The sequence below is a fragment of the Osmia lignaria genome, chromosome 13 (assembly GCF_051020975.1).
Source record: "Osmia lignaria lignaria isolate PbOS001 chromosome 13, iyOsmLign1, whole genome shotgun sequence".
Lineage (NCBI taxonomy): Eukaryota > Metazoa > Arthropoda > Insecta > Hymenoptera > Megachilidae > Osmia > Osmia lignaria.
The window spans coordinates 8,217,300-8,438,810 of record NC_135044.1 but is presented as its reverse complement, the minus strand read 5'-3'; the positions used below and the strand labels follow the sequence as shown (position 1 = coordinate 8,438,810).

The 221,511-nt window shown below is 39.6% G+C and overlaps 19 protein-coding genes and 2 long non-coding RNA genes across 64 annotated transcripts; 10 read left to right on the top strand and 11 right to left on the bottom strand.

Moving 5' to 3' along the window:
- Nucleotides 1-499: 499 nt before the first annotated feature.
- LOC117602037 (exportin-4) lies at nt 500-6,074 on the top strand. Of its 2 annotated transcripts, XM_034319497.2 has the most exons (12): nt 500-701; nt 1,244-1,633; nt 1,710-1,983; nt 2,069-2,508; nt 2,582-2,840; nt 2,901-3,154; nt 3,282-3,721; nt 3,785-4,074; nt 4,158-4,333; nt 4,400-4,653; nt 4,723-4,951; nt 5,041-6,073. In XM_034319497.2, the coding sequence occupies exons 1-12, from the start codon at nt 651-653 to the stop codon at nt 5,326-5,328; spliced, it is 3,345 nt and encodes a 1,114-aa protein (XP_034175388.1). In that variant the 5' UTR covers nt 500-650; the 3' UTR covers nt 5,329-6,073. The 2 variants fall into 2 exon arrangements, with proteins under 2 accessions (XP_034175388.1, XP_034175389.1); XM_034319498.2 differs by lacking the exon at nt 500-701 and having other exon boundaries at nt 1,494-1,633; nt 1,720-1,983; nt 5,041-6,074.
- A 2,000-nt stretch (nt 6,075-8,074) lies between these two features.
- On the bottom strand, nt 8,075-33,239 carry unc-104 (kinesin family member unc-104). Of its 10 annotated transcripts, none has more exons than XM_034319483.2 (29): nt 32,954-33,239; nt 23,860-24,040; nt 23,093-23,175; nt 22,950-23,028; nt 22,313-22,658; nt 21,993-22,248; nt 21,464-21,621; nt 21,028-21,167; nt 20,613-20,651; nt 17,809-17,943; nt 17,233-17,679; nt 16,937-17,139; nt 16,754-16,871; nt 15,919-16,091; nt 15,162-15,340; nt 14,681-14,818; nt 13,330-13,467; nt 13,128-13,246; nt 12,621-12,990; nt 12,453-12,543; nt 12,269-12,384; nt 11,664-12,204; nt 11,386-11,575; nt 10,833-11,080; nt 10,418-10,720; nt 9,575-9,862; nt 9,353-9,489; nt 9,060-9,161; nt 8,075-8,814 (listed from the first exon to the last, which is right to left on the bottom strand). In XM_034319483.2, exons 2-29 carry the CDS (start codon nt 23,957-23,959, stop codon nt 8,712-8,714), a joined length of 5,340 nt encoding a protein of 1,779 aa, XP_034175374.1. In that variant the 5' UTR covers nt 23,960-24,040; nt 32,954-33,239; the 3' UTR covers nt 8,075-8,711. The 10 variants fall into 10 exon arrangements, with proteins under 10 accessions (XP_034175374.1, XP_076547866.1, XP_076547864.1 ...); XM_076691751.1 differs by having other exon boundaries at nt 9,575-9,815; nt 10,455-10,720; XM_076691749.1 differs by having other exon boundaries at nt 11,395-11,575.
- A 176-nt stretch (nt 33,240-33,415) lies between these two features.
- On the bottom strand, nt 33,416-35,171 carry Sod2 (superoxide dismutase 2). The gene is made up of 3 exons (XM_034319531.2): nt 35,011-35,171; nt 34,021-34,310; nt 33,416-33,945 (listed from the first exon to the last, which is right to left on the bottom strand). Exons 1-3 carry the CDS (start codon nt 35,046-35,048, stop codon nt 33,617-33,619), a joined length of 657 nt encoding a protein of 218 aa, XP_034175422.2. The 5' UTR covers nt 35,049-35,171; the 3' UTR covers nt 33,416-33,616.
- Nucleotides 35,172-36,726: 1,555 nt separating this feature from the next.
- On the bottom strand, nt 36,727-39,544 carry LOC117602039 (annexin B11). 9 transcript variants are annotated; one of them, XM_034319502.2, is made up of 10 exons: nt 39,443-39,544; nt 39,136-39,269; nt 38,987-39,046; nt 38,278-38,871; nt 37,988-38,164; nt 37,721-37,925; nt 37,492-37,644; nt 37,247-37,420; nt 36,970-37,151; nt 36,727-36,901 (listed from the first exon to the last, which is right to left on the bottom strand). In XM_034319502.2, exons 3-10 carry the CDS (start codon nt 39,002-39,004, stop codon nt 36,851-36,853), a joined length of 1,554 nt encoding a protein of 517 aa, XP_034175393.2. In that variant the 5' UTR covers nt 39,005-39,046; nt 39,136-39,269; nt 39,443-39,544; the 3' UTR covers nt 36,727-36,850. The 9 variants fall into 9 exon arrangements, with proteins under 9 accessions (XP_034175393.2, XP_034175394.2, XP_034175396.2 ...); XM_034319503.2 differs by lacking the exons at nt 39,136-39,269; nt 39,443-39,544 and adding an exon at nt 39,302-39,442; XM_034319505.2 differs by lacking the exon at nt 39,443-39,544 and having other exon boundaries at nt 39,118-39,295.
- An 860-nt stretch (nt 39,545-40,404) lies between these two features.
- LOC117602046 (uncharacterized) lies at nt 40,405-48,873 on the top strand. Of its 8 annotated transcripts, none has more exons than XR_004580860.2 (6): nt 40,405-41,201; nt 41,324-41,655; nt 41,746-41,832; nt 42,199-42,680; nt 45,263-46,856; nt 48,734-48,873. It is a non-coding gene; the product is annotated as an uncharacterized LOC117602046 (long non-coding RNA). The 8 variants fall into 8 exon arrangements; XR_004580857.2 differs by having other exon boundaries at nt 42,199-43,099; XR_013063288.1 differs by having other exon boundaries at nt 40,407-41,201; nt 41,324-41,448; nt 41,572-41,655; nt 42,199-46,856.
- Nucleotides 45,505-108,374, bottom strand: LOC117602038 (uncharacterized). Of its 3 annotated transcripts, none has more exons than XM_034319499.2 (17): nt 107,647-108,374; nt 105,317-105,617; nt 104,116-104,277; nt 92,690-92,863; nt 72,382-72,546; nt 57,512-57,648; nt 56,620-56,908; nt 56,250-56,524; nt 55,095-55,247; nt 54,282-54,476; nt 53,659-54,050; nt 53,139-53,375; nt 51,010-51,189; nt 49,715-49,862; nt 48,790-49,059; nt 46,573-46,907; nt 45,505-46,239 (listed from the first exon to the last, which is right to left on the bottom strand). In XM_034319499.2, the coding sequence occupies exons 4-17, from the start codon at nt 92,694-92,696 to the stop codon at nt 45,900-45,902; spliced, it is 3,123 nt and encodes a 1,040-aa protein (XP_034175390.1). In that variant the 5' UTR covers nt 92,697-92,863; nt 104,116-104,277; nt 105,317-105,617; nt 107,647-108,374; the 3' UTR covers nt 45,505-45,899. The 3 variants fall into 3 exon arrangements, with proteins under 3 accessions (XP_034175390.1, XP_034175391.1, XP_076547869.1); XM_034319500.2 differs by having other exon boundaries at nt 107,835-108,374; XM_076691754.1 differs by lacking the exon at nt 92,690-92,863.
- LOC143306001 (uncharacterized) lies at nt 64,451-66,987 on the top strand. The gene is given in 8 exon segments (XM_076691592.1): nt 64,451-64,679; nt 64,765-65,111; nt 65,182-65,457; nt 65,537-65,696; nt 65,771-66,310; nt 66,367-66,561; nt 66,638-66,787; nt 66,855-66,987. Coding segments are annotated over 8 exon segments (1,821 nt in total). The 5' UTR covers nt 64,451-64,582; the 3' UTR covers nt 66,911-66,987.
- Nucleotides 108,375-117,665: 9,291 nt separating the features above from the next.
- Nucleotides 117,666-159,533, bottom strand: fng (Fringe glycosyltransferase). Of its 2 annotated transcripts, none has more exons than XM_034319513.2 (9): nt 158,546-159,533; nt 157,689-157,925; nt 153,178-153,226; nt 150,334-150,436; nt 136,450-136,609; nt 126,671-126,756; nt 121,648-121,813; nt 120,749-120,834; nt 117,666-117,898 (listed from the first exon to the last, which is right to left on the bottom strand). In XM_034319513.2, the coding sequence occupies exons 1-9, from the start codon at nt 158,840-158,842 to the stop codon at nt 117,685-117,687; spliced, it is 1,398 nt and encodes a 465-aa protein (XP_034175404.2). In that variant the 5' UTR covers nt 158,843-159,533; the 3' UTR covers nt 117,666-117,684. The 2 variants fall into 2 exon arrangements, with proteins under 2 accessions (XP_034175404.2, XP_034175405.1); XM_034319514.2 differs by lacking the exon at nt 117,666-117,898 and adding an exon at nt 118,090-119,757 and having other exon boundaries at nt 158,546-159,529.
- Nucleotides 159,534-159,803: 270 nt separating this feature from the next.
- On the bottom strand, nt 159,804-168,829 carry l(3)mbt (lethal (3) malignant brain tumor). The gene is made up of 17 exons (XM_034319819.2): nt 168,723-168,829; nt 165,822-166,029; nt 164,820-165,114; nt 164,499-164,738; nt 163,794-164,422; nt 163,561-163,720; nt 163,314-163,488; nt 163,058-163,238; nt 162,788-162,986; nt 162,497-162,714; nt 162,192-162,420; nt 161,930-162,119; nt 161,732-161,853; nt 161,283-161,655; nt 161,125-161,199; nt 160,735-161,044; nt 159,804-160,632 (listed from the first exon to the last, which is right to left on the bottom strand). The coding sequence occupies exons 1-17, from the start codon at nt 168,785-168,787 to the stop codon at nt 160,507-160,509; spliced, it is 3,795 nt and encodes a 1,264-aa protein (XP_034175710.1). The 5' UTR covers nt 168,788-168,829; the 3' UTR covers nt 159,804-160,506.
- A 404-nt stretch (nt 168,830-169,233) lies between these two features.
- On the top strand, nt 169,234-172,644 carry LOC117602174 (protein-L-isoaspartate O-methyltransferase domain-containing protein 1). Of its 4 annotated transcripts, none has more exons than XM_034319838.2 (6): nt 169,234-169,453; nt 169,554-169,644; nt 170,645-170,979; nt 171,045-171,179; nt 171,261-171,512; nt 171,590-172,644. In XM_034319838.2, the coding sequence occupies exons 3-6, from the start codon at nt 170,673-170,675 to the stop codon at nt 172,564-172,566; spliced, it is 1,671 nt and encodes a 556-aa protein (XP_034175729.1). In that variant the 5' UTR covers nt 169,234-169,453; nt 169,554-169,644; nt 170,645-170,672; the 3' UTR covers nt 172,567-172,644. The 4 variants fall into 4 exon arrangements, with proteins under 4 accessions (XP_034175729.1, XP_076547834.1, XP_034175728.1 ...); XM_076691719.1 differs by lacking the exons at nt 169,234-169,453; nt 169,554-169,644 and adding an exon at nt 169,651-170,028 and having other exon boundaries at nt 171,590-171,946; nt 172,019-172,637; XM_034319837.2 differs by lacking the exons at nt 169,234-169,453; nt 169,554-169,644 and adding an exon at nt 169,651-170,028 and having other exon boundaries at nt 171,590-172,642.
- Nucleotides 172,645-173,425: 781 nt separating this feature from the next.
- On the top strand, nt 173,426-188,169 carry LOC117602168 (uncharacterized). 3 transcript variants are annotated; one of them, XR_004580900.2, is made up of 23 exons: nt 173,426-173,566; nt 173,641-173,725; nt 173,792-174,331; nt 174,702-174,812; nt 175,313-175,404; nt 175,576-175,668; nt 175,786-175,889; nt 182,196-182,260; nt 182,431-182,590; nt 182,664-182,806; nt 183,009-183,213; nt 183,292-183,453; nt 183,517-183,798; nt 183,898-184,146; nt 184,216-184,391; nt 184,452-184,601; nt 184,690-184,972; nt 185,044-185,253; nt 185,338-185,488; nt 185,575-185,797; nt 185,915-186,044; nt 186,135-186,242; nt 186,318-186,334. XR_004580900.2 is itself a non-coding variant. In XM_034319817.2 (23 exons), exons 2-23 carry the CDS (start codon nt 173,670-173,672, stop codon nt 187,031-187,033), a joined length of 4,422 nt encoding a protein of 1,473 aa, XP_034175708.2. In that variant the 5' UTR covers nt 173,426-173,566; nt 173,641-173,669; the 3' UTR covers nt 187,034-188,169. The 3 variants fall into 3 exon arrangements, 2 of the variants coding, with proteins under 2 accessions (XP_034175708.2, XP_034175707.2); XM_034319817.2 differs by having other exon boundaries at nt 186,122-186,242; nt 186,318-188,169; XM_034319816.2 differs by having other exon boundaries at nt 186,101-186,242; nt 186,318-188,169.
- LOC117602179 (electron transfer flavoprotein beta subunit lysine methyltransferase-like) lies at nt 175,883-181,322 on the bottom strand. Of its 3 annotated transcripts, XM_034319847.2 has the most exons (5): nt 180,627-180,766; nt 179,841-180,536; nt 179,655-179,737; nt 178,337-178,756; nt 175,883-176,539 (listed from the first exon to the last, which is right to left on the bottom strand). In XM_034319847.2, exons 4-5 carry the CDS (start codon nt 178,746-178,748, stop codon nt 176,202-176,204), a joined length of 750 nt encoding a protein of 249 aa, XP_034175738.2. In that variant the 5' UTR covers nt 178,749-178,756; nt 179,655-179,737; nt 179,841-180,536; nt 180,627-180,766; the 3' UTR covers nt 175,883-176,201. The 3 variants fall into 3 exon arrangements, with proteins under 3 accessions (XP_034175738.2, XP_034175741.2, XP_034175740.2); XM_034319850.2 differs by lacking the exons at nt 179,841-180,536; nt 180,627-180,766 and adding an exon at nt 181,193-181,322; XM_034319849.2 differs by having other exon boundaries at nt 179,841-180,721.
- LOC117602180 (uncharacterized) lies at nt 181,113-181,666 on the top strand. Its single transcript, XM_034319851.2, has 2 exons — nt 181,113-181,249; nt 181,336-181,666. The coding sequence occupies exons 1-2, from the start codon at nt 181,197-181,199 to the stop codon at nt 181,664-181,666; spliced, it is 384 nt and encodes a 127-aa protein (XP_034175742.1). The 5' UTR covers nt 181,113-181,196.
- Nucleotides 188,170-188,313: 144 nt separating the features above from the next.
- On the bottom strand, nt 188,314-195,390 carry Madm (MLF1-adaptor molecule). 4 transcript variants are annotated; one of them, XM_034319831.2, is made up of 12 exons: nt 195,059-195,388; nt 194,738-195,000; nt 193,867-193,953; nt 193,105-193,329; nt 192,892-193,022; nt 192,715-192,809; nt 191,173-191,256; nt 190,800-191,087; nt 190,463-190,622; nt 190,175-190,361; nt 189,972-190,091; nt 188,314-189,879 (listed from the first exon to the last, which is right to left on the bottom strand). In XM_034319831.2, the coding sequence occupies exons 2-12, from the start codon at nt 194,864-194,866 to the stop codon at nt 189,577-189,579; spliced, it is 1,809 nt and encodes a 602-aa protein (XP_034175722.1). In that variant the 5' UTR covers nt 194,867-195,000; nt 195,059-195,388; the 3' UTR covers nt 188,314-189,576. The 4 variants fall into 4 exon arrangements, with proteins under 4 accessions (XP_034175722.1, XP_034175723.1, XP_034175724.1 ...); XM_034319832.2 differs by having other exon boundaries at nt 194,738-194,977; XM_034319833.2 differs by having other exon boundaries at nt 195,201-195,388.
- Nucleotides 195,391-195,427: 37 nt separating this feature from the next.
- On the top strand, nt 195,428-198,108 carry Elp5 (Elongator complex protein 5). The gene is made up of 3 exons (XM_034319846.2): nt 195,428-195,676; nt 195,772-195,840; nt 195,923-198,108. The coding sequence occupies exons 2-3, from the start codon at nt 195,780-195,782 to the stop codon at nt 196,729-196,731; spliced, it is 870 nt and encodes a 289-aa protein (XP_034175737.1). The 5' UTR covers nt 195,428-195,676; nt 195,772-195,779; the 3' UTR covers nt 196,732-198,108.
- On the bottom strand, nt 197,542-201,373 carry anchor (integral membrane protein GPR155 homolog anchor). Of its 3 annotated transcripts, none has more exons than XM_076691718.1 (12): nt 201,233-201,373; nt 200,671-200,842; nt 200,478-200,603; nt 200,099-200,388; nt 199,210-200,021; nt 199,070-199,137; nt 198,851-198,997; nt 198,644-198,783; nt 198,414-198,576; nt 198,180-198,345; nt 197,925-198,108; nt 197,542-197,855 (listed from the first exon to the last, which is right to left on the bottom strand). In XM_076691718.1, exons 3-12 carry the CDS (start codon nt 200,579-200,581, stop codon nt 197,542-197,544), a joined length of 2,388 nt encoding a protein of 795 aa, XP_076547833.1. In that variant the 5' UTR covers nt 200,582-200,603; nt 200,671-200,842; nt 201,233-201,373. The 3 variants fall into 3 exon arrangements, with proteins under 3 accessions (XP_076547833.1, XP_034175721.2, XP_034175719.2); XM_034319830.2 differs by having other exon boundaries at nt 201,173-201,370; XM_034319828.2 differs by lacking the exon at nt 201,233-201,373 and adding an exon at nt 200,936-201,166.
- Nucleotides 201,374-204,341: 2,968 nt separating this feature from the next.
- LOC117602423 (uncharacterized) lies at nt 204,342-206,906 on the top strand (the record flags this gene model as incomplete). Its single annotated transcript, XM_034320417.2, has 5 exons — nt 204,342-204,559; nt 204,638-204,827; nt 204,901-205,455; nt 205,534-206,624; nt 206,752-206,906. Coding segments are annotated over 4 exons (1,143 nt in total), but the record flags the coding sequence as incomplete, so codon positions are not given.
- Nucleotides 205,779-210,463, bottom strand: Mlf (myeloid leukemia factor). Of its 4 annotated transcripts, XM_034319844.2 has the most exons (7): nt 210,170-210,463; nt 209,491-209,695; nt 209,119-209,407; nt 208,899-209,043; nt 207,929-208,021; nt 207,366-207,425; nt 206,899-207,038 (listed from the first exon to the last, which is right to left on the bottom strand). In XM_034319844.2, the coding sequence occupies exons 1-6, from the start codon at nt 210,220-210,222 to the stop codon at nt 207,407-207,409; spliced, it is 804 nt and encodes a 267-aa protein (XP_034175735.1). In that variant the 5' UTR covers nt 210,223-210,463; the 3' UTR covers nt 206,899-207,038; nt 207,366-207,406. The 4 variants fall into 4 exon arrangements, with proteins under 4 accessions (XP_034175733.1, XP_034175734.1, XP_034175735.1 ...); XM_034319842.2 differs by lacking the exon at nt 207,366-207,425 and having other exon boundaries at nt 205,779-207,038; nt 210,170-210,462; XM_076691720.1 differs by lacking the exon at nt 207,929-208,021 and having other exon boundaries at nt 210,170-210,462.
- Nucleotides 210,464-211,306: 843 nt separating this feature from the next.
- PGAP1 (GPI inositol-deacylase) lies at nt 211,307-215,017 on the top strand. The gene is made up of 10 exons (XM_034319826.2): nt 211,307-211,752; nt 211,879-212,032; nt 212,106-212,216; nt 212,314-212,417; nt 212,478-212,921; nt 212,991-213,244; nt 213,317-213,739; nt 213,814-214,200; nt 214,269-214,646; nt 214,751-215,017. The coding sequence occupies exons 1-10, from the start codon at nt 211,597-211,599 to the stop codon at nt 215,013-215,015; spliced, it is 2,676 nt and encodes an 891-aa protein (XP_034175717.1). The 5' UTR covers nt 211,307-211,596; the 3' UTR covers nt 215,016-215,017.
- Nucleotides 215,018-215,226: 209 nt separating this feature from the next.
- Nucleotides 215,227-217,483, bottom strand: STUB1 (STIP1 homology and U-box containing protein 1). Its single transcript, XM_034319845.2, has 4 exons — nt 216,776-217,483; nt 216,519-216,717; nt 215,933-216,270; nt 215,227-215,833 (listed from the first exon to the last, which is right to left on the bottom strand). The coding sequence occupies exons 1-4, from the start codon at nt 216,890-216,892 to the stop codon at nt 215,591-215,593; spliced, it is 897 nt and encodes a 298-aa protein (XP_034175736.1). The 5' UTR covers nt 216,893-217,483; the 3' UTR covers nt 215,227-215,590.
- A 1,370-nt stretch (nt 217,484-218,853) lies between these two features.
- On the top strand, nt 218,854-219,693 carry LOC117602182 (uncharacterized). Its single transcript, XR_004580905.2, has 3 exons — nt 218,854-218,944; nt 219,270-219,439; nt 219,561-219,693. It is a non-coding gene; the product is annotated as an uncharacterized LOC117602182 (long non-coding RNA).
- The last annotated feature ends 1,818 nt before the right edge of the window (nt 219,694-221,511 follow it).

Below are 221,511 nucleotides of genomic sequence, written 5' to 3'. Positions count from 1 at the left end.
GGCTATAAATTGCTTATATAATAAAATAACGCGGCGGTAAACTGCCAGCGATTAATTGCTGGCGGTGAATTGCGGACGCGATGAATTGAGGTGGCGGTGAATTTTCCTAGAGTCGTTAAACATGAGTCCTGAATATACTGAAATAAATATATGCCTTATTGAGGGTGGCGTCCTCTAGGGACTTTACATCTGTCCCTTTTTGCCCAATGAAAAGTTATCGACCAAGCACATTATCGCGCCATTTTCAATTTACATTATTCATGTTACATATTTCTGTTCTTTTAATTTCACTCATACTTGTCCGTACTTTTTAATCTCACACTATTTCTGTACTTTTAACTCTACTCATCTTACTCGTTCCTTTACATCCCCCTTTTAGTCGCCTCTTACGACAGGCAGGGGTTACCGTGGCCGTATTCTAAACCCCCCGGGCCACAGGGGGAGTGCAACGTGCAACGCCAGAAATCCTACACTGTGTATCCCTGTGTCCGCTCTTATTGGATTTATAGTCACTGACAGGAGTATAACTTTTAGTAGTGCCAGCAGTAGGAATTGCGTCTAAGTAAATTGTGTGACGGATGTTATTCATTTGTTAAACTTTGCTTACAAGCTATTATTTTAACTTAGGAAACGTCAGTATTTTATAACAAATGGCAGAACAATTAATGAATGAATTGGAAAAAGCAGCTCAAGTGATTTTGGTAAATTTAAGGTTTTTTTAACGCATTTCAATACTTGCATGGAGCTTATAGTAAATATATTTTTTAAACAAATTCTGCGGGAATAATATGTATAAATATTGTAGAATAAAGTAAAAATTTAATTTAATTTAAAGCATTTAATTTAATAAGAAAGAAAATTTGAAGAACTAATACTTAATGTTTTGTCCTTAATGTTTTAAAATATAAATATGTATTTAATTGTAATATTTTTAATTGTACTGTAACTAAAATATAATCTATTTTACTTTTGTAAAATTATACAATGTTTTTTTAATTTATATATATGTATATGATATGTATGTTTCTTTTGTCATACATAATATTATTGAAATAAAATAAATCAGTTGTATGAATAAATAAAGTGTTTAACAATTAATATAATCCAAAGTATTTGAGATCTTTACAAATTTGCTGTTTCCATTTAATAAAAAAAAAAAATTTATTAATATTTTTCAGAACATTAGGAACATAAATATTAATTTGTTTGTATGTTTACTGTAATGATCAGATTATATTTTCAGGCACCACCGAACTTAATTTCAACGCAACAACGTCGATCTGCGGAAGAAGTTTTTTTAAATTTTCGGAAAACTAAATGTCCGTACGAGCTTTGTCGACAAATTTTGGAAACCAATACAAATGATTATATTCTTTTTGAAGCAGCCGGTTTAATAAAAATAGCACTAATACGAGAATGGCAAACATTACAGAGTACTGTTGTTTCCTCTTTAAGACAATACCTTTTACACTATGTGATAAACAAACCAAATTTGGCTCCGTATGTCAGAGGAGTCATACTACAAGTAATTGCAATTATAATCAAAAGTAACAGTATCTTTGACAAGGGAAAGGAAAGGCAAGATATACTAGGGGAAATTGAAAACTTAATAATGACTGCTGACTTGCCAAGAGTAAATAAGATTAATCGAATAAATATTATTACTTAAGTACAAAAATTTGTTTTGTTACATTTTATAATATTTACAGAAACTTTTAGGATGTCATCTTATCTCAGCAATAATGCAAGAATTTGCAACCAACTCTAAATCAACAAATATTGGTTTACCATGGGGATTACATTTTGAGATAAAAGGAGGATTCCAGTCTGTTGATTTAAAAAGGATTTTTAAATTTTCTATGGGAATAGTCGACGAATTGATTAAGAAAGATTTGGAAGAAGATGCTGTAACTCTTCTTAAACAGTTACTTCCAATTCTGGAAAATATACTAACTTGGTCATTTCTTCGTGATAGAGTTATACATATCCTTTCTTTAGTACTTCACGTTATTCAATATTCATTGTTATTATATTTTAATTCATATTACTTTCCTTAACCCCAGTGCACTGCCTATGATTGAATTATTTCAGGAGTCAGGCAATACTGCATTGAACTTAACCACCGATTGGCAAGATATAATATTAGTTCCAGCTGTATTGGATTTATTTTTTACATTATATTGGAAAGTACGAGGGCATCCGCAATTAGCTTATCATGCGAGAACATGTTTAGTTCGTTTAGCAAGTTTAAATGGTGCAAAGATAGCTCGCGAAGAAGTGGTGTTGCAGTATCTCTCAAATTATATGGAGAGATTTTTAAAATTGATAACAAGCGTCGATATTATCGACCAAGAAGCGGTTGGGATTGCTAATATAATAAAGACGCTATTAATTTTTTTTAAAACAAATTTGTATAATCTTCTACCCGAAGATACGTTCAAATCGTTTTTGGAACAATTATCGCGGCTAACTTGTTCGTTTTTAGAAAACGCAGCGCAAGAAGAATTGGTAAGTAATATTCTGAATTTTCATTTTTCATAGAAGAAAAAAAAACCAAACTTATATAAAACACTTTTTACAGTCAACTGTTGGCGACTGTTTGTACACAGAGGCTTTAGATGCTTTGTTTGACGCGTGGGCGTATATATTGTCTGGAAAAAATAGGTTTCCTTCCGAATTTTATAAACGAAGTTCCAGCCAAATATTTGACATATATCTTCGGTGTCACTTATCACCACCGCAAGGTATAAGGAACGTCGAGGACAAGGATCTTGAAAAGGAAGAACATGATAACGAAGAGAATGATAGGGAGAGATTTAAGGAAAATTTGCAAATAATTGGTAAATATTTACATATATACTTACACATGGATACATATACTTGTAAATTTTTCATTTTAGGACTTTTTGGTAGACAAGTACCGCATCATTCTCTTCCATTATTGGCACAATTAATAGAAGATCGTATTTCTAAATTACGTGAAAATCTTAATATGTTAGTGGGACAGACTGAATCGTTAAAAAATAATTGTATGATTAAGTTGTACGAAGATATACATTGGTTAGTGCTTATAATAGGTAATATACTTTGCATGGAATCAGATGGTGAAGTTGCTTTAATACCTTCTGCGATAACGACCTATGATATGGAACAGGTTTGTATAATAAATAAAAGTTTTCACTAAGAAAAATTGTAACTAACTGTCCGCAATTCATTTTATATTCGTTATTAACAAGTATATTCATAGATAAGAAAAAAATCTATGTAATAACATTTTTTAGGTGCGTCAAGGAAAGGTTGATTTAAACCTTACACTACAATTTTTAGCATCCTCCGAAAATATTTCAACAGATATTAATATTAATACCGAATCAGTAGATCATATCATACGTTTAGTCGCCGATGTTTTTCGTTTATGTGCCATAGAAAAAACAGCAATATCTATTCATTTAGATAGTATATTAAGTCCTGAATTAAGTTGCACCATCACGTGGTTTTTACACAAATGGTCCCTTCATTACCTATTACCACCAGAAATTCATTATTTTAAAATATCAACTACATTTATACAAGCATTTGGGGAAGATACGGCCGGTGCATCGTGGGCTGTTAATTTTTTGCTAGAAAAAGTAGAATGCAATATCAATGCTTTCAAGAGTGAACCGGCATTAATGAATGAGACTATAAACTTGTTATTATCGCTTGTTGAGTCGCCAAAGAAGTACGTATAATACAGTAAAATAATATAATTAATAAATGATTATTAAAACGATTATGATTTCAGAGCCACTTATGTACGGAAGTCTGAACGATTTGGTAATATTTTAAATTTAGCTACAAAAGGACAATATGACTTTCCACAGGTAGTTAAAAGAGGATTAATGCAAGCAGTAGGTCAAGTTGCTGCTTCAGTTCAAAACTTAAACGAACAACACTCTTACTGGACTGAAATTTTACAATCATTGTTAGATAGATTGCCCATAAAACAAATTACCTCAGATGAAAAGTTTTTACAATCTTATCATCAAGAGGAAGTAAAAGTTCAAATTATAGATATTTTGGAACGTCTTATTGGTAAAAATGTTACGAACTTTTTATCTTGTTAATATTTTCAAAAGTTAGTAATATATTATGAAAGAATTTCAATTTTATAACAGGGGTTGGACAAGGTTCACAACGTTCTGGACTACTATTTCAACATGTATATCCGGTACTACGCGAACTTCCAAATTTATTATCATTATATCATAATTATCACGAAGTAGTAGAATTAATTTTGGAGTTGCTCTGCGTATATACAAAAGAAACTGTAGCTCTTTGGAATTTATCAGAGGTAAGATTATCTTTACTACTGTGATAATTGACTATATTAATAAATTTATTAATTTTATACTTCTAGACTGAAGCTGCACAAATATATGAAATATGTTTAGGTGCAATACAAAGTTACACGCGTTGTAACGCTAATCGACTGAGTGCAGATTCAACTGTAGAAGAAGATAATTATGAGGATATTTTACTACTAATGAAATTGTTAATGAATATTGAAGACGCATTCAAGGAACGAGCAGTAGATGCTTTTTTGTGTGGCTTGAGTATGCTTGTGCCTACAATGACTATAGATTTATTAAAATTCCCCCTTCTGTGTTCACAGTAAGTACTACAATTATTCATTATTATAAAAATATGATCAATCACAACTAACGTGTAATTTCTTTATAGATACTTTAAAATGATAACAGTGCTCTGCGAACTTTCTCCTGAAAAAGTACTCAATTTATCTTCTGAACTATTGCAGCCACTTTTGGCATCGGTAGAATTAGGTTTATTTTCTTTCTGTCATGTTGTATCCACGATATGCTGTAACATCATTGAAATCTTAGCAATTCAGATTTACAAAGACATTTCAAGCGGACGTCCGCGAAGCCAAATAATGATACCGTTTTTAAATGTAAGTCGTGATCCTTTGAAATAAATAGGCATTGTTAAAACAGCGTATGATATATTTAAATTGTAATTTTTTCTTCTTTACTCTTTTAGGTACTTATTACTGTTGTTTGGTCACAAGAAATTAACTCGAATCTTATATCGTCCGTGGATATGCCACTATATTACTTGATATGTTGTTATCAAGATGAATATCAGCAAGTTGTACAGAATATTTTATCTACTCAAACGGATCAAGAAATTGCAGAAAGATTATCGGCTGCTTTTAGACGGTTGACTTCAAATATCAAATGGGACACTGACCATTTGAGTAAAAATAGATTTAAAAAAAATTTTGACAGATTCATTACCGATGTACGTGGATTTTTAATGGTTAAATAAAGTATTTTTTGTCCTTAAAACGGTGTTTCGATATCTTAGAATACGGGTAGTACCCTATAAAAAGGAATTCGTTAAGCACGTAAGCTTTTTATTGACCGATTTATTACACGTTACCACTTACAGTGAGTCTAGCGAAAATCGAATAATTATAATAATAATTAATTAATACAAGTTACAGCATCGATGCATGTTTCTCATAGCAAACGATCAAAAACGAAAATGTTTTTGCAATAGATTTTTAGTTACCTTACAAACAAGTACATGAACTTACATACTTGGTACAGATTAAATCATCGTTAGCCTTTCTTCGTACGCCTCCGAATGATCTTCGACACTTGACAAAATGTTACGTTAATATTAAATTTATTTATATATTTATATAATATACTTTATCTGTATAAGGTGTATATATATATATATAAGCAAACATGTCTTTCGCACTATTCCCTTTCGCACTCACTCTCTCTCTTCGCGTACACGCGCTTTATTCATTCGCTCCCTGTTACTTCCTCCTTTAATTTCTCTTTAATTCTGTATTTTGACTCCTAATAACAACAATGATTATTAATCTTACCAATGACGCTTTGCATTTTGTAATTTGCAATGCTCGTATCATTTTTCCCTTCGTTTCCATTCCACTTTTCTCTTTCTTTAACTTCTATTTTTTCCATTTTCCAATTTCATTTTTTTTTCCTTTTTCTTTTCTATAATAATAAATTAACACTTTAACCCCCTGAAGCAACGTTTCCCTTTTTTGCTTCATATTACTTACATATACACTTTGTTATATGTAGTAGAAGAACTAAATTTTACATAAATAATATGATTAAAAATGTATAATAAAAATGTAAAATACTATATTACCGTAAGTAATGTTTGTTAAATGTATTATGCGCTGGTATTATTTCCTTATGCATTTTTTTCTTCTCTTCTTCTTACGTATTAAAAAAACCGAACAATTTAATTATGCATAGATTATTTTTGTTCTTTATATCGTGTAAAAGCGCATCTCGTAAGTCTTCATTTTAATTCTATATTTGTTAAAGTACAATTATTTTATAGATATACAATAAACATCTTAGAAAATATCAATGCACAGAGAGTATACCTCTTATATCGTTCAGTTCTCAGATATTTAATGTGCCTTTTGTCAGTTAGTTATGGATATTATACTTCTTATATTTATCTCTTATATTTATCTTACATGGATTTTTTCCATCCCTATTTTCAACAGGATCTGGAGTCTTTTTGGTACATTATTAAACACGAATAACAATCTAACAATACTACATGCTGAGTTATCTCTTGATAAAGAAGAAATTGAAAAAAGATTAAATAATATTGCACTGTTTATCTTACAGATTGAAAGATAAAAGAACATTAACTTTAAATATTAGCCAATATTGCACCACTCTTTTTATTCTAAAAGAGGAAATATCATCAATCTGACTTTTTAATTATAATTATTTTTAAGGGCGTTTTAAAACAAATTTTAATAAAATAATTATTAATATTGTCCATCATTTGTTTTTGTTATTCTGCAACGCTATAAATTAAAAAATTAAAAAAATTTTTAATAAAATTAAATTCATCCCTGTAATATACATATAATATCAAATGATAGTTGTACTTTGAATCGTAGAGCAACTACTCACGCGAAAACTTGCGATCGTTGAATACAATATGCATTTGGCAATGTTAAGTAAATGCACTGACAATTCCAATTTACAATTATGAATAATCACGATATAGCCCTGAACGAAGGGGTACAATTACAATTTAAATACTACTACATCTACGAATATGTAACATAAAAGAAAATTAATAATATGTATATCAATTCAACTAACTATAGTAAATACTACAAGGTAAAAGCTATACATATATTAAAAGTAGAAAAGAAATGATCAATGTTGTTTTTCTTTTTTTTTCGTCGAATTGCTTTTGCTTCAAAGGGTTAAATGCCGAGTGCGTACAACTTATTAGATTACGTTTTCTCGTTCTTTTCCAATACGCGTGTCGTCATTAACAAAATAAAACTATCATATTCTACAACAGTTAGTAAGCAAAAACGGTAACAGGAACGGGGCGTACATTCGTGGGTAGGCCACCGCGTATAAAATGACCGAGAAAATAATCCGTCTCGAAACTTTTAAGGTTTCTACTATAATCTGGTATCCAGTGGGATACTTGGTATTCGTTTCTCTCAAATCTTTGGTATACATATGTATGTTAAAATCAATTAGAAAAATGATGACCCTTGAAATGAACTTTAACAAAAACTAATAAGATTAATGTTTGAATTATGGATAAAAAGGTAACCTAGAAACTTATAATAAATAATACTGCAAACTGTTCGTTTCTAAGTCGAATACTGATCTACAGTAAGAATAAAAATTCGAGTCACGAAACCAATTGCTGATTCAATAATCCTACTTTTGTCATGTATTCGAGACGTCGAACGTGTTACAGAACACGAAACAAAGGGGGCAAAGGATTATTTCGATGACGGTCGCGACTAGCAATAACACAATAAGTAAACAAATGGCTAACAATTAATTATTCAACGATTACCGTGTTTATAATTTGTTCGAAATAATCCGCGATTCTACACGCTTTTATCGGGCGTAGAATATCCCAGGCATGAACACACAGAAATTCATAATCTCCCTTCACCCCCTTGACCAAACACTATTTTCGTTCTCTCCCTCTCTTTCTTACTTCCTCACGCGCCACATCTTCTCTGTTTTTCTATTTTTTTTTTTTTTAATTTTTACGTAAGTATACCTACAGTGTGTATCTCTTGCCGTCGTTCTCTATGATCGTTTTAGGAATGTTTTATTTAGGCATAAATACGTTCCTTTTCGCCTCCACGCTTCAGAGAATCGCTTCGATCGACTAATACCGAGAAATTCGAATATACATATCGTAAGAGTGAGAATCGCGAGCTCCTGCAATAGACAGTCTCTTCAACGTTTGAACACGTTTCGCTTTATGTCGCGAAACGAACGGAGAAACTCGATGAGAGGAAGAGTTCGCGATTATTGAAAGTAATAATTTTTTTTTTTCTTTTCTTTTAAATTTCTTTCTTTTTTCGAAATACGAACGCCTCCGCGTTTAGTTTTGCATCTCTCTATTCGGTCGTCAGGCATAAAAGGGGTTGGCGGTCGCTTAAATCAAGACGTCGCGACATATTAATCGGCGGCTATCGAAATCTAGTAACCGATCAATAATACGCATTCCCGAGCCATTTAATAATCGAAGACTACCGAAAATCGAAAGCTACAAAGTTCATGGGACTCGAAGGCCGAGTGCGACCAGCATAGCATTTTCTCGGAGGCTTTCGTAATTACGCTTGTTACCTCGGCCAACGTGTCGACCACTCACTTATTTTGATTCGACTGTTGATCTATCGGTGGAGCTAGACCAACGGGCGATGCGTTAATCAGGTTCGTTGCTGTCGGTCCTTTGCGCGCTAATTTTGACCTGGAAACAATCCTCGATTATGTACACTGACAATGAGTTGCATTGAACTTGTCGCAGTGAAGTTGGCTACAAATTCACTAACACAATCACGCCGCAGCTTCGGTGAACCGATCTCTCCATTGGCTCACCGATGCGGCGTGAATGTGTTAGTGAATTTGTAGCCAACTTCACTGCGACAAGTTCAATGCAACTCATGTACATTACTCGTTTAGGTCACAGTGGTACGACCAGTTGAAATTACATACCTGATTTGACCAGCGAGTAAAGGATTAATAGCGTATAACCAGTCGTAAACTTCTTTATCCCCTAAAGTTTGCAGCAAATACCCTCGGTGTTTTGTAACAACACTGAAAATAAAATGATCATTGACGATAAGATTCTATACAAAGATGTTTCATAACGTTTGGGATCCAAGCGAGTCTTCCGTGTTATGAAATATCCTGTAAATATCAACCTCTCACAAGCGCGTATCTACACTTCTGCTTGATGGTACTCTGAAATATTATGAAGCATATGTTTTTCAAATTCAATAATTTACCTGAAAGTATTCGGTACTTTCACCATAGCTAATTGATCTTCAGAATATTCAACTTGAGCAGTAGCTAAATTGATAAGAGCCCTTTCCACTGGATCCTTTTCTTCCCGAAAGATTAAAACATACGGTCGTCGTACAGCCTAACAAGCAATTTAATAAAAATATATAACAACTGATAGTATGATAATTGAATAAATGTAATTCAATTAAAATTTATACACGTACCACCCAACGTTTCTTCCAACCATTAGTCTTGTGCTCGAGAACATTTAGATAACCTTTTCTAGCGATAACTGGACTGATGCGAATCTCTTCAACTTCCGGTACATAAAGCACCAAATTCTCCTTAGACGGGGAAGAGGAACCTAATGGTGCCGGGGCTACGGTACACGTTTGGTTTGCTGATTCGCTTGCCAATATACTCTCTTGCAATTCCTGCAGTCTAGCCCTCTCCGGTGAACTCAACCTAAGGATGCACGACTTAGATCTGCTCCATACTATTATACCAGCAGCCTGCAAGTAACACTCCAGCATCAACCTGATCGTGTGTCCAATCGTGCTGGCGGTTGTCTTTCACTGCGAATTGTCTATTAATTCTCAAAATAGACATGAAGCGCAGTAGTTGTTAGGAAGCTGATTGCGCTAGAAGCGCGACTCTTTATTCAGCGAAGCTGCTCAACAGTTTGCGTGACAAATTTCAATTTTTTAAAAGCAAACGTTAATTGAAGTTCAATTTCTTTTTCTATCAAGATTATATTGCGAGCTACATAAAAAAGTTGTATCGATTTTGATATCTTTTGAAACCGTGAGGTATTTCGACCTTCAAATTGAATCGAATCCTCGCTGTCTTCACTCGTCATTGATAAGATTTTTTTTTGTTTTTTTCCATACTTAGACAATTTTATGTAATTTTAAGAAGATCGCATAATATGAATGAAGAAAGGGAGTATATCGTTTTCCTTTGAATCTCGAAAACAATATCTATTTTTGCCACGAAGGTAAACATGATGCGACGAAGCGTGGACAACCGCTACTAGCAGGAGCACTCAGGCATGCGGGGAGGGTTACCTGCTCTAAGTAATCACTAGCTCTCTCGTATACTGACTCTTGGGACGAGGACGATATCACCGAAGACATCATGGATGTTGTCATATCAGCCATAGTGTCTTCTCCGGGTGAAACGTCGGAAAGTAGTATGGGTTCTTTATTTGGAATCCGACCTTGAATTAATTTTATGTATTTTGTGGACAATTCTCTTTCTCTCTCGGTCATCTCCCAAGGTTCGTAGACATCTTTACTCGTTGAACGTTTCAATTTGACTGGACTAGCGTGCGGTTCGTTTGTAGCTTTCGCCATCATATTGCAAACTTCCTATATCGGGGGGAAGAAAAAATAAATAATAGCATCGATGAAAAGCATAAAGAGTTATTATTACGTTCATTGTTGATATTTCATTGATATCTGTTTGAAAGAGTCTCGCTACCTTTTCACTCTTTGTGAAATCGTGTGATATTTTATTGCAGAATGAAACCTTATCGATACCAAGTTTCTCTCTTAACAATAACGTGTGTCTAACCCTCTCTACTTCTTCTAATCTCGTCAATTTCTCCAATTCCCATTGGTGATCGAATATTAAACTATCTCCTCTTGGTCTCCATCCATGGAGGTTTTCTTCTCCTCTCACGTATGTAGAGCTAGTATCAAGTACACGACGTTGTCGCCTTTGAACACCTGAAAAATATTTGCGAAGGTGGGGTAGGTACCGAATGAATAAAGAGCGAATCGTCAGAAATAATGACGTATTCTGATTTAGCGAAATTCCATCGATTTTGTCTAAATACAAACTAATAAAAGCAACAAAGAAAAATTGCCAATTCATTGATATAACGATATAATAGTCATCTAAGGAATCATAAGCTGGGGCGTGTTACTTCGATGCGATGCACTTGACGAATTAACATTTATGCGACTATTATATCGATGGGAAGGGAAAGGAGATCGATGAGGGGGACTACGCTAAGGGTAGCAAGACAAACCTGGGCTACCTGCTTCCGAAGAACGACGCAGCACCAGCTCGTAAACGCCGCTCAGTCTGTTCGCTTCTTGATTGCGATAACTTCCGCTGAAGAGATGCTTCAGAGAACGTGGCCCTACTCTGGCGTCTCTGCCGTAAATGATCATGCTCAGATCTTTAGTGATGATTGCTGGTCTTCCACAATTCTCCAGCTAGAAAAGAAAATGATCAACGCTAAATTCTTGTCCACAGACAAATTATCGTCTACAATCGGTAATATGAAAGAATAAAGTGATGTACTTCAAGATAGGCAGATATAGTCATGAATATCTGTTCTCCGTATGCTGTCACTCTGTTGAGCAAGGCCGAATTGTGAAGAGAACTATCCCACGCAGCTTCGAATCTGAACATGCACCTATCGTCTCCAGGTACCTCTAGGTACTCCCCAGGGAACAGGCCTAACGAGAGCACCGACGAGTCGTTGTCTTCCTCTTCCGGTTCTGGTGTATTTCTGATACGCCCAACAACCAATTCTCTTACGTCCTTCCATCGTAATTCAGACGCTGGTTCATGAACGATGGTGATTCGAATGCGACGCTGAATTCCTTGATGCAATAGGAAGAGTCCACGGCAAGGTAGATCGTCGCTGTGGTCGACCACGGATGGTACATATTCGCCGTTAGGTGCTAGCTCACAAATTTCGAACCATACTAACACATCGTACTTGGCGTGTACATGAGATGTGCTTGGTGATGGTAAAACGCTTCCGAATTTTGGTGAACGTACGGGTTGGCTGATTGGTATCGATGGTGGAAGCATCCTCTTTGGTGGCTGCCGTACGCTAGTAAATAAATATGTTTTTGTTACGTAAAATATGAGATAAACAGGTTTGATTTAATTCTTACTATTCCAGTTTGGCGTCCTTGTGCAGAGGATGCTGCTGGTAGTGGCCAAATACCTCGAATACTATGGGTTGAGTTTTCAGATACTCCAAGAATGATTTTGTCACAGTAACAGTAATCTAAATGAGCAGTATTTAATTAGAACTTGATACAATCAATCAGTTTCTAATGTAAATGATTAGATTACATTTTGCACATGATAAAATCCAGGTGGATTTCCTTTTCCTGTGTTCTTCACTGGCTCCGTTGAAAACGCTTCATCGTGTCGATGCAAGAAACTATGATCAACAATATAATTGTTATGAATCTTTGAATAATTCCAATTCCATTTAATACATTATACATTTAAACGTACTTAAATTGGCAGAAGATGTCGGCATATTCTGTGGAAATACCCATTGCTTGCAGTACAGTCACCCTAAACGTGAATTCAGAACCAAGTAACAGATGATCCGGTAGTTCCTCTTCCTTCATGTCGCTAGAAACTGAACTATCGCCCCTGCCACTGTCAGCATCGCAGATATCGTCATCTTCCTTCGTGTCTTTCTGTTCATTATGACCCTCTACGACGCGTTCTTCGTTTAAAAGTATTTGCCGATTCTTCTCCAGGGTCTGAGTCAACAATGTGTTACGTTTGTTCTGTTTCTGGCTACCGAACAGGTCGTCCTCGAAGGAAATTCTAGCCGATTGTCTGACGCCACTCGAGTATTCGCTGTTTTCCTCTTCTGGAACATGGGTTCGTTACGAAAGATCCTACGCCAGAATATCTTCCAACGATTTTAGAAGATACAAGGAAGTAGGTTTTAGGTTTAGGATTAAATATGTTCAAGTAGAAAGAGATATAGAGACACTGATTACGTACCAACCACGGCTTGGACGGCTACACGCAAGTAGCCTTTCACGTCTCCCTTCTCGTTGACTATCGCTACTTTGTGAATCAATGGTACCGGGTACATAAGATTGCTGAGGTACACGAAGGATCTGTGACAATAAAAAAATTCTTCATTTGGTACTGCTATGTATTTTGTAACTCTATTACTTCAATATTACTGTATTTTATTTACCTGCCAACCATTCGGAACCATGGAAAACGATCATAGAATGGGTCACCGCCAGTAATGGATTCTATATTGAAATCCGGAGACGTAGGTGAAAGTTCAGCCTCGTTATGGTACATTTCTCTCATCAGTTCAAGTCTTTGTCTGCACACAAAAACAAAGTCATACAATCTATATATCATTCGGTTCAATGTTTGATTCGTTGATAAAGGACATAGTCGAACATTGTCAGAAAGCACAGTGAAGGACACTCCATACATTAACATTCAAGTTTTTGAAACATTGTGTGCGTTGTATACGTTCGCATGTATGTATTTATAGAAATCTTATGATATTATTTTGTAAATATTCAAATAAAGGGACACGCATGATATCTTTCATATATTTTTAAATCATGTAATAGAGACCATTGCAACTGCAATTGAAACACAATACATTAATACCTATTGTCCCTGTATTTTCATCTGAACATAAAAGCTGTTGTATAGTGTTCAGCGGATAAGCTATCGAGGTACGTGTTTAAACGTGAACTGTCTACGTGATTTCTCTTCAATTTGTTGAAATTATTATTGTGCAATTAATAATGCACGATGAAAGAGTGTGGAGAGTATCAGTCGCGAGGAGCGCACGTGTTCACCGAGACACTATTGAAACGTGTACAGAAGATGAACCCTGCAAGGATATCAACAATTCTTCAAAATTCAATATTTTAATCCTTTCAGTACGACAAAACTCGATTTTTATACATAATCATTTCTCATACCAAGTTTGTCATTACAATCACTGAAAGGGTTAAAAATAAATTTTGATTTATTCAACTATACAAGAAGAGTACCAAAATCTGTCGTCGACATATCTAATCATTAACTACGGTACAAATTCGAGCAGTCTGAAGAGCACAAAGTATTTCTAAAGGTACGAGTACGCAAGAGGAAGTATCATTTTAATTTTTATCTTAATTTAACACATTACAGTCCAATTGTTATTAATAAAACTAAATAAAGTTAAACAAATCTTCTTATGTAAGGACTGTAATATATTAATTAGAAAATAAAGAAAAAGAAAAGAGAATAAGAAGGATTAAATGTTCTGATGAATGCAATAAACACGCCCGGTCATGCAGAGTCCTTCGGTGGACGTATTCATTGAATCTTCAGCACAATCACAAAGCAGAGACAGAGGATTTATTTGAAAAGACATTTGTACCTCGTACGAGAGACAGTGTACTAAAGATAGCGATAAATGGTGATAGACGAAATCAAGACCGGCATTTGGCGCAATCCGTATAAAGATTGAGGATGGGCGCGGAAGCGTGTGACGATAAAGAGGAAAGAGTGTCACGCGTTCGAGCACCAACCTCGAAGGCAAAAGATTTGCGAGCGAGAACTTCGGATTAGAGTAGGCCGTTAGACATTGGAAAATATCCTCTTTGGCCTCCGGAGTGCTGGGGCTCGAGTCCTCGTTGTACACGTGTCGCATCAGCTCCAAGCGCTGTCTACAAGTCAACACGTATTACTTGCGTGAGTGTTCCCCGTGCGATTTTGTCCAAGCACGTATCTGATTCAAGCGATGGATTACGATTCAATTTTCTATCATTTTATCATCATTATTATTCTAGTAACTCGTTGAAAAATGCTTAGACGCTTTAAGCGATTTATTCATCTGTATCAAGGTAAGCTTCCTTATTAATTGAGGAAAGGTGTTGAAATTCTATCGTATTTATCGTAACAATCATTTTTCTTTAAATACAATTCACTTGACTCACCTCTCTATACGTAATAAAAATGAAACAGTAATGTAAACATGTATTTGCATGAAGCAAAGTACTGATAACAAACCTTAGTTTATCGAGTGTCCAGTAGTGTGTTGCACCGTTCTTCGTGTCTTGTACTTCTACAGCGACTATTGTACGCGGGAACGGTCGTTCCTCTTCTTCGTCTTCATCTACAGCTGGCAAGAGATCCGGGGGAAGCGGCGAATAAAGCGTATCCGTGAGCAAAGTAAACTGGAATTGCACCTATAAGGAATATTCATATAATATGTCAATTAATTCATTTAAAAAGGCTTCATTCTATTTTATTTTCTCTCTTTTTTAATTTAAATGAATGTAAATATTAATAAACAAAATTTAAAAATAAATAAAAGGAAAAGTGAAGTATGAACTGAAAAAAAGAACAATGATAAAATATGCAAATTATCTTGAGACGCAAAATAATGAAGAAGTTGAAATTTCATTAACTTAATACAAGGAAGACACAGTAATATATTTATATGATTCATAGAACATCAAAAAGGGGGTACGAAAAAGTGCTCCGAACAATTATCATGGAAAAAATATTAAAAATCCAAGTTTTGACAAAATTTCTCTGCAAGCATTACAAACAACTTTGAAGATTAATTTTCAATATATGTACTTGGTGATTTCGTATTAAGCACACGTTCGCGATGAATGGAATGAATGTTAAAATATACAAGATGTTGAAAAAATGTTTTTAAACAGGCTGCAAGTGTAATGGACCATGTAGATGCGAATGACTCGTGAATAAATGAGAGTCGTTTCCAGTTAGTTCATTGGAAAATGAACCACGAGTGTACCTTCTTTTTGAGTTCGACAGAAATAGCGTTAGCTTCTTTGAGGAATATAGCGTTGCCCCAGAGATCATCCCGAAGGCTTGTGAATTGATGATATTTCCATTTGCGGAAGGCCCAAGCGGCCAGCTGGAACTCTCTCTCGGTCCAGTTGCTCTCTGCGTCAAACAAGGGGTTGACTGAAATGCAAGCAATTACCAGGAAAAACAGTCAGAGAAGCCAAGCATTTCATGGATAACGGGTTCTCTTTCGTTAAAAGGACCCACCGTCACGATCAGATGATGCATCATCGTTCATCGTTGCCTAAAGGAACATACAATTCGAAATCTCAAACGTGGAACGAAGCGAAGAAGACAGAGAATGGGTTAAACGTCAGAATCGGATTGTTTACATGCGTGCATCGCAGTTAATTGATAGATAAAAAATTGCAGAATGTACATTCAAAGAATGATCATCGGTGTTTCGTTACGTACCATCATCATCTGATCATCTCGTACAGATCCGTACGAATGGTTGAATTTGTAATGGAACGTTAGGATGATGATCGGTGTTCCTCTACATTTCTTGGTGCGTATATATATCATTTACAACCATTACAAATTCGATACTTTTAACGAAGGAAATAGTACGATCGGAACACGATCGTTGCTTAATCGTGCACAGAGTTATGTAAAACTGTTTCAATCGAAAATGAATAAATATTTGATCTTCTTTAGTACCTATTACTGTTTTAGAAGTAATCAGAAGCGTTTGCACAACTCTGCTTGTATGAATTTTAATAATTACAATATATAAAATATCAGACATACAGAGTAGAGGATCATTCAATATATCAACTCACCAAAGATGTCTTCTTCGATGTTATTGAAGTCCTCAGGTGTGTAACTGCTGTACATTGACATTGTCATGCTTTGCTCTTCAACTTGTCTCTGGAGAGCGTCTATTCGGGCCTCGTAGCTCTGTGATGTAACGATTAATCAAATAGAAATCCTACGATTAAATAACTAAGTTATCAAATACTTACCTTTCTCTGTTCTTCGAACAACTGATCCGCTTCTTCCTTCTCTTTACGGAACTGTTCTTCAAGAACCAACAATCGTTTCTCCATTTCAGCCTTTAGATCTATCCCCTGTTTCTCCAGCAACTCAATCTGGGCGAAATTCCAGTCGACTGTTTCTCCATTTCCGGGTGTCTCAGCGGGAGATCCTTTTTCTCTTCGTTCTCGTACTATGGGACAAAACGGTATTTTATGCTTTTCTTCGTTCTCTAGCATCGTGAACTTTTAATTATAAAAATATCATAAACAATTTTACTATTCACCTTGATCCGGATGATTGAATCTGAATACATGATTCTTTCCCAAGATAACACGGGAACCAGTTTTCAGAACTATCGGTTCGGTCACCTCGCGTCCATTAACGTAGATCAAAGCACTTTTCTTTGGAATTAAGGTAATGATACCTTCGTGGTTCTCGAATACACAGTGTTCGCTCAGTATATACGGGCCGCATAGTTGAATGTCTTGAGGTATGTTTGCTTCAGCGCTACCGATACGCGTGAAGCCGTCTTTGATATAGTAAATTAGGCATTCCGACATGAGGGGATCCTCGTTCAAGTTCACCAAGTGAGGGGTCTTCTTCGGTGAAAATACACCAACAGTGACACCATCCTCTTTCACGGCAACACCCATCTCTGCGAACACTGCCTCGCGTTGAAGACGAATCAACTCTGTTCTCTTCAGTTTCTCTTCCCAAGTTTCGTTCAACTCTAAAATTACAATTACAAATTCCTTTAATTTATACCATTCAATTTGTCGCTGATTCTGAGTACGACAGACAAAGTGTCAACTTATTGACTACTATATTTAATTATTTATCAGAAAATAGAACATTTTACCGGCTATCAATTTTTCTGAAGCCTGCAATTGATCCACCGCTTCCTCAGCGATTGTCGACGTTGTATGAGACGGGATCCTGGATCTACTTTCCTTCACATCGTCCTCGCGTTTGTTTGCTCTGACGATCTCGTCTCCTGTGGAACAGAAGGTATCAGTTAAAACGATAGAACGGTGGAATAAGAGATTCGTAATGATCAATCAGCCAGGATTGTAACACGCGTCTCGGAAACATCAAAAGCCATAACTAAAGCAGTGGCAGTAAGTGAAAGAGAAACAATTTTTTTTCTCATCAATGATTCTCATCCAGAGAACCACAATGTTGTATTTTGCGCTTTCTTTTTATTTCAGAGTAATTCTGTTATTTCATTGCACAGCAATCGTGTTATTTATTTTTAACGGTATCATAACGATGTCGAGCAGATTCTCATTAAAAATTTCTAATCGACGGTGCTCGTGTCGAACAATCGATTTATCCAGTGCCATGCAATATTTTCAGGCTAATATCGGAAACAATGTGATGGGTCTAAGTGGATAATAAGCGAGGCAAACAACACGTGTTTACTGGAAGAGGAATTTCGACACAACGTTAGTACTATAAAGCCTGAAATTAATTATACGTATCTGTATCGTTAATTAATATGATTCCCGGGATGTTCAAATTCTCTCTAAATGATAAATTTCATTCTTGATCGGATACTGGAAAAGTCTGAGTCATTTTTATTTTATTTTTGGTAATTACATATTTAGGTTACGGACAGTAACTCCGATTTCGATGATTTTTGAATATGTTGTAGAAATCAACATTTTGAACAACTTTTTCCTATACATATAACCGCCGTTCGGCGTTAGTTTTCGAGATATTTTCGAAAAACTGTCGAAACTAATACATTGAATTCTGCCTGTTCGTGTGCGTCCGTGTACACTGAGTCCCATCGAAGTTGGCTACACATTCACACCGCGTCGTCGGCACCTCGCCGATCGGCTCACCGATGCGGCGTGAATGTGTTAGTGCGCTAACTTCACTGCGACAACTTCGATGGAACTCACAAGGGAACATCGGGGACTGATACACTTCGATTTTTATGAAACTTTGCATAAATATTTATTAGACCTGTTTATGAAGATAACTGTAATTCGTCGGTGCCCGTTTTTCACTTTGAGGGAGATATCAACCCTTTTATCCAAACCGCCCTTTCTATATACGTGCTTATAAATCGTAAACAACAAAAGATATCAAAAAATAGTTGAAATAAAAGTTATACCGTTTCTTGAGGTCTATAAAGCTGCGTGTAAGTTTTTTTTTAAAATCATCCTTTTTGCAAAATTGAATTCCCCCTCCCCCTCCGTTTTGAAAAATTTTACGCAGTTTTATAGACCTCAAGAAACGGTATAACTTTTATTTCAACTATTTTTTGATATCTTTTGTTGTTTACGATTTATAAGCACGTATATAGAAAGGGCGGTTCGGATAAAAGGGTTGATATCTCCCTCAAAGTGAAAAACGGGCACCGACGAATTACAGTTATTTTCATAAACAGGTCTAATAAATATTTATGCAAAGTTTCATCAAAATCGGAGTGTATCAGTCCCCGATGTTCCCTTGTCAGTGTACTTCTTACGCGTCAGTGTGCGATCGCCGCTTTTCTATTGTTTTTGCAGGCAGCAGCACGGTGACCGACACCAATTATATATTCATATATAACAGGTGGGCTTAAAAATTAAATTTAACTAATTTTCATGATTTTGAATCTCAGTATGTGTGTGTCTCAGTCGCCTAACGGCGACCAGAATATCACTTTACCCTAACCTAACTTAATTCACTGATTAGGTAGAGTAGATTGGGTTAGGTTAGGCTATATTAAATTCCCAGCTGCCATCATAGCTACGATACATTGAAATCATGAATGCAGAAGTACACAAGGTATATATTGGTTATCGGTCGCAGTGCTGTTGCCTGCAGAAACAGTAGAAAAGCGGCAATCCCATACTAATGCGTACGTTCTCACGGACGCACATGGATTGCCAGAATTCAATGTGTTAGTTACGACAGTTTTTCGAAAATATCTCGAAAACTAAGGCCGAGCGGCGGTTATATGTATAGGAAAAAGTTGTTCAAAATGTTGATTTCTACAACATATTCAAAAATCATCGAAATCGGAATTACCGTCCGTAATCTAAATAATTACCTTATTTTTTTTTTTAAGTCACGATCAAGGACGAGATTTTTCTGATTTATCTACTGCAATAAAAGACAACTGGTAATACTATAAATTACAAGGTATAAATGCTATATGTTCGCTTTGTTGATGAAAATGATAGTCTTCAGGAATTTCCATCAGATTCGTTGATGTTTATTTTTGAAATTTTCAAGAGAAATCATGTGTCGTTTAACTGGAAACATGGCGTTCAACGCTAAAAGCCGCTAATAATGGCGTCCTACGAGAGACAGAGAACAACGATAATTATCAGGCGCTGATTGTTACCACATGGGCTGATTAGGTGTGTTTAAAAATGAAACAACAGAATGGCGAGTCGCGAAGCAAACGCATATATATATATATATATATATGTATATATAAAGAACTTTTGTCGCGAACAATCGACAAAAACACAGAGAAAAATAGAAACAGAGCAGGAAATAGAAAAAAAAAAAATTAAAGAAGGAAAGATATATGACACGCATTATGCACTTGGCCGTGAATCAAGCGGACGTTCAAATAAACAGGCGCAAAAAGAGTGATCGATTGCCTGGCTTTGGTATTAGACTTTCCACTATGCGTGGATCGTCGGTGATTTTACTTACTAGATTCTTTCTTTTCATATGTGACTTTACCATCTGGCCCTACGTCAAGCACAGGGGAAACAAAGAAAAAAAAATGTACTATGTAAATGGTGGCTTGCCTATTGAGCGCTACTTTTGTCCTTTTTCTTTTTTTTTTAAATATAATATTAGAAACAACAGTTTGCACAAGGATTTTTATTTCTTCTTCTTCCAAGTAGGTAGATTTGTTAATAATTTTATTAAGGAAATTCTTGATAAAATTTAATTCAATGTATTTCTTGCTTTCTTCTTTGAATAACTCTACTATAACAATTAGAAATAAAATAGAATTGAGTATTTCTAATTTTTATCGAAGGAACTTCCATACCAATAAAAAAAGAGTAGAGCTTCTTTCTCTGAAATTTAATTAATAATACATAGAAAAATATTTACTCACCTTCTTGTACATCAATACCCTCTTGTTTCAGTAGCTCCCGTAATTTCTGAATTTCTTCCTTGAGCTCTCGAATAAGCTTCGCGTTTGCATCCTCGTTGACAACAGCTTTGCAAACTATCTGCTTCGCTCTGTCGGCGTATCTGTAGCGAAGAATTAAAAAAAAGTAGAAGCACAAACTTTATTTAGAGTCCTTTGTTTTTCTATTTGTCAGGGAAGTTACTCTTTCATCGCGCACAAACTTCGATCTAGACTGTATTTGAAATAAGAGATAAGCAAAGGAAGAAAGTTCATTTATAATTCATGAAAAGCTCGCTGCTTCCTGGAAGTTTGAATTATGAAGAAACAACAATTTCATCCGACTTGGATGGATATAAGTTTCTGAAAAATTCGGGTGAAAACAGAGAAATGAAATGAGATACGTGACGTGTAAGTATACCGTAGAGTGGAGAGAGTTTCGTCGTAATTGATGTCTGCAGGACTCACTGCCGCGATCATCGCTGTTTTAGAATTCCCTCCAAGGTTCTCTCGCAACAGCCATGTCAGTACGGAATCTCTGTAGGGGATGAAGTCGGCCTTTTTCTTCTTTTTAGTGGCCTAAGGGAATAAACATTAGCAAATATCATTCGATTGTCTTTGAATTCCTAAATATTACACATTTATCGCTATTTATTGCTATCAAACTTAAGTATTCAACAGTGTTGAAAACAAGAAACTAAAGAAATAAATTAAAGGATCATGAGCTCACCGCCTAAAAGTCCATGGGAAAATGGCAGCAAAATTGACAAAAGACACGTATTACGATATAACATAAAGTTTAGACAATATCTGGGCAACTTTTGAAAGGGTTAAAATTTCTTAAGCTAATAACAAAAGCAAGTTTTAATTTAATTATTATGAACAGTACACGATACACTGAATCTATATTTATTTTCTGTACACCTTTCATAGATAATAAATATACTCACAATTTCAGCCAGGGCACTGATGACCTTTCCAAGTGTTGTCAAACTTTTATTGATGTTAGCACCTTCTTTCAACCTGGTACCCTTTGCCCCAGTGGAGTCAGCTCTTTCAGAGCCAGCCAAATCGACCAGTGAAATTTTGCTGACTTTCTCGGTCACTAACCCGGTAGCTGAGTCTTGCTTTTGTTGTGTGAAAAATATCGTAAACACCGCGTGAGATCTACTCGATGTCTCGTTCATGTTCGTGGCTGCCACCGTTCTGAAATAAAAATAAGCAAACGTAAATGTTTCGTTTCATTAGTAGAGTAAAATTCTTCTTGTACCTCGCTTTGTTGCCTTCGTCGATGAGATCGTGGATGTCCTGGTAAGACATCACTGCTAGTTTCGACAAATCCTCGACGTACGGTCCAAGTAGAGGATGCTCTCGTACTCGAAGATTACCTTTGTTCTTAGGATTCAAAAGATCTCGCACCCTTTCGCAGTATATCTCCATGTAACTGACTTCCACCGAATATTTCAGGCACTCGTTTGAATTGCGACTGATTTTTCTAAAGAGGTCCTTGCAAATTTGAGGTATTATACCCTCTTGACCTTCTTCTTGTTTGCCCATCATTGTGTAAGATTTACCAGCACCAGTTTGTCCGTATGCAAATATGCATACATTGTACCCTGAATGCAAAATAAGGTTACAGCTTTCAACCTGATCGAACGTTTATTTGAAAGGAAAAGTAACGTAACGTGGATATGCAAGATTATCGGATATGTGTCGAGAATGTTTGAGAATTTGAACGGCCAATTCCTATCTGAACGGTATGCGAACAGGCGTATGGATTCCTAGATGTAACATTCCTTGGTATATGAGAATCTGAATGCTCAAGTGTCTCAAGTATTTGAGAAATTGCGGCATCAAAGTCTAAATATGCTTTGAATCTTCCATTTCGCGTGGGAAAGTAGGCTCACCTTCGAAAGCGTGTTCCAACATCTCTTCACCGATATCCTTGTAGACCATCAATTGTGAAGAATAATTTATATCGTTTGGCTATAACAGAAAAATGTAATCAAATTCTTGAAATGTATTCTTTGAATGAATTATAGTTACTCACGTCCATGGAAAAATAAGAATAATCGTAGTTGAAGCTTTTGATCGCATCTTTGGTACCCGGTGGTGCTTTGGGATTCAATATCGCTGTAACAAAAAAAAAGGGAAAGAAAGTCAGTAATAATCTGAACTTTTCCTATATATCTTTATTTTGAATAAACAAGACAAAGTTTTCTGATAGAAAGTTCTTTTTAAATTCAAAGCCCTTTTCTTCCTGTGTATAAAAAGTGTGATTGGCAAATAAATAAGTAGATCAATGCCACGATTAAGATTAGTGCCAGAGTGCTAGCGTTGACTTTTATTCTATTTAGAAATGAAAAAAAAAAGAATTAATTTTATCGAGTTTGCCTGGTATTAAACGTTTCTTTCCATTCATTTGCATTTGATGAAAACTTAAACTTCATCCATCGCTGTAAGATTCTTATTAACACGTTGATTACCACAGTGAAAATGGGCATTTGTTACGAGACGTATTAAAATAATTAATTTTCAAATTTCAAATGTCAAGCTTTTAATTTGATACTTTACATTATTAGTATAATAACAATACTATTGAAAATAATATTTTTCTATCGTTTTCTTTTAATTATTGGAGTGCGTGTAATTTGCGATGCCGGTCACCGGTGACCCCCATGGCAGTCAACGTATTAAACTGAAAATTGTATCGACTATGAGGCGTAAAGTTTCATCGCGTATACTGAAAGAACAGAATCATCTCTCGAGCTGTGTTTACGATGAACCAGGTCAGTAAAGAAATGTAATTATACTTACAAGTGGTGCTGCCGGACATTTCGATGATGCATTGTGCCTCACGGGAGATCTCACGATTGTTGAAGGGTCGTACCCTCACCGCCACCTTAACCGACGACATTTTTCCTTCTGTTTCTAAATTCAACGCCGGATCACGACGGCGGCGGTGCTGGTGATTCACTAATTTTTCCTCCTCGTTTCTCTGTATGAATAAAAAGGCATCGTTAGCCGAGCCAGCAAAACGGAAATGAAAGACACGAACGAATGGTCCGTTGAATACGAACCACCCGGATTTAGTTCACGGATTTATTATAATAAAACAACAGGGGATGGAAATGTTTGCGTTAAGTATATTTCATTTATTTATTTTCATTATTCTCTTTTAGGTCGAGTTGATAAGAACACGGATACGATCCTTAAGGTGATAAAATATTGAAGAATGGTGGTTTTATCAAATTTCATTATGATCGAATCTCGACGTAACAAGTTTTGCATGGACACCGCCTAAAATCGATATTCTCGACAAAAGGTTCGTCGATCGACGGATAATTATTCTTTTGGCTGCGAAACAATCGGAAAACCAGCCAATAAACATCAAGAGAATCGACACGTTAACAAAAGAAACAAGAGGATCATCGTTTCTAGTTTCTACTAAAATCCGATTGATTTTAACACTTTGAAAACTTTGTTTCCGATATGATCGAGTGAACCTTGATTTTTGTTCTTTAAAAAAGGAATGCATATTTTCATTTTTAATAAATACGTTTAACCATCGTGCTGGAAACATAAGGTTATTTAACGGAAAATGTATTTCCAGACAGGTGTATAGACAACTCGATAGCCTGTCTCGTCAATGGCTGACTCGTTTCACTGGAAACTTATCGACGTTCTCTTGATTCTTGCCTATTCAGCTATTATACATGGAAGAGTCATATTAGGTGTAAAATTAGTTCCTCAGATCCTTCGAATCCAGACGAATCGATTGATTTTCCGTAACACGAATTTTCTAGAAGTAGATTCTAATCTATGCTCAAACTTTATTTAACCCTTGAACTTATAAAACGTATGCGATCCTAGCTAACTGAAAATTGAATGTATAGTTTTATATGTACAGAATAATTTTTAAGGGAACAGAGATATGGGATACAAAATTGAATGAAAATTCGACTCTCTCCCTGGTCCGCCGTCCGATAGTTAAATTGAAAATCAAAGTGATCTATATTAAAAGAATAAATAAACAAAGATATCGTTGGAAAAAATAACGAAACGCGAGTAAATTGAAATTAGAGACTGTTCATTTTCGAACGAGTGTTTAATTAAAGTTATTTCTGTTCCCTTTAATCAACTTTTATACGAAGAAACTCTCTCATCTGAAAGGCTTTGAATGGCGCATTAAGGATGTTCCCTCGTGGCGTTCCCAGTATAAATAGATTAAGAGTTTACGTAGATTGATTACCCGTATTGTGACCCTTTCAAAGGGCCAACATCTTTAAATCAAGTCAATTTCTGAAAGGTATTTTAAAATATGGATCAAGACATTCGAGCACCGGCTCGTTCTATTTTCTTAATTTCTTTTTCAATTTATCGTTATCCCGATCGGACGCCGTGTCGAGAGGCAAACCAATAATACATTTGTTAGTTAATTGTACCTATCGCTTCCGAGGAATATCGAATTACGGAGGAAAGAATGGATGCTGAGATCAGCTTCTAGTGTTTCCTTGTTCGTATTGATTGTCGCCTTCGACAACGCGACAACTCGAACCTTCTTTATATTCCTATCAAAATATTAATATTCTATGATTCATTTAATTTTTAAACTGTATTATTTTTAAATAAATTATTCATTTATTTGTAAAGAAAGAACATAATAAAGCAGCTATGTTATGTAACTATGAAAGGTATCTCGATAGGAATCCTTCTTTTATTATCTCATGCCTTGGGTAAACGAAAGTGACATTTTAATTGAAGAAAAGACTCCTTAAGATGACGCAATACTATTCGAGGTATTAAAAATTTCATAAATTTAATCACTGTTGCGTCATTTTCAAATATAGAAGTGCAAGAATCATTAGTATCATTACCATATTTCTTAATTAGTTGACTCTCAAATTATATTATAATTATACTACTAAAATGATAATGAACTGTTGTAATATTTTTTATTATCAAATTCGAGTATTTATGATACGATACGAGTACCATTATCCTTGATACAAAAATAAAAATATTTCTATCGTTCAATCAATAGCCTCAGCCGAGAATTGTAAAAACTACAATCGACGTCTGACTACGCATTGACACGAATCACTTGAAAACTCCCCACGAGTACCGCGCGATAATCCACTCGATTTTATGAGCCGCGATTTAAATCACCATTATAACTGTAGACTGTAATTTACGAGGATTTCTTTATGAACAGCTCTGACTGCTATATATTATTTTTTATCTTTAATAACGGGTGGAAAATATAGAACGAACGGATAAGGTGCGATGCAGTGATATATAACTATACGTAATCTCTGTACAAATCGTATTAAGTTGCTCTATATGTATCTAAAAATTGACTAAGAGAATCGGCTTTCTTCATAAAGTGAAACGTAAACAATTAGCGAGCCTGTAAACACATTGCATTAATTAGATAATTTCATTAACGGAGAAAAGAAAATATTTTCATAGTTCCACTGTTTCAAACTCTTATGGGAAAAAAAAATTTTACTGAAGACACCGTAACGCAATAAACTTTATTTCGGCTAAATCGAATATCGAAAAGCGTGATGGAGAGACTCTACCGGAAGTATTGCACTGCAATTTTACGAAAACATATACCGCTGCGCGTGTACATTCTTGAGATGAACGTAAAAACATCGCCACCGTGTAATCGATAACAGCTACGGGGGAGTTCGAGTTTCACGGCAACTCCGTCAAACGAAATTTCATTTTCCGATTACTCGATTCTCGAATCTTCTTATAATTCGATCATCTATAATCGATTTGAGTACGATTGACGTTGCAACATGTTTTAGTCCAATCAGATTAACGTCGACCCCCCCATGCCAATATTATTCATTTGCAAATAGCTACTTTTTTCGACGCGATCGTTCATTGATTCATCGAAAATAAACATTGATTACCTATTGATATTTCTAATCGTCATTTGATTCGAGTACACGATCACGCACCGTGCAATATTCGCACAGTAATTCACATTCAAGCGTACGAAATGTATATAAATCGTTGTATTAATTTTTAACGTATATACGTGATGTGTAGCGTACACAAGATGTCGACGAACGTGTTGACGGGTTCGTTCGATGAAATCAACGATGACGTACATTTCAAGAAACAGTCGTTTCTTGAGTAAAAATATCACTGAAATCGTTGACTAATCGATAGAGCAGTAGATCGAGAATATCGCGAGTCAGACGGGCGTAGGTAAAGAAACATGCACGCGTTGTACCATATACGATGTGAATTTTCACGATCGATCGATCGTCGCAAAGACGTTCTCGTTTCTTACCTTTTATTCGAAGCCAAGCTAATTTCCAGCTGGCGATATTCTCTAGCTGTCAATTCAACGATGACAGTTGTCGATGGCGGACGCTTGACACTTGACAGCAGTCGTGGACTTATGAACGATGAAAAACACTAGTGATTTCTAATGACGGTTACTATGACGGTGCACAGGTTATTCTTCGATGATCCTCGACATTTTTAACGGATACGTACGCGAACATTATACTGCATTCGTTCGCGGTTAAGCGTGTACGCGCGCGCATCCACTCACACACACACACACGCACTGTACTACCAAATCACCCTACGCGAGAACGAGCCACTACGCGACACCTCCGGTCGACGGTCGGTCGTCGAGTGACGGTTGCGCTCCAAGCGCTTGCGCACTTACCCCTCGCGGAACCCATTAGCCGATGCGCGACTTACTGCGCATGCGTCATCAGTCGGTCACCTGGTAATTACAACATTCTCCCACCAACCAACCAATCAGATGTCTTTTGAGCCTTTTCGAGTTGCCCAATTTTAATTACTTCCTTTTTGCAGATTTCTTTGAATCTTGCTCCTCTTCCAGAAAAATTATCCGAATCTTAAGTTATCAAGAAGGAATAAAATTGCTTGAATTTATTTCTTCAATTGTATAGGTTACTAAAAGGAATTTCATCCTTTGAGATCACGGATACAACTGCGTCCTTGCTTTTCTTACATTCGTCACGCAATTAAAGCATGAGTCATGGTTATAGAAATTTAATCTATTGCTTTGTAAAAGATGTAAATTGCAAGCACCCCATTTTTAAATAGAATTATCTGTTTTCTTTTTTAGACAAATCGATCTTCAATGTTATTCTAAGTATACAAGTATGTTCGAGATATTTCAGATTTTTTAAATAAGTCCTGAGCTTTATTTAAGGAAACGTTCTAGTATCTCATCACGAGTTCCAACTATTTCCACACAATTAACCCAATTCCATCCTACTCGTTCTTTTGTTCATTATATGAAAAAAATACTTTCATCCGGATTTTCAATTTTCAAATTAATTCCATTAATCAATTTATTTGTTTTCAATGAAATAAATGAAAATCATTTCCATTATTTGATGCTTCTTTTTAATATCTGATTTCTCAACCGAATGTCTGAAGTATTTTACCAATATCCGTGCCACGGTACTAAATGAAGCAATCGATTGTAGGTTCGTTCGAAATGGAATGTTTAGTTAAATATTTGTCGCCCATTTTGCAAAAGGCTGCCGTTTCGTGGCGCTGGCACAAGTTGCTATTGATTCAGCAAATTTGTTCGCCTTCGCGATGCATCTTGACTTCGCCGGTGGGGCGATATTTTTTCAGGAAAGGGTCGAGGGGTTCAACTTTCTCGTAGGCGGGGATGATTCTGCGTGTAATCGAAGATGCAGTTACGCGAAACTGCAATCTCGTCGACTCGCATAATGCGGTTTGTTAAATGGAGAGTGACGCTTTTGTCGATGCGTCCGAAGAAATTAGTCGAAGGGATCGTAAATAGAATGATGAAAACTGCTCTCACGTTGGTTACGTTTCGTCGAATCTTAACCGTTTTATGAAACTCGTTGAACTTCGCTTCGCTGACTTCCCACTCGATCGCTGATCTGTACTACTTGATCGGTATTGGCTTCGATATCGAAAGATTTCTTCAATTAAAAATAAAAGTATTTTCAAACGCACACTATTCTTCGAGGACGATGTCCATTGAATGAAATCGAGAATGCCATCGCACTCTTCTCTTGGAAATTTCTTATTTCTTCAGTTTATCGAGTAGAGGGGTCGTAAAGGGTATCCAAACGGTCCAACAGTGAACGTAAAACGTCGCAGAAAATACGAATCACCTTAGATACGATGAAAACGCTTGTGTTAAGAATAATCTGCGGGAATCCTTGATGGATGGATATTTATTATAATTCCTATTCGAACACGTGTGTAAGCGTCGACGGAATGCTTCGACAGATTATTATCAAATTAAGATGTTCTCTCGAATCCATCCGGTCAGGAGATAAAGTAACGATATTGCTTCAGTGTCAATAAAATGTTTAATCCTCGCTCGTACCGTGGCTCTTTCGAGGTTCTTACTCGAGCAAAGGTAGTCGGAACACTTTTCATAAAAGAAGCGAGGGTCAAATTATGTTACGACGGAAATAAAAGTGCAACAGTTCCAGGAAAAATACTTTTCTGACGGGGAAACAATTTCTTGACTTCTTTATTTTACGCCCATCCAATTACGGTGACATTCGTTTAATGTTATGAAAATTGATGACAATTGTTTAAAGATTTCAAAACATGTATACCCGATGCCTATTCGATATCGTTTAGTATGGTTATTCCGTTCGAGTATACGAAAGGTTTCTGTCCTATCGTTTACGACGTAGAGACCACCCCTAAGGACGTAGCAGATATAGGGGTTGGCGAGAAGAACAAAGGTCGCACACCCATCCCTCGTTAGTGGATCTGTGACGTCTCTGTTTATGCAACAGATTGTAGAAATATTAGATGTATACAAAGTTTTACCCCTCTTTTTTATTTTAACCCCGATCTAGGTAACTGGATGGATAGCCATCAAATTTTCCTGCTCCATTCCATTCTAAAATTAAGAATACAACGTTCTGAATAACGATAAAATCTTGTAGAGCGTATGAAAACTATGGTGTAAGGGGGTGAAAATGTATTTTCGCGATACGAAGATTTTTTCGTCAAATGAGTCACGCACATCAATGACGTCAGAACGTAGGTATATACTCAGTCATCAGTCTTAACCCACGCACTCATGAATTGAACATTCTGCACTTAATTTACACATCTCGTTCGTTACGTCCAATAAACAAGCAGGATTTGTCTTATCCTGAAGAATGATTTCAAGGAGAAACATGTATCTTCGAAAGGTACGTTAAATTTTCAAATAAAAGACTATCTATGTAGAAAATTTCCGAGTAAATCGACCTTCTATACCTAGAAATTATTCAACGCAATAGTAATTAGTCGGATAATTTTCTATAATTTGTTGCCACGGTAACGGCCTGCCTTGCGATCATTCATGCTAATTACCGGTTGCATCGTATTATCCGAAAAAATAGAATAATTATGAACGAGAAATGGTATCGAATTAAAGAATAAAAAGTAATAAGCCCACAGTGTCGCATTTCCCCTTTATTTCCAATGCAATTGCCCTAATTTTATCCCTCGTTTAATTCTACCACCGGGGACAGGTGTAATTATGATAAAATGATCATAAACACATCAGTCCTGATTATCACTGCGAACGTGAAGGACTCGGTTTCAAAGAATCACCGAGATACCGTGTAAGGTATGTCTTACTTTTAAGTGATTAAAGTAAAGCATCTATCAGAAGATGAAAATTCTCTTCAACCTAAATAAATTTCCATTGGAGTTTGAATTTTTCAACGAATATTGGATTATTTTAACCACTTGATCAATCCTTGGAAGACGAATAACCGAAGACTAACCCTGCAGAGTCATATTTGCAAATCGTACTGGTGACCTGCACTTAAAAATATATATGTTCGAATGATCGATCCGAAATGGCGAAGATATGCACACGGAATGGTTGTCCGATAGGAATTCGCCCTCGAAAGTGGAATACAATCGAAACCGGTAGTGCATGGTGGTATGCAGTAGAGGATCCAGAAAGGGAGGCGATGGGGGTGAATGGCCAGACTTATAAAACTCTAAGAAAATCAATTCATATTATAAAATAAATACGTTTTGTATTTGTTTCGCGCAAATTTCAAATAAAGAAAAAAAAGAATTTAGAAATATACTTTCAAATATTTCACCCCCCCCCCCCCCCCCCCCCCCCCCCCCCCCCAAGCTAGGCTTCCAGAGTTGCCTCTGGTGGTTGGTGGTTGAAAGCAATATGGCGGCCCTGTGAACAGTGTCGGTTGCGCGCGTCGATCGACATCGTGGTCCAGGGTCGTGTGCATGCCCGCTTTCTCCGTTTATGGACCAATCGCATCGCACCTAGAGGAGAAAATCAATAGGCGTAGGAGCCACCACGATGACGTCAGCCTGCAACCCGACGATCGACCGATGCGACGCGGGCGGCGCCGGCCAATTTCTACGGGGCAATCAATAAGTAAAGATATCCACGATGTCAGCAATACCACCTACGTATCCCTGATAAGATTTAATAAGAATGTCGTTGATATTTGTCACCCGGTCAAAAATCTATGCAATTTCCTTGTAAAGCGTACCCCTTTTGATGACTGTCACTTCCGGTGACGCATCAACTCGGAAGCGTACCAAGCCCTCCTCGCGTTTTCACTTATTAGACTATTAACTCTTACATTTATTAGGTATCATTATTGCAACATTCAATTTTCCATATTATTACGTATTCTATCATTCTATAGAATATCGTGATTAAATACTGTTGAATGATATTATTGAAATCAATAACCCACGTTGAAGTTAACATCCATTAATTATTGTATATGGAAGATCTTTTCAAATTACAAAATAGTAATGTAGGAATTGAACATATTCCCTATTTCGCTTTTATAACCCCTCTTGGTACGCGACAATAATTCATATTGATCTTATCCGACCTATTGAACTGAAGTTCATTTTAGACAAATTATATTTTTTTTATAACACTCGAACAGTTTTATTTTTTATATTTTTCGAGGATTTTGATTAGCAAATCAAATGGGTGTTCGTATTTAAATATTCGAAATCCAATTTCTGTTAACACGTTCTTAACGAACTTGGTTCAGCGTGAAGGTTTAATTTATGTCTGGCAATCTTTTCAGCATCAACCTTCCGTAAGATTGCACCTGTATGCTCTAATTCCGAAAAACTCAACTTGGGCCTCAGAGAGTATACATGTTACTTTTCCTATAATGATTCGCAACCTAAATGTGTTCGTATAGAAATATACGAAATATACTTTATGTTCCATCAATAAAAAATAAAAAAACAAATCTTGTGATCCAAATGCGCCTTGGATAGAATGAAAGCGCCACCTTCAACCGTAATTAACACTATCGATAGTACACTAACGTAGTGAATCATTCGAAACGTGCTACAGGCATACTATTCAATTAATTGGTTTTAGAATTGATCACAGAAAATTATACTATATCTATGCAAACATACCCGAAGAAATATCGAAAGCTATTAGACAATAAAATAATGAAATTTTGCAACTACTTTTCTCTACCATCGAACGTTCAATGTTATTTTATTCCTAGTTACTTAATATTGTTAAAAAAAAACTTGTTGCTACGATTTTCTGTGCAGTATATTCTCGAATTATCATCGTATAAAGTAAAACTAACCAAGTCAACAATGATATACCTATACATTCGTCAGAATAAAAGAACACGACGTTAAGGATTAAAAAAATGTCTATAACTGCACATACATATCTACATACTTACTGTACGCTAGAGATAACGAAGTAAATAAGGAAATTAATTTGTGGCGTAGGCAACAATCGTAATACGCGATATATTACGTACAAGTAAACCCACAACAACTACGAAGATAGTACCCTTCGGTGCGAATATAATTAAATGTGCGATTACTACGAGCGTTTAAAGTGACAAGAATGCATTTGACTCACTAGATACGTAGGCAGTGACGTGAAAACAGCTGAGGTCCTCCGGCCATACTGGTTCTGATTCCGTTACGTTCCTCGAGACACGGTGTTATACGCGTCGCGACGCGAGGCGACTTCGCTCTAACCGATCGATTACCAAAGGCGCGGATTAGACGTCTTTTTCTTCTTTCTCGGCACTCGCTCGTGCAGCTTACTAACCGTATGGCGCTGATGTCTTGGTGGATTGTCGCGATACTTCATGTGATATTTTCAATGCACTGTCGTGTCAAATGAAAACGGATCTAATCATGATGCGATAGTTATCGATGTATGATAAATTCGAATTGCGCGCTTCGATTCCAGCGCCATCTTTCAAATCAAATTTGAATATCTGAAATTAGAATTATCCTTGAAATAAAAAATTGCCTTTTATTTCTCTAAAAGAGATTTCTATATCGTAAATAGGCAATCATTTCCATAGAGTTTATTAGCCTTTCGTTCGTTATTACACGTATGCACGATATCTACATTATACTTATGAAATAGGTGTATACAAAATCACAAATGCTTTTTCAAAACAAATGGAATAATGGAAAATATAAAATTATTTTTTGGAAAAGATTCCTACTAAGTAAATATCACTTTTAACGCTATCATACTTAGATTCAATTATTACCAATTTATACTTTAACAGCCACTAGCAGCTTTGAAACGAGCACTGACATCATTCCAGTTAACGATATCAAAAATTGCTTTAACATAATCGGGACGAACATTTTTGTATTGCAAATAATAAGCATGCTCCCAAACATCGATGCCGAGAAGAGGTGTCCAACCAGTTGTAGCTTGTAATGGATCTTGGTTAGCACAAGTTGCTAACTTTAAACATTTTGATTTTTGACAATACCCAAGCCAACCCCAACCAGAGCCCTGAATTGCAACAGTCATTTCAGATAATCGTTTCTTCATTTCTTCCATGCTGCAAAAATCCTTTTCAATTTGTTTAAGTAGCGCAGCTGTAATAGAACAGCTGTTTTGAATTGTTAAACATTTTGTATTAAACAAATAACATTTCCCTTAAAATAACCTACCATCTGGTTTACTGCTACCCGGAGAAAGATTACACCAGAAAATAGAATGATTCACATGGCCACCACCATTGAATTTGATAGCAGGTGCTAAAGCAACCTGCGCGGTAACGTCGCCTTTGGCAACAGCTGCTTTCATTTTTTCTTCAGCAGCATTTAAATTATTTACATAAGTCGCGTGGTGCTTCGAATGATGAAGTTGCATGATTTCAGCGCATATAACAGGTTCCAAAGCTTTGTAGTCGTAAGGTAAATCGGGAAGCGTATGTTTCGCCTTCACAATTGCGTCTTTCCTAAAAAACAACAAATATATCAATACATTATTAGTGGTAATATTTTTTCTTTAAGTAAACAAAACAATTGTATGTTCATTACGCTCATTTGATATTATATCTACAAAACATTAATTTTATTATTTACAGATAACATGAGTATTATCATATTTATAATGTAAAAGGTCTTTATTTTTTAAATCATATGATTTAAATATATATATATATTTAAAGAGCGATTAACGTGCTTATCTTATGTCAAAGGTCTACACAATTTTGTATGTATTTTTATACTCCTGTTTAATTTGGATAATTTATAAATGTATATATTTTAAAAAGATTGTGCTCTTTTTTTTGGTCAAAAACTCCAAATTTTTGACAGAAAGATCAAGTGCCTGCTATAAAACACAATTAATAAATTTTTGATGAAATGCCTGGTATACAAATAAAAATTTAATTAAGAGGCGAAATCAAACGTTTTATATGTATGTATACTTAGAATATACGACTCCAAAATGTAATACTGCGTATTTTTGCGATCGGATTTTAAGACTCAAAATGTTAGTTGCGAAGAAAATTATATGTACATTATTAACAAATATAATGTTATTTTATTAATAAAATTAAATAATTATGACAAATAGCAGAGAACGTAATAGGTTAGAAATTATATAATATCAACCATACTACAGTTATAAATAAAAAATTGAACTAAACTTACACTGAACTGGACAGAAGAGCTCGTCTTACCCCAAACATTGTTGCAATGTTAATTAATATGATTGTCTTTTAATTATTAAAAGTCAAAATGTGAGCAATCCTAAATCAATCTGTCTTCAGCGGCTTCGAATAGCTCAATGAAAATACATATTCGTAATTCCTGATTCCATTCAATGACTATAGATACAAAAAGTCTTTGCATACCGATATTATGGCTTCCGGGGTGTCAAGGACCCCGATACATCAGTGGCGCTCGCTGCAAATCGGCATATTATCTTGGGATGTTAGAGACCCCAAAGCTATTCTTTGCATATCGACATTATGGCTTCCGGGGTGTCAAGGACCCCGATGCATCAGTGACGCTCGCTGCAAACCGGCATATCATCTTGGGATGTTAGAGACCCCAAAGCTATTCTTTGCATACCAACATTGTGGCGTCGGGGTGTTAAGGACCCCGAACGCTAATCTTTGCGTACCGACATTATGGCACCAGGGGTGTTAAGGACCCCGATGCACCGGTGGCGCTCCCCGCGTATCATCTTGGGATGTTAGAGACCCCAAAGCTATTCTTTACATACCGACATTATGGCGTCCGGGGTGTTAAGGACCCCGAATGCTAATCTTTGCGTACCGACATTATGGCATCCGGGGTGTTAAGGACCCCGATGCATCGGTGACGCTCGCTGCAAACTGGCATATCATCTTGGGATGTTAGAGACCCCCAAGCTATTCTTTGCATACCGACATTATGGCGTCCGGGGTGTTAAGGACCCCGAACGCTAATCTTTGCGTACCGACATTATGGCACCCGGGGTGTTAAGGACCCCGATGCACCGGTGGTGCTCCCCGCGTATCATCTTGGGATGTTAGAGACCCCAAAGCTATTCTTTGCATACCGACATTATAGCTTCCGGGGTGTCAAGGACCCCGATGCATCAGTGGCGCTCGCTGCAAACCGGCATATCATCTTGGGATGTTAGAGACCCCAAAGCTATTCTTTGCATACCGACATTATGGCGTCCGGGGTGTTAAGGACCCCGAACGCTAATCTTTGCGTACCGACATTATGGCACCCGGGGTGTTAAGGACCCCGATGCACCGGTGGCGCTTCCCGCGTATCATCTTGGGATGTTAGGGACCCCGAAACACGGATGATGCTTTGCACACCGAATGGCATCCGGGGTGTCAGGGACCCCGAAGCACCGGTGCTTTGCAACAGCATAAGATTATTTGACGAACTTGTATTCAATTTATGCGTATTGGAAAATAAATGATTTAAAAAGAGCAACTGAGTTATTATTTAATTTACCCCATTTAAGCAAAAAAATTGAAGCAACGCCAAGTCCAAAAATTTTTTTTATTTACTTACCCGCGTAATAGAACCGTATAAAAGATTGAACTAGTTTAATAACAATTTTTTATTTTTGTTTATATCCATAGTATATATATAGATAAACATAGTAATTGTAATATATATATATAGCTTATATAAGATAAAAAAACATATCGTATAAGAATAGTTGTCGTTTTTATAAATCTGTCAATTTTTGTTATTTTAGGGGTGGAGTTATAGTAGACTTTCAGATATTCAAATTCAACAATAATCGCATTGAAGTTTGAGATTCAATGTAAAACACGTATTCCAAGCTTTATAGTTGTAAATAGTTGTATATAATAATTTTCTATATAGGAACATTGTATTTCAATGCCAGACAAATATTGTCCGTAATATATCCGAGACCAACACAGGCATGATAAATAATTATGTGAACATTAATACTTGATCAATTGGAGTTTTAAATGCGACAAGAAAGGATTTGTCATTTGTTGCTGTTACAGTTTTAAGAAATAAGAGCCAGAAGACATTTCTTGTAATGACCGGAACAATCCCCCTGAAACAGACTCAAGATTAAATTCAATTTCTATATTTATACGCATGTTTATTAGTAATTATACTAACGGCTATAAAGTTTTCCAACGGTTCATCATACTGTTGTCTGAATACTTCTTTTATTTCTCCCATGTCTATCTCAGAACGCGTGGCAACCAATCTAATTAAACGATTATCGTCTGTCCCGAAACCTTTCATACTTTTGTATAATTGTTCAGCAAAAAAGGCAGCTCTGTTTTTCACGCATTTCACTATCATAGAATTTAATACACGTTAGTATATCAGTGAAAATTAAAAAAAAAAAAGAACAATCGTGACAAACACTGAAGATACAACAATTACATACCAAGTGCAAGGAGGCCCTTCTTAATATCACCTGAAAATTCGTTCTCGATCGCATCTTCGATAGTATGGCCAGTTATATTTTCATATTCTTGGAATATTTGTCTCAACTGTGGAACATTTCTCTGAACAAGAATTGCATTGAATATTGATTCATCAGTACCAAAGCGAAGTTCACCTAAATAGAAATTAGAAATTACTATTTACAGCTGTTGATAATCATATCGCGTTATACAGAACAATATGTACCAGCTCTGAGAAGTTCTTTGGCATCTTCTACTGCGGCTGCAGGATCTACATCGAATGACTCATCTCTGTTGGCACAACACAACGATACCATTAACCGTTTGAAATTGCCAGAAGTATCGTCACTCAAATCATCTTCTAATGATCTTCCGTACACTGGATAAATTGCAATTGTTCTTAGAAAAAAATGTATGGTGTTTGGTAATTTATAATTAATGCGAGTAGAACTTACTTGCTTCGTAAGCTTGTTTAATCACCCGAATCTCGTGGTTAGACATTGTGCATAATACCTCGATAAGTACGCATTCGTCGGTTCCGATACCGGACATTGCGTCATGCAATTCCTTGGCATAATATTGTGGCAATGGCATCATCATAGCGAGAATTAACTTTTCAAAGTTGCCCGATAATTCGGACTTCAAATCTTTTATTAAATCCTATATGAAAAAAAAGCTTGTGTTAATTACATTGTTACACGTTTCATTAACATTTTTCATACCTTTCCGTACAAAGTTTTAAACTGAACGGCAATCTCTTGACGCTGTAGATTAGTGCGATTGGCAAGTACATTAATAATACTCTTTTCATCTGTACCAAAACCTTTCATTGCCTTTCTTAAAGCTTCCGCATCTGCCCTGGGATCGAAATCACCGTATGGTACAACAGTAGGGGATAACTAGAACAGAAATCAATAAAAAGTTAATTGTAAAATTTGCAATGGCAAAGAATGATAACTAGAAATTGATGAAAATCTAGTGTTATTTTCTATGCATGTTTTCATAGTCTCACCTTAGGTGCAAACTGATCTTTTCGGGGGGCTTGGGCTGGGTAAGATCGTGGTGAGGCAGATTTACTTCCATAAGGAGAGTATGATCCACCACCCTGCCCCCCAGGATAGCTTCCACCTTGGTAGGGATTTGAATTATTTGAGTAAGCATTAGGACCAGAGGGATACGGAGAAGATCCACTAAAACATTCTTTTGCTTCTGGTACATTTTGAAGATTTGGATACACAGCATAATTTTGCTGTTGCGGATACCCAGAAGGTTGATTAGAATATGGTTGTTGCATCTGTTGAGGTGGATAAGGAGAGGTAGATTGAGGAACAAGTTGAGGCATATATTGAGGATAAGCTCCTGGTGCTGGAGCAGGGCATTGCCCAGGAACAGGATGACTAGGTTGTATAGGATAAGGAGTTGAAGGATAAGGAGAATATGGCTGTGGCATTCCAAAAGTTGTAGGTGGAGCATTTGTGAAACCAAAATTGCCACTTTGAGAATAAGAAGGAGCAGAAGCAGCACCAGGGGCAGAGGGTGTGCCAGGTGGAGCTCCAAATGATGTTGGTGGTGGTACATGTCCCGGAAATTGAATCACCGGTGGTCCCTTTGATACCAAGTGCAAATTAAAATCAGATATTCACACTCTTTTGTTAATATTATATCGCAAACACAGTAGAAAACCTTAACTACATTATTCAAAACTGTATAATTTTACTTACTTGGTAACCGTAACTCATTTTGCCTGTTTTGTTTTTGACAAAAGATTGGACACAAATAATCTGCAATAAAAAATTACCTCTTTAACCATGTAAAAAGTAATAATTAAAAGAAACAATCGTGTTATAATTACAAAAAGCGTCTGACACACCTACTTCTCGCTAAACTATCGACCGAGGAAGTAGATTAAAGAACTCAATTATGGTAATTTCGCAGACCTTATGTTTACCCACTTGTTACGAAACAATGACACACAAACTTGTCCGACCAAGCTTTATACTGAAACTGTTAACGTTGCTGATTAATTTAGAGCTTACCTAAGTTTTCAAAGAATTCTATACTATATATATATATATCTGTAACTTTATTTTCGTGACGAATACTGTAACTACGTTTGAAGTGATTTGAAGTTAACAGAAGTCACATATGTTGCGTAGATTTAAGAGAAATGTACGTACAGAAGAAGTATAGTGGGGGAACAAAAAAAGGCAATTATTACGGTTTTACTTGACGTCACGAGATGCTGAGAAAAACTCGATGACGTTTTAACGGAGGTTCGATTGTTCCGAGAGGCGGGAAAAAAATGTACTGGCAACATAAGCATAAAAAGTACTAAGATCGTTAATTTATCATCATACTAGCTTTTCTCAACATCTATTAACATCGTTTTACACATTTTTAAATAGAATTAATCTTCTTATCTTAAAATCCTTCAATGTACATACATATATCTCAAATGTGTAATGTCACAATATTTATTTTCTTTTAGGGATTCATTTTTCCATAGGTATCTAACCTGACAGTCATGTGACACTATTCAAAATGAAAAATTTAAAAGGATCAGGTTATCGAGCATACGGTTTATTTCATTTTATTACAGAAGGAAAACTACAAAAAGGGGTAGATTAATCAGGGTAAACAAGCCGAGCAATCTTCAAAATAATTTATTAAAAATGTCGCATACTCGATATTCGAATCGGTAATCAATAATGGTATAATTAGTAACTATATGCATGTTGTGTGAGCATGTCTTTTGGAGGTTCTGTTCAAATGTTTACGGCTGACAGTGATCCATCCCCTATTGTTTTTTTGTTAATCAATTTGTAAAAGTATCTTTCAGGTCGAACGAGACGAATCAATTAATATGTTGACATTATCATAGGTATTCTATTGGAGTAGGTTTAATTGAAATAGAAAAAAAGAATGAATTCAGTTTACGCGTTAATTAGTGAACAGATATCATACATGATTCATCGTCATGAAAACGACGTTTCGACAGATTTCACAACAGACGATGAATCATTAGAATATTTTTTTTTTAATTTACTCCTTTACTGTGACGTATATGTCGCGTCGACCTGAGAGATACAACTATATTTCTTGCTACTTAACATTTTCCTTCAAGTATATATGCGGTGCACGCAGTCGCATGCGGAAAATTGTTGTATACATGCGTTCGTATGTTATTGTCGGATCTGTTTTATAATTTCACGCTTACTGTAAATCGGATATTCTGTTCTTATATCGTTATGCATCTTTTTTACGAGCCTTTATATATCGTTCGTTAATGATTATTTATTTTTGTTGCTGTCAGGAATCGAGGAAATTTCAGTATCCCGAGGTATTGCATGTACATCTTCTTTTCAAAACCTTCGTATTGCGAAAAATCTGTTTGAAGAGATCAGCAGAACCGTCTACGGGTCTGTACGATTGATGTGATTCGAATGAAAAGTTGAAGTAAACAGGAAAACATGAATCATTGTGCACGAAGGCAAAGAATATTGAAAATGTGCATTCCATTTGAATTAATCGTTGCGCGGGAAGCTTTGAACCGTCGCGTCGGATGAGATGTTATCGACGATCGATAATGTTAGATTTCTGTTGCAGTTACTCGAAGTAGAAATTGTATGTGATTATTTGCAAAAATAGGTGACGAGATAGTTTGAAAAGATCGCAAATAAGGAAGATGTGCTATTAATGCTACCGTCTGCTGATGTAATTCAACGTGAAAGTAATATCTAACGCTTATTCGTTATTCGAACCGCCCTGAACGATGATTATTGCGCGACGCCGAAGCGTTTGAAACAATAAGCGTTTTTCGGCAGTCTTCGAGATGAGTTTCGGAACACGTGAAAGTTCCGTGCTGTTGAATAAATCAGGCCAGTCCACCGGGATAACCTTCGTGATCCAAATTGTTTTACCCATCCGATTTCTATAGTAAATAATTGATAATTATTAACTACATGTCAATTCAATGTTCTAAAATATTGACACGGTTCGATATGATTATTCGCACTTTATCTACTCTATCATATACTTTTTTTTTTTCTTTTTTTCAGAGAAGATGACTAATAACGATGGGTATGAGCAACATGAGGATCCTCGTTCGTGGACAGGCCTAAAACGCTGTACAAGTCAATCCGACGAGTTTTAAACTCCCACCGTACATCGTTTCTTTCCCTAAGTTTGTTCCTTTTCTTTTTTTACACGTAACAGTTTGTCGAGAAATGATTAAACTTAATCGTGTTGTGCGGTTTCTCGGTATTCACGATATTCGTTTAACACTTACGCTTAATTATGTACATAGAAACCGCGCGAATTTTGTCGATTCGACACGCCTGACGGAATAACGAAAACGTTCCTTCCTTTCTTGATTTATCAACGGGGACTGGTGTGTACCATAATTTCTCGCAAACTTCCTGGAACTGTGTATACCATATTTTGATTCTTAAAACAATTATTTTTCTATCTATTCTATCAGTTACCAAGGAGCTGAAATCATCGGTGAATTCGAGGTTTCGAATTCAAATAGAAACGAAGAAAAGATTTGAAATATCCAAATGGTCCGGTAAGTTGCGAGAAGGAAAGGCTGGCAGCGAATCGACGGCAACGTTTCGTCTTTGAATTCCAGCGCGCTCATGGATATGGTTTACATTGTAATTAGTAACGTCTAATCGTCTACATAGTTTACCTGGTAGCTTAGATCGTGATCTAGAATTAGTTAAAACTCGTACGTGTCTGTGTATCTTAGGTTTATTTACAATCGCGTCGTTCGTCGATTTCGCGACGATTTTACTATCTATTTACACATACACCTGTCGCGAGGGCTATCTGACTAGTTTTATCTTTGTAACTTGTTTCAATAGTTCGATGGAGCGATTAGAATAATTTCAATTTCATTCGAGTGTTAAATAATTTTTTCTATCATTTGCAGATTGCAAAAGAAAGTAGCGCGTGTATCTGGTAACCGAAATAAAAATCTATGGACCCAGGATCCATATAGTTGCGGCGAAGAAAGGAAACAAAAGAGAGATGCAACCAGATTAATACAGCTACCATCGTGCAAACAAGTTACGATCGCGTCGAGGGTGCGTTAGTTTACTACAGTCCACGCGATTCGCCTAGTCGATGGCCCTTACCCTGCGGGTGTCGCCAAACACGGGGGCCACGTTTTCATACACCGTGTCAATAAAGGTTCGCCGATAAATTGCAACTGGACCAGTGGTTGGTTGGTGTTCGTTTGCCAATCGATTGTAACGCTTGCCTGCGATAAACCTTTTTCGTACGCGTATACGCGAACATACGTGGGCCACCAGAGGAGAGTATTTACTTTTCGCGCGCATAACTTCATTCCCCGCTGTTCAGATGCCTCTAGATCGTCGTCGTTGTTTTGCGTCGAGATCAAGATTATTTCAAGTAACACTGAGTTGCATTGAACTTGTCGCAGTGAAGTTGGCTATACATTCACTAACGCATTCACGCCGCGTCGGTTAGTGAATGCGTGGCTAACTTCACTGCGACAAATTCAATGCAACTCATTGTACACACAGTTACGAAGACCTTTGTGCGAGTTTCGTTTACAATTTATCTCGATCCTTCGATCATTTATGTTTACCATAGATTATAGATGGTAGAGAGATTTTTATGATGATCTTTAATCTTATACACGGTCTTGTCTCTCTTTGTCCAGTATCGTATCGAACTTGTAAGCTTGTGTCTGAATGAACTTTAGAATTATTTCGAATGATTATCTTTCATTGGCAGCCCTTGTTAATTACATCGAAACGTTGATTAACGAACAGGAGAAAAGGTTTAATTGAACGCAACGTATCAAGGTGTGTTTTCTCTCGATTTCCTTCTGATACGTTATCACGATCACTCGAAACCGATCCGCGACACAATGTGTGCGATAAAACGGAAATGGCAGTGAACTGAGAAGTGTGCATCTCGTGTGTTATCACGGAATCGCTGGAGCAACAGCAACGATTGAACGCGAGAAACTAAAGTCAGTCTTCGATTCTCTGTAAATGTATGTATTTGGTATTGATCGCGCCGGACCAACGGAATCCACGCGAGCCAACCGAACTAACCAAGTGAGAGAAAGAGAGAGAGAGAGAGAGTGAGTGAACGAGACGATGGTATTTTGGCACGGCCAATTCCAGCGGTCGTACGCGTTTCTTTCATTTTTGGTCCCCGCAACGCAAGAAACATGAATCGGGAATATCCGGAAAAATGGATTTGTTTCACGAGAAAGAACGAGAGAGATATACAGGGTGTTCGACAACAGGTGGGCAAAATTTTAAGGGGTGATTCTAGGGATCAAAATAAGACGAAAATCAAGAATAACGAAATAGTGTTTACGGCTTTGTTTTCCAATAATTAACGTTTAAAAATTCGAGTAAAAAGCGCCTGAAACCTGCAACCCGCCTAGCACCGACGACTAAACGTCAGGTCATCAGGGGTCGGTACAGTCATAACCAAGAATCGAAGTCGAATGGCGCAGTACCGAGAAACAGAATAGCACGAGTTAAGTTTCTACTATTCAACGATTCTTGGTTATGACTGTACCTTCCCCTGCTGATCTGACGTTCAGTCGTAGGTGCTGAGCGGGTTGCAGGTTTCAGGCGCATTTTATTCGAATTTGTAAACGTTAATTACTGGAAAACAAAGCTGCAAACGCTATTTCATTATTCTTGATTCCTAGAATCACCCCTTAAAACTTTGCGCAACTGTTGTCGAACACCCTGTATATCGTCGAGTAGAAGAAGAATGACCGATTTGTATCGAGCGAACGAGAGCGAATAAACCCTTAAACGTACGAAATAAGAGGACGCGTTTTTAAAGATAAAAAAGTCTTCTCGTTAGGACGAAGTCGTGTGTGTACGCGTATGGAAATCTCGACGAGAAGGTTTCACCTTCGTCTCGCGACGTTGCTGCTGCCGCTTGGGCGGTCTACTTGAAGCATACAATTAATAAATCGATACATTAACGATTGTCATTGATCAACGTATAATATGGAGGCTCGGTTTCGACGTTGCTGTTCGGCTTTCGTTTCCTGGACTTTCCTATCTTCCGAATGATCGTTACGTGCACGGTTGAAACAGCGAGAAAACGATGACGGTAATTCCGGTTAGTCGACGGTAATGTGTTTAATCGCGGCGCTCTTCTCAATTTCTTTTATCATCTTCGGTTGTTCTCACATTTCTTTCCGAGCTGTGTGCTTAGTGGCTAATAGTGAAGCGGTTTGGTACAGGTCTCCGTTCGCACTCACGCTTCACCGATGATTCGAAATAAGAAACGACGGTAATTATTTAGATTACTATTTTCAATTATTTAGTGTAATTGAAATAATTACCGAAACGACCGATACAATCGTTGAGATCGAATTTACGGAATATGAATGACCATGTTTGCGAGTTTGAGCTTAAAACACGTGATCGTAAGAACGGAGACGCGTGCTAAAACGGCATTATCATCCGATACAAATAGATAAATAATTATGTACAAGTATGAACATGGTGTACGAGTCGTCCGGTGTCGACTCTGAACACCCTGAATCGTAATGCCGATTCGACCACCCTAGCCGGGTGTAACAATTATTAAACGGAGCTCAGCTCCGAGGAAAACAGCATTTCGTATATTGTATCACATAATCTCAGGCTACCATAGATTCTACCTTTCCTTCTTCCGTCGAAGACTTATCCGCTAGTGTAATTATCATTAAGTCCCCTAAAACGATAATCGCTTGAAACATTTGGTCAAGTATCTCTAGTATATCTTTTTTTTTCTTTTTTTTTTCAATTAAGAGAAAGATGATTCAGGCTGCTCGAAGATTTCTCGTGGTTCCATGTCCATTCTCCTCATAATCTATATCTATACGAAGGAAAATGGACACGAAGATGGAAAATTCCCTAACAATCTTGATCATCTCCGGTTCGAAACGAAACGCCTCGATTCATCGGAACGACGGTCCGATTTCGATCGATTATTTTTTACAGAAGATCTCGCGTGGTTCACCGGAAGTGAAGAGGAGAGAGCGATGTTGAGAAGAGCGAACTTAAAATCGTGCCTTCGCCGTCACGTCGATCGGCATCTCGACGGCCGATCGAACGACTACTAAGAACAGCTTCCTGCTCGTGTCTCCGTTCGACGTTTCGGATTTTATTTAATTCTAACGGTATACTTCATGAAGAATCAGTTGCCGCTAAGTTATACTACCAGCGCGAGCGAAAGGATATCGCTAGGATTTTTTCTCTTTACTTATTGTCCTCGTTAAAACAATTCGATTCCCAGTTGCGCTTATTGGGAGGTGACGGATGCGTCGGATGAGCCAAACGAGTATCTGGAAATCGTTCGACTCTCGAACGAGGGCGAAGAAACGATAGGGTGATCCGAGTCGTCGAGCGGAGAGTCGGCAGAATCGATTAGAATCTAATCTATACGTCGAGCGAAGCATCCTTACAGAGGAACAGTTCTGCGCGTTACGTAAAGGCGGATGTGGTCGCGGAGGTGTGCCGTTCAGGAGGACACCAGGCAGATCGGGCAGCCGCGACGACGAACGAAGGTGACCAAAGGTGATCGTCACACGGTGGTCACTCGGTCGACCTCGACGTAACGCACAGAACTGTCGCTGTGTCAGCAAATCACTTCCTTCCCGTCGATGATGGCCGTCGCTGAGCTGATGCTCTTCAGCCTGTGCTGCGATATCGAGCGACTCGCCCGTTGCCTGCAGATGCGCCAGATCACGAAGCAGATCACGCCTAGGATCGTGACGATAGCGAGTAGACCGAGAGCCAGATGCAGAGGTGGCAGTTGCAGCAGCATCGAGCAATGGGTCAAGGCCTCGTCGTAACCTGATGGACAGTGGGAGATTCCGTCGCACCAGAGGGACGCGTTTATGCAGGCGTCCAACTCTGGACACCGTTGGTCGCAATCTCGAGGCATTTGCAGGCCTGCCGTCGATGTCACCGACGGTCTGTCGAATAAAATCATTCGTTACATTAACCCCTTCGCCTATGATTTGTTCGATAGTTGCGTCAGTCAGAGCTAGCTATTCGATACTTTAAAATAAAGGCTTTATTCTAAGAATTGAAAGATAATTCACAGCCTCAATTTATGAAAGTTGCTATCCTGGAAAATTAAGGATAGCCTTTCTGCGAAAGATAAGAGTAAGTCTTCTTCTTAATTCAAGATCACTGAACTGTAAGAGCAGAGATAAAACGGATGCTGTTTTATTGGTAAAGCACAGAATCATAAACAGATGATAGACAAGAACAGGGTATAGGAAGATAAGATTTGAATGTGCTACCTTCTGGTGAGCTCGAGCCAGGTGACTGTATACGTGTCTGGTTCCTTCACGAGAAACTCCACAACGACGGTCCTGATGGGGTCCTGACTCGGTGCAAGGATCATCGCGTTACTGCTGACGGCCCAGCCGTCGCTGAACACCTCCACCACGTGGTGCCTCGATTCTATCGGCGGTTTCGGACACACGGACACGTGGATTGCACCACCTGTGTGCACCACGATGCGGTTCTTCGTCGAGCACTTGCTGCTGTTCGACATTATCGTGCCGTGCATCTTCACGTAGAGGTACTGATTCGGTCCTGGATCGATCAACCATGGATGTTTCTCGCAATTTTTCTGAAATATAAACTTTTTTTTACAGTTCTAATCAGCTGAAAGGGTATAGCAGGATAAGATGGTCAAAAGTGCCCTTGAGCCGATTTTACTTCGCAATGCACCATTCGATAGCTTATCCCAAAAAACCATGGTACACCAAATTACAACCCTGTTACTCAACCGGAAGGGTAGTTACAGGGTAAGAAAGAAAATGTAGTTTTTGCCATATTAATAAGAAATCTGCAAAAATTCTAAAATATTCTAGACATGTTTCTTTATGATTGTGAATTTTTTCAGATTTTTCGGTTGCAAATCCCAGCCGTGAAAAATCAAAAACGCAAAAAAAAGTCGAAAAATTGAGATTTCGGGTAGAAACTTTCGAGCGACTAGATTTTTACTTTCACAGTAGTTAGATATTAACATGACTATTATCTCCAATTTGAATCTGAAAAAATTCACAATCATAAAGAAACATGTCTAAAATATTTTAGAATTTTTGCAGATTTCTTGCGTATTGTTAAATAGGAGAAATATGGCAAAAACTACTTTTTCTTTCTTACCCTGTAACTACCCTCCCGGTTGAGGTACAGGGTTGGAACTTGGTGTACCTTGGTTTTTTGGGATAAGCTATCGAATGGTGCATTGCGAAGTAAAATCGGCTCAAGGGCACTTTTGACCATCTTATCCTGCTACAGTAAAAGCTGGATATATGCAATAAAAGTTTGGCTGGATATATGCAACATCGCTATCCCCTCCACTTGGGGGGATCCCCCTAAGCCGAACCGAGCTGCTCGGCGAGGAAACCGTGTAATATGATCCGACCGTAATATCGGTGTGACTAATACTAATTGAACGATAAAACTATTTGATTTTTAACTTTTTCTTAATGAAACTTTTACTAACGCATTTGTGAGATTTTTCTGATTAAAATGATACCAAACACGATATAGTTTGAATTATATTCATTTATTTATTTATTTATTCTGAATATGCTGCTGAACTATTGACTGCAAATTAGGTGCTTTATGATGTTAGGAACAGCCCGTGATTTCCATGAAACCGGACAGTTTCTTCCTATTGAAAATTAAAGTAATTTACAAGCTAACAGTAATAACAGAATGATAATAGAATAAATAAACAATATAGAATTGATACCTCGGCTACATATGTATAAGGCAGGCCGTACACCAAAGATACATCAAACACGCAACATGCAACATGCAACACGTCGCATGTTGTGTACGAACGTAGAATAGGTAGACTGGATATATGCAACGTTTAAATGCCCAGAATCGACACCTCGGCTGGATATATGCAACATTAAACGCCCAGAATCGACACCTCGGCTGGATATATGCAACGCTTAAATGCCCAGAATCGACACCTCGGCTGGATATATGCAATGTTTGAAACCCGAGCCAACACCGCAACCGGTTTTCATTTCCAATCCTCCTTTGTTTTTCGCCAACTTTTAACATCAATTTTAGCAAGTAATTATAATTCAAACTATATCGTGTTTGGTATCATTTTAATCCGAAAAATTTCGCCAATGCGTTAGTAAAAGTTTCACTAAAAAAAAGTGAAAACTAAAAAAGTTTTATAGTTGAATTAGTATTAGTCACACCGATACGTTTCGGCTCTTTCCTTTGATCATCGGACCTCTCTCTTTCCACCACCGTCTGTCCTTTTCTACGTTCACGCTTGGCTACTCGTCGCGTGTAACCCGAGATTAGACACCTCGACTGGATATATGCAACGTCTGGGTCCCAATGTTTGTTGCACATATCCAGCTTTTACTGTATACCCTTTGAAGATTATCGTTACAAAAATGATATTTTTCCACCAAGATTCGCCGTCTGGCCCACTGTGCGACGCGTTAATCGCATTGAAACGGAGCTCTTACCTCATCCTCATCGGTGATCGGCGATTTATACTTGATCTCCCCGGATGGTCCTCTCATCCTCCGTTTCTGCAAACAAGGATTGGTCTTCACAAAATCCCAGATACCCTCGAAGAACAGATTATTGTAATCGTCCAACGCGTCCATCGAGAGGACCGTGAAATGCACCTCGACGATGTTCGACGTTGATTTAACGTTCATGGGCAGCGAACGATTCGAGCAAAGACAATCCCTTTGAACGGGAGGAGCGTTCGGCCATGGAAGATCGAGCACCTGTGGATTATTCGTGAAAATTCCTGTCAATTTGAAATTAATTAGTCGACAGATTATTACGATTGCCGTGCAAACAAAACGTGACGCCGTATTCGAGAGCATCGGCGTCCCCCTAATTGCGCTTTATATTCGCGAATACGATTGCCGTGACTCTCGTAAATCTCCGAATCGATAACGAATGCGGCTCGCAGAGTGGATTGCTTTCGATTCGATCGGAAATTCAGATTCATCTGGATACGAAAACGTTCATACGCCTCGGTTTTGCATCTCATTTTTCTTAATTACCGAGCGATCCCTAATGGAGAAACAATCGACGCTTTCTTTTCCTCAGCGCGGACGGAAGTTTAGATTAAAATCATTATTAGCTCATCGGAGGGATTGTTGAAACAGAACTTGATTGCAAATTAACGGATGCACAGATTCGTCAGAATATTTTTTCCATTTTCCATTTAACAGCATGTCTATTGTTTTTTATTTATTTACTTTATTCTCTGCGTTATATTCTACCTCGTTTCGTTCTGTTTACTTTCGTTAATTACACTCCATATTTGTATAATTTAATTTTAATTAAACTGTTTAATTTGTTTAATTCTAGTTTTTTATCAAACAATACAATGCAATAAAATAATTATTGGAAAACGTTTTATGTACGTACCTTTACGGAGAAATGATCGGAACCGACGCATAACAATCGATTAAAGTCCGAACTGGAGACGCTGCGACAAGTTCGATTCCCATTCAGCAGTTTGTTGAACCTCAGCTTCACGATTTCGTCGTGTTCGCCCTCGAATCGGTACACGCAGCTGGAAAATCCGTGTTACCCTACATTTTCAGCATTTAATCGAACTTACATTCCGCTCGTCATCTTCTCATCTCTGCACAGTACGTTGCAGGAAAATTTTCATTGAATTCGACACCCCTCGCTCCTTCTCACCCTCCACAGTCGCGCGGGTATAAACGAGAAACAAAGTAAACGAGCACGGGGCGATTCTATTTTACCAGCAAACAACAATACCAGACGAACAGTCTGGGCTTGTTTGCACCCTTCGCGCGAGGGGTGACAGGAATAAAATCGCGAGAACGTCGAATATGCGAGCGTTTATCAGCGATAACGACCAGCCACCATTTCCACCCTTTATCGGTGAAACCTTTCGTCGCGTGTAATCGTTTTCCACGATCTATCGTCAGAGGAAGGGCTGTTCAACCCTTCGTGCGTAAAGTCCGCTTTACAAACCCATAAAGCACCGCGTCCAGCTTAACTACCGCCTTAGGAAGCTTTCCATCGATTCCTCGGGATCCGATGGTATTCACTTTCCGGAGGGTGAAAAGTATCCTCTAGAGTCTAGAGTTTGGGTGCCGATGTACAGAGGGTTGAGAAATTTGTTAAGATTTGTATGTTGTGGATTACAGTAATGCTCGGTTAAATTTCACTACGTTCGGGAGTCAGCAGTGAAATTAACACGAGCAGGGTAGCGTTTTTATTCCGAGAATGTAAGTATTTTTTTTAAATCATCCTTTTTGCAAAATTAAATTCCCCCTCCCTTTCCGTTTCGAAAAACTTCACGCAGTTTTATAGACCTCAAGAAACGGTATAACTTTTATTTCAACTATTTTTTGATATCTTTTGTTGTATACGATTTATAAGCACGTATATAGAAAGGGCGGTTCGGATAAAAGGGTTGATATCTCCCTCAAAGTGAAAAACGGGCAGCAACGAATTACAGTTATCTTCATAAACAGGTCTAATAAATATTTATGCAAAGTTTCATCAAAATCGGAGTGTATCAGTTCCCGATGTTCCCTTGTGAGACCAGATTTCGTCGAGCTCGCTGCGCTGAGTGGAGGGGGAAGAGTGGGGTTGGGTCGTGGAAATTTAACCGAGCATTACTGTATTACTATTTCTACTTGTTCTATGCTCCATAAAGATATCGCTAATGATAGGTCTCTCACCTCATATTTCTCGCCCCGCCACGGCCATAAAGGAAGATGTCGCGAGGCGCTTGGAATCTGCGATCAGGATAATGATCTCGATTGCGGCTGTAGAAGATCCTCGAACAAGGACCGCTTCCGTAAGGATCACCGTCTTGATGAAGATCGACGAACTCGTAGAGTGCTCGAAAATTCACCGGCCTGAAGAAAATGTATTATTAGTAATTTACGCCGCGTTGAAAGATCCTCATCGATAATTAAAATACGCATTGATTATAAATAAAGGAGTAATTATTTCCTTCAGAGGCGACCACCTATCGGCAGCCGCTACGTTCGATATTTCCGTAATTATCCAGCTTGTCGATGTACGTTCAACGACGTCGCGATAGGGTCAGCAAAGAGGGTTATTTACATATTATTATTATTATTTTTTTTTTACAGAAACTCGATACGTAGGTGCGTGTTCGAGCGTGATAGTCGACGAGAGAGTACGAGTAATGCGAACGTATAGCACGGTCTATTTAATCCTTTCCACATGAAACTACTCTTCTCTCTGCCTTTTATTAAACATCGTTGTATAGACAATATCTTGATCGCAGGGAATTATAAATGGCTCGCGACAACGGTATCGTCTTTTTAGTTTCGCCGAGTGGGAACGAACTCCGCTGTTCCTCGACACCTTCGCGTTAATTACAAATACGTGTCGTTTAATATCTCGATCTCCGGCCTCGTCGGCTCTTCGCGAACTCAATATCTTGCATTTCGTTATATTAACCGTCACGAAAATTCAATAAATCAGAAGTAAAGTGCAAACGTATCGAGAGCTGACTTCTGATTACGTAATGAAAAAGAAAAGAAGATGCTGAAGAGTTAATTAAATGGGAATGAACTCGAAGTACCGATCGATCGATCGGTTGGAACTTTTTAATATTAGGAAATCGTGGGAAGGGACTTTGTACTAGTCTAAAAATCAGCCGTTTAATATGCAACGATCTAATACTTTGAAGAGCATTCAGTATTCCCTTCACTTCCGTTCTTCCAGCTGCGCGGCAGAAATCGTTCCTTATACTAAATAAGCGATATCAAGGGCCGGCGTGGCAGGAAGAACGAAAAGGCGCGAGCGCGGCAGATATTGCGCCGCCTTCGTCGTAAAACTTCCACATTCCTCGCGTGTAACGTTTCGTATCGATTCCGGCAGGCCGGTGTCACCGGCGAATTTCGAGTGAATTTATATTCACAGCCACGGTGCAGTAAAAAAAAAAAGGGCGAAAAAAAAGAGAGAGAGAGAGAGAAATAAAGGGTAGAAGAGATTTTGCAAATTTAACGCAGCAGGGTTGAATTTCAAACGCGGTTCAATTTTAATTCCTTTAGTTTCCGTTCGATTTAATCCGTTTCAATGATGGTGCGTGGAGGATTTGATAAGTGGAACCGCGGGAAAAGAGCCTCGAGACGAGGCCGCTCACAGGGTGAAAAGAGATTTTTTAACCGGCAAAAAAAAAGAAGAGAACTCATCAATGTAGCAGGGCTGTTGTTCAGAGTGCAGATAAAAACGTGTATTTTTGTTCCCTCCGATAAAACGGGTGAAGCGCGATGAAATCGATGGGGTGATTGTAACCTTTGCTCTCCGTTCTCGATCCTTTTTCTTCGTTTCGCTCGAAATCAATTTTTACGGCTCTTTAAAGCTTCCCGAGAGTTTTCAATCCGGTTTACGACCAATGTAGACGACGATTTCGAAAATATTCAAGCGAAAACACTTGACGTGCATCTCGCGAAGCTCGTTTCTAGGAATTCAGGTCGTGTGAAGTTTTTTTTTCATTTACAAGAGCGTAGATTTGTAAATTTGTAGGATGTAAATTAAAATTTGTAGCGAGAAATATTGCAACGCGTCGAGAAGGAAGGAACATCGAAGGGAAAGCTAGCTCATTTCCCATGAATATTCCCTGTAAAATCTCTTCAACATCGCCGCTCGAGAGAAAACATAATACGCGGTGTCGATCGATAGCGGAGTGGCCGCGCGTTTCATCGTGAAACAACGGGGAATAAAACGGCACGCGGAGCGTGTTCGAGAGGGACTGTAATTGAAACGGAAACCGCTTTTTTTCTCCCCGTTGCCTGCTACATCTACCCGTTCGCAATCGAGTTACACTCGCCTGAGAGCCGTCGACTCGACCATCCTCATCTCGATGGTCAGGCTACTTCCCCTTGAAACGAAGCTCTCCCCGAGAGAACACGGACGACTGGTGTTCTGAAGGATCGCGTGATCGCAGGTCCTTGGTACCATGTCCTTGCAGTAACGGGCCAGGAGCGTGGTGTTGCCCGCTGGACGGGCCGCGAGTGGATGAGCGGGTTCTGCCGATCTGTCCGCGTGTCTCTGATGCTCCTTTTCGCTGTTCAAAGAAGAGAGATTCGATGTTAGAAAGGTTTTGCGTTCGTCGTTTAAAATAAACGAACAAATGCTGGAGGATGTTTCGAACTACGCTTCGCTTGGAATCTTGGAGGTTGAAACTTTAAGCCACAGAAACATCTTACAGCGAAGGAAGAAGGGAAACTCGAGTTGCTAAAGCAATCAGCAGAAAACCAAGCACCAGAGGCGTTGATCGCAGTCAGGACAGGGTTTAGAGTTTCGAGTTTCGAGTGTCTAGCAATTAATCAGAGATCGGTTCAACGAACCAGAGGAGGTCGTTGCACTCGGACAGCGGCATCATCTCGCCGTCCCATACTATCAGGGTGGTAGAACAGTCTTCGTCGCCGCCGGTGGACAAGCTGGTACCCACGTGAAACTTGAGGATCGACAGCCACACGCGAAACTGTGGCTGTACAGGCCGCGGTGCTGGCCTCCTCCATACAGTTCCTGGCCTCTGTTCCGGAAACTTTGGCAAAGGACGAGGCGGTGTCGGACTCGGTAACGTTTGTCCTGCACCGCGAAGATGGTACAAACAGGTGCTGTTTCTAGGCAACGAGTGTCTAGGCGAAGCCAGCACTCCTCCGCCGCTACCTTGAAGCCAGAACTCGCAGTGTTTGTTCTTCGCGTACGTCGGAGAGTCTGCGTCCACGAACTTCACCTATTAGAAAGAACAAACAAGCATCGATCGTTTTTTCTAAAATTCATTAAAAAGGCGAGTTGTAACGGGGATGGTTGCTCTACGTGAAAAATGTCGAACGTGGTCGTTGGTTCGGTTATCCATTTAAATGCGACCCACGAACAGGCCGTACTTTTGCTCCGTCATGTGTAAAGCATGCCCGGTGTTCCCGGGCCTCTCTCTTTTCAATGTTTCAAGAGAATTACCACGTACTTGCACTTCTAATTGAAAGCCGTGGAGAGAGTGGGGCGGTGTGGGGTGCAGAAACGTGCCGTAAGGAGACGTGGTGAACTCGACGAGGATCTCCGTTCCGCTGCTGGTCGCCTCTGGCACTGGTTCTCCACCTCCGCAAAATTTCAGGATCACCGGATCTCGGGTGGTGTAGCCGTCGTACACGGTCACGTAATCCTGCGCCGAAAATAGAGTTATCTTTCGTATTCTGATACCATAGCGCAGGTAAAACGGTGCGAAGATTACAAACTAGACGATAGACATTATTTTGAATTAATTATTTACTGAATTACGAAAGAAGATCGTAGGATTTAATATCAGGTATGATCAATTTTCCAATAGCATTTTGGGAACACCCGTTAGATTCTCTACATTATCTTCCTTATCTAACGTTCTCCCATAGTCTGCCAATAAATTGTCCTTATCAACTTAGACCACACGGCACAGCCTTCATCCCCCATTCGAATTTAGGTAACTTGCTACCATTCTCTCTCTCTCTCTCTCTCTCTCTCTCTATGTAGATCGATAAATTCACCGATGGCTAGAGGAGAGCTCGCGAAAGACTATGTAGGTGATTTAAGAAGTGGATCTGAGATTACCATGCGAACCAACGGCTGTTCGGTTTTATGGCAACCATGGTCACGTGCAGCCGTTTCCATATCCTCAGTGAATTTATCTTGGTCCTAGTATGTATAGTTCTTCTACGTGAACCCTTCTCTTTGCAATAATATTGTATTTTTATCATTTTTAAACCATTCTGAAAGGCATCGAACATTTTATCTGGTATATAGATACCTGAACCACGTCGCAATCCTTCCAGAGGCGAAGTTCACGGGGCGATGATTCCGCCTGGGTGGCTGCCCGTGCCCTAATGGCAACCAATTGACCCCGAGGTTGTTTCACCGAAATTAAGGCGTGTTTCCCTGGTGGTACATCGTGCTGCCTCACCTGTGTCACACGATTAAAACGGAATGAACTTGTTACCCATCCTCCTCTTAATCTTCTTTATGAAACGCTTCTTCGTTCCTTCTCGTCTATTCCTTACACATGTACAGTGTCATTTCATTAATTTATTTAAAATTGTACCAAATGATTTAAGGTTTTTTAAGAAGCTATAATTTATCAAGATGTAAAAATAGTGAAGGGTAATTTTTCAACTTAAATATGCCTTTCGTAGATTCAAATAAGTTATGTGTATGTGTGTGTGTTGAAAATTTCATCGAGATCGATGCAAACTCAGCCGGTTAAAGGCGATCTGATCTGGACAAATCGAATACGCTGTCCCTGTAATGAATATTAACAGAGCTGTACAGGTTTGCGTAGGTGTGCGGAGCAGAGGCATTAAAGGGTTCCTAGCGACACGCAAAACACAGCCGGTAATCCGAGAAGCCGTATTTCAACGTGAAATCGCGGCAGCCCGAGCAAATTGAACGGATCGGGCCTCGATGTGTGCAGTCGCTTCGAAACGAACCGGGACCGAACCGACCAACAACAACAACAACAACAACAACAACAATGTTGGCATTTCGACGAAAATTTACGACGCTACCGTGTACCATTATTCTCTCGGCTTTGGTCAGCACGAACGGACTTTACGCTAAATACACTTCGATGGGTAGCTTTTGAAATTCTGCGGTTCCTCCAACTAGTTACTTCCTCTCTTGTTCGCTTTTCGACGACTGCGAAAATGGAAATACGGAAATTAGTTTCCGTATAAAATTTATGAACGATGAGTTTCGTTAATCAAAAAGAAAAGGTTTTATCGTTCTTTTGAACTTCACAAAATTAACGCCACGTTCCCTTGGACTAGGAAGAAAAAAAAAATAGGGAAACGAAGGGAGAAGGTCCTGAAAATGTGTCGGGTCCCCTCGGGTTATTCTTGTTCGGTATTCCATGGTTTACGAGCAGCTTCTTCGAAAGTTTCCAGCCGAAAATTCCCACGGGACTTACCGCGTAGTAGCAGGTGAGATTGCGCGGGTAGAGGCCGGGAAAGTTGGGCGACTGGAGCCTGCACTTCTTCCGGTCGCAGTCGCTGAATATGCGCGAACAGTATGTACCGGATATCAGGTCTCCGAGGTATTGCTCGCTGCTCGGTTTCGGGCTGGTTGATGGCTGTTCCACCATCTGCATAGGCATAGCCATCGAACTGTTCGCGTATTCGCTCGACGACGAAGACGCTGACGTCGGCTCGGTCGACGATGGCGTTCCCGTTGCTTGCGTCATTCCTTCCATTAAAAATATGCAAATTTTGATATAATTAACATTGGAATTAAGATAATAAATCCGATTGAAAAGACAAGAGATGTCTCGATCCGCGTACCAACGAAGGGATTCCCGTAGCGCACCACGGCATCGGACTTCCTAATCATTTTGTACGCCATCCTGAAGTCAAAATTGAATCCCTTCTGATCCTTGCTGAGTCGGAGCAGCTTCAACGTGATAGAAACGGTTGGTGTCTCGCTGTAGTAAATCGCAGGACCCCAGGATGTTCCGCACCAGAGGCCGCCAACGTCCGGTCGCTGGGCCTCCGAAATTTGCAGCGACCCGTCCGGGCATCCCTCCGCTGTGAACGACACGAATTTCCCCAGGGTGAAGCTGTCGAACGTCAACTGAAATCAGACCATCCAGTAATTCCGTCAATTCTTCGTACTCGTACCTCTGAAAATATTTCTTCTATAATCATTTTCCCGTCGAAATGAAAAGGAAACTTGTTTGACTTTCCACCAGGAGCAAGGATTAAAAGAGCAAATTTCCGATTACCGGTTAATCGAGTTATCAGACATTAATAGTTCAGCTACCAGCTTTCCCAGATCAAAATATCGGCTCTAACGACCGCTCGAAAGAAGAAGAGAAAAATGATAGAAGGCTGCTTTTAAACGCTCTTCGCAAGCTTTTCATCTAATTCCATCCCAGCATTACCGGCTCGAAACGAACAAGTTCCTTTGATAAAAACGGCAAACATGTAAAAATAGCCGTGGAAATGGTCGAGGCCAGCAAATACCGAGCGTATAAATAATTTGGCATAGCGTGGAGGAAAAGTTTGCCGCGAAACTTTATTCGGCCACAGATCTATTCGCGGTTGCTTTTCCGCCTAACTCCCGCAATCCCAGCAATTTGCGTTATTAAAAGTTTCAACCTTCGTTTTTCTTCCATCTCCCACGATCCTTCTTACCTTGCCCTACAATATTCCTGCAACCGAGAGTAGATTTTACCTGAACGATGTCGCCGAAATCGCCACCCGGTGCGCTAAAGGTGAGCTTGCAAATGTAAGGCACCTTATCCTCCTTTGGTCGATGAAGCTCCAGGTCGTAAGTTTTCCCCACGTCGCCGTAATAAGTCTTGTTGCAAGCTGGAACGATCAACGTAGAAAGATTATCAAGAAATCTCTGTTTGTTGCGAAAGGAGTGAAATAAAGAAAGGAAAGGAAACATTAGTTGGCCGGAAGCGATACGTGTGTGATCGGGAATTGATTCAATCGGAGGAGGATTATCGGGAACAACTGGAAACGGATCGTAGGGAATGCCAAGACAAAGAATCGTCGGTAGTTGAGGATGAATTATCGATGCCCTTAGGTGGGTTGTTCCCGGTTCGTTTTATTGTTCGTCGCAAGGAAACCCGGGACCGATGCGATGCGCGAGCTCCGCTGCTGCTCGTACAAGTTTAATGGAAAACTAGCGGAGAAAGAAGAAGAAGAAGAAGAAGAAGAAAAAAAAAAAAGAAAAAACAGACACGAAAGCTTTGAACGAAAGTAGAAAGTAGAGCGAACGGGAAAGCGGGTTTTCCGCGCGTTTCAACGTTCGTCATTGTACACTCGGTCTTCGATATCGATCACGTGTTTATCGAGGGTAATCATCGCGAATATCGAGCTACAGCCTGTCCACTAATTCACGGTAAATGCCCGTATCGTTTTTGAAAGCTGTCCAATTGTGTACACCGTAGGTATAGTTCGATCAGTTTCGTTGCACTCTGACCCCGTTCGATTGATCCTGCCAAAACTCCTCCCTCCTGGTATCGATATTATAATGTATTTTAATTAGCTGCCACTGCGCTTTCATGTATAATTAGTAGCTCTTCGCATATACGATTCGATTACTTACAATTAATATCACAGAGTCTGCACAGAAACAGATACAAACTGGTTCCATTGATAATTGACGGGAAAGTTGATTCAGATGTCCTATGAAAGAGATCTTTATTGCATTTGAAAGGAAACCGAAACGTATATCTACTATTCGACGATTAAGTTACTTTGGCTTCCTCTATCGGATGCTCCGTGCAGAATCACATTCTGCAGGACGGCTTGGTTACAATACTAGTTCATTGTGGGGCTTCAAGGGCTCATCACGACCGGTATATAGGATGGAAATCGAGGGTACATGGGCCAACACACGTATACGCTGGTGACGGGGTGAATGGGTCGAGAACACAATGCACGCCATTCCCAGGTATCGAAGGGTCTCGTTCCTAATCAGAATCCCAGTTCGCTTGGCTAATAGACCACCCTGAAATCTGGCCATCTTGCCTCCATCACCTCTGCCTCTCTTGCAACCTATCGATTACCTAATTCGATTTCATCTTCTCCTTTCAATTACCAATTGCAATTTCATTTTTTACTAGGATCGTATGTCGTATTTCATTACGATCAGCGGATCTATTAGAAAAGAATTGGGCGGTGCGTAGAGAGACTACTTAGAACTTTTCACCAGGAAGAAAATACACTTGATACTCTCGTTTGACGGCGTGGAAAGGTTATCTGAAATTCGTGCCTCGAATTGAAAATGATATTCAAGTGTTTGGCGAACGCGAACAGCCACAAGGAGTATCTTGTCCCGTTAAATTCGCGGGAAATTCAATTTCTCTCGGCTGTCTGAAATTCAGTAGCCGGGATAGACGCGCACCGACGTGGTTTGTTTGCCGCTATTCAATTCTACTTTCCACGCATTCTTGACACAATATAATCACGATGTATAATGACCGAACGAGAAGCGAGAAACTCTCGACGCTTTACCTTTCACCGAAATTATTCCGGCTTCGTTAAGCGCAAACTCCGATGGCTAACGTGTAAAATAATTAAAATTTTCCCGGGGATTGAAAACGTTTCGTGGGCAAACGTTTATTTTCCCGACGGAGAAATATCATAAAGTCAAATTGCCATCGAATCGTATCCGCGGATCAACTTTCGGTTTTTTAGATAAATAAAAGAAACTTTATATGGAATTTTTCTATTGCTACAAGGTGCAAAAGGAAATAATTTTTCATCGAAAAATACGGGAAATGTTTGAAGAGCAAGCAGGATGGAAGGCTCTGATGTTACGGAACAATCTTGGGAAGAATCGGCTCCGTTGTAATTCAATATACGTCGTCGTTAGGTTTAATGACAGGATTCGATATCGGAAACCGATATATACCGTTCTCGGAAGTATTACGAATTCACCAGGTGCATCTGTTACGTCAAATTACGAAAGTTGCCGGTGCTCTGCTCGCTTATTCTGCCAACGGTAGCCGACTCTCACGGCTGACTAATGACTGACATCAACTACTTCGCTGCGTTTCGTTTCACCACACCACCGACTACGGATGCGTTTCGCCCGGTTATATCTTCTCCTCGACTGACGAATCATCCCCTTTTTCTCACTGCTCGAACCGTCACTCTTCCCTTAACCTTAACCCAGCGAAAATGGTGAAACCTTTTTATTTGTTGTTTTCGAATTAGCAACGATTCATCATCTTTTTCCTTCGTTCTATTTTTCCATCTCGAGTTCTTTTTTTATATTTCCCTTTCTCTCTTTACTGCAGCCACGCTAGCCGCTCTATTTCGCTTAATTCCAGCGTCGCGTTTTCGACCCGATTCTCCGTGAAAGTGCAACGCCGTCCTAATAAATCCCCGACAGCTGACCCCGGGGGTTCCCTACGGACCACCCTCTGCGGCTTATATTTTATTACGCAATAAAATATGAACTTCTCGGACCGAGTGCTTTTCTTATTTATCGCGCGGACGATTACGACCGTTTCTGATTTTTTTTTTTTCTTCCTGGCCTCGATAAGTTAAAAATGAAAAACGGAAGATAATACCGCGGGTTCGAGTTTTATTCTTGGCCAGTGTCCTCTCCGAAACAAAATACCAACTACTCGCCATGACGGAGCTAATATTTCCGGCAGTGTCTGACGGTGAAAAGGATAAATAACGATAACAAAAAAAAAAAAAAAAAAGGGATTTCTTTTTCGCGACAAAATAAATGCCGGTTATCCAGCCGGAAGCTCGCTGTGTATTTCGCGATTCTACCATAGGGTCGAGGCGAACGGACGGGACAAATAGAGGTAAAGAAGAAACGTGCACCGACTGAATAAACCTCGTGTTGCCAGGATATAAGGCTTGTCAGCTATTTTAGCTGGAAAATAAACGAAACGATCCTTTGTTTAGCGAAAATCAGTGAAAAAAAAAAAGAAAAAGTTTTAAGTACGAGGTTAATTCTCTCTCTTACGGAAGCTGGTGTTAACCGTAAAGCTTTACTTATTTCCGGTACGGTCTTCGAGGTAAGACCTAGACACGAGTTCTTTCGCGCGATAAGAAGGAACGAGAGTTGGATGCGAGATACTTTTACAATTTGAACGAGGATTTCCTGGAGAACACGATCTCCAAGAAGATGGAAATAGGAACAGAAACGATGAATTTAACGGCGCGGCGGGTAATTCAGTCTTGCTTCCTTCCTGTTGAATCGTGGAAATTTCAAGAACCCGAAGAAACAACTATACTTTAAGATACCAAGTTCTTTGGATTCAGTCAATTTTATGCATCATTCTAGGACCTTTATCGAACCCATCACATACATCCAATCCGTCGACTTCTTTCTTGTCGACATCTTCGCGAATCCAGTTTCCCTTGGAGATCTATTTGCAAGAGAGATGTGGCTATTGAGAAAGCCAATAGAGGATATACCGTGCGATCACTGGCCTATCAAGCCGAGTGCTTTTGCGGCTTCCTGGTGAATAGAAAAAGAAAATCATCTCTCGAACGTTTGATCGTTCCAAGAGCTCTCCTTTGTCGAAAGGTCTTAGATCGTTTGGCTTCCATCCTCGCCGAAGCAATTACGATCCAATGATTTCACGGAACTTCTCCTTCAAACGTATTACCAACGCGATACCGATTAAACGCTAGTGATACTCGATGAATCTTCAATTTTAACCCCGATCTCCCCTAGCATTCCAGCAAAAATACTTTGTTAAAATTCAGAAATTAAAATAACAAACTTGGAATGCAGCGATTTTCACTGGTTCGCTAAAGATCGATGAAATTTATAGTTTCCAACGTCAGACAAATTTCATTCTGTAGGCGGAAAATTTGTCTGGTCGTTTATCGGGAAGGGGGGGAGTAGACAGCCAGCGGCTAAAGGAGAATTCAGAGATCATTTTTCTTTTTCCCCTGGTTTGAAACATCCGAGCCAGCGGCAACGAATGCACCAGCGAACGCACGAGGATCGACGCGACGCGGAAAAGAAAAGAAAAAAGAAGAAGAGAAGATGAAAATAAAGTAGAAAGATGGATAAACGAGCGAGACCAAGTGTGACTTGGCGAAGGGTAGAGAGGGCGGGCGAGAAACAGCCCTCCGGGCTCGTTGGGTGCTCATTTTGAAAAGGGGATACCGCGCTTTTATGTTGCACCATCGAATACTGGAGGAATTTCAATTGAAATCGCAGCGTCTCCTGCTTTTTCATTTATTTCTCCTGTTTATTTTATCCCTCCCTTCTTCGCTGTATCCGCTTGCACGACGAACGAGCGAATTTTTTCATTCCATCGCCAGTTTTGCAACGTATCTGTTGGAAATATATGCGCATACGTTGAACAGAATTTTCGTTTCATCCGTCGCGTGTCGGTTAATCGTTCGCTGTTCGATTAACGTCGCGAAAAAGACACGACACGCTTTTCACCGAGTTTCTTTGACGACTTTCGTTCGTCGATGAATTACTATTGAACGAGGACGTCAAAGAACGCCCGAGGCGTTTTTTACAGGAAACCCATTACCAGGTAATGGATTTCCGGCTAGAACTCGAACGAGTGTCAAAGATACGACCTTACAACCACCAAGTGTTCGGTCCTTCCACGATTGATTTATAATTCTTTGCTAACCGAGAGTGATAAAAGCGCAAACGAGTAATGGAAGAAATTGAAGAAAATTGTTGAAACTTCGCAAAGAAAACAGGCTGCTTTCTTGACCCATTGTATTCTTGACCAGGTAAAGAAATATATAAATAACGAGGGACGGAGTGGAGAAAAATTGTCAGGATTTACGATTGCGATACGAGAAAGAGAGAGGAAAAGAAGATATTTATTACGTTTCACGGATGAAAAACTGAGGGGTTGATAGAGGAAACGAGGGAGAAGATGGGGTGTGCCTATGGGCGAGTCCCCATTGAAAGCGATACGTTCGCTTTCGCGGCTCGTCCTCGGCTTCGCTATGCGTCTGAAAGGCGTCGAGCACTCGTCGTCGACGACGACGCCGGCGTCGCATTCCGCGTCACAAATTGTGCGCAGTTGCGAGCGTCGAGCACGAAAATCTACCCCGTTAGTCACAAAGGAACGACACCGTTTCCTTTTCTACCTTTCTCACGGTAGGTACCACCAGTATCTGTCGTGTAACGATGACAATTTTTCTGAAAATCCAATTTCACCGCCGGATGAATATTCCTTTTTTTTTTCTTTTCATTTTTTCAATACCGATAGCTAACAGAATTCGTCGCGTTGCGAGTCAGTTGTCGCACGGTAAACTAACCGGTATGGATTTAAATATATTTCCATAAAAATCTATTCTCCCTGTTTTTTAACAGATCACGCGATTCCAGTTTACACTCTCGATGAAATCATTTTGTCAGAATATTTTCTGTACGATTCGATTCAAGGGACTGTTTCGACTTTTCGATCAGTGGCGAATGCGAAATAGAATTAGAAAAATTCCTTCAAAGGATTAGAGGTAGGTTCGCATGGAAGCTTAGTAAAGATCATCGGTTGGTTACCGTGGAGACAAGGGAGCCGAGGAGAAAAGGATCCCCTCGAACGAGCTTACCATCCCTGTTGAATAAACGGCACACGGCCGTATGCAGCTGCATTTAAGCGAACGAGGCACCAATATGCCACGGCCTGGCTGTTTTATCCCGTAATGGCGCGAGCCAGCTTTTGTGCGCACGCAAGAACGAGCACCAACTTCAATTCCTGCCTCCTATATACCTTTCACCCGTTTCTCTACCGTCTATGGCCTCGTTCGTTCCCGACTTATAGATTCAGCTGGTTCTCAATTGCAAACGAGAAAACTTGCCGCGTCCGTTTTCGATGGAGAACCTGTCGTGAAGAAAAAAAGAAAAAAAGAAAAAAAGAAAAAAAGAAAGAAAGCGCTCGATCCGACGACAAGTGGCTTCGTTTCAGCTCGCGCCTCGTAAACGACGCATAAATTTATCGTCGCGAAATAATATTATTGCGTGTCCACGCGTCTATGCGTCCCAAAGGGGATGAAATTGGTGACGTTGAAATTTCCCTATGCTACAATTTTAAATATCCAAAGCAGTCGACGGATTATCGTACGGTTAACTAAACGCGTAGGGAAACGGGGTTGAAAGTAACGAGGGTGGTTGCGGAAGAATCGTCGAACGGCAAAAGGGGATGGCAGGTTGGTTTGACCCGAATGGTGGTTGGCTTCTCGCCAGTTTCCTGTGTCCGCGCACTCGGCATCCAGGCCTTTACTTATATTTTTCCAGCGGTCACCGTATCAATTTCCAGCCGCGATTAATTAATCGCTTGCCATCTGCTCGCGTCGCGCCCATTCGTTCTCCATAAAAGAGGGATCCGGTTAAATGTTTACTGGAAATTTGTATCGTTCACGTTGCAGGAGAATTCAATTTGCTCTTCCGTTCGAGTTTGTTGGCACAGGAACGATGTAAACAAAGGGGTGGGAAAAAAAGCGACCGAATAACTCGTCGAAACTTTGAAATTCTTTGCATCGATGTTAATTATCGCATAGTTATCGTAGTTTCATTAATTAGAAAGTTTATTATTTAAAATTTCTTCGTTTTCACGCCTACGGTAGGGTATACCGTTTGAAATTGCCGCGCGTAATCGTTAGGGAGCGCGGTAGCCAATCGGAACGCGTGTTAGAAAATCGAGAAACGCGCTAGCTTCACTACCCCGCTTGACGCTATAACGTTGGAGGACGGATCGATCGCCATTTGCGTTATTTTTTCTGTTTCATTGAAATTTAAGTAATTCTGTGAATAAATTGTGTACCGTTAAGTGAGAAAATGGAGGACGAGATCGGTTGCGACGACCCTCAATTTATGAATATGCTGGAAACTTGTATCCGGATCGAAATTGGAATCGCAAAGGGGACGCTATCTAGTAAATCTATTTTCTTATTTCTTCCATACGCTTTTGTATAAACAAAATTCTTATGTGAACCTTTATCTTGTACAATTCTTGCAAGATCTCGACAGTGAAATAAAGGAATTGAAGGTAAAGATTCGAAAGCAATTGCAAGCTAGGAAGGAATTGAAGGAGAATACGAGGAACACACAGGAGAGCTCTGTAATATTAAACGCCACTTTGAACAAGTACGTAAAGCAACGATTCTAAAGGTCAATTTAAATCTACTTGTCATTTTTTATTATCCTATGTTATCGATATAGACAGAGCAAATATATCAACGAAATATCCGAAAGAATCGAACTGATGAAACTTAACCTGGACAGTGATTATAAAATCATGAAGATGGAGTGCGATCAATTTGAAAATATCTGCAACGAATACGAAGAAACTTGGCAAGCGTATCACGTAAGTAAATTGCACAATCGAATGGGTGGCGTTCTGTTAAGATAATCGAAGAACAATGAATATTTTCTAGGCAAAATACGAAGAGTTTCCATTGGCTAAGACGAGGAAGGAGGCGAAAACGCGATTGGAAAAGCTTTGCGTGGACAAAATGGTGATCGAATACAAGATCAACGAGTTGGAGAAGACACGTAAGTCGAATGAACACATCGGCTGGTTGAGAACGCGCGACAAAATAGTAGAATTTGCTGGGGCAATTTCAAACGGTCTGAGACTCGATCAAACGTTGGAGGATTTGAAGAGAAGCATCGAGGAGTGCAAAGAGGAACTGATCGTCGGCAATGCGGAGGTATTTTTTTTCAATTATCAACGATACCTCGTCTCGCACTGTGCGTCTTCTTGTCTGATTTCTTCTTTCCTTCGTCCAGCTAGCTGCTCGGATGAAGAAGAAGGAAGAGGAGAAGAGGAAACGAGCGCTTAAGATGCTGGAAATGCCACCGCCAAGGATTAATTTCTCGATTTATGGGCGGAGAGCCGTGAAAACCGGCTTCACGGACGGCTGGAAGAAGAATTACGAGAATTCTATAGGTTCCTCTCTTATAATTCTTCATCTGATCGCGCGATTTCATTGCCGTCGTATGAATTTTGATATCGAACGATAGATTCGCTGTCGGTGGACACGATGGTGCTGGAGGAGATGTGCACGGCCGAGGGGAACTTGGTGCAGTTGTCTCAGCTTTGCGAGGAGAACGATCCGAATGCTTCGGCATCGTCGATCGATGAATCGAGGAGTCCTTCGCCGGATCCGGATGATCAAGAGGAAGCGGAACTCAACGAGGTAGCCAGGGAAATGGAGGAGAACGATGGGCTAGCAATCGATCCGGCTGCCGACGAGGAAATGGAACAAGAACCTTTGGAGGAGCTCGCCTTGACGTCCAGCGTTTCCAAAGATAAGCAAACAGTTCAACGAAGCGGAGATCGAACAGATGGGTTCGAGGAGCCGCCGGTGAAGAGAACGAAGCTGATCCAGGACGAAGAGAGATCGTCACAGGCTACCGAGTCGAAAGCCGTTCGAGCTGAAAAGAAGAGAAGTCAGCTAGTCGAGCCGACGCCTGGCCCGCGAATCGCCAAGATCGAGACCATTCGGTATAACGTGTCTTCGTTGATGAAGCAAACGGATAAAGCAAATCTCAATCCACTCGGTATGTTTCAATTTCTCCAACACCGAAACTTCTTCCACGGCACGATTTCGTTCCAGTCCGCTCGAGAAGCAGTCAATTACCTGATCCCGAGGCCAGGACGACGAAGGTCGCATCGGTTCGTTACGTGTCCCCTGCGAGGCAACTCGACCAAGATAATCCTAATCCCTCGAGTATGTTCACTCCTCGCCGTTACGATTATTCCGACAGCAGCGATCTAAGCTACTGCGTGGATAACAGTATGAATTTGAAAGGTATCCTTCACCGATTTTGTCCAAAGATTTCAATGTTTCTGACATCTATTTATTTCATCTGCTGTTCTACCATCAGACGATCAGATATCGATGTTCGGTGGATCGATTCGTGATTTTTGCGAGTGTTCCAACATATCCAACGCGATGGAGGGTGAGGAAGAAATGGCTGTAGACGAGGAGAACAATGCGAGTGTTTCATCGACGAGAAAGAAAGCTGGTTTTCCACGTAATTATACGCTGTGTTTGTTCGCTACTTTTTCACCGAGTCACGTTTATTCGATGTTCTGTTCCAGAATTTGACTTTAGCAAGATTATGAAAGGCAACGGGGGCCGGAATACTCTGTTCTAAAAGCGACTTCCTTTAAAGGAAGATCAACGCTCGTTCCATTAGCAATTATCCAAAGATGTATCGCCGACGTAACCGAAAATAAAATCGTACGAAAGTAAAAAAGAAAAGCGTGGGGTTGGAAGTTTCTTTCGCAGACGGCGATAAATCTCCTTTCTTGCGCCCGAAGACGCACGGCTTCGTTCAACGAATTATTTCTACGCTCGTATTCGAGTGAACGTGCGCGGACGGGCTGAATAATATTCGAGAAGAATTACGCGAAATCGCTGCAATTTTCACTCTAGACCGTCGCTAAAAAGCGTCGGAGAAGTTAGGCTGCTTGGTTCTTCTCTAAGAAACCGACGCGACGCGAGGCGGGGTGAAAAAAGCGAACCGAAAACGTGAAATAGCAGGGAAACGAAGAAGGAGAGGAGGAGAAAAGCTCGTTGAACGCGAGAGAAAGGGAGAGAGGAAGAGCACTCAAAGTACTAGATCCTTTAAAGCTCTCTTTTCTGAGCCACTCTTTAAATAGACCATTGCCACCGACGTTTAATCCTCTCTCGCGGAGTATTTGTAAATTATTTAAGGGGGCAACCTCATGTAAATGGTCTCTTTTTCAAGAATTTTTTTCGGAAAATGTAATGCGCAGATTGATTTAAAATTTGAAGTGTCATTTATTAACGTTATAATGTACATGGAAATATTTTTTATAAATTGTAATTCCTAATAACGATGGTGCAATGGCGGCTTGAAAATGACATCCTGTAAATTCGCCGTGCAGCGTACAAGGCACAAAAATGATTTGGAAGAAAATAATCAAAATAGAATAGCTACTTTATGCAAAAACGCTCAGCATGACGTTTTTCTTTTATTAAAATTTTCAAAATTGCGAAAATACCAAAGTTTTGAAAAATAAACCGGAGTTTCGGTTATGAGAAATTGTTAATAACAGTATTTTAAATAAGAAAAAAAAAATCGGAGCTCGTCACGCTGAGGCCAATTGCTTATAGAATATATATGCCAAGTTTCATAAAGATCGATTGATTAGTTTTTCAGCTACGTTGCACGGCACACGAAATTTTGCGTTTCGAAAAAAACGCGTTTAAGGGGTAACACCACTTTGATCGCTTCCAATTTAAGGCTTTCTTGGGAATTTTTTTTTAAGAAATGGAAAGTGTTTATGAAAATCCAATTAGATTGATTTATTATACATGTATTAAAGTAGATATAGTTTTTTTGTTTTATTGATATGTGCAAAAATGGCGTTCGAAAAAAGAGTGTCAAATGGTGGGCACGATAACTCAACCTAGATATGACCTAGAACAATGAAACAAAGGGATTTAGATTTCTTAATCCAAACGCTAGTGAAATACGTAGCCGTTTTCAAAAATATGCATTTTTAATAAAATGACATCGATTTAAAGTAAAACCTTCATTTTGGACCAAAAATTTCGTGCTTTGAAGTTGTACAGAAAATCAAAATATCAATATTTTGAAAAAATCCTACGTATTTCACTAGCGTTTGGATTAAGAAATCTAAATCCCTTTGTTTCATTGTTCTAGGTCATATCTAGGTTGAGTTATCGTGCCCACCATTTGACACTATTTTTTCGAAGCGCTCCCAATCATCAGCTGTCAAGCGGCCATTTTTGCACATATCAATAAAACGAAAAAAACTATATCTACTTTAATACATGTATAATAAATCAATCTAATTGGATTTTCATAAACACTTTCAATTTCTTAAAAAAAAATTCCCAAAAGAGCCTTAAATTTGAAGCGGTCAAAGTGGTGTTACCCCATAAAACTTGAGTAACAGACCACTCCGCCCAATACAACCGTTCACTTTATTTTAAAAATAACATACAAGAACATCTCTGATCACTTTCTAACTTTTTTTATCTCATTCCCGAGGAAATTTCCTATCGATTTAAGCGAAAAAATTTCATTTTACATGAGGTTGCCGTCTTAAGGAACCTGGTACATGCGGCGGTTGGTTAAACGTATGTTAATCAATTCGTACGAGATTTCGCGAAAACCCGTATTTGAAAGTAAGAAAAGCTCGTTAACGGTATCTAAGATAATTGAAGCGAAAGGTGTTGTGGTACCTATATCCTCTTGCTGTTTATGAGCTCACCTTTATATCGCTTTATCTCGCTCGAAATTGAAAGGGAAACGAGCCGAGCGAAAGGGTTGAAAGCGACGAGGCTGGATAGGTGGCTGCCAGTGTGTTTTACGTACGTATAACCGAGGAACGAGTTTTATTGCCAGCTGTGTACAGGGAAGAGGAGAGCTCGTTTCCTTAGGGAACCGTGAATTTCACTCGAGGCTCTAGTTCCCTTAATCCTGGCTGAGTCGCGAATATTAAGCCTGTGAGCAGTCCCGTTTGTAATGGGACGACATTTTCTGCGGTTTACAGACCACCTCCAGCCTGTTTCTACGCTATACAGGGCTAGGGACAATGCGAGCAGAGAGCGAGTTTATCTTCGTTTTAAGTGGATTCCCTATATTGCTGAACTTCCTGGAGGATCGTTGCACGACCATTTGCTATTTAAACGCGTCTCCTACGTGTAAGTACTATGCCCCACTACCCGATATTCCTACTTCCCGTAATTGGTCGCGTTTGCTTGTCGAAGAAAAGTGTGAACAGAGCGACCCCCAGTCATTACAAACTAACTGCTACCTTTAAGATAACAGTAAAATTTCCAAAGTGCTTATCGCACAAACTCTCGTTCGTTTTCTTCCTATTCCATTGTCTCCCACTCAACGATCGATCGAGAAAAAGAGACTTTGCTGTTCAAAGTTTTTCAACGGCAACCGACAGCGCCGATGAAACCGAGGGAAAGTCGCGTCATTAATTTTTCCGACTGTTTTCTCGCCGAGCTTGCCTCGAACAAACAGGCAAATATTTTTCCTAACGCGACTCGCGGGCTGCCGTATACTTTACTAGCGTACTGTTTGCCACGTGAAACTTCCGGTTACCTTCTCTTCCCGTGTTTACGTTGACCGTTTCAAAGCGACAGTTACACATTAATATACCGCGGACGAATCGATGAAATTTATTTCTACATCCCCTTGTATCGCCGTTTTCACTATGGAAGCCTGATTTGATCGGTAATGTACGACGTTGTTTAATGGATCGTTCCCGGCAAGAAAGGAATAAATCAGGAAAAAATTAGAGGCACAGCATCGGGCTACGCGTTTTTGCCCACCGATTTCCCGACCAAACTACCCTATTTTATCACCGTCTGTCGATAACAGCCAGTCTGAGTAAGGGAAACACATCCCCTGTCTTTCCAACGATTCCGTCAAGACATTTCTCGTAAAACCAAGAAATCCTACCGCGAAGGCATATAGATATATATTCGTTCTCCAACTATTTTTATACCGTCCAGTTGCAAATTTTCTCTCGAGCCCGGGGAAATCGTAATTATACGAACGAAACGTTCTGAAAGCGCAGGAACGAAGGCGAAAGAAATCGAGGACAGGCTCTCTAACGAAGTGGAAACAGTTTCGAGTCGACGACAATCGGGAATCGTGGTGGCTTTGAAACAGCTCGAATCGTGGCCCGGCAGGAACAATGAGAAAGAGGATCGGTTGCCGCATTCAAGCTGACAATGAGTCGAGAGAAACGTTGCTGCCCTCGCCGCGCCGTCCCGTATGCAAGAGGATCATTCTTACCCTCAGATCTCCGACTAATTATTGTGTCGATTCGAGAAAATACGTCGAAGGTCGAGCTGTAACGCGAAACTTTTTTACCTACCCTATATAGGCGGTTTTTTTTTCTTTTTTAACGAGACCAAAGTTCCATTATTGTTCGTGGCGCATTCAGAACGAGCTCTATTTCAACTTATTCAGAAATGATAATTGGAATAGAATTGTTAGAGACGCTTCAATGCGTTATTGTGTGCCTGGTTTAATACTGGAACGAGGAAGTTCGGTCAATCTGGTGACCCAGACCCGCTGGAAACGCGTTAGAACTTTACGTTTTGCCAGAGATTAAACTTGCTAAATTTAATTTTTCGTTAAAAATACCCGGAGACCGAGTGTCACGGGTGAATTTTTATGTCTATACATCTCGCAGTGGTTCGATGCAAACGACGAAACGACGCCGGAAGCGAACAGACGCGAGTAGAAATCGAGTTAGCCTGGAAAGCGAGTTAATCCGCGTCGGCCGCATGATGCCAGCGGGCGAACCAACTTTGATTGGCGACGAAACTTTGGATAATTGATGCGCGGCTTGTCGGATAGAATCATCTTTCGCTATTATAACATCCATAGAAATCACTCGTTAATAGAATCATCCGAATCCCCTTACGAAATTGCTACCCGAACCCTCCGGTTCCCACTCATACAGTAAATACAGTTAAGTACAGTAAAAGCTGGATATATGCAACAAACATTGGGAACCAGACGTTGCATATATCCAGTCGAGGTGTCTAATCTCGGGTTACACGCGACGAGCAGCCAAGCGTGAACGTAGAAAAGGACAGACGGTGGTGAAAAGAGAGAGGTCCGATGATCAAAGGAAAGAGCCGAAACGTATCGGTGTGACTAATACTAATTCAACTATAAAACTTTTTTATTTTTCACTTTTTTTTTATTGAAACTTATACTAACGCATTGGTGAAATTTTTCTGATTAAAATGGTACCAAACACGATATAGTTTCAATTATAATTACTTGCTAAAATTAATGTTAAAGGTTGGCGAAAAGCAACAGAGATCGAAAACAAAACCAGTCGCGGTGTCGGCTCTGATTTCAAAGGTTTCATTTATCCAAGCAAGGTGTCGATTCTGGGCATTTAATGTTGCATTTATCCAAGCGAGGTGTCGATTCTGGGCATTTAATGTTGCATATATTCAGCCGAGGTGTTGATTCTGGGCATTTAAACGTTGCATATATCCAGTCTACCTATTCTACGTTCGTACACAACATGCGACGTGTTGCATGTTGCATGTTGCGTGTTTGATGTATCTTTGGTGTACGGCCTGCCTTATACATATGTAGCCGAGGTATCAATTCTATATTGTTTATTTATTCTATTATCATTCTGTTATTACTGTTAGCTTGTAAATTACTTTAATTTTCAATAGGAAGAAACTGTCCGGTTTCATGGAAATCACGGGCTGCTTCTAACATCATAAAGCACCTAATTTGCAGTCAATAGTTCAGCAGCATATTCAGAATAAATAAATAAATAAATGAATATAATTCAAATCATATCGTGTTTGGTACCATTTTAATCAGAAAAATTTCACAAATGCGTTAGTAAAAATTTCATTAAGAAAAAGTTAAAAATAAAAAAATTTTATCGTTCAATTAGTATTAGTCACACCGATATTACGGTCGGATCATATTACACGGTTTCCTCGCCGAGCAGCTCGGTTCGGCTTAGGGGGATCCCTCCAAGTGGAGGGGATAGCGATGTTGCATATATCCAGCTTTTACTCTATCGATTAGAAAAATTGGTGAAACGTAAAGGCGGTACTCACGAGAACACTGTCGAGGCTCGTCGCTGCCGTCGCCGCAGTCGTCGACGACGTTGCACACCTTGTTCTGGGCGACGCAGCGGCCGTTGCCGCATTGGAACTCGCTCTGCCGACAGGAAAGCACCGTCGTCGCCATGAGAACGCAGATGAAAACCGGCCAATGCGTGTCTGAAACAGAATCAGTTTTATTTATTTATTACTCTTCTCTAAAAGATTTCCTCGTGTTTGCGCGGAACGGGTGGAAAGCAACCCCTCGTCGAAGCAAACAACGCATTCGTCTTCATAACTTCGCGAGAAACAGCGGGAAAATTTATCATTCTTTTTTCCCTTCCACTTTTTTCCCTTGATTGACGGTTCGATTATTTATAGCGACTGGGATGTTTATCGATAACGATTATTAATTGATTAACGCGAATGGTTAACATAAGGTTGTTTAGAAGAGGAAATGGCCCGGCTTCGAATTCCACTCGAAAATCCAATCGAGGAGACTATATATTACACGTAGGCAGAAATGTTTCCCTCTGCTATTTTTTTTTTTTTTTTTTTTGTTCAAAGTCTCTCTGGTACCTACTCGTAATTTTCCAGCACCCTCGAACGGAGAGTAGGTGACGCGAAAGGGGCGAAGTATTTATTTCTAGTGTCCTCGAACCGTTTAATTTTCCGCGGTGCTGTTCGAGTGGACCGAATAATTGGCCTCTGAAATTCTCGATTTTCGTCCCTCGCCTTTTACCCGTTCTTCTTTCCCCACCCTTCGTTCAGCCAGCTAGTGCTTCACCGATAGCGGTTGCTCGGAAAGAAATCGTTCGTTGTTTCGAGGATTCAAAAAACGAACGAGTATCAGTTATACAGGAGGATGGGAGGGGAGAAAAGTTCTGGGGGTGAACGTCGGAGGATTCTCGACTTCCGTCGGTTGACGACAGCATCGTAGCTTTCAATCGATACCGGAAATCGAGAGGACGTGGCTCGATATCCGTTTCTTATCGATTCTAGCTCGCTTCGCTTCTAATACCACGAAATTCTTAAAAGCTCCTCTTTCAAAGATATTCGGAAATTTTTGTTAATAACGCTAATGGTGGATCAGTTTGATGAGCATTAATCGATCGATGAATGCTAGTTGGATATTTATTGCCGGTAATCGTCGCAATCCCTGTAGCTGCAAGTTGAACGTCATTTGAATCTGAATGCGGAACATCATAATAGCCGTAGCTTTCGAACAAGGTACGCCCCTATGCCGTCAAAGTTTCCCGTGAATTTTCCTTCGAGGGAGCGAACAACAGCGTACAGGAGAACGCGGCAACGATGCAACTTCGATCGAGTTCCAGATCGATGTTATATTCTACGAGCAAAAGTTACCAGCTGCTATTAGTTCCCTCGTAACTTTGCCGATCTTGTTTCCACCGAAAGAAATTCGGCACGATCCGATTTCGCGGAAAATTGGCCCGTTACCCAGGCGTCGAAGGTGGCGTTAAAAATATTTTTCAACATTTTTATTTCACTTCCGAGCCCGATCGAGTTTCGAACAACTCGGAGGAGATGGAAGAATTTCTTGCCGAGCCGAGAGAGAAAGAGAGAGCACTTAACGCTGCGTCGTCGATTCTCAGACACTTGGCCGTTGCTTGATCAATATCCGTGGAAAGAAATAGGTCGCTCTTATTTCCGGTCCCCGGTGATTCCATTTCAAAGTTCAGTTCAACGCTCTGACCGGCAACAGGCTTGGAATATCTTTGAAAATCACCTCGCAACTTTAACCCTTCAAAGATGGATCGTTGGAACTTGTCCGAACCGACTGCTACCATAAAACGGAAGTATGAAAATCGGATAGCTACCTGATTGAAATATTTTCAGCCAGCTGCTATCCGAAAAATTAATATCGCTTCTTTTTCAACTGCAACTTTTCTTTCAATCGACAGCTGTGAAATCAACATTTTTTCCATTCACCTGTCAGAAGACCGCTGGTGAATCGAACAGTTTCTTTACCTTCTCTCGCGATAGGACTTTCGATAACGTTGTAATTCGGTTCGAGCCAGCACGGAGAAGGAGAGAAATTTCTGTCACCGTCGCATCTGTCCGGATATTTTCAAATGTTTCTCGTTCCCCGAGAAGACGCGAGTTGGCGATAAAAGCGTCAGGACGCTTTTCGTCACGGGCCAGGGGACAAAAAAGGCCTGGAAAGCAGGCCTGTATCTCTATTCCAAAGCCTACGCGGGTCGGCGTTCTTTATCGTGGAAAACGACGACAAAAGCCGGCCAGAGGCTGAAACCATCGTGGAAAATAAAAAAGAAAAATGAAGAGAGAAAAATGGGATCGAAAAAACTTGCCAGTTCGCGGATTTTTACGTGGCAGATACTGCGGGCAAGAAACACGAACCTCCCTTTAGACGTTTTAACCCGTTCAGGGATGCTTGCAATGAAAATCATCGATGTTTCATTACTCGGTCGTCTTACGAGCAATCTCTGCCACGTGGAAACATTCTATTGCGACAGATTCATCAGGCTGTCACCGTGGCCTGTTATATTCCGGGAACAATGCTGTAATTAAAATCTTCCGTCTCGTTCTGTCGCAGGACGTACGCGGCAAATTATACGTAGATTTCATAATGGATCCAGCAGGCAGGAAGTCGCGGAAGCGTTAAGGGCCATCAGATCGCATTATTACATTAATCGCAGTCGTTTCTGGATTAACGAACGCTGAGAATTTTTGCTGCTCAGCTTTCCCGTGAATTATATCTTCTCCGTTCACGACTCTCGGATTTAATATCCGGATTTTTCATACCGAACGAACGTGTTCGAAGGATTTACGGGTACGAATTCACCAGACGCGAACAACGAGCTTGTAAATGAAGAGGAACGAGAAGAAGAGCTGTTAGACGAATCAAGGTGTTTCCCGAATGGAAAAACGTCGAATAGCCGCGAGTGATAGGGAGAAGATAAAAATAAAAGGAGGTAGCCGCGAGGCTGCTTCTCAGCCGATACGGAAGACAGCGAAATAGAATTCTTGTTACCGTCGCCTACGGCTTCCTTTTCGAAACTTTCCACTTCCTTTGAGAAGGCAGTGTCGCCCGGGAAACGCGGAAAAATTCCTTTCTTCGACTGCCCTCCGGGATACCTCGCGGTTTTTACTTTCGTCCTTCGCGATTCGCGAATTACCTCCGGACGAATCGGTGAAGATAAATCGCTCGAATTTTTTTGAATTCACCTCGGTGTTCGTCAGTCGTAGCGGAAGGTAGTAGTTGCGGCGACGGAAACCCCCAAGCTTCCTCGAGGTCGAAACGGAAACGGATTTCCTTAATCCGAGTTCGTTACTCGACGCGACGCGACGATTTTGCGGCCGTCGCGTCGCGTCGCGACGTTTAAGCCTGCTGACCGGATCACTCGCTTCGTTTCATCTTCGAATCCTACTAATTGTTTCGAAAAGTATCGAAAATTATCTAAACATTTATTTTCGTCAAATTGAACAGTAAGGATTCGATTAATTCCATTCGAGCAGAGAAAGAAAGTTTCGTTGTTTCCAGCCGAGTATTCAACGCGAATACGCTTCGATCGAAGTCCCAGCCGGCCGATAAAATAATTCCAAGAGAGGACGGAATCGGTTGCGGTATCGGCGTCGCGTCGCGTGATATCGGCAAACGCGTTACGATTACTTTAACTGCTCGCTATATCCCGGCCGTGAATTTGAAGGCTCGTTATCGATCCAATGTCGCGATATTATTAACCAAACTATCGTCCTTTCCGTCGTCGAAACGAAAGGAGGTAAAGGAAATACAGGGTGTTTCGTTTAAAACAGGCCACCTAAATAGCCCTTCTATCTCTGAATATACAAAAAATGTTTCTGACGTAATCTAAATGGTTTCAAAAGACGAATCAGATGGAAGGATCGTTTTTTCTAGGTCACTCGTGTTTTTTACGTATGTACACACATTTTCTGTTGTTGTATGTTATAGCAAATATTATTGTGCATTCATCCATGTTTAATAGCACGAGCTTGAAGTGACCGTGGACTCTAAAATTTAAACACGAGTGACCTGAGAAAACGATTAAAAAATTACAATTTATAAAAAACGGTTCTTCCATCTGATTTGTCTTATAAAACCATTTAGATTACGTCAGAAACATTTTTTGTATTTTCAGAGATAGAGGAGATATTTAGGTGGCCTGTTTTAAATGAAACACCCTGTATATACAGGGTGTTCTACAACAGGTGGGCAAAATTTTAAGGGGTGATTCTAGGAATCAAGAATAATGAAATAGCGTTTGCAGCTTTGTTTTCCAGTAATTAACGTTTAAAAATTCGAATAAAAAGCGCCTGAAACCTGCAATCCGCTCAGCACCGACGACTGAACGTCAGATCAGCAGGGGAAGGTACAGTCATAACCAAGAATCGTTGAATAGTAGAAACTTACCTCGTGCTATTCTGTTTCTCGGTACTGCGGCATTCGGCTTCGATTCTTGGTTATGATTGTACTGGAGACCCCTGCTGACCTGACGTTCAGTCGTCGGTGCTGGGCGGGTTGCAGGTTTCAGGCGCTTTTTACTCGAATTTTTAAACGTTAATTATTGGAATACAAAGCCGTAAACACTATTTCGTTATTCTTGATTTTCGTCTTATTTCGATCCCTAGAATCACCCCTTAAAATTTTGCTTGTTAATTATTGGAAAACAAAGCCGTAAACACTATTTCGTTATTCTTGATTTTCGTCTTATTTTGATCCCTAGAATCACCCTTAAAATTTTACCCACCTGTTATCGAACACCCTGTATATGTAGGTAAGTCACCGATCGATTTCTCAAGCTGTTCACATTGATTGTTCCACGCTTTAATTTTGTACCTGAACTCTTCAGTGATCCAATAACGATATTTTCTTTCATGTTTGCTTCGTTACTTCCTGAACGTCGCGTCGTATAGATGAAGTTTCTTTGAAGGGAACAGACTATTCGCCTCTCGAATTTCTTCGTCGAAATCGTATCCGGTGACGTTTACCTGCTTCGTTACCTTCGCAAATCACCTTTCAATTTGATCGCCAGCGAAACAATATTAAAAACTAACTATCCCTGAATCGATCAATTTCCTGTCGAAAGGATCAACCATCTTGCGAGACGCGTTAGACGTTCGTCATAGGTCTCGATTCAGCAGGATGACGCAAAGGGAGGGTAAATTAGTCCGAGGAGAGAGATGCAGACTCGCGTAATCGAATTAATTTCCTCAGTCAGTCGGGTATGCGTCGATTTAGCGAGGCTCCGAAGATCCTCGAGGACGTTTCGACGGAAGTGCTCGACAGTCGGTGGTTACAATCGCGTATTCGCGTTAGACAGACGAGACAGATAGACAGCCTTCCGGTTGATTTAATTGGCCGCGAGAACAATGCCGACTGATAAGACGAGCCTGTGCGGCTATTAACTCGGCTAGTCGATTTCCGCCGATTCGATACCTCGATATTCGAGGCAATTAGAAAATTTTCCAGGAATTTCGGAGGATTAATTGTTAAGGCGGGTAAATTAACCCTCGCGAATAGGCAACTGTGCAGTAGACAAAATTCTCTACGTTTCTTACCGAATAAATGTCCCCTGGTACGTTAGAAAAATTCCCAGCTACCAAGTTAGTCGACCGTGCGTCGATTTACTTCCTCCGTTACTTCTCCCTCGAATCTTTAATTCCGTTCGTTAATAACACGAGTGTCGTCCGTGATTCCAAGACCGGAGTCGAACTCGGAATTTCATTATCCGGCCGACTACTTTGTTACGCGCGATCGTGCACGAAAATGAGAGGGGAAAAAAGCAGGAGAAGAAGAAAACGAAGAAGAAGAAAGAAGAGGAGGAGCTGGAGGGATAGGTCTGTTATCCTGGCGAGAAAAATAGGAAAAGGTCGATTTAATCGAGATCCGAGGAAGACTCGAAGATTACAAGCAAACCTCGGAATGGTCGTTCATCGACGCTTCTGCCGGATAAATTGCGGCTAGAATGATTTAGGGAAGCATTTATCCCCCCTCTCCCCAAGGGAATATTTCTTCTTTCTACGTGACTCCTTTTTAATCTTGTTAATTGAACTCGTAAGTATTCATGAAACGAGTAATAATTTTCCTATCGATAACTAAATCGTTTGATTAATTATTCTCCTTCCAACTACGAATCGGGTGTAGAAATTTTGCGAATACCATTCATCTTCAATTATCGAAATCCTTTCGAATCTCCAATTACAAAGAAACCGCAAGTTTGTTACTGAAAGTTGGAAAGGATCGGTAGGAATAGAGAGTTGGAAAGGCAGATAGCCAAGCCGAGGTGAAAATCTACAAGAAGGAAGGCAAGAGGTTCAGGATGAGGGTGTTTGAGAGATAAAGGGAGAGGTTTCAAGGCACGACACGGCTGCTGGTGGCTGCTGGCTGCTGACGGAACAATTTCGTCGTTCTATCAGAGGGACGTTGCAGCCACCGATGTCCCAAGGGGTGAAAAGATGGAACCAGCAATCGATACCTAATACTTCGCCAGTTTTCGATCACATTTTTTCATTACGCTATCTTCTGTTTTCCAGCAAATTTTTTATTTATCTATTTTAAACTTAATCGCGTTTGTAGGAAATTAAATGATGAATAAGAGAAATGAATGAAGATAGAAAATTGAAGCTCGACTTGGAAATGTTTCTCTGATTCTGTGAGATCGTCGAACGGAAAGTTGGACATTTTCCACGGACTTTTCGCAGGTAATCGAAAGCGTTGCAGGGAGAAGTTTGCTGACTCGAGCGGGACTTTCGAGCTCGGCGGACTTTGAACAATGGTAGTTTGTACCGTGGTGGATTTAATTGAATAGAAATTAGAGCATCGATCAGTCTGGTGTAGAGGCGTAGTTGAACCGTTCCGTTCGTTTACCTGGAACACCACCTGCTGTTCCATCATTTTCCTTTTTCATCGATACCAACGATTAATTAATCGCGCATAATCACTCTAACAATCCACCTCCCCGACGAATAATAAGAAATCGAATCGAACAGTCCAGGTAAAGTTCGTTAAATTTTGTTCGATTAAAACGTTCGCGAAAATATTGGGAACAAACGATCATGGAAAATTTCGTATCCAACTTGAATTTCGATGAAAGAAAATTGCAATTAAACGACTGAATTTTCACTTAATTATCTTAGATTCTACCTGTATAATTAGGATTAATTAATACGTCGATTGACTCGATGAAAAGAGAAATCTATTGAAAATTTACGGAGAGTTAATTTTCAAATTTAACTTTTAGCTTCTTTGAATTATTATTCAAATTGATATTACGTGTCAGGCGCAAATATTCTGATGTATAATTTAAAATTTGAATCTTTAATTGATTAATAAAATATTTCGTAAGTACCGAATGCAGTCTCTAATTTCACAAAAACCAAAGAGTTGTTTCGTTTTTTCTCTTTTATTTGCAAGATTGATCGACTTGCCAAGCGTGGAGGAAGAAGCAGCAGTTTGAAAAGAGCTTCGGAAAATCTATTTCGCGAAGCGAGCATGTAGAAAAGACGAGAGTAGCTTTCGACTAGGCAATAATGGAGCGAAACGCACCTTTTTATACAGAGATATATAGATATTCTCGGCAAGGATTTTTATTTGCTCGATCCTGGGCCAACATTGATATCATAGATCATCATCTAGTCCAGCAGTTCAGTTTGATTTATTCAAAGAATGTGAATTCGATATACCCAGTCGAGTTCGTCGGGATGTACTATGCAGAGATGAGAAGATGACTACTAGCGTGACGGGAGAGGGGAAAAAGGGAGCACTTGGCACGTTCCGCCCTCTCCCCACCTTTCGATCCTCGCGTTTAACCCTCGCAGGACGGAGGATTTAGGTAGCCAGCATTTGCAAAATCGAATATCCTGATAAAAAGGGAGGATACAGCTGTTTTCGAGTATCCAAGGTGGCGGGTAACGAGGCCGCGTGCAAGAATAATGAAATGCCAAGATCTTGACAAGTGATCGTCGTTCAGACATGGAACAAAGTCAGGAGGGTACTTTAGGGAGAGAAAGAGAGGGGATAACTGTAATATGTCAGAATGTTTCAGAGGAGAAAAGGGAACGCATTCCACGGGATAAATTAATTTTAACGAACAACCAGTCCTACTTCTTCCCTGATTAAGCGCAGACACGCGATCCCAGCTGCTCTTCAGGACCGATCGATCGTTTGACGAGATTGTTGAATTTCGATGGGGGAACAAGAATGCGGGAACTCGGCTCCCTTTCACTGACAATCATTTCGAAGGGAAAACGAGATAAAATTGAAAAAGATGGTAATCATTCGAACAGTTGTCAATGAACGACGTGGAGAGCCCTCGGTTCTACATTTTTTTTTCAGTAAGTTATTGATGCGATGAATAATTTTATTTTTTTTCTTTACAATTATTTACACGGAATTTTTATTAATTTTATTGTTTGGCTAATATTTGCAAGTTGTACGAGTGAATAGTTAATCCGTTAGGACCGTGTGCACCGAGGTGATCGAGTTTCATCGGTTTTCAAGCGATTGGAATATCGTGTGACGAGAACCATCCACTACTCTTTGATATACCGTTTCTGTTCCCGTAATGTATTGTAAAATAATAGCTTTTTTCAGCACGTTGTTGCGCGACGATAGACACTCATGTCGGACCGAATCGATTGCTCTCCTGTTCATTTGTTTAACACGAGTTTTCAAATTGTTTTAGTTTTATCCTTGAAATAACTGTGAACGTTATAAAACAAGGTATGCGACAATTGTCAGAGAAATACCAACAAACAACAATGATTTATAGCGTTTAGAAAAGAAGCAATGTCGGTAGAAGAAAAGCAAAAAATTGTAGGATAGAAGAGTAATAATGGGAAAAGAGGGTTGTAATTTTTCTGAAATATCTGGTAAGAAGAAAATAAGCGATAGTAGGGATGGTGGAAAGTGAGAAGGGAGTTTGCCAGTGTGTTGATGGCAGTCGTTATGGATCGCCGACGGTAACAAGCAATTTATTCCACGAGCCGGTGGCTCGAGCTATCGCGAATTGTTGTCTGCCCTCTCTATGGGACACACTCCTGGCTATACATCGTATTATTGTCATAATACATCAGCGAGCGGGTTTTCGTTTTCCCTCCCTCGTGAATTCGAAACGTTGGCCCTGTTCCATCGATGAAAATGCACGATTCCAGGGAAATAGTTGCGACGCGACGCGACGGTAGAAACGTTGAACAACCTTCAATACCATCTCCCGATTGTTTACTTTCCGCGGACTTGGACTTTTCTGTTCGACGAACCCCCTCGAACGAAACAATGGATTCTATGAATGAACGAGAAAGAACAGGGATAAAGCTATTTCTATGGGACACGTCAGGCTGCTGCCTAATTTCAAGTAACACCGGCCATAAATCTTTCTCCTCCCATTAATCATCCCACGCGGCTGGTTTCGTAGCAGAAAAAATAATCCTCGACTTCTGTTTGAGGTAAGAAATAAATTTGTGAAACGTTAACTCGATTGATCCTTCTCGAGTAAAGAGAAGAGAGGAAACGGTAGAAAATGTTGGGAAAAGAATGGAGGAAGGACGGGGGGAGACGATGGGTGCGATGCAACGAGGGCAAACAAAGAGTGGAAAGCCGCAGGAAATTGCTTTCTGCCTGAAACCCGTTGGGGCTGCGTGAAATCTAGGTGAATGTCTGCGTAGACAGGCTCGGAAAGCGACCACGCGAAAATTTTCGCCTGCCAGCCTCGATACGCGATCAAACTTATATTTTACCCCTGATAACTTTCTTGATCTTTAGTATCCATCCACGTTTCACTTGCCATCGCATCCGCTCAAACACGTTTCGTGACGATGCAACTAATCCTCGGGGAAAAGCGAACGAAACACTGCTGATTGTTAATTTCAAGTAAGTCATCATTTTAGAAGTAGAAGTAGAAGGGGAGTGTGTTTAGTCGGATAAGTGGACGAGGTAGGGCAACGAAGTAGAAGTAGAGTGTGCTCAGTCGGAGCAAGTAGAAGGAGGGTGTGTTTGGTCAGACGATGGGATAGGCGGTCGAACGAAATAGAACAACAGTGCAATTAATCGGACGTGTGGAATATACATATAAGTACCAGCTGGGTTGAAGCGGAGTGTCGATTAAAGTAGAACAGGAGGACGCATAGTCAGGCAAGTGGCGCGTGCAACCGAACCAAGTAGAACAAGAGCATATTTAGTCAGGCGAGTAGAGTAGCTGACCGAATAAAGTAGCACAAGAGCGCATCTATGCAATATATTTTAGCAAAGTCGAATAGAGGAGTGTTGTTTAGTCAGACGAGCGGAGCTTGTCGTCAATTAAAGTAGAACAAGAGGATATTTAGTCAGAGCGAAGAAGGTCGAGAGTGTATTTAATCAGAGGAGGAAAACACGCAATAAAATTGTAAGAGAAGCACGATACGTCGATCAAACGAGTGGAATGAAATTGTAAAGCAAACTGATCGATCGGTGCCACGGTGAATAGTCGTTGAATCCTTCGGGCACGAAGAATAATTATGGTTTGCCAATTAAATTAATTGGCTGTCTGAAGGGGTCGGTTGCGGCTGGCATTCGAATAAAGCTTGGACGAAAAGGTTCGGGTCCCGTAGGACTTGGCCGACCGCAAATAGGTATAAATCTCTCAATTCGAAAGCGCATACCTTGATCCTGCCGTTGGATTTTAGGGAATCTTCTTGCCGTTATCTTTTATGCCATTTTAAGTGTGTAAATCGATGCTGGCTGAGAAGCGATCAATGAAATTGTCAAATAAACCGAAAGACAAACTCCGAGTCAGCGCAGGATTAATTAAAAGACTTCTCGTTGGTAGAATCGAGATCGGTACGATTCGAATCGTACATTTAATTAACCAGAAACAATCGCGAAACAATCTCGCCGAGCTTTGCCAGGAACTTCTAACGATTTCGATCCAACCGCTTTGGAATAATTACAAGGATTACTTCTGCGAATCAGTCGCCGCTTGAATAAAACAAACCCGATTAGGATAAGTTATTTAACGCTTTTCATAGATACGTATAATAAATCCTCGAGCTTTTAATGAAATTTCGTTAAAAAGTACACCACCGCATCCCCTGTCGATGTTATATACTTCACGATATTGAAATTTTCCCGGAAGTTTTATAAATCATGTTTCGACTAAAAAGTGATTTAAAAAAGGAAGCAAATTCGTTACCTCGTTACTTCGACGACAAAGGATTGGCTCGTCGAGAATTTGTGTTTGCTTAGGTAGGTAATCCTTTTCAAGCGAGGCTGGGCCGGATATGCCGTTTGTCCGTAACGGTATTACGCGAGTTCCGGAGATAGTAAGGATCAGGTTACACGGAATGCCTTTCGGTGGAGGATCGTTTGCAGGGTGGTAACGCGGTTGCTAAAGGTCACGTAACCGTACACGTAATTCCCGCCAGGCACATCCTACTCCGCTGTGCTTCTCTCCAAATGCGCGAATCAATTACAGTCACCTGCGTTACTCTTGCAATTACCATTCTGCAGTCGGCTTCGCGCTGGCTAACTAAAATCCAACTTTCCAAATTACGTGTACGCAGGCTGTGAAATACGACACGGTTTCGTTGCTGCAAACAAAAACGACCCGTTTCTCGTCTCGTCGCGTCGCAACGCGTCGTTTCGCCTTCGCTACCGGATCGTTTACTCTGTTAATCTTCTGCAATACTACCTAATTTTACTGATTTTCTCAAAAGTACCTCTCTCTCTCTCTCGTCGAATGCTCGAAATGAAATTTCTTGGAACTAACAAGGGGTAAGCGAGACGTTAAGGAGCACCAATTTGCTTCAATTAACACGATCACAGGAGATTTCGAAAATAATTAGTTGGTAACCATTGTACAGCGCAAGTTTTTCGTATAATTTATATCTCCTGTTAAAGCCTCTTTCTTCTGGCAAGAAATGTAATTGGATTTTTGTTGCGGTTGATAATTAGAGAATTATAGCGGTTCTCATTTGTCTGGTACGAGATATAAATTAGAAACGGTCTAGTCGAATTAACGCGCAGTGTTCGGGGCTGGTGTTGCCAGCCATGCCAGGTACATTTCTCTCTCTGTGGGATACGCGTGATTTATGCAACCGTACACTCGATTGGCTGATTCGAGGTGCTGATTATTCCTGAAATTGCAGTTGCTGCAGAAACTAGACTCCATTCGCCATTACTCATTTCGTATCGCGCGTAACGAGCAAACTTTTTATCATTGAGCCTCGAATTTAATAGAAACGATTTTTTCTTATTTTCTTTAACGTTACACCTTCCTTCGACCGCTTTCATTTGTCGCAATTAAATGAGTTGGCCACGTGGACGCAGCGAGAAGTCTCGTGACTGGAATGCACGGTGGTCGGTTGCACCGCCGCGTCGGTTCCATGCACTTTGAATCTTAATGGCTCGATTTGTATTCACAACGAGGGAATGAATTTTTCATCGACGCACGAAGGGAACGGCTGGGACGTCGCGACGCCCTCGACGCTTCAAACCCCAACCAAGATGACCGATCACCAGCTTTCCCCCACCGTCTTGATTCAATTTCTTTCGTTCAAGTTCAAAGCCCTTGAAAATCACAGAGCTCTCCTTTCATTTTTCCCAAGTACGGAACAACCGTACTACGATGCCTCTTGGATTTATTATTTATAGCCGTTTCTTTTTTTCCCACCCCCACGACCGACAAACTTTTCTCAATAAACATTACGAAGCCACGAAAGTGGCCCACCTTACGTGTTCCAGGACTCTTTCCTCCTTCAAACTTCCCTCGTTAATTAAATCATTTTTATCCGAACGTCAGTCGGCGAATCGATTTACAAGATGATTTAAGTTCTCGAATGGAAGAAACGAAAGGTCAGACCTGATCTTATACCTTTCTTCGATCTACTGACGTGGAAAATTGATGTAGAAATATTAAAGACGTTAACCTGGGCCAGCGTTTTTGCCAATAATAGAGTATTATTGTTACCCACGCGTCTACGCTTCAAAGATAAATAAAAATGAAGGGTATCGATGGAAAAGTAGTCGCAGCGTAATATACGTACGACGCGACGCGACGGCGCAGCGGTATCGGTAGGTCTGACCGCAAACATCCGAAACTACTTCGCCGACCGAACGTTTGCTGCTTGGTCTGACCAAAAGCATCCGATTCCACTGATTCTCTTCCCGATCGTGGACGCTCAGAACGCGGTTTTAACATCCTCGAACCACGAGCATCTATTACCTTGAAACTCTCATTGTCAGTCCGATGCTCGCTTCCTTTTAACATCTCTCCAGCTGTGACCTCTTTCTATTTATATTTCCATTTTTATTTCTATGAAAACGATTAACCTATCGTTTCGATTACCATTGAAATATTAGAAAAATTCAAATCTTTTCAGTTTTCTAGCTGAAGAATATATGTACATATATTCTATTGTTAAATATTCGTCTGAAAATTCACTTCCACCGATCCGTAGCAAACAAACTCAATATCCGCTCGGTTGGTCGAAAGTTACAGCCTCGGGGAACTTCTATCGCGGTTAGACTCGATATACAGCTTGCAACTGGTTCGATATCCGCCATTCTAATCCGTCGTTCCAATTAGACGCAGGGATCCAGATAGTCGGCCGAACTTTTCCCCTGTTCGCTGCCACTCGATCCGCTGTTCTCGTATTGTTCCCGTTAATGGTCGGCTAATACGATGAACAAAAGGACCCCCTCTCGGAAAGTTACAATTAATTTATGCCGTGCGCCAGGCAATGGAAAGTAAACCACGGCTCTGGTTTCGCGGTTCCGTGATTCTCGTGAAAATTCGCGGGGAGAAAAGGCGAAACACAGTCGCGCCACTTTTTCACCGGCGAAATTTAATCGTCTACTTTTATTAGAACACGCGTTATACGAAAGCTCCGAATATTTCGAAATAATATGAAAATTATTTTCTAATTTCTACACTCGCTTCAGTGTTTGCCTGGTAATCAAGGAGCCTAGATGAATATCTCGTTATAAATGCAAGGGGTTGAACGTGTCCCAACTAACGATCTCGCAACGCCATGATCACTTTACTGTGAGATATTAAGCGACCTCGTAAACCGAGGCTTTTGGACAACCGCCGAGCTTCTAATCTCTTATTTGTCCGTTCCCGGTGCGGGAGGTGTTGAATTTCTCTGCAGGGAAAATTAGTATTTCACTCTGTTCGCAATCTGGAGGAGCACAGCGTCTCTTACCGCGACGGATAGAAGTATCATTTACGGTGTTGCGTAAGAAATAGGGAGGCGAATTGCCGATAAACAGTCAAGGTAGAAACGGCGGATAGATAAGGGATGGTGGAAAAAGTTGCAAGGAATGAGATAGCGGGACAAACAACGCGGCTCCGAAAGAAACGCAAGAAAGAGTCGAAGAAGTCGCAGAGAAAGGGAGAAAGAGGGTAGCAAGCAGACGAGAGAGAGAGCAAAAGCCCTGCTCGCGTTCTGGGGCTGGATCAATACCACTACCACGAAATCGTGACGGGATTCACCAGCTACTCGCACACCAACGAAATCTTCCTGTCTTTCTACCATATCCACCCACGCACTTATGCAATTATACATTTCTTTCCGCAATATAAGGAGTAATTTTTCAAGTGATAAAAAGTTTAATTAAAAGTCAACGACACCGACGGGTTTGTATTATAATTTTCACGACGAGAGTCGTGACAGTTGGTGAAAAATCACGATTTATCCTTAGCGCGAAACCGTATTCCAACGGCAATCTCCTTCTTTTATACTTTTGTTTTTCGGCCTTGTTTTCCCGCTTTCCGTAACCCCTTCCACTTCCTCTTCTTCGTCGAAGCCCGGGCTTGCACCTTGACGTTGCAAGCCGGGTATACCACGAATTAAATTACACGGGATCCGGGTGCCGACTCTTTGTGATATACACGCTTGCTTACTTTCCTCCACCCACCACCGCCAACCGACGCTGCTTTCTCTCCCGACTTTTGCTTTCCCAATCTTTTCCATCCATGTATTCAAGTATTTCGAAAAGTCGTCGATAAATTTCGCATTTTGTTTCGGTAATCAAACCAAATATTATCTACAATTTATTTCGATTAACGCTTCGTTTTTCCAAGCTTGTTTGTTTCCCAAATATTTGTCTATTTTCAGAGGAAAACCGTTTCACTCGCTAATTCTACTTTGTAATAACGATCATCGAGAAAATTTCAAAGTGTATCCTTTCAATCAACCGTCCCATTGAAGGTGGCAATCACGAAGCGGTTCTTTCTTTGACTGATCGTAAAGTGTGTGTAACGCATCGAGTTAGAGTTTCGGCGTGTACGTGCGAGAGAAAGGTTCCGGTAGCCGGGTAAAAGACGAGTTACCTTTCTGGAAAGGTGGTAGAAAAGCTTTCTATTCGCGTTCGTTAACGAAGCCATCGGAAATTCGCCGGTTTTTCGCGTCGACGAACGCGTTCGTTACACACCGAGAACCGGACGAGTTTGCAACCTGCTCGTTCACCTTTGATTTCTCGCTCGATATTCTCGCCAGCGAGACAGGCACAGTCGGAGTCGAAAGTCGATACGGCGTGGCTAAACGCTTTGTGCACGACCGGCAAACGAACGTACAAAGGAAATACGGTGAAATAAAAGTGTCGATCGGTACCCTAGAAGAAACTTGTTCAACGCGTTCGCGTTCGTTGCCTGTGTTTCTCTATGAAAGAAAATGACTCCAAGTCTTGTAAAACGAATGACGTCGTGACTGGAAAAAAGTTCTCTTTGAAAACAGCCTCTACTTAAAAATATTCCCAACGATAGGTATATTTCAATGGCGGAACGTGTCTATGCATCGGCGACGATGTTCAGATCGTGCAAGTGTAATTTAAATGGGGCTCCAACTATGCCGAAGCTTACTTATCGCAGGAATTTAATTAAGCAGATATTGATTGACTAACCATCGGTGCTAGCAAAACTGAGGAATTTCCTGATGGAAGCCGAGCTATCGATACACCAACATACTTCTATTAAACTGAACACTTTGTATTTTGTATTTTAAGATGGTATCGTAGCGAGTGCGACCTTCGTGATGTAACGCGAGGGGGTTGAAGATAAACCGGCAACGAAGTGGGTGGTTCTCGAGGTAGACGAATAAATCTGGTGGTGGTCATAATGGCTTAATGCGGCTAGCCACGCCATCTTATTACGATGAGCGATCGTCGTCTACGCCATTATTGCCAGTCTAGATTAGCGGTTCGTCGAGCAAACAGCCAGTTATTTTGTGAAAGTTTCCGATATTTTCCTGCTTGAATACGATCTCGCGTGATCCTCCTATTTCCCGATTAATTGGAAAAAGAAGCACAGAAACGGTGGAGGGGAAAGTCGATGAAAGAAAGCCGATCGAGGCGAGTAACAGCTAAACGAAAGGTCTTTTTCTTTATTCCCCATGCTTTTCGGGGTGGAAAGAGAAGGAAGCGAAGAGAGAAGTTAATAGAGGAACGGATAGACGAAACGGATAAATAAACGAACAAATACATAGAAGGAGAAAGGGAATCCATCTGGCGGCTGGCCACGACTCAAAGGTTTACCCTCCTGTATGCCAGGAGGGATGCAAAACGCTCGAACCCCTGGCGTTTCAATGCTCGCTACGCTCCTGGATAACGGACAGGGCCGAGACGTTATTCCCCAAAGCGGCTTGGAATCCCTTTGAGTCACCGTCAGTCGTGCTTCCTCCCTCAAACCGTCACTAAAACGGCCAGCTTCTCGGAAAATTAATCGACCCCCTTTTTCCTTTTCCTTCTCGTTGGAAATTGTTCGCTGGAATCTGGTCGACAGACAGAAACATTGCGTTGAAATTGGAAATATTTGAAACAATCTTTGTACCGTTTCCATTTCACGGCATCGCGTTTCCAAAGCTGATCGTTCAATCCCAAGCCTTTGACTTCCAATGAAAGTCAACAAGGTATCGGCTTAAAAAAGCATCGATTCGTTTCCAGGAGGTACAAGAACATCAGCAAGAAAAAAGAAAAGAAATAGAAAGAAACATCGACCCTGTCGAGGATCAGAGGAAAAGAGGGAGGAAGTCTGGACGTTGGAGGATTTCGTAAGTAAGAAAGCTTCGATCCTGGAAGAGCAGCCTCGAGTCTACGGGTAGAGGGGTTGTTCGAGAGGACAGGGTATTTCATTGAAAGTAGGAGAACGTCGTGGAAACACTGGCTGGAGAAAAGTCGATGGGACACGAGTTTCCAGCTTTCCGCGTTAAAACGTGTCGAGACTGGGTGAAACATAGCAGGGGTTGCGAAAGGGTTGGCAACGCGGGGGAGGAAGAAGATAAAAGGCAGCGAGAGATGGTGGAACGAGGTGAAAAGAATCGGCAAGAAAATAGAGGGTAGATGGACGAGGAGAGAAAAGAAGGTGGGTGAAAGGGAAAGAGATGGTTAAGAAGAAGGAGACGGAAGGAGGAATTGCAAAGGGGAGGTCGAAAGAATGGGCAAAGTTAAGAAACGGAACGATTCGTCCGAGAAAAAGGGAGTTTCGGTCTCTTTAAATCGTCCCCGCGAATTCGAGCATTCATCCCTCCGCACCCTCGGGCGAACACCCTCCAACCCTCCGACGAACCATCCTGTTTGTTCGACCACGACGAAAGCAATAAATACGGAGACTCGGCAACTCGCAGCCGGAGGATTCTAAGAACTTGTATTCCACTTTAATTCCACCCCCACCCTCATCCTCGCCGACGCGTCGTTTTTTACCTCTTTCCTTCTTTATTCCTTCTTTTTCCGCGCCAACACCTGAGTTCCGTTTCGCGATAACCGTTCGTCTTTGGCCGAGCTTTGGAAACCGTTCTACAACATCGTTCTTGTAAAAAGAAGAATACACCACGAGGAAAATGGGAAGAAGTTGTTTAGAAAAAAAAAAAAAAAAAGAAAAATTATTCTTCGGCGGGATAACTTTCGGCACACCGCGTATGTAGGCAACGGTCCAAAAGCAAGCACGTTAACGATCAACCCGAAAAGCATTCAACCCCCGTGTGCAGTCGTTTAACCGTCGAAAAGTGAACGTTTCGCCGCGAAAGGCAACCCCCCTTTTACCTCGCCGCAGCCCCGGCTCACGATCCTCCGTGACCAGGGCCATTAGCAAACTTGAAATTGAGCCGATTTACGGTGATGCCAGGCTCGCCGAAACCTGCTGAAAGACGAACGAAATAAATAGACGAACTCGGTTGCAGATCGGCAGGGAGGAAATCGAGTTACCCGATTTCGGAGAAACATTCCAACGAAATGGACTTCGAGGTTGTACGTTTCGCTAGCATTCCGTGAAACTTGTATCCCTGCGAACGAGGGGGCTCGTTTTATTTGCCAATTCGATCTATCCCATTCTCCGCCATCGAACGTTAAGCGAAATCCGAAAGCTCGTTAAAATCGCAAGTGTACTTCTTCCGAGTATCGTTAAAACATCATCATCCCGTATTTTGTCGGGGCTGAACGGCGAGAAGCGGGGGGTAAGAAGGACAGTTGGCGAAAGAATTCTTCCCTGTTATGAAAAACGTTGCTCGCCAAGTGGGTTAAGAATTGACCGAGGATAAAAAGGGGGATGGAAAAGGAAGTGGGAAGGGTGAGAAAAGAGGGTGGAGGGTTGGCTGAAAAACGGCAGCCACGACTGCGTCAGTCGAAAACGATCGAGTTCGGCCAGCCTCTGCGGCTGTGCCGTCGAGCTATGACGCAATCCGAGTGTACTGTATAGAGTACTATATAGGGGTGCACAATGGCCCGTATCTGGGTCGTGGTGTCGCCCTGATTCTGCAAGCCCGGTGTGCCTGGAAAATCGCTACGATATCTAGCAGGCCGGTGAGCAACCCTTCTGCTGACCTATTCTTCCCGTACCCCCTTCTTCTCTTTCTTATCGTTACAACCCCTTGCCAGCGGCTTTTTCAGGGGGTTAGACGCGCTTCGAGAGTAGGAAGGGCTGATTGCTACTCGCTTTGCTTCGGGAATACCTGTTTTCCGATACAGACAGCCAGGTCTTTTTCATTTTCTTTTGCTTCAAACTTTCTGAAAGATGGCCGTGTCTCTTCATATTTCAAACGAGGCTGGCTTTCCATCGATTCCGAGACATTTAGGTCACCGTGTATTCGATCTTTCTCAATATTATATTATTAATGATTACCGAGTAAGTATTGTAAGTAAATCGAATTAGGATTAAAGTGTCGTAAGTCAGGTACGAGATGGCCCAGTCAAGGCTAAAGCGAATGAATCTTTAAGACGATCGATCCGAAACGGTTAAGGTCCCATCGGTCAGAGCAATTTCCCCCGACAGTTTCCACCTTCTATTTTCCTTTCTCCATCGGTCGCTTTCGCCCAGCTTTAATTGTTCCGATAAATTCAATAACCAGAACCAACTACCTTCCCAAGAGAGATTAAGACGATGACTTTGAATCGACGTTATCGAGTTCGATTCCGTTAAAACGAGCCTTCGTGCAAGAAAATGAAAAGGTAAATATTCTTGCTGGTTACCTTTTTATCAAAACCGCACAGACAGGAAATTTTAATTGGCCGTTCAAGAAAAATTCTGAATGAAAAACAATGAATCGAAGATGGAATTTTCAAGGCTAATTCACGGAGGTAAATAAAGAGAGCGAAATGAATAGGGAGGAAAAGTCTTTCGCGAGAGTGTGCAAAGGAAAAAAGGAAGCCAAGCTACGGCGAACTGTTATCTCGCAACGATTACAGTTTGCTAGAGTTCAGGAAATAAAAAAAAAACGAGGGAGAGAAAGATGAAAAAATGGAGGAGAGAGAAGGAGGTCGCTAAAGCGGCGAGAAAAAGGGTGTCGAACGCGTATCCTGGAATTACGTTTCCAACGATTTTCGCGACCCAGATCGACCGAGCACGCAGATTGCTTGCACGCAACTCTATCCGTTGTTCCAGATTTCAGCTGACACCAATTTCCCGACATTTCGAAGGAAAACCGCTCCTCTTCCTGTGAAAACGTTCAAACCTTCCACCGATTTCAATGATTTTTTACTTCCAAAAACATCAATTCGTAGTTTACCGACCAGAAAATCCACTTCCTTGTTTTTCAATCCAAGATAAACCGAAAAACTCCCGCGACTCGATTTACTTTCAAACGATATCCCGATAAACTCGACCCGAATATTCCTTTCGCCTTTGTTAGCCGCGCACGATGTAGGTCGATCGATTAAAAGATAACGCGACGGTTACTCGAACAAGATAGAGACACGATAATGTTGTTAACGTCTTCGCGAGATGCGATTCCCTTTAGCGAGCTACCCCGATTCGATAACGATGGGAAAAGAGAGGGTATCGGGTTGTAGCGCGAGAGATCGATGGTGACCGATCGGAAATTGGTCGAACAGAGGATGCAGAGCAAGTTTCAAAGGACTCACCCTTCATGCCGAGTACTTGCGCTCTCCTCCAGTCGAGAGAGGACACTTTTCTGTGCTTGCTTGCTTCCTGGCCGCCTGGCAAACGGTATCGGATACGCTGGTGAAACAAGCTGTATAGTTCCGGATCACTCTTCGATCAGGAATACAGGCAGGAACATAGAACGCTCGCTGTAACTAAACGGTACGAATGTTAACGTTAAAACTGGCGTTAAATAATAAAGAGTTCGCGACGAAGGATACATATATGTAGAAATAGAGGTCTGACGAATTCGGTTGACGGTAATCCTGAATCATTAGAGAGCTTCTGGCAGGCAACAATGGCGTATCGAAGGGACGGCTTTTGTGCGCAAGAAACGGTCTCGGTAGAGCCCAGACAAATCAACGGAAATTGGGATTTCTTTGATAGAAAGAAGGCCGGTACTTGGAAAACGGATACGCGAAAAATTTTTATATCGTTCCAATTTATCAGGCGCCGTTTTTCCGAAGCGGGCTGATATCCGAGGGATGTCAGAAACAGACCAGCAATATGAGTTAACGAATCCTGGCGTTGGATTAATTCGAGCACAAACGCGGACACATTCAATTAGCCCGTGTATCCGGTTACACCCGGATGCCAGCCGGAGAATATAAACTGGGATGCAGAGGGTGCAGGAGGCTGCGAAAAGAGCAAAGACCAGGCGGAAAAGCGAGCCGACGTCCTCTGGAAATGTGCCGGGCGTTATCGTTTCCGTCCTCGTAACGTCCCGCGCTTCAGAGCTTATCGCGCTTTATCAGCAACGATCCGCTTGCAACGCGGAACTACTCTCTCGCTTTCTGTCCTCCGCCCATCTTTCTCTTTTTTTTTTTTTTTATCGATCGAAACACGCGTTATTCGGGATGGGATCAGAGTGCGACACTCGTTGCCACGTGTCGAGAATCGTTACAGGATCTCTAGGATTAATGGATTCGCCAGTGAAAAAGGAGAACTCGATGATGACTTTGGTGGAACATCACGTTTAGAAATAAATAAGTATGAAATTGCAAGGGCTGTTTGGTACCTGGGGTCCTGACAGGGTCTAAACGATTCATAGAAGCGACAAATTCTCCTTATTTCTAAGTGACAGGCAAACGACGCGCAGCCAGTTCCTATCGACCCTCTTTATTCCCTTGTCTCGCGCTATTTTATTTCCCTAGAAACAATGGGCGAGCGAAGGGGAGGGCAAAACAGAGGGGCGGAAGAAATATGGAACGAGAGAATTTCGTACGAGTTCTTCGCAAAGAATGCTCTCGGTTATAAAACTTTTGAAATCATCTTTTTACGCCCTCTGTTTCCCTCGTTTATTCCCCTCGAAGTATCGTCATTTTCTCTAGACGTGAAAAACGAAGCAACTTGTCACGGTTCCTCGACCGTTTTCCAAAAGCGATCTCTCAAAAATATCCTGGGCATAATTATCTACGTGATAATTAGAAAGAACAAGCAACAACCACGATCCGCTCAACAATTTTCTTCGATGATAAAGTGATTAGGATGAAAGGTAATAAATAAGTTGAAAATGAAGAAAGGTAAAGCAACGGTGGAAGGCAATCAAGCGAAACCACGGAACGAAGTTATCGTTCAACATTCTCACCCTCTGATCGCGAAACAGCTAACTCTATTATCTTCATCCTGGCATTTACTCGAACCACGTGTAGGTTGCAAGAGCGGCATCGAAACGAAGCTAAGAAAGTAAGAGAAAGTGAAGGAGGCGAAAGGGAATAAGGTGAAAGCTCGCGGAAAGTCCTGAGGGGGACGTTTCCCTCTTTGTGGAATTAAGTTCTAGCACGTTAACTGAGAACAGTCTCGTTAAAATGGTCGCCAAGGAAGAGCAGAGTACAAAAATACTCTTACCAAACGAGATTACAGCTTTTTTTTACCAAAGAGATTTGTTGAGTAACCTTTGTTACTCAAACACGGTTCGAGGGTTAAATAAATTTTCTTCGTTTCTTTCTGAATCCGAAGACGCTTGGCTACCCTCGGATTCCATTAAAATTCAAATGAAGGGCTGAAATTAAGAAGTTGCTGTAAGGAAAAAATTTATCACGCTTCTTGAATCTTCGACAAGGCATTACGTTCAATTAATATTCAATTCGGCCTGTAAACAAGGTGATTTCCAAGCGATCGAGGGTTTCGATAAAAAATAAAATGACTCGTTTTAAATGACGCAGAGGAGAAACGATGTTAGTGAATGGATTAATCGCGACTTTATCAATCAATCTTTGATCGAATCATCGACGTTATCAATTCGACGGGTAATGGATGGAAGTTAAGGCAAGTTCAACAGCCAATGAATCCAAATTCCCGTCTACCGTGCAGCTTCGTTCCTGTGGTATCAGCGCATTTCCGGTTGCGCAATCTATCCTGGAAAACCGACAATGCGAGCTGATACGAGCGTATCCAGTTTATCATCGACGGAAATTAAACTAGTTTCGAGGGCGGTCAGAAACGATATTAGCTTCGACGTGGCGAATAATCGCATTGCAAAACTGGGCCGCTTTTATCGGGTCTCTCGATACCCGATCGCCGCACGGGACATTCGTCTCTTTTCGAATAATTAAAATAATCACCGTACGACTCCGCGTAAGGACCTGTTCCGTGAGAAAGAAAAGTTCCAAGACAGAAGCGGGGTTTATAGGGAAACATCACCGAAAAACAGCACAGAAGAAACAAAGAAAACAGAAAATGGAAAAGTGAAAAGGAAGCGAAACACAGGGACGTACTTCATCAACTCGAGGCTTGGAAAACAGAGATGTCGGTGAATTTCAAAATGCATTCCGTAAAATATATGTATGTCTTCAGTTTACTGGTAAACCGGTTCGCGGTTCCTTATTTCGGCGCCATCAATCATCTAGAGCAAGTCGCGAAGGAAGAAAATCACGGCGAGAGGAAAGTTGTTCTTAACAAAAGCTCGCTGACGTGGTCGACGTCGAAGCCAGACCATCTCGGCTCCAGCAACCCTCTTCTTCCCGGCTCGATCACCTTTTTTCCCTTCTCTTTTTTTCCATCTTGTTCTACCCCTTCGTTCTTAGTGTTCCAGCCTCGACAAATCCGATACTCCTTTTTTGCGTTACTCTCAAGATGTACTCGTATGGAGTCCAAGGCACCTAGGTTAACCCTAGAGAAACTCAACTCTAAAGTAGACTCAAAGTAGATTTACCATCTCCTGGGCAGTAATTTTGAAATCATGTTACATTTGGAGCCGTACATTGTTCTTGTTTCAAATTTGATAATGAAAGTTTATAGGTGATAGGCTTCACGCGTGAACTGCATTAAATCTTAAGTTATCCTGGCGAGAGTGGAAACAACGGTAGGCCAAGAGTGTTATATCGGTAACAAGGAACGAATAGTTTGCAACCGGGCGAAACTTAATAAGAAGGCTCATAAATAGCGAAACGTAGCGATAGTAAGTTAGCCGGGCTGACGTTCCCTCGCTTGCTCATTACCATTTGCACCCTAATTCTCCGTAAAGCAGGCACAATTTACCCAAGCAGCTACCCTTATCGAGTTAATGCCAACGAAACGGTGTACAGTTTCATTAATTATCCTGCCGTAATGTCCGGGCGTTGCGACGTTTAGAAAAAACCTTCTCATATCTCCAGCCACCGCTAATGGTCTGTCACTTTGCTTCCTTTATTTTCGGGATTTTAAAATGTTACGGAGCCCATAGCTCCGGGTCATGGATCGAAGGAACCGAGCCAAAACAGAATTATCCGTCTGTTAGAGTTTGCCAAAGGCAACGATATTTGCTCGAGAGAATTCCTTTTCTCAGAAAGAACGTGTAACAAAGATAGGATGGCATTCGATGCCAGCTGATCGGTTTTTGCTGGCATCGTCGATTATCTGTCATGCTTTCGGTTCAGTGATTTACCATCAGCCAGGTGTGGCCGGGTGGACCGTGTTAGGTTCTGCGTTGGCCATTGCGTAGCATCTCGTGGCGAACCGTAATCCAACGTCGCGCAAAATGTATACACGGAAGCGAACGAGAGGCGAACGCGTAGGCTCGAAAGGGTCGGTGATACCGATACCGATATCGATCTGCCAACTCGAGGGTTGAGTCGAGTGGCCTGCTGCTGCTGGTTGCGACCAACGTTCGACAGGATATCGGCCCTGGCTATCGCCACTGTTTACGTTCAGCAATAAATAGCCAAGCCAACGTCGCTGTTTGGTCTTGTTCGTTAGCTCGGTGATCGGCATTTAACCTCCTTCCCGAATATTCCTCTCGGAATAATTTCCGCTTTTATTCGCAACCAGCTAATCGATATAGAAAGTCAAAGAAAGACTCGTTCGTTCGTTCGTTCTCTTTTATCGCAGACCCTTCGATTTACTTGATCCGATACAGGGTGGTGGCGCCGCGACAAAAGCGAAGAAAGCGAACAATTATTTCCAGCAGTAGGGTTCAATTACGGATCACGATCCCCCTGCGTGAACCAGCGAGATTCTATCATCTTTCTCGATAGTAATCAGCCACCTTTGTCCCAGCGATACGTTTCGTTCGCTAAAAAGCCACGTTCCCGGAACGACGTCCTTTAATACTCGTCGGATTATTTTTTGCGACGTCGTTCGTTTAATATCGAGTCGTTCTCGGATGGATAACGGAAGAAAATTTCAGAATGTTCCGATGTAATTTGAAATTAGACCTAGGTCTGATCCAAGTCTGAAATCGTGGGATAGAAATGAAAACGTTAATTAAATCGAATTTCGAAGGATAGGGCAAGAAAACGTGTACCTGGAACAATAGAACGGAAGATAATAAGAAATTCATCGTCAAAGTTGATTACCATCCGCGATAAGTCGCGTCTGTTAGTCAAAGGGTGGTCGCGATGGCAACGCCGGGTAAGAAACAAAAGAACGAGCAGGAAAACAGGACAGTCGACGGTATTTACTGCGTTTCTTTGTCGGGAACAGGGGGTGTCGTGGCTGTGACGTAACATAATTTTCAATTAGCCGGCTGAAAGCAGGCGCCGCGCTACGAAGCGATAAGTAAACGTGTCTCGCTTTATACAGCGAAACGTGTTTCCTTCGTGAATGAAATTAGACGGAATTGTGTGTTCGCGTGTTATGATTCAACGATAGGATCGATTAATTTTTCGACGAATCGGTTCTAAAGCGCTATTTCACATTGAAACATCAAGTAGAATTCACGGCACGTCGAAAGGATTTCCAGTTCATTTGGACGGTTGTTCGCAAACGAAATTCCCTTTCCGACCCGCCGAATTCCTACGGGACAATGAACCAGAGAAGTATAGTCCAAGAATGGAGAGGGCAAAAAGGGAGCGAGCAATGGTGGTAATTGAAAGCGTAGAAGTAGATAATCCGGTGGTTAGCGGCGACGGTGGAGAAGGCGGCTGGGAAGAGAGGGAGGGAAGCAAACACTCGCGGCTTCTTCCCGAGGGTGTACGCTTGTTCAGCGTGTCGAGGGGCGTTTGAACGCGCTCCACCTCATGACTTATGGATCCGCGTTACACTTGGCCGATCAGCTTCTCAGCCACCCGTCACTTTCCGCTCCTGCATTCGTCTTTTCTGCCCGCCGAGCCGACACGATTTACTTTGTTTGCGACCAGTTTCTCGCCATTCGAATAAATTTATCAATTCCGCTTCCACTTCCTTTCTCACAAGGGGAACTACCCAAGTGTTACACTCACTTATTAATGAAAATTTGCCAGCTTGTAGAGCTCGTCGAGCTGAACACGTCTATACCCCGTTTTGTGGGCAGACGACTAATTGTTCAAAAGATATTAATAATTAAAGTTAGTTACTACTTACATTGAGAAATATGACAGACTCGCAATCTAGAGATCCACAGTTCAAATCCTTGATTCCCAACATTTTTTTTTTTTTTTTTTTAATGATAATTTGTCTCTTTTTGAATAACTATTACATAAAAATTATCATAAAAAAAAAAAAATTTTTTTGTGAACCAAGGATTTGAACCGTGGACCTTCAAGTCACGGATATGCTCCGCGACTCGTAATCTAAAGGTCCTCGGTTCAAATCCTGGGTTACCGTTTTTTTTTTTTTTTTTTTTTTTTTTTTTTATAATGATAATTTTTATGTAATAGTTATTCAAAAACAGTCAAATTATCATTAAAAAAAAAAATGTTGGGAACCAAGGATTTGAACCGTGGATCTCTAGATTGCGAATTGTATGTGTGAGTTTGTCATACTTCAGAATGTAAGGGGTAACTAACTGTAATTGTTAATATTTTTTTAACAATTAGCCGTCTGCTCACAGAGTTAACTTGGAAAAATTACCGTGCTATTTCTGAATCACCAAACTTCGCTGTTCTGCTCGATTATCCCCATGGATTCCATGGATGCATGGAAAATCGGCAAGTCGTAATAACATTAAGAGACGGTTGGGAGCTGATTATAAAGTTCAATGCGGTCGTTCCGAACCGTTACACCTGCGGATAGAATCAAGCCAGTGGTCATATATCAGCCGGGGAACGTTTCACAGCCAGGAACGAAAGGAGAAGGCAATAAGTCGAATAAAGAATGGAAAGGCTTTCTCTCGAACATTATACGAGATCCTTCCTCCGCTTAATTTGATTTGCAGATAAAAACAAAAATAGAGGGAAGGCTTTCTTTTCCGTCTCTCCTGGGGCTTCTAACAGCAGGCACGAAGGATCGCAAAGTGGTTGCTGAATTCATTCGACGGACATTTGCAAGTAATGCAAACTTCCCCCAACGACGTCGAACGTCGTCGGGGAACCGGTTGAAATTTACAATATTATAATTTCAACACCTTCTCGACACGGTCAATCTATTTAATGTTTGTTAAATTTCTACTTAGACACTTGGAGAATTTCTTATAATTGATTGGGGCATGCATTCTAGATTCTGTACGTATTTTAGGTATAACCTACATACTATTAGTATTGCTGTGTATAGCGATTAAACGATAAATGCCACTCTGAGAATTTGTGAAATTGGAACAGTTTAGATTGCATCTAAATCTTGTTAACTTCCAATAAAATTGAAGAAAAATAACTTTCATTCGATTCTTTTTTAATACCCGTAGCAAACAAACGGGGCAGAAGGTTGTGCCGATGCATTAATATCTATAGCAAGGTATAATTTGCGTAAATGGGAAGCGAGAAGTGACCGCGTGGAAACGGCTGAAAATATTCCCGATTGATGGGCACTTTGCGCGAACAATAGGCTAAACCGTCGTTCCGGTGATTAACCGTACACACTGTGTCGCCGACGACGAGTTTCCCTCGAATTTATCGGATTCGAGGGATCGGGGGACAGTGAACAATGAAATCTATTTTGGGAAACTAATTCGATCGATTACCGTGCATGGAATGTTTGTTGATCTTCGACGGTGACGCGTCGCGATGGCGTAGGTGACTACAATAGATCCAGATTAAATAACGTTCCGTCGATAAATCGCACCTCGAATTTCAATTTCTCCTTAGGGATTGATTCTTCAAACTTTGACTAATTTTGACTTCCGATTAAACTATTTTATTTATATTTATTTTCTGTAAGTTTCAGTCACGATCGACCCAGACTCCGATTGTTGAAGGGTTGTCGGTTGGAGGTAAGATAGGAATTCGAAGCGATTCCAAGCGTTTCGGGGTCATCGATGACCTCGGGGCTAGGTGTTGCATAACTTGGGGGTAGAGGATCTCGCCTCGTCAACTTTGTCGCCGGCTCTGTGATCGATCGGTTATTTACCGGTTAACGCTCGTCTCGGTTCACCGAGAACCCCGATGCATTACGCGAAACGTTCCACGGTTTCCCGGCATGCTTCGGGCCTGGAATTTTCATCGGGGCATCGATCGATTCAGCCGTCGAAAATGGAACGGGCTTTTGCTTTTGCGCGTTCCTCTGTCGTTTATTAAGCTGTTGCATAACAAATGGCCAATTTCGAAACATCCAAAGTCTGACACGATTTCATTTGCGTCAAAGTATGGTGGGATACCGGTTTCGGCGCGCGCGTCCATTATCGATCGCTCGAAGCATCGTGAAAATCGTTGGATAAACGTTGCACCTATTTATCTGATGTTCCCTGAAAAATTTCTTCCATTTCTGGAGAAAGAATCGGGTAAAAAATTTCAAATTGAAACGAAAGATCGAAGGGAATTTAACCGAACGAAAAGATTCGATGTAAATCTATGTTAATACGTCACGTACGAAACACCAGAGATAAGCGTAACTGAAATTAAAAACCGGGAGATTCCGTTGGAGAAAATTCCTCGGAAAAGGAAATGGACCGATAGAATCGTGAGATGAATAAATTCAAGTGATCTTTCATTTTCCAAGCAAATACCATCGTTATATCACCTACACTCTCTCTCTAGAATTTATCCTTTCACGCGAGCAATAAATATTTCCACAAGTTTTCCAATGAAAATTCGAGGTATAGATAGTGGGAATTCAGAGTCCGCGTATCTGCAAAAACGTCCCCCCGATTAATCTAACGACGTTAATTAATTGATCCTATTTAGGCGAAAGGGATCGACATTTTTCGAGGTAATTTCTAAAAACGTCAGTTTGACCGGCTCTTTCCAACTCTTTCCACCAGCTAGCGAGTTATAGTTCATCGAAATAGATTAACGGAAGTTCCACTAGCTTGATACGTTTTAATGCGATTATAGGTGAATTTCGAACTGGACGTCTGACTTGAACTTTTCCGATCGTAAAATTGAATCTTATGCCTGAGAGATAATAAAAAATTACACATCACACGGTGTTCGAATCGATCGCTTATAAAAGCGAGTGCACTCCTCGTATACGATTCTTCTAATTGATTCGTTACGCAACAGACGGATAGTTTGGAGATTTGAGGAGAGCAAAGAAGAGGCGTCGTTGAAGATGCTCGAGGGAAAATTGCGTGCAAATTACCGAGGTTGAAAATTCTTCGGGTTGGAAATTCAGCGGTGTAATTATTGCGTAACTTCGACCGGGGCTCTTTGTTAAACAACGAAAGCTTTCTCTTCTCGAGACGAGTATCCGATGTTGAGTACTCGAGGAAGCGTGAACTTCATCTTCACACTTCTCAATTCACCCTCTACTCTGTTTCTATCATTTTTCTCTCGCTTACAGTTCCTTTTTATCTTTTTTTTGTTTTTTTCTTTTCAAACCTCGAAAGCTTCGAATAATATTTTTCCCTTTCGTTTGTTCGGTATTCCTTCTCTTCCTCTCTTCTTTTTTTCGGTGTTCGTTTTCATAATATGTAGTTGGTTTTCTTTTCACGTTGGCAAAGTAAAACACCAACGACTCAGCGAAAACAGCTCAAATATTTGGCGACACCATCGGGCTGCTCCGTGTTTGCCACTCATTTATTCACTTTCAACTTCATTCTCCACTTTATTTCATACTACGTTATATTGCCCGTTTGTCGTATGCTCATTTTTCTTACAACTTTCCTCGAATTTCGTCATTTTATTCCCGTCTCCACGCTCTCTGATGCTGTCGTCAGCTTCGAATGGAATTATTTCGACAACGGAACATCGAATCGGTTCACGATTTATCGTTGAAGGTTTGACGGTTTTACGATAGCAGTTCGTGATTCTTCGTCGAAACAGCCACTTTGAGTTTCCTCGTCGAGGCGACGCTTCTCCGTCCATCATAAATATTATATTAAATTAACACGACTTTCGTGCCTGAGCTCGTCAAGCGGCGAATAATTTTACCCTAACCGATGAATTCTTCAAACTTTTCACAACTGAAGATCGCATCAAGAACTTTGAGAAAGTCCGTGAAAAGTTCGGTAGGAGATATTGGATTCGCCGAGTTGGTAATAATTAAACAAAACTTCTCATTGGCCAGGTGTTGTAAAATTTCGAATGATATATTTATAAAAGGTCTGGTAAAGTAGTTTCGTACTCCTATTGCTTTTCCTTATTTCTCGTTTTCGTCGCAAATTACTCAGCCTGCCGTGTTGGTTTTCCATAGAAAGCAGACGAAAGGCGAGTCGTCGAGGCGAAGGAGAAGAGGCGGTGAACATCGTCGACGCAACGCGACGCAGCTCTCAGATGGAATTTTAATTTCGTAGAGTAAATATACAACAGGAACAGGAAAAAGGAGAAAGGAGAAAGGAGAAAGGAAACGTGTGCACGGGTTAAACAAGCACTGTTTCGAAGGGAGCAGCCCGACAAATATTTGCGCTAGGAAAAACACATTTCAGACCGTATACAATTAACTTCCTATTCATTCAAGCTTCGACGATCGTCTCGACGTTAATTAACGGGCCGTCGACAACGCTCGTTAACGATTCGACGGTCACTCGAGGAGAATTACTTTGAAAAGAAATTTCGAAAATGATTTCGTTGCTCGGTTAATCGTCCAGTTAGCTGTTTTCAGCGACGCGTTAATCAGAGGCGTGTGTACACTTCAAGAAACTCGCCGTCTCGTCAGAAATGCGAACAGGTGATTCATCGTGGCCACGACAGCGAGCGATGCATTATGGGCTAGCTAGTGATAATCCATTATCGTGAGCCATGATCTCGACGCTCGTTTCCGACTGGACGAGCGATTAATCGCGAGATTAATCTTCCGCCGCGCCATGCCCATCTTATTGGACAGTGATAGTCAAAGAGCAACTTTAGAGCGATTACCGGTGAAAAGCCGATCCTCAATGGAACAGGCATGCTTTAATACCGCGCGACTATCCTTTCGTTTTATCTCTGATACGTCTATCAACCTCGAATATTCCAACTAGAGCGATAATTCTCGCGTGTGGCGCCAGATGGCGCGGTGGCCAACTCCTTTCTCGCTAGTGCTCCCTAACCATTTCATCTCTTTCTCCGTAAAACGTTCGGAAACTAAAGTTTCAAAGTCTGACGCGTCTTAAAATGCAATTTTAATTCCCTACAAGTTTTAATTCTTCTTCGATAAGTTTCTTTAAACACTCTACTCGCGTTCAAGCACCATTGAAAATGACCCAAATACTGATATTACAATGATAATTGTGAGAGGTGACGCCAGATGGCGCAACAACAGACGCCATTCTGGAAACTTCTTACGGATCGTTTTCCGGGAAAGGTGGAAGGTCAAAGGCTCGAGGGAGTCGGCGGATTCGAAGGCCGAGCGGAATTTTAATTCCGGCCAGCGTACAATGCGGCTCACCGGCTAATTAGGTTATGCAAAACAGTCGTTCACGCGTTGTAACCGCGTTCGCCACTGATTCTCGATATTTCCAGCCGGTCCAGCTACAAAGATTCCGTCCACCATTATTCCGGATGCTAAAACATTCACGGTCGATTTGCATTTTCAGTTTTCCTATGCTATTTATTAGCTAACTTTAGCTTTTGTAGCTAAATTTCAAGTTGATCGTGATTGCTGTATCATCAAAGACGTTTTTCGTGCAAGACGCGACGATAGACGTGTTTCTAGGTGTTTACGAAAACGTCGTCGGGCTGGGATAAAAGTATAAGGATCGAATTTCATAAAGACTCACTCTTCATGCCGAGGACACCAGCACCCTTCTTCGTTCGACGACACTTTTCTTCGATTTTCACAACGACGAGGAACAACAAGGAAACTTCACGAGATCACTGACGATCATCAACTATTCGCGCACAAACGGTCGATCGGAGGATTCAGGAACATGGAACACTCTCTGAAACAGAAAATAACGACAAATCGTTAGATCGATTTTCCTCGGACCACGGATAAGTTAACGATCGAAAGGATTCTCGAAAAAGGGGTGGGAAATTTCTGTCGGAAGATGGCCGGCTCGAAGTAACACCGGATTGAACAGTGTCGGAGTGTAATGAAATTCCTGCAGGTGTCGCAGGAAAGAAAGGAAATTCGATAAGACGACGTTGAGAGGCAGGTCTGCCTTTATCGTTGTTGTTCGAAGAAATTCCAGGGGTTGGTCCCAGGGGCGGGCCAATTTACGAGCGGGCTTACGTCCCACCCGGGAAAACTCGAAAATGAGCCGGCGTAAACGCAGTAAATTTTCACCGGTCCTCTATTCAAGAAAAAGAAAAGGACAGACGGTTTTCACGCTTTCCTCTACTTATCTGCCGCCTTCGACTTCGACTTCGACTTCTTCCTCTCGGACGGGGGTGTAACATTTTTACGAGACCCTTGCCACCCTCCCTGAATTACTGCATTCCGTTCAGTCTACGCTATTTCACCACTATATTTCTTTGCAATTTGTTAGAGTTCACGTAAAAGAAAATTTATTCAACTATCTTTTATTCGGTGTTAATTAGATACTCGTTAAACGTTGTACATACCAATGATCAGTGTGTATCGGAGCAGAAAAGAAATCGATGAACGAAGCAGTTATCGAATGTCTGAAAGCGACTGTTAGACCGGCTACTCATCGCCGGAGGCAGCTTCGGGCTGCTCTCTTTGAGCATCAATTAATTTTCCATCTGGATTCGCGCTCGTCCAGCGTGCAAATAACCTCAGACAAGGCTGAAATGGCTGGTTAAAGGTAGGCAAGTCGAAAAATCTTGTGAAACGGAGCGAACGAAATTCGTCGCGAAGTCAGTCTAGCGAACAAGTCGACCATCGAGATAACGCAAACTTTTCTTCTCGAATATTCTAACGATTCTTTCATGTAAATATAGCAACTTAAAGGATTTCCGGTTAAGTTAAGGGGCTCGTTATCAATGTTACGAATCTTCTTTTCTCTGCTGACTCACCTGCGATAATTTCGGCGATAGGATCCTTTCCTCAGCTTATCGTAAGGAAAGCAGCACGTCACAAAAACACACGGCACAACGTCATAGCTCGCGATCAAAGCACCCCGAGACCGGTTCGAAAGCGTTTTAATCGTGTCGAGGGTGAACCGCGACGCCCATCGAATCTTCGCTGTTCATCTTTCGATCGTAGCACAATATTTGCGCGGACCTCCGCGTGAAAACGTTTTCGTTACTACTCATTAAGACGTCCTCGACGATCGTCCATCTCATCTCCACCGAACTGCATTCATGAAGAATACCTCTGTGGAACAACGATTGCTTGAAATTATTTTTCCCCGAAATGAAAAGGAAGAATTCAGGGAAAGTTTGCGAAACAGTAGGCGTGTCAGGTGGATACGCGTCAGTTTGCAATTCCATTGGAAAGCACCGAGTAGGTGGATAGTACGTCGCTTAATCCGTACTCGATCCGGGATCTTAAACACGCGACCGGGTCAAGGACGCGAGTTGAACTTGCTTTTTCAGCAAAGCGGAGCCGCAAGGAGAGTCGTTAGTATTTAGCTCGGGGTGAAGAAGACGAGAAAGACGAGTCGGGCTGAGCTGAGCCGAGCTGTTTCACGATGGGGGATGGTTGTTTCAAAGAATTCTCAAGTGCTGGTCGAATGTTGCGGCTATTCGAGCCTCGAGGACTCCTCCACTTCCAAGGACGGAAACTTCTTTTCACCAAGTTGACCCCCTTTTCTTCCATTTTTCCCATCTCTTTTCCTTTTCCTTTTCCTTTTCCTTTCCCTTCAAATAAATCGTGTTTCGTAGCTGACGACTTCTTGGAATAATTAGTCGAGTGTTTAATTAAATCACCCTGCTTCCTTTCAGCTCTTTTCACGGATACCTGTTTTATCGTTAACAAAGTACCTACACTTCGAGTATTCCTTTTTAATTATTATTATTAATAATTTTGAAATGGAAGCAAAGTTGTTGGAAGAATATTTTATAGAATAAAGTCTACTTTTATTTTGTAATTAGATTTTCCTTTGCTCTTTTTTCAATATGTTTCGAGCTTGACCAAGGAATGTGAAAAAGGACGAGCGTTTCAGCTTTGGAAGCTTTGGAAGGGCATAAAGACAACGAGACCACTTGTCGGTCGTTGATCAAGAGAGAATACTCGAGGAATTTCTGCAAGAGGGTTGTCCTTTGAAGCGAGAATTCCTTCGAGATCGGCCTGCCGTTTGTCTTTGACAATAATCACCCTCGATCCTTCGGTGCTCGATTGTTCCATTTCACAGCTTACGATTCCTCCTCGACCATCTTGACTTTTCCTCGCGTTTATCGTAAACGTTTGTTCCTTTCGCAACGTCAGCTAGACCATCCTCAGATTGTTCTCTTATTCTTTTTCTTTTTCTTTTTCTTTCCACTCAAATCATTCAAGAGGACAATGGTTGTTGCAGACACGACGGGGATGAACGAAACATTCCGGAGAAAATTCAGGGATATGGAAGGAAATTCTAGGAAAGAGTGATTGGAGTTTGAAGAAAATTCCAAGGAAATGGAGAAAATTGTGAAAAATTGTAAAAATGAATATTCTATCGTTATTGAATCAATCATACGAACAATTATCTAATGGAAAGAATAATGTAAGGTGATAAATTCTCCAAGACGAATTCCTGCTTTTTCTCGTGGAAAGAATGAAAAAAGAATGAAAGAAGAAGAAAGACAATCTGAAAATGCACCGTGGTGTATTCTCTCGTTGATTGAAAGTAGTTTGTCAGCGGTTCTTCCATCAGAAAGATTGCTCGAATTTCCGTGGCACAATCCACGCAGAATCCACCGAATCATTTTTAATACCGTGAAATCTCTTCCATCTCTCGGATCTATTAGTCGGAACGACGTGCTCGAGATGAGACAAAACCGAAGGGAACACTACTTTTCATCGACGTTGCGAAAGAAGAAACGACGAGGGAAAAGAGTCACAGAGAAACCACTGTGCATGACACCTGTTCAGAATCTTTTCACGCATCACATTCCGCTTTTCCGAACGTAGCCCAATTTTACGGATGACAGAAAATTTTTCATCCAACTACAATTTCTCTTCCGCGCGTCCTTGACCAGGTCTCCAAAAAGAAACAACTATTCGTTCAACGATCGAACCACCCCCGGTAGCACAACAACCTATCAACCCTCTTTAACCCAGTTTCTCAACGATCCTCGAAAGTGTGTCTTCGAGAAAAAAGAAAAAAAAAAATACACCAACTCGAGTCACACTGTTCGAATTCGAATTATAAAATCTCGTATCCTTCCTCGGCAATTTCACCAACTCGGACACATTGATCACCCACCGATCCTTCGATTGCCCGAAACAAACTGCAGCTAATCGAATTCAAACCAAGTCGAGTCAGCCTGAAATTTGTCGATTCGCGTGGAATTGAACCGTGTTGAATCGAGTCGCGTCGAGTTCACCTTGCCCGAGCCCCGAAAGGCGTTCGTTCGAATAAATCTTATCGAATTCGGTCACATCGAGTCCCACCTTTACCGACTAGCTTCTTATCGCCGCATCACCGACGTAAGATTATAGATATAAGGAAGAAGAAGAAAAAATAAAATAAAATCTGAAGTAGAGTATAATAGGAAAAGATTAGAGGGATGGCGGCGCGTATGGTAGTAAAGCGTGTTCGGTGTAACGCGCGCGCCTCGCAACTGGCCTCGGTGTCGGTGGTCTCGCGGGGCAAACAGTATCGCGGGCTGGTTCGTTCGAGGGGTTGACCCAGTTCGAGTCAGGGCCGGAGAGTGCGCGCTACGGACGCCAGCACGTCGCGATGCCTACTGAACCGACACGACGACGCTCGTCGTTAAACCGACGCTGCGCGTACATTCTCCCCGTTCTCTCTCGCTTCCCGTCTCACCAACCTCGCTCTTCTGCCCTTATTCTACCACCGCTACCATCCCCAACCCTTCCCTCTATGCGCGTGTGTAAGGTAGCTCGTGGAAGAACGATTTTCAGACACGCAATCGAAGGGATTGTTTTCCTGACCGATGGACCTACAACGCAACGGTTCGATTGCGAGGCCGCGCTGCGAAACGAAAAACCAGCGGCAAACTAACTGGTCGTCAGCGACCAAGCAACCCCTCTCCCCTCTTCGAATACTCCTACCCCTCCATATTGATTAGTGCGCGAGTCCGCAACCGACCACCACAGCATCCAACGACAACCTCGGTATGCTACACGCTGTCAACATCCACTGACAAACCGAAATTCCAACGGCAACCCCCATAGGCCCACGGGGATGCTAGAGTCTCTTCTTCGAGTGGACCAGTTCTACCTTCAGTTCTACCAACGACTTCTCTATTCTCTTTTTAATTAACACAATTATTTCCGCGTTTTTATATTGTGGTAACGTAGTTTATGTCTTAGCGTAGTTTATATTTCTAAAGGCAGAAAGAGAGTCGTAAAATAGAAAGGCGATGACGAAAACCAGGCCCAAGGGTCGGTTAGAGTTTTTCCGGGAGAGACCTAGGGCCCTAGCGAGGGGTGCGGGTGTATGAAAAGCGAGGTACAGTAAAACCTGGATAAATGCAACCAAGATTGGGACCGAGTGGTTGCATTTATCCAAGCGAGGTGTCGAATCTCGGGTTACACGCGACGACCAGCCAAGCGTGAACGTAGAAAGGGACAGACAGTGGCGGAAAGAGAGAGGTCCGATGATGAAAGGAAAGAGCCGAAACGTATCGGTGTGACTAATACTAATTCAACTATAAAACTTTTTTATTTTTCACTATTTTTTATTGAAACTTTTACTAGCGCATTGGTGAAATTTTTCTGATTAAAATCGTACCAAACACGATATAGTTTCAATTATAATTACTTGCTAAAATTAATGTTAAAGGTTGGCGAAAAGCAACAGAGATCGAAAACAAAACCAGTTGCGGTGTCGGCTCTGGTTTCAAAGGTTTCATTTATCCAGGCAAGGTGGCGATTCTGGGCATTTAATGTTGCATTTATCCAAGCGAGGTGTCGATTCTGGGCATTTAATGTTGCATTTATCCAAGCATTCTTTCGTTGCGTTTATCCAGGTTTTACTGTATGCGAGTGCTTTTGCGGGATGAGACAGACTTTAGCTGACTTTCGAGGAGAGAAGTGCGTAGTGTTTGCGAGCTAACTTGTCAATTTTGTATTTTATTCAATACCATTTTTATTTTCAAATCTAATAAACAAAAATCATTCATTATACCACAATATTATTTCGGAGATCTATCGATTTTTTCATACATGAAAGAAATGTTTGAAATGGAATGCTTCGACGAGTTTGTAGGGGTTGCTTATCAGAGTATTAATTAATCGGTTTTTGAAAATTAATTACCAAAGTGATAACGATATTTTACGCGAATACTGATGGAGGAATAAAAACTAATTGAAATTGACAATTTCTCGTAGATTCTTCCATCAAAAACATTGCTGTCGAAATGAATTTTTCCCATCATAAAGATGCACCGTGTAAACGGATGAAAAATAATAACGTTTGAATGGAAACGACAATGGCGGATTGGAAATTTTGCTACGTTTAATTATTTTCATTGGAACATCACTGGTCGTCAGATTTAAAGTCGCGTTTAAACCACGGTTGCAAGGGTGGCTCGTTTCTACGTTCGGGCCGGTTAGTCTGCGCGAAAGTGTTCCGGTTTCCGGCGCGAAATTAGATTACCTTTTAAAATAAAAAGCAATCTAGACGGTAATACTTCCCACTTCGCCTTTCAAACTGTTTACACGAGCAACGTTCGCGATCCTGTTACGAGAACCGAGTTCATTTTTCAAGTAATTTCTCCAATACTATAATGAAACTTTTCTTCCTCTTCCTCTTCCTCTTCCTTATTTACTAATTTCACAGTGGGTTGAGAGTGGGAAGCAGTACTACAATAAAAATTCGAATATTCCAAGTTTTACAGCTATAACTAAGTAGAAGGATTCGGATTGGCCCGAAAACTTAATCATACTTTCCAAGTCCCGTGCGTCGCCGACCTTCCGGTGCGAGTTGAAGAAAGGACAAATTTTCCAACACCCCTGTTCCGTTTCTTCGCTTCAACGGAACAGAAAATTGCGAACGGCTGACGCGTCAAAGTGTTTAAATTGAAAAAAGAAAATCTCACAATTACCCGTAAATAGAAAATGAATCGAATCGTGAAAAAGTAGAGGCTAGTCCGGCCGATTTTCTCCCAGCGATAACGCGAAAAAAGAGAGTCCGTCCACTCTAAATCACGGCCAGCCGTTCTCCCATTAATTAACGATATCGACAGGCCGCTAATAGACCGTCGGTATAATATGAAAATTACACTTTGCACGATCGCGGGACAAACAGCTGGATTCTGGTGGTGGTTGCGCGTTCGCGAGCGCACCTGCAACAACCACGAGACGCAGGTGTGAAACGAACGGGTTTATTAATTGATTAAAGTCACTTCGAGCTACGCCCGTAGCCATTCCAGAGATTTTTCCCTTCAACAAAAATATGCATCATCGTCGAAAAATGAGATACGGGGGTGGAATATTTGAGGGATAAAGTAGCGGATGGCAAATATCAAATATTTGATTTTTTCCATTTAAATTGAGCGCATAAAAGTATTTAATTTATAGAATCACACGGTATCTCAAATCGGGATTCACCGATGGGTAAAAAATATACCATACCATTTTTATAATTTAAATTGAACGTATGAAAATTTGTTACTAATAAAAACATTTATCGGCTCGAAACTAGTCCAGTGCGTTAAAAAATACCAAAGGTGTTTTTATTCGAACGAATTTACTGGTTAATCGACTGTTTATCTATTGATTATAAACTTCCGCGATTCGAAGAATGCCTGGCAGGAAGGAATAGCAGAAGCGGACCAAAGAATGAAGAAAATTCGAGCGATAAACCGCTGGAGGATAGTTCGCTCATTACAAGAATTTCATTAATTAACTCTGACCAGATGCGATTACAAAGCTGAAAATTCGCAAATCAACGATCTCGTGTTCCAGCCAGCTATCGTCTCGTGTTATTGTCCCGGAATTTACGATCGGGTTGTGGTAGAGTAGGGGATCGCGGTATTAAAAAGTCCACGATTCGATATCGCGTGGAAATCGTTTCTCTTTGTCCGTTCGAAAATGCATTTCGACCTGTCTGACGTCATACAATTCGCGGTTTCACAAATTGGAATTTCACCGAAGCCCTGGATAGATCGATTCGCAATTTGCATCCAACAGATATATCTTTTTTTTATCGACGTGGATTCACTTTTTCAAAATACTTCCGGAAAGCCTCTGAAATTTCATCCTCTAATGTTTTTATGAGAAAATAAATTTTTTTTTGGCTGTTTCAATTCGTCGATAAATCGATAAATCGAAAAATAACATCACCCTTATACGTAGAATCCTCAGAAATTACTATGTATTCCGGCGATAATTGTTCTACTAAAAGGTAGTTATTATTTTTCGCTGATAAATCGACAAATATTTTTATTTATCCGGCGACTAATGAAGAAGAGAAAAATCTGAATAAAGCCTGTGTACCATAGAATAATTCAACTGGAGAAAGGTTGATTCACAATCTAAGGAAAGATAGGAAGAAGGAAGTTCGTCGACCCTCGTTCGTTAACGTCCGTTTGCTGTGTCGAAGGGGGTGTAAGGGGGTTGTCGGTGGTGTGTAGGGTAAGCGAGCGCCTCGTGAAAGAAAATCAAGTGCATTCCCTGAAGGGAATTACACGCTCGAGCCTTCGTCGTCGACCTTCTTCGAAATGCATGTCCCCGGTGCAATCGCGAGCCCGGTGAAAGGAGCCGAGCGGGGCTTTCGCTTTCGCTTTCGTTTTCGAAGGGTTGCCGGAACTTAAAGTCACGCTGCCAGGTCCCTTTCTAGCTGCCAGCAAAGCTACGCTTTTTTTCCGGCGTCGCGACGCTGAATGAAGCGACTAGCAACTTTTTTAGACCCTTCCTTCTGCTCTTTAACCCTGTTCGCTGGCTATTAAAGAGAGAAGCGTCGGAAACTGGGTAACGAACTAACCCCTTTCGTTTTTTCATTTATTAATCGATACTTTTTTTCGAGTTATTCAATATCCAAAATTGTTTGAAACAATTATTCCGAGAGCAAAGCAAATTTAATGAATCCTGATTAAATTCCAACGTCGTCGCGTCGGGTCAACTAAACACACTGGCGGCTGATTAATTCGCCACCGGAAATCGGTGGGCCGATTGATCGATCGGTTCGATCGATTATCAAACGAAGCGGGAACGCGTACAACGGTTCACCCTGTGACCCCGATTTATATTCGATGCTTGGATGAATTCGTCGCACGAAACAACGCGAAGCGAACTGATCCGTGAACTTTTCGAGAGCTTCTTTGTTTCTCAGACCAGACTCTCTGCGAGACACGTTTTTCTCGATAGTATTGGAAAATCTGTTCGTCGAGCATTATTGCCTTCCTGTCTGAAAGGTAAATGCTCGTCTTTTGGTTGCTCGGAAACGAATCAAGAAGGAGAGAAAAATTCCAACCCCGCGATCAAAGCTGTTCTTCTATCGTTTAAGCTCGATCAACTGCGACTCTACTTCGTGTTTGATCGTTCGTTAGTTGCGCTGCAGATATTATACGGGGTTGTACTCGATATAGATAGGAAAATCAGAAAGCTTAAAAATATGAAAAAAAGAGGAAGGAATCCGTCGATAACTGAAAAAGAGAGGGACAAGCACCGTTCGCGGACGCTATTTACCCCTCGTTTGCGTCCATCGGAGGAGCAACGTCGATGGAAGGTGAGCCGAGAACAAAGGGGGTGAAGAGCGGCAATTTGTAGTGCCGGGAAAAAAAGGGAAAGAGCAGAGTTTTCCGAGCGTAGAATTAAAGGGAAAAGGAAATGGCGACAGCCTGCGTGCCGAGACGTCAGAGAATTTTAATGGCACAATAATTGGATGGCGCGGCGCAACGCGATAAACAACGCGTCGCTTCTTCCGGCCCGTTTCCATCTTGTTATCCTAACCGACCCGTGGCGCAATAACGCGATTAAACCAGAGCCAAGAAAATTTAAAGAAAATTTAAAGAAAATTTGCTGATCGTTCGATTTTCCGAACGGTTCGAGTAGCAATTTAACCGATGGAAAAATCAAGCACGCTCAACTAACAGGGAACAAAGCGCTTACCAACTATAATTATACCGTTTAATGTCCTCAACGAGCAAGCGGCGTACCCGAATCTCCTCGGCAATGAACGCATACCAATTCGAAAGGCATCCTAAGCGGCTAAATACGCGATTCCCGACACGTGCGAGCGATCCAAGTTTCGTTAACAACTTAATACATGTGCGAGAACGGGCCGCTCTCCGAATCGTTCCAAGGCGAAAAAGAAGAAAGAAACGCGTAGGACTAGTTAGCCGTCCGGAAAAAGGAACTCGTTTGCAAGGTAAAGAAGGAGACGGCTAGTTTTTTACTTGGCTCGTTATTGCGACAACCTTTCGCGTCTCTCTGGATTATTCGCGAGAAAGTCGGAAAACTGGTGGACGCACAGGAACGGCGGAAAATAGAATAACACCGGCCCCCGGAAATGAGATTTCGTGGTCCGTGTGTAATGTAATTTCAACGGGACGGAGGAGAAGGGAAGAGGCGAGGTTCAAAAGAATGGTAGAAAATAGACGTTAAAAGCATTAAAGGGATCCGAATTTTAGATAGAATTGAGATCACCCGACAAATCCATCGTTTAGCTACGTGTATCATTCGATCATATTCATGAAACGTCAAAGTTATGGAAGCGGACAGTTATGGGGCGGTTAAACGTTTGAGAGCGAGGGAACGCGGTTTGCGGGTCGCTTAAACGAGAAAATGGATCCCAAAAGGTAGGCGCGCGAACACAGGAGTAACGACGCCGGCAGGATATCTATAATGAACGTCAACTGTGAAATCAACGGGACATCGGCTGGCCGCGATAAATTAATTAAAGCAGCGACGCGCGAGGCAGCCTCGGATTTCCCAAAGGCTGTATCGGTGCACGTGCCTCGCGTTCTCATCAATTTCTGATAGAACCGACGTCGCCATACCGATTCCCCGTTCATTGAAGAGAAATTAATTTCTTCGTTTTTCGAAATTTCTTAGGATAAGGATGACGATGGTTCGCCACGAAAATAACAGCTGACGCGTACGTGCAGCCGCATAGAGGCCCGAAAGCGTCCGATTAGCACGGATTAGCATGATCCGTGAAGGACCGAGGGCTATTCAAATTCAGGAAAACCCTCTCCTCGGCATCTTGAATATTCAGCGCGTCGTTCCACGCAGACGTCCTGCGATGTGTTCCCCGCACCGCGGCCGACCAGCTTACCGGATGGGAAACACCCTCCTTTTCGACAGTTTGCCAAGGATCAGAAAGTAATCTGACACTGCTCTTGGGGGAGAATGAATTTGTTCGATCACGTACGCGAAAACCTTTTATCTCGCTCGTCTAAGAATCTTTCTTTTTTTTTTTTTTTTTTAACAACCTGTAATTACTACTACTTCGTCGCAATCTTCTTGTCCTTTTTTCAAAAGGCTTTGTAAAGGTTGTTACAAAGTAAAGTAAAGTTTCATCCCTGTTGTGCAGCGACGATTCGAACCGGCAACCAGTGCCCAGATAATACGAGTTAATTCGTAGCGACAAAGAGGGATGAAAAAGGGAAGGGTTGCTCGTAGTAGGAGCTCATCAGAGAAAGGGGTGTGTCGTTGAATAATACAGCATTATGACGTGGAGAAGAGAGAAGCGAGGGTGGTTGGAAATGTATTTAGGGATTTGCAGAGGCGAGCGAGGTGACGCAGGACGTCGGTTTCGGGGATGATTCTGGGTCTCAGGGGCGGGACGTGGGTCGCCGGGTAAAATCAGGTCGTGGCACTGACAGTACGACCTACATACGATTGCAACCCTCTCTCCCAGCCCCTCTTCTTATCTCTACTTCTCAGTTTCCCAGTGACGGACCACGCGATCGAGTCGCGAAGCTACGTTTCTTTGGACGGATCCTCGGCTTTCTAACGAGATACGTGACAGTTGCTCTCTTGGAAATTTATGCAACTCCGACGCGAACTCTGACGCAAATTTCAGAAAACGTCGCGCCTCGATGATGCTTGAAATTTTAACCAACAGAACATTGAAAATTAGAATATATATATCTTTCGCATCGTCTCTACATTTTTCATTAATTCTGATTTACGAGATGCACAATTCTACTCGAATTAGGAAAATTACTTTTCCATTTAACTCCCGTTTACCCTCAAGTAATTTTCTACACAATTCTCGCAGCTATTATGTACGCCATAAATTACGTGCTACAGAATGTCCCGACATTTTCAGCGAGAAAAGAAAGAAAAAATGAAAGGGTGCTAGTGTTCGCGAGCCAGCCCTGTTCTTACATCATCCCTCTTCATCCGGCGACCCCGGTTGCAGCCTCTTACGTCACTGGCTGCAACCGATGTGCCCGCTTCCTTTTTTCCTGAATGAGACCGAAACTTGCTTATCATCGTTTAGCCAGCTCGAAAAACAGGCTGCCTAATCGACTAAAAGGGTGGAAAAAAAAAAAGAAAACTCGCCTTCTCTTTGACTCGAAAGAAGATAGAAACGAAAAGTATGCGACGAGCCAGTTGATATCCGAGCATGAAATATCCAGGATACCTTTGACGATAGAGCGTCTAGGAGAAGATCCAGGATGTGACATTTTTCCAGAAACTCGAGTAATACGATGTAAAGCATTTTCTTGTCACTTGCTCGCGAAACTTTATCCCCCCATGTATCGTACGACGTGTTTCATTTTTCAGAGACCTAGTTTACCAATGGATACGTTACCACCAAGGTAGACGGGGGCCAATCGTGATCTAGACAGAGGAAACGGTGCTTCGACTGATATTAAGTAGAAAAATGTATGTTTCTGAAAGGAACAGAGGATGGAAGAGAAAGAGGAAAAGGGCCGACCTGAAATTGGCCTGAAAAACCGAGTCGAGTCGAGCCGGGGCGAGGTTCCCATTGTAAATTGAACTCACGCGCGAGCTGGAGCATCAGGGAAGAACGAAAAGAAGGGAAAAAGCGAGAGAGAGAGAGAAAAAAAAGGTAAAATAAACGGAGAAACTGCTGTTCCTCCGCATCCACGTCGCGTAGCCGTTCGCCTTTTGAGAATTCATAAATATTCGAGGGGAAGAGCAAGAACCGGGCAGAGGTATCAACGTTTCGCGATGGCCTAAAAATTCTTTTACGGTACAATTTCCCCCTTGCCTAAGCGACAGACCGACCGAAAACAAGAAGGAGTTACAGAGCCACGATATATAAACATTTATTGGAAAAACTTTCCTTCCAGCTTGGCCCGCATTCGACTTGCATTCGAGCTGCAATTGCATATTCCCTGGCAATTTCGCGACCTCTCTACAGGTTTATTCAAAATAAAAACACTCGATAGTTATTCCAACTGGTTTGGAAAAATTTTCAAATTCAAATAATTATACAGAGTGTTTCATCATTCTGAGGGCTACTTCAAGCACGACGAATGGAGATAAAAAAATAATATATGTTTCAAAGAATTTCGTGTTAATGATCACTCTGCACTTAACGAAACTCTATCTACTTTGTTCGTGCGTATATTAAATCAAGAAACTTGAATACGTAAGATGTGAAGAAGCCCTAGAAAACCGGATGAACGAACGTTGGATAGCTGTTAGTTCTTCTTCCTTTTAATCATCGTTATAATTAAAAGGAAGTCAATGAAGGTTCGTTGGCATTCGAATCACGTGCTCGTTGCCTACTTCCGGTGAGATATCGAACGAGTGCATACTCGAGGAAAAATTCGAGCCGAGAAACGGGAATGGATATAGCTCGACGAGTATAACTCGGATCCCCGCGAGACGGACGAATAAATTTTTGCAAAGAGCTTCGAGTAAATATGTACACGGGGACCATGTATCTCTCGAATATACCTTCTTCGGCTACGTATAGATCTTTCTGAAACGAATCATGAAAAAGCAATCGTGGCAAGGTTCGTCGTACAAATAAATTCAACCCCTTTTTAAGAGAAATTTTTAAATTCACTTGGAACTGAAATTATGTCGTAAGATAAATAAATTTCGATTAAGAATATGTAATTAATTGTAAAAATTTCTTCTAGACCAGTAACAGCTACCCCCTCGTTCTCCAATTCTAGTGACTTTTTCAAATTCTAGTAACAATTTCAAATAAATCAAAGTACGATAAATCTTTGTAACTTTTAGATTTACGTAAAGAAATGAAGAAACGTTTGAAATGATCACTTTCTTCATGATTCGAGGGAAAAGTATTTTTTGGCAATCTTATCGATTAGGGACTTACCTTCGACTTCCTTTGTAACCGATGATCGTCACGATGTTGATACTTCTATTTCTCGTGATTTTATTTAACATCAAAGTCCAAGTTGAATATTTGCAAATTGCTAACGTTACATATAGCAAAAGATGTACGGTGAAGTAAAATGTTGAAGACGAGTGGTTGGGAATCGAAGGCGAGGAAGGAGGAGAGCAGCTTTACCGACTTCGTTCTAGGTTTCTTCAGAGTCAGGACAGATGGAGATAGTTGGACAGGAAATCCGGCTGACACTCTGGATCTTCTGGAAAGAATTTATCATTTCCTTATTTTCATTGCAACTACAATCTTTTTTACAGTAGTCAAATGAAATAATTAAATATCGAATAAGAAATTCATTTTAAAATGATCTATCTGTGAATCAAAGAATTTTAATTAAAATAAGGACCAGGAGTTTGATTTTCTCAGAGAAGAATAAACGGGAGAAGAAATCACGATGAAATTGAATCCTTCTGTAATATAGATATGTCCGTATATTATATAAAACATCATTATTATAACGTACATCCGCTGTATCCTCTGACTTCATTCGAGTTTTCCTTCTCTATATCCAGTTCGACGCGCAACAGGTGCATAAACGTGTGTTTTCTCACGACACAAGCCAACTATATACTGTTTTATATTCTCATTCTTCCTCTATCTCTATATTGCACATCGATTGAATCGATAGCACGCAAAAGGAGAAGGAGGAAATCGGACGCTATCACTGGTCGTTTGAAAACGACACAATCCGTCTCCTTTCACTTTGCGCGCGAATGTACGTTTGAATTTTCAAAGTACTTTCGCATTCGATCTCCTCTTGAACACACGCGCCAGAAAGAAAGAAAAAGACAAACGCGAATTCCACTCACACCTATTAAATATCACATTGTACGGGCATTTGCTTCATTAGACATTACACAGGAGACTAGCTTAAGGTAATTTCTCTATAGGGGCGACGAGAATGTCGCCAAAATAATCTTCTCATCTCTGTTCGTGTGCTGCCAACGTTATCAAAGTTTCTTTTGGTCGGCTCGATAACGTTCGCCAGTCACGAGTTCTATTTCCATATGTACAATCTGAATACGTTAAACTTTCCACGCTTAAAACAGAAATCTCTCTTCCCTATATTATACAGGGTGTTCGACAACAGGTGGGCAAAATTTTAAGGACTGATTCTAGGAATCAAGAATAATGAAATAGCGTTTGCAGCTTTGTTTTCCAGTAATTAACGTTTAAAAATTCGAATAAAAAGCGCCTGAAACCTGCAACCCGCTCAGCACCGAAGACTGAACGTCAGATCAACAGGGGAAGGTACAGTCATAACCAAGAATCGTTGAATAGTAGAAACTTACCTCGTGCTATTCTGTTTCTCGGTACTGCCGGATTCGGCTTCGATTCCTGGTTATGACTGTACCGACCCCTGCTGACCTGACGTTCAGTCGTCGGTGCTGGGCGGGTTGCAGGTTTCAGGCGCTTTTCACTCGAATTTTTAAACGTTAATTATTGGAAAACAAAGCCGTAAACACTATTTCGTTATTCTTAATTTTCGTCTTATTCTGATCCCTAGAATCACCCCTTAAAATTTTGCCCATCTGTTGTCGAACACATAAAAACGATCTACGAGCAAGACGCCGATGGTCCTTCTTTCGCTTGGTCCACCATCGGTATTTGGCCCCCGAAGAAACCACGAGGCTTTCAGACAACATTATGTAAATGTTTCCAAAGTCTCGTGTATCTACACGTATGTATGTACAAATTTCACACGAACCAGTCATCTTCTACTGGTTACTAGTAGAAGCTACCGGCTGTAAATTGTGTCCAACAGGATAAACATATCCTTAGAACATTCGATGCATGTCTGTTGATCCCCTAACGAAATTGACTACCACACTAAATTTCACACGATCTACGATCATCGTCGTCTTATCAACGGTAAATAAAACACGAAATAACAAGAGACAACAAAGTACAAAGCGATGTCCTGCGGATAGGCGAAGAGGTCCTCGAAGTCCTGACACTCTCGGTCGACTCGGCTCAGCTGCGATACTTCATCCGGTTGATCATCATCTGTGAGGACAATTGGCCACATGCGGGAACAAATGGCAGTGAATAGACTTGAATCTGTAATTAGAAAAAAATCCAGCCGTCGAAAAACAGCAGACTCGCTGAACCTCCGACCGTCGCTAAGGGAAATGTCAGCTGTGATAGATTAGTATATGGGATTTATTAAGAAGGACAGCATCGGGCGTACTTGCTAAGTTTCAGGATCCTTGGAGTACCTGGAGATCAGGCAGCTGACAGTCGACGAAGGATGAGCTGGTTAGCGTGGTTACGTTAGGATTATGGCTAATATTCAGAGTAGATTAATTGAAAGTTTTGATGAAAGGCATTGAATTATAAACAGAATCAAAGTGTCGAATATTCCAGGTAATTAAAAAATTTCAAATCGACACGCAGCTAATTATTTTTCCAGCGTCACGCCGACGTCGAGGAAACCACTTAACCCGACGGAAACGAAATAAAAACTGAACGACAGAAACATGGTAAAAAATGAGTTCGGTGAAATTGCAGAGTCGGTAATTATGAATAAAGTCAATTAAGAGAGCGGCGAACGGGCATCTTTGTCATTAGCTGGCCCGGTCCCGCTCTGTTCTCGCGTGTTTCCTAGCCTTGCCACACGGACGACCAGGTGGCAATTATACAAGCAATTGAAGCTTTCGCGGAGCAACGTAAAAGGGATGAAAGAAACGGGAAAAGGACGCGAGGAGGAAGCAGAAAGACGAGAAGCGTCGAGAGGAAGATTCAGTTACACGTGGAGGTCTACCGCTAATTGCTCCGCTCCTCTGTGTCTTTCCCTCGGTTAGATCGTAAAAAAGATAGATTAGTCCCGTGGAATCGCGGAAGTTCGTCACCTCTCGCATTTCTAACTGCTTTTACCGGAGACGAACGCGCTTCTAAGAAATTCGAGAACGTTCCCTGGGTCTGAGAAATACCAGTTCCATTATTGAACAAACCTCTAATACCACACCCCTAATACTATTTCCTTTTGTTAGCGTTGCTGAATAAAAGATAGCAGAAAATTGGATAAAAGCGTGGAGAAAGGATTAATTACCTCTTTGGATCGTCCTTCGTGTCGAAGCCGTCGATCTTCAGGATATTCCACTCGTCCCTAGGACCCTTCGAGTAGCTGAACGACACCTGCAAGAAGAAAAATAACGGCAACGTTGAAATCAATATAATGGCGTGTTTTGCCGAGCATCGACGCCACGAGGAACGCGATATCGCTTATTTTCGCATGCCACCTCGAGAATCAGCTAACGCGAAATACGAGACAGGAAGTCTGATCAAGCTCTAGCAGAAATATTTCTTCTGTCAGCTTCGTATTGCCGAGCGATCGTTTTCTACTTGGTCAGCTTTCAAACCGATCCCCCTCAGTGAATTTGATAAATCGAGGAACGGTTCTTTTATACTAAAAAGAAAAACCTCCGTCGATCGGCTGATTTTCGAAAGAAGGGAAAGTTTGAAAAGGTAACGAAACAACAATGGCACCTGGCGTGCTCGGGGATCGAGGGAAGAACAATGGTCACCTGTTTCTCGTACAAGTCGCTTTCAGAGCGGCGGTAATTTTCGAACAACGAACGCGACGATTAAATAATGGTCATTGTTGGTTCGCCGATGGAAAGCGACCGCGGTGATTCATCCTACAGATTATTCTATTACTCGCGATTAGACTTCACACTGCGACCCGTACACCATCTTAATTCCCTCCCTCTGGCAACCTTTTTTTTTTTTTTTTTATTTTTAATCCCTCGTACCGGATCAATTAATCACCGCCAGCCGAGATTGAATGGGCGGCTAGTAGAAAGTGTAGCGTGTACTACCTTTTTCGAATTGTAACATCGCAGGGAAAGCGAATAGGTACCGTCCAAGGATGAATGGAAAGATTAATGAAATTACAGAAGTATCAAATTGAAAGTAGGAATCGAGGAAAAGACGGAACTTGTTAAGTACCTGATCGCCGAATGTGTCCTTATTCAGAAACTTCATTGGCTCCAAGTGAGAATGGAATTGCTCGATGACTGTGAGTTGCTTCTTCAGTAGGTACTCGATTATGTATCCCATCGTCACGTCGTCGGGCAACCTGATTCTGTCACCCACCGTAATGAATTTTCCTCCTCTGAAAAGAAACGAAGAGAGCAGGTTAACGAAAGCAGAGAAATAACAGCAATTTCGATGAAACTTATAAACTCTATATGCGAATTAATTTCGTTAGCGAGCCGATAAAAGTGAGAAAGTCAGAGGATGAGTTTGGACCGGGCGAGAAATATTAGAATCTGATAATGAGAAAACAAGGTTGGTCCGGTGTTGGCCGTTTAATTGTCGGATTGCGCGAGGCAGAGGGAAGCGAGTTTAATTTACCGGCATTCCACGCATGTAGATTAGCCATGATCGTGCACCTGCTGCTCGGTTCGTCCACTGTCCTCTATCCTCCGCCGAGGTGCTCGCTTCCTCTCGCTCGAGAACTGGTTGGCCGCATTAAACCGAGTCCCAAGCGAGGGCATTTATTAAGGCCGTTCGTCCGACGCGATATCATGCCCTACAAGCCCTAACGAATTTCCCTCGATCGTTCGATAATTCCGTCTATTAATCCGATCGATTCCATCGTTGGCCACGCGTCGACACGCTTCCATGCCCTGTCACTGGCTGTCTCCTCGAATTAACCAAATTTCTTTCGTTCTTTATTTCGCCAGGTTTAATGAAATTTTTCAAGAAATTCATGGAGATTCGTGGGTCAATCGAGAGAGAAGAGAAGACGGACATAAATCGTGCCAATTAGAGCGGCGAGCAAGCGGTAGTCAGAGAAGTTCGGTGAGCAAGCTTGTATATCGAACCGAGTGGCACCTCCTGCTACCGAGCACACGTGAGAGAACAGTACGGGGACAAATGTCTCAAAGGGTTGCCGCCGCCGCGCCGCTTTCGAACTGGTCATCGTAGATTTGTCCGCTCCAGTTGGACAGTCGGTATGTCGGCGGACATCGATAAGGGTTTTATCGTCCCGTGGAAAGACAGGAAAGAAAGTTTGTTCAATTATTACGGATTATCGCTGGAACTGACATTAAAACTAACGTCGTTTGAAGATTAAAGTGGCGAAATCGATGCACGAACGAGAGAATTTATTATTCGAAAGCTTCGGTGACGGGGAAAAAAGTAGGAGGATGTCCTCCGTAAGTCGGTGCGTTTACAGAGGGGTCGAAAAATCGAACGACGCAACGGGATGAGGCGTTCTAAGTAAACAGAGTTTCTTTCCCTCTCCGTTCCTTGCTCCTCTTCGAACAACCGATTTCTCACGGTCGCGCGTCCACCGAAAAATTTTCACCATATTCTCCCGTCCAATTAGCAGGAATCCCCGCGTACGCAAAGTGCCGCGTCTAATTAACGTTTTCCAAGAGTCGAACCGCCTAGAAGAGGACCAGGCGAAATGTTTGCGAGGAAACAAGAGCAATAGAGAAAGAAAAGGAGCCACTCATTAGCGAATACCATCGGTGAATTCTCGAATCCGACGTACCTGCACGCCGTCTCTCTCTATCTCCTTAGCTTCTTTTTAATTGGCCAGATTAGTCCCGAAATCGCGTACCCTTTCGCTCAGTCCCTCTCTCGCCTCTTCCTTCCGTCGCGTCGCTCCTTTTTCTTTTTTCATCTGGCTCCCCACCCCAACCCTGTTCGTTGCACCTTGTACGTTCTTTCGGCACCGCCGACACGGAATATCGGCCTCGTTAAAATACCTACGGCCCCGGAGACGAAATCGAAATTTCGGGCGCTTACAAGCGAGGCAAGTGGAAGAAAGGGATCGAAAGGGTTCGTGTCCTTCGAGCTTTCAGTCTTCGTCCGCCGCTAAATAAGCCAAACGGACAGATTTCGCTGCGATACACCGACAATCCTATATCTCTTTCGCTTTCTTCTCTTCTCTTGATCCATCGTTCGACATTCCACGGTTACGAGTTAACGAGAACGAACGCGATTCGCGTTCTATTCTTTTCGCGATTCTTCGCGTTTCAATTCCTTCGCCACGCGTGTACTTTCTTATGTAAAGAGTAGAAGAGGGAAACGATAAAGATCGGCTATCGATATTGAAACGTTAACGCTATCCTGCACGTAGCACCGGTTCGCGAAGAAGAAGGATCGTTATCGATCGCGATCCAAGCGCGAAGAACGTCCGACTCCGTGTACGATCGTAATCCAACGAGTTAATTCTTAATCTATAAGACATCTTACAATGTCACGACTGAAGAAGAGATTCCCCTTCGACCGGTTAAATATTCCCATGGTTCGAACCGTCCATCAATTTCGTCGCGACAATGAACGCGCCTTAAGGAAACAGAAAAAATCCCCTCAGGAAAAACAGAACGGTTTTTAGCAGGGGAAAGTTGGAAGGGGCGCGATCGATTAACGATTTCCATGCATGTTCCGAAGATCAGAACACATGGGATAATATACTGATATTAAATTTTCAGGCTTCCATAATTAAAATGACTTATCAATTAACCACCTGCTCGTTTCTCCAGCAAAAGGGAAAATAAGTATAGGTACGTGTCTCGAGTCTTCTTCGAGTGCGAGGAGGATCGAGAGGGGACGGAGGAAAGAAAGGATCGATGTAATTCTCTGGCAGCTCGAAGAACTCTTTGATTCCATTATTGCTCACCTAATTGGATTCCTCTCCGCGATCACAGCCTGTATACGTCTATAAACTCGCGGCTGGTGAAACCAATTTGGGCATTCCTACGTATATGTATACGTGCTGCGCCAACCGACCGATCCATCCACGATCTATAGATCAGCCGAATCGCCGACACTCCGATTCCATCGGCTAAATTTTCGGACAACTCTGTTTCAGAGAGTTTTCACATTCCCCTTCGCGTCGAGATTCGAAAGTTTTTCAACGGTACTTTGATCGTAGTAGAAATTTCTAATTTTCTAATCTGATTTGGAAGAATTTTTCTTGTTCGAAGGTTCGAGCACGGTGAATGGAGTTTTGTAAGAGCGAGCGTGCATGCACGTGGGTGGCAATCAGCTCTCCGTAGGCCCATTGTGACCGGCTCGTTGCGTTGCTCGTTAATTAAGACCCATCTGCATCGGAAGCAGTGCTCTCTCTTTCCTCGATGGACAACCGATCGAGTGGGAAAAATCACGGGATTCCTCTCTTATCCTGACGTTTCAATCCCTCCGTTCGCGACGTCTTTCTCGACCGGCTCGAATCGCGATTCGATTTCGCAACGACAATTACGCTCGACGGAAGTCGTAAACGGGCCATGTGTTAAATTATATTTGCGGAAACTTTCTCCGATACGTGTCGGACTAATTGGAACCGGAAGTAAGATGAAACTTTACGTTCGCTGAGACAGAGATTACTCGAGTTGAATCGTATTAGAAATTCCAACGATTTTCAATCATCTTTTCTTATTCCGAATATTCTAAATATTCTTAATTGCAAGATAATTCAGGATGGCGTAAGGATTAATGGAGAAGCAGATAGAGAGAGAGAAGGGAAACACTTGTTTCCTGTTAACGAAGAGCAGGATAACAGCGTTAATGGAAAATCATCGACGTTTACGAGGCACGCAGCTCCCGGTGCACCGTTACCAATGCTCGGTATCATAAATAATGAACAGTTAGAGAGGAAAGCAGCCTCGATGAGATACCAACGGGACCAACCTTGATTATCCTCCAAACGAAGCGTCATTCTAACCCTTTACGAGCTATAATTTCAACGTTACGATAGGTTCGATTAAACCGAAGCTCGTAAGAAACGAAATAATTGATGGAAACCGTGAACTCTAATGACACCGGAAATTAAACTGACAACTCTCATCTATCTACAATTACCCTCCTTACTAATTAATACTTTTGTTCGCGATTCAATTATTAACCGTTGAACAACGAAGCCTGTTTCGTGAATGGAGAATTAAAATTCGGCTTCTCTCCATGGTCCGCCGTCCGAGGATTAATTGCATCGAACTAAGCTCGATGGAAGGAAGAAATGAAAAGGAAAATGGAGGAACGGAGCGGATACTGCTGAATCGGTGCTGTCCGCCGCCGGTGAGTAGGCAAAGAAGAAATAAAGAGGAAAGATAGAAAGAGAAGGAGAGAGGAGCAGTGGCAACGTCCCTGAATGAGAAAGCGGTTCGATGCACTTGCTGCCGTATGCCCTGCTTGCTTCGTATTCGTGGCCGATTCAGATGTGTTGCAAGACGAAAGGAACGAGTGTAGAGGAGGCAGGATAATGCCAGGAGCGTGTATAGCCCGTGTGGACAAGAACGGGGAAACTCGAACGTGCCGGACAGAGGAGGTTGCGGTCTGATTCGAAAGCCCTCCCAGGTGGCGGGCTTTTTGCCCCAGCTTCCATTCGTCTCGCCTCGTTCCTTCAACGACGTTCCATTGGTGGTGGAATCAGGGAATTGGGAAAATTTCAATTGGACCCAACGAAATAGGCGCACCCTAGATTTCTATTTTTTAAATCTTCTTTAAATCTTTTTAGAGATTAAAATCGCAGAGTTTCTTGTTAATTCCTTCAACGACGTTCCATTCGTGGTGGAATCAGGGAATTGGGAAAATTTCAATTGGACCCAACGAAATAGGCGCACCCTAGATTTCTACTTTTTAAATCTTCTTTAAATCTTTTTAGAGATTAAAATCGCAGAGTTTCTTGTTAATACTGAAAGAGGAAGAGAGTAGCGGTTCGGCCACCGTTCGCCACGTAAATAATGATCGAAGAGAGGGCGAAGGCCCTTCAAGGGACATAAACGTTGTTTCTCCTCGCTTGAATTGCTTCTCGAGACGAATTTATTGATAATAACGCGGATAGCTCCACGACGTCGCGATCAACCATTTTGATTGCGCCTCGTTAACTCTTCGGTAGACCGTCTTGAACGGATTCGAACGTGCACGCTCAATTAGTTCTGGATCGTTAACTTTCATCCTCATATTCAAATTCGTTTCGCATTTTATAACTAAAACTAAACTAAACTTAAAAACTCACCCAGCCACGGGGGTCATTTTAAGCGCGAGCGCCCTGCTGATGCAAAATCCAGCCCCACCGGTCGCGAACCAGAATTTCACCTTTTGCTGAAACAGAAAAACAGAGATGGGACACTCGGTTAGTCGGGTCGAAAGACACGGGGGAGAATGGTACGTATGAAAAATCGTGATCGATCGTCGGCAGGACGGTTGATCGATCGTCGTTGGCAACCGATTATCGTGGATGACTTTTCGAATCGGGGCCACGATCGATTACCCGTCGATTCAATCCGTCCGTTATCCTCCCTCCTTTTTCAACAAATTACACCGAACGTACGCGTATCCGACGCGTCTCTGATGAGAATTGATTGACATCCAATAAGTTTCCTTTTAACCCTTTTACTTCGATCCGTTCCCTATCCGCCATCGATATATCCATTCACCGACACTCGACAAATAATTCACCTGTTCCTCGTTTTCAATCCTCTTTTATACGTAGGTACTTGAAAAATGGGACAGAGGAGAATAATTTCAATTATCGTACACTAGCGATCAAAGGGTTAGTTGATTTCTAACCGATCGTCGTAGCTGCAGGCCATTAGACTGTACGAAAGCCATGCCAGCGATCCTATCTCTATACTGGTCTAGAACTCGAGGAACTCGAGGAACTCGAGGAACTCGAGGAACTAGGCGTGGTACATGACGAACAACCGTGAACCTAAACTGTTGCTGCACGTGCGTACCACCTATCGATGAAACCGGTCTCCGACGTTCTCGAAAAAAGTCCGAGACAATGGTTCGATGCAGAGTTCCGCAAACGCTCAACCAGCCGGAACGAGGTACACATTTTCCTATTCATTTGCGGTTCTCCGGCTATCGTCGAACTTTATTCTCGAATACCGGAAGAAGCTAAGGTTCCCTCTCGGTCGGGTTTAGATTCGAGGGTTAACTTCCTTCGAAGGGATGATAAGAGGAGGCAAAGAGGGAGCGTTACAGCAATCAGCCAACCGAATTTATCTCTGGATCGCTGCCAATCGTCGCTACGTAATTGGATATAGGATCGTGTAATCGGTTTCCCGAAGCTCGAGAGCAGCGCATCAACCCCCCCGGCTTGGAAGCCAGGAATGTAATTAGTCAGAGGCGCACCCGGTGCAATCTTCTTGGACGATCTACCGATCCACGAGGACGCTCGGACCTAACAACGATTTCTTTCCATCCTCCTTCACAGACTACAACAGGCCTCGATCGCTCGATTGGCTAAATGAACGCGTCGATAATTAAAATCGTCGACTGATTGCGCCTGTCCAACAGGTGCCGAGCTTTCCTTCGACAACAAACGCGTCGCGTCGCCTCGGATTTGCTTGTTAATTATAAAATGGCAGCTGGAAGGTACAAGTAAAAGAGGAATCGAGATAGTATCTCGTCTTTGGGCTCACCTCGACTGCCTAGTGAACGACTCGTTCCCCCATTTCCATCGGAAAATTTCCTAACTCGATCTAAACATCTGCAAACACGAAACTTCCCTTTGGAATTTCCAGCGCGCTTTCAACCGATAACAAACGCGATCCCTGTTATCCGTAGGGAATATTAATGAACGATAATTGCCGACAAGCCGCGTCAATTTGCATGCGCGTCCACGTGCTGGTCGATGCAAGGAAACCATCCGCCGATATCCGTCGAGTAAATAAAATAATGGAAAAAGAGGAGCAGGAGGAGCAGGATAAGAGGGAGAGAAGGAGAAAGCGAGAACTAGATTGCCGCGCCGGATGCATCGTCGCAAAAAGACCATCCTGCCGGCAGATATAAAGCTGCAGCAGGTATAATAATATCCAAGTAATGGAGGTAGCGTACGTGGCAGAGGCTTTCTCTCTTTACAGTTTGGACGCAGCAACGGATAACGCATCGTTTCCATGGCGCGGCCACCGAGGCCGTCATGGGTCACGAACGCTTCTTCCATCGCGATGACTCCGCCTCGTATACCGCTCGATACGTTCACCTGTCCTCTTTCGATGACGGCCCTATTTCATCTAACCTACGCCCCGCCTAAACGCTTCCGGGTCCCCTTGTCGACGTCTGCTTAACCCTTTGACGGGTCCATTTTTCTTCCTAACCAGAGACTACTGTAATGTTAATATTAGCTGTGATTTTGAAAAATTGTAAATTGCTTGGGAGGAAGGATAAATACTATGTCTCTGAAATAGTATCGAAACGGCAATCTGATTGCGAAGAACCTGATTGCGTCAACAGGCAACTCGAGTTTCCTCTTTCACAAAAGCGTATTAACCTCTTATCTGCAATTCAATCGGGGGGTGGGGGGGGGGGGCTGAGCAATCTTCCGATCTAATTAGCTTCCGTTCCATTGTGACCACGGGCAGAATTTTCCAGCGGGAACACGAGTAGGTTTCAGTTTCCACGTGGTTCGTCCGAAGCGTACGATGCGCACGATGCACCGGTTCGTCACGGGTCACGCGCGCAATCCCGACGCATTCAAAGCGAACAATGCGACTGCTAATTACGGTAGGTTCGTTAAAATCCACGGAGAATACATGCTTCCCTTCTATTCTATTTCTATGAAATACGCCAAGTGGCGCGTACACGTCACGCCGCGCCGTTAAGGCTGCGGACACCTGTAATCGACAGATCGTAAACCATCGGGACTTAATTGAATACTTCCCAAGTGCTTCAAAACGACTGGTTTCAAGTTTCTTATTTTAATTTAGAAATTTTATTAAGGTATTTTTCCTGAAATGACCAGATAAAGATGACGCGGGTATCGATAGGTTTCGAAAATGCAGCATAGTTAGGGGGAAGTTGCCGAAATCGTACCACTTAAGATATTATGCATAATATGAAGCTCTGGTATGTCTGTTTGAGAATTTAGCTGAGCAATTTTATAAAATATCGTTTAAATAACCTGTGGATAACGTTAACTGCATTTTGAAAGCAGTTGTTATGTCTTACGTGCATTAGTAAAAAAATGATACAAAAGTACGATTTTGGCAACCGGTATCCTAAATCGTACTGGTTGGTTTCCAACATCCTATAAAATCAATAAATTGATTTTAACATTGTATTAACTTAAACATTGTATTATATTTTCAAGTTGAACTTCTTCATACAAACTGCAGAACCACTCCTCTTCATTAAGCGATACAGAAATATTTGCAGATGCACTAGTTGAAGACGTGTGTTTTATTATAGCCTTATTCATGTTATTTGCACTTCACTGTCTGTACATTCTTTTTGACATAACTATAACCTAAAAAAAATATCTAAAATATTGATCAATTGTTTAACTCGTACTGGTACGATTTAGGCTACTCGCCGGCTCTTTTATAATTTTATTTTATTTAATTTATAAGTTTTAACATGATTTGAAAATTGGCGCGTGCACATAAAAACGTAGGCTTATATTTGTGTAAAAATAAATATCATTAAATTATTTTTAAAAGAGACAGCGCAAGCGCAACATGATTAAAATTTTACATTAGGCTGATCTGATTTTTCAAATTTGTTAGAACAGCTACTGTAATTGATTTTGATACACTATTTAAGGTTTCATAGGAATACATATGTCTTAGCTTATAAAAGATGTTGCTAGCTGGTACCGCCATTCAACATTAAGCAAAATTTGAATGTGGTACGATTTAGGAGACTAGTACGATATCGGCAACTTCCCCCTATAGCAAGATTTTATTATCCTAGAGCAACAGTTGCAGCAGGTACCACTTACAGTTCTTCTTTAAGTGGCGTCCAACGATTATAGCAATCGTTCTACTTCGCGGCCGAGTTCTCACGTGCGATAAAATGCCTCGGCGAACTGTTTAAACGCGACCGAACGTGGCGAACGTGTACCCGTTTGTTCGCTCCAACGAGCCTCGTTTCCTGCCAGAACGCAAACCGATCGATTTCCACCCCGCGTAGCTTTTTACCTAGAACGTCAACTTCGTTCGCGATGGTAATTCCGAGGTTTGAAAAGAAAAACGAGCGTACGTAAATTTTCTGGAAATTTTCTTTGCCGATGCGTGAATTTTCCGGCAGAATAAACAGAGCAAGATGCAATCAGAGCGCGATAGTTTCACGGCGTTGCGCACTCTAAAAAGGATTCCCACGTTCGTAACGCGTTCCGACTTCAAATGGATGCCCAACTAAGCTTCTCTAATTAATTCCACAATGTTTTTTCTCCAGATGTTAAAGTATCGGGACAATTCCTCTGTCTAATCGTAAGAAGGCAATAGAAAATCGATGAAAGGGTTCGGTGTCGCGCGACTCGAGAAAGGCATTCGAGAGACGAGCAAAGAACAGGCTAATTAATAGTTCCGGGAACGTTGAAGAGGTGAGGAGGAAGGATCACAGGATCGGTGGAGACAGGAAGGAGGGAGCGAGAGAAGGAGCAAGGAATGCGAGACATGTGGCGCGCATCCGCGTGCCTCCAGCCTGCGAACAGGCTGCGAATTTCTGACGAACGATCGGATAGGTGTTAGTCAGGGCTTGCAATCATCCTAAAACTGCATTGTTTACGCCAGAGACACGAAAGCCGTTCCACCTAAATATCCTCGTGAAATTGTAGCCTCGACCTTTCTTTCCCTTTTTGCTGTGAGACAGCAACAGGAAAAGCACAGCAGAGTCGTTCGAGCAGAACCAGCCGACATCCCTCAGGAATCAGCGATGCAACGGTTTGCTTTAACTCCGCGCAGCCTGACCTTTCTAATGCAAGATCAAGGCCGATGCGACTCTCCCTGCTTCCTCGAGAATAGAAGAAAATTTCAATGATAGAAGAAAATTTCAATGTCAAAAATAACTAACAAGGGGAACTATCAAAGTGTTACGCTCACTTATTAATGAAACTTTGCCACCTTGTAGAGCTCGTCGCCCTGAACACGCCTATACCCCCTTTTGGGGGCAGACGACTAATTGTTTAAAAGATATTAATAATTAAAATTAGTTACTACTTACATTGAGAAGTATGACAGACTCACACATACAACTCGCAATCTAGAGATCCACGGTTCAAATCCTTGATTCCCAACATTTTTTTTATTTTATTTAATGATAATTTGTCTCTTTTTGAATAACTATTACATAAAAATTATCATAAAAATAAAAAAAAAAAATGTTGGGAATCAAGGATTTGAACCGAGGACCTTCAAATTGCAAGTCACGGATCTGCTCCGTTGTTAAACACATGACTCGTAATCTAAAGGTTCTCGGTTCAAATTCCGGGCCAGTTTTTTTTTTTTTCTTTCTTTTTTTGTAATAATTTTTATGTAATAGTTATTCAAAAAGAGACAAATTATCATTTAAAAAAAAGAAAAAAAATGTTGGGAACCAAGGATTTGAACCGTGGATCTCTAGATTGCGAGTTGTATGTGTGAGTTTGTCATACTTCTCAATGTAAGTAGTAACTAACTTTAATTGTTAATATTTTTTAAACAATTAGCTGTCTGCCCTCAAAAGGTGGTATAGGCGTGTTCAGGGCGACGAGCTCTACAAGGTGGCAAAGTTTCATTAATAAGTAAGCGTAACACTTGGGTAGTTCCCCTCGTAAGGAATCGACGATTGAAAGGATCGAAACTGGAGTCTTTTCGAAATCTGATTAATTAATTAATTAATATGCATTCGATTACCGATTCGACGCGCTATTAGCAGTAAATCCCGTGTCGAGGGAGATCTGTTTTGATGAACGAGCCGGCACTGTCTCGGCTCGTTTAAATCGTCGAAAGAGTAGGGGAGTGGATGGAAATTCGGGACTAGCTCACCGCGCCGTCAACGTCTACCTGTTAATTAGTTTCGGGATCGGCCACCGATCTCCGGTTAACCGTGTTTCCATTTTAGCCCCTGTCAGTCCGACAACCCGATCCTTTCCACCGATTTATCGACCGGTTAATGAGCTTAGAATATGAAATAATAGAGAGGAGGGATCCGGCGGGAAACGAGAATATTTCTCCGCCTTTTTTATCAAATTTTACGGATCCTTAGCTAAGGCTTTTTAGCAAAAATTTCATTTTACCATCTAATTGTTGTCAGTTTGAAGACAGGAAATGGCTGCTAGCGTTTGCGTGGAAAAAGAAGATCGAAAGAAGCGGCTTTCACGCGGCGCGGCGAGGAAAAGACGATGGAAAGAGAAGGGAAAAAAGGGGAGAACCGTAGGTGGGCACAGCGGGAAAGCAGTAAACCTGCAGCTCTCCAGTGGCCGTATTAATCATTCCGCGGCGGATACGCAGAGAGGAAGAGAGAGGGACCGTTGAATAAGGACGGAAATCACGGGCGAAAGGTGGAGCTCTCTCGTGAAATACGAGACGTTTCATTAAGGCTATCCGTCGATTCCTGCCAGCCGATAATTATCTGCTACCAACCGCTTTAATTGAGAGAACCGATTCGGGTACATCCTTCGATCCTTCTCTTATAACCTATAGTTTGAATTTCAATCGGTCCGTTAGACTTACGATTAGAATAAAAAGATCGAGGTTGTCTCAAAGAAAATCAACTGCACCGACCGCGGCCGCGGCCATCATCCTGCACAGCTGACCAGCATACATTCTTTCGCCAGGACGACGGTAATTACGATTGCATCGGCACCGGGATATCGCGCTCACCACGCCCCTGGTGAAAGGGTGATCCCGTGAAGGAACGAGAAGAAAGCCGAGGCGAGGGTAAAAGAGAAGAGACGATGCAGGAGCCGGTGATTTCAGTTGGCCGGTAGGCTGATCCAGCCTCGGGATAACCTGCCGATGAACCGTAAACCAGGAACTTATTATGGAGCCGTGTAGCTCGCGCTGGCACACAGCCACTTTATTATTGCCACTATCCTAGTTGCACGTCTTTCTACCATAGCTGGTCCTACGGACTTTCTACCCACCGTCCAGTTTATTTACTTTCCGATATTTCTAATTGCAATTTCGCTAATTTCCACCAGGGGGATGAAAATGAAAAATGGAAATCAATTCAGTTCTGTCACGGATCGTCGCTCCTGCGATTCCCCATAAATGCTCGTTCAATCGTCGATCCGAAGCTGTTCGACTTGGCATGAGCAATAATAGGGCTGCGCGACGAGAATAGGACGAGATGGAAAGAGTGCGAGAGAGTATTCCTCGGACAAATATAATATACGAGTACGCGAAGCCCCCGGGGAGTTAACGTCCACCATACCGAGACCATAATCTCGGCTGGAAGATGGTACCACACCCATGGGGGGTCGGCGGATACCTCGGTGAACGCCACACGAACAGCATCCTATTCCTGCAGAAACGAGTACGATCGCGGTTCGCCATCTACCTACATATTCCACTGCTCCTCGATAAAAATTAATATGCCGAGTTTTCAAACAAGATGCCGAACGGTCAAATTAGTTTACCCTGTTTCCCAAAAGCAACAGATTAATTTTTTATATCTCTTCCCTAAGGTAAAATCCAGCACCGACGTAAAGTACACGCGGTATTCGTTGGAATGCAAGCAAATATCGCGGAACGAGAACACTTATGGGAGGGCACGAGAAGGGAATGAGATTCTCCGGACCATTATTACGGTCTGGCTTACCAAACGTGTACACATTATTACCGTAGAGAAATTCTTCTCCGTTAAAATTCATCAAACCTTGATCCACTTCCCTACTAAATTACACCAGAAAAATTCCATTCCCCGTTTTCTTTCGAAATTCTTCGAAATTCTTCGAAATTATGGTACCGCCATTCGAGAAGGCCCGGTATACTCGTCTTATTTTTCATTCAATGAAAATTACAGGCTTCCTCGAATGTTGCCGGCTGCTTTTAATAAAGTTGCTGGCGAATCTAAACGAACGGTAATCTGGGATACGAGCAAGCAATACTTAAGTGGGTTAGCCGTGCACGTTATCGATAGGCAGGTTGCAAAGTTACGCCGAGGGGTGGGTTCTCTATGTATGTATGTACGAGGATACTGGTTCGACCGGCTCCGTAAGAAGGTTGAATGAAGAGGACCACGAGAGGAAGACTGAAAAACATCGAACCTCGAGAATCGACCCTTGGACCATTTATGCCAACCGTGTCCACCGAACAATGTCCATTCACTCGAGACGCGACTGACCGGATTGCCGAATATGTTGTAAGACCGACAAGATTAAAAAAGAAAAAAGAAAGAAACTCTTACGCAAGCATGATGCAATGGTTTTTAATAAAAGGTTCGAACGAAAGTTCGATAAATATGCAGAAAAAATCACTTGGATATATCGTAGGGGGAGATATAAGAAATCAAAGTTTCATAGTTTTAATGCTTTTGTTTAGCTATTAAAAGACAAAAGTCAGGTTAGCGCGAAGAGATTCGGAAGAATCTTAATTGACGGTCCTTAATAAATTCTGACCATTTATCTCGAACAGCTGGACGAAAGTTGGAGCGACGATGGAGGAAGGAAAAATGGAAAAAGGAGCAACGATTAGAGGGTTAACGAGGGACTGGAGCAGAAATCGGGGACAGAGATAAGTAGCTTGTTGACGAATGAGCCTGATCGGTCGTTTATATAAGAAACGTTTAATCTACGCGAGCAGAAACGAGTCGTCTGGCTTTTACAAGATTTATCGTCTCATCTCGTGACTACCGGTTTCGATTTCGTTTACCTCCGCGAAGATGCGGCGCTGAAAATTTTCTTCCCGATTGCTTACGCTTGAAATTTCTTACGTTCGAAACAACCTGGATAAATTGTCCACCTAAACGCTTTCAATTTCGTCTGATTTCCTCGACGGATCGTCAGGAAACGAAGGAGAGAACGAAAGTTGTCTAAAGCGACAGGCGGATCAAAGCCGCTATTAATTTGTCTAACAATAAGCGGATGATAAATGCTTGGAGAAATTTTTTTTTCGAGAACACGAGACAGAAGGAGGCCGTCCTACAACGGTGATCCTTTTATTCCCCCTTTCTTCTTCTTCGTCTATTTTTTTTTCCTTTCAGTCAAGGGAAAAAGGATTAATAGGCTTATAGCATGACACCGTGGCGCGATAAGATCGCAGGCCCGTTTTACCTGTCGGCTGCCGGACTCGAGCGATCATATCTCGCGGAATCCAAATCGCATCGTGTATCTCGTAAGCCCGCTCGTAAGACAGGCCTTTTATCGATTTTTGATCGGACCTTCCTACACTTTTATACACCTCTGACAGCCGACCTCCTTTCCTACACGTCTATCCCCTCCCATCCGTTTTCGCAGCACACGTATCGGTTGGCCATTTTCTTTTTACCTCCATTTCTCCGAGCAACGATACGAGATACGGGCGAGATTTTTAAAGAAACCTACCAAACATCTTCGAGTATGTAATTTCTCGCAGACTTTGAGAAGCGAGGAGAAAGAAAGACATAATGGGGCGTGTAAGAAGCTGAGAAAATCGACCGTTCGGGAGACACGAGGAGACGATCGTGTCTCTCGCGAGGAAAATCACGATTTCACGGCTCGACTCGACGAGATTCTACCGTAAAAAGCTGTCGTGTCCGTTGCAACCGGGTAATAAGCATGTACTGGGTGATCCGAGAAATAATCATCGAACAATTCGATCGATGCGATATCTATTGAAAGGAGAAAGGAGAAAGAATCGAGGCGAAGTCTCTCTCTTTTCGGGTGGTTGCCCTACTTTCGTATGGTATAGAAATACTAGGAGAAAAAATAAGCGGACCTCCCGCGACGGTCTCTTGAAAATTCTTCGCGATGAAAATCTAAATTAGACGATTCGATTCATCTCGAAGGTGGTCTCGCTGATATTTTCGCGGAATCGGGTAAAAAGTCGACGTCTCGAGGAATGGAGAACGGGTTTGATTCTCGGCGATTCGTTGAATTAAACTCACCGGTCTCTTGGAGGGTTCCGGTCCTTGCCTGATGATCTCCAAGGGTGCCGGTATCGAGGGCCTGCCCAGGTACCAATCCTCCCGTGGATTGTAGTTGTCCAGAAGCTTCAGCAGCCGTGGCACGTTCACGTAATTATCGTCGTCGAAGTGGCAGAACCACCTGGAAACGCAACCAGTTTCGAATTAGACTAAAAGCATGAGGTTGAAAATCATTAGCTATCCGATTTCCTGGATGCTTATCGAGATAAACCATCCGCCAAGCGAACGGCGAACGCGGCGTTATCTTTGTCCGATAATTACCTTTTCTCATTACTTTGCCTACCCATTAGAGAGTACGCGTCGATAAAGGCGCAATGAATTTCATAGGCGCATAGAGAAGAGGCGGATCTTATCGTTCGGCAAAGCGGCTGACATCGAAACGCAATCGCGAGCAGACGTTTCTCAGAAGGCAATGCCGTAACCGAGTGTGTAGTACTCGCTGACAGAGTTCTAGCTACATACGTAGGTACGTAAGATAGGCGAAATAAAATCTGTCTAACGAACGGTCCGGTACTGCCATTAGCGCTACCGGGTGGCCAGAGGCTGGCTCCCCTGGCATCGTTAATACACCTGAATTCCAGCTTAATGGCGTAGCAGCCATTGATCGAGGCTGTGCAGAAACGACGCTGCCGCGCGCAGCTCTGTTCCGCTTCGTATAACGCGAGAGGAGATCGTATCCTCCGCGTGAACCGGAACGATACGCTCGTTCATAGGACAATACCGAACACCAGGATCACTGAATAACGCTGCGCATACTACGGGGCGTTTGTATATTCAACTTTTTAAACAGTCTTTTAGAAATACAACGTGCCAGGTTCCAAAAAAATGGAAAACAGTCATGGGGACTGTGGACAGAAGTGAAAACTTAAAACTATGAAATCGCCATACCAGTATCAATGGGCCCGAGCTCTTTCCTCTCGTCAGTATCTCGAAGGGGGTGCATACTGCAGCTGTGTGCGTGAAAATATGTGTAACAAGAAGAAAAGTCCCATTTGAACCTTTTCTTCTGTATGCCTCACTTAAGCGAACATGCGTGTCAATCGTACTGACGAAATGTATGGTAATCTACGTAATTAATGAGTTCGTATAGTGCGAGTTAAAATCATTAAAATTAGTTAAATTTAATTTTTAAGACCACGCGCGAACAGGACCCCTGCTGATATTTCCGACTGAAGTGAATTTTTCCCGTGAAAAATCTCCTTTGTTACCGCAATATCTCGAAAACAAATGAAAATCAAGTGTATACATGCTAGCTTAATGAATTCGACTTCAAAAGCACTATCAAATGATCGAAAGAAAAATATATAGTACCATTTAAAATCAAACTTTGCCATTATATTTTTGAAAATAACAATGCAAAAAAAAAATCGGCATGTCGGCTGAATACAAAACATGTGTACGGACGCAGAATCGACACCTCGCTTGGATAAATGCAACATTAAATGCCCAGAATCGCCATCTTGCCTGGATAAATGAAATCTTTGAAACCAGACCGCAACTGGTTTTGATTTCGATCTCTGTTGCTTTTCGCCAACCTTTAATTTAGCAAGTAAGTAATTATAATTGAAACTATATCGTGTTTGGTACCATTTTAATAAGAAAAATGTCACCAATCCGCTGGTAAAAGTTTCATTAAAAAAAAGTCAAAAATAAAAAAGTTTTATAGTTGAATTAGTATTAGTCACACCGATACGTTTCGGCTCTTTCCTTTCATCATCGGACCTCTCTCTTTCCGCCACTGTCTGTCCCTTTCTACGTTCACGCTTGGCTGGTCAACGCGTGTAACCCGAGATTCGACACCTCGCTTGGATAAATGCAACCACTGGGTTCCAATCTTGGTTGCATTTATCCAGGTTTTACTGTACACAGCACTAATGTTGCACAACACGTTACCCTTATAGCGCGTGCGCCAGTTTGGTACCAGAGCAGTAGATCGTCATTTCGAGCATGTCGGTGACGGGAACCCATAAGATTTTCCCCTACCGAAAATCCGTTCAACGCGCCTAAAGAAGTTTTCACTTCAATAATCTATACAACGTCGAGTCAACGACGCGACGCATCTCCAATTCCCCAGACACGAAATTTCCTACATATCAACCTTTCCATCCGCTCGTACATCGAGATTCCAACGCGTATCACCGGTCCTCCCCCTTCGTTCATTCCACTTTACGCGTGCCTCCCAGACTATGAATAAGCCTCAACCCCCGGTACGATGCAGGTAAACGGGGAACAACCGAGAGCTCTCTCGCTCGATCCTCTATTCGCTGGAAATTCGAACGAACGCGCTACTGATTTGCATACGTATTAAGTCCAGGCTAGGCGAACCAGGACACATGAATCATTTATACCAACCAACTCGAAACTAATTTGAAATTTGCCAAGGGAAGCTACTTCCGTCGAGACTTTACCACCGCCAGGGAAAAATCTTTCCAACCGCAGAACGATATTTATTAACCGTCCTTGGGTCGCGTTCTAATCTAACGCGCTTGCGAGAAAAAGCAGAGTTCTCTCTGTGTAAAATCTGAACGCCTTGCACCAGTAATCTGCATATATATTAGAGGGAAGCTGGAGAAAAACAGGTGGCAAAAAATAATGGCGCAAAGTTTCTTTTTCTTGCATGATGTTAAGGGTGCTTCCCGTTTTGTTTTCTTCTAGAATTAATTGAATTTTTACTTTTGTAATCTATGTATATCAATGTAGGTACATCGAAAGATCTTTCCTTACTTAATTAAAGCTGGTGAAAGAAAGGAAAAAAAAAAAATGAAAATGTAAGTGAACCGGTTTGGCAGCATGCTGCGAGTTTCGACACTTCGGATCCTTTGATCCGCGGCAAGGTAACTCGTAAAAATCCGAAACGCCAGGTTTAATTAAATGCCGCGTCTGGAAAGGAACGAGTCACCCCCTGCGAGATCAGTTCGCCCGGGAATCGATTAAACTCGACTTTCTCGGAGAAGATCGGAAACCATTAGCCCGAGCAATTTGGCGATACGCTGTTATTCGATGATGAATCGATCCGTAAATCCGAATCTAAACCCCGATCCTCGATCTTCATTCTACTCGTTCGTTAATAATCATTTCGAACGAATCGAATAGGATGGTAAATGATCGATCTAACCGAATTCGATCGTATCCGGGGAAAGAATCGACCTTCTTTGAAACGTAGCTACTCGCAGGAAACTGATCCGAGCCGTGTAACGCGTGCGCGTGTTCGACGAGCAACGAGCCGGCAAATTGACATCCAAGCTGGTCAGGCTTAATGAGTCGTGGGTGTGCCTCGGCCGTTAATTACCGTGTAAAACGGTGCTCGCGTGGCTGAAAACCGGACGCGCAAACTTGACCTGATTACTCTATTTTTCGTGGTGGCTCGATCGACGGGACGCGATATCCATCGAACGATTCTTTGTATCGAAAAGCCAGACCCCGACCGCGGAATTCGATCGTGCGTGAATAAACGATCCGTGGTAAGAAAAATAGTTGCGGGCAACCTTACAACGCTTTCCAACGCGCCACACGGCTCAAAGATGCTTCGGAATTCCGTTTATCCTCTATTTTTTATCTTTCTTTTTTATTTTTACTCCGTTTCAAAAGGAATATTTTTATTACGCCAGTTAATATTAAGTTAAATTCGGATCGGCGAACGAATGCACTGCTGTCGCGTTTAATCATCCGAAACAATTATCCACTTGTTGATGTGATTCTTTAATTAAATCAATTATCCAATCGAGTAACCGCGTTCCGTCGAATAAGGAACGTCTTCGAATCAACTTGTCGTGAAAGCGTAGCGCGAAAAGAACCCGAGAACAAGTTTCACGGCAATCAATCGATTAACACTGTACGCATCGACGCGTTTTTTTTTCTCCGGCAAAACGGTCTCGTTTCGACTTTCACAACGCGTTGACCGATCCGATTGCTCGGTTAATAGCCGAAAGTCGACAGCCAGGACAGTGTTTTTCGTATATGCTCTTAATGAGGTCGATTCAACGGGGCTGGAGGTGCGAAAAGAAAGCACCTACCAGCTGCCAACTGACCATTGTTTCGTTTCTGCCAATTATTGTTATTTTTATTTTTATTTTTATTTTTAATACAGTATATCTCGAAAACTAAAGCAATTAGCCCTATAAGCCCTATAAGAATATTCCATTGGCTATATCTACAAGCAGCAAGCAGATCCATCTACGAGACAAGCGAACACCGGGCAACCGGAAGCGCAGGGTGTTCGTATAGCGAAGGCAGAATGCGTGAAGAACGATTCGCTGGCTGAGCAACCCCCGTTCGCGATAACTCCCGCGACGGGGATTGTCCAGAAAGTGGATCCAAGATCGTGGGAACCCATGGCAGTTAACCACGCGTGGCAGTGGCCCTTAAAAAGGCGAAAGGACTCTCGGTCACACGTGCAGCGACACGCGACTCGGCCGCATGCGTTACGTCCGAGAGCCCAAACAACGCAGGGGTGGAGAAGCGCAAACGAAAGGGGCCTCGCGCGATAGCTTTTGTGGGAATTGTTCTCGAACGAATTCCCATCGACTTTCCTACCCCCATGACTGCGAAACAAGTACGTTATCCATCGAGGGTGAATTCGAGTATTTCATTATTTTCATTGCCTGTTTTTAAACGAGATACAAGTTAAAAAGTTGTTTTTCATAATACACGGACAATGATAAAAAATGATTGCAAAAGAAATGAGACGATAATTAAGTTCGCGATACGTGCAGTTGCCTAATTGTTCGATTCCAATTGCAGCTAGTATACGGACGGATCGTTATATGGTTGTATCGATATTGGTAACACGAGTATCGAAAAGGTCAGGGCTGACGTGTGCCGCACGTTCTCGATCCGGGCGTGGCAATCACGAGTCATGGATTAAATCGTGATTCGAGTCGGGATCACGACCCTTTCGTGTAAAAGCAATCGCCTTCGTGCGTCCACCGGTCGAGATTACCGGTCGATAGAAAATTAAAACGGGCCCGAGACACGTTGTTGCCGGACCAACGATCGATCTCTCTCTCTCTCTCTCTCTCTCCGCCTATCTAGAATCACCGCACGAACGCAATCACCACGACGAGGCTCGATTTCTATATTGCGCAATCCATCGTTTGTTTATCGCTGCTGGAAGATTAATCAGCATAGAGGAGAAGAACTTTACTGGTAGCAGACGGTGCCGATTTCAAACACTGTCTCGGATCCCAGATCCGGGATGATTTATGCGAGATCCAGTTACTTTCTGGGTTAATCGAGGCGTTTCGATCTTCTCGCTTGCGAAATAATTGAATGGAATTCGAAAATGGTAGAAATATTTCTCGAAGAATAACAGAGAATTTGCATTCGTGAAGGTGATGCACGGTCGAGCGTAAAAATCGTTGTCAGGCTTGACTGAATAAGGGGTTCTTCGGAGTATGATTGCAACACTGATTACCCGCACAAAGTTGCATTTTCTGCTGGGTATCGGACCCGAAAGCCATCACGAGGGGAAAAAGAAATATAAAAAGAAAGAGGAAAGGGAGAAGATGGAGAATCGGCAATTTTCTCTACGTGCAATTTCACCTGTTGCGCGTATCCACCGCGGATCCGATCACACGGCTCGATTTGTAAAGGTAACGAGCCGTCTCGAATAATCTCGCTCCATTATCACCGGCTACCGATGGACACTCGATTCTCCCTTCGGCCAACCAACCACCTTTTCATTTTTCACAACTCGCTACCCTTTGTTCCGATCTCGTGGCTTTCTATCGATATAAATAAAAAAAAAAAACTATTCGAAAGCAGTTGAAAAAGTAGAGAAGAGATAGGAGGCTCGTGATTGCGCTCGAGGAATCTTGAAGGACAATTAGTATCGGTCGGAAGGGAAAGGGAAAGGGAGATGGAAGGTGCGCAACATCTTGCAGACGCCGCACTGGCTCGATTAGTCACTGGATACAGGTGCGGCTAAAGGAGACCGGAAGCAACGCTTTATCGGCAAAATCGTGCCGGACGGGACTCTCGACTGTCGTCGATTCCCTCCTGCCAAGTCAACCGTCGCTTCCTTCTTCCCTTTAACCGATCCACGGATAGAGTTTCGACTTTAACCGTGTTCGGAGTGCAATTTCTTTAAAATCGCTGGAGGAACCTCCTCGCGTGTACCCGCGTACCCTCCTACTAATAATACGAGAAGATTGCACCGAGGGCCCCGTAAAATTCCGAAAATCAGCCGGTGGAGGAAGTGTGTGCACACCTCGGGCGTTGTTTGTCAAATAAAACGATCGCGATAAAGAGCCAAGCACAGAGTTTTCGAAGGGAGAGCAAGGGCGAGGCGAAACAATTGTCCGAAAGGGTGGCGCGCGCGGACGCCAGCGAGGGACGTAACTAAATCTGGCAGGCGGCACGATCCGTGCACGTGCAGCCCCGGGGCCTCACCGGGGCAAATTATTGATTATTAAACTGGGGCCCGACCGAGTAACTATCCCGAAACCCATAACCGTCAAGAGGTTGTTGCACATCTCGTGAATCGGCCGTTGCGATCCGATCGGCATCCCGGAGAAAAAAATATGAAAATCCCTTTCGTTGCATAGGAAAGTAGTCTAGAGACTACTTCTCCAATTAAGCAAGTTTCGAACCACTTCGATCCGAAGTGATCCCTGAAAGTTGGAGCCGCCAGTTCGGAGACCATTTAAGCGGCACCATCGACCAATGGACGATTCAAAGGTCTAGTGGACCAGTTCAAACTTCCCTGATAAACATGGACCGTGTGATTCTTATGTGTATACAAGTTGAAAGTCGAGGAAAGAGACGCAAAGTCTTGGAAACTTTCGAAAGAATGAGCAACGGAAGGAAGTTCCCTTCGCATTGTCCAGTTTTCGTTCGAGAGCCACTTTCCAGGAGAAGGGCTAAGAAGATAAAAAGACGAAGTAGGCTAGTTTCTTTTCGAGAAAGGGAAGGAATCGGAGGTGGGTCTTGGACGTCGAACTTTTCGACACCCGATACACACAATGAGGCCAAACTTACGCATCGACCGCAAGATTTTCTTTCTCCTCCAACCTCGAGGATATTTTGTTACGCGGATACGATTGCATTCGTCCCCGCGGAACGCCCTTCGTCCAGCGAGTCACCGCGGCCTTCTTTCCGCTTCTCTAGACTCTAGAGTCTAGAGGTACTCGAATTTTCTACCGAGATAGAAAGTTTCAACGAATTGGCCAAGCTGCAAGATACCTATATATATCGGACGGCGCGGCGCGGCGCGGCGTTTAAACGCAGGGCGTGGCGGCAAGATAAACGACCGGTAAATGGAAAGCGAGGCAAGAATGATCGGCCAATATCCGAGCTGTCCAAACAACGGGCCCCGCTGAAGCAATCGCCGCGCGCGCCGCGCGCGCCGGCGCCGGTCAGATTTTAATTCACGGATATCTGAACCAATTCAAGTTTCATTTATTCGCATTCTCTTGGAAACGAAACGAACGATAAGAAATAAACAGAGAGACGAAAGGGGAGAAGGTAGTCGAATTATCGGGGTAGTTGCGCACACCTAAGCCAGGACGAAACACGTTCGATGGAACTCTTTTGTTCCACTTTCGAGTGTATCAAGTTATACATATTGTGTACCGGCAAGCATCGTGCCGGATGTAGCAATGAGCGGCGCGGCGAGAGTCAACGAGCCATTTCCGGGGCCTCGCGCTGCAGAATATTACATTGATAACAGAAATTGCCTTCCAAGTGTTCGCGACACAGAAGACGTTCCTCTCCTCGAGACGTCGCGTGGTACGAAAACACTGCCCTCGATTCGCGCCGATTACCTCTATCGATCCCTGTCTTTCATATTTTTCAACCTGATCGACGAACAGATGCGACCCGGTAACAACCACGCGAAAACTTATCGCAACGACATTTGAAAAGCCGAGAAGGTTCGCGCGTTCTGGCATCGAGCCAGCCGGATAAAAATGTTCCAGGAATTCACGATAAGGCGGAGAAGAAGCGGTATCGTCCGATTGGCCGCAACGCTAAGTCGACTACCCTGAGTACTCGTTTTTTAAGCTGTCGTCGTATCTCGAGGGTCGCCGTATGGAACGTGAAACGTGTCCTCGCATGAATGATTCCATTCAGCTTCTCTGGCCAAGAGAAGACAAGGGAGAGGGAGAGAGAGAGGTAGGCGATGCTCGATGAATTCGCGAGATTGCATCGGCGGATTTCGTTTCGTTTCCTTTCGTTTCTCGGTATTCGCGTACCTACATTAATTCGCTTATCTCGTCCCCCCTCGTGAGCCGACTGCCGAGGCAGTTTGTCTTCCGAATGTTGGTTAACGGATCGAAGAAAGGTGTGCACAGCCTTGAAGGATCATAGCCTCGGGAGGGAGGGAGAGAGAGAGGTGTGCTTCGGCTACCAAGCAAGAGCAATCGTTAACCCTTGCACCGTCAAGTTTCTTTCGCATCCTCGCGGAATCGTGTCGCAACCGTTCGGGAACGCGTTTTCCCGCCAATTTCAGCGTCCTGTGTCGCTGCGAGAACCGGACGAATTCGTCGGGGCGGTTTCGAAGAGAATAAATCAAAGGGTCGACGAAGAAGAAGAAGAAGAAGAGGGAGAGGGTTCTCGCGTGAGCGAAATCTTTGTGAACGTGGCGAACGTGGAAAAAGGAGCAAGCAAAAACGGGAGCGACGTAAGAAAAAGAGGCTCCGAAGGAACAAGGGTAAGAAGAGGCGGAGGTAAAAGAAGAAGAATAAGAAGATGAAGAGGAAGGGAACGAGGACGTCATTCGATCGCGAAGCCGGTATCAGGTGCAAACCAGTTTCGGTGCATACAAAAAGAGTATGCACCGACGATGGATCTGCAAATGGAGCGACACGCACTCTCCTCTACAACACAACTGGATCCACCTGGATCCCTTAATTTAATCCTTTCAGCAACCTTACGATCAACCCCCTGTCTACTTTCCTATTTTCTATACTCTCGACGCAACTCGCAAAATCACAAATCGATGTATCATTTCGACGTAGTTTCTCTTTACTAAATGATACATCGATCTATTTTTGTTTTGCGAATTCCGGTAAAAGGAAGTACATCCTACTCGCGATAAGAAAAAGGAACGATGCGAAAATTGCTAGAGAATGTAGGTCGCGTTGAGATAGTAAAAACAGTATGTATCGTTACGCAACGATCGATTCGACTAATCGTGAGGCTGACGGTCGAACGGAGCAGCGTCATCTAAATCAATTGGGTGCGATGACGTCGGGTCAAATCGATTAAACGATCGATCGTGAAGCTGCCGTTTGAAACGATACTAGTACCTTCCCATTGGAAATTTCTTTCCTATGCTTTTTTAAATTTAAAAGCATATCGTACTCTATCATAGTAAAAATACTCTCTGTTCGTATTTCCCCTACATCATCCAGTAGCCCAATAACTTCTGATACAGTATCCATAGATACTGGGTAACCTCGTCTCCCTAGCAGGTAATAAATCAAACCCGCTTCATAAATCTCCTTGAAACGATGAAACGTACGCGTGAAAAAAAGCACTCTCCGCCGATATTAAACCCTAAAGCCAATGCTATCTTCTGGTTAACTTCGATCGAACGCTACCGTACACAGAGGTACGCGGTATCGAAGGCTCCGCGTATCTGTCGCATTGAAAAATGAAGGGGAAAAAAAAAGGAAAGAAAGAAAGGAACATCGTCAACGTCCGCATGAAACGTGGTGAACGAACAACAGACGCATTCCAATCGGCCATTACCATTTCTGCGACGCGTATATCGAGTCGAAAGGCTGGTCGCGTGCAGGAAAGAACAAAAGACAAGTCTGGCGAGTAGCCAGCCCGTTCGTACGTGAACAATCCTCCTCCGCGTTTTATTTTCCACGAGGAGAAATAATATTGCTCGCTAACTCGAGATTCCCGGAACGATTCTCGTATCACCGAATTCGTATCACGTAAAGACGACGACGCTACACCTGCCAGCCCCGATGGGACACGTACGCGTAAGAAACAGGTATTTTAAACGAGCCCTGTCGCTCGGCTCCAGATGAAAATTTCCCTATTGATAAATAAACAACTCGGCTTAGAAGAGGGAACGACAGGGAGAAGAAGAAAAAAGAAAACGGGGTGGTCCCTAAACGCTTATTATGCGGCATTACCCTCGGCAACCCTGCTGCCTACGTGTAGCATAACACCGAGTCACGCGAACGTTGCTCGGAAACTTGGTCGTGTCCAGCAACGGAGCCAGTTTTTTGCCAGTTTTTGCCGGTAATTGCAGCATCCAGCGCAGGATATCCTGAGCCTTTGCTCGAGGCGTGTCTGATTGCACGTATGTCAGTTAGGAAAGCGTGCACGCCGGATTATCCGCGTCCAACCTCGACCGACCGCACCCTGAACGCGTCTACAGTCTACAGGCTGTCCCAGAATCGAAGCTTCGTTTCTCCAAGTACCTTGAGGAACGATCGGTAATTACAATATTGCTAATTAGTACGTATAAGTCGAGCGTGTTCCTTCAAGGACGCGTTGCTTTCGAGTTGTTACCTCGAGCAAGCTCGTGGATCGATGGAGTCATCGACAACCGGTCGACGACGATCGATCAGGTTGTATAAAGTTTTTCATCGTGTTCTCGATAATTGGTCGCGTGACCAACATACGAGATCGCCTCGTGCGAAACTGCCTTTAGGCGTACACTTTTTTTTCCCCATCCAGAAAGGAGAGGATAAAATACCGAATACTTTTTTCTCCGAGCTAAGTAAGATTTTTCCGAACCATTTCGCATTACGATTAAAGTAATTAAATATTCACCCTGTCGATTAATTACCAGCGATCAAATGAATTTCCTGCAGAAGCAGGCTGGCGCGAAAACGCGCTATCACGAGGACCTCGGGTATCAGCTGCCGCCGTTTCCTCCATTGTTGTTACCCATAGAAATTCTGATCGGTAACGACGATACCGATGATTTATAGGTGCAACAGGGTATCGCTGTGTGTACGTACTCCATTGCAGGGCTTTGGTGAAAGGATCAGCGAATCGGTTGACGAGCAGCGTGCCGCGTTTCAGCTTGTCTTATCGCGTTTCGAGCCGAGGCTAACCGCGATTTTCTATGTACACAACGATACCTGTGTATCGCTTCGTTCAAACAGCACGGTCGGTTTCGCCTTCTTTGGTTATCGGTACCTTGCCTCGCCTACACAAAGACTATTTGCTTCGCGATCACTGATAACGATAAGTTCTATCAAGAATTTTTTCTTTTTCTTTTTCTTTTTGCTACGAGTAAATAAAATATCTTCCGGGTGATTCGAAAGTTTTCAAAGAAAACGTAGCGGAGCGTGACGGATCTATCGGATCTATCGGATCTATCGAGCGGTAGAGGTAAGGATCGTCAACGTTGCAGGTCGCAAATCGCGCGAAATATCGAGCAGGAATCGCGAGGAGAGGAAGAAGCAATGTCTCGTAAATAGCCAGGGGAATTGGCCTGGAAACGTTCGGACGTTTCACGGTGCGCGCAGCTGCGTGGCCGAGAGGAATTCCATAAATTCGCGGCACGGCTATGCCCGCTGCTGTTCTTTATCGATAGCACCGATCTAACTAAACGGGGAACATGTAAAACGCTCGCATAATTGGACGATGCGAGGTGCAAAATCGTCGGCGATAATTTCAGCCCGGCTGGAATCCCGTCGTTTCAGAAAAATATTAAGATATCGCGGTCGGACGTCGCTAATTTAACAGGTTCGGACGATTAATTAGAATTTGCCTTAACCATTGGACCGGGATATCCGATGACCTTCTTTCACTTAATAGTTGAATAAGTTAACAATCGGAGCGATAATTAACAATGCTAATTGCATCCGCAACTTTTCAAATTGCAAAGAAGAAAGCGAGCATAAAATGAGTAGAAGGTAGATTACCCTTCGTTTAATCGCCGTGAAAGATGAAACGAAAGCAACAAGCACCCAACGTAATATTTCAAAGGGCCATAAAACCTCGTGTACCATTGCCAATAAAAATCGATGGAAGATGAAAAAACAAAAAAAAAAACCATCGCCTACATGAAACGACAACAGGCTCACAAATCACTGCACCGAATGCATATCCCGACAAATATCGAACGCGTACTACCAATAAGACCGGCTTTCCAGCAACCTGTCGGAAAGCGTATAAAAGTTTCCGTGCTACGATAAATCATGCAGCGAGCGGAACACCGAAACGGCGAAAGAAAGAAAATTAAGAAGAAGAAAGAAACTAGAGATGCAGATGAAGAAGGGGGCTTTCGAACAAGAGGAAGAGGATAGGGAAGGAGCCCGCATGTGACATTCGAGACACACTCCTTTACCCTTTTTCTCTTGGTGATGCTGTTCTTTCTGTTGCTGGCTTTGCGTCGAAAGGAGAAGCAAGAGAAAGGAGGAAGATTGAATCGTCTACCGGAGGACCAGCTGGTGCACACCTCTTTCCTTTGCTCGTTAATCCCTTCTTGCCTGTTCCTCCTCACGAACCTTCAGCCTTACTTTACCGCACACAATCTCCTCCTTATTGTAGGACCCAAGCCCTGAGATGCGGGACAAAAGGATTCCTCCTGATGCACGTGAAACCACCGATCGAAAAGAAGCGAAGAGGATCGCGTCAGGACCACGTGGTTCAGGCATGAACAGAGAACGACAATTGATCGTACGAGGAAAATGATGAATTAATTAATATTTCGTTGTTCGAGCAATCTTGTAAATGGAAGGAGAGAATTGCTATTGGTTCTGGGAGGGAGTCAGTCGAACGGTAGACGACGCGACGCGACGCGACGGCGACGCTTTTTCCCATAACAATCCCTCTGTTCGGACGCCGGATGTTCCGAGTGTTTACCCGGTTCAGCGGCGAAACGCTTAAACCAGCTCACCGACGATGTAACCGCGATAAATGGAGAGGATCAAAGAGCAACTACGCGATCCTTGCCGAGAGTGGAGAACAAGCTGTAATTGCAGCTGTTAATCCGACTACGGGAAGCCAGTTACCGCGTATCCGCCTCTTACAACTCTGACCAACCCCACCCCATAAATATCGACTCGTCACCCCATAAGCAACGAGTAATAAACGATTTTTCCTTTGTAATTTGAAAAATTAACGTTTTCTAAATACATTCGTAGTAGTTTATTTGGAAGTTGAGAGTAGGATTTAAGTGGTGATTCGAGTGAAAAATATTTGGTTAACGGTGAATGAACTAACTGCCTACTGCTGGAAAGAATTTCAAAACACTCTGCCCCTCTTTTCTAACGTCAAGTACCCGGACACACACTTCAAGTATTTTGATAAATGTCCTACGGAGGCTGTTTTCGGTAGCCAACCACTCAACTTCCCATGGAAATGCTTCCTTTCTTGCCTCGCTTTTTCCACAATTTTCCATGAAAGCTACATAGAAGCCTAGCAGGCATATCTTCAAAAGCAAAAGTTTTCAAATCAAACCAATTGACTTCGGAATAAGAGAGAAAAGAAATATTCATTTCTCTGTGAAAAGAGTGACCAACGATCAACGGAGTCGATTGAAGTGTGTACACAGGCGGGTAACGTAAACACGTTAAAATTCCATTTCGGCAAGTTTTGAAAACGTGGAACGGTCGGGAAAATAAATAAAAACGATGGAGTTCGAGAGATGAAATTATGAAAGGGAATAGGGCCGAAACGCGGTAATTGGTTCGCGACGACGACCGCTGGCCCATTAGACGTGTTTTTTCTAGCCGACGATTTACCAAAAATAATATTTTCACTCGCGAGCATCGTGCTTCCCTATCCAAACACGAATTTTCGACGGTCCTGCCGCACCCTCTGTTCCTCAAAAATATACCCCGAGTTTCAATTTTATTTTTCCGATCGAAGAATCGAGACGAGGCTAAAAGAAAAGAAAAAGAAAAATTGATAAACGGTACTCACTTGCGGCCACTGTCGAGGAACCTGTCGAATTCGACGGACATTTTGCAGCAAAGGGCCCGCCTGTTGTGGGAGGAAGAGCACTTGGTGTTGATCATATGGCCGTCTGCAAGCAAACAAGAGGAAGGTGCAGGTTTAACCATAAGGGTGGGCGTGCAATTAATTAAGAGGTTAATAATCATCCTCGTGGGTCGACGTTACAGAGGCTTAATTAATTCGGCTCGATAGCTGCCGCTCCTTCAGCAGCCACCGCCAATGCGTTTCGACCCACCGCCACGTGATCCTCCTGATACCGTCTACCTGTTCCCAGACTCTCGACCACCCTGTCGAACAATTTCACCCTACGACGAATGACAACCCGCGTGAACATTCAGAAATTACTATAATATAACGAATTTGAAATTGCTGAGGCAAGGGAGAAAGATTGAGAAGATTGGAGGAAGATAAAAGTTGGTGGTACATATGTAGTAGGATGAAAAGGCGGAAAACGAAGGGTGGATTATGCGAGGAGGCAGGTAGAAAGGGGAAGGGTGATGGTGGAGGTGCAAACCGGTGCAGAGCGCGTGTTGAGGTCAAATGTCGGACGGTGCCCGAGGGTTCGCGTGCTCATCCCTTCTCCTTCGTCCTTTTACGTAGCCGGCATCCTCCTCCACCCACGCCTTCTGCTATACGGATAACTGACGCGTTTTGCGTCACTACTACCCATCGCGCCGGGGTGCGAGCACCATGTATACAGGAAGCGTCAAAAATAATGCAATTCTTTGTTATTTTCCGTTTATTTTCTAGAAGAGAGGAGCTGTTAGATTGAAACGTTCCACGTCGGGACGGTGAGTGGCGGTCTTTGGCGTCATTTTCACGCGTGGCCGAGGATATCGAGGATATCGAGGATAATCGACGCGATCGATCGTATAGAAAGAAGAGAACGGGAAACCGGTCACCCCATCTGCCGTTGCTGGAATCTCGTCCGGCCTGATCTCTGGCTCGAACCATTTTCTTTTTCCTTTGATTCGAACGAGAAGGATCATCCGGTTGCGTCAGTTGTCGCGCGATTATCCAACGTCCAGATATCCTGATCCCATGAAACTGGTTAGAAAGACTTTCTACTTTTCGAATTCGCAATTATCGAACTCGATTCTTCGACTATCTTTATGGAAATCTCCTATGCAGTTTGTTAACCTTTTCGCTACGGCGGACTTGCCCGCGAATAAGCTATCGCGATACGGTTAAAAGGAGAAAAATGTCGAAATAATCGAGCGAAAGAAGCTGTCCGCTCCTACACAAGCGCTCGTTTCGCTGGCAATTATCGCATAAACGAGGGCAGCCATTAAGACCCGCCGTCATAATTATCCTTGCCTCGTATTACAACAGAAATAAACGCGTCTCTCTGTGGCTTTCGTTTCATTTTTTTCCTCTCTCTCTCTCTTGTTCCCATTTTAACACAGCTATTTTCTTTCGACGAGAATAACGAAAATCGAGTTTCGAACATGCCGCCCTATCGATATCGATCAGAGAGCGAACGATAAATGATACTTTTCGTTTGTCGAATATTAACGACCAGCGTAAGATCTAAGATCCCCCGTTTTCCAAGCATTTCTCCTGAATACTCTCATCTCTGGCGGTGATCGTAATGAACGACATTTTCGGCCTCGCTGGCTTAATTACTTCCTCAATTAACGGACTTCGCGACAGCCGTGGCGAGGCGTGCCTCTACGGTGCACACTGGGACAAAACGGCTTTCGGCCGTTAAGAAAATTATCGAAAATTAAGAAACTAATTACATACATCGATAGAGAATAAACTGTAGTTTAACGTAGTGTAATCCGTTTTTTTCATATTTGCTTCCGTTTTGCCGTGGTTCGCACTCAAAGTCAGTAGAAATTCGTCAAAACGAAACGCTGATAATATTTAATTACCAGTAACTTCTATGTACGATTCTAATGAATTTTACTCGGAAAGATACAATTCAAATGAATGATAAAGTTTACTAGATTAGTATAGATTCTATTCAGTGCATAAAGTAAGTTAAAATGTTAACAACTTTTTAAATAATAGGATCTGATTGAAACGAAGTACATTTAACTAGAATCTCAACTTTGAGTTTGATTTTAAAAAAATGCCACAACTTGCCACATGTTTAATTATTACTGGAGGAAAGAGTGAACCTTCCTCTATCAGAATCTGAAAAAATCCGGTGCACTTTTTTAAGAAAATGGCGATTGAATGAAATTACACCCATCTTGGCCGCTGCGCGCGAAGATTTAGTTAACTGCCTTATTAACTGTTATTATTAATCATTGCAAAACTTTATTTCGTCCTTGCAATATGCCATAATAAATTTTCATAATTATCGAAACGTTTTTCACGAATGATTTGGTATAGATTATAATAAATATAAATAAATATATTATAATAACACATGTCTTGCCATTTTTTAATTATTATATCCATTTTTCTTACAGTTATTAACAGTTTTAAGTCAAATTTTTGTTAAATAACATAAAATATGTCTAACCAATGAAGAATATTGAACGCGCTACAGTTTATACGTGAATATCTTGACACCCTGTAGTTCAATATGATTTATATTAATACAACTTGAGTATCATAATGTAAGCAAAAACTTTACAAAATTTCCTTAAAATATTTCCAATAGAACCGAAGTTACAGAATTTTGATCGCCCAAAACAGTTTTATCCCACTGTGCGGCGTTCCTAAACCCTCCCATTATGAAGAAAAATTTCTAGGATATCGTGCAAAGGAATTATCAGGGAACACGCTTTACATGTTTCAATAAAAATAACGAGATTGATAGAATCGATAGATTGGTAGACTGATAGAAATACTCACTGGTTTGGTTCTGGAAGTACGGGTCGTCGCGGTCGGTGAAGAACCACGTCTGAAAGCAGCAAGAAAAACAGAAACACGATTATTAGAATCCATTGACACAGCCAGTTAGATATTTGTTGCCGTGTCGACCATGCCGTGTCACGTACCGATCATAAATTTCGATTTTTCCGTTCGATCGAACCGGATCGGCTCCGTCCAACGCCACTTTCGCCTCCAACTAAATAATTTTCTAAGCTCCGAAACACCTTTGAAACGCGTTAGATTCTGTTATTTTGCCCCTCGGTACTCTGGTGCGTTGCACGTGTTAAAGCAGTCGACTATTTTTAGTTCCCAAGTTGCCTTCAGGAAGTGAACACGGCTGCAAGAACGTCGGAACGAGGGGAAACAGTGGCGCAACCAGACGTCACCAGTATTGTCTCGAGGATTTTCACAATTTCTCGGATAAGCTTTCGTCGAGGAAACCGAAGGAAACGCGGATTCCCACCTTAACACGTTGAATGCCACAGTGAAAATGGGCATTTGTTACGAGACGTATTAAAACTCTAATTATTAGGTCATCCCATAAGTTCGTGCCGACTTTTGTATGTATACATTTCACGCCTCGATTTATAAACACAAGGCGATAAGAAACCAATGCACTTCAGTTTATCTGTTTGAGGGCAGTCTAAAAGAGATTTTCATGGGTATGGGATCGTGAAATAGTGAACGCATTGATTTTTAACAGTTAAAAATGATGAGTGAAATTCGTATTCGTTTCCGACATCTAATGTTATATGAATTTCGAAAAGGAAGTTCGGTAACAATTGCGACAAACAATATATGTGCTGTTTGCGGAGAAACTGCTCTTTCATCTCGTAACTGTAGAAAATGGTTTACACGTTTTAAAAATGAGAATTTTTGTTTAGAAGATGAGAAACGTTCTGGTCGTCTTTCTCAGACACAGGAAGACAAAATTCAAGATCTTGTAGAGAAATCACTTAATTTATCAGTTCATGAGATGTCAAATATTCTAGAAATACCAAAAACAACAATTCATACACATTTAAAGACATTAACACATGGGACCGTTCAAAAAACGGCACGAACTTATGGGATGACCTAATATTAAGAATAGGAATAATTAATTTTCAAATTTCAAATGTCAAGCTTTTAATTTGATACTTTACATTATTAGTATAATAACAATACTATTGAAAATAATATTTTTCTATCGTTTTCTTTTAATTATTGGAGTACGTGTAATTTGCGATGCCGGTCACCGGTGACCCCCACGGTAGTCAACGTGTTAAGGGGCTATACCAGTGTGACCGCTCTAAAATTAGGTGATTTTCGAGAATTTTTTTTTTTTTTAAGAAATATTACATCAAATGTTTTCAAACTTTAGAGATGTATTTAGTTACAAGTCGTATATCTATAATAATTTTTTGGTACAAAAATAATAAATAACAAGCGACTTATACGCTATCTTCCAGGGCTCTAAAAAAAAAAAGTTGCTCCACTGCTGCAGTAATTACCGCCGTCTGAGTGCTCAAAATGAAAAATGACTAAGACGGTGTTAAACTAGAAGGTATTCTCCGTACCATGAACTAGGATTTTTGAAAAATATCAAAATCTGACGAAATGGCGAAGTTTTGAAGAAAAGTTTGGTATTTAGCCGAAAAAAATCGTAGTTTTTTTAATGCCAAATTGGCATTTTTCGTCCGATCATAAAAATCCTAGTTCGTGGTATGGCAAAACATGTACTGAACACGCTGAGAAAGTTTCGAGTCGATGCAATAATTTGTATTCGAGTTACAGCTGCAGCAAAATTGAGAGATACCGCGATCCATCGGCGGTAAGCGCGTTTCTGACACGCCAACAGTTACTCTTTAGAACGTTGCCATTCCTAAACTATTTGAGATTCGACCTTAAAATTTTAATACGATATTCTAGGGAGTATAGACTTTCAAAAAATGCAAAAAACAAAATCGATTTTTCAAAAGTGTTACACTGGTATAGCCCCTTGATCGAATCGCTCCGAATGTTAGCTCGAACGCTCGATCGATTAAAATATTCAGAAACGTGGCGTCCGGTATTATGGCTATTAAAACGTCGACGAAGAAGAAAAAGAATACGAAAGCCTCCGTCAGCATTCGTAGAAGGAACACGAATATCCGGCAAACGAGGGACTCTCGTGAGAGAGACGAGAGAAACGCCATGACGTCAGTGGCACCGGCGTCGCGTTACATCGACGTAATTACATTAATCCACGCACGTACGGAGCGGCTGAAACAGGCGCGAACGTACTTACGAAGGGAGTTCAGGGCCTAATTAATTAATATTCGTTGGAAAAGGATCCTTCGTCTCGGTAATCTCTCGATTAAAATTCAAATCTCGATTGGACTCCAGCTACTACTTCCTCGAAATTATATCGCAAAATGTTCTTCGAGTAAGCGGTGTTTCATGCTCGATCCTGTTAACGAGCGAAACGGATGTCCAATCAATTTCGAGATCAATTTCCTTGATGAGTATCGGTATGAAAATAAAAGGTAGCCACCCTGGATACTCTATATTTTTGTCCTGTTAAATTACAGCTCCAAAGTCAGCGGACAATATCGGATAAATAAACGTTGTAATTGAGCAATTATCCGCGAGCGATTCAGAAGCGAAAATACCTTTTGTGAATTGAAGGGTTGCAACGCGGAGCGAGTCACTGAAACTAATGACAAACGGTTCGCTGGAGATCGATCTCTTTGCTCGAGAAAGATGAACTTTTTCTCGAAACGAATACCTATCGGCACGCTTTTAACGAGCGAGCAATCGAGAACGATGACTGTCGAATTGCGAATCGGAAAAGGTTTAGAATAATGGGAGACAAGAATGGTACCGCGTTAATTTTCCAAATGAAAAAGAGTTTCTGTTAAAATAATCCTACGTAGAATTGGGCAGACTGTGCCATTCAGGTGAATAGATGAAACCGTGAACCGTGAAAAGGAACAAAGCTTTGGCTGAACATTGAAAGGAGTCGATTTGCATTTTAAACGAGCCTTCTAACGTGTAAAACAATTCAGAGCTCCGGGCAATGATTCGTTTCCCTACCTGACCCTTTCTTTCCCTTTCCCTTTCCCTTTCCCTTTCCCTTTCCTCGCGGTAAATCATCTTTCGTAAATTGGATTGCGAATTCGAGACACCGTGAAATGAAACAACAATTCGTTGCTAATATTTCTAACGCATCAAACAGGATTCGTTGGGAAAACGGTATAACGATAAAGGGTTAAATCCCCTTTCCGGCTAGAATCATGTTAATCACCGTTTGTTTCGCAAATTACACGCGATTAAAGGATCGAAATGGACGTGGATGCTGGTATCACTGATCCGTACGCGCCGCGTGATTAAACGATCAGGAAAAAGGTGGATCGATTTAACATGGGGCTCCATGGGGGTAACGAGGGTCAAAAGTGAACCGTGAGAGCTAAGTTTGCTTCGTTTCGTTCTTACTAAAACGTCTAGTAATTGATGTATATTCGTTAACAAGAAAAGATGTAATTCGGCAAAAATTTAGTTTAAATTCATTGAACGGGCCTCCCTAAGGGTCTAACGCGCCTTAAAGAGAACCAAACCGACAAAAGGAGTACCTAACTGGCGAATATCGTGCCGGCTCAAGAAGATAAGTGCTCTGAAATGGGGCCTTTTGGGTGCAGAGTAATTCTCGCAAATGCGCAATTCCCGAGAATCTCTTTCTGGCTCGATTGTTGGCACCGCGACTTTTCTCGGCTACCCGCTTCCAGGAAGCGTCGCCAGTGCCGGCCAAGAAACGAGAGAGGAAGTACAATGCATGCAATTAGTCGTGGGGAGATAATATCGCGAAAGTTGTACGCTACTAGCCCGTTGCTCGATCGGTACCGTGAATGTTTGTTACTACACCTCCGGTTACCGAAGAGCAACGAAGACAGTCTGATAAACGAACGAATACAAAAGGGAGACTACGCGGCGACTGCTGAGCAGATACACGCGAAGAATGAACAGATAAAATTCGTTTGTTCCGGGTAGAAACAATGCAACTGTTCGTAGAGTTGGTCACCAAGTGTGTGGATGCTAATAATGAACGAGCAGCAGAGAAAAGTGAACATAAGAAACGGTAAAACTGAAATAGAGTAAATCCCGTTCCCACGAAATCTCGTCAAGATCGTACATGCTCCGTCGAACGGTAACAAATCGCACACAAAGTCGCGATTATTCTCACCAGATGTCCAGCCAATTCTAAGGATTGATTATTACCCTCGTGATATCTTCTTAGGTTTTGCTAATTAAAAAAGTATCTACCTAATATTATTTAAGAGGAAAAACAAAGTTCTACATGTAATATTTTCTATTATAAAAGGAAAGAAATTAGCGCGCCATTTTACGATTAAGAGGGTTAAAATATGACGGCGCCAAAATGTCACGTGACTTGAGCTACTGCCAAGATGGCGTCGGAGCTTTCTCGAATTGTTTAAATATTAAATATGCACGCCTGATGATTCGAAACTTACCTGATCTTTGGCGAATTGAAACCACGTGCCGATGATCGCCGGCAAACGAGAATGATGGTAGTGTTTAGTAGTCTTGACGCTGATAAACACGTCGTTGAGATTCGTGGTGAACGGTGCCATGGTCGCCGTTGCGATTGCAGGTGTTACCGACGATTCTTCGCTTATCGTTCTCCTCGAAACTGGTATTTCCACCAGTACGCTTCGACTGTTCACTTCGACCGTCATTTCGTCTACCCACTGAAAACAAAGTGACACACGTGTTAACTCGTGATACTTCGTAAACATCGTGCGCGACAATTCGATCAACGACGATTCTTGGAAAGGAAGCGAGCACGTGCACGCCACGATAGAACGTGTATCCCCGTTCCGTGGCTCGAAATGAAAACAAACTCGACCGAACGTGTTACACTTACCTGATTTGTCGCTCGATTAACATAACTGGCTACCGATTTACCCTTCGTTACAACTAATTCGAGACGCCTACCACTAAAGTCGATCTAGCGACACCTACTACGCGAGTCAATTGACGGTTGAAATAATTTTTTAAACGACGGAATTATGGGTACTCAGGGGTGGATCAAGATCCTTGAGGCCCGGGGGCTATCGGACATCCGAGGGCCCCCTTGATTGATAAAAACTCGATTCAAAAATTGAAATTTATTCTAAATAAAATTAAATGACGTTTAATCGTAAAGAAATAGTGCAATGGTAACAAAAATTCATTCCATAATGTTTGACATAGTAAATGGAAGGTTTAGAAAGGAATTCCCTGGCAAGTGGGCTGTAGCCCCCTTAGACCTCTGCTTAGACCTACCCTTAATTCGGCGTTGCAGGTACTTGGAATTTATAAAACTTACCTGACGAGGTGCAACGGCCTGATAAAGGAGAATCGTAGCATAAGCGGTGGCGAGAACAAGTGCCAACGCCTGGAGACCTCGTCTAGTCGGCAGGCCACGGGGCATTTTAGCACTACCGGTGCCGGTGTATCCCGCGCCAATCACCGACAAACGAGCCTGCGGCCCACCCCCGCCGCCAAATTTCACCGACCGTCCTTCTTCTTCGAGATTTTCGCGCTTTTCTCGTTCATCAACGATCAACGGCAACCACCCCACATCGTTCTCCTCCTTTTGCCTCGTAAAAAATACGCCAGTCATAACATACGACGCTAGTCACTGTTCTTCTTCACTTCTCGAACTCCTTCGATTCTCATCGAAAAGAGCAACTTCCGATTCTTTTCGATATCTCTAAATCGAACGTCCTAGCGGGAAACTAACGTAACTGCGCATGTCAACGACTCGCGCGAATTATCTTCGATTCGAAATACGCGATCATACGTAAAATTTCTTCTTCGCGTGTACGTTGTCACTTTGTAGATTAAACGCGACCGAGGCACAGGATATTTTAATATGCGTTATTTCGTACCAAGTTTTCAACGACACTATCATTGTCTCGATTTTCCAACGTTTATCCAAGCCACCACCGAATTCGGTTAAAATGTGTTTCACGAATAAAGTTGCAAGAAGTTTTAAATTCACAAAATCGTATGCTCGAATTTTTAACAATTTAAGTGATTGTACTCTGAATCGTTTAATTATCGTAACTGCTACGAAAGCCAGAGTAGTTTGCAAGTGGAGGATGTCGAACAACCTGCAGCAGTAGGACGCCAAGTGTTTAGTTTTGTCAGTGTCAAGTGGTTTCTATGCACGAGAACGCTTTCGTAAAACGAAGGTACACGAAGAACCACGAGACAAACACACGCACGACAACCTTCTCTTAACCGGTGCGCGACAAACCACCGACTGAACAGTACTGAACACATGGCCGGTCGCCGTGACTACGCTGTAAACATCGCCATAGCAGCCACTTCGCTGGCTGGCGTCTAATAAAGGAGAGGGGATAAACCGACGACGAGTGGCACGATGCCAGGAACGAGTAGAGAGGGATAACGTTGTTTAAATGGAGCAGCACTCCGTCTTTCCTACGTGTTCCTACGTCGGTAAGAGATTCCTATTATATTTAATTAAATATTAATTATTTTCTAAGTAGATACTTTAAACCTTCAAACTTGATCTACTCAAGGGGAATAATTCATTTCCAATATGTCGATATGGTTTGTTTTTATTTCATGTTTATGTTTATATGTATACAATCGTTACTTCAATAAGAATACATTAACTTCTGTGTGTTGTTTGGTAAAAAAATGAAATGTCTTAAGTTATGGAAGCATGAAGGAATTAATCAATCATTTTATAATCTAATAATCACTGCACTATAGTGTTATCAAAAATATCCAATTTTAATATGTATCACTAATAAACTCCAACGAGAGAAATCGAAATTGAACTAGTACTGCAGGTTAAGAAAATTTCTTCGAGACCTTATCATATTTTTTTGTATTACAATATTTAATTATTAAGATTATTAATATTTACATTTGTACATGACTGAATGCACTTCACTGTATAAGAAAAATTAAAACGGACAATCGTAAGTACTTATCATGCGCGTAAATTCGGGCTATACTTATATTTTATAAAGTCAAGATTATCGTCCATTTCAGTTTTAAATTGCCACACAATAGTCTTTTTCACTTTTCCAACAATCGATCCTTTTGCGTTATCAAATTAAGAAATCTCTCCTTCGTTTTTCTCTTATCAATTACAATTAAATCAACGTCCTTAATCTCGATGGAAAGTACATGTTTCCATCTCGATGATTCGTTATAATCCTCAAATAAATACTTTTGACATTATCGTCGCGATAGCTGCCACTTTACACTTTGCAAGATCCAAGTATGTGTGCGTTCATCGCACCCGATTCACGTTGCCCTTCGTCGCAGAAGAACTATGCTATTGTATAATTTAATAGCAGGGCCGAGACGCAGTCCCAATAACGACACTAAATCCTCTTGAGTTAACATTAAAAATGCCTCGCCATCGATATTCTGCAAATGAAAAAGAAGATTCGATATTTCATATAACATATGTATGTAAATTAAGTTAGATAAATGTGTCGAATTTCTTTTTGTTTTAATACATGTACATACGTGTTTCCTGAAAATATTTCCAATCTCTTTACAATTAGGGACGCTCTGTATGAACTTGATCACTTCCTCGTTTGACCATCTTCGAGGGTTTGTATTTTGCTTCGCTACTACTCTGTTTAAAGCGTTGCTATGTTTCGCCCATATGTGTGGTGCATCCGGTAATGGATTGTATCCAGGAGTATAGACAGATTGATACAACTCTGTACGCAACTGTTTATCAGGCATATTTGGTGCGTATGGCATCGAATTTAACGGTGAATCGCTATAACTATTTGATAGAGAGTATAAGTTCTCTTCAGATATCTGTCGTCTATAGAAATATTTTAAATCAATAATTATTGAACTAACAGTTCTACATATAAAATTGAATAAAGTTAGAAGGGAACAAACCTTTTCTTTCTTTTCCTTAAAAGTTCGTCATCGTCCGTCTGTCCATCGCTGTGATGATGTTTCGATCTGTTTAACCTGTGTGAATAACAAATTGTTAATTCGTATAAACATATGAAAAGCGTAGAAATACAATTATATAAACTGTTTGTGTAATGTACTTTTCTAAATTGTCAGGCCTGTAATGTTTTTCGTAGAAATCACCGTCTTCCAGCTTCGTATCTTTCTCAGTCTTCGTTAAGCGTTCATCCGAAAAGAATGGTTTCTCAATTTTCTCGAGTTTCTCGGACTTCTCCATTTTTATTTTATCAGTCTTTTCTGTTTTTGGTTTATCTTGTACATCCTCCTCGAAATCACATGTTTCGTGTTTTAAATTCAGTCTATCCGACAACTGTCTAACTTTATGAAGATTCTGAGGTGAATATGGACAACCAGATGCAGAGTTATGCGTCGCATATTTAGGTCCTTTCACGTGTCCTATTCCTCTGCAACCGTACGTTCCACATTCCGGTCTGTCGTTCAAATTATCCGGAGCTATAATAAAGAATAATAGAGTTACTCGAAATAGGCTGATAGATAATAGACTAAATAATGGACTAATAAATCTTACTTAATGGTGGTTCCAAAGGATGACCAGTTTTCAAACACCAACCCATAGGATGTATATCCGGAGAATCGTCGTCGACCCAATACGCGTGATTTTCTGGCCATCCATCAAATCGTATCTTTAACCTATGGCGTGAAAATGTATATAATTTATCTGAATCGTAATATTTCGGTTAGAAAGAAATATTCATAATTTACGAACATATGATCTTTCACATCTTCAACCGATGCTACCCTTATGAGTTGTGGCACACGTTTATCGACTGCTTCAAGTTTCATTCCGCGCTTAAATCCGCAAGGTGGTCGTTGTTTAAAAGCTCTTGCTGGTGCAACCATAGAACGGGTTTCTCTCAAATATGTATCCCATGTAAAAGATTTTGGATCCTTATAATCTAAAAGAAAAAAAATTAACCATTTTCTTTCGGAAGAAGTTCTAGAATAAAACTAATTCGATTCTAACTTACTATTTGGTGGTGTAAGACTGTGACCATTGTGATGACACCATCCCACAGGATGAATATATGGAGAGCTTGCATCAGCCCAATAATCGTACACTTCGTCCCAAGAATCAAAATGAACTAATATGCGAGAATCCATTAGGCCTGCTATACTAGCTACACAAACCAACGAAGAATGTTTTCTATCTACCGCTTCCAATTTCATTCCTGCACGAAAACCAGTTGGAAAGACCGACTGAAATAATCGAATATACCTGTTAGAATCCTAGAAGCTATAAAATTCGATTACACAATTCAATGTGATTACTCACACTTTTATTTGAAAATATATTTTTCGGTGCTGCGGTAGCTTTGCAAATTTTAAGATACGCATTCCAATTAAAATTACTCGCCACGTAACCTTTCGGTGGGTCTAATCGATGTCCGTTCTTCTCTGACCATCCAGCAGGAAATATATCCATACTGTCTGCATTTATCCAAAAATCGTAATTTTCTGGATATCCATCGAAATGCAGACGTATTCTATATCCTGTTGTAAATAAATACGTACAATATGCCACGTATAGTCATCTAAATTTAAATAACAATTTTGCACTACTCACCTACTACTTCCACAACTGTAAGAACGCAATAACGTGACGGATGTTCGGGATCTATTCCTTCTAATCTCATTCCAACCTTGAAATGGTTTTTAGTATATGGAAAAGGATCTTTGAATAGTTTAACAGGCGCTGCTTTTGCTTTACAATGTTCAAGATACTTCGACCACGAAAATCCCAGTTTTCCTGTCTGCCAAGGATACTACATACAGAGACACACTTATAAGCAGTAAGTTTCAATAACTTCTGTAAACAGAGTTTGGTTGTACATACCTTAGATTCGGTAGAATCTCCTTGGCTCTCCTCATCCATTGCTGTGATAGTATCTTTCGTATCTTCATCCGTTTCGGATCTTACTTTGTCCTGCACTTTTTCTTCAGACTTTTCATCTATTTCTTTAGGCTGCTGTTGTTCCTGTAATAACTTTTTACGTTTCCGTTTTGCGCGTAAATCTCTGTAAAAACACGTAGAAATAAATGCATGTCTAACCATCTGTTAATTATTGAAAAAATTTTACTCAACGACCTACTTTAAGTCTTTTTCTTTTCGTATGGCAGGTTGTTTTGATTTAGCTTCTATTATTTCTGTGCAAGATGGACTACACGATATTGGACTTTCAAATTCTGCAGCTAAACCATAACACCCACAACCTTCGCAATGATACATCGTGTCCGCCGAGACGGTTCTAGATTTTCTATCATCAGCTAGAAATAAATATCGTTTAGAAATATCCGTATCAATATGTTTCGAGGAAAACACAATTATTTGATACTCACGTTTCTTCTCAACGTTAATATTATTCACAGTTGGAGTACTGGACTTTGATGAATTCTGAGTTGAACAAACATTTTCTTTGTCACCGATACTATCTTTACTTTGTTTGTTAGTTTCGTCCTCGTCTACTACTTCCATAATACCGAATTCATTCATACGAAACTGTAAAATATTAATGTTATTTTAAAATATTAAATCATTTATAATTTAACTTTTGAATGTTATATTTACACACCTTTAGTGTACTTCCAGGAAGTGTACCGACACCATCTTTCCAATCTAGGACTTTTGCAGCATCAAAATTCGAATCGTTCGGATGTGTTGCGTTTAAATGATCTTTTATATCTTCATGATTATTGACTTTAGAGTCATTTTTATTGTCTGATATTGACTCAACACCACAACTTGTGCGCGTTTTAATAATCTCTATTTTTATATCATCATCCATACTCGTATTAGGAAGTTTTATAGCTTTATCTTCACTAGGAACTACTTTAATCAATGTAATATCATCATCGTTTTGCACTTTCTTGTCCTTGTCTTGTTCTGATTCTGGGCTACTTAGAGCATAACTTACATCAACCAGACTCTCCTGTGAAGACTTTGAAAGATTTTGTTTTTTCATTCTCTTTTCACTGGATCCCCGTAATATATTACTTATGGTTTTTTTTCGTTTCTCAGGCATATTAATATCATCTTTTTTTGGAATAGGTGTAATCACAGCAGAATCGGGATTTTCTGTAATTTTTATACTGTCTGTGGAATTATTATTTCCTTTATTTGCATTTAATAAACTCATTTTTGCAATAGGATGCAAAGGTGGCGGATGTGAGACTGAATTTGTTGTTTTTGATTCCCGTAACACTATAATGTAAAAAAAAAATAATTTATTTTCATTTTAAAAAAAAAGAAATATTCATAAGGATTTTCAATTACATACCTGTAATGGTTCCTTTGTTATCACTATTAATTTGGCCATTATTAATTTTTAAGTTGAACATACTGGATTTAGTAGGTACACTTTGTTGAGGAATACTGACTGGTAGTAATAAATTTGCCATGTGTTTAGGGGGTTGACTTTGAGATACTACTGTAGTGTTCGTCGAAGTTTGAGCTAACTGTGATATAACTGGTGCAATTACCAATTTTGGTTTAGCTATTTGAGTTGTTGTTAATGCACCTGTTAACAAACATCAACATGTAAACTTAAGATCATCTGAATAGGAAATACTTTTCACCACCTGTTTATAAATAAAATTACCTGCTGGAATGACAACAGATTCGCGTGATTTGTTGGGTTTAATGAGAGTTCCAAGATACGCAAATGTATGTTTGCCTGCTTGTGCATTACTTTGATTTCCCTGAGAAGCACTTAAGGGCACAATCTGAGCAGTGGATGTATTAGATTTTCTAAGCAGTATATGTTTCTGTCCTTGAGAAGTTGTTGTGGTACTAACAGTATTAATTGGCCGATGAATTACAATATGTTGTTTACTTTGAGAAGTAGTAACCTGGCTTGGCCCTTGTATAAATACTTTGTTTTGTCCTGTGACAATCTAAAACAAAAGTAAAACAAATGACTCATTAATGACATCAAAGCAACTTACATATTCCAGACAGATATTGGTTTACAAGTTTTGACAGATCAATCTAAACCAATTCAGTGTCTGCCCATTGTGAAGAGTTGTGTAATTTAATGTAATTCAATGAAAAACATCTTACTTTTTAAGAAATTTATTTTATTCGAAAAGCATTTAAAATATTTTTATTAAAAATATGTTAAGAATACTGAATGATTAAAAAAGATAATGTTTAATCTAATCTATGTTGTTCTGCTTGTGCTCCACTGTAGCAAGTATGTTGAACAAATCTATATTTACTATAAAGTAGTACACCATTCAATGCTACCACCTACATATGAAATGTAATAAGACTTCACACTTTGTATATCAACATCTTCTGTCAAGTTTACAATGACTGATTCAAGCTGTAGGTACTTAATAATACATGATTATATCTTAATTATTTTAGATTATTTAATGCAATTATAGGTTACTCTGACCTAAATATGTATGTATAACTAAGTGGTTTATTATACCATGTAGTGTAACATATTAATCTACTTATGTAAGAGCTTAAGTAAAAACACTAATATCTATAAAAAAATTGTATGTATATTTTTTATTCTTGCCTTGAACATGGAATGCCCAAGCACAAACGGAATGCTATGAAACTATTAAAATATTAAAATTTATTGAATTACCTGATTATTGACTGGATTAATAATGGCAGCAAGCTGAGGAGCATTAGACGAAACCATGGCTTGGTTTGTTGTTGTTGTTGGTGCGGAACGCAATTTACTTTGTTGAATATATAATAAAGGCATGACGGATGTTGTTGGATCGTCTGATTGTAGAGTTTCTGAGCTACTATTTTCATCTATATCATCTACAACTATTTCTTCTTCCATTCTATAAAAACAATATAACAAAATACATTTTACAGAGATGCAAAACAATCTTTCATTATGATCATTTATGAATGATTTGATAAGAATGAAAAAATTTCAAGTTTTACAAATTTTGATTCGTTTAAACGATATACTTCTAATATCATATAAAAACACGTGGTTAAAATATTGAAAAATAACAGTAATGCTATCTCACATTTCGTTTGCATTTAGAAAATTAAACCTGAAAGATTTTCATAAAAACTTCTTTATTAAATAACGAAATAAATATTCAACTAACTTACAAAGAAATCTGTACGATGAATCAGAGGAATAAACGTAGCGGAAAGGACATATCGTAATTCTACAAACCTAACAGTATATAAGATCTTCTATCAGCAAATAGAATTGTAACTAGTTACATAATTCACGAATAATTGTAAAGTTTTCTAAGCATCGAGGAAAAAATTTGGCAAACTAAATTTCAATGTAATTTGTAGACTCTAATAACTAACGCCGTTGTATCACGACTGGCCATAACTGGGCGTCAGGAGAATCACTAACACCGTTTGAAACACGCGCCTAACTATTCTAGCTGAGTGGAGTTATGTTATTATTTTTCACGTTTTCAGCCCAATTCGTGAAGCAAGTATTCATTCCACGCATTCTATAGATCGCTAAACATTGTTCAAACAAACAGCTTCAACTGTTACAACACGAACACGGTTGTTCAAATACTTTTACAAATCGGTTCGTCGCGCATCACGAATCACTCGAACACAACGCGCACGCACTTTTCACTGGAATAAGAGGTTGCATAGAACTATAAAAAACTAATCTTTTCCAGGAAAATTATTAACGCGATGCAAGCAATTAATACATAACACACGAAAAATAAACCAGATTACAATTCTATATGTTTTTATACAATTATTTTCACATATCTTTTGAGCGTTCGAGCCTTCATTCTCTGTACGCTACAGCTACGTCCTCATAGGTTCCAAGTGGAGTGGCGACGGCGCAACAGGCCGCTCGGTATTGGTTAATCATTGATACAGGAAAGAACAAGTTTACCGTTTCGACCAATCGAAATATTCTCGATACCTTACTAACCGTATCTGATGTACAGATTTTTCTTCGGTACAAGTAATTTTGAAATCATTCAAGGATCGTGGCCGATCGATCAATAAGTATATCCAACGTATTCAAGCTTTTTTCATATAATCTGTTGTTTCAACGAAATATTCTCGTTATTACAATCTCTCGATCAATCTCCCGCGCAAAATACCAACAAAAAAGAACGTTCAGCTTTGGACCTACTGATCAATGCACGTTGAGCTAATATTTTTTTTTTAAGAGACATCACATATTTATCGATGATTCAAGTAATATTTTTTAGTTAACTTGTAACAATTCAGATTCATCATTGTGCTGATAATTTAATAAAAGTATAACATGCAAAATGTTTTCGGTTTACGTTGATTGCAATTACAGTTGCATATTAATTTTATTATTTCATTTTTGTAGATTTAGGGTTTAACCAATGGTAGCTAGTATTTTCGTGACGTCGTATTGTTATCGTGGTTCGATTGGTTAAACGAGTAGTACGTATACATGGAAAAAAGATTCTGTCTTTAAAACTGGAATTTTAACGAGCCTTAGTAAAATTAGTAAATTTTACGATTAATATTTTCCGTTATACTATACATAATGATATCATTTCTGTTAATTCATAGAAAATGCTAATTAAGATATTCTTTCTGCATACCAAACAAACGCTCAAGTTTCGATTTCGATATACTTCTACATTAACCTCTAAAGTATAAATGCTAGCATTTATAACGCTCGATATATTATCGCTTAATATTAATAAAGTTGCAATTAAATCAGGTTGTTATTGCAATATATATGTTTCATCTATTTCGTTCAAAAAGAATGTGAATTACAAATAAACTATTGCCACTACATAATTTATCAAAAATGCTAATAATTCATATATTCATCATAAATAGATTAATGATGACGACAACAATACGATATAATTGAAATTCGCAATTTGTTTTTAACTTTCAAAAACGATACAAATTGAATAACCCTGAAAATAATTTTTTTAATTATTAACACTTTTTACACCGTCAAGATTACGAATAAGTACTCATTTTATTTTATAATTAACTGAATAGTATATTTCTATCTAATATTTAATGTGTAAGAGATATCGAGGTTATTTAAAAGTTTTCAAATATGATAAAACAAAATTATTGTTCTTTTAAATATAACTCTATTAATTGATCGTTATATGAATATGTAGACGTAATCATTATCAAAGTATCAAAGTCACGATTGTTTGAAGTATTTCGATATAAGTGGAGGTAAATTAAAAAAGAGATATAAACAAAGATTATCATGGAAATTGATGTAACATCTATTAAACAGTTTGTACACATTATATTTATTCATACATACTTTAGAACTTTTTTCAAGTATACCAATGCGAGAAGTTATGAGAAGCTTTATAGGTATACTTACTAGGATAAGTGAATGTTGGTCTAACGAATTATGAGCGGTAATTTTAAGGATATATTCTATTAAACGACGAGCATGAAAAAAAATTAGCCGATCAATAAGAATCTGAATATTCAGTGATATCACTATTACATTTTACACTCAAACATCACAATATAAACGTAAGAAATTATATGATAATAAACTCACGTTTTAAAGTTGTCAGTCGCCATCATATGCGAAGAGACGGTATCATTCCAAATGCGCATGCGCATCGACCCATGTTGCTTCTGCTGTAAAGACACATTCACATTTGTACATTTAAAATAGAATAAGATAAAAATGTTCAACTACTTGAGAAATTCGGATTCAATCGACTGTATTAAAATTGTATGATAATAGACATAATTTTCCTGTCTTTTACATATAAAACTAAACAGATTTTACAAATACAACTCATATAAATTAGGTTTGATTCTCATTTGATTTTTGTTTACACATGTATAAAATAAGGAATAATTATGATTATAAATTTTTTTATTTTTCTGCATATAAACATCGCAATGAATAAAAATCTTTTCTTTATAATTTTAAAGGATAATGCTACAAGCTCTCGGTATTAAATTACATACGCGTTAGTAATTTAAAATTTAGTCCTATAATGTAAGAATGAAATGTTACACTCTTCGGTATCGATCGAAATAAAAAATAGAGATAGTACATAACAAATTTAATGTGAGCGACGAATATATTGGAACACGTATTTTGTGTTTGATTGGTGTAGAGATAAGGCTTTGTACTTTTATTAATAATATAATTTGGTAGTATTCGTACTTCAAATTTTGTATGTCTACTTAATTTAGTGCTACATTTGCAACCATACGTTCGATACATATTATAAATACATACAAATTACAATGCGATTACAACTGTGAAAGCAGGTTTTCAGTCGTTTTATTACATATACATCGATACATGAATTAGCAAACTTATATTCATATACGTATAAGTACATGGTACATATTTACTTTTATATTTTAGAGACATATGTCAAAGCATATGTAACGCTTGCGCTCGATGTTGTACGCTTCAAAGAGGCCGATTAACACACATACGCGTTTTGAAGAAAAAGGTAAAAAGCCACAGAAAAGTACATTGAGATTTAGAAAAATTTCTCAAAGATTATATAAAAGGAAATAATGATTGCAAGTGATACAATTTTTTCGTGTGAAACTTGTCGATGTGCCATTTAATTTGCCATACAACAGCCGCAGTCATACAATGGCGTAGAGACAGTTCGTGTTTTGTGCTATCAGCTGATGGACTTGATGGACCTTACTCTTATCAAAATAGAAGACATTATAACAGTTATTGCAGCCTGTTGTCGCAAAATGTCATATTACAATGCGTGATACTGTGCTCGTCGTAATAAACTAATTTGAGCTGGAAAAAATTTTTTTTTCGATTTAACATCGACTCCATTATTCATTGTCATTAAATATAGTGTTTTCATCTGGTAAGGGAAAATTTTGACGAAAATGTTGCAAAAATTATGCGCATCTGTCACAAGCTTTTAATATTTCTGTATATTTTTTGAACTTGATTACTGTTACACGATACAAGCGCTCGTCATAATAATTAAATATATCCTTTATTCAATTTGTATATGTGCGACGCACTTTGACGTAATTCCAACAAGTTATATTTTGTCGCGTAGTATCAACGATTTATAAGAAATAATATAATACGAAGAAAATATGTTCGATATTTATTCAAATATGATTCTTATCAGATGAAATATATTCTGATAATTTGATAATTGTAACATTGTTAATATTCGTACAAACTTTGATCGTATATTATAGTTTGATCTGGTAAGTTATTTTTAGTGTTTAGCTCTTGAGAGTTTTGACTGCTATATCTATAGAAACATGCTACTTTTTTAAAAGGATTAGTAAATAAAGTTAATAAACGAGTGAAAGTAGGTATAGTTTACATTATGATGTTAACAGGAAATTGTTGGAACTTAATAGATTCTTATTCTTTTAATATTTATGAAAAAGCTTATCAAATTATGTAAATATCTAAGAAATATATTAAAGAAACATGCGATTAATAATACTTAAATTTAGTTGCAGAAGGATTTATCAATTGTTAAGAATGGGGACAACTGTAAGCAGTGGACAGAATAACGATGAATTAGTTGATGATTTAATGAAATCTGGCTATATAAGAACCAAAGAGGTGGAGAAAGTATTTAGAGCAGTCGACAGGGCAGATTATGTTTTGCCATTACATAGAGAGATTGCTTATAAAGATATTGCTTGGAAACATGGGAACATCCATTTATCAGCGCCATGTATATATAGCGAGGTAATGGAAGCTCTTTTTTTGGAACCAGGATTGAGCTTCTTAAATCTTGGATCAGGAACTGGTTATCTTAGTACAATGGCAGGACTCATATTGAGTAAGAACACTGCTATTTTATTAAATCAATGTAGAATGTTGGTGATATCTTTGTGCCTTTCTTAGGCCAACATGGAACAAATCATGGCATTGAGTTACACGAAGATTGTTTAAAGTATGCATACGAGCGACTAGAAGAATTTAAACAGAAGTCATTAGCTCTGGATGAATTTGATTTTTGTGAGCCACTTTTTATACAAGGTGATACATAAAGAATTTACTTACAAGTATGTGTGGCTCCTGTGAAAGCAGAAAAGAGTCATGTAACTATACATTTAACAGGGAATTGTCTGAATGTTGCACCTGGTAGACAATACGATAGAGTGTATTGTGGTGCAGCATGTCCAGAAGGTCACGAAGGTTTTATCAGACAATTTGTACGCGTCGGAGGGATTCTTGTAATGCCTTTTAAGGATCATTTGCTTCGTATACACAGAATAGACGAGGATACTTGGTTGCATTTCACAATGCTGTCTGTATCATTTTCAACATTGGTTGTGCCTATTGCTTCAGAGCAAACATTGTTCCACTTACGTACGTATATTTGCCAGCGTCGTAAAATAAATGTATCATTTGCAATTTGTTTTTTCAATATCAACAATATTTTGTAGCCGAATGTGATCCGTTGTCTTTACAAGAGTTATGCAGGGGTAAAATAAGAGATCGTTTACGTTTGAATGTCTGGGTTGAACATGCAGATCTGGAGACTACAAAGCTTATAGTACCAGAACGACGAAAACTTAGCCCTCCTCCCCATCAGACTTTAAGAAGATTCGTTATTCCTATTTTCGAGGAATCCGACGAGGCTGTTTCAGACGGAGGCGAGGAATTCAGTAGAGCGGTATGTTTCTTGCTCAGTGTCGATACTCATCCTAGCGAACAATGTACCTCTCAAGTAAGGACTGTCGTGCAAACTAATCCAAATGAAAATCAGAATTGGAGAAAGGCGAGCAACAGCGGGAGTAGTGGTCAGTATAATCAGAACGTAGAGAATTTTGGAAACAGAAGCTCGTCTATGAAAGACTCTTTTTTCAACGCAGACGCATCAAACAATGCAGAGGGTGTTTCAAGTTCCACCGATGAACGATCGCAAGAAAATATCATTCACACACAGCGTATCATTAATGTCAATGAAAATATTGCAACTGCTATATGTTTGAATATAAGCGACAGTGACACCGACAGCGACGACGACGACAACGATACCGACAGCGAAGCGGATCACGAGGAGACCCTCGTTCAACGCAAAAAAGTGGCAAAACGAGAGAAAACGGATAGCGGAATAGTGGAAGACGTAAACTTGAGTAACGAGGAAGGCAGCTCAAGTTCGAACACAAATCATTCAGACTTGGAAACGGTGTATCCATCTGAGACAGCAGACGCGATGGATTCGGATCTATCCGATATCACGATAAATCGTAATTTTAATCCTCATTCGGTCACTAGTGATAAATACCCTAAGGATGAAGTTATTGTCGCCCATTACGTAAACAAAAATGCCTTTTCTACTTTTATGAGGGAAAAGATACATCAGTTACCATTGCCTTTTGCATTAAAGCTGTATATAGCTTATAATCGAGAACTGTAAGATAAGTTAATTACATAAACAAATTACGTTATTCTAATTTAAATAAATAAATAAATATATATATATAACTTTTTATCATGCAATAAGTTACATAGAACAATTGCTGTGTTATCGCTTGATTTTTCTATCCTGAATCCATAAAAGGATCCTTGAACTGAACGTACAATAGTTTATGTTACTTTTTTCTTATTTTGTTCATTTAAACTCTTTTTTTTTTACACGTATCCAATCGTATCTTTTCCCAATGTTCCGTCAACAAAGCGATTATCCATGGATTCCTGGATCATCCAACAACCTTAAGATGTACGAATTTCAACTCCACCCTCGTGTGGTTCGATCAGAAATGCAAACACGTAGATGTAACAAAGCTTGCCAGCATCCCTGCAGTACCTTCGCTGCCCTTCTCTCGTCTCGATTACAGGCATCTGGGTACAGGAAGGGTGCACTGAGGGTGCGCGTAGGAGAGATCAGTTGTGCAAAGGAGGCTAACGCCCAGATGCCCGGCAGATCGCGGGTTCGTACGTACGCGATAACATTCCGACAATCTTCGTTCAATTGTTAATCGTCTCAGAGTATAAGATCGATTCTTGGGGTAACACGTACCCCTTATGCGTGCATTTTTACCTCATCTAACGCGTTTGATTCGGCATAACCCAGCAGTGGGTGACAAGCTAAATTTCTGAAAGACATGCATCATTTGTGGCTCATAATTACCTTACACTATGGAACGGCGAAAGCTTTTATCCTCCAGCATTGTACTAAACAATTGCAACACATGATGTTGAAAAACGACTTTTAGAAATGACTTTATACACCTGCAGATACACGGATTTCTCTTCAACACTTGAATCGTCCTCACGAACGTTCTTTTCATGTGAAAATGAAGTGTAAGGGTGTAACGATAAGATGTGTGGAAGGACGAATGTATTTTGAAGTGTGAAGAGAAGATAAGAGGACATAAGGGTTGATTCAAAACACAAACCAGTCTTTTTATTATAATGTAGGTATCATTATTATTCACTATTATTAAATTAGTTACAGTTAATATTTATCATCTGTTTCTTAATTTTACAGTATATCCTGCTTAATTCTTGAACCAGTGTATGTATGTATGTAGACTGGAAACGACACCTTTTCGTCTCAATCCATATACAAACAGGTAAATAAACTTTAATTTATAACTGGAAGGAAAAATCATCAAGTATTTTGAAATATTTCTGTTCAGAAAGATGAAGCTTCTCTGTTACGTCTGCTGTCTGAGTTTAATAGGAGGTTCCACGACGAACGAGGTGTCGTGTGGAGATCGTCTGACGGCACCGAGGGGAGTGATCCAAAGCCCGAATTTTCCCGGCTCGTTTCCAGTTCCCATAAAGTGTCGTTGGGTGATCGACGTCTCTGATATTCCAGCGGCTAACAGCTCCATTGTTGTATACTTGACGCAGGTCTACGTCTACAAAGGACTCAGTTTCACCGAATATGCTTATTACGAATCGGAGAACATGAACTTTGGAGCCACGTTGATCAAGGAGATCACCGAGGGCAACGTGTTCGAATATCGTTGGTTCAGAACGTTCAGACCGTTTCTAGTCGTGGAATTCGAACTTGATCGGCTCGAGGGTAATCACGTACGGGTTCTGAACGATCTGCTCGATGTGTACGGGTTCAATGTCACGTATCAAATGACCGAGGACGCGCCGAATTCGAATTCCTGTTCTGTTCAACGATGTTCTTACACCGGCGATTGCCTCGTGTCCGCGGACTACACGTGAGTACCATGTCCCCGTTTCTCGTTTCACTTTCAATTTTCATCGCATACTTGGAATAGTTTGTGGCAATCGATGAAAAGATGGGATAATAGTTAGCTAAATTAAGAATTACCGATTTACAATATATTATATTTAAATAAGGAAATTAATTTGTACAACAATTTGGTAAGCTGAAAAATTTCCATCGTGAAAGATAAACAGAAGAGAAGGGCAAATCGGATCATAGGGAGGTTTGTAGGGCATAGAGATACCGTATCAAGTCTCATGAATTATTAATAAATCCTGCGACCCTCCCGATTTATCCCTCGCCTCTGAAACTCATTCCACGTGCCGTGTACAAATAACGAAATTTTCCGTTGTTCCTGGTAGAAATTTCTGGTGCAACTGTTTCGACGGCTTCAGCGGAAAGGACTGCAACGAAGGACCTCTCTGTTTCGAGGATGATCACAATGCTATCTGCCAAAACGGGGGCACTTGCAAGTATGATATATCATTTGTGATTTTACCTCTATGTTATTCAGCAAGGTTAATCATTTTTAAGTAACTTGTAATTAGCAATTTACAGAAGATCTCAAACGTGATCGTATCGAAGAGATAAAATTCCAGTAGCTGATAATTATAGAAAGTTATAATCAACGATACCATCTGCAAGGTCTCAATCAGAACGAGGGAAAGCGAACGTTTCATCGTGTTTCGTTAATCAAGCCATTAAAGTTTGCAACTTGTTATCAAACTCGAAAGTTCGTTGTCGCAGTTTCAATAAACTATAACGTGACCAGTAGTATCGGGAAAGTTTGTACGTCAAAAGCCGAGCGAAACAGAATCAATCGATAATACGTATAAATGTAGGTCGATCGTCCAATTATCCTCGCATCGTTGAACTTTTTAAACTGGAAAAGCGAGTTTCGATGATTCTTGATCGAAAAATGTAGCTTGAATAAGAATGATGAATGTACGATCGGTTCGTTGAACTGTTACAGGCAAATTGGAGCAGAAGCGATGAATTGCCATTGCCTCGACGGCTATGTTGGACGTTATTGCGAGATTCGTCTTCTGGACACGATTGACGGTGGTAAGATTCACTTCCATGTTAACGCTTGTTCCGTTCACGGAGCAAAAATACATGTGGATAACTTTCGGATGAGTCACGTTCACGGCGTGGTCGAATTCAAGCTACTTACAGCGTGAGTCATCCGTAAGAATCATCGATGCTAACGATCATCAGGTCGACGTTTGTTCACAGAATGCGGAATCGAGAATTGCATAATGCAGTGCCCTTACGACGAAGACGAACAAGAACCGTGCACCTGTAAAAACGGTACCAAGATCTATAACAGTGAGTGTATACGCGAGTTTCTTCTATGAACATACTTTAGATAATTTGAACAGATAATTTCATAAGTATTGCTACTTATTGTTAGTTATGTTAAATCAATCACGGAAATTGTTTCAGATCGTTCGAGATACGAGTGCAGAATCAAATTATCTAACGTGACATCTTTACGGACCGGATTGATAACGCAACACGGTAGCTTGGAGTCTTACATCGGTAAACAGGTGAGCATAGAGAGTCTGAACAGCATCGGTTGGCAACTCCAACATAGATGTTTCTTAAATATATAAGTAGATAGGAAAAATTGAGCGTTTTACATAGAGACGAGTCGCTAAATAGACAAAGAATCTATATCAGGACGAGCATACAATTTGTTACCGTGGCGATGTTTCGCAATATTTGGCGTCTGGCTGTCATAAATCGGATTGCCATCAGCTTGTTTACGAACAAGCCACGCGCTACCATATGACAACCGTGTACATATCTCGTTAATACCTATTGTTTGATCACGCGATGCAGTTTATCGAGTTTGTTCGTTACTTAGAGAATTCCCAAACGTAACATTTATCATAGCCATAATTTTCTTGTCGTACATTTTTCGGCAACGAGTAAATCTTCAACGACGTCAATCGTTTCCTCAAATCCTCGGTGAAACCGTGTCTCCCTGGGTCTCCTAGGAAGATCCGCGTGCCATTTTTACTCGCTTCTTCCAGCCAGGGGATTAAAACGCTGGTGATTTCCTCGTCGTACAGCATGTCACCGATGAAAATGAAATCTATCAATTTATCTGGGGGACGATGCAATAAATTTTCTTCAGACACTTCGAGCTCCGCGTTGTTTACCAGCGCATTCATCATAATTGCCGTGCAGGCGACTAAAAGCAGACAAAATTAACATTATCGATACGATGGAGAAATGAAAAAAGCGATTTTTCTAGACGATTAACGAACGAGGATCGATGCGGGATTAGGTAGAATTTCGTGGACAGGTAATCGGAGGCAACAAACGTTATTACATAATAACGTAACGTGTGCTGGTTTCCGTTGTCGCGTGCGGCTTTTTATAGGAATATTCGTCGAGCTGATAATCAATTTTCGTTATAGACGATTTGATACGAGTTATCTTGTTCGAACAAATGCCAGAATACAATGGCACGATCGAGTCGCGAGAAGAGCTTGGCGGGGGGTGGATAAGATAAAACAACGTAACGCGTATGCGAAGAGGATTACAACGATTGCGTAACGTTGATCAACCGTTGAAAAATCGGTCCTCGGAAAGGAACTGCCAGAAACATCAATGATACTACAATTGAATAAACGAGGAAATAAGCTTGCGACAGACTTTTAGCAGACGCTAAAAACGAAACGTTTGAAGAAAATTCTATTATTCACGTACGTTACGACGCAATGCTAGTACGTCAACGAGATTGACTGTCGTGCAGAGGCAAAGATTTAAGAATGCAACGAACGTAAAACGCAGAAATCGGCTACCTTTCACTGACGCGCATGATGTCTGACCTACATTTTCGACTTTCTTCGAATCGTCCACGGCACAATTATCAATTCCTGTTATAAAAGGGAATGGCCCTTACGCTATCAAAGATTGCGTTTAGAGGGTAATCTTATTAGAGCAACGAATTAAAAGAGAGTCAGTTCCAGGTACCGTGCGCAGTAATTACGGATGTACCTGATTATCGATTCGCATTCTACGTGACCGATGCGAATGTAGAAAAGAACGTAGTAAACGGTGGAATGCTTCGATTCATTCTTGCGCTGTTCGAGCGCACCGAGTGAACGTTATCAGCGTTCGATGCCTGGCATACTTTTCGAAATGTGCCATCAGTTTGTTTGGAATGTCGGGTTTGTACGGCGATCGTTGACCTCCTGTAAGACAAGGAACGGAGCTTGATCCAGACCTTGAGCCGGTCTTGAACTATTTTTAGCAGGAACAAAAGTGGCGAAATTCTGGATACACTTGCCATTTCAATGTTCCCCATTTAAAATGTCCTTACATATACACTTTGCGTAATGTCGCTGAAAATAGGGAAACCTCGAAGAGGCTAATTTTGCCTTTTGTTTTCAATCGTTACATCGCTTTCTAATACGTTCAATGCTTCTATCTATATCCAAAGTATTTATAGCTACGTTTTCGAACAACGGTCCATTCTAAATCCGTTCTGATGATTCAAAAATTCAACGTCTGGATCCGAGGGTTCCAGTCTGCCACTTTCTAACTATCTTCTCGAGCGGACGGATGACGTAAACCGTACTATCTATAGTTTTTCTTCTCTTCGCTGCATGCTATGGTATTTCCACCCCCTCCATCGGTTTGTTTTATCGCTTCTGTAGCACGATGCACCCAGTTCTTCCCTGTACGATGATTTCTTTTTCCTCTCCTGAAAAGGAAATTCCCAGATTCCTGAACGCATGTTCAAGTGCCGATGCACCATGGTGGATAACTCTCGACAACAACCTTTTGGAATTTTATTATCCGGGAACACTACCCGTTTCTTTCAAAATTCCAGTTTCAACGAAATGGAAATAAACGCCTAATCTTTCTCAGACATCAATCATTTCTCAGATATCGACCAGCTATCTGGTAATAACTTCCTTGAGGCTGCTATTAATAGCTGCTGCTTAGCGATATCTTTACAGCTTAAATGAATGCAAACCTTTATCGATATCGTTGGCAACAACCTTGCTGGCGCCCCGATGTTTCGCGGCTATAGCTGTTGCCCCGCATCCAGCCCCAAGGTCCAAAACGTTCCTCGAGGATGAGAACAGCGCGTTCCCTTCGTCGAGGACGAATCTGGCGAGCCCCTGTCCTCCTGGCCAATAAATCGACCAGAAAGGCTCAACGAACACGTTCCTTTTCATATTGCTGCCTTGCAGAACGTTTTGAAACGGTTCGTGATAAAGAGGGCAGTTGGGTGTTAACAAAAACAGCTTCATCTCCGGCGTCATATGATTTTTCGTCAGCTCGGTGTTGTTCAAAATTGTACGAACCACTTGAAAATCACGCGAGACAATGGCTTTGGCGTAGCTGGTAAAAAATGACGAACCAAGTATCCTCCTCCCGATCATCTGGTATCCTAAAAACAAGAATGTGGTCGGTAAATAAGATTCGAGGAAATAACATTTAAATATACGAGTTATTTTTATTTACGTCTGTACTGCGAAAACTCGGTGGGAAGTTCTCGAGGAACGGTCAGACGCTTTACTTTCCCCGAACGAAATCGCGATTCGCAACCTTATCAACGTCAATGAGAAACACCGATTCGCTTGTCTCTTTCCCGCGATAAGATTATCTACTCGCAGCCACTCTGCTTTTTTGTATATTCAAGAGGCCGACGATTTCAAGGCGCCAAATGTTTTCGATTACGACAATCGCAATGGGAATTGCGCCACGATATCAACGGTTGCCTTTGCAAACCTTTCGTATACCTCGGTTACTAATTCGGTAATTCCGTACTTCTCGTCGAATGATATATACATACATTAATTAGGGACACGTGTACGAAGATATATCGTTGATAAAATAACATTTATAACGAACGAAAGAAATAGATAAATGCCTAGGATATCAAACAGAAGGTCGATGATTAGATATACTAAGGACGTGATAGATAATCAATGATCGGTGGAATAATTTAATCAAATTACTTGGAAAATGCAGGAAATTGTACTGATTATATCTTCCGGAAACCGGAAGATGAATTAAATTTAAAAATAATAAATCCATGTTATGGTGTGCCCTAGCAGACATGGCTGATTAAACCGATACTTGCTCGTACTGTTTACTTATGAATCATCTGTGATATCAATGGAGAAAAAGTTACCTTTCTGTCGCATGTTTTGATATCCTCGATAAAGAAACAAAGAGAATCGAGTGGATATATTTTTTCTAAAAGTTCTCGTAAAAATCAAACTCATTACCAGAACTCCACCTTTACACGCATACTTTCGAGGCTGCAGTTTCAAAGTTCTTACCTAAGGACTCTGGGATTCCCAAGTGTTTGTGCACGCGCTCTTCGATTCCACCAACACCTATGCAGGATTATTCAAGTAGCAATCTGAAAAAAAAGTTGCACATCTGATCCAATATTCCAAGTGATAAAATATGAAAATGAAAATGTCACCGCTGATCGTCTAGTAGAAATGGCAGATTCATTTTACCTCCAGCATCGTTATGCTTTATCATCGATTACGTAACAAATCAACTTTCTTCGTTCATCGAAATTAAAATCCGTTACGTGTGGTCAATTTAATTTTAGCACGCGCGTAGTCCTTTGTGGCGCGGGATATAATTGGTACGGTAAAGGACAACAGAGCGAGAGGAGGAAATCCAAAGCAGATGCGAAATATCGACTTTCAATAATTCCCCTAACAGACCGGTGATTCCCAAGTAGATTTCCACCTGGTTTATCAGCGAATCTGTTCAAGTTGCAAGGCTGATGAAACCAAAGGGACGAGACGTTGCTGTTTGCATCATGATTTTATAAGTATATGTATTATCTACGGCGTATGTATATCTACGATGGACACGCGGCTATCGATCAACGTGGTACGACAGGAACAGTTGAAACCTGTTAGCCAAACGAATTCGGTAGTTCGGTTAGGCAAACTTGTCATTCCACTTCAGAAGAAACGTCGAATCATTCAGCGTGAAAATCATCCGCTATCTATCTTCTCTCCGTCTCTATTTCTCTGCAGGAAAGACGTATCGAGCGAGAAAAGTATCGCACAAAACCAAGTCCCTGACCCGGTCACTATTTCAGTTTCGACTCCTTGTAGGGTACAAATCGTTTCTTCTTATGACGCAGCTACTTTCCTGTACAGGTTTTTTATCCTCGGAATTTTTGCTCTCCTCACCTGTGGCAATTTCGTTACAAATATTATCATTTTTCCGATCATAGTATCAGGAATTTTACGGTAAAGTATCGTAATACGAGGAAAACTGACACGAAATACTTTTCCTCGTCAACTGCTTATTTATCATCGCGTCGAGCGCTAATCAAAACGTTTCGTACTCGTTTTTTCCGCGGCCGTTTCGCTCGATCGCGATCAGAGGGCAATTTTCCTGATATTTCGTTTCCAGGTAAAAGAGCTTTCGCGACCGACTTGTCGTCGATAAAAAGCTCCGTTCTGTGTACACAGGCACGGTACGTTTTATCTGGAATACCCCGTAGATATATAGAACATGGTGAACTGGTGGGAGAAGAAGTATAAAGGCAACGCGCGCCGTACCTCGAGGTCATTCGTTACTCGAGCCTCGTACCGTTGTGTTGCAATTGGTGCGACAGAATATTCAAAGCTGATCGTATTTCGTGAAAGTTTCATTGTTGCGTAAGATTGCATCGATCAGGAACTGCCAGAAGAATCAGTGAATCGTTTGATTGACTGTCAACAGTGTTTACTTCTTGTGATAACCTGTTAATCAAAGCTAAGAAAATTCCTACATTCAGTGAAGTGTGCAAACGAGGCACGCGAGAGATCAACTCGGAGGCTAAACAGGAACAAATACTTACGGATATGACACGTTGCCAGAGCTTACAGTCCTATCCAACCGCCACGATGACAGACAGGTAAGGATTCACCTTTGACAAGTGACGTTGCTCGTTATTGCGAGAATTTCTGTTTCTTTATAATTGATTTTCACAAAAATTTTCAGCGGTTCGTTGTCTTGGTCCGAACAGAAGGAAAAGGGATGTTCGAAATCGACGATAACCTGTGGTATGCTGCCAACGTTGAGAGCACTGGCATCCAAGGAATGCGAGAACCGTCAGGGAGCTATCTGCTGCCTCGTGCCGTTCGATACAGAAATGGATTCAGCCAGTCACCTGCAAATGATCTTGCTTGAGGCATACTGTCGTGAAACGGGAATCAAGGTGTTACGAGTATCCAGGGAGCGAATAAGGGATCATTTGTGTCCGGGAACCGGAGATCCATCCTGTGTACTAATATCCAACGAAGATCCATATTTTCTTGATCCACCAGAATGAATTGGAAAACGTTTATCCTTCTGGAATGAATATTTATTCTGACTGGGTGCAGTCATGCAAAATTACCACGTTCCCTGAAGCTGCTAAGGACCGTTGAACGATCGGTGGAAGAGGGAGCCATTTGTATACTTGGAAAAGCATCGATAACAGCCGGTATCGAGACAATGGACTGGCGTAAATTCCTGCATGAATTTCGATTAAGATGAATAGTCGAATGGGAAGATCGTTTAGAAATATTATAAGTGATAAGAGTTAAGACCGAGAAAGAGAAGCGAAAAGTTGCATCGATCACGTGCGTGATACACGTGCTTACATGTACGGTTATGTTACTCACACACGAGTTGTAATTATGATGTAATTGTTGAATATGTAAAAACGTGTCATTGTTATGACTCGATTATTTTATAATATATGCACTTGTTAACAAAAATAGTGACCTTTTTTTTTATTTTTCCTCTTCTCAATTGCCTTCATTCCATAATTTTTAACTATATATTCCCGTTACTGACCCCTTGTAACTTCTTCACAGCTTGCAAAATACTTAAGGAATTCGAATATCTCGTCCATGGAGGATTTACAAATCCTGAGCGTGACGTGAGTAGGTACATTAAACAATAAGTAATTCCGGTCACCCCTTTAACGAAGATCCTTAAAAAGATAAAGACACGTAAAGTTTACGCGACGATGCTGCCTTTCAATGATAAAAATGTTTAGAAACAATGCTGAAAGTACATTTTATTCTTTACCTGTCTATCGTTACATAGACCCACGTCGGAGATTACCTTCCATTTCTTCGGGAATTCGGAAGATGGAGACAAGATTCGGGAATCTCTCAACAAACTGGTGCAACGTCGACGACTTAGCGAGATCTCCCTCGAGTCGACTCATTTCACGTTTCAACAAAAGCCAGCTCTGAAATTGCAGGTAGCTGTTCGTCTACTTTATAGCAATCGATTCATTGAATAATTGATATATAAAAGTTAATTTACCTGCATAGAGTCTCCGTCTGAATCAAGGAAACGAACACGAGGTTCATCTCGGGGACCAAATCATCTTATCTTGTATCGCTCAAGGTAGCTATGGAATAAACTTCACCTGGTACAAGGACAACATGCTGGTGAACATGCACAAGGCTACCAGGTGAATGAACAGCGATATTTTAATCTTTATATCGTATAAAAATCAATTTGTTGTCAAACACAAGTTGAACGTTAAGTAAACTGACGCCATAGTCAGATGGTACCTGTACCATTACCATCGGTCGGTAACATCAAACAGCTACTATCTTTAAATTTTATTCCACTTTATTTAAAATCTTAATTCACGTATTTTTATTGTTTAGAGAAATCTGGCACAGGCATCTTCCAAACGATGGTTCCGACTTTCATACGTCGCTATTAACCATCGAAAAAGCAACCTTATTGGACGCGGGTCAGTATACTTGCCAGATAATTGATTGGGGTGTACAACAATGTAAAACTATTTATGTCGATGTAAGAGATGAGCCAAACGTGAAGGTAATGCCAATGAGCGCTACCATAGACAAGGTAACTGTTTCATTTCTTCACAGTACATAAATATCTATCTCTTGCTCAATTTGGAACAATTATTTTGTCCTCTTTCAGGGAAACAATGTACAATTGACGTGCATGACTCCTAATATGCCCAACATTGACATAGGATTCGGCTGGACCAAGAATAGAGCCCTCCTTAAACTGGAACCCGGTAGCGAAGTGTGGGAGGATCTTTATCCAGCGGGTAGTATATTGAAAATCACAAATGCACAGGTACATTGTTTGATGAATGCCGAATCGTTTCCAAGTAATTTATCAATGGTTCTATATTTTCAGAAATCAGCGATATACACGTGCAACGTGGCAGACAAGTCCATGTCCGTCCGAATGGAAGTCGTCAATCGAACGCTAATACCCATTTGCTTGAAAGGAAAGTCTTGGGGATTAGATTGGCCGGACACGGCTCCTGGATCCGAAGCATTGTTAGAATGTCCACAGCATTTTATAGGGAAGAAAGTGTCCAGGCTGTGCTCTATGAAAGATGCGACCACACCTGAATGGCAAATACCTGATTTTTCTTCTTGCTTGTATGAGCCACTCACCTCCTATTACAACAAGGTTCCCATGAATTTTGTCTATTGAAACTTAGGGTATCCCCTTATGGTATACATTCGTCTCTAACTAAACTGAAATGATCATGTTCTTGCTTGCTTATAGTTTAAGAGTCTGACACTGGGTTATCAGAATACAACTGGTTCTGAAACGATCTATGGTTTCTGGGAAATCTTACGATCACGTAGTATACCACTTTATCCTGGAGAAGGTGATCGCATTCTGAGTATATTGGCTGAGGTTGAACGTTACCAGCGTAACATCGTGCCATCAGACTTGCCTGCATCCACGGATGCGCTTATACGAATCATTAGTCGAATATTAAACGACAAAAATTCAATCTTAAGTCAACAGGTAACGCCTTGCCTTAGTTTTCGATAAATCAAAAGGAAAACTGTAGAAGGACTATTTTTTAATTTCCAGAAAGTTTTACTGTTGCTGCAAATCACGCGGAAAAGCTTGGCTTGCTGGACCAAGTCTGGTACTCATCCTTACAAGCATCTATCTCTTCCTTCACTGGTGGTAGATGTCCAAGAATTACAACAACACAGCGGCGATAGCATCACGCATTCTCTTCAGATCTCTGCAGATGATTCCACGTAACTGTCGTGTTTGCAGTGAAGTTTAATTAACCGTGTTACTGATTTCGTTAATTGTAGGTATCCAAATTGGTATGACGATAAAACGACCATACGATTATGGAAGAAACGACTACGTGGGGTAAAGACCAACGACACCCTTAGCGGAATCGTGATCGTTTACAAGAACGTGTCCCATTTTCTTCCAACTACCTACGTCAAAGAACTTGAGTTAGTGATCACGAAAATCAATGATTGTTTCTTTCAATATTTCTTCAGATTATTAACTCCTTGGCTTTTTTTTCTTTTTTATTTATAGCGATGGAACAGATCTCGAATTTCGCATTAACTCTCGTATCATCACTGTGGTAGTACCTGCCTTCAGCCTTGATAAGCATAACAAGATATGGGTTGACCTGCAGATGAAGCATGTGCAAAATCAGTCAAATTCTTGGAATGTGTCCTGCGGTCTTATGGACGACACTGGAACTTGGGATCTAAACAGTTGTATCGCTAACACTTTGCCAGGAGACTCCACTACTCATTGTTTGTGTCCTAATACCGGCACGTTTGCAATTTTTCTAACAGCACGTGCAGTGAGAGTAAGTTACAGTTCGGTAAAAAGTACTTCATCTAAAGTTCTGAAACAACTAAAACGCAAAAACAACTTCAGGTAGTGCTTGCTAAAAAGGAGCAAACCACGTTCATTGTAATATTCGGCTGTGGTAGCTGTTTACTACAGTGTCTTCTTTCCTCCTTGATTCTTGGATCCTTTTGGTGGAGGCATCGAAGTTGGTTGAACTTCCTAAAGCTGCAGTGTTGCGGTGCTTTGGTTGGAGCGATGGCGGTATTTATTTACGCTGTACACAACAATCTGCCAGAGGTACAGTACTTGAAGTAACAATATCGGTTACACGTGGCCCTGGAGAAATATAATTAATGCGTTATCATTACTTTCTGTGGCCAGAGTTCGTACGCGATTGTGGCAATATCTTTGGAAGCATTCCTTTTGATCGGCATGTCTGCACCGATATCAGAAGCTTTGATCATCTTTGCTGGTTTGACGCAAGTTCGATCCAATCATCACTTCCAACCCACCGTTATTGCAGTAATTACTGGTCAGCTAAAATATTACATGCAGCAGATACGCTGTGAATATAAGTAAGAAAAGTACAAACGTTTACACAGTCTTAATGTTATTTAGGTGTACCCATCTTAGCTGTGCTAACTACGGAATTAACGCACAAGAGTACTGGTTGGAGACACGAATCGTGGTGGTTGATCTTTGGTAGCGGAGTCTACAATATATTCGTCACTTGTGCAACGATGATGTTTCTTATATTCGCATTATTATACTTGGGAATCCTGCACAAGGCTCATGCGCTTGTCGAAGAAAATGTAATGAAAAAAGAAGCGATCGAGGCAAGGTATAACTTTAGCATCGTTTGAATTCATAACTCTTTAATTGTCATCGTAGGAATGTATCAATACCATCAGGTGACGGTGAATTAATTTTCTTAGAAATTCAAACGTTCCTTTCTCAGGTTACGAATGCTTCATCGAGCGGCTATTGTCATCTGTGGTATAATCGCAATGGAAGCCTCCTCCATCTTCTACATAAACTCCAGTTCTATTATCTTCCATTATACATTTGCTTCTCTTTCTTCATTTTTGGTAAGTATACAAAGATTGGTATAATCGAGGATATTGGGTTCGCGTTAACATTTTAGCGACGACATCTATTCATTCAGGGATTCATCATAGTGATAGTTTATATCGTGAACGGTGAATTGGCGATCATCGATTTGATCCTGCGGAAATTGACATGGAAACGAGATACCGAGGAAGAAATAACATCCGAGCCAATTAAAGGTACTTAAAAAAAAAAAAGAAACTTAATCAATAATACTGGGAACGGTGTAAACGGATCCGTTTCATTGTTATCAGTCTGTTCGAAGAGTGCAGAGGTTGAGAATGACACGGCACCGCCTCCTTCAACGTTAAGCATCGGGGAGTCTTATTTAGAAGCTCGCGGTATTGCAGCTGGCAGTATAGATATGCGTGAATTTATAAACGAGTCCACGTCGTCGTATTCGAAGCCTTCTGTGTCCGTCGCCGGTAGATTCTTGCCAGAGATACGAATCGATCGTTCGGACGATATAAATCTTGAAAATTACAACACCAGTCCACGGAAGTATCAGGAGACGATCGCAGTATTCGACGGTATGTTCTCTGCGCGAAGTTCCCACTGTGTAAACGAACCACCTTACGGCAGCGGTGAATGTTGTGGCTTCCGAGAATACGGCAAGTATCGGGAGTCGCAGGGACAGATTTTTATCGCTCACAATCCGTCGCCAGAAAACGCGGCAAAAGTTTTATGCAGCGCCGATGTTGAGTCCCGTTTAAGCGGCATGCCGGACGTTACCTTGGCCGTGAAAACTGACATTGAACTGTTGTCCACGACAGAGCTGAAGAGCAGAGAACACGTGAACGTGATCCCTGATATAGCGAACACAGCTGAACGTAAGCAACCAGACGGAGAAGAGAATACACCTGAAATAGTAATTACAAATTGCGAGGCTACAACTAGCGGCATGCTCGATCGTATTGCCCATGATCTTGATTACTTGCTGAACCGTACACACTCCACGGATGGAACTTAGGCATAAGCTTAGACTGTGCCTGAGCAGTTCGATGCCCCTTGGGCAGTTATTTTATCGCCACGAGCAATCGCTTGCCGCAGAAAAGTTTAAACAGTGCTGTCCAAGACTGGGCTCCTTTTCAGTCTCCCATTACTCGCATCATCCGTCAATTTTTTGTAACCTATACACATTTAATCTTTATTGAACACTAGACAGCACTGGTTTAGAATGTTTGATAGTGCATATAGGTGACGTGTTTCATGAGATAAACAGGAAATTTAGATTCGATCAGGTCAAGAATGCATAATGAATGACAAAGCTGGTTTCTTAACATTTTAGTAATTACACAGCGTCTAATAACGCACATTAAATTCAAAATATGTTTAAGGTACATCTGGCCAATCGATTGACAAATTGTTAAGAAAACTTCTTGCTGTTCAGGTTTCACTTTCAAACCAATTTCTGTGTAGGAGGGAACAAGAAATCATTTGAAAAATATTAAATGGAAACAGTACTGTCTTATTTGTTTCACAAAGTACTGCTTTACCTACTATTAGATGATGAAGGAATCAGGTAGCAGGTAAGGAAATTGTGAAGTTTTAACGATGAATTTTATCAAGTACCTGTTCAAACGAATAATCGAACAGCGGTAATTTAAAAAAAATATTATTATTATTATCATTATCGTCATCATCATCCATCATCATCGTCGTCGTCGTCGTTATTTATAATGTTACTCAATGTTTCATCACGTAACAAAGACCTAGCATTGTAAAAGTATTACATTAAGCCTGCAGCGTGTTAAGCTAAACAAATAAGAAAATTGTACAATTTATTTACTTATTTTACAAAACGTATACACTCTTTCATCTTTCTCATTAAATATTCTAAAAAAGTTCATCCGTGAAGAACTTTTATATCGAAAAAACATTTCACGTTTCTTCTTCAGCTATAACGTTACAGGAATAAATTTTTATAAAACGTATCATTTTGAATTCGTGTTTCTAATCTTTTGTCGGTGTCAGTTACAGTACAAACAGTGGGAGAGTGAAAGTTTAAAAACTGATCAGGAAGACAAGGAGCAACAGTATTAATGAACGAAAACAAATTTCAGGCAGTGGAATTCCGAGTTATAGTATTTATTTATCACTGTCATCGTACAGCCCTTTCAGTAATATCCACGATTCAGTCGTCGCACTTTTTTGTTTGTTTTATAATTTCAATTATAAAGCTATACATTCAATTTAGTTTCATAATCTACTTACACACTTAAGATCGAAGTTTATGTTGGTTGGTAATAGTTTTCTTTTTTTTTTTTTTTTTATTACTTTACCGCTAGTAATGGTTAGTCATTTGCTTAGTGAAATGCGTCACTGAAATTTTACTTTACCGAGGTATGAAATTGGAGCAGTATCTCTTGGCCAAGCACGTGTTATAAATGCAAAAAGACATAATAAAGTCGGTGTTAGTTTGTTAGCACTCGAATATACCTATATGACTAGTTTTCTGTGTCAACAGATTTTCTTAAAAATATAAATTATTTACAAGGATTTCAGCTAATTTTATCGAGATTTAATAACCTTGGTTTAATCACATCAATAATACCGAAGTATAGGAGGGCCGTGGCTGTTTATTAGAATACTACAAAACAGATGAAATAAAGAAGATTCTTTTTTCTACCCTTACATAGTAACAAAAAAAGGAACCTAGTCTCTTATTTTTATATTTCATTGTTCTAGACAAAGGAAATATGTCGATTCATATGACTCGGATTGAATCATAATACCATATTGGATATTTAAATGAGAACAAGTGCGAAATTTGTTAGTCTTTTCCCTTTCTTTCGTACGTTTCATTTTCATATTGCTGTACGATTAAGCTATTCTGTACCTATTAATTAGATCGTTATCTTCCTCGTTTTAGTTTTCTTTCAGCTTTGTCCATTTGTATGTACAAACTAAACTTTTTTTTTTTTGTTCTTTTATCATACATTGTCGCGTCACATCGCGACAAAAGATAAATTTTAACTTGGATTAATATTTAGTTCGAGTAATTCGTTCAAGTTCTCGACGAATTTCACGTTCGATAGTTAAAATGCCCTTTATCTCAGCCTAATAACAGGTGACTACGGTTATGAGTAATAATAACTAGGCGCAGTTTTGGAACTTGTTACATTCGCAATTACGTTTTCTTAATAGTTGTACAGTCAACTGAAATCATAGAGCTCGTCCTCTTCAATTTCACGTTAGATTTATTCAGTGTATATTCTAACTGTTTTAACTACCTTACTACTTAATAGAAAACTTAATACCGTTAAATTAAATTAAATTTTATAAACAAAATATCGTATTCTCGAATGAAATGAATATTTGATGATACCGAGTTAAAAGTTTTTTTTAGCCTAGTGGTTTAGCCACGGCACCTTTTCTGCATTTTTTTTTTCCTTTTATTATTTAATTCCATTCTTTTCTTCCTGTTTACTTAAATATAAAAATACATAGCCAGTCTATACATAGAGCGTGCAAAGTGGCACAGTGAACTGAGTTACCAGATATCCTGGATGGTTAACTACCGCTTTCAGTATTCAACGGTGGTTCCGTTTCATCGTGACTTTTGCTGGCGTTACTCGATACGGGGAGACCTGAGGTTTTTGGCAGCGGGTTAGTTACACTATCACTATTAGATGTTGTCGCATTATACATAGAGTTATCAAAGTGTTGCAAGCATGGAAATTCTGGACCAGGCAGCAGTAAAGTAGTTTGGGTGGGAAGATTAGTTAATGATACCATTCCAGGTGTCATCAATTGCTTATTAAAACAACTTCTTAATGCTTCTTCGATTAAATTTGCTATCTTATCACGATCGTTCTACAACAAATGACAATGGATTGAAAATTGCTGTTACGCGTATACTTAATTATTATTGAAAGCCATCTCATTGAATAAATGAATTCGCTTACCTCGTTAATGAATCCAAAATGTACAAGCTCTTGCGCAAGAAGCATTGAAGTATCTAATTGACTGACAGGACACGTCAATTGCCTATTCATTTTGTCATCCATTCGTAATAATATTGTCATCTATAAAATACACCAGCGTAAAAAAACAAAACAATTTTTGATGGTGATGTTAGGTAACTCTCACACTGTGTTATGTCACTCACAAGTAATTCACAACTTTCTTCTCTAGGTTTAACATTACACATCATATTAACTACTCTTCGGGACTCCACGTCCACCGGTTCGGGGGTGACCGATTTTACCGACTCGGTTACCTCGGGCGATATCGCCCTTGGTCGAACAGGCGGTGGTAGTTTTGCCATAAATGCCGTTAATGGATATATACCATATCTGTTGAGAATAATAATAATCGATATTGTTGAGAAACAAGAGAATCAATGAAATATTACTCGTACTCGACGTCGACGTTCAATGATCCAAATACTACTCACTTTACATCTTCGACAAACTTTTCTAACTTTTCCGTAACAGGAATATCACTTAACCGAGTCTGCTGCGGTGGTCTACCTTGGTATTTAATTTCGGCAACTACCGTATCAGGTCGGTATAGCCTTTGTAATACTTCGTCCGTTATCGTTTCTGAAATATTTGCTGGAAAAATGTAAACTCGGTTAGTTACGATGAATTCTTTTACATTTATTACAATCGCTGTAATTTCTACCTTCGTGACACAGAAAATATGGAACATATATATATATATAACAAGTGATACGTTCTTTGACATACCATAATATAAAGATAAGATAACGAAAATATTATTACACTTACTGGCTGAATTAACCAAAGCATGAGCTGCGAGTAATTTTAAAGAATGTACTTCAAACAAAACAGGATGAAAAAGAAGTTCCCGTGCACTCGGTCTGCTTAGAGGATCTACTTGTAGACATTTCCGGATGAAATCTTTTTGCTGGAAATCGTCCAAGGATTCTATCGTTTTCTTAACATTTTCCTCAGTCACGATTGTACCACTATCGCCGTTACCCTGAATTTCTAACGCAGCCATTTCCAAAGCGCACATACCGAACGAATAAATATCAATGGCAGGGGTTACAGAATCTGAAACACGAAAATAAGATGTATCGAAAGAAATTCTGTGATTACATATCAATAATATTGATCGCAATAAATATAATTCGCTCACTTCCATATTCTGGTGCTACGAAATGCATGTTTTTCATATTTGCTCTACAAGTTTTAACATGATGATGAATCGCATCGGGTGCCACTGTAATTAACAAACAAAACATATTATTACATTTACAAGATTTGCGAGACAGCAGGAATTCTGTAAATTTTTCTATACAGGAACAAAAATGAGATTTTCCTTTCTGAATACCCGCCACCTCCCTCTTAATAAGTAAATCAATAAATCACTAGAAAAATTGTGTTGTAACTGAAAAATTATCCTATAAGTAACTTGAGCCCTTATATGGTTAATCATTTAAGCATACACACATATATGTATGAAAGTGTCTCTGAAAGGAGAAAATATTTGGCTTCACAGAGACACTTTTATCGAGCAAACTAACATTTTTTGGGTCGAAAAGATACAACCATTTGTGAGCTAAATAACTCATGTGTATGTGTATGCCTAAATTACTTAGCTGGCAACGGTTGATGATTATCTGCCAAATATATTTCCTTCAAATTCACCAACTTTTCACAATTTACACCAACCGAAGAACGTCGATTCTCTTAGATGGATAAAATTATAACTGTACTTCCTCCTTCTTCAATGACTTTGCTGTGTTTTTTCATTATCTAGATTAACCTATCTGCTATAATTAAAAATGAGGACTCAAGTTATACTCCTAATATATTATATAAAAGCAGTTTATACACAATTTTTCTAACACAGTTACAGAGAGAGAGAGTGACAGAAAATTACCATACAATACAAAAATTGTAACCATAATCATATGGAATTGTTTTTGAGAAAATTACCAAAGATATTCAGCAAAAAAGTATCTCATTTTTCATACATATATATCGTTTAGTTTTAGACTCTGTCATGTTATTAATCTTATTGTGAACTGCAATTAAACATGGAGTAAAACTGTCTTCACAATACATAAATGAATCACACCCTCTTTCACACGTTATTACACTTTATAGTATAATATTTGTATGAAAATATTGTTTATACATCATTCACTCTAATAATTGGATAATGCATATTACATTACATGTCAAGTCGAGATTAATTGGGTAACTGTGTAAAACTTATTTATTACTGTCGATCGACATATCGTACAAGCGTTGTAGAGGCAATCACAGTAATAGCAATATACGTACTTTGCTTGTACCCCGTGTAAGAACAAAATAAATACCAGTTAGGTCACAGTTGTTATTTAAACTTCACTGGTTGGTTGATTAATAATCCTATATCGTGATTTTTAGTTTTCTTCCATGAAAATTATGAGAAACAAAACTATTAGCCTCTCATAGTCCTGTGAATAAAAAAAGGGAAGTGCCTTGCAAACTCCTATTCCAACATATGCTGAATAATTTCATTTAGAGATAAATGCTCTCTTGAATACCTACGAGCAGCTATTGATATCTATTAGCAGAGTGTTTCAATACATATACAAGTACAGAAACATAAAAACTGTACTTTCTTGGGCATAAAATGTCCTATAAAAAAAGGAAAGTTGTTTTTATATTTTATCACAAAAGTACTTACCTGAACCAATCTTTACAAGCCCGTTATGTTGAATAAATATAGTGTCACAAGTGAGGTTTCCATGAATAATGGGAGGAGAACAGGAATGCAAATAGCTGAAAATTTAAAAGATATTGACAAATACATACAATTATTATACTCTGAACAATTCATAATTTACACATGAAGTCATATTACCTTAATGCAGAAAGTATTTGGGTACACCAACGTTTCCATGCTTGCAGAGGCAACTTTTTCACATTACGCTTTGTTCTTTTTAGGAACTGTTTTAAAGATCCAGAGGACATATACTCAGTTATGAATATAACCTGAGGAAAAAAAAATATATAAAACCATGTGTAACATTTAAGATAAAGAGAGCCTGTACTTCAGTCTTGTTTTATGACTTACTCGAGGTTTATCATTATGGGTATCTGTCCAATACCTATGAAATTTAACAATATTGGGATGTTCCAATTGTGTAAGATTTTCAAACACAAGCTGTATCTTTTCCTCCTGTGCTTTAAAATTTTTTCTTTCAGAGAATTGCACTTCATTCCAAACAACTTCAACCCCTTCCTCTGTATCCATTGCCAAGTAGGCACAATCAATCCCTGGTACATCACGCTGTTCCACCTAGGTAACAAACAGTATTTTTCATAAAAATAGTTAATTTTATTGGTGCAATTATTTACATCATTCAGATTAACAATATAAAATGCAGAAGTTAGTTTATTTACAACTATAGCTTATAAGTATGCAATATATAGTAATATTTATTTACAATGTATAAGAGTTATATAAAACAAAAATTAAACCAAGCTGTAGATATATTTTAAGAATCAATATATATATATATATATATATATATATATATATATATGAAGTGGCAGAATGTATTACTGCAATCATTCATTTTAAAGTTACTTAAAGCATAATTCAAACAATTTTGTGCCTATTTGCTGTTAGATTAATATGACCTTGTAAAAAATTTGAGGAGGGGAATAATTCAGGGTAGGGATCATTATAATAGATACTGTTGATAATCTGCTACAAAGAAATAAAAGACTAAAAATTCACACAATTACAGTTTCTAATTAAATATTTCAAACCAAATCAAAACAATATGTACAAAATAAAAGAGATAGCCTATTTTTGTTTAAATAGACATACCTCCATTTCAGTTACTTCGTTTTCACTGCCTCTGGCTGTTCCAAAAGTAGAGCCTTCGGCTAACGTAGACTTGGAACCTACATACACCTAACATAAAATAATAATTATTCAACAATAAATGGACAAACATTTTCTTCACCTTTGTACTAATACTATTTATCTTAGATGTTGCTTACAATGTTATTACTGCAACTTATTTTTAGAACAAAATATGAAAAACATATCACTGTTGATAAAAGCTTAGGTCAAAAAGTTGTTAGAAGTCCATTTACACGTATGAAGTTAAAAACATATAATATTTACATAGATTTCATGAAAATTATTATTCATATGGTACATTATGATTCTGATGATATACAAATTTTCAAACATATATTTAACAAATGTTTTACAATGAAGTAAACTTATTATTCTTATACATTATCATCTTAAAGGTAAGTCTGTATCAAATTTCATATAATGTTACCTTGTAAATCTTTCTTCAACTTCAAAAATAATGAAGTATTAAACAAGATTAATGGAAATGACAATTATATAGCAACAGAGATTTCTAATTTGTCTTATAAAGATACTTCTTAATACCAAGAACCTTCTGACTCCGGTGCTTAAATACCATTTACTTTCCACACCAAAAAACAAATACCCCAATAGTTTATTAAACTAAAATCAGTGCGATATCACAAGAGACTCAGCTCATTGACGTATTTCCATTATTGTACAATAGTAGTCACAACAAACAGAACGTGTATGCCAAATGTTTAGAGCTGTACAACCAACATATAATCCAAACGTGTAGACGAACGAGATATAAACAAATGCGTTGGTGTATTATGCGTGAAAAAAATAAAAAAAAAAAACCACAGAGACGTACCTCTTCCCGGCGTTTGAGCCACCGCCCGCAGGGGCTCTCCTCCAGGATTTCACTCTCATCCTCAGAATCTTCACCACTTTCTCGCGGTGACTTGTGCTCTGGATCCGTGCTGGAGCGACTCCCGGGCATCACACACGCGATTAGTTGAAGGAGTAGCACCGAACAGAGCAGAACGCGGCCAAACTCATCGGTGGTAATTCAAAAGAATTCCTTAATATTGCATTTATTACACCACAAGCACTGTCAATAATACACAGGTGAACCTTAAGTAGAAAGAACAGTTGGAAGAAACGTTTAATGCTGTAGCACAATAGCACTCACAGTGACACATGCAGCGACAACCCGTTGCAGGGGAACCCGAGCTGCGATATTTCTGATCTTACGCGGTCACGCGCACGGATCTACGCTTTTCGGTTTCCCTCAAGACTTGGCCGGTGTATCGAACATCGCGTGAATAACTCACCAATTGCACTGTCAAAATAAAATCTCTGTTATGAGCAAAATAGCTTCGATGTGACACACACTCTAGTACTCATTTTCGCTCTGTCTTCGGTCACGTTCGCCCAGTATGGCGATTAGCGTGCACCGCACCCTTTTCGGACCAGGAACAGCGACACCTGTCGACCATCATTTCCACGTCCAATTTCAATCTTATTGGAGAGTAACTAGTAAAGTAACTAGTAAAGTAACACTTGTCGAACCCCTGTATCATAAATTGAATAATACATACGCTATCCTATGATGTTAGGTAGTTTGTGCCCATCTAGCTACCAACAGCTACCAAGGGGCACCACTGTACCATACAAAAATATTCAGATAATTCAAAGTGTTATTCTGAATTTTATACATCATCATGAGTATTACGGGTTAAATAAACATAATCTTCGAACTTGCAATTAAACTTTGAGTTATATTTTTATTTACAATTATTTTTATTCTGTATGTATGTTCAATGTGATATGTTTGCCATGCTGCACACCCACGTGGTTATTGTTGACTAAATTGTTTATTCTATTTATTGCGTTTGGTTATAGTTAAAGTAATGACATCTATAAAAACGTTGCCTTTATTAGAAGGCTCAGATTTAATCGTCCTTGATGAAGGTGCGACAGAAGTATATTAAAAAATATATATATGTTACTATGCGCTTCAGAGCTATTTTGCAGTTGTATGTATATATTTCAGGAGTGGATGCAATGTTTGCAAGAAAATTAATTGCAGGATGGATAGAAATGTGGAAGGATAAAGATCCTAATCGTATCTTTCATGTGTTATTGTTTTCTGATCCAAAATCTACGTATCAAAATGAACCTCATTCTTTTTCTTCAAATAGCGTTATTATTGATGACCATTACACAATAAATGTAAATGAAATTGATGTAAATAATATGAATGAACATGATATTCATAGTGTTGTATGTATTCTGAAAACTATAGATACAAATGCTACAGTGGTCATTGATTGTTTGACATCTTTAATTTTATTTATTGGTCTGTCAAAAGCTTTATGGTTCTTAAAAGAATTAAATAGACAAGTACCACAAATAATTTGTATTTATAGAAGAGATTTTGTACAGAATAAGGTACCAAGCATTGAAACATTAGGAAGTACATATGTAAAATTATTAAAATCTTCAAAAGGACAGATAAATAACAATTTTAATTACATAGCAGAACTTATGCACCGTAAAATAGGTGGAGGAATTTTACAACAGCGTGAATTAATTAATCAGAATAATACAACTTATGAAATTCAATCAGAGAAACTTAAAACTCAAAATAAAAAATTAGATTCAATGCGTAAAGATCAAAAACAAAAAGTTGAAGCTTCATTTAGAATAGAAATAAATGAAAATGAAATGAAAGAAAGAGAAGAAATAGTGTTTCCATATATGCTTAACGCGAATACAACAAACACATCTAAAATTCACTATCAACCAGAAGATGTAGATGACTTTGATGAGGAGGATCCAGATGATGATTTGTGTATTTAAGTAATTTATAATTACATTTTCCCTGCATAAATTGGATATGAATATGAAATTCAAAATACAACATTGATATATTAAGCAACATTTATTTATATATTTATTTTGCATTTTATAACATGTTAAAGCTGATACATAGAATATGTAACATTTCAGCATTGTAATAAAATCACCTAATAAAATATTTAACAGATATTTGGTAATATACTATTTTTAAAATTCAGTCATATAAATTTTAAAAGTTTTGTAAAAAATATAGATGATTTAAAACGCTATTTTCAAAAAAAGAATACTATCTCAATACTGTGCAGACTACTAGGATTCTCAAGTAGAATATTAGACATTAACACTTTGATGGCCACATATTTCATGTTTATAACTGTTGTAACTTTATGTTGCATTTTATACCTAAAAGAAAATTAATTTCTATACAATGGATAGAAATAAACTAATGAAAACCACATCAAAGTGTTAATATTCGTCTTTGGCGTTCATTAAATTTAAATACTATTGTGTTACTTTGTACTAAAATGTTTAATTATGTAATAAAAAATATGTTACTAATGATTGACTCCAACAGAAAAAACACAGACACAAAGAAAATATTTTTACAATAAATTAATATTATCAAATCCAAAAAAGGACATAAATAAATTTTCACAAAAAAATTTTTAATTATATATTAAAGTAAAATAGTATAAGTTAAAAATATTTTTACCATGAAAACACTCTACTTTGTAGAATTGAAAAAAATAGCGTTAAAAAAATAAATGATGTAAAATACATTTGAATTGCATGGAACTCATTCAAAATATCTTAGGTATCGAAAGTGTAAAGCATGTTCTGATCGTGAAAGTGATGAGTACTATCGATGTGTTGCAAAACTCTGCTTTCTAATAAGCTCCGACCATATTGTACAGCTTCGTCTCTGTTTTGCGCAATACCAGCTTCGAGTAACCAATTAACTAAATCGGTTCCGGTGAAAACATCTCTGTGTACTTTTAACAAACGTCTACGACATATAGCTATACGAGCACGACATTCACTTAAGTGACAACGATTAAATTGATCCCGTATTGCCTTTACTTCTGGACTTAGCGCATCTTCGGAAGGAAGCTGCATTTCTTTTTCTACAAACATGAAATAATATTCTATATTACAAAAACTTAACATTACTAACGGTAGAAATGTGTTATTACCGCGCCATTTACGACACATCCGTCGTAACCAGCATCCTAATTTCCCAAAGCCGGGATCTAATCCAAAAATGGCAAATGCAATTAATGATTGGCCAAAGTTCAAAGCTACATCCAAGAATGCTAGTTCCGCATAAACGCCAGTCAACTGCTCCATTATTAATGTTCCAATTGATATGGATAAGCCCTGCCATAAAATATTATATAATGTTGATTGATTTGTAACTTTACCATTGAACAATTTTGTTATTAACTCACAATAAACATAGAACAAAGAAGTAAAATAAGGAACACGAGGTGTCGAAGAGACTGTGGATCGGTTTCTTCGTTATTATTGTTTAAATGTGCGTCACAGTCATCAATTTCATTGTTGCTGCCTCTGCATACTCCATCTGAACACCCATTTGGATATTCGCAGCCGATACTAATATTATTAAATATTAATTATAATATAACTTCAACACACGTCGATTTCTGTATAAAGTTACTTACATTGGTGTAGGTGAAGTTGAAGAAACAAGATCTTCAACATCTACCAAACATCTTTCTATACCATCATTATTAGAATTTTCTTCATTATCTGGTAAATTAGTATAAAACGTCGAAGCATGTCGGCGTTGATACCGCTGTTGTAATACCAAACAGCCTAGTGTTACTGTAAAAGAAAGAATGTAAATGGATTTTACACCTTTTAATTTTGTGCATTACATATCAAAACGTACCGATAAAACAAAATGTCAGTATAAAAGTAGAAGTTGCAGCTTGAATTCTACCAAGCTGAAAATTAGGATTTCTAAAATCAAGGTCAGAGTTCTTTGGAGATATCGTACTACACATTATGGTTACTATCAAAAGTGGAACCCTGTAAATAAAAATTATTTATAGTTATTTTGTCATAATAATTATAAACACAAACAATTCCATCGTACCCCCATCCAATAGGATAAAACCATTTCTGTACGTTTCGCACGAAGTCCAAAGAACGAGAACTTAAATACAACAAGGTTGCAGCTATCGCAGTCGTCCACATACGGCTTGCATATACTCCCGTTGTGATCAAAATGAACTGTATATACCTAAATAATAATTCAGAAATAATATGCGTATAAATTTAATAAATAAACGCAGTTAAAAATAGTACAAATTACCATAATATCGATCCGTTACTATGAGACTCAAGTTTGGTCCAAATTATGACACCAATCGCTGTAGCAAACTGAAATTATATTTTTTTTAATAAAAATTTCGACTGTACGTTATACATATTCTAAGCTAAACTACTACAAACCTGTGCAATTATAATACACAATGTACATTGGTGAGTAACACATTTGTACTTTTTTCGTCCTAATCCAACGAAACAAAGGATTAACCATACGCAAATTGTTGCTGAAGCAATGCTCACATCAAAAGAAAATACATTCAATTGATGTGAATAATCTGTTGGGGTGTTTCCAGAAGAAACAGCATCAATTAATTTTGCTGATATGAACATGAGTGGAGCAGATAAGAAGGTACAAGCAACCATTGCTGATGCAATTAAATCAATTTCAAGATTATATCGAAGAGTGAAGATAAATAAAGCCGGTGCTGTTGGAATAGTACCATACAAAAATCCATATGTACTCAAATCTTGAGTAGCTGTAGCATTTTCGCCAGCATTTAAAAGAATAATAGATTCTCTTATTACTAAAGGAAGCACCAACAATTTTACTGATATTAATATGCCTGGTATAACAAGAGCTGTGCCCTTCAATTTGTGTACCTTTCCCACCATCATTAATCCCAATAGGAAAAGAGCACTGGCTGAGAAAGCATTACCAAATACATCAAGAACAGTTGCAAGTGCAGGTGGTACTAGATGTTTAAAGATTAGATTTCCTAGAATACCAAGTATAGTCATAAGAAGCACTGGATTTAATGCAATTCCTTTTGTAATGGAATAAATCATATTTTTATAACTTCTATGATTTTCACCAGAACTTTTGCCAATTTCTAATAGCACAAAACCAATTGGATTTAAAATAGCCAGAGATATGGGTGCCATTAGATACAGATATGCAGCATATTCAGGATGAGTGTTTCCATACAGAGCATCAACTATAAAAGTATCATTGTTAGTTACATCTTATTAATACATATATACATTTATATAGTATATTTTTTATTTCACATACTCATAGGATATCCAATGGCAAAATCATTACTTTGCGTAGTAAATATTGCAAACAGTGCAGCACAACCAGGGTTTGATGGCCTTTTAATGACTAGAGATACGCCAAGAACAATAAAAAATACACAACTTTTAGCTAATAACACAGCAAGAAGGAATCTCCAGTTTACTAAACTAAAATCAAGTTTTGCAAGTGACATAAAAATTAAGGAAGGCAAAGCAAATGTTCCTACAAAAGTATTTAAACCATTTGCTTCAGTTTTAGTAATAACATCAAATCTTCCTGCAACATATCTGAAATAGGTAAATATATGTTAATTTTATATAGACATTTCAAGTTATAACAAAATAATATAAGGTTTAAACTATTAAAGAAAATTTACCCGCACAATATAATTGCAAAGCATTGTATCAGTGCAAGATATAAATTATCCATTGGCTCATTTGCCAATAGCGGATGATGAGATATTTCTTCCAACAGAGACATGATTAATGAATTGTTCCAATTTCTGTAAAGATAAAATATGTTTCAAATATTCAGGTATATGCATAGAAAAAAGAAAAATGGTACATTACTTTCTAATATACGTGTAATTGCATTATAATTATTTCCTAATTAAATATTGTCATCTTTCTAATATAGCATTACAATTGTCCCAAGTTGGACTTGTATATAAAAGAATATTATATAGCAATAACTTCATGTCAACTTCATTTTCCTTTAATTGTAGTGTTTCCTCTGTATATCCTGAAATTTACAAGAATTTAATTGAGTTGCATTGTAGTAATGATTCCATATGCTCGTATACTGAACAAATTAATTGTTGAAAATAAAAGAGACCATTATACAACTTGTATTATCATTACAAGACAATACAATTACTGTTGAAGATAACAATGCACATTGTGTAGAACAGAAAAATATTCACTTGCACAGAGCTATATTACACTATGTCAAATATATTATTTTTATAATGAAATGAAACGAACAAACGAGAATCTATGAAACATCTGTTCACGATAATTGTAGAATATGCTAATGACATTAAATACAGTAATTTCTTATGCAAGTTCGTACCGTTAAAACATTAGCAATACACTTATATGTATATGTATTACGTTGTACGGTGTATCATACCGTGTATGTACGAGCAAATTTCAATCTCATCCTCATGCACCACATCGATATTCGTAGCTGGATCATGTGATTGGTTCGTCATATCACGTGTCCGTGAAAATAATCGAATTCGTACAGAGATATTTAACTTTAAATGATATTTACTAAAATCTAAAAATCTAATTTATAATCATAAGAAAATATAAAAAAGCTATTACCGACGATGAGATAAATCAAGGTACGTATGAATGTATATTTTTAGGTTTCATATTTATATATTTAATCATGTATTTACATAACAATACTTAAAAAAGAGGCTAATTATTGATATTGACGATTAGATAAAGAATAAATCATTATCAGAAACGACATGAAAATATCATTATAGTACTTTCATATTAAAATGTTTCTAGTTGCTTGTATCGATTAAATGGTACAGATAATGCGTAATAGCTTGGGATTATTAAAGATAGGTTATCATTTGCGAAGAAGCTTATCAAATAACTACACGATAGACTTTGAACTTGTGTAAACTGCAGAGTACATATTTTTAACATAGCGAATATTTATCACATTATTAATATCAGTAAGAGGAAGATCAGCGATTCGAACAAAGAGAATTATCAAAACATTTTATATGTGTATATGTACATATATTTCGTTGGAAATATTTAAAAACATTATATTACAATTAAGAAATCAACTTTATTGTCATTACGATATTTAAATGCATATTCAACCTACGTATGTGTATTTATACATATATGTATATATATATATTTCTTATGATAACAGTGCAAAGACTTTTAGCAAGCAGCAAAATATAGTTTTTTGCGTCATTGACCCCTATGAATCATATATACATACATATGTATATTATACCTTACGCAATTACGTAGTTGCGATATAAAGAACAAAGTTTAGCAAAGTTTTTGCAAATTGTTTTAGTTTTAATTATTAAAAGTAAAAAATAACTTAAATTCTACAAAAGCGCGAGTACATCAAAACGTTTGATTTTATTTTGTTTCAAAATTGTTATCGAAATCGTATCAATAACAATTATTGTATAAATTTCTAAATTTCTAATTCTAATCTAAACAGACATCATATACAATAATCACGTGGCCGATAGCTAATGTACTTAAGCAAACTATATACATATTAATTTGCGGGTATGCAAATATATACACGTACGGATTTAAACATAAATATATGCCTCTGCAAACTGTCTGGGACGTCAGCTGATTCATTAAAACAACGTTCACTTGGCAGTGTTTTATCGCGATAAGATTTCTGTACAAAGAAAGTCGAGATTCGTCAGATTTTGTTACGTATTTCAGACAATGAATTAGCGGTAAAGAAAAAAAAATGTGAATAATATTTGTATATGTATTGCTTTTCCAGGAAGTCCATTTAATTATATTAGTGTACCCAGATACATATGTATATAGTCGTTATTTATCGTGACGTTATTTGAGTCAGACAGAGCTGACGTAGGCTTCGATAGCAGAACAGCTGGAAAACGGGATAATTTTTAAGGATATGACGCATATAACCAATCGTATCAAAAATTAATTTTCCCATAACAAATGAACTGTACATATATATCGTTGGTAATATTAAAATTCTGTATAAAAAACAAAAAATAAATGTTACATACGTTATATATGTATGTATAATATGTATAATACATTTGATGAATTACATGAAAACGCACTTATCTGATACGTGAAGTATAACCGGATGTAATACGAGAAAGGATGTAATATCATATTGTATTTAATGTAAGACGAGGAAAAGAAACTTTCTTAGTCTATTTATAAAAAATCATGGTATCACGCAATTGCGTCTTTTAAACATTACATGAGTAGCGGTCACGTGGTGAACTATCAATGGTTTAGCGGGGGGTGGAGGGATGGGTTCCGAAGGTATATAAGTTTCCGCTCACATTCCACCACTTAGTTCTGATTGGGCTTCGGACGTGTGAACTGTGCCAAGCTTCGGAGCAGGGAAAGTTTTTGTTTGTTGGTGCGCTCATTGTATGGGTAAGTTAAATATTTTACTTAAATTTTTTTATCACGTGTCGTACCCTGTAAACAAGATTTCAGCAAGAACTTATTAATCTATTCCACTAATTTCCATATGTGTACTTCAAACATCTTGTGTGCCCTAGTTCAAGAAGGGAAATGCCTTTCACTTCAAGCATTGCATATTTTTGCATTGAGTCAGTACGTCTAGTGACGCAACAAATGGTAAATACAGAATTATAATGATGTACATACATAATATAATTCAGAAATTAAACAGTGTATACTCATATAAGATCTGCCAAGCAGAATGTAAACATAAATGTTTCCACTGTCATCAGTATTGTTGCTAGATGTAAACTCAGTTCTGAAATCTTTTTATTCTGAAATTGTTACGATATATCGATTCCATGAAAGCATTAAATAAATAAGCCTTCCTTTATTCTTACGTAATTATTTTCGATGTAGCAACTAATTTGTTTTGAATAAGGTTGAAAGATATTAAACAGTAAAGATATAATGACTTCTTTCCGGAATGAAAGATCAACATCGGTAATGTAAATTATTTTATAAAAAGAATACCTAGAAAATGATAATGGATTAGTAGGAATAGTAGCATTATGTGATGAAGGTCGTACTAGACACGTGGCACGTTACATATCTATTTGGTCGTGTATTGATTCACTGTGCACATACTGTCGCCATGTTGGATACCAAGCCAACGACAAATCCGATCCTCTTTTCTACATTTATTTCACGAATTTTTTCATACGGAAGTGTGTTAATTCGTGTTCTTAAATAGCAGTGGACTTACAGTAAATATATTTAACAATAGAATTAATAATTATTTAAAATAAAACGTGGGTTATATTAGTTGAAGTAAAAAAATAAATGTGCTATTTTCAGCCAAGTTATCTTACAGCTCGATCAATTAGAATATTATAACGATCATTACAAATAAGTTGAAATAAAAAATCTTATTTATAGAGCGAGAGAAGAGTATAAAACACGGAGAGAGCCCTGTGGAGCCAATAAGCAGCTGCAGGGATGAGCATGGCTTCGTGCCAACAGTTGGCCGCTGGGGAAGCGAATGGCCGAGTTGACTCGAGACGGCAGAAATATGGTGCCAGCCACAGGGGCAGGCACGCGGGCCCTGGATCAGGGGTGTGCCGCTACCCCTGCCGGTATGGGCCCATTACGAAGCTCCAGCCCTGACCGTCTCAACGGTCGAAGAGTATGAGGAATTAGCAGGCAGCGTTGAATTGGAAACGCAGCACTTACTGCGCGAGCACCGTTATGACACCGTTGGCAATTTCCTTAAGTAAGTAGTATAGCATATTTTTCTATGTTTTATCCGAATACCGCGGCATCTATTAAAATTCTATTTTATAAACAACAGATTCTATAAGGATTACGCTGCCAGCGGTGAAAGCGTACTGGAGAGATTTTATCACAAATATCAACCACTTATAACACGTGAACATCATACTTGCGTAGGTTTGGGGTTTGAGTTACTACATCGGTTAAAGGGTTTAAACAAACGATTTCCTGACATAGCAAGTGGCCTCTACTTAGTGTCCTGCGAGGAGGTTTGTTTATCATTTATTATCACTTATTTCCTATGTTATTAAGAATCGTATAGTAACGTGTGATATTTAACAGACGATAGATAATGTTGCTAATTACGTCGGTGGACCACCCGCTGCAGACAGTGGAGAAAAGGAACATGTACTTGTGTGCCTGAAAATTAATATTAGCGGGCGCCGAGGAGTTATGCTTCTCGATCCCGGATATCATGTAGCTCGAGTAATTACTGTGATGGAAGATAAATTGTATCCACATACAGGCTGGTTTATTCAGTCTGACGAGCCGGATTGTAAAAAAGAGTACAATTACTTTCTATGCGCTAATGACCCCGATTATGTCGAATGGCATGAAAGGAAAACTCGATCTGACACCTTGGAGAGAACACAAGTTGCTCTTATATACGTGGCAAGGCCATATTTAACTGCCATCGATGTTACGGAACGTAGAAATTTAGTTTACAACTTCAGGAGTCTCCTTGCGCGAGATACTAAAGGTCATGTTACAGCTGGTATATATTTTCCTGTTGTGCTAGACATGAATAATGCACAAACTTTTACAGTTTTTTACCAAACTAGCAACGGCAAGAAAAGAATCAAAATGGCGTTCAACAAATTTTGCGGTTCACCGAAGGTTCGGTTCCATTCGATTATACAGCATCAAATAATGTTCGGTACTTAGCGTGAACTAATTAAACAAATATATTTACAGATTAATCCCGATACCGAGGAAAAAGAAATCATCGCAGAATGTGCTCGGCAGTTAGACTTGTCACAAGATACAGTAGAAGATTTACTTTCTGCTCTTGCTACAGTTATGAGCGATTCAGCCTTCGTGGCACAACTCCTGGCTATTAATTCAAGGATCAACACCTTAGCAGAAGACAATTAACAAACATCAATTCGCCCTACATGGTGCAAGGAACATATATATCACTTTTTTTGCCAGCTTTCCTCTTACTTTTTCTTTCTTTTTTTGATTTTCATATTAATGCTTTGCTATATGTTATAAAAATTACTTTTATTCTTGTTACGATATATAGGGGGCATGATATTTTTTAATGAAATTGAATAAAAATATATACGTATTTTACGCACTGTTGTGACGTGGTTGAATGAAAATATTAACAAGGTACTTAAACAATTTTTTGAGATAATTTTTTTAAGACATCAGTCCAGTTTATTACCATTTAATACGAAATATTTCATTTTATATGATTTTGAACTTTACTGTAAACTTGATAATGTTTTCATTGCAGGGATATTAAATAAAATTAAATTAGTTTATTGCTTATATAAAAACACACGAAAGTAGTGGTATTAGGGATAATTTGCTCTCTTCTATTTTTTTTTAGCATAACGGGGTTTCAATTATACTAAATCTGTGACTTTATTTAAATAAAGCATAATGAAAAAAACTTATTACATTAAATTGTACGTTTATTGATAAATACACTACTTTAAAATACTTTGTTTTTATATCATTATTGGATGCACTCTAAAATATATTTATAAATTCATAAATACATTTTTTAAACAAGATCTGAAAATTGATCATTCACGATTTAGAAAACCAAAAGATAATACCTCAACAGTAATTTTCAACAACAAATTAATTTTTATAGTGATAATGTAACTGTAGAGACATCCAAAACAGTTAAATACTCCATAATATTCTTACACTCATACTTTTCAAATATTTCGATATATAACTTTGTAGACTCTACACATATTTTATTCATTCACAGAGATTCTAAGAAATAGTTTATATGTAAAATGGAAAATAACTGCAGTAAAACTTCGGTAAGTTTATTTTTCATATCCTAAATAAAAATACTTTCTTTTCTTAGAAGGAAGTTAAAAATTAAAAAAATTCGTTCAGTTTATTTTAATTTACAGAATATACAGGACCTATTGTTTCTCTTTCTAGATTCATCAGAGCAAATCAGTAGTCCCTCTATTATTGGTAATCACTACAGAAATTACATGAAACCGTATCATACGAGATTAACTTCACCGAAGTTCTGCAGTAAAGTTAAAACATAGATAAAAGAAATTTAATAGAAATTCTAAACATTACTATCCGACACAATGTGACTTTTTTTGCAATCTTTGGTACTTGGTGTATGTTTACGTTTTCGGTTTCCTACTACACTTGCAGAGGCTGCTGGTGTAGATTTAATACTAGCAGATTCTATTTCATCGGCTGAATTTGAACTGTAAACACGAAAATATTGAAATATAGTTCATCTTATTAACTTAAAGATCGAGTTTCGAATGAATTATGATGTAATTAGTCCATGTGTAAAAAACTTCAGGTCTCATTTTAGTTAAGCCGGTAGCACACGCAGGGAGAAAAGGAAAAGCCTGTGACTATCCGTATTTATGTGACAGTATTATAAATGGTTCTGAGGTAATTTTTTACCCCAATGCGTGTGCTGCTGGGTTAAAAATCATTAATAATATTGGAAACATATCCAGAAAATTACAATAAAACTGTAAGAATATTAAACATTAATTTAAAATATAGAGCAACGTACTTACGTTGCATAAGTGTCACCGCTGTGTACTATGTTTTTATTTTATTAATATTTGCGGCTGTACCTGCAATACACAATATATGGTACATTTCATACCAACGTTTTTGTTGTATTACAGATAATAAAAACGAAAAAAAAAGTGTAAAACAGTAATTAAATAATACTTTACTGTATATGTATACAGATATAAAATGAGAATTAATAATAACAACAGTATATCACAACAATAGGTGAATTTTTTTAATTAAAATTAACAAAGTTATTTTATGTTGAAAAATAATAAGAAAAATTAATAAATACACCTATTACCACCTTCAAAACTAATCAATAGATAAACAAACAGTTGCATGCAAGAAATCCACACTGCAATTATTTCTAAATACCATAAGTTATCATACTACAATGTAGTAATTATACAATATGTTACAGAATGTTATTTTATGGATATAAGATTCCATTTATGATGTATATTTTCATTCATTTATCATTAATTTCATTATATAAACACATGGACATGTTTTAAAAAGATGAGCAGAAAATGAAAGTACAAAGAAATAAGAAACTTACCTTAAAGTATGAGTTGGGCTATATGTTCTAGACGTAGGCGATTTTAAACTACGTCTAAGAGAAGGTGTCCGTCTCGAAGAATTAGAATATCGACTATGGAAGCACATAATAAGCGAATCAACAACATATACAAAGAAAAATAAAACACAGAGACGAAACCAAAATTGTTTCCAATAAAAAAAAACATCAAGAGCAGTATTATGTAATTCAATGACATATTTGCTTTATTTATTTTACTTATAATTTTGACGATTTTACATTACTATAAAATACTATTACTTAGATTTAAAGTTGCAAAATATGTCACAAATAATTATCCTTCTTGTACTGACTCACACGAGTTAATAAATAATAGTACATAAATTATACGACAGAAACATGATAGTTCTGTTTGAATGTTGTAAGATAAGTGAACCAAAAAATGGAAAGTATTAATATATCACAAAAATACTATAAATACTACAATGCAATGCACATATACCTAGATCATGCAACATTGCAACTGAAAAGAAGAAATTAAAACTGAAGCCTGCTTGTTTTTTATTTTAATGCTTGATACAAAATTTTGATCGGGAATGCATAGACTGAGATAGAAGTGATATACGATGATGCGATCCAATGTTGCCCTTCACTTTTTTTTACCGGTTCGTCTTCTGGATTTTTTATGCACACTGCATAAATTGAAATTTATCAGTAATACTGCTATACTTTCGATACTACTCTACATGCATATATAATATCATTTCATCAATTATATGCAACGTATTTTCACGTTTCATGTTATATGTATATACAGTTACTACATACCCTATTACATGCATGTAGTTATAAGAAAAAATATAGTAAAAAAATGTTGAAATTTCGTTAAATTAACTACTACGCACATGTTTAAGGATTATCCCATCTTTGGAAAATACTGTTTTTCTCAAGATTCTATATACTATATATTTGATAAATTTATGAAACTAACCTTCCTGATGCATCAGGTAAAGCCAGTTGTCTATGATCAGGCCGGTTTCTAGAACCATGATGATTACCATAATGAGAATTTCCTATAGCGCCAACAGTCCGGCGCGTACGTGTTTCCCATTCGTTATTGAAACTCTCTGCCTCTTCTACAAAACAGAATTTATACATTATTTCATTTCGTATGTACAAAAAAGTAACAACATATGTATAAAACTAGTTACCTTCATCAAGATTAATAAATTCTTGATGTTCTTCTTGTTCACCACTGTGAACATTTTGCTCTCTTTCCAAAATGTGTGCTCTTTCTCCAATGTGATGACCAATAGCCATTTTTTTCACTCCAGTACGGGAATCACAAACTGTTTGCTTTGTTTCTTTTACGCCACCAGGTGCAGTTGTTGTAGACATGGTTGCTTGGTAAACCTGTGGGAGACCATCAGGACCACTAGCCATAGTCATTACAGATCTAGAAGTGTAAGAATGACAATTTGCACCCGATGCCATATTATCCTGAAATATAGTTCAGATAATAGAATTAATTATTTCCAGTTCTACTCTATACTCCAAATGTTTTCTATAACAAATTTACATACAAAGTTTGTAAACAAATTGCCCATATTAAATGATGGCATTGGTGGAAATCCAAAAGGCATCATTTGAAGTTCATTTTGACGACTTCTGCTCCTATGGTTACCATCTGTGATGGCATTGTGACAAGGATGACCCATCATTCCGAATGGGTCATTGAACAAGGAATACATCATGTCATTCATATGTCTCATGGATTGCATGTGAGACCTGTAATAAAACATACATAGATATCATTGTTTGTAATTATTTTTTTATATTAGAACCTCCTTGAACTATTCGTGTTACATATGTATGTATATATACAAATAAATTTTAAGAAATCATGCTGCCAATTAAATATTACAAAAATTTTACAAGATAAAGCAAAAAAATATCATATTTCCAATAAATATATTAAACAAAAGCAAGTTGCTATGGAAACAAAATTTGTGTGGAAAACTAAATAAATAGAAATTTATGTGAACATATTAAGTACATGTTAAACAATAACACTGCTTCTATATTCGTATGAATTCACAGTTATATGAACGTATGAATACTTTTTTCATGAGTTTGAGCAATGATATTAATATCATAATATTTTAATAGCATTTAGCAGAGAATGGAGAAAACAATTATTTGAGTCGTATGTTTATTTAATTACTATTACAAATTAACAAGTTAAAAATAATTTTAACTCACCCAAAAATAGGATCATCATCAAGATCACCCATTAGTGATCCGAACAAGGACATTTTGGAAAACAGTTGATCGGATACTATTTGTGAAAAAAGTTACGATCAATAATGCAAGATTCAAGTAATATGAAACCTTAACTAGACGCAGCAAGATGATCTTTTATGAAAAATCGCATCCACTAGCCTACAGAAATTTCTGGAACACAGAACTGTGAAACGAATGTCCCAACGACACCTTACGTTCACCGTTTATCAATCGTAAAACGAACAGCACCAGTGAACGAATTTAAGTGTTCGTACTTAAGCATACATACACACACAAATGCATACTTGATATTATGATGCGTTTGCATGAATCTTATTACTTGATAAGTTGTTCTATTGGATGCGATCTTCTGGAACGATGTTAATATCAGTTACCTGAAATATTGCGCTATGCTTAACTTTTAAGAAAACAGCACAATAATAAGCCACTTAAATAGTTACAAATACACTGTTATATGAAATAAAACAGAAAGGGGTGAAGTTTTAAACGAACTCCCTTCAAGGTGGTAACTGTTTCGTAACTAACGAGTAGGTCATCTATCTTTTAAGTTGTCATTCTATCTAAAATCAGTGCTGCAGAAAACCCGTTTATTTACACCTGTAGTAGAAAAAAATAATAAGACATCTTTAGAACAATAAAATAACAATTAATATGTTGATACATCACATATGAATTATAATTTAATTGCAAATTTAAATTTCCCGCCGAAAGGGGAAGGGGTACAAAATTCGACCGTAGTGCCATCTATACGAAAACTGCTCAAACCACTCAACAACTTACCTACTGAAATATTGGAATTTGGGGAACACTAGCGCCATCTATTGGGAACTCGCGGAAACTATTTGCCGAAAACTATCATATCCTATTGAGCAAAGCGAAATTGAGCATGATTGCAGCTATATTATTTAATAATTCAAACATTAATTTGAATATGTAATAAAAATATAATATACCATAAATTACATTTGCATTCTTCAAATTGACATACAACTATAATCATTTCCATATATCCTTATATGAAGTATTCGATTTCAATATAACTTGTAAATTTGAAAAATAAAGCTTTGATATATAAGAAATTATATGATAATGATTAATGTCCATGTTTTATGTATGTAAATATATCTGTTTTATAATAAGAACGATGACGAGTTGCGCAGTGATATTTTAGTTGCACGGACAATTTAACCTAATGCTACAGTATTGTAACTTTGTGACTCAAATATGTTGATTTTCGTCAATCAGCTATTTGTTTAATTGTATATTATCATTTTAAATTATGATATGACGTAAATTCGTTTTTACTCCAATTTTTACATTATGAACATGACGAAGAATACAACCATTACGATTTGTTAAAATTGACCTTGTTATAAACAACAAAAATGATTCGAATTAAATCTTTATTTATTTATACTACATTATTTTTATTGTTAATGTTATTCCTCCTATTGTATATGCTTGGAGCTGCTCGTTATGTTACGGATTTTGAGGAAAATACCTGTGATATGACATATATGTTTGAATATCCTCAGTATGTGGTATGTATATACAATATAATATTCTTTAATTAAAACATGTACTAAAACATGAACTAGCTCTACTAATTTTATAATAACAGTCTGATTAATTATTTAAACAAATTATATTATGCTTGTAAACATTAGAGAATCTCTTTGGATAACAAACTAGAAGAACAATATAGAAGATATGGATTATATGCATATGGAGAAGGTTTCATTACAGAAAAACTTAGAAGGATGTATTTCTCAGGAATACCAGTTCTTTTTATACCAGGCAATGCAGGATCTCATGAGCAAGGTTTTTAAAATTTGATAACAATATTTTGATATCTTAAATATGAAATATTGCAAACAAATTCTTTTTCTTTCAGTAAGATCTCTGGCTTCTGTGAGTTTAAGGAAAAGTTTAAAAAACAGAACTCCATTTCATTTTGACTATTTCACAGTTTCATTTGGCAAAGACTATTCTGCCTTATATGGAGGTAATATACAGAATAATGGAAAAACTATTTACTACTGCAAAATTTGCCATGTATTTATATCTTCTTAAATAATTAACAATTTATTTATTAATTCAAGGTGTACTAATGGATGAAACATTATATGTTTCATATTGTATACAAAAAATTTTAAGTTTATACAAGACCAATGTAGAGAATATTATACTTATTGGACATTCAATGGTAAATATATAAATATACTTACTTCAGGAAGAATGTTAAACTACATTTTATTTTTTTCAGGGAGGTATTATAGCTAAAGGTTCTCTGGTATTAACACCAAATTTAAATGCTAGTGTTGCAAGTATTATTATTACTTTGGCTGCACCTCATACACCAGTGTTGGTATTAGATAGTACTTTAGCTGCTTATTATCGAAATTTGAATGATCACTTGAGTGAAATAAAAGAAGCAGGCACAAGTGTAGTATCAATAGGAGGAGGACCACGAGATATACTTGTGGCTCCAACACAAATTTTAGATTCTACAGCAGATATAAATGTTATTTCTACTGCTATACCTGATGTTTGGAAATCTACAGATCATCTATGTATTCTTTGGTGCAAACAATTAGTACTTGCTGTTGTGCGATCATTATTTGATTCGGTCAATTATTCTCAAAAACCTCCGAAAATTTTCTCTGAACCTGACGAAAGAATGGAGGCTTTATCATATCATTTTTATCACGTACGAAACTCTTATAACGTCTTTTTTATATACAGAAACCTTCATCTAATTTTCTAATTGTTCTTACAGCGTACTTCCGGTAAAAAATTATATACCTATAAACCAACAATACAGTTTGAATCTGGTGGTGAATGGATAGAAGATATTCGAAGACATTATACATGGACTAGTAAAAATTTATCTAAGAGGATATCTTCCATTTATCTTATGATTAGACTAAGAGAAGATCCAGAATATTTAACCATCGACACTATAAATTTAGAATCTAAAGATTGGTTATTTGTATGTTCAGCATCTTCCATAGAAAGGCAATCAAGAGTTTGGTAATAATATTTCTTTACCTTTTATTTTATGTTATACATTTATCATGGCATTACTTAAAGTATTCTGTTTAGCACTTGGGGCTGGAATTTAACAAATAAGACAAGGATTTCAGTAGATCCTTTACACCGTTTAAGAAAAACTGTTGATTTGAATCTTGAAGAAATAAAATACCCTGGTGTAACACACATTGTAGTAAGGATTACTCCAGATGATTTAGAAAATTATGTGGAAGTAAATGTTAATTTATATCCTTATGATACAAGAGTTATACCTGTTAGAGGTGGTTTACCTGTCTTAAAAAATTTATTTACGAAATCTCAAGTGAGAAAGTCTGATTATGGACATATTAGATATTATGCCACTCTTGAAAATATAAATGCTGTAGCAGTTGAACTTAAAGCATCTGGGTGTACAGATCCAAAACATCATGCAATTGTTGAATTAATAGAACCATGGAGTGTTGGAGTTACACAAATGCAATTTTTTACTGTTGTGTAAGTATACAAAAAACTAATTAAATTACTGTCATTTCAAAAATCTATTATATTAGAGAATTTTTAATGTTTAGGGATAATGGGCCGAAAACATTGAAAGTTCAAACCAAATATGATTCTTCTAACATCTCCGCTAGCTTAAGAATAACTTTAGACCCGGCATGTCTCTATGAAATTAATATTCGAGAAAGTGGTATTATAGATCAGATTTCTTGTATCGTAAGAGATCGTTGGTATCTTCTATATACAACAATTATTAGTTTACTCTTAGTATTTTTGTCAATCAGAATTAATCCTGGTCATGAACAAATTCCAGTAATATTGATTACTATATTTTTCTCATTTTACTATAACTTAGTATTGGAAAGTTTAGTTGCTACAGCTATTCTTTGTGCACTTACTATTGGAGTATGTTGTTCTATTATATTTCTTGGATCAGTGGCACATAGTATTGCTGTTAGGTAAGAAAATTTAACTGTATTAATACATATACATTAGATTTTATACGAAAATTTTTTAATTTTTTTAGATTTTTAGCACGAGCAATAGCTTTTTCAACAACATGGTCAGATTGGCTACTTGGTGGATTAAATCAACTACCATTTATTACTGCGATTCTTGTTTTATCTTTAGTACCAGCAACCTGTGGAGCTTCGGCTATGATAATTTCAGTGTTTCTATATTTTTTAAATTTAACAAGAATGTATGAAGATTATCTAGAAGACTTATTAATGGCTTCGTTACAACATTTTAATTTAATACGACAGTTTAGAAATTTGGGAAATGATCCCGAAGAACACGAAAATACAAGACAGAAAATATTTAATCATCTTATTGTCTTCATACTCTGGTGTTTTACTGCCATTCCAGCTATACCATCTGTACTTGTTTGGGCAAAAAATTTCAGGTTTGGAATTAATTTTTATATTAGATATTTATATATATTTAGGTGCATATAAAAAAATACGGTATTAAATTGTTGTAATTATATCTTCTATAAATTTATTTCAGTTATGACATGAGACTTTCCACGGAAGATCCTCTGTTACTTCAAAGCTGGATAATTTTAGTAGCATGTAGCACACTAGGATGGGTGCAAGTTCCTACTAATCACCAGGGAACTCGATCACAATTATTGTCTAGCATATTATATTTTGTTGGTTGGATTGTACTTTCAATGGGAGCAGCAAATCATCCATCTTTTTATCAATATTATATACCACCCACTGTAGCTGGAATTACTGCTATCATTGCATTAAATTTCATTACTTCTTAACATTCAATTTACTAAAAAAAATTGATTGATTTAATCCTTTTGACATGTAAATTTTTTTACATAATACATACTAATTTATATTTATATAAATGTATGTAATTTATTTGTAAAGAAGTTTTAGGACTGAAACAATAATTTTATAAATAATTAGTAAATGATAAACTATTTTTTATTCACCATAAGATAAATTTATTTATCATCTATAGGAAAAAGAAGATATACAATTATAATATTCTTGTACGATTCATACTTGCTAACAACCCACTTAAGAGTATTGTGTGCTATTTTTAATATTTAACATTAATATTCACTCACAATTTAAGAAACATTTATAAAAGAAAGTGGTTTTATTAATGACATTGTTATTATGTCTGTTCAATGGCTTAATAATTGTTCAAATAACAATAAACTAAATATATTCAGCTATAGATGAAAACTCAGATTGAAGTTTGTACAAATGCAAGATCTATTCACTGTAAGATAATGATATGCACATTTGTGTAAATCAACAGGACAAAAAAATAATCATTGTATGTATAGTTATTTATCATATGGCAGTGACCTAAATGTACATATTAATAATATAATGCCCATTCGTTTTCTTGCAGAAACGTATCTACTACTTCTTTCATAGCTAAGTTAGGAATCAGCTGATCTTGTGTTAAGCGAACTCGAGTAACTGGATCAAAGTGTCCCACCCTTTGCAAATGTTCTTCAATGTCTTTTCGTTCGTATGTAATTCCACTTGGTGTAATTACAGGCTCTTGTAAAATTTCAAAACTAATCTTTCCACACAAATAATCAGGTACTTCTCTTTTCTGTTAAATGTGTTTACAGAGACCACAAACAAAATAGGATTATTTTCACTTGTAATGCAGTTAAAGCATTACTTTGAAAATTAATAAGTATCAACTTACCCTTCTTCTTTCATCAACTTTTGCAAACAAATCATTAAGCTGAGCCATACAGGTATCTCTTTTTTCTTCTATCTCCTCTTTTTTCCTTGCAAATTCATTAGACACACCTTCCCCTTCAATTTTACCATTTGTTTCTTTTGCTGTTTCTTGTTCCTTTAAAGCAGCCAAGCTTCTTTCAGCATCTTCTACTATTAACTGGTTTAAATATGATTGCAGTTCAATATCTTGAGCAATCCTCTGTTCTTCTCTCAATTGAAATAGACGTTTTCGTGCTTGTCTTAAAATACTGGTCATATCATCTCCATAGTTCAACTTTTGTTCCTTAGCCAAATCCACAGCTATTCCATGGCATTCAAGATATACAACCATGTGAGGGATAAGTTTTACATTCGTGTAAAAACCATAAATGTCATAAAAAAGAACATTTACAAAACATCTCTATTTAATAATATTATAATACAACAGATATATCATAGAACTAACTGAATACATTAGTAATTGCAACTGTGCTATACAGCTATATCTCCTCAATAAGTATATCAATAAAAAATCAGTAAAATTCCTAACCAAAGAGTCGCATACATACCTCTTTGTAAATGTTTGACAGCTTCGCCGAAAAGTTCCATTTCAAGAAGAGCAAGACCCAAGAAAAAATGACCTTTTACCAGACATGGATCGATGTCAAGAGCACGTCTGCAGTCTTGACAGGACGATTCCCATCGTTTCAATTTTAGGTTACACAAAGCTCGGTTCGTAAAGTATAACGCTTGGGTTGGATTTTTGATCTGCAGGAATAAGATGCAGTGTCGTAACTTGCCTGCATATGGTCATAGTGGGACTCACAATTGCTTTGGTGTAGCAGTACGCAGCATCCTCATATTTGTGAAGATTGAAAAGACGATTTCCTTGTTCCTTTAATTCCTTGTCAGAGAGATTGGCGGTTGTATACATCTTACTCATTTTGGCAACAAATTTTGTGCCGTATTGAACAATATTCTACATATGAATTCTTATCTACTAACACAACTATTGCTTTTTTACAAAAATAATTGCTTCAATCGTAAACAAATCGACCAACAAAATAGTATTGTATAACCTTAAACAAATACACGATCTTCCATTTTACTCCATCTGTCAATCATTGGCTAAAGTGTGACAAAGGAGTATGTATGTACACAAATAAAAGTGAAGGATGTTATGATTCAGCATAAAGCTACATTTTCAATAAACGATTTAAAGAAGGCTATTTTATATATACAAATGTACGTACAAGCTTTCGTTTAGAAAAATAGTGTATTCTACGATTTCGTTGATTTTTCACTCGCGAAAGACGTCAAAAAGATAAAACAGACCACAAATTTAGTTCCTCGTTTTTTCTGTAGGACGCAGTTCGTTCATTTTCTGCGCTCGACCGAGTGCTCATTCGCAGCTCGTATGTGTGAATATGTGTAAATATTATATTAAATTGTGTATTACCCCCTGTGGCTCGGGGGGCTTAGAATACGGCCACGGTATCCCCTGCCTGTCGTAAGAGGCGACTAAAAGGGGCCACACTAACACATACACACACGTACACACACACACACCGGCCACGATAACAGTATGGAGAGATAAGTTTACAGAAGTAAAAGTATGGAAAAGAAAAGAAGAAGAAATTTAAAAATGCGCGGTGTTTGGGGTTGGCAGCGCTGCCAACCCATCCCCAATGCGCGTGGACGATAGTGTTCGTTGGGCAACGTGGGGACAGATAAGCCCCCAAAAATCGCCGGCCCCTGTAGGGGCGAAATTAGTGATAGTGGTAGTGAAATTGTGTATTAGGTATCAAAAATACAAAAAACAGAAGACAAAGTTGAAGAGAAGACCGGAGTCGTGACTTCTGACATCATTTCCACATTGTGTTCAGAAATGCGTAAGCTGAAAATTTATACTCTATTTTGTCGATACAGATGCGAATTAAAATAACATATTTCTCATTTATTCTGCTTTCATGGTGATAATTTATTAAATACCATTAATATCTTATGTATTTTTCTATCTTCTTTCTTATATTTCGGTGCTTTAAAGAGAAAAAAGTAATCTTGATCATATTTCAATATGGCGTTGATAATTTTTAACGAATCTTTCCATTCTTTTAATGTTAAAGTTTCAAAGCAATTCAAAGTTTCTACCAATGCCTGTGATTGGTCACTTCATTAAGGCGTCCTCCTATTTAGACCAATCAGATTCATCGTTAAAGGGTGCGTTGCGCGGAGTGTGGTGGAGTGCAACAGTCCTCTTCGAAGCTTCGTCCGTCTTGCACGTGTCTGCAACAGGTAAGATTAAATTATCTTCAAACATTAAATTAAATTGTCTTTCGAGTGTTAAAAGTACAAAAAATAGAAAGAATAGCTGGAGAGAAGTCTAGATTCCTGATTTTTGACATTAATTCGAGGTTATCTTTAAAAATACGTGAGTTGAAATTCGTTGCTCTTGCTGTGAATTCACAATGAAGTTGGAAGAATAGAATCTGAATTATTTTCCCTTTATATCAATGATTTTTCGAATATTTTTGCATTTTTTCATGTTTTTAGTACATTTTTCCCGTAATTTATTGTTATATATCGTGATAATTAATTTTCTCGGTCTTTACTATTATAGCGATATAAATACGAATTAAACTAACATTTCCTTCATTTATTCTGCTTTTATATCAATGATTTCTCAAATCCCGTCAATATCTTATATTTTTTCTACTTTGTTTCCTATATTTTGGTGTTTAAAGTTGAGAAAAGTAATGTTGACTTTATTTCAATATGGCGTTGATAATTTTTAACGAACCTTTCCCTTACGATTAGTATTAATGTTTCGAAGCACTTTGAAACTTCTATCAATGGCTGTGATTGGTCGCGCCATGTTGGCGTCCTCTTATTTCGACCAATCAGACTCGTCGTTGTGTGAGCGAGTGCGTCGATTTGTGGCGCAGTACAGCATTCCTCTTCGAAGCTTCGTCTGATTTCCACGTGTCTGCAACAGGTAAGATTAAATTATCTTCAAACATTAAATTAAATTGTTTTTCGAGTGTTAAAAGTACAAAAAATAGAAAGAATAGCTGGAGAGAAGTCTAGATTCCTGATTTTTGACATTAATTCGAGGTTATCTTTAAAAATACGTGAGTTGACATTTGTTGCTCTTGCTGTGAATTCACAATAGAATTCGAACAGCAGAATCTGAATTATTTTCCCTTTATATCAGTAATTTCTTGAACATTATTGAATGTTTTCCGTATTGTTTCATACAATTTGCTATTTGTAATTTAATAACGTTTTTTCTTGAGCATCGTAATATTATTTCTGTTTAGACCTGTTCGTGTACTTCGTTAGGTATCGGCCGATAGCAGAATATACCGAACATTTCCGAGTGTTGCCGAAGTGCCGACCGGTCTACGATGGGAAGGAAGGTCTCGCCATTGCTCTCTCGAGCGTCGAACTGACAGGACGTGTTAAGAGCATCCTTCCGCATAAATAATAGGTACACATTGTATCCATTAAAATATTTTGTATCAATTATAGTTCGATCGTTTATTAATAATAACTTTATAATTGTTGATTAAATTTTATGTACATAAATTCGTATTTCTTTTTTATTACAGATATTTGATAGATTTTGAAAGGACGCCACGACATCTGATATGGGTTTGCAATATAATTTCATAAGAATTTATTGTTTTAATTTATTCTAATCAATTATTAACGTTTATTATTACTTTTTCTTCATTGAGTCGTTGTTTTTTGATAGTTAATTGGTACCAAGGTACCAAGAAAGAAAAGATTAGAAATATTTTTGTTCTTTAATCAATTCATAGGAAAAGAATAATTAATTTTTCATTTTATTAAATAGTTTTGTCTAGTATTTTAATACATTTGTTTTAAATTAGAACAAAATTGAAATAATTCGTATTTTACTGCAAATGATTGCTTCTCTTCTGCAATTATAAATTATTTTAAACAATCTATTTTTGTTAAATCGTAGTAATTATATTATAATATCCAGCTTTCGATGCAAGTTTAAATCAAAATAGTAATATTCATTGAAATAATTATCAACAATTATTTAAAACATTTCATTTCAATCTAGGATCAATATTCAGGTTTAACAATATTTGTGCTCGTCGAATATATTTCACGAACATAGATATTTTCATTTACAAGCCATTAATAACAGTATTTTTGTTACCAATGCTCAATAAGAAGAATGTTGTTTTGTATATTTCCACCCAGCCCATCCCTGCTCACCAAGTTTTTCTTTCAGGAATTGTTGTGGCCGCGCGCAATGCGGTCGGTAGAGTCAGTGTTTGTACGAACACACTTCCAATGTTTTGATTTTTGCAAGGGCGAAGTGGCCCTGATTAGAGTTGCGTTTGTACGATTAGGAATCACGCGAAAGTAGAGTCAGTGTTTACTGCGTATTATAAAATATTTTCTAGAGCATCGTGGCTCTGATTTTTCTTTTTCCATCGCGAAAGTAGAGTCTACAATTATTGTATGCCGGAAATTATTCACGGTCGCGTTACTAGTCTTTACTTTTATTTTTAATTCTTTTTTTCTAATTACTCGATATATCGCGTATTAGAGTCGCGGGTATCACTGAAGAGGAGTCTTGGGCGATGCTCCATAAGGAAAGAGTGTAAGTATCTTATTACTTTATTCAATTAATTTTAATTCAAATAGAATCATTTACAATTTCAACACTTAATAATTAAAAGTTTCTTTTAACTGCTAATATTTTATAAAATCTAAATTCATATATAATTTTATTATATCAAAAATTGATATAATTTGCAAAATTAACCGTAATTCTTTTTTGTTTTGTTACAGATGAATTTTTTGATTTAGCCGAGTTCCTGGATATCCTGATGATGGTTTTCTTCACGACTTCCGTCTTGGTACGTCACTTAATTGCTTTTTATTAAAATAGAATAATTTACAATTTCAATACTTGATAATTGAGATTTCTTTTTACTTGTTAATATTTTATAAAATTCAATTTCATATATAATTTTATTGGAATAAAAATGGATAATTTTCAAAATTAACCGTAATTCTCCTTTCTTTGTTACAGATGAACAGCTTTCTTCACGACTTCCGTTTTCTCCTACAAGGCAGCCTCCTACCTGGTGTTTGACTGTCGGAAGAAGAGTATATCTGCGAACGGTGAGTCGCATGTTTTATGGTTCCTCTGGTGCCCAATCATGTCGTAGGACGAATGGTCCGAATCGACACGGGCTACTAGTTGTATACGTGCTTGGCAAGCATAGTGACCATGGGTATGATTATACATACCCATGAGTAGTAACATTTTTATTGTTTCATTTCATTTAGTTAGGCTAGGTCTTCTTGTACTCCGCGTTTTATTATCATTTCAATTCCACATATTCCAATAGATATTTATGAAATATATGAATGCTCTTAAATGTTCTTAAATGTTCATAAATGTGGAATATGAAATATTTTAATACCGAAACAATTTTATTTAGTTTGTCTATAATAGAGAAGTCAAATACTATTTGACTTAGTTATTGCGAAAGTTCAAAGCAATAGAAG

Excerpts from the sequence above, each read along its gene's own strand:
- LOC117602037 (XM_034319497.2), top strand. The coding sequence starts at position 651 with ATGGCAGAACAATTAATGAATGAATTGGAAAAAGCAGCTCAAGTGATT. Across the intron at positions 702-1,243 it reads AAGCAGCTCAAGTGATTTTG|GCACCACCGAACTTAATTTC; the intron begins GTAAATTTAAGG and ends TTATATTTTCAG. Across the intron at positions 1,984-2,068 it reads TCTTCGTGATAGAGTTATAC|TGCCTATGATTGAATTATTT; the intron begins ATATCCTTTCTT and ends ACCCCAGTGCAC.
- unc-104 (XM_034319483.2), bottom strand. The coding sequence starts at position 23,959 with ATGTCGTCGGTTAAGGTGGCGGTGAGGGTACGACCCTTCAACAATCGT. Across the intron at positions 15,341-15,918 it reads CTGTCGAACTCAAAAAGAAG|GTGCAATTCCAGTTTACTTT; the intron begins GTACACTCGTGG and ends TATTCCTTATAG. Across the intron at positions 12,385-12,452 it reads GATTTTATCATGTGCAAAAT|ATTACTGTTACTGTGACAAA; the intron begins GTAATCTAATCA and ends CTGCTCATTTAG.
- Sod2 (XM_034319531.2), bottom strand. The coding sequence starts at position 35,048 with ATGTTTGGGGTAAGACGAGCTCTTCTGTCCAGTTCAGT. Across the intron at positions 34,311-35,010 it reads GCTCTTCTGTCCAGTTCAGT|GAAAGACGCAATTGTGAAGG; the intron begins GTAAGTTTAGTT and ends GTTGTTTTTTAG. Across the intron at positions 33,946-34,020 it reads GGGTAGCAGTAAACCAGATG|CTGCGCTACTTAAACAAATT; the intron begins GTAGGTTATTTT and ends GTTCTATTACAG.
- LOC117602039 (XM_034319502.2), bottom strand. Across the intron at positions 38,165-38,277 it reads AAGATCAGTTTGCACCTAAG|TTATCCCCTACTGTTGTACC; the intron begins GTGAGACTATGA and ends TTTCTGTTCTAG. Across the intron at positions 37,645-37,720 it reads TAAACAAGCTTACGAAGCAA|TGTACGGAAGATCATTAGAA; the intron begins GTAAGTTCTACT and ends CAATTTATCCAG.
- LOC117602038 (XM_034319499.2), bottom strand. Across the intron at positions 56,909-57,511 it reads ATTTCGGCGACATCGTTCAG|TTGACGTTCGACAGCTTCAC; the intron begins GTAAAATCTACT and ends GTCTGATTTCAG. Across the intron at positions 46,240-46,572 it reads TGGCTCGAGCTCACCAGAAG|ACCGTCGGTGACATCGACGG; the intron begins GTAGCACATTCA and ends TTTATTCGACAG.
- fng (XM_034319513.2), bottom strand. The coding sequence starts at position 158,842 with ATGACTGGCGTATTTTTTACGAGGCAAAAGGAGGAGAACGATGTGGGG. Across the intron at positions 153,227-157,688 it reads TTCAATTCGCCAAAGATCAG|ACGTGGTTCTTCACCGACCG; the intron begins GTAAGTTTCGAA and ends TGCTGCTTTCAG. Across the intron at positions 120,835-121,647 it reads AGGACACATTCGGCGATCAG|GTGTCGTTCAGCTACTCGAA; the intron begins GTACTTAACAAG and ends TTCTTCTTGCAG.
- LOC117602174 (XM_034319838.2), top strand. The coding sequence starts at position 170,673 with ATGGGGACAACTGTAAGCAGTGGACAGAATAACGATGAATTAGTTGAT. Across the intron at positions 170,980-171,044 it reads AATGGCAGGACTCATATTGA|GCCAACATGGAACAAATCAT; the intron begins GTAAGAACACTG and ends TGCCTTTCTTAG. Across the intron at positions 171,513-171,589 it reads GCAAACATTGTTCCACTTAC|CCGAATGTGATCCGTTGTCT; the intron begins GTACGTATATTT and ends AATATTTTGTAG.
- LOC117602168 (XM_034319816.2), top strand. The coding sequence starts at position 173,670 with ATGTATGTATGTAGACTGGAAACGACACCTTTTCGTCTCAATCCATAT. Across the intron at positions 175,405-175,575 it reads TCTGGACACGATTGACGGTG|AATGCGGAATCGAGAATTGC; the intron begins GTAAGATTCACT and ends GTTTGTTCACAG. Across the intron at positions 183,799-183,897 it reads TCACCTCCTATTACAACAAG|TTTAAGAGTCTGACACTGGG; the intron begins GTTCCCATGAAT and ends GCTTGCTTATAG.
- LOC117602179 (XM_034319850.2), bottom strand. The coding sequence starts at position 178,748 with ATGATCGGGAGGAGGATACTTGGTTCGTCATTTTTTACCAGCTACGCC. Across the intron at positions 176,540-178,336 it reads TGCCAACGATATCGATAAAG|TCGCCTGCACGGCAATTATG; the intron begins GTTTGCATTCAT and ends GTCTGCTTTTAG.
- LOC117602180 (XM_034319851.2), top strand. The coding sequence starts at position 181,197 with ATGACACGTTGCCAGAGCTTACAGTCCTATCCAACCGCCACGATGACA. Across the intron at positions 181,250-181,335 it reads ACCGCCACGATGACAGACAG|CGGTTCGTTGTCTTGGTCCG; the intron begins GTAAGGATTCAC and ends AAAAATTTTCAG.
- Madm (XM_034319831.2), bottom strand. The coding sequence starts at position 194,866 with ATGCCCGGGAGTCGCTCCAGCACGGATCCAGAGCACAAGTCACCGCGA. Across the intron at positions 193,330-193,866 it reads ACGAAGTAACTGAAATGGAG|GTGGAACAGCGTGATGTACC; the intron begins GTATGTCTATTT and ends TTTGTTACCTAG. Across the intron at positions 190,092-190,174 it reads AAGAAAGTTGTGAATTACTT|ATGACAATATTATTACGAAT; the intron begins GTGAGTGACATA and ends TGTATTTTATAG.
- Elp5 (XM_034319846.2), top strand. The coding sequence starts at position 195,780 with ATGACATCTATAAAAACGTTGCCTTTATTAGAAGGCTCAGATTTAATC. Across the intron at positions 195,841-195,922 it reads TTTAATCGTCCTTGATGAAG|GAGTGGATGCAATGTTTGCA; the intron begins GTGCGACAGAAG and ends TATATATTTCAG.
- anchor (XM_076691718.1), bottom strand. The coding sequence starts at position 200,581 with ATGTCTCTGTTGGAAGAAATATCTCATCATCCGCTATTGGCAAATGAG. Across the intron at positions 200,022-200,098 it reads TGCCATTGGATATCCTATGA|TTGATGCTCTGTATGGAAAC; the intron begins GTATGTGAAATA and ends ATACTTTTATAG. Across the intron at positions 198,784-198,850 it reads TTTTATCCTATTGGATGGGG|GGTTCCACTTTTGATAGTAA; the intron begins GTACGATGGAAT and ends TTTTATTTACAG.
- Mlf (XM_034319842.2), bottom strand. The coding sequence starts at position 210,222 with ATGTCCTTGTTCGGATCACTAATGGGTGATCTTGATGATGATCCTATT. Across the intron at positions 209,408-209,490 it reads GCAATTTGTTTACAAACTTT|GATAATATGGCATCGGGTGC; the intron begins GTATGTAAATTT and ends ACTATATTTCAG. Across the intron at positions 207,039-207,928 it reads AGCCCAACTCATACTTTAAG|TTCAAATTCAGCCGATGAAA; the intron begins GTAAGTTTCTTA and ends TCGTGTTTACAG.
- PGAP1 (XM_034319826.2), top strand. The coding sequence starts at position 211,597 with ATGATTCGAATTAAATCTTTATTTATTTATACTACATTATTTTTATTG. Across the intron at positions 212,217-212,313 it reads CTATTCTGCCTTATATGGAG|GTGTACTAATGGATGAAACA; the intron begins GTAATATACAGA and ends TATTAATTCAAG. Across the intron at positions 212,418-212,477 it reads TACTTATTGGACATTCAATG|GGAGGTATTATAGCTAAAGG; the intron begins GTAAATATATAA and ends TATTTTTTTCAG.
- STUB1 (XM_034319845.2), bottom strand. The coding sequence starts at position 216,892 with ATGAGTAAGATGTATACAACCGCCAATCTCTCTGACAAGGAATTAAAG. Across the intron at positions 216,718-216,775 it reads ACTGCTACACCAAAGCAATT|ATCAAAAATCCAACCCAAGC; the intron begins GTGAGTCCCACT and ends TTATTCCTGCAG. Across the intron at positions 216,271-216,518 it reads TGTCAAACATTTACAAAGAG|CTGTGGATTTGGCTAAGGAA; the intron begins GTATGTATGCGA and ends GCCATGGAATAG.